General features: G+C 42.8%; 4 protein-coding genes, 1 non-coding gene and 1 pseudogene across 11 annotated transcripts; 5 read left to right on the top strand and 1 right to left on the bottom strand.

The window, feature by feature from the left end:
* The first annotated feature begins 56,926 nt into the window (after positions 1-56,926).
* On the top strand, positions 56,927-57,033 carry LOC129498018 (U6 spliceosomal RNA). Its single transcript, XR_008662052.1, has one exon. It is a non-coding gene; the product is annotated as a U6 spliceosomal RNA (small nuclear RNA).
* Positions 57,034-78,484: 21,451 nt separating this feature from the next.
* PSMD7 (proteasome 26S subunit, non-ATPase 7) lies at positions 78,485-86,555 on the top strand. Its single transcript, XM_055306469.1, has 7 exons — positions 78,485-78,646; positions 80,900-80,991; positions 81,809-81,901; positions 82,606-82,703; positions 83,446-83,526; positions 85,332-85,423; positions 86,067-86,555. Exons 1-7 carry the CDS (start codon positions 78,573-78,575, stop codon positions 86,509-86,511), a joined length of 975 nt encoding a protein of 324 aa, XP_055162444.1. The 5' UTR covers positions 78,485-78,572; the 3' UTR covers positions 86,512-86,555.
* A 12,602-nt stretch (positions 86,556-99,157) lies between these two features.
* WWP2 (WW domain containing E3 ubiquitin protein ligase 2) lies at positions 99,158-243,928 on the bottom strand. 6 transcript variants are annotated; one of them, XM_055305420.1, is made up of 25 exons: positions 243,231-243,461; positions 240,844-240,955; positions 219,895-220,013; positions 210,810-210,957; positions 210,342-210,463; positions 178,444-178,581; positions 176,504-176,600; positions 153,714-153,841; positions 141,319-141,529; positions 128,623-128,712; positions 120,155-120,329; positions 113,258-113,312; positions 109,666-109,747; positions 108,963-109,091; positions 108,505-108,580; positions 108,128-108,199; positions 107,814-107,902; positions 105,867-106,026; positions 104,449-104,582; positions 103,986-104,126; positions 103,246-103,366; positions 102,795-102,899; positions 101,786-101,882; positions 101,553-101,625; positions 99,158-101,102 (listed from the first exon to the last, which is right to left on the bottom strand). In XM_055305420.1, the coding sequence occupies exons 3-25, from the start codon at positions 219,962-219,964 to the stop codon at positions 101,003-101,005; spliced, it is 2,613 nt and encodes an 870-aa protein (XP_055161395.1). In that variant the 5' UTR covers positions 219,965-220,013; positions 240,844-240,955; positions 243,231-243,461; the 3' UTR covers positions 99,158-101,002. The 6 variants fall into 6 exon arrangements, with proteins under 6 accessions (XP_055161395.1, XP_055161394.1, XP_055161398.1 ...); XM_055305419.1 differs by lacking the exons at positions 240,844-240,955; positions 243,231-243,461 and adding an exon at positions 243,834-243,926; XM_055305423.1 differs by lacking the exons at positions 240,844-240,955; positions 243,231-243,461 and adding an exon at positions 243,589-243,609.
* On the top strand, positions 192,070-206,413 carry LOC129497788 (60S ribosomal protein L37a-like; annotated as a pseudogene).
* Positions 243,929-250,905: 6,977 nt separating the features above from the next.
* NOB1 (NIN1 (RPN12) binding protein 1 homolog) lies at positions 250,906-259,331 on the top strand. Of its 2 annotated transcripts, XM_055306991.1 has the most exons (9): positions 250,906-250,979; positions 251,101-251,233; positions 252,190-252,320; positions 253,709-253,780; positions 253,974-254,102; positions 254,197-254,400; positions 255,633-255,730; positions 257,884-258,028; positions 258,724-259,331. In XM_055306991.1, exons 1-9 carry the CDS (start codon positions 250,917-250,919, stop codon positions 258,991-258,993), a joined length of 1,245 nt encoding a protein of 414 aa, XP_055162966.1. In that variant the 5' UTR covers positions 250,906-250,916; the 3' UTR covers positions 258,994-259,331. The 2 variants fall into 2 exon arrangements, with proteins under 2 accessions (XP_055162966.1, XP_055162967.1); XM_055306992.1 differs by lacking the exons at positions 250,906-250,979; positions 251,101-251,233 and adding an exon at positions 251,249-251,475.
* Positions 259,332-273,297: 13,966 nt separating this feature from the next.
* Positions 273,298-283,299, top strand: NQO1 (NAD(P)H quinone dehydrogenase 1). Its single transcript, XM_055306772.1, has 7 exons — positions 273,298-273,425; positions 277,528-277,666; positions 279,017-279,181; positions 279,354-279,484; positions 280,573-280,686; positions 281,349-281,450; positions 282,372-283,299. Exons 2-7 carry the CDS (start codon positions 277,663-277,665, stop codon positions 282,675-282,677), a joined length of 822 nt encoding a protein of 273 aa, XP_055162747.1. The 5' UTR covers positions 273,298-273,425; positions 277,528-277,662; the 3' UTR covers positions 282,678-283,299.
* Positions 283,300-288,358: the final 5,059 nt, after the last annotated feature.

Below are 288,358 nucleotides of genomic sequence, written 5' to 3'. Positions count from 1 at the left end.
GACTAGTTCCTACTGTAGGAAAAGAAAAAGTTGTATTCAGAAGTCAGCCTTTGAGCAGAGGTTTAGACACCATTTGGGAGCTGATGACATAACCCAAGGCAAGGGTGGTGGAGTAAGGAAAGGGGAGGGATTTCAGGAAAATTAACAGTACAAAATTTACAGCACTTGGATACTGATTAGAAAGCAAGAGCATGAGAGGACTGTAGAATGAATCCCAGATTTCTAATGTTGCCATCATTCACCTATTCATTCATTATTTCAAGAGTTATTTACTACCAAATAAGTGCCAGGTACTATTCTACATACTGGAGACAATGAACAAATCACAAAAGAATACAACTCCATAAACTTAAAGAGGATGATAAGTGGAACACTAGTCAACAAATGAGCAAGTACTATTAGGATATGTAAGTGCCATGAAGAAAATAAAACCGGGAAGGTTTAAGGAGCAAAGATAAGGTAAAGACAGCTATGGTAGGGTGATCAAGATGCAGTCTCCTGGGGATAAAGGAGTATACTTGTGATGAGCACTGGGTGTTGTATAGAAGTGTTGGATCACCAAACTGTACACCTGAAACTAATATTACACTGTACATTAACTAACTAGAATTTAAATAAAAACCTGAGAAAAAAAAATTAAAAGATGCCATCTCAGAGATAGCCATGCAGGGCCAGATTACATAGGATTTATAGGCCAGTAAAGAGTTTGGAATTCAATTGTAATGGGAAATTTTGCATTTTTAAAGCAGAGGAATGACCCCACCCCACCCCCCAAAAGAAAATCAACAGGAAAATAGATGAGGGAATAAAAGGAAATCAGAAAGGCCAGCTTGAAGGCTCTTGAAGTGATCTACACTGGAGATAATGGGGACTTGGACCACAAAGGCAGGGCAAGTGAGAAAAGATGGGCACTCAGGGTCCCTCTTACAGGTGGAGTTGATAGGTGGTGCTAAGGGGGGGCTCTGCAAGGTAATCAACTTTGACTCCTAGGCTTTGGCTTTAGAGACTGAGTGGTTCAAGCAACTGAAATGGGGAAGACTAAGAGGCAGAAGCAAAGTGGACAAGGGGAATCAAAAACTGGGGCATGTTAGATTTGAGATGCCTCTTAAGACATTTAAGCAGACATATCAATTAAGCAGTTGCACATAGGAGACTGGAACTCACAGGAGAGGTCAGGGCTAGTTATGAATTTGGCAGTATCTCTCAGTATGTAGAGGCAAAGTCAAGGAGCTGAATGAGATCGCATGACAATAGGAGGAAGTACTATCAGTAGACAAAAGATCCCTGAGACTCCCACACCCAGAGGTCAGTCAGAAAGGGAGACCAAGGTGAGCCAAAGAGAACAAGAAGCCCCAGCCACAGAGATAGAAGGGAAACCAGGAGAATATGTTGACACAAAAGCCAAAGGAAGAAACGACGTTTTGAGGAGGCAGTGATCAGGAATGGAAAAAGCATCTGAAAAGTCAAGGAATACGAGGGCATAGACATGAGCCCTGTATTGGAAGAAAAGATTGTTGGTGACCTTAAAACCAGAGTTTCTGTGGAGTTGAGAGGGCAAAAGACCTAGGAATGTTTTGAGAAGAGAATAAGACATAATGAAGTAGAAAGAGCCAGTGTCAGCAACTTAAAGGATTTAAATTTTGTTGTAAAAGCCAAAAGATGGGGCTATAGGTGAGTTAGGAGTGGGGACGTGTGAAGTTAAGGGAAGGGTGATGTCAGAGCATGAATTTATGTGATGATAGTAACAATTCTGGAAAGAGGCAAAAAATGATGATGCAAGGAAAAGAAGCCTTAAAGCAAGAGATATGATCCAGAATCTAAGAAGTGGGGTTTCTTTGATAGGAGTAGGCATTTAATATAAAAAAAAAACTGTAAAGCACATTGCCATATTTATGAAATATGAATATAGATTATATATTAAATGACATTGGTTTTTTTGTCTATTTTTTTTTATTGGAGTTCAATTTGCCAACATATAACACCCACTGCTCATCCCTTCCAGTGCCCCCCTCCATTGTTGAATCAGTATTAGTTGTCTTGGACATGAGAATGGTAATATCATATAAGAAATGTTCTTTTCCTAGGCAATAAATCCTCGAGTATTTAAAAATGAAATAACATGACATTTCTTAGTTTCAAATGATTTTAGAAAAAAGAAATGCATAGGATAGACAGATTGACTAATTGATAGCTGAAACAAATGTGGTAAAATTAAACAATCATTAAATCTAAGAGAAGTTTGGTTGGATGTGTGCTGTGCTATTCTTTCAACTTCTCTATTGATTTGAAGTTTTTCCAAATGACCGTTGCACAGGGAGAAATTACAGATGCTTGGGATGACTCCCTCCCCAGCAGGCCTTCTAAGTATCTTTTTTAAAATATTTATTTATTTATTCATTCAGAGAGAGCAAGAGAGAGGCAGAGACACAGGCAGAGGGAGAAGCAGGCTCCATGCAGAAAGCCCGACGTGGGACTCGATCCCCGGTCTCCAGGATCACACCCCGGGCTGCAAGCGGCGCTAAACCGCTGCGCCGCCAGGGCTGCCCCCCAGCAGACCTTCTAAACAGAATCTCTCTGGAGATGGGACCCAGGAATCTGGTTTTGTTTAAAGATTTTATTTATTCATGAGAGACACAGAGAGAGACAGAGAGAGGCAGAGACACAGGCAGAGGGAGAAGCAGGCTACACACAGGGAACCCGATATGGGCCTTGATCCCGGGTCTCCAGGATCACCCCCTGAGTGGAAGGCGTGCTAAACCGCTGAGCCACCCAGGCTGCCCCAGGAATGTTTTTTATGAAAGCTCTTATGATGATTCTGATTAACAGCTAGATTGCAATTATCTATTGCTGCATATAAACCACTTCAAAGCTCACTGGCTTAAAACAGCCACCATTTTATTGTGGGAGAGTCTCAGGGATCTCTTATCTATTGACAGTACCCACCCACCACACGATCTCATTCAGCCCCTGACTTTGCATCCACATACTGAGAGACTCACAAATCTGTAGGCCAAGAATCTAGGTAGGACTCAGAAAAGCAGAGTCTTTGCTGGGACTGTAGGATTCAAGATTGCCTTACTCACTACCTGGACCCTGGGTGCTGGCTGTTGCCTGAGGCTGCTCCATGTGGCCTTTCTCAAGCAGGATAGCCTATATTTCTTTACCTAATGGATTGGCTCCCTCTCTAGCCCTACAGAAGCTGTTAAGACTTAGGCTTGGCAGTGCAGATGACTTTCATCACATTCTATCAGTCAAAGCAGGTCACAGACTCAGCTCAGATTCAAGGAGGTAAAGGAGTCTCCATTTCTTGATGGAAGAACATCATCACATTATAACATCACATGTGGAGAATTCAAGTGTGAATCGCTGCAGGCTGTTTTAATAACCTACCACAGACACCCCTAAATTAGACTACCAACCTAAATAATACAAGCCCAACTTAAATACAAGATTGTGTTATAATGCAATTATCCTGTCCATATGTAAATGATTCTTCAAAAACTGAAAATAATTCATTTTCTTAATTTGGAATAAACTAACAATCAAATGATGTTTAATTTGCTCCATAGATTGTAAACAGTACATAAGTAAAAATTCAGTTTCTCCCACTGATTCCCAGTCTCTGAGGCCCAGATTCAAATCACAGAGGTTCTTTTCTGGAGGTACAATCCAAGAAATTCTAGAATCCAAGGCAGTTCTCACCAATCCCACAAACAAATGGGAAAGGAGAACTGGAATAAAGATGTTCTTCTTGTGCAGAGAGAAGCTCCGTTGATGACAGGGCCATAACCTACAACCTCTTCCCCTTGAGTAATTTCTCAAAGGTTCATTATTTATCATCATTTTACAGAGGTGACCAGGCCTTCAACCATGATCTTGCATGGGAGGAGGATTGTAGGGCCAGAACTTTCCAAAGCAGAGTGATAGAAGATGGGAGCCCCTGTTCTAGCTCTTGTAACCATTACCAGAGCTCCCAAATAATGGATGGTTTTGATTATGTTCATTTATGAGACCTTTTAAAGCACATGTATGTCCTTCTCTAGAATGGCTCTTCACATACGATCCTTACTGTGGAAAAAGTCTATTTGTATCAGCCATCAAAATAAAAAGGTAGGGGATCCCTGGGTGGCTCAGCGGTTTGGCACCTGCCTTTGGCCCAGGGCGCAATCCTGGAGTCCCGGGATCGAGTCCCACGTCGGGCTCCCGGCATGGAGCTTGCTTCTCCCTCCTCCTGTGTCTCTGCCTCTCTCTCTCTCTCTCTCTCTCTCTCTCTCTCTCTCTGGGTCTATCATTCATAAATAAATAAATAAATAAATAAATAAATAAATAAATAAATAAATAAATCTAAAAAACAAAACAAAAAAAAAACAGAATAAAAAGGCAGCATCTGACATTATGCCTCAAAAATTATTAAGGTATAAGACTAACCCATCTTGTGCTTCTTGTTAATCTCAGCCCTATTCATGTAAACTACTTTGTAATGTACTCGCTGGAATTGTGCAGTATGGTAGCTCTGAGTGTCAGTGCCAGATTTTAAACCCAAGTCCACCTGGCTTAAAGCTTGAGCTACTTGGACTACACAAAGCAGAGATACAATGAAAGGTATGAATCTGATTCTTCAGAAAGTCAAAAGCCTCCTTCTTGGAACCAATTAGCTAAATGAAGAGGCATTTAACTTTCTCAAGGGCTCCTGAAATTACCCACAGAGGAGGAGTGATGAGTGGAAATCCATTAGAGTTCCATGGGCTCTAGCTCTAACTGTCATGAATGAGCTGTGTGACCTTGGGCCTATCACTTCTCTTCTCTGCACTCTATATCTTCATCTGTCATGGGATGAGTTTCTATTATAGCTGCTTACTCTTAAGACCAAAACCATTTGTGTGTGCTCATACACATTCATATGAAGAGCACTTCTATCAAATGTATGCACTCTTTAAGGACAGGTAAGTATTTGTGATGAAAATGTTACCATCAATTACAACCCACTTTAAAAGTATATACTTCATAAGTTTTTACTTTGTCCTATTCTCTTCTAAATAGTAACTTCCACTTGACAGTGTATTTAGTTTAGTTTCAAATCTATTTTCTATTTTAAATTTGTATCTTTAAATCCTTAGCATCTCAAATTTAGTTTTTTTCATTTTCCAATACTTTCCAAGCTCACTTACATTACATACGAAACAACAAGTGTTGGTAAGGATGTGGAGAAAAAGGAACTCTCATGCACTGTTGGTGGGAATGCAAACTGATATAGTCACTGTAGAAAACAGTATGGAGGTTCCTCAAAAAAAATGAAAAATAAAACTACCCTATGACCCACTAACCACACTACTGGGTATTTACCCAAAAAATACAAAACCACTAATTTAGAAGGATATACGTGCCCTATGTTTACTGCACCATTGTTTACAATAACCACTATATGGAAGCAGCCCAGGTGCCTTTTGATAGATGAATGGATAAAGATGTGGTATATACACAAAATGGAATATTATTCAGCTATAAAAACTAATGAAATCTTGCCATTTACAACATGGATGAAGCTGGAGAGTATAAAATGAAATAAGTCAACCACAGAAAGACAAGTACCATATGATTTCACTCACATGTGGATGGAACTTAAGAAACAAACAAACAAAAAACACAAGCAAAGGTAAAAACAAGAAAAGAGAGAGAGGGAGAAAGAGAAACAAACCAAGAAATGTACTCTTAGCTATAGAGAACTGATGGTTACCAAAGGGGATGTGGGTCAGAGGATAGGTGAAAAAGGTGATGGGGATTATAGAGTACACTTAACATGATGAGCACAGAGTAATGTATAAAAATGAAAAAGTACAACATCCATTCATGATAGAAACCCTTAACAAAATAGCTAGAGTGCACATATCTCAACATAATAAAGGCCAACATAATAAAGACCTTACATGAAAAGCCCACAGCCAACATTTCAACATACTCAATGGAGAAAAACTGAGAGCTTTTCCCTTAGGGTCAGGAACAAGACAAGGATATACACTCTCATCACTTTTATTCAACATAGTACTCTAAGTCCTAGCCACAGCAATCAGACAATAACAAGAAATAAAAGGCATCCAAACAGGTAAAGAAGAAGCAAAACTTTCACTTTTTGCAGATGACATGACACTATATATAGAAAACCTGAAAGACTCCACCAAAAAACTACTAGAACTAACAAATGAACTATAGTCACAGGATAAAAAAAGAATGTACAGAAATCTTCTGCATTCCTAGGCACTAATAATGAAGAAGCAGAAAGTGAAATTAAGAAAAAAATCCCATTTATGACTCCACCAAAACCAGTAAAATATCTAGGCATAAACCTGACCAAAGAGGTGAAAGACTTGTATTCTGAAAACTATAAAACACTGGGGAAAGAAATTCAAGACAGGATGCAAAGAAATGGAAAGACATTCCATACAAATGAGTTAGAACAAATATTGTTAAAGTGTCTATACTACCCAAAGCAATCCATAAACTTAATACAATCCCTATTAAATGCCAACAGCATTTTCCACAGAATTAGAACAAACAATCCTAAAATTTGTTTGGAACCACAAAAGACCTCAAATAACCACAGTCATCTTGAAAAAAAAAAAAACACAACTGAGGTATCACAATTCCAGATTTCAAGTTATATTGCAAAGCAATAGTAATTAAAACAGTATGGTGCTGGCATAAAAATAGACACATCAATCAATGGAATAAAACAGAAAACCCAGAAATAAACCCATAGTCATATGGTCAATTAATCTTCAACAAAGGAGGAATGGCTATCCAATGGGGAAAAGACAGTCTTTTCAACAAATGACCTTGGGAAACTTGGACAGCCATGTGCAAAATAATGAAACAGGACTACTTTTTTTTCACTACACACAAAATAAAGTCAAAATAGATTAGAGACTTAAATGTGAGCTCTGAAACCATAAACTTGGAAAGAGCACAGGCAGTAATCTCTCTGATTTTGGCCATGGCAACATCTTTCTAGACATGTCTCCTGAGACTAGGGAAATAAAAGCAAAATAAACTATTGGGACTACATTAAAAAAATAAGTTTCTGCATAGAGAAGAAAACAATCAACAAAATGAAAACACAACTTACAGAATGGGAGAAGATATTTGCAAATAACATATCTGATAAAGGGTTAGTATCCGAAATATATAAATAGCTGATGGAACTCAACATCCAAAAAACAAACAATACAATTAAAAAATGGACAGAAATCATGAACAGATACTCTCCAAAAAAGACATCCAAATGGCCAACAGACACATGAAAAGATTCTCAACATCATTCAGCATGAGGGACATACAAATGAAAATTACAATGAGATATCACCTCACACGTGTCAGAATGGCTAAAATAAACAACACAGGAAACAACTGATGTTGGCAAGGATATGGAGAAAGGAGAACTCTCTTCTGCTGGTGGGAAAGGAGCCACTGTGGCAAACAGTATGGAGTTTCCTCAAAATGTTAAAAAAAAAAAGACCCATCCTATGATCCAGCAATTGCACTACTAGGTATTTACCCAAAGAATACAAAAATACCAGTTTGCAGGGATACAAGCACCGCAATGCTTATTGCAGCATTATTTACAAAAGCCAAACTATAGAAGCAATCCAACTGTCTATCAGAAGATGAGTGAATAAAGATGTGGTATACATACACAGTGGAATATTATTCAACCATAAGAAACAATGAAATCTTACCATTTGCGACACCACTGATAGAGGTAGAGAGTACGACGCTCAGCAAAGTAAATCAGAGAAAGACAAATACTATATGATATAACTCACATATGGAATTTAAAAAACAAATAAGCAAAGGAAAAGAGAGACAAACCAAGAAACAGACTCTGAACAAACTAATGGTTACCAGAGGGGAAGTTGGTGGGATAATCCAAGAAATAGGAGATAGGGATTAACATACTTTACAACATACTTTATTACTTTATTATTACAAAATACTTTATTTAACATACTAAACAACATACTTAATTATGATGAAAAAATAAAATGATAACAAAGAAAAAAATTGCTAAATCACTATATTGTACACCTAAAACTAATAGAACACTGTATATTAACTATACTGGAATAAGAAAAAAGACTTTTTAAAAGTTCACTTACATTATCTATACTATAAGAGGTTTTGCCTTTTTTACTTTTTTTTATCTCTATGCAAATTACTGGAAAAAATTATAGGAACTATCCCCAACGCCAATCAGTGTTCTTTAATACAACAGTACAAATCATTACATATCAATATTTATAAGTATCAATATGTAAGCAGTATGTGTTACTGAAAAAAATCTATAGATGGGGTGTCTGTATGTTTACATTTGAATGTCATTTTAACATTTTCATGTTATAATAATCAGTACTTACCACATACTAAAATGGTAACAATATGGGAAATGTTTTGTAAATTGTAAAGTACTGCTTTGAAAGTTAGATGGCTACCATATGGCTCTAGGTTTCACCTGATGGATAAATCTTTGTAATGTTAACATCCCCAGTTAAAGACAAGTGAATAAAAGACAAAATAACCTGAAAATCTGATGAATTTTCAACTGCACTAAGTAATAATAGATACTGGCTTTAACTGGACAAGGATGAGAAGTTCCAGGCACATAACTAGAAGCTTTCTTACATTCATCATATACACACTTTCAATTCTCACAAACAGTTTTGCCACCCTCCACTTAGCACGTACAAAAACCAACAAACCTTTGTCCCACTGCTAGAAGCCTGTAGTGACCAAGAGGATCAACTGTCTGAGAGGCACACATACTGGAAAAGTTCTGCCTAGGAAATTGGAGATTTCCCCATTTTACAGATGAGAACAACTGAGGATTAAGGCATTAACCAACTTATTCAAGATCTCACAGCTGATAAAGTGGCAAAACTGACACTGATAATCAAGAAGTCACCAAACCTAGATTTTAATTGCTATGCTCCAGTGCCTGGCAATGGAAAAATTTATCAAAAACCTTCCCATTGATTAATGAAAAATTAAGGAACAACTCCTACAATTCCCAGACTTCCCTAAAATCATGCCCTTTGAGAAAGCAAGGCAATTATGCTATTTTCTATTATTTAACTTATAGAACAGTACTACTGGCACTTCCCCAGCTCAGAAATCAGGTCAAGTTTTAAGACATGGGATTTGCCCTGAAATATCCTGTGGGGTCCTTCTCTGCTGAATTCTCCCAAATCCTTGTTTCTCTTAGTAAAATGTTAACAGCTTTGCCCCATATGAATCTAGCAACAGAAAAAATATATATAACTGATATATTCTGCAACAATAAAATTCATATGCAAATAGCTAATGCAAAATTTTAATTAAATTAGGGGCAACTGAATGGGTGTTATTTATTCAAAAGTCTCCTTTAAGTTAATCAGATACTAAAGAACAGACCCCGAAAGAATCATAGAAATAGAATGTACCCTCAAGTTATATCACAAGGAGAAAAAAAAAAACCTCTCTCTGGATACAAAATTCAGGTTTATTTTATCTTAAATCAGACCAAGGGGATTTAGGTTGCTTTTTTAATCTACTTGTGCATAATGATCTCTCAGATTAATCATACTGTTTAATAGAATATTATTATTAATTAGACATGTCATTGCTTCAGGCAGAAAATTATTGGAAAGTATAAAGGCTTATATTCCAAAGGCTTATAAGAGAAAGATTTCCATTTCTCTCATCACACATCTCTTTCAGTTCCAATTCTCAGTGGAAATTCCTCAATGAATTCAGTCCTTGTAACACTAACATTTAGAAGTGTCTCCCATTTAAAAGATAGCTGAATGAGGGTTTGCCTTATAAGATATTTTGTTATTCATAAACCGATTACATTTTCTTAAAAGGGCATGTGGGTTCAGAAGAAAATCCATCAGTGTTGCCCAGATTTTTATCGCCATTCCATTACGGGTGTTAGAACTGGGGCATGGAGAAAAAACAACCACATCATTGATTTTATTCATCAGGATGCTATCCTAACAATGTTCTCATCTTCATCTGGTCATTGCTGCTTTTTCTTCATTCCCATAAGCCTAGAGTACGATATCTGTGCCACTTTTAACCACACAGAAAAACTCTCAACCGTTCCCTGTTAGGCCAGGATTCCAGAAGGTTTTCTCAGATGCCCTTAGTAAACCTTTCTTTGGCTCCCACCCTAAGCCACTTGGAAGAAACTCCCAGAATCATGCCACTTTTCAGAGTTCCAGCATTAGATAAGGGTGCAGGCATCTTCAGTCCCCAAATTCTTCCTACCTATGATCTGGTCCGTTCATTCTCATCCTCTATCCTCCCCTTACTCTCTAGCCTCCTCACTCTGAGCATCTAAGCAAATGACAAAGCTTCCTATTACATAATGAAAAAATAGAGACTTAGCAGAACCAAATTTCCTCAACTTCTGGCATGTCTAACAATGAATTTTCCTAGCTGTACAATCTTCTCCTCACTGTATCCAGAATCTCATCAACATCATCTTTAGGAATCTCCCTCCATCAACTGCCTTGCCTCCTCTGTGTCTTCATCCTGTCTCTTTTGACTCTTTCTTCTCCACTCAAATTATGTGGCTTATTGTTAAATATACCTGCAACATCAGCAACAAGAAGTACAAACAAAACTCTCCCTTGACCCTTTTAACTCTCATCTTCCCTTCACAGCTAAGCTTCTTCAAAAAATTATGAAAAGAACATTATAGGCAAAGAGTATATGGTAGACTTTGAGATGGAAAACATCATAACCCATAAGAAAGGTAAATAAACATCTGAGTGGGTGAAGAATCATGAGCAAGTGGTAGGAAGACAGAAAATAGCTAAGTAACCTGGGGATTCCTGGTGGCTCAGCAGTTTAGCGCCTGCCTTCAGCCCAGGGCGTGGTCCTGGAGTCCTGGGATCGAGTCCCGTGTCGGGCTCCCTGCATGGAGCCTGCTTCTCCCTCTGCCTGTGTCTCTTCCTCTCTCTCTCTCTCTCTCTCTCTCTCTCTCTCTCTCTCTCTGTGTCTCTCTCATGAATAAATAAATAAAATCTTAAAAAAAAAAAGCTAAGTAACCCTGATCTTATGAGTCATGAAGGATTTTAGCCTACATCATGGATTTGAAGACTAAGACCGCATATATTACATACATGGTATATGTAAAAAATGTAGCTATTACTATTTTAAAATGTATAACCCTGATTTTCTTCTAATTTCTTCTAATTCCCTAATTTCATTAGGGCACTTAATAGGCCATGACAGTGACATATACAGAAGATATGTATAGCACAATCAACATGTACTACACATAAATACAAAAAAAAATGCAACTTGATCTGAAGCTCCTATTCTGACAAATAGAGGCTGTGTTTATACAGTGAGAAATTGGACTGCAAATTGTCAATTAAAGATAACTCCATCTCACAGGAAAACTTAATTCAAAAGCTGATCCTAGAGGCACCTGGGTGGCTCAGTCAGTTGAGCACCTGACTTTGGCCCAAGTCATGATCTCAGGTCCTGGGATCAAGCCCCATGTCAGGCTCTGTGCTCAGCAAGGAGTCTTTTTCTCTCTCCTCCCTCCCTCTCCTCCTGCTCTCTCACTGTAAGTAAATAAATAAAATCTTTTTTAAAAAAAAGTGATCCTGGACTGAATCCTAGAATGGAAAATAAAATGCTAAAAAGGACACCACTGGGAGAAATAAATGATGAAACTGAAATATGCACAGTAGAATACACAGAAGGAGTGCATCCATATTAAACTTCCCAATTTTGATAGAATTATGTCAGATATCCTTGTTCTTGAAAAATATACATAGAAAGACTGAGGTATAAAGAGGCATGGTTTGTAAAGCCCACTCTCAAGTGGTTCAGAAAACTGTTATCAAAAAAAAAAAGAAAAGAAAACTGTTATCTAATATTGATAATTAGGTAACATAATAAAACTTCTGTAAACAAAGACAAAAAATGCTAAAGTATAAGCAGTAAATTGGTGTTTCTAAGTAGACAGTATAGATGAATTCTTTGTACTATTTTTACAACATTTGGGGTTAAACAGCCAGACTTTGACTTGTCCTCTGGGCCCTCACTGCCCTGTAGCCTCCACAGGGATGCCTCCTTTTCCCTCCTGGCCCTACTCAAGTGGCTCTTGCTGAAGTCTTCAAGTCTTCCACAAGCTGGTGGAACTTGTGGTCTGTCCTGGCACTAGTGGCACCCATTGGGTTTCCCCATCTTTTCAGACTTGGCCTCATCTCAGACCTTGGTTCTTGTCTCTTGATAATGCAAAAGAAGCTTTTGGGAGAAAAAATTCCTTTTCTCTCTTGACAAAGCCTGACAAGACTACAGCCTCACTCCAAATTCCCCAAAAACTTAATTTGAAGATCATAGCTGAGCCTTGAGTTGGTGGTTCTAATGTGAAACCTGTACTTCAAAGAAAAGGGGACAACCCATCCCATCCTGGTTTCCCTAACAAAATATTTTCTTAAGGATAATTCTTCCCTATAGTATATCCATTTAAACAATTTAACTGCTCACAACTTCTATTTTCTACTTCCCTAGGTAGGAAAACCACAGTTAACACCGAGTATAAAACCCTGAAGATTTTGACAGTCACTGACTACAATTAAAAATGGTTATACTGGGATCCCTGGGTGGCGCAGCGGTTTGGCGCCTGCCTTTGGCCCAGGGCGCAATCCTGGAGACCCGGGATCGAATCCCACATCGGGCTCCCAGTGCATGGAGCCTGCTTCTCCCTCTGCCTGTGTCTCTGCCTCTCTCTCTCTCTCTCTGTGACTATCCTAAGTAAATAAAAATTAAAAAAAAAAGTAAAAAAAGAATTCTATTTAAAAAAAATGGTTATACTAAATATAAAATACAATGCTTAGGAAAAGAAACAGGTAAATTTTATATAGAGGGATTTTTGCAACTCTTTGATAAACTAAATAATATGGCAATTCTTTATATACTTATAAAACCATAGCTAAAATTGCACCAAAGCAAAGCATTAAAAAACCATAGAGTCTTGGGATACCTAGCAGGTTCAATTGGTGGACCATGAGACTCCTGATCTTGAAGTCATGAGTTCAAGCCTGACTGTGGGTGCAGAGATTATGTTAAAAAAAAATTGTACGGTTTTACAATGGGCCCTCCCTGCCTCATCTCCCAGACTCAATAATGGGATCAAGATGAAAATAATCAGGGTTGCCTGGGTAGATCAATCAGTTTAAGCGTCTGCCTTTGGCTCAGGTCATGATCCCAGAGTCCTGGGATTGAGACCACATTAGGCTCCCTGCCTAGCAAAGAATCTGCCTTTCCATCTGCCTCTCCCCCTGCTCATGCTCTCCCTCACTCTCATGCTCTCACTCTCAAACAAATAAAATCTTTTTTGAAAAAAAGATGAAAATAATAATTTTCTCTATATATTAAGTAACCATGATGGTTGCAGATGTGTATGGAAATTCTCTAGAGGGTTCAACAATGATCCATAAATAGAAAGAATTTAAGGTGGTAAAATTACAAAGATACAAATAACAATGCTTGCCTATAGTGGAACCATCTCCAACTTCTCAGAGTGATGAGAGATTTGTAAAGTTCTAATTTGTGTGGGTCCTGATTGGCTATGAAGCTACAAAAGGGACCTGGACAGTGGGAACCAGGGAAGCAGGAAGAGGACATCTCTTCAACACGCATAGGGTCTCTCTCACACCTCTATATTCCCTCTTCTGATGATCATATAAAGACCAGGATGTATTTTTTTTAAGTGCCATTTTATGTTTACAAACCTCAGAGGCAAAGAGAAAACTAAGAAGGATTTAAAATCTTGTTAGTTTGGAATAACAAATTTTGGAGTCATTGATTTCCCTGAAAAACAAAAACAAAAGGACCTTGCTTGATTTGTGTTAAGTATGCCATCAACATTGCTAGAAGGGGGGAACCCTGGGTGGTGCAGCGGTTTAGCACCTGCCTTTGGCCCAGGGCACGATCCTGGAGACCCGGGATCGAATACCATGTCGGGCTCCCGGTGCATGGAGCCTGCTTCTCCCTCTGCCTATGTCTCTGCCTCTCTCTCTCTCTCTGTGTGACTATCATAAATAAATAAATAAATAATTAAAAAAAAACATTGCTAGAAGGGGATTTATCCTTGTACAGGCTATAGAGGACTCTAGAAAAATGGAGTTAATGAAAGTATAAACTTTTACTTGTACTCCTTATTTACTTGAAACATTCCACAGCCTCTCTCTATATCCTACTTGTATGTGTAATTTTATTTAAATTTATTGAACATTTTTATTATCAATAAAAGTAAGACCTGGATAATATTACAGAGCAAATAAAAATTCTCTTCCTCTAAAACTAATGCCCAATATAAAGCAGTGCAACATTTTTTCATAAAGAACAAATTGTAGAAGTTTTTATTTTAAAAAAATTTTATTATACTTTTGAGTGACTAGGAATAAAGGGCTAAAAGGAAAATTTTTTGGATTTTTTAACATTATAATTCATCATGACTCAACAAATATATATTAAATCTATATTATACAAGAATAAGTATCTTAAATTACAAAGTAGACCCAAGCCTGTACCTTAATTAAACTTTACAGATCTACTCACATGTATTTTCTCATCTTTTTCTTTTACAAAAAAACTCCCATTTTTTGTACTCATACTATACCTGATCACAAGGTAACCGAAAGCACATTTGCTTTAATAACTTTTACACATTCATAAATATTTTTAAACCCCATAAATGTTTAATATTAGTATAGCATATCAAAGTACTGTTCTTTTTTCTGTAAATAAATCATTTCTAATCTAAAGAATTGAGGACTGGGGAGAGGTACACAAAGTTACAAAAATCCTTCTGGCCAGTGAATCAAAGGACATTCCCAGACATTTACTTCTCTTTCCAAACATGAAAAACATATTAAATGTATGTCTTATAATAAGATGTTTTCCTCATGCTTCCTTTGGGTAGTCTGCTTAGTACATTCTTCATCACATTGTACTATGGGATTGTTTCTCAATTTTGTCATTTTCCTCTCTACAAAAGATTGCCTGCTGGAAGGAAACCAGAACTGCTAATGATATCCCTCTTCAAACAAGACTTACCATGTTAAGTTCAGGCAAAAATTAGTTATAATCTAGAAGTGAGAAAAAATATATAAATTACACATATATATGCATGTATGCACTTATAGCACCCATTATACTACTTCTAAAGAAAAACAGCTAACCCCCACTGTGTGTTTCGAAAAGAAGACAAGCTATGAAAATCAGACATAAGACATTCAACAGGATTGAAATGAACTGCTAAGACTGATAAATATTTTATTTTTTCCCCCTAAACTCATGTCACCCACCTGTATTTACAATTAGGAGTGAAACGAGAGATTTTTCAAGCAAACCTTTCCTAACACTGCAAACGGCCATGGTACTTAAAGGAAGGGGTGCCAAATGACTTGTGTGTTTCTGAACAGCCATATCGCAAAAAAATAGTGCATGTGAGTGGCCATGTTGCTTATACTTGTGGCATGCAAGTAGTGATACTAGTTACACTTGCATCTCACAAGTAAATCAAGCTCCCATGTTACTCCTATGCCATCTTTCTCACGTCTTTTTGCCTTGTCTATCACCAAGTTATGCCAACCAATGAGGTCTGTAGCCGTCGATATTTTTTCTATATAAACATCCTCTTTTTGAATCAATCTTTTGCCACCTGCATTGCTCCACTTCACTTCCTTTTTGTCCTCTATTTCTAGAGAACAACTGCCACTGAAAACATGGTACTGAAGGAATCATTTGGTTCTATGTGCACATTTTAATTTCATGCCCTACAGGGGAGAGTCATTATCAGCCTTAAACAAAAACTGACTCTTTAATGCTTTACTGTTTTACACAGTTTATCTTTAAAACAGTAGGGGACGGAGTATAGGAGAGGGAGCATAGGGGCAACCCTCAAATCTGAATTTTTCAAGTATTTCCCCAACTGTATTTTTATGAAAATAAATTGAATTTGTCAGAGGTCTCCTTCACAATATAGCCTGTTGTTATCTCAATGCAGTGAGACCTACAGTGTTAAGCCAACCCCGTTATGATCTCAAGAGAAAAACATTCAGTTACTGATAACACAGATTTGGGTGACCTTTATAGCATGGTGTGTAATTTAAAGCTTGCATAACAAAAAGTACAAAAGCAGTATGGGGGGAGGGGAGAGCCAGTGGGAAGCAGTGAAGAATTAAACTTATTATCAGGAGAATATACGAATATGTATGGATGATTAGGACTGATCTTACCTATTACATGATTGTTTTCCTTTGACACAGGTTTTATCATTAACACAAACAGTACTGAAACACTGGTCTTTTCCTTTCTCCTATACATGTATTAAAGGTCCACAATCATGAGTAAATAAAACGAGCTGGCTTGGTCACTGGTAACAGTAACTTCACAACACTTAATCCAGTAATTAAAACCTATGATAACCTAGAGGAAAAAGGGATAAACACAGCTGAAGAGTAACCTCCCAGAAGGTAAGAGAAACATAAAAAAATCATCCACTCATGGAAATTTTTTAAACTGGAAATTTTTTTTATATTTTAAAAAGTGTACACAGAAGATCAAATATAACACTTCTTCCTATAAAGACTTTCATGAAAAATTAAATTTACAGCCCAGACTTTCCTGCCCCCTTGTGGAGAAATACAGAGTTCTCTATCAACATAAATATGATGGTTTTTAAAAAACCTGTAGCTAGGTTTTTCCATGGTATATGTTATTTACTGGCTTGGTTGGATTCTCTGATGTACAAAAAGCTTTACTAGTGGTTAAATATGATACCAAAATAAACAAAATCTAAGCAACAAAAGAGAGCTCAATCAGGTGTTAGACTGTAATAAAACATCTAATTTGGGACAAAGTAAAAAACTGCAATGATTAGTTTTTAACATTTAGATATATAAATAAATGTTTTATTTAAGTTGAAAGAGAGAGCAGCTTTCAAAGCAGCCATCAAAAAGCTCTGACACTATTTCATCTCTTCACTCAGAGAATGGGTCATCATCAGCTCTCTGTGGGGAATGCCACTAAACACTGTCATCTGGGCAGGACCAGCCTTGCACACAGAATATATTAATCCGATCAGCAACTTCCGTAAAACCAGAATTCTCAAGTTGCTTAAGGTTGCTTTTAAAGAACTTTTTTCTAACTTGGTTTCAATAGACACAAGGAGACAGGGGCTAGAGGCTGTCAGCCCCACATTTAATGCCCACCCAGGTCCAACCAATAGCCAACTTAACATGGTGGTTTAAGCATAAATATCCTCTGGCCATGCATAAGAAGATGCCAAAATTCATTATATTTGTTGTATGTTCTATAGTTATCATGTGAGGGCACCTGAGTGGCTTAAGTCATTAGGCATCTGTTTTCAGCTCAGGTCGTGATCTCTGGGTCCTGGGATCAAGTCTTACATCCAGTTCTTTGCACATTGGAGGGTCTGCTTCTCTCTCTCCCTCTGCCCTTCTCTTTGCTTTGTACCCTCTCTCTCTCTAATAAATAAATAAATCTTTAAAAAAATAAAGTCATCATTTGGAAGGTGTTTCAGTAAAAATGAAAGGTTTTTAAAGTATTTTTATAAATTGGGGAAAGGAAAAATAATTCATTATAATAGATAAAATTATCATGGAAATATGTCAAAATTTCTGAAAGGCAACATAATCTATCATAGATAGAACTTTTTCCCAAGTTACAGACCCTCAGATATTCACTGAGCATTCCCTAACCTGGTGCTAAGTATCAAGGCAACACAAAAGAAACATCAACCTTGATTCCCACCTTACAACACTAGATATTTCCTAAAGTACCAACCATGTAGAAGGGCTCAGTCTATTAGGGAAATGAGGTATATGCAGCAGTTGATCAACAAGGCCCCAAGAAGGCAAACCAGACAATAACAAATGGGCCAGAGAAGGGAAGCTGAGCATCAGGGAATTCCTAAGGAATAAATAGGACCTAGAGAAATAGTGCCGATAGTGTAGAGGAAGAGAGAAACCTGCTCCATGCATCACAAACTAAGGATGGCTTACAGAAAGATGAAGTATGTTGGATTTAAAAAACTCCAAGTCATGGTACTCTAAGTAAAAGGTGTCTATTGCAAAAAAAGGCTAGACAGCTTGCACAGGTAGAATGGAACCAGAGAGCCAAATGCCTGAGTATGGATTTCATCAATGGGAAGCCATCATTGATGTTGAGGTAGGGTTTACTTACAACATTTCTGCAGATGACTGAAGTGAGTGCCTCCAGTTCCCTGAGAGTAGGGATGCTCAGGAAGAGACTCAGTCAGACTGTTGCTAATGTGTTTGAGACTGAGCTAGAGGGTAGGCAATGAATCCACAAACTGGGTTGCTCAGCAGTTGAGTGTCTGCCTTCCGCTCAGGGCATGATCCTGGGATCCGGGATCGAGTCCCACATCGGGCTTCCTGTGGGGAGCCTGCTTCTCCTTCTGCCTGTGTCTCTGCCTCTCTCTCTTGCTCTGTGTGTGTGTGTGTGTGTGTCATGAATAAATAAATAATCTTTTTAAAATTTAACTAATTAAGTAAGTACAGTGACTGGTTGACTCTAAGAAAAAACAAAACAAAAAAATGCCTGAGGTTTAAATTCCACGGGGATGGTAGAACATGGTACTGATGATAGAATCAAGAAATTGGGCAAATAGAAAATTCAAGTATTTTATATTCACTGCCATCTTGCAGGTAAACTTTCAATGCTATCTAAGAGTGGCAATTTTCCCCCCAACTTTTGTTTAATCAACTTAAAGTTTTATCATAATTTGTTTTTTTTTTCAAGTTTTTCAATCAGCCTTAAAAAAAGATTCCTTAGAGTTACAATCTTTGTTTCTATACACAAAATTTGAAAGTTTTGGGTGTCCTCAAAGTTGATCATCTATCATAATTAAATACCCACAAAATCACATTAACAATAATGTCAGTCATTTCCCAATACATCTTCATTTAAGCATTTATTGATAACCTGATTAATGCCCAGCACCATACTAAGTACTACAAGGAATTGAAAAATAAGGAGATAAGTCCCTAATCCGAAGCAATTTTTCATCTATAACAGGAATAAGTACATAAACCATAAAATAAGGCAGAACATGATCAATGTTATCTTAAAGGGAATATGAATCAAAGAAAATCAGAGCAAATATACCATTTCAACTGGAAATCAGGCAGGAATATGTTCCAGATCAGGAAAATCAGAGAGCATGAATGTTGACGATCTCCCCCAAACCTATATGCAAGATTCTCTGTGCCAATGAAGGAAAGCATATTGTAGGTTGAGGGAAAATTTGTTTTTTGTTTTGTTTTGTTCTGTTTTAAGACAAGAAAGTAGGAAACCAAGAATTCTATTCAGGGTTCAAAACACTGTAGATTAATCATTAGAGATGAAACTGGAAAGGCAGGCAATGACCTTTACTGCAGTATTGGCAGGTAAATGATTCCTACCTAATTCCACAGGCAAGGACAGCCACTCCAGATTTCAAATGGAATTTTGGTATGATGGGATAGGACCTGTCGATAGCTCAGGAAATTCATGTTCTTTAGTACATTTAATCTGGAAATAATGTACCTGGGACAGGGGAAACAAACAAACGAGAAAAATGATTGCAATAGGTAAGGGGTAACAGAAAAACCATCATTGAAAGTAATCACTGTTAGAGTCTTAGAACAATAATGAAAAAAAAAATGAACTGGATAATCTACTGCCATGTTTCTACCAAATGCCTCCTACAATCTAGCAAATATGAGTGAGTACCAGCAGAATTCCAGGAGCATTTAAATAAGTAGACACAAGCAGGATGCCTCCAGGCTACAGTTTCTCATTGGAATTCCCAATACCCAGGCTAATCTTCCAACAAAGCTGCCAAAATAAATGGATCTAACCTTATAGCAGAGTTCAAAATTGAGCTGGTGAGGCCAATCCATGAACATTTTAGTGAACTTTCAGTAGTGACTATCTCAGCCCAAACTAACATTTTCTTTATTATCATATTTTTTCTAAAAGAATATAAATCCTGTATATTGGTTAGAATACTACCCTTTCATGCTATTTGTCATTCTTCTCTCCTTGCAGCATTAAACCCAAACTGTGTGAGTGATCTACTTATTCCTGGTTACCCCCATGGCGGAGGCTACCCGTTTGATTCTTAATTATAACCTCGAACCAGACTCTTGCAATCATTATTAGACTCATGGGACAGTATCGATCTACAAACCCACAGTTAGTTTTTCAAATGTAAATTTGCTGAATTATATACAGATAAAATCTCATCACAATAAACTGAATGAACTGCAATAAAAAGACTTGGGCAAAGATCTGTATCTCAAGAAAGGGATGTTTTACCAATGCCATGATTTCCACAACTATGAAATTATTGCTAATCCTTAGCATGAAACAATCCTTTCTTTTAAAAGAGGTCTATCTCCTCCCAGTAGAAAGGAAAAGAAAATTTTCTTTTGGTCTTTTATTCTTCATTAGGAAATTACCCTTTAAAAAAAAATATATATATATATATTTCTAAATAAATAAAAATTTAAAAAAAAAAGGGATCCCTGGGTGGCGCAGCAGTTTGGCGCCTGCCTTTGGCCCAGGGCACGATCCTGGAGACCCGGGATCGAATCCCACATCGGGCTCCCGGTGCATGGAACCTGCTTCTCCCTCTGCCTATGTCTCTGCCTCTCTCTCTCTCTCTCTCTCTCTCTCTCTCTCTCTCTATGTGACTATCATAAATAGATAAAAATTTAAATATATATATATTTCTATGAAATTGAGGTAGAAATTTCAGATCAGTTAAAATTAAAGAATCATTCATTTTTCCCCTATGAAATTAGAAAATATGTGTAATTTTTAGTGATAATTACTGGCTTTAGGAAAGGTGTGGAAGTATGAACTGGTACATACTTTCTGGAGAGTCAGCTGATAATAAAGCCTAAATTGTTAAAATGTGTATCCTATTTAATCAAGCAACTACAGATCTAGAAATTCATCCCAAGAATAAAGAAATAATTCCAGGATGTTCACTATAATGCCATTTGTAATAACATAAAATTGAATACTACCTAAATATCAAAAATATCTAATCATTATATCCATATAATACCAGGCAGTTATTGAAAATGATGCCATCATAACAATTACTGAAATCCAGGTTATAAAACAGTACAGTAGGACTCTACTTTTGTAAAATGTACATATTTTAAAACACTGAATAAAACTACAAAAAACTGAAATCATAGTGGTGGTTTTCCCTGGTGGTAGATTCATAGGTTGTTTTTTTTTTTTAATTTTATATGTCCATTACTTCTAAATGCTCTTTAATGAAAAATTATTTTAATGGTAAGAAGGAAAGTACAAAAAACTACCCCTCAGCTGCCTTTTCCTCATATATCCTACCCTTACAAATAAACCCACCTAAAGACTCATGCCACCAAAAAAAACCCAAAATACAAAAACAAACACAGCACAACAGAAAAGTAATCCAGTGCTACTTTCTAATTTCTCTTGCTCAATTCAGAGTACTAATTTTCATTGCTTATTCACCAGAGTCTATCTTTATAGTTTCTATTGATTAGCATCATAATCTCTATACATGTACTATTTATGACAAATCCTAACACAGACACATACACACAAAGTAACTTGGATTGCTCATGTTTACTAAATGGAAGTGACTTAATATCTACTTGTCAAATCTGGATAGATATGTCACTAATGAGCAAAAACAATGGTCATAATTTCATAAATTTTACTTGTCACATGAGAAATACCAAAAAATTATTTGAGACTATGAGTTTTTCTTTTAGACTTTAACCTAAAGAGCTCATCCTAATGATGCCCCTGGTGGCAGGTAACATTTAATTTTTCTCTGTGTCATTGAAAAAGAATTAGATGTAAAACTCAGGTAAGAGATTAATATTTCACACCCTGAGGCTAAATACTTCAACATGAATATTCATAAAGGCCTATTCTGAGTGAAATCTCATGTGAGTGTAGCTTTCAAATGCTTGAATATTTTACATAGTTCAGAGTCTGGGCATTCCATAGAGAAAGACAAGAATTTCACTACTATCAGGCTATTAATTGCAGGTCTAAATTTGCAACTATGACAAAATGCTTTTCTTATCGACACACACACCATATTCCTGTAGCCTCTTTCCCAAAGTCTGAACGTGGCTTTCTTTTTCCTTGGTCTCTTCTTATTGGTGATGAAGGTTAAGTGTTGATGATCACTAGGATAAGAAAATCAGTTACTCCCTGGGGCTACAGATGCCTATGCATCCTCTGTCAGTTCTAAAGGAACTGGTGGAGAGGGAATAGAAAGGCAATATGGGCAGGACCATCCTGGCACTAGTTGTATTCACTTTACTGTAGCCCCCATCCCTATGGTAAAAGGTTCTAGATGAGTGTCCCATCTCATCCTCTCATGACAACACTGTCCTCTCAGTACTACACTGGTAGTACTTTCCAACTTACAGAAAAGGAAAACAAAAGGAATTGCTCAAAGAACTCTTAAGCCTTGTGACACAAAGCCTCAACTTAGATAGACATAAACTGAGGTAGGGAGATGGGAGGGTGGGGAGTAGAAATACCAAAGACAGAACTGAAGAGATAAAGATATAAAAGTAAAAATAATGAGCTGTCTGGCCAAACAACTGCTGAGTTTACTAAGAAATCATACTACCTAATATGAAATCATACTACCTAGTATGAAATCATACTACCCACAGAATAAAATTTAATCAACGTAAAATGTAGGCCTAGGCTAACACATCTAGGATTTTGCAGAATGTTTCCCAGAAGGAAAGGGTTTTTCCTTCTGAATGACGACAAAAAAAATGGCAGTGCAAATCAGATGATAATATTATTTATGGAATTATTCTGCCTTGCATCTCATTGTCATACTATATGACCAAATACATCTACTATCTGAAGATGACTCCTACATTTAAAACCTGAGATGCTGTTTCCTCCCTTCTCACATCAGACAAGTAAGCACTCAATGCACAGCTGCCCTTCCATTTGTGTTCCCATCCCTCTGCCATCTCAACTACATAAAAATTCTGTGTCGCCATACATGTAAGTGTTTAGGTAAATAAATTTCAGCAAGTGGCCGAGGGTCAAATGGCAAAGCTAACATGCCTCCTCTCAGGAAAGTTCCTTGAGCCCTGAGCTCCATCTGTTTCCTGCTAATTGTGACGTCCCCATGGTACATCCCACACAGAGCAGATAGCACTGTGGTTCTGATATCATATAAGGACCTAGACACAGAATCATGAGGTAACTTAAAAACAGAGGAAAGCAGATCAAAGCACAGGACTAGGGTAAAGTAGAGGTTTACAATCATTCAGTGAACATTTACAATGTCTCTACTACAGGCCAAGCTCCAGAGGTACAACACTGAGTGTTCACCCATCATCAAATAAGAGATGATGTGAACATGTAAAGTGATTATGCTAGAATAAAAGTAAAAGCAGGGTCCAAGTGGAGGGTATGGCAGACAAAAAAAAAAAAAAAAAAGCTAAGCAAAGCAAACAAACTAGAAATTAGTGTTTCGGTTTAACTGATTTTAAAGTACATAACAATGAGAGACTCCTAACTCTGGGAAACGAACTAGGGGTGGTAGAAACGGAGGTGGGCAGGGGGCGGGGGTGACTGGGTGACAGGCACTGAGGGGGGCACTTGATGGGATGAGCACTGGGTGTTATTCTATATGTTGGCAAATTGAACACCAATAAAAGATTAATTAATTAATTAATTAATTAATTAAATACGTAACAATTGAGAACCATAATCCAAGATAATCTGAACACAGAAAGTGAAAGGATGGGGAAAAGTGAGAAATACACTACTTCAAAAAAACAAAGAAAGAAAAGAAATATGCTACAATTCTTATTTTGTACATAAGTAATAAATATAGAATAATTTTAGGCACTGAAGGAAAATATAAATTAAAATGTTACTATTAAAAAACACTACAGAATTGAGTTGCCTGGCTGGTGCAGGTGGTGGAATGTGCAACTCTTGATCTCAGGATCATAAGTTTGAGTCTCCTGTTGGGTGTAGAGCCCACTTAAAAAAAATAAAAATAAAAACACTATAGAATTTATATATAATCCCTAAAATATCATTAAAAATGGAGCAGGAAAAAGTAAAAGAAAAAAGTTTAAAACTCTACAAAGGAAAAGGTAAAAATGAAACAATAAAGCATGATAAATTGGGGGGAAAAGTTCAGGGGTGCCTGCGTAGCTCCGATGGTTAAGTGTCTGCCTTCAGCTCAGGTCATGATCTCAGGATCCTGGGATCAAGCCCCACATTAGGCTCTCTGCTCAGTGAGGAGCCTGCTTCACCCTCTCCCTCTGCTCCTACTCCCCATTCAGGCTTTCTCACTCTCAAGTAAACAAATAAAATCTTTTTTAAATAAAGTTAAGATGGCAATTAGAAGACTTGGGGCACCTGGGTGGCTCAGATCATAATCCCAGGGTCCTGGATAGAGCCAGCCCCAGGCTGGGCTCCCTGCCCAGTGGTGGAGTAGTGGGGGAGGTCTGCTTCTCCCTCTCTCTCTGCCCCTCCTCCGCCACTCATGCACTCACTCTCTGGAATAAATAAATAAAATCTAAAAAAAAAAGGCAGTTAGAAGACTAAATTTGTTTATATCTACACATATAAATAAGTTAAATGACTTCTGCTTTAAAAAATAGAAACTTTCAAGCCAGGTTAAAAATCCAGCTAGATCTAAATGAGACATACCTAAATAAACTTTCATAAGCAGATTGGGAAAAAACAAAAATAAAAAGATATTCCAAGTGACTTAAGTAAGAGAGAAGTATATTTCTTCTTCACATCATTCTCCCTGCCACAGAGCCTTTGCATCTGGGGCAAAGTCTTTAGTTCTGCTTTGAAAGATTTTCCCCCAGATCTTGGCCCAACCTTCTTGTCATCCAAGACATGGATAAAATATGACACTATCCTCACCCAGGAAGGCCTTTCTGACCACTAATTCTAAAATATACAATCACTGGAGGAGGGGCAAGATGGCGGAAGAGCAGGGTCCCCGAGTCACCTGTCCCCACCAAATTACCTAGATAACCTTCAAACCATCCTGAAAATCTACGAATTCGGCCTGAGATGTAAAGAGAGACCAGCTGGAAGGCTACAGTGAGAAGAGTTCGCGCTTCTATCAAGGTAGGAAGACGGGGAAAAAGAAATAAAGGAACAAAAGGCCTCCGAGGGGGAGGGGCCCCGGAGGAGCCAGGCTGAGGCCGGGGCGAGTGTCCCCAGGACAGGAGAGCCCCGTCCCGGAGGAGCAGGAGCTGCACCAACCTTCCCGGGGGATAGGGGCCCGCAGGGAGTTGGAGCAGGACCCAGGAGGGCGGGGATGCCCTCGGGCTCCCTGGGACACTAACAGACACCTGCGCCCCGGGAGAGTGCGCCGAGCTCCCTAAGGGCTGCAGCGCGCACGGCGGGACCCGGAGCAGCTCAGAGGGGCTCGGGCGCGGCTCCGCGGAGGGGGCTGCGGGGCGGGAGCGCGAATCCAACAGCGCAGGCCCCGGAGCACAGGGCGCAGGGACACAGCCCAGGATCCGGCCTCCCCCGGGACAGGCAGAGGCCGGGAGGGCCCAGGACAGCGAGGACGCTCCTGCCCCGAGCTGAGCAGATCAGCGGCCCCGCCCCGGAGCCTCCAGGCCCAGCGGATGGAGAACCGAGAGCCCGAGCCCCGTAGTTCCTGCGGAGGCTGAATCCAGGCTTCCAGAGTTGCCATAGCAACTGCGACTGTTCCTCCTGGGGCCTGACGGGGTAAACAACCCCCGCTGAGCCCTGCAGCAGGCAGGGGCAGAGCAGCTCCCCCAAGTGCTAACACCTGAGAATCAGCACAGCAGGCCCCTCCCCCAGAAGACCAGCTGGACGGACCAGTGATACTCCCCCGTGTTCCAATACAACTTGTTTTTGGCCACTCTGCACTGAGCAAAATGACTAGAAGGAAAACCTCACCTCAAAAGAAAGAATCAGAAACAGTCCTCTCTCCCACAGAGTTACAAAATCTGGATTACACTTCAATGTCAGAAAGCCAATTCAGAAGCACTATTATACAGCTACTGGTGGCTCTAGAAAAAAGCATTAAGGCCTCACGAGACTTCATGACTGCAGAATTTAGATCCAATCAGGCAGAAATTAAAAATCAATTGAATGAGATGCAATCCAAACTAGAAGTCCTAACGACGAGGGTTAACGAGGTGGAAGAACGAGTGAGTGACATAGAAGACAAGTTAATGGCAAAGAGGGAAACTGAGGAAAAAAGAGATAAACAATTAAAGAACCATGAAGACAGATTAAGGGAAATAAATGACACTCTAAGGAAGAAAAACCTACGTTTAATTGGGGTTCCCGAGGGCGCCGAAAGGGACAGAGGGCCAGAATATGTATTTGAACAAATCCTAGCTGAAAACTTTCCCAATCTGGGAAGGGAAACAGGCATTCAGATCCAGGAAATAGAGAGATCCCCCCCTAAAATCAATAAAAACCGTTCAACACCTCGACATCTAATAGTGAAGCTTGCAAATTCCAAAGATAAAGAGAAGATCCTTAAAGCAGCAAGAGACAAGAAGTCCCTGACTTTCATGGGGAGGAATATTAGGGTAACAGCAGACCTCTGCACAGAGACCTGGCAGGCCAGAAAGGGCTGGCAGGATGTATTCAGGGTCCTAAATGAGAAGAACATGCAACCAAGAATACTTTATCCAGCAAGGCTCTCATTCAAAATGGAAGGAGAGATAAAGAGCTTCCAAGACAGGCAGGAACTGAAAGAATATGTGACCTCCAAACCAGCTCTGCAAGAAATTTTAAGGGGGACTCTTAAAATCCCCCTTTAAGAAGAAATTCAGTGGAACAATCCACAAAACAAGGACTAAATAGATATTATGATGACACTAAACTCATATCTGTCAATAGTAACTCTGAACGTGAATGGGCTTAATGACCCCATCAAAAGGCGCAGGGTTTCAGACTGGATAAAAAAGCAGGACCCATCTATTTGCTGTCTACAAGAGACTCATTTTAGACAGAAAGACACCTACAACCTGAAAATAAAAGGTTGGAGAACCATTTACCATTCAAATGGTTCTCAAAATATATCCTAAAAACTATAGAACACTTCTGAAAGAAATTGAGGAAGACACAAAGAGATGGAAAAATATTCCATGCTCATGGATTGGCAGCATTAATATTGTGAAAATGTCAATGTTACCCAGGGCAATTTACACGTTTAATGCAATCCCTATCAAAATACCATGGACTTTCTTCAGAGACTTAGAACAAGTTATTTTAAGATTTGTGTGGAATCAGAAAAGACCCCGAACAGCCAGGGGAATTTTAAAAAAGAAAACCATATCTGAGGGCATCACAATGCCAGATTTCAGGTTGTACTACAAAGCTGTGTTCATCAAGACAGTGTGGTACTGGCACAAAAACAGACATATAGATCAATGGAACAGAATAGAGAACCCAGAAGTGGACCCTGAACTTTATGGTCAACTAATATACGATAAAGGAGGAAAGACGATCCACTGGAAGAAAGACAGTCTCTTCAATAAATGGTGCTGGGAAAATTGGACATCCACATGCAGAAGAATGAAACTGGACCACTCTCTTGCACCATACACAAAGATAAACTCAAAATAGATGAAAGATCTAAATGTGAGACAAGATTCCATCAAAATCCCAGAGGAGAACTCAGGCAACACCCTTTTTGAACTTGGCCACAGTAACCGGAGAAGGACAGTGTATGTTCTCATTCATTTGGGGAATATGAATAATAGTGAAAGGGAATATAAGGGAAGGGAGAAGAAATGTGTGAGAAATATCAGAAAGGGAGACAGAACATAAAGACTTCTAACTCTGGGAAATGAACTAGGGGTGGTGGAGGGGGAGGAGGGCGGGGGGTGGGGGTGAATGGGTGACGGGCACTGAGGGGGACACTTGACGGGATGAGCACTGGGTGTTATTCTGTATGTTGGTAAATTGAACACCAATAAAAATTAATTTATATATAAAAAATAAAAAATAAAAAAAATAAAAAATAAAAGTTACTGCCTTTAAAAAAAATAAAATAAAATAAAATATACAATCATCTGTATTTTATTTTCTTTGTAAACTTTGTTGTTAATTTCTTGATTTTTTTTTAAATCTTATCGTACTGGAACATAAGCTCCATAAGAGGAAGGACCTTTATTTACTGTCTTCCATCTCCTTTTGGAAGAGGAAGGAAGTTCTTAATAAGCCAGTTTTCACTCATTTTTTTTCTTTAGAAAACAGAAAAACCAGTATTCAATGATTTCTACTCTTTATTTCCTTTCTTCCGCTTAGTTTTAACTCTCTTTTCCTAGTTAATATGTTGAAAAGTAGAAGTTTCTTAAGGTAAGGACTTTGGATTGAGACTTTTCTTTTATAATATAGGCATTTAGTAACATAAATTTCCTCTAGGACTACTTCATCACAGCAACCCATTATTTTATGCTTTCATTTCCATTTAGTGAAAAATACTTTCTAAGCTTCCTTTGATTTCTTTGACAGATGGTTTTCTCAGAAGTATATTGTTTAATTTCTGAATATTTGAGGTTTTTTTCACATGTTAGATTTCGACATTAATTCCAATGAAGTCAGAGAACATATTTTGTATAATTTATATCCTTTTAAATTTTAGACTTGTTTTATAGACCATAAAAATGGTCTATCTTGGTAAATATTTTATATTTACCAGAGAAAATATGTATTTTTTTGTTGGGTAGAGTTTCCTATGAATGTCAACTAGGTTACCAAATCTTCTTTGTCCTTTCTTAGTTCTCCCCTTGTTCTATCAACAATTAAGAGAGGTGATGAAATCTCTATTTGTCTATTCTCCAGCATTTCTCTTAGTTTTTGCTTAATGTATGTTAAAGAGTTGTTACTAGGTATGTAAACACTTAGAATTGTTCTATCCTCTTGATTAATTGACCCCTTTATCATTTTATTTATGCAATAGTTCTTTACCCTTGGTAATCTTTTCTCAGAAAACTACTAATCATAATGATCAGGAGAAAAAGAGAGAAAATATAAATTATCAATATCAGGAATAAGAGTGATATCACTAGAGATCCTACAGAAAAGAAAAGAATAAAAATATAAACTTTAAGGCAATAAATTCAACAACCTTGATGGACAGATTTCTTGAAAGACACTAAAGCTCACTCAAAAAGAAACAAACTTTAATAACCTATTAAGTCTATTAAGAAATTTTATATGTAATTAAAATCTTTCCCATAAAGAACACTCCAGGCTGAGATAGTTTCAATGCTGAATTCTATCAAACACTTAAAGAAACACTATGAATTCTATGCAAACTGAAAAAAAAGGGATCTTTCCCAACACATTTTATGAAGCTAAAATTACCCTGATTCCAAAATCAGACAAAATCATGACAAGAAAAGACAGGGTAAACCAACATTCTTCCTGAGCATAGATAGGAAAAAATGTTTAATATTATAACATATCAGATATAAAAATGCATAAAATGAGTAATATAGCATGACCAAATGGATTTTAAATAGGAATGCAAGGTTGGGTTTATATTCAGATATCAATTGATATAATTCACAATGTAATGAAATAAAAAAAGGCCTGTGATTATCTCAGTAGATGGGAGAAAAAGCATTTGACAAAACTTAACCTCCATTCTTGATAAAACCTCTCAGCAAACCAGTAATAGAAGAGAATTTTCCCAGCCTGATAAAGGACATGTAAACTTTTATTTGCCAGCACAGTTAATAGTAAGACAGAATACATTCTCCCTAAAACCAGGAATAAAATAAAGATGCCCAACCTCACTTCTTTTTTTTATTGAAGTTCGATTCACCAACATATAGAATAACACCCAGTGCTCATCCCATCAAGTGCCCTCCTCAGTGCCCATCACACACTTACCCCATCCTCCTACCCACCTCCCCTTCCACTACCCTTTGTTTCCCAGAGTTAGAAGACTCTCATGTTTTGTCACCCTCTCTAAATTTTCCCACTCGTCTTCCCTCCTTTCCCTTATATAATCCCTTTCACTATTTCTTATATTCCCCGTATAAGTGAAACCATATGATGACTGTCCTTCTCCGATTGACTTACTTCACTAGGCATGATATCCTCCAGTTCCATCCACATTGAAGCAAATGGTGGGTATTTGTCCTTTCTAATGGCTGAGTAATATTCCATTTTGTGTGTGTGTGTGTGTGTGTGTGTGTGTATATACACACCACATTTTTATTCATTTACCCATTCATCTGTTGAAGGACATAAAGGCTCCTTCCACAGTTTGGCTATTGTGGAAATTGCTGCTATCAACACTAGAGTGCAGGTGTCCCTGCATTTTACTGCATCTGTATCTTTGGGGTAAATATCCAGTAGTGCAGATGCTGGGTCATAGGGTAGCTCTATTTTTAACCCTTTGAGAAACCTCCAAACTGTTTTCCAGAGTGGCTATGCCAGTTTGCATTCCCACCAGCAACAGTGCAAGAGGAGCCACATCCTCTCCAACATTTGTCGTTTCTGTCTTGTTAATTTTCACCATTCTCACTGGTGTAAAAAGGTGGTATCTCATTTACCAACCTCATCACTTCTATTCAACATTATACTAATGGGTTTTAACCAGTGAATAAAGCAAGAAAAAGAAATAAAAGGCATCCAAATAGCAAAGTGTAAGTAAAACTGTACTCAGAGACAACACTGTCACTTATGTAGGAAATCCTACAGATTCTACTTAATAAAAGAAAAAAAGCAACTAGAACTAATAAGTATGTTTAATATGTTCATAGGATTCAAATTTGATATATAAAAGTGAGTTGTATATCTATATGCTAACAAGGGAAAATACTGGAAAATGAAATCAACAATACCAATTACAGTAACATCAAAAAGTAACACATAAATTTTAAAAACAGGGATACGATTATAGAAGAGAACATTATGAGAAAAATCAAAGGCCTAAATAAGTGAAGTGATATACCAGAAGACTCAATATTAATAGGTCAATTATCCCCAAGTTCATCTATAGATTCAACACAATCCCAATGAAAATTCCAGCAAACATTTTGAAGAAATAATACAATGAAATATAATAATGAATCTTGTTAGTGCTCAGATTATGGTAATGAAATACTATTTCCTACCAAAAGAAAACAGTGCTCCTTGGAGAAATAATTGACTCTGAGTCTTTGGCCAGAAATAAATAAAATGAGCTTGAATGTTTTGTTATTCCACACAGCAGGAAAGCTATCAAAGATTACTAGTGTCCTGCCCTGCCAAAATGACTGAGGAGCCAATTTAAAGGGCCTCCCTGTGGTCAAACCTGGAAGAACTTAAGCCTCAGTAAGTATTGAAACCTATCAAGTATATTCTAATCCATGAATTTGTGACAATTTTTTAACCACCTTCAGAAAATAAGAATTATAATCTTAAAAAAAGATAAACAACAAATGAATTGAAAATTTATTCTATTTTTTTCAAGATTTTATTTTTAAGTAATCTCTACAGTCAATATGGGGCTTGAATTCACAACCCAGAGATTGAGAGTCTCACCCTCTATCAACTGAGCCAGTCAGTCAAGCCATGCTACCTTTCTAATTTGAAACCAACAGAATGAGGTGGGGGGGTGTAGTGTCTCTTAATACATGAAAGTGTCTCCTTAAAAATATATATCCAACTAATTAGGAGAGAAAACAAACTAGAAGAGGAATACTAAATGCTAAACCAAAGGCAAAATAAATTGAAATGAACTAAAACAATAAATGATTTCAAATGATCTATTAATATAACAAAGTATGGGGCCAGGATCCCAAAATATAGGGACAAGCTTTACAAAAAGAAACATCTTCTAAGACTGCTAGAAAAGTATGAAAGCAAAGTAATAAGGCCTGTGAAATATGTGCCACATATAGAATATGTAGTCTTACTGGGTAGTCTAATAATCCTTAAATTAGGAGAGCAACTCATACTCTAATAGAGACCATAAGTCATTTACAATGAGTATAAATAAAACAGATATAAGAGGGCAGGGTTTAGTGTATACTATTGTTGACATGTTAAGCAGTTAGAACATAAAGTGTATATGGGAGGAGGATGTGGGAGTCACAAGTGAGGTACCAGAGAAATAAAAGCCTGGGGACACCTGGGTTGCTCAGTCAGCTGAGCTAAGCATTTGCCTTCAGCTCAGGTCCCAGGGTTCTGGGATCAAGCCCTATGTCTGGCTCTGCTCAGCAAGGAGTCTGTTTGTCCCTCTCCCTTTGTCCCTCCCTCTATGTGTGCTCTCTCTCTAGTACTCTCTCACTCTCAAATAAATAAAATCTAAAACAGTAAAAGAGGGGATCCCTGGGTGGCTCAGTGGTTTAGCACCTGCTTTCAGCCCAGGGTGTGATCCTAGAGTCCCGGGATCAAGTCCCTGAGATCCAGGATCGAGTCCCACATTAGGCTCCCTGCATGGAGCCTGCTTTTCTCTCTACCTGTGTCTCTGCCTCTCTCAATCTCTCTGTCTCTCTGTCTCTCTGTCTCTCTGTCTCTCTCTGTGTGTGTGTGTGTGTGTGTCTCATGAATAAATAAAATATTTTAAAAATAATAAAAATAAATGAAACAATAAAAGAAATGAAGGCCTGATAAACCACCCATGGTGAGATATCTGTACTAGACAAAAGCACTGGAGAAGGGAGCCTTGAGACAGATAATCACAACTTTACCAGACTAGATGAAAGCAGGAAACTAGGATGATTGGAAATGCCAAGTAAGGAGCAGCAAAAAGCAAAATTGGTAGGCAGGATGGGCAGTGATAGAAATGGTAAGAAAAGAGAATGAGATGCCCTTGTATTCATCCAACATTTGCCAAAAGCCTACCAACTATCTTCCTAGTCTCATGGATGAGTTCCTTAGAACAACAACAGCCAGTTGTTATCATCTGGGGCCACAACTCAGTGAAATGGAAGACATTGCAAACAAAGGGGAACAGGAAGAGTGACATGACATTAATGAGGGTTTTTGATGTTAAAGGGATGTTCAAGGATATAAGAAGATTGGTTTTGGTGTTTTTTGGTTTTTTGTTTTTTGTATTCTCAGTTTCTTTTAGCTAAAAAAGGAGTAGCCATATTGTCAACTGTATGTTTGAATTCCATATCTATATTACTAATGATAAAGTAGCTTGCTATTTCTAACTGAAAGCTAGGGAGAATGAGGGTTATTAGTATATAGTTTTGCTACTGTTATATTTTAATATTATATTTTTAAGACCAAACAGGAAAAAAAAACCCTAAGATGCTCCAACTTGTGATTCAGATCTTTGTGAAAGAGAAGTCCACTACCCCCACAAGCATGCCTACTAAAGTCCATCATGTCATGAGAAAAACACATTAGAAAAATACGTGAGCATTTTATTAATCATCCAAGTTTTTTTGAAAATGCAGTGACAGAGGTTGTAGTCACTTTCCTTTGAACATGTGCTGACTTCTGCTGTCTGATGTTCTCATTTGTCAGGTTTCTTAACGTTCCTCTTAATACAGTGTCTTTATTTAGCTCTCCCAAAGGAATATCAGCAATTTCTGGGAGCCGGAGGAAAACTTTCTGTCAATTCTGCATAATGACCAAAACAGAGTGATTGAATCACTTAATTGAAGCTCTGTAGTTTGTAATGTGATGCATATTAGGGCCTGCTCACTGTGAAAAGGAAACAGTGGGTGGGTGTTCAAGTAAACAGTAAGAACAGTGAACCAAGTCTTTTTGTCTTTGTTTGCTTTATTTCTCTGAAGCTTACACAATCCACAAGGGATTCCCTCCTCAACTCTGCAATAACGGAAGGGTGACGGGAGAAAAATAGGAAGGAAAAAAAGTGTAACTAAAACAGAAGCACATAAAAGCCTTGCACGCAGATAGAGTTTTATAATCCTATAATAATTTTTATTAGCTCACAAAACTGCCACCATTCCTGACTTCCTGTTACCTGTTGGTAACACAGCAAAGCTGCAGCTGAAGAAGGTAGGGACTGCAGTTAGAGGATGTGCGGTGCCAATGCCTAAGTCCGATTTTCCCGCGTGGCTAGTGACTATCCTAACAGTTTACTAGTATGTCCTTATTTGACTGGTGTAGGAAATGTCCTAATGCTGTCTAAGCAATGTGGGTCAAGATCACAGCTTCAAGTCACCTACCCACCTAGACAGCTACCCTTGCTCTTGGCCTATAAAGAATTTACTGCGTCCTTTGGAAGAAGTGGGGGAGGGATGTGGGGAGGTGGTTTCTGACTCTGGATGCCATTCAACGATCCCTCCAAACCAAAAAGATTACACTTTATCATCTACTACAGCTTCAATCCATATTACTCAATACAATTTAAGAATCTAGCTAGGAGCAGTAATTGAAACTTAGAGGAGATATTTAATATAGTAGAAATTCTATTTAATTCAGAGTTGGTTGTTGACAGGTTAACTTTTTTAAAAACTCAATGGTTAAAGTACAATTTTTAAAATCCTATAATAAACATTTTATTTCACCTTAAAATGTAAATACTCATCTAATAAAATTCGTTTAAGGATGGAAAACTATTTTTCAATGTAGCTCCTCCATGTTTATGTACCATATTGTTGACTACTTCCAGTTCAGGCTGTGATCCAATATACTGTAAAGGGGCATTTTTTTGGCCACAACATGAATAATTTTTGCCTCTGGATTTGCTTTTATCTTTTCCTTCATGTTCAGCTCCATCTTTTGTTTTGGCATGTATGATTTTTTTTTTAATTACTTAATGAGAGACAGAGAGAGAGAGAGGCAGAGACAAAGGCAGAGGGAGAAGCAGGCTCCCTGCAGGCAGCCCAATGTGGGACTGGATCCCAGGACCCCAGGATCATGACCTGAGCCAAAGGCAGAACCTCAATCACTGAGCAAACCCAGATGTATGTATAATTTCTACATCATTCACGATTTCACTTTCCAACAAATGGTCATGCTTAATCTTCTGTTGTATACAATCTTACTTTAAAAAAAAAATCACTAGAACCCTTGGTTTGTTTGAAATGAACTAATAAACCAGGTCCTCTGTTTACTTCTTGAACACTTGGATTTTCTGCGGGAGTTGTCCAAGTTCAATCCAATTTCCTGAGATGCAGTGTAAGCTGAACTGGGAACTATTCTACTCCAATATTCTAAGTACTATCTAATATGTTGTTGACTCTTAATTTTATCATCACTACATTTTTACCTTCAACTATTTTCAAAATAAAAGGTCAAAAATTTTCACTTGTCTTACTCTACATATATCTCAGAAATATTCAACCCACCACTGATTAGATCAATGATGTTACTGTATCTGCCAAGGAACAGTAAGATATTTCTATCCCCCACTTGGTCCTAAAAATTGGGATGTAAAGGACTGATAGCTAAACAAACATAGATTATTTTTTTCAGGCACAGTTCATTGTTTTTGTTGTTGTTGTTGTTGTTGTTTTTTGTTTTTTAATATACAACTTCATAAAAAACAGACTCTTTGTCCAGAGTTAAGTCACATCTTATTTTGTGAGTTGTAGTAAGCCAGTAAAGACAAATAATTCATACTTCCAAATGCTCTAGGATTTGCTGGTATCTCAAGCGGTAATTTTTAAGCTCCAGGCAAAGATCATTGCTATATTGTTTCCTTCCATCTTGATGACACAGACTCTACTTTCAGGTCATTGTTTTTATAAGCAACACCTTCCACTTTGGGACAGTTTATCAATATTGTAAAATATTCATCTGCAAATTATTTTGATAAGTGATTCACTCACCTGTAGATTACGAATCAACAAGTCATTCAATTGCTATTTTCTTCCTTCTACTGCCCACTAAGTGGACATCCTGATTTTTTTCTCCACCATCCAAGCCACCCATTATTTGCTATAAAATATCAACAAGGGGGCACCTTAGTGGCTCAGTTAGGTCTGACTGGTCATAATCTCCGCATCCTGGGATGGACCGCAGCCCAGCAGGCTCTGTGCTCATTGGGGAGTCTGCTTTTCCTTTTTCCTCTCCCCCTACAACTCCCCCTGCTAGTGCTCTCCCTTTTTCTCTCTTAAAGTCTCTTAAACTAAAATTTTAATTTAAAAAATAAATACTAACAGGACTTTCTTTCAGTGTAAGTCCACCTACTGGAGTAGAAAACTCTTTTCTTACATGAGCTGCACTTAAAATACATTGTCTATGATTTCCAGTTTGCTCAAAGCATAGCAAGAATATAGACACTTGCTCATCAGTATAAGAACAGGATGCTTTCAGAGTTACTATATATTCTAATGTTAAACATTTAATTGGAGAGTTGGGTTTTTCCCCACCAGGATACCTTTGAGTTTTCTGAAAGTATTAGATGTAATTTCGAAGAAAACTTTTATATACCCATAGTTCATAAATTTACAAAATATTTAACTACATTGTATATAATATCAAATATAACTCCCATAGACTCGAGAACAGACTTGACTTATGCTAAGTATATAACCCAAATAATGAGAGCAGAAGTACCTAAGAATGAAACTTACTAGGTTTAACCACTCATCAGGTGGTGAGCATTACTCAACATGTTTATGGAAGGAATTATTTCACTAGGATCAATTTTTAATACCTTAATTACTGTTAGTAACTAAACTGTTTCCTCAAATAGGATACTACCCCGAAAGTGAGCCACATGGCACCCTGAAATGACATTCTGGGGCCTAAATTAGTTTTGGGGAGCCAATTTCAAGAATTTGGAGACGAAGATACAATATCCAGGAGAACTCTGAAGTAAAACACTTATCCTGAAACTGGGCCAAGAGTGAGTTTTCAAAAGGAATGGGGTAGATCAAACATATGCATTACTTGGAATACTAACTCCACAGCCAAAGTATTTTTGGCAAGGATGCCAGAGTTGAAATTACAACTTGAGGGAAAAATCCATACTTCACTTCTCTTGAAAAATCTAGTCCTAAACTATGTAATCTTAGTATGTTAGTACACTAAAAGAACAAGTCTGAAAAGCTCCCACGCAAAGTTAGAAACTCAAAACCATATTTCTTCAGAAATTAGAGTTGCTTATACATAAATAGAAATGGGAGATACCCATCCTGCTCAGATTACTGCCTCACACTAAGTTAGCAGAGCCCTGATATAGGCCACTCTATTTAGTACTTCATATGCATTATCTCGTTTCATCTGCATAACCACTTTACAAAGAAAGTTTTCTGGATGAGAAAATAACATTTGTCCAGGAGTACAGAGTTAGGAACAGGCTGAGATGGGGACTTGAGTACGAAAGTTATGATCTTCCACTTGGCTAACCTGACCCTCCATCCTGCTCAAAACTTTCAGCATCACCAAGGAAAACTTAAATCACCACTGATTACAAAAATCAAAATTATCTGCTTAAGTACTCCGTTTCAATTATTTTCAAATCTCAAAACCGGAAAACTTAATGAAAAGTAACTGGGCGTGTAATGGTAGGCACATATACACACAAAGGCCACAAAACATGCATATGAAAAATGTTCTGTGTTTCAAAACATATATATGTGTGTGTATGTGTTTATATATATATATATATATATATATATATATGATTAAACAAAAGAAAAACATTAGGTAATTAGGTAATCTATCAAATGAATTTTTATTATTGGAGTTGGATTTCAGTCCTCTATCATTAGTTTGCTATCTTATACAAAAGGTGAAAAAAAAATTGTCCCTCCATTTCTTCACCCAACAAATGAAGGCAAATGTCAATTAAATCACATTTCTTGGTGCAGAGAGTTCATTTAAGAATCAACCAAGAGATCAAAATCATCTAGAAAAAAAAATACATCCTTGAATTACAAAATTCGAAAATTTCATATTCTGAGATACAGGTTTAAAACAATTTGTTGGGCAGCCTGGGTGGCTCAGCAGTTTAGCACCGCCTTCAGCCCAGAGCGTGATCCTGGAGACCAGGGATCGAGTCCCACATGGGGCTTCCTGCATGGAGCCTGCTTCTCCCTCTGCCTGTGTCTCTGCCTCTCTCTCTCTGTGTGTGTGTGTGTGTGTGTGTGTCTCTCATGAATAAATAAATACAATTTTTTTAAAAATTGTTTCCCCCCACCTAGAATTCAACAGAGACAACTAGAACTGATGGAAGCATGAACAATATAATGCCAATCAGATGGTTTTGCCCAAGGTACTGTAATTCAGGATGAGCTCAAGGGACTTTGACTAGCGAAGCTCATTAACATTAATAGCAACTGCAAGTTCATATCTAAACGGGAAGGTGCCTCATGGAATAAAAATACACTAATCTACAATATGGGCTACTTTGTCATATTCTCAAGATTCTAGGGCTAAGACAAACTGAGAAAGCATTAAAGGTATAAACATTACTTCCTTGTTAGCTGGACTTCATTTTCCTACTATTAACCTCTTTTATGGGGGGAGGGGATTGTTAGTGTTAAATCTCCATTAAGTCTCACCCTTTATGGGAAATTACACACTGCAAGAGGTATCTTAGGTATTTTTATAGTAAAATATTTCCTCTGGAAAATAAACCCTAAAAAGTAATTTTGTTTTACCCTAAGAAAAAAAAGTCATTCTACATTTCTGTAAAATGTAATTCATCATTATTACATTACCAGATTACATGCACAATTAAACTTATTTATTAAACAAGACATATGCCAACAACTTTGTAATAATCCTCTAAACCCATAATAGCAGATTTTCAACTTTAATAACAACATCATGCAGCTAATACTCAAAGGACTAATTTTAAAAGTAAGGGCATTTGGTAATTGAAACTGAAATTAAACAATTAAGCACTTGAGTAATTTAAACATGAACATAAATGTCCTGGCTGTGCTGCTCTTGGCTTTTAGTCAAATTTACTAGCACTGGTTAGACTTTATCACTCTAATTATTCCTGTTCATATCAGATCTTGCTAAATAGAAATTGAGAATTATTTGAAGTATTTTTTTATTCCTATGTCTCTTCTGCCTCAAAAATACATCACTATACACTTCCAGTTAATGTTTCACACTGATAATCATGAATAACCCTGTGATAGTTCATCAAAACTCCACAGAAATTCAAAAACAGGTATTCGTATACCTATTCCCAGAGGAGGAGCAATGAAAAAGTTTTAATAGGCACAAAGAAGAAAGTTATCCAGTGGGTAAATATGCTTTGTGTTTTTAAATAATCACCTGCCTTGGGGCACCTGGGTGGTTCAGTCAGTTGAGCATCTGCCTTGGGCTCAGGTCATGATTTAGGGGTTCTGGAATTGAGCCCTGCATTGGGCTCTCTGCTGAGCTGGGAGTTTGTTTCTCCTTCTCCCTCTGTGCTCTCTCAAATAAGTAAAATCTTTCAAAATAAAAATAAATAAATAATCACCTCTCTCTTTCAACCATCCCCCCTTCTTTCCATTTTCTTCACCAAATATAAAAGTTCATATTAACATCACCTCTTTACCCTTAGGAACACTCTAAAACAAAAATAGGCTCTCACTTGGGGCACAGAGTGGCTCAGTTGGTCAAGCATCTGTTTCTTGATTTCAGTTTAGGTCATAATTTTGGGGTCCTGAGATTAAGCCTCACGTGTGGCATTGCACTGAATGTGGAGCCTGCTTGACAGTTCCTTTCCCTCTGTCCCTCCCCCTACTCACATGCTTGCTGGCTCGAGCGCGCACGCTCTCTCGCTCTCTCTCTTTCTCTCAAAAAACAAACAAACAAATTTTAATTAAAGGGATGCCTGGACACCTCAGTGGTTGAGTGTTTGCCTTTGGCTCAGGTCATGATCCCAGAGTCCTGGGATCGAGTCCCACATTGGACTCCCTGCAGGGAGCCTGGTTCTCCCTCTGCCTCTCTCACTCTCTCTCTCTGTGTCTCTCATGAATAAATAAATAATTTTTTTAAAAAAAAAGTTGTGCTTTGACAATGAACATGAGAGAACAGCCTCTAATTTGGTAGAAATCATCTTCATGGTTTTTGCTGTGTGATTAAGACTTTTGATATTATGAAATTACAGTTTATTTGGGAATATTACTTAAGTGAATTGTAAAAATCATCAAATGTTTTAAGGTAGAAGAACAGAAAACAAACATTATGAATCCCATAACAAGGCATTGGTTTTGAAACCGCTAAAGAAGCCAGGCAGACTTCCTCTGACCAATAGAGGGCATAGATATAAGGCAGGCACCAGGGAAAGATGGCTCCACCATCAAGACCATATTACCACAACCAAGTACAGAGGCACAGAACTGGGGCAAAGGACATTTCAAGTTCAAGGAACAGCACAGACAAAGATAGAGGGATAAAAGAGCTGATAAGTTCTAGGGTATATGGCTGGGGTCTAAGGTACAATAGGAGCTATAATAAGTGAAGCTACACAAGTAGGCATAGTCCGTATCAAATTGGTATGTTGCATACCTGAATCTAATGTAACACTGTGTGTCAACTATACTTCAATTTAAAGAAAAAAGAGGATTATGCTGTCAATTATTAAAAATTCTAGAATTTAAAAAGAAAAAAAGCAAGTATAGTCCAGATCACACACACACAAAAAAACTTGAATTCCAGGCTAAGTCACTGGGATTTTTTCATGATGGCAATGGGAGTCACTATGGGAGAGGGGGAGAGGTTTAAACAGAGAATACAGGGAAGATCATTCTGGCAGCAGGGTAAACACTCAATGGAAGAAAAGAAGGACTTATTAGAGTAGTCCAGAAATCATTTTACCATATTACAGTAGTCCAGGATAGAGTTTTGCAGTATTACAGTAGTGCCATACAGCACTTTACCATGATACAATAGTCCAGGCTGCAAAGAGTGAAAGCCTGAACTAAGACACCAACAGGTGAAAAAGAGAAGGGAACAGATCTCAAGATATTCAGGAAGTAGATACTTCATTATGATGTCCAATTGAATGTGCCAGATGAAGGCAGGGAAGAGTCTATTTTCTGATTTAGAAGATTCCAGAAAAAGTGTCCCTCCTCTCACTTTGTGATACTGACTCTGTCACCAACTGCCTGCCCAGAGCCTTGCCCATCAGTTACCCCTGCTCATTCCTATGACTCTCACTACAGTCTATAAGATATTCAAGCCTCTCTCATTCCAGGAAGCAAAGATGTTTTGAATGGTTAAGTGTCTGAGTTAGCTGAAGGAGATAAGGGAATAGTGAAATCATTTATCCCAATACCCCCAATCCATCTTCAGGACTGATCAAATTACATTAGGCCCTTCCGAAAAGAAGCAATGCCAGACACCTGTATGAACATTCTATCTGGCAACAGATATGGCTTATAGCAGATGACATGTTAGTGATCCTCTGAGGCCACTACATGATGTTGAAGGTCATTGTTAAAGGTGCCTATTCAAGGAAAACCAAGGCGCTGAGTCATCTGAGCAGGATAGATGTATCATGCAATAGTCCCACTGTGTGCTCAGGGCTCATTTCTTCATTTCATTCAGTCAGCAAGTGCTTTTTATGGGCTTATCATGTAGCAGGTGTTGGCCAGACTTTGGGGAAACAATAGTGAGAGAAATACACCCAACTCCTCCCACAATGGTACTTAAAGTTTAGCTTGACATGAATACTTACAATTCTGCCATCATAAGCAAACAGCTGCTCCCCAAAGGGGCCTCCATCTGCCATTCCTTCTTCCATCAGAAGCAGGAATTTATATCTCAATAGCTCATTTCTTCCAAAGACTCACTCATTACTATCACAACTGATGACAGTAACAGGCATTATTATTTTTGTAGAAATGGGTTGATCTTGTACATGCTGTTTTGTCATCTATTTCTTATTAGCCATAAAAACAGATTTATAGTAAGCCTAAGACAACAAAGTTCAGGGAAAAAGGAAAGACAGACTGAGACGGATTCTCAGTGGCCCAAAGTTTAGGAACACTTCCAGTCAAGTCGCCTATGCCTAGCACCAGGCAGACCACCAGACAAGTAGAGTTCAGACTCTGAAATGCCACATATTGGCATTAGGACATCTTGCATAGAGAACAGAGAGAAATAAATGGGATAGTATAAACTACAAGAGACCAAATTTACACGAAGGAATATGAGAAACAAGCATGAGGACAGAACAGCCAAGAAGAGAATGTGATACCAATAAAAATATTCTAAGGGTGGAGGCAAATTGGCCTTCAGGTAAGTAGCGGCCCCTTGTTGGCAATAAGGAGAAAAGAGGGGCACCTGGGTTAAGCATCTGACTTCAGCTCAGGTCATGATCTCAGGGTTGTAGGATCAGCATCATGTCACACCCCAGGTTGGACTCTGCCCAAAGTCGGCTTCCCCTTCTCCCCCCACCCCTCAAGATCATGCACACTCTCTGAAATTAATAAATAAATTTTTTGAAAGAAAAAAGACAGAAAATATCCTTTACCAAATTTTGCCCTTAGCCAGTCACAAGAAACCTTTTATAGGCTAGGATCATTTTTAAAACCTCAAAAGGGTTTATGGGTTGCTTTAAAAAAAAAAAAAAGTACAAAACAAAAATAGCTGCATTTAGTCCTGTGGGGGATTATAACACAAATCTTAAAATTTAGATTGCTTACATTATTGAAAAGAAGAAAAACGACTGCACTTTTTACCCACCAAACTAAACTCTAACATGTGTGTATAGTAGAGAAGTGGAGACACAGAGGCAGTTTCCTAGTCTTGCATTTTGCAGTGGGATTGGGAGTTGCCCAGCAGAAAAGAGACCTCCAGCAGCCCTAAGGTTATGGGTTGTCTCATCACTGCTCCAGCTGCTATGCTAGGCAATTTATACATGTTATCTCATTTAATCTTAGCATGATACTAAATATTGGTCCAATGAGCCACAGGATAAGTGTGTGACAAAAGATAGAATACCTAACAGTTCTATTTGTAGTCTGTAAACACATAATTATTCTTCCACAGAGATTAATCACTAGCTTATTTCAAATACCCCAATCCACCTCGCTCAGCAAATGAGCAATATCTGCTATAATTAGTGTATAAACACATAGAGTACCAGGATGTGACATTAAAAAAAAAATTCTTTGGCCATATAACCTCCTTCCAAGTTTTCAGTTTAAATAAAAGAGAGTTATCCAACCAAGATGGACTACAAGCCACTCAAATTTATTACTAAGCAAAACTGCAGAATCACTTTCAGAGGTGCATTAAGAAGTTAAAGTCCTCTATGATTAAATATTCTTTCAAAAAATCTCTCCCAGGATTAACATACTGTAACATTTTCTATGTTGCAACACTAAGGAAATTAATATCTAAATGCTTGATCCTAGCTGTATGTAGAGGGAGACCAGGGAGTTCATTTATTTTAAGAACCCAGATCTAGATCCACACAATTTGACATTCACTTCTTCATTCAAAGGTCACTAAAATGCATACGTCAGACATCTGCTGCTTTCTTTTAAGAATGCTGAATTTTAAACCCAGTATCTAAATGTAGCTCTAATATAATCTACAAATGACCTTACTAAGTCTTTCTACATCCCATAAAAGTATATTAATTGTATAATTTTATTTAAGTTCCCAACTTGCTGTGATGTATTAGCATATTAAAATTAACTCTGCAGGCTCTAATCATTTCACCTTCTGAGCCAAGTTACCAGGACAAATTTGATAAAATTATAGTACCCCCTTGTGGTGTTACCTTCATACCCTACTAGTACGTTTTGTAATATTATATTTTTTTAAATCTTCTTCCACTAAGACCAGTGGATAACTAATTAACCTCTTCTAAATTCTAATAAAATCATGGGAAAATTAAAGGGGCCATCACCAGATTGTGAGAACAGCTAAGACAGTATGGCATTTCATCATAATGTAAGAATATCTGGAACCATATATATTATTTTTAGTAAAAGGAAAATGCTTTAAGAAATATTTTCTATGGACTGATCCATGTAGCCAAATTAAAGCACAAAATTCTGAAATTATTCACTGGTTTTTACTTTACCTTGAAGCAGATTCAAATAACCAAAGGGGAAAGGAGTGTTTTTGAATGGTAAACCAATGTAACTTCTGCACAAATCAGAAAGGAAAAGGAAAATTGGTAAAATTTAAATGCAAAGTTTTTCCCCTCAAAATTCATCCAACTATTAGATCCAATATAACTGTGTAGTATTATCAGTGCTTCCAAATACTCTCTTTTAATTTTACTGAAGTTTATAGTATCATATAGCAATATGAGTAAAACCTTTATGCATGTACTTAGTTACAAAGCTTTTCCGAACTTCATTTTTCCTTATTTTTACTTGCTTTCCTACCTTTCCCCCCAAAAAATCCCTTACCTCATCTCCTGATTTCCTAATTAACTTCCATCTTATTCTAGAATGGGCTTTTGGCAAAAAGGCAAGGAATCATGGAATGACTGAATGTTTGAATGAATGAATGAATGGGAGACACAGGAAAATAAGACTACCCATAAAATTTTGGCAAGCCCTAGAATAACCTCACTTAGGTCAGAGGAATTAATAAGCAATCCTGTGATCTCACTAGAAGAAAAAGGAAAAGAACCCATGAGTTAATACAGTTAGGTCCACTGTCAACAAAATGGCAATTTCAAATTCATAGAATGTCCAAGTACCTTACTAAGTAACTAAGAATAAACCAGTACGTTTTTCCGATTAGTTCCACTTTGAGTTCAGCAGTGAAGCAGTTTTACTCTGGTTCAAGCCAATAAGCAATTCTAACTGATTTACAACGAAAATATCAAGAAGCTTTGTTTCAATTTAGTTCAGGTTCAGGTTCAATAAAATAATAGTTCTAGTGCAGTTCTGGGAATGTGGAAACATATTTACTAGTTTCTGATTCACATTTCATTGGCTTCCTAATTATAATTTAAAATAAAGAACATTGAATTGTACTCATTTAGGTATTCAGGCAACATTTTTGAAGTCCTTACTATGTTTCCGGGATTGTTGTGGATGTTGGAATACAAAAACGAATACAGCAAAATTCCTGCCTTAAAGAATAACCATAGTCCAGCTAGGACAATCAAGTGAACAGGTGTGGTAACACAGAAGAAAATGCAGTACCCTAAAAGCAATAATAAGAACTTAAAGGGGGACACCTGGGTGGCTCAGCAATTAAGCATCTGCCTTTGGCTCAGGGCATGATCCAGGGGTCCCAGGATCAAGTCCCCCATCAGGCTCTCCACAGGGAGCCTGCTTCTCCCTCTGCCTATGTCTCTGCCTATCTGTCTCTCATGAATAAATAAATAAAATCTTTTTTTAAAAGTAGGGGGGGAACGTCTGGGTGGCTCAGTGGTTGAGCATCTGCCTTTGGCTCAGGGCATGATCCCAGAGTCTGGATCGAGTCCCACATCGGGCTTCCTGCATGGAGCCTGCTTTTCCCTCTGCCTGTGCCTCTGCCTCTCTCTCTCCCTCTTGAATAAATAAAATCCTTTAAAAAAAAAAAAAAAAGAATTTCTTAAAGGGTACCCCACTTGGTTTGGAACATGTCTTGATGAGCCCCTAAGATCATGGGTGCGCCAAAGGGCAACCTAAAATAACTACAAATGGTCTCTAAATCTCCTTCTTAAGTCAGCAGATCCTGTTTTCCCTCTTCTGGGTTGACCCCCAATATGTAGTTGAGAGACTTAATAGCAAGCTGAATAATACACAGAAAGCTGAATTGTTCTACATAACAGAAAACAGCAACTGAGAGTTCAAGGGTGCAGACAGGTGTGTAAGAGAGAGGACTGAACTGGCCCAGGGCCATGATGTACAACTCGAGAGAGAACTACACAAATTATATTCTATGTGAATGGCACTGTACAAGCCAACACCCTTGCAGAGGGACTGGGCAGTGCTGGGCAGTAAAAGAATCCCCAAAGGCCAAGAGGAAATTTGAGCCAAGGGCAGAAAAGTCTAGAAGGGATTTTGGTAGTTTTTTGCCTCGGAGTATGACATAAACCCTTTTTCCACCTCCTCCCCAAAATCAACTTTTTTTCCTCAAGATTTTTATAAAGTGAACTTGAATTTTTACCATTGGTTTTTGTTTCCAAATAGAAGGTGATGGTGGCAGTTATTTGGGGTTTTTTTTTTTGTGGTGATGGCCTTCAGTTTGTAAGCCCAACACAGGGCTCAACTTTGCATCCTCTTGGGTCCAGAGTATACGCTGATCCTGATGATGCTGGACCCAAAGGACAGGAGAGAAGTTGATATCAGAGTTACACAAGGTTATAATTTAAAAAGTAATAAAAGCTAAAACAGAGGTGCAGTGAAAGAATAGAGAAGGAAGCACGTGCTTTGCCTCGGGGAAACAGAAGCATCATGGAGAAAGTGACTTCTGAACTGAGTCTTGAAGGATGAATAGCAGTTATCCAGAAGAAAAATGGGGAAAGGCATTCAACAGAGTCAACAATGTGAAGAAATCGGGAGCATTTGGGATCACCAGAAGCCAAGTGTGGCTGGAGAAAGGCATTCCTGTTCCATTCCATTCCATTCCAACAGCAGGTCTGTCCTGAGAGACTACGAGTGAAACCTGTCAGTTACACACCATTTAATGTTTGCAGAACACATGTCCCCATCTACCTACGACCCCATCTTTTTACTTCCTTTAACAAAACTTCTTGAGAAAGACTCGCTATCACTCTAGTGGATTGTGTTGTTTGTCCTTAGTGTTCCCTTCTCTTCCAAAAATATAAATCCCCAGAATCTCAGGATATGACTATATTGAGATATGAGGTTTTTAAAGAGGTGATTAAGTTAAAGTGAAGCTGTTAAAGTGAGACCTAATTCAATATTACTGGTGTCCTTATAAAAAAAATAAAATCTGGACACACAAAGAGATACCACGACCATTCCCATACATAGGTAAGAACACAGTGAGGATACAGTGAAACATGGCCATCTGCAGGCCAAGGAGAGGAGCCTCAGAAAAAATCAAACTTGCTGATACCTTGATCTTGGACTTACAGCTTTCCAGAACTGTGAGAAAATTAATTTCTGTTACTTAGGCCAGAGTCTACAGCATTTTGTTAAGGTATCCATAGCAAATTAATACACATGTGGAATAGACCTAACTCAAGACCAAATTAATACGCATGTGGAACAGACCTAACTACAAGACCTAACTTGTAGACTGAACCAGAGCCAAACCACAGATCCATGAGCAAGAAATAATGTTTATGGCAGTAAACCACTGACGTCTTGGGGTTGCTTGTTATGCATTATTATTGTAGCAAAAACTGACCAATACACTTTCATTTCCTAATTCACAGTCATTTAGCTTCTGAATATGTTGTGAAGCGTTGCTGCCAAGTAACCTCATATGCTATTGGTTTGAAAGAGTTAATAAAAGAAGTAAATCAAAATAAAAAACGTCAACAAAAAAAAGTCAACAATCTAAATGCACTTCATAATCTAAATACTAAATACTAACAGAGATAAATGCTAAATCTGACAGAGATAATTCCTTTGTCTTTATTTATTCTGATTTTCCTTCTCCTTGCCCTTGGAGACCATTTCATAGAATCATTAAGATTATAAATTCTAGAATCGGATTATCTAGGTTCTAACTCTTCTGGATTTATCATTTGCTAGCTTTTCAGTCTTTGGCAAATTACTGAATTTCTCTGTACTCAATTTTCCCATCTATGAAGTAAAAATATAATAATATCTACATAAGAGTTGTTGAGAAGATTAAATGCATGGATGAAAGAGCTTAAAGCAGCATCTTATACCTAGTACACTTTCAATCATATTCACTATAAGTATCACTTGTCTGACTACACTGAGGTTTATCTGCTGGCTCATGTTCCTCTGTAACCCTCTATCCAACTCCAAAATCTCTGCCATCCCAAAACCCCTTTCCAGGGACCTATCTGTTCCAAGACTTCTTTCTTTCATTCTGCACATTCTCCCAAGGTGATCTTGTCCATTCCCATGACTTCTGCTATACCCACTCAAATCTCTATCTTTATTCAAGATCTCTTTCTGAACTCCAAAACCACACTTTTCTAATGCCTCCCAGACATCTTCAGGCTTTACCTTCAAGACTCCTGGAGAACCCCTATATTGGTTGGAGATGACCATCAGAGAGATTATGATCCCTCTAAAGAAAAATGAGACAGAATTGAATCCAAGTAAATATATTTAGGTCTCCTATAGCTCTATAAGATAATGTGTCTTAATAAGAACCTAAAGGCATGCTAAAGTCACAAGAAGTAATAATTAATATTAACATATTATAAATTATTAAGATCCTTTCTACCCAAGTTCTTTTCTAAACATTTTACACATATCAATTCACTTAATCTACATAGAATCACTGAATGGTAGGTACCATTATTACTCCTTTAGAATAAATGAGGAAATCAAGGCACAAGAAGCTTATATAACTTGTCTTACAGTGGAAATGGTATAATCTGAAATGAGACAGGCAATGAGACTCCAGACTCTGCCATCTTCACCACTATATTTCATTTTCTCTAAGAAATAGGGCCTGAATAACTTCTCAGACACTAAAACAAACACAACTATTATTTTTTTTATAGTAATGTCTAACATTTGGAGGGCCAGATACTCTTTCAAGTGAAATGCTTTTCACACATTAATTTGTTTGATCCCTTAGGGTGGCTGGGTGTCTCAGTGGTTGAGCATCTGCCTTTGGCTCAGGTCACGATCCTGGGGTCTTGGGATCAAGTCCTGCATGGGGAACCTGCTTCTCCCTCTGCCTATGTCTCTGTCTCTCTATGTCTCTCATGAATAAATAAATAAGATCTTCAAAATAATAATAATTTGTTTGTTCCCTCAATAACCCTATAACTCAGGCCTTGGTATTGTACCCATTCTACATGTGAAGAAACCAACACCCAGAGGAAGAGTAAGTAATTAACAGGCAGTTACACAGTAGTAAGTGGCAGAGAGAGGACCCAACCCTGGCAGTTTCATACCACCATCCATGATTTTAATGACTCTTGCCTCAAGAGATTAGCACTAAACTGTCTCTTGAATAACTGCTATCATTCCCTCTTCTGTGCCACACACCAGATTGCAGATGCCATTGAAAGACTTCTCAGTCCCAGTTTCCATGAGGCCCCACCTTTGGGGACAGACACAGCCTCTCTCTTCATCTCTCTCTGAGACTGTATGAGTCTTGTCACTGATTCTCTCCATGCAGCTCTGCTCCATCCCCTCTACACCAGCTTCCTCTTACTTGTGGTTTCAGTTCTAACACAACTTTAGCTTTCATCTGACTTTGGCTTGCCCTGTTGCTGTTTCAGGCCTCTATCCCACATGACCCTTTATCTCAATGCACCACAGATAACTGGCTACAGTCTCTGTCTCTGAGTCAGAATCCAGAGACAGAAAATTAGATTGGTCACTGTCCAGCCAGTGGAACAGCTGACTTTGATGAGGTGTCCATCTCAATTAGCTACACTGGAGGAGAAGCTAGATTCACGTGGTGGGTGAAATCAGAAATATTCAGCTTAGAAAAAAAGGAAACTTAAAAGTATCTTAAACTAGAGACAAGCTATCACAGGAACAGACTTTTTACCTCCTCCCCAGCTTTCCTTTAATTGTCAGAGCAGCAATCTCTGTATCACTAATGTGCTGAAGCAGACATAAGGAGGAAGGCTAGGAAGAGATTTCTGCCTAGGGAAGGTAGTGGCTTTAGGTGATCTCTAAGATCCCTATGAATTTGTTGTTCTTGTTGTTGTTTTTAAGATTTTTTTTAAGATTTTATTTATTTATTCATGAGAGACACAGAGAGAGAGAGAGAGAGAGAGGTGGAGACGCAAGCAGAAGGAGAAGCAGGCTCCATGCAGGGAGCCCGACGTGGGACTCGATCCCAGGTCTCCAGGATCACGCCCTGGGCCGAAGGCAGGCACCAAAACGCTGAGCCACCCAGGGATCCCGATCCCTATGAATTTGTGAAAAATTCAGGATTAGTTGAAAAAAGGTACCAAATGCACCTTAGATAAGCAGTTTAAATGTTCTCCAAAATACCAACTTTCACATTGTTGAATTTTCTCCACCCCATCAGGAAGTTGCACTTAGATGTGCAAAGGCATAAGAGGCAAAGGGAAACACTACATAGCAGACAGAACTTCACCAACTCCACCCCTTCAGTGGTACCTGTCACACTAATGGCCGTGAGTCCTCCCCTAATAAAATAAAATAAAACTCCACCCACTAGAATTACAATTAAATAAGTTAATTGTTTCTGGACTCCTTACATGTCTCCTGTTATATGGACACTGCAATCACCAGTGACTGAATTCCAATCATTGAAGATTTATCTATTACCTGCCCTGCACAATAGTGTGAAGTGCTATACCTGACCATATGCAGGATACAAAGGTAAGAATCACACTGCCCCAAGTTTAGGGCCCACCATACAAGGAAGGAGGGAAACACATTCACAAATAATTCAAGAAAGAGTACACAGTGGCAGTAGGACAGGAGGAAGGGAAAAGTTTATTCCACAGAAGTGTATGTAAGAATTTGGGAAACATTCTCCGAAGGTGATCTAGACCTTATAGAGTGCACAGGAGTTGGTGTAAGAGTACCCTACATGGACAGCATGAGCAAAGGAACACAGGACACTAGACACTCAGGAGGCAAGATATTAGGTGGCATATCTGGAGAACAGTGAACAGTCTGGCATGGCTAAAGGACAAGGGAATAGGGAGGAGAGACATAGAGGAGGAAAGACTACCTGCTGGGAATAGTAGAATATGTCTGAATATGTAAGCTGGGAGACGCTGACTTAAAAGATAATTCCCAATGAAAAAAGGTATCTATCGTCATCTATCAAGGCAACTGTACTAACCATCCAAGTTAAAAAGTGCTAATGAGCAATGATGTGCCCAATATTTTAACAACAGATTCTTAAAGTCAACGAGGAAGACCCTTAAAAGATCATAACCCTGCCTTCAAGAAATACCACACCTAACTCTCAAGGGAATGAAAATGAGTTATCCAGGTAAAGGCAATAGGTTGAACAAACCTTTGCTTGGCCAGAAGCAATGCCCTTGCTTGCCAGAAATGCCGCTCAAATAACTTCACCAGTCCCACATGTGACCTGACCCTGAATAACGGTCTCTTTCGACACTCCCTTGCACAAGTAACGATAAAAATGTTGTCCCCATCAACTAGCACGTTTAATTCAGCGGCAGCACTTAAATCTGCCTCTCATTTTCCTACCACTTTCCTGAAATTCCAGAGGACGAGGTTATTGTTAAACAGCAGCAAGCATTATTCTCACAGCAGTGCACATTAATAATAATTCAGTGCAGTGTCATGGAAGCCTGTAGGCTCTTAACTGAATTTATTTGAAAAATAAAGTTTGTTTTTTTTTTTCCCTGAAGATCTTTACTTAAGTCAGCATGGAACTCTTGTAAAGATAACTACCAATAAGTCACAACTACCCAAGGAGCAGTCTTGTTATTTTTTTAATTCACTGCTCACCATGACAACATAATAAACACACCTTTAGAGGCTCATACATGCCCAATTCTTGAAAATAGTTCCTCCTTCATGGTGCTCCTAGGCATAAACTTTAACTCATTTTTCTGACTCTCTGAAATCCCACTAAAACACCAATTTTCAAAGGCAAGCTACTACAAATAATTTTGTGGTAAGTTAGCAACAGAAGCCTTATTTCATAATCCATTAATAATTACTGAGCTCCTATTTTATTTAAAAAAATAGCAAACCATCAGGACAATATGGTTTCGACATCTGTTTTTTCAATTTTGTTTGGAGTTCTCTTAGATGTTCCTGTATCCTTTCATAAATGACTAATAGGAAAGATACAAGACTAATAGGAAACACAACTTTATGCAACTTCGTTGACGGTTGGTTTCAGTTAACAGCTGGTCTTTAAACTACCCAACATAAAAGCATACATTTTAGGGAAAAAAAACTGACCCCAAAACTGCTTCATAAAATAAAGCATTTCATTTTTCAAAGCTTGAGGATTATTTGAGAGGCTATAGTACTAAAAAGTCCCCAGAGTTGTTTTTTTTTAAGAGAGAAAGTTAAAAGTTTCCACCTTTAAATATCAGAGACTAGAGATTTTACAATACAATAAGTGTCAGAAATAAAACGCAATTCCCTTCAAAGCCATATAAAAGAGTAAGCCTCAGTAAAAAGTTTTTCCTTCCAACAGTGGAGTGTGGACCTAAAATCATAGCAAATAATTATGATGGTCTTTCTGCAATGGTGCCCAGACATCCAAATTAGCCAAAGCTTCAGGCTTCCATATGCTCAGGTTTGTAACAATGTTTTCTGTGCTACCCAACAGCTGCTCCCTTTTGGTTAAGGAAATACTATACAAGAAGCACGCCATGAATTGAAGTGTTCAATTTCCCACCATCCTCCAGACAGATGTGGTCCTTTCCCAAGTGTACATGATACAACATAAGTACATAAAAGATGCAATTCTTTATTCAAATGACTGCCTTTTGTCCCCCCTGCTCTATCCCACATCATCTGGACCGATAAATTTGTTTTGGGGGTGGTGGGCAGATAACTTCACTCTGAGAAAATGTTAGGTGGATTCAAGAAGAATGACTAATGGTCAGTATCTCTCAGAAAATAAAACACCATCTCTCACTGGAAGCTTCTGTTGGGCTCATCTCTCTCTATGAAGCCTGCCAGGTCCTCACATACCAGAGGTGGTTTGCTTTCCTTCCAACTGGGATAATGGGCATTTCAGCACTTTTGCCAAATTACTGACAGAAGGACTTATTTCCTCTTCCAATGAAAAGAAACTGATAGTGACAGAAGCAAGAGAATAACTTTAACCACTACATTACATGGCGCAAAGAACAGACAGATAAATAGAACCCCCACATAATTCCATTCTAAATTTTCCCCAGCTAACAGTCTGTAAGTATGCCAAACCAGTCACAAAAGAACCTAACCAGAATTTTTTCCTGGATTTTTCATGTCTTCTACCTTACTACTATCTTTTGAAAATATTATTTTTCACTAATACATGAATAAGGAGCATAGTTAGTGATTGCAAAATTGGGAAATGCCAGGAGATTTTATTTGAGTGTCCCTGTCTTTTCCAGAGACTAAATTAACTACATAACCTGCTCTGTTAGGAATAGCATTCATCGGGTGGCCCCAGTGGCTCAGCGATTTGGCGACACCTTCGGCCCAGGGCGTGATCCTGGAGACCTGGGATTGAGTCCCACATGGGCTCCCTGCATGGGGCCTGCTTCTCCCTCTGCCTGTGTCTCTGCCTCTCTCTCTCTCTGTGTGTGTGTCTCTCATGAATAAACAAATAAAATCTTTTAAAAAAGGAATAATATTCATGATATAACGTTTGAGTTCATTTTCCCCTAAGTATAAATACTTTCACTGTCTCTGGTTCCAAATCGTTGACCTTTTCCCTGATAATCTTTGTGTCTAATACATTGTCATGCACAGGTGAGTGCTTAATAAATACTATTGGATGATGGATGTACTCAATTATAAAATACTCAAAAATGCTCCTTTTTTGTAAGTTTCCCAAACAGCAAAACTATTATAGCCTCTATGTCCAGCTTAGCTCAAAGTCTGATGAATTCATTTCAAAAACTCAAAAATGTGTAATCAATGTTCAGAGACGGTTAAAAGTGTCTCTGAGTATCACACCTGCTTGCCTAGAACGCCAAACACAAAATCGAAATCAAATACAAAGTAAATTGAAAATATGTGTACCGGAACTGTTCTGCTTTCCAGCATCAAAATTCAGATGAAGTCTTCTTTGATACAACAAGGCAACTGAGATTCAAAATCCAAATTTTTATGCTCTTTGCTAAACAAACCCCACACTATTAACATTCCCATCTACTCCCTTCTGAAATGAAAGAAAGCATACACACATACAAAGTACTGTTCAAAGTAAACTGAGAGTTAATACTACAAATATGTTGGCAGCTAACCACTGTGTGTTGAAAGTAAATATGTAGCGCCACTCACAGCCAAGTGTTCCAGGTGTATCATCAGTGTTTTCATGTTAACAATTTATCATTGAGTGTAGATGAGGTGGTGCCAAGTTGCCACCAGAGAAGCCTGGCGTGCCCAAGTCTAGAGAATAGGCAACAGAGAATGTGTCTTGGTTATAGAACAAAAGAATTTGTTTTTATCACTTGCCTTTACCGCTGGAGAAAATGGCTCCTGGTGTGCTGAACTCCATGATAAATGCGCCCCCTCTAGTTCTTTATTGCCTCTGTAAATCACAGGACTGACAGCAGTTAATAAGAAAAGCTTTTGAGTGGTTTTGAAGTTTTGCTTTGTACAAATAAAGTCTCATATTAAAGATTTTGCTAGTCCTCAAGGTGTAGAAAAAGCAACACGGGTAGAACTTTTATACTTTTAACTGTTTGTCTCCTCTTTCTAATTTTCAAAACCAAAAGAAATAAAACCTTTCAGACATGAACATTGGCAAAATAAAAGAAGATCATAGCTGAAATGGCTTCGTACACTTAGAGTTGCTGGTGAGTTGCTACTGAAATTACAATCTCTTCTAGTTTTTAGAAGCTGGGTATTCAGATAAATACCAGAAAAGGTATGTGGTGGAAAGAAGGTTGTTACAGTAGATTTATTATTACGTTTCTGACCATAATTGTATGCTTTACCTCTTTTAGCCAAAGCAAATTTCAGTTCGATGTCAAGAAATAGAACTCTAAATTCCACCGAATCGATCAGCTGCCAGTTCAATCATAGGTCCTGGGATCCCGAAATTCTGAAATCATATTTCAGAATATAATTGACGCTAAAAGGAATAACAAAGCTACCTCACTGAGTAGCCTTTTTCTCTAAGGAGCTCAAAATACTTTGCCACAACAGCGTTACAAAATCCTAAAGGGCAGGTTTTATTAGTTGTACTTTCTTGCAAAGGAAGCTAAGGCACAAAAAGCTAGAAATCCCTTTTCCTGATTATTGCTAAATTCTCCATAGAGCTAAAACAGGACTGGCTAGAGCTGGTGTTCTTCTCATAAGACTTCACTTATTCTACAGTGCACAAAATAGGAATTTTGAATGCATTTTCCTCTGACAATATTTCCACAGTAAAGAAGGGTTAGTAATCCATATAAATTGGCTGAATGACTATCTGTAAACCAGAAACTGTCCAGTTTACAATCTGGAGTTCAACTTCACTTTGACCCAAGCAATAAGGGCAAATAAAAATTGGACTTTCACAATATCTAGTTGAGGCAGTTTGCAGCTTGGTAGGCATAAAGTTAAAAGGGGACTAGCTAATTTTAATGTACACTTTTTAGAGCATTCTGATTAAGTACACATCTCATACCAGTGTATATCCAGGACCCAGTTTTACCATTAGGATTTGATTTACTAACATTTTACTGAAACAAAATTGAACGAATGTTCCAGAGGTTTTATTTCCCTTCTGTGGTTTGCTTTATCCTAGTCTCTCTCTCTAGCCAATTCTTTCCAAAGTAAATTTTCTTAAGCCTTCGTCCTAAGTGAATGGGAATAAAGAATCCATATTCTTCTGACTGGAGATTTCCAATTGGCAGGTCACCCTGGGTGTCACTGGGCACAGTCAGCATAGAGATCTTTAATAGCTCAGATTTGGTCATCAGTCCTTGAACCACTGGAGGCAGAAAAAAGACATGTCATTACCTCTCCATTGTACATCTACTACACTGTCACCTCTCTCTTCTTCCAGAGATTATTCCAGGAGGTCCAGAACACACATGCTACAGACGTCTATGAAATACTGAGGCATTTCTCTGGAATCCACATTCTGTCTGGATTATTATGATGAATTTCCTTGAATCTCCACTTGGGTTCACCAGTAGATATCTGGTCAAAGCCCCTGAAGATAAAGGATTCATGTCAAGGAAGTCAGATTATCCAAATGTCATAGAGATGTAGTCAAGTGAAAGTATCTGAGAGAGCATTCCTATAAATTTATACCACACATGACATTTAAGAAACTACTAGAATGGGCATTAACATTCATAATATTAACCAGATTTCCCAAAGTTTAGAACATTAAGACCATGCCAGGCTATTTCAGAAGGCAGTGGACCATAGTCCAAAGGACCAAAGACTCTAGCACTGGACAGAGCTAGATACAAACCTAAGCTCAGCTACTTTCCAGCTATGTGACCTTGAAAATTAATGTATCTGAGAGTTCCTTTAAATACATTTCATAAGACTGATATGAAAAAGTTTATACTTGTAAGGTGTTCCACAGAGAAGACACCCAGTGAATCACTCACTGATTTATTCAATACCTGTGTGCCAGGGAGAGAGCTTTGCATACGTTATTTCATTTAATCTCCACACAAGTGTATGAATGGCCCTTATGTAAAAGAGAGGCCATCAGAAGATCACTTTAAGATAGATTCATTTCCAAAAGGACCAGTGGGCAGCAAGAAACTAGAGATGGACCCTGGAACACAGCCAGAGGAAGGGCAAGGTCAGCTGCAGTCTGCCATGCCCAGAGGGGGACCTCAAGAGAGTGCATCTTAAAAGTCAGTACTGAGCATCTGCCAAGCTCAGAGACCACCACCGGCAGATCAATGCAGGACTGCCAAGACTTTCTCTGTCCCTGCCCCTCCTCCTCACCCCTTCCAGCTCTCACCCTGGGAGTGAGATGGATTCAAGGGAGGAGCTCTGCTCTGAAGGAAATACAGAAGTCAACCCATCCCCACCTCCTACTGTGGGCTTCTCAACCTAAAGCAACACCACGATGGGCAAGAAGAGTGGCTTGAACTTTAATAAACATTAGAATGTTGCACTGAACTGACCATTTTTAATTACTGAAACTAGACTGTTCTTATGACCAGGAATAACCAGAGTATATTTTCTTAAATCTAAGAGTCACTGGAAAAGCTAAAATACATATTTATAAAAAAAAAAAAGTGCTCACTTCGGCAGCACATATACTAAAATTGGAACGATACAGAGAAGATTAGCATGGCCCCTGTGCAAGGATGACACGCAAATTCGTGAAGCGTTCCAGATTTAAAAAAAAAAAAAAGCTAAAATATGTGTCCAAGATCTCATACAGATGCAGGCAAAGAACTGGCACGAAATGGGTCTGAGCAGTGGGGGAAAGAACACAGTTTATATCCTAGTGTTCTTTCCAATATACCATTGTTTTTAATATAAAATATGTTCACCTGTAAGTCCTATGAAACAACAAAATGAATATAAAAGAGCATGGCCATCAGCCAAATTAAAAATTAATTCTGAAAGCACTTGTTGCTAGATTTAGAGATGCACATTCCATGCTGACATGAAGTCTAAATGCATGAAATTCTGAATGAGTCTCCGTAATCAAACATGTCTCTATCATAAGGCACTGGGATTAGTTTAGTTATTCCATCTGAATATACAGAGCAAAGGCAGCCTGGGTGGCTCAGCGGTTTAGCACCACCTTCAGCCTAGGGCGTGATCCTGGAGACCCGGGATTGAGTCTCACATCAGGCTCCCAGGCTCCCTGCATGGAGCCTGCTTCTCCCTCTGCCTGTGTATCTGCCTGTGTGTGTGTGTGTGTGTGTGTGTGTGTGTGTGTCTCATGAATAAATAAATAAAATCTTAAAAAAAAAAGACTTGAATATACAGAGCAAGAGAAGTCTACAAAGCTCAAAGTGAAGCAGAACTATAATGTGAATTAATCAGACTATTTACTATTTAAAATGATATTGATAGTCATTTAGGTTATCTAGAAATCCCACTTCCTAGCTACCAAAAAAAAAAAAAAAGCTTTCCACACCATTGGAATTCACTAGACAAACATCAACTTATTCCTTCACTTCATTTTGCATAGACCAAACCAAAGAACAAGGGGGTGGTGGGACTTGAGAGACCGACGTTTTTGTGTGCTTTTGCAACTAGGTATAAGAATATTTTTTTAAAAATTGAAGCACTGGTAGGGTAGAAGGGAATACTTGGAGAAGAACCCATCAGGGCTTCAAAAATATTGGTAATATTTTAATATCTCAGCTAGAAGGTGGACAGATTTTATTTATTTCACTGTTCTTTATACATCACACACACATATATATAATGGCACAGTAAACATTTCAAAATTTTCAAAAGCTTTTATATTTTGGAAACAGTAAAAAAAATCAATGGTTAATGGGTTGACAAAGAGGGAGGGATGAAGAAATAGGTGGAACATAGAGGATTTTTAGGGCAGTGAAACTATTCTGTATGATACTGTAATGGTGGATACATGTCCTTACACATTTGTCAAACCCACAGAATGTACAACACCAAAAGTGAACACTAATGTAAATTATGGACTTTGCGTGATAACAACATGTGTCAATGTAGGTTCATCAATTTTAACAAATGTACCACTCAGATACAGGATGTGGATAATGGGGGAAGCTGTGCATGTGTGGGGTCAGAGGGCATATGGGAACTCTTTACTTCTTGCTCAATTCTGCTGTGAACCTAAAACTGCTCTAAAAAAAATAAAGTTTATTAAAAAAAATTTGTATTGCTGGTCTCTCTACTTCTGAATGCTCATCTCCAACTGTTCAAAAGCTATATTAAGTGACACCTCCATAAGGCCCTCCCTGACACTTCCTCTTCCCACAGAGGAAGCCATTACTCTTCTCTATGCTGCCATAGTTCCTGACCTTTATTCCAGTCCTTCTATGGGATGTGCACGGCATGTCCACTGAGGGAAAGTAAGATCATCTTTGTGTTCTTTACATTTCAAACACCTACAAGAATGTCTTGTGTATAATAGATACTCAATATAGCTTATTTCATATTATACTTATATAATGCGTAAAATACTTTATATTATATTAGAAATATTTATATTATCAGAAAAATCTGGTTTTCAGCCTCAAATATATTAAAATCTACAAAGATGTTTCCAATATCCCCAATATACTGAAATGACACCTATCAGCATTTTAACTAGTTTTCTTTCCTTGCCAGTGAGTAACTGCCACTACTATAGATATGAGCTCATTTGAAGGAATGAAAAGAGCTATCCCAAAGATCATTTAATAGACCTATGCATAATTATCAATTTCCTCTTGAAGCTAACATTTGCTAAAAGAAAAGGAAAGATTCTATTAATGATCAAAACACTTGACTTTCTGGACCTCTTCCATTTAATGGGGAAAACTCAGTTCTCTGTTCTTGGGTTACTGCCAGGTGGTCTTTTACCGGGAATCATTCTAAACTTCTAATCACAGTTCAACAACCATCTGCCAAATCATATACAGGTATTGATATTTGCCACTCTACAGTTAAATTACATCAAATGTCAATGCAATCAACTCATTAGCAGGCTTGTATCGAGCTTCAGTGCTCACTACCCACTTCTATGCCTCTTTGATTAAGCAGTGTATGGACCACATTCCTTGTCTGTCTACTAGCTAATCAGCTCAGTAACACTGCTAATGTTAAATCAAATGAGCAAAAGAAAGAAGTGGTAAAAAACTCCTGTGAACACTCTAGTTCCTTCATATGCAGAATATCAATATACTACAATCTAGCAAGAAAAGCAAATGAAATTTTAAAATTGCTTAGAGAATCATTTTAACAAAAAAATTACATGAAGTGATTAAAAGGCACTATAATGGTCCCTGGATCATATTTTGCTATCGTTCTTTCACCCTCCTTCCTACCTGAGATTTTAAATCTTGCTTGCTGACATAAAAACCATAAGCAAACCTGAAGTGTGACTGTCACAGGCAGAATGTGAATGTCAGAGGTCAGCATGGCTTACTGGTATGCTGGCCCACTGCTCCAAATTTTATATCTCTTCTGTCCCTCAGTTATTGCCTGACATGATTTAACAACTGTAATTCCTTATTTAACGATGTCAAAGGTTTTTAGGAAATTGACTGTATTTCACCAACGATATATTTCTTCTTGATTACGGAGTGGTTAAAATGATTTTAAACCAAGACAGCAAAATAAAGCAGTAATAAAATCAATAAAAGGTGCTTAAAACATTCCTTCTATTAGGTAATGGCATTTAAAATATCCGTAGCTTGTAATGGCACTTAGGATATGCCCAAAAATCAATGAGCTAAATTACTTATTGAACTAGTTAATTTGAACATTGAGTTTTTTATGTATATTGATAAAATGGGCTACAGAATACTCCTGGCAAGTAGCGATACCACGTTCATGGTCAGATGTCTCCCTCTGCTGGAAAAACAAATTAAACAATTTTCTTTAGTTACAGAACAAAAAGATCAAAAAAATTAAAAGATACAACCTAAAAAAGCTCACCACAGGCATCTGAATCTTAAAAGCCTCCAAGAAATTCTTGACAATAATGTAAAATCATTAAGGGTTAAAAAATGCATGCACCTTTTTAAAACTTTGTCATTAACCTGGACGATGGGAATTTATATTCAATATACAATAGCAGATGAGAACCAAAAAAATTAATTATTTCAAAACTCTCTTCCTAATTTTCTAACTATCATCCTAGGGTTCTTTGGTATCTTAGAGTAAGATTCTAAAAGCCTTGAATCCTTTCACTTTGATGTCAGAAGGAAAAGGGTTTGAATTTTAAAAGAGAAAGTATAAATCTATGCTCCAGGAAAAGTCTACATTCTTGTAGTTTAATTTGATCAAAATCAAATTTGAACTATCTTTGCAAATGATGATTTTTGCAAACTCAAAGTATGAACCCACTAAACAGCTTCACATTCCTCCCCCTGTATGAGGCAATAGGAGAGTTTCCAATACTATTATTATCATTATTTTTCCCCAAACATCTACAATTTAAAATGCTAAGTACTTTATTGAAAAGACTCTTCACTGCTTTTCAATTTCTCCCCCTGCCAGTTCAGCCCTAAGCAGGTGTTAGAGTTCTGAAGAGCTTGCCTCAGGACTTTCAACTCAAACTACAAAGGGGAACTTCAGAAATTATGATAAAAGGTGTTAAGAGAGAAATGAAGGTGAAGGGGTTATCTGACACTAACCTAAAATTGTATATAGTACCTTTCAAAAACTACTGCTACCCGGAAATATAACATTTTGGCTTGGAATTGCTTCAATAATAGTCCATATATTTCTTACTCACATTTCAACACATTTCATTTATATTTGAAACAATGGTATACATAAAATTACATGCATTGATAGGAAATGTGTAATCAGAGTTGTACTTGTTCTGCATTTGGTTTGGCTTTATGTTGCTTTGTTGTGTGTGCAGGGAGACTAAATAGGAAACTACAGAAAATATCATGATTTTTGCATGCTGAAAGATCACTGACCAACACGTTACAGATGCATTGTATAACATACCGCCCAAGTTTTACAACATAGCTAATAAATGTCTGACTTGCTAAGGTGCGGATGCTAAAAAGATGACAAAGCTGGCCTTTACATATACCTTAGGGCAGAAGAGACACATGTCACACGAACCGTTACCATTCAGCATGATGAGCACTGTATTATAAAGATGCACAAAGTGCTGTGGAGACCCAGAGGACAGAGGAACTAACGCTGCCTTGTGGAGGCAAGGAAAACTCTGACAGAGATGACCTTCTGAGTGGGATCCTTGAGAAAGACCTAGAAACTCTCCAGGTTTATGTATGTGATCAAAGGCAATTCAAACAGTGGGATAAGCACAAAGAAAAGCAAAGGGCTGGAAAGAGCTGAAACGGCTATAGTTTCAAGCTGGTTTGGCAGAAGACAAGAGGTCTGAGGAGTTGGTGGAGGCCAGGTTGGGTAGAGTCTTGGATATCTTCCTAAAGGTCAGATTTTTGCCCCACAGGCATTGGAAAGGTTTAGAAGAATTTTAAGGAAATAACATCACTTGGCAGGAGGCAGAGAACGAAGGGGTTTGGAGTGGAGGGATGCCAGCAATATAGAAGACAGCTTGAAGGTCCTAGCTAGAGGAAAGTAAAAGTATCTGTAATAATCCTTATAAGAACCAAAATCAAGCACAGCAAATGACTACTGAGATAAGAAACAAACTGCAGAAGTCTAGAAGACTTGAAAGGATGTCAGTGATAATGCACCATTACCACAACCCAGGTTAACACATACTTTTCTTCTGACTTCCATGTCAAAAAGAAGAAAATTTCATGCTACATGGGCAATGCACTGATTTTTTAAAAGATTTTATTTATTTATTCATGAGAGACACACAGAGAGAGAGAGAGAGAGGCAGAGACACAGGCAGAAGGGAGGCTCCATGCAGGGAGTCCGAAATGGGACTCGATCCCAGGACTCCAGGATCATGCCTTGAGCCAAAGGCAGATGGTAAACCACTGAGCCACCGAGGGATACCTGCACTGATTTTTTTAAAAAAGACTTTTTCCTGAGGCACCTGAATGGTTTAGTCAGTTGAGCACTGGACTCTCCATTTCAGCTCAGGTCATGATCTCAGGGTTATGAGATCAAGCTCAGAGTGGGACTCAGCATGGAGTCCGCTTGAGATTCTCCCTCTCCCTCCAGCCCTCCCCCAACCTGTGTTCTACCTCTAAAACAAATAAATAAGATCTTTAAAAAAATAAGAAAAGACTTTCTCCCTTTTATTTTCTTACAAAAAGCAAAAATTACAGTTTACTATAGACAAGCCTTGTTCTATTCTTAGAATATAAAGTATACCAACTTCAAATTGATTTAGCTTGCTTCAAATTCCCTCTCTACAGTTTTGCAGGGGCATTAAAATTTTAACTTCAACTTGATAAAGTATGTGTGTGTGTATCCAAAACTGGAAGGTACATGCAAAACTAAAACTGATGGTGTATTTGAGATTAGGATTATGGTTGATTTTTTTCTTCCACAGCAGTTACTTAATATTGTTGCCCCAGCTTTTCAAATTAAAAAAAAAAAATGCTCCTTTGATTTACTATCTTGAAGAAAATAAGAAAAAAAAATCTCCCTCCTTAAAAAGATGAAAAGCTTCATCTGTCTTTAAACCTTGTAACTGTTTTGATACTAAATTCATAAATCTGCATCTAAAATTTAGATAAAACTGAGAAGAAAAGAAATATTTAATATTACACAGCCATTAAGAGTGCTCTGAAAAGAATCTGAATGGAAACAAAAGATAAAAGTAGCCTTCCAGACATTTTAAAACATTAATGAAACTAGTTGTTTGCTTATTTATGTTAATGTAATGAATTCTTTTTACTAAAGCTGACAGCATGTGTAACTGAAGGAAGAAGTAAATTCGAAATAAAGGTCTTTGAGGCTCAAACCAAAGGGCTGAATCTGGCCTCCTGGGTTTTCTTTTATAGTCAACTGTTTTAAGTGTTCTTGTACCAATCTTAAAGTGTCTTGTTGTAATCACAGCAGACCCTAACACTGATCCTGAAAAAAAATTAACTCTTCAGATGGGAGATTTCCTACAGTCTATGCACTGCAGTCTCTCTGGGCTTCATCCAAGACTGGTGAACTGTGAGCCATTGTGGCCTGCTTACAGGCTTTCAAAGCACAATGGAAAATCATTTTCTAACATATTTGTGCCACATAAGGGGTCCTGCAGAGAGTTCCATTTCCTGGATATAAACTAGAAATTGCTGTAATTTTTTTAGTTCTTTTTAATTTGCAGTTAAATGAAATATGACAATAAGAGGAATAACCACCATCCAGGGCCAACACACAGTGCCATCACTCATATAAAACATAAAACAAGGAAAAAAACCTCTTTAAACTAATCAAGTCATTATGCAACAATTAGCCATTTGAAAAATCAAAATGATCAACAATACATTTAGAAATGGTAATCTTAAAAAACACATTTTCATAAACTAAAAATACCTGAGGCAAAAGAAAAGGATAAAGAAATACTTAGTAACTAAGAAACATGAATTTTAACTCTTATTCTGCTGGAATATTTAAAACATAAACACCAGACAATAAAAATAAAAAGTTCGTATAATCTGTTATAAAATATAATGATGATGACTATACACTCCAATGATAATGATATCTAACATCTTTGAGTTCTTCCTATGTTCCCCAAACTGTGCTAAGCAATTTATGTCATAGGATGGACTTACTGTTTTCACCTGCCTAGCATTCATTCCCACTTCTGATTATAGCATTTCCTTTTCCTTCTCCATTCCATGTGGTCTTGGTGAGCTGATTCATCACAGTTGCCCTATGCCCAAAATGATCCCAAAGTGGACATTTAGAGAACTCTATTCTTCTGAATACAGTGGTTAGTTAGAACAGGGAAAGCCCCTAGTCTTGGAAAGGCTAATCAAATTTCATAAATAAAGGTTTTGGAGTTTGAGGTCTCCCTTCCTTTAAAGATTTAAACCTGTGACTGTCTGTAGCTATCAACATGTTTCCTTGTTACTAGTAGGAAACTATCTGAAAATGGAGACAAAACACTGAGAGATGCTAAAAGATAGAAAAATAAAAACAAAAGTATCCTTTGAGCCTCTGGAAAAAAGAGCCCCTGGACTTGCCTAGTACATTTAATAATAAATTTCCCTTTGAGATTCAGCTGGTTAGAATAGAGTTACACTACTAGCAATCAAGAATGGTCTGATTAATAAAAAACAGAAAACAAAAAAATAACTTTGATCACAGGGTCATAAGCTTGATCTCCACGCTGGCCACAGAGTTTACTTTAAAAAAGAGAGAGACAAAGAAAGAATAGTCTGGTTAGTGCACATGCATATGGCTACCCCTCACAGTCACACAAGTAAACAGTGATAGCCAGGGCCCCCATAGCTACTTACACTCCCCTGTGATTGGCCCCAACCCCTTCTGCTGGCCCCAGCCCTCACCACTGAGTGTGTGTCTGCAGCAGGGCCCTGCCACAAACAGGTACCTGTAGCTATTACCCACAGCTATGTGCATATCCCCAACTCTGGCCACCACTGCTGCTGCCCTGGTCCCAGCCACTGGAACTAGAGGCATCACTAGGACCTCAACAACCCTTACAGCCACTCCTGACCCCTCACAGCTCTCACAAAGAATCATGCAGTTGATGCAGAGGACCGCAGCTGCCCAAACCAATGAGAGACCATATACCCCTGGATGCAGGGCCATCCCTCACCACCAAACTGAGTACCCTATACCACTAGAGGCAGGGCCCTCACCTACAGGTTAAGGTGTTTCCTTACTGAAGTCAGTCCATAAAGTCTAGAAGAGGTGGTTGCTTCTTCAAGTGTGCAGACACCTATGTAAGGCTACAGAGTTCACAAAGAATTAGAGAAACATGACACCACAAATGAAACAGTAAATTACTACCATCTGACCACCCCAAAATTGAAGTGTCTGACAAAAATTCAAAATAATTGTTCTAAAGATGCTCAGAGAGCAAAAAGAGAATATAGAAAAATAATTTAGCAAAATCAGGAAAACAATGTAAGAACAAAATAAGAGATTCAAAAGTAGAAAACATTAAAAAAAATTTTGGAGTTTCATTCATTAATGAAGAATTTGATAGAGAGTTTTCAACAGCAGACACAACCAAACATAAGAAAGAATCAGTGACCTTGAAGACAGATCACTTGTTAATTAGCCAGTCAAAGGAGCAAAAAGAAAAAAGAATGAAAAGAAATGAAGAAAGGCTAAGGGATTTACAGAACACCATTAAAAGAAACAACCTATGTATTATGGGAGTCCCAGAAGGAAGAGAAAGAAAGGGGCAAAAAAATATTTAAATAAATAATGCCTGAGAACTTCCCAAATCTAGGAGAGATTTGGGCATCCAAGTTCATGAAGACCATAGGTCCCCAAACTAATTCAACCTAAACACATCTTCTCCAAAACACGTTATAATAAACTGTCTAAAAGACAAAAAGTTAATTTTAAAGCAGAAAAAGAAAAATACTTCATATATAAGGGAATGCCCCTATCAGTGGATTTCTCAGCAGAAACTTTGCAAGCCAAGGAAGAGCAGGATGCTACATGAAAAGCTACTGACCAAGAATACTTTACCCAGTAAAGATGTCCCTCAGATATGAAAGACAAGTAAAGACTTTCCCCAAAAAACAAAAGTGAGGTAATATAATAACAGTAGACCTGCCTTACAGGAAAATACTGAGAGGAGTCTTTGAATCTGAAATGAAAAGACTCCAATTAGTAACACGAAAATATAAGAAAACAGAAAACATACCTGTGAAGATGAGTATATAGTCAAATTGAGAATATTTTAATACTGGAATGTTAATAATTTAACTCTAGTATAAAGATTAAAGGATGGAACTATTATTTAAAATTAACTAGAGCTACAGTAACTTGTTAATGGATACACAATATAAAAAGATGTAAAGTGTAACATCAAAAACATAAAATGTTGGAGTGGGGGCATAAAAGGATAGTTTAATGCAGATGAAGTTGTAGTTACCACCTTAAAATAGACTATTATATCTATTAAAATGTTTATGTAAGCCTCATAGTAACCACAAGGTAAAAATCTATACAAGATACACAAAAGATAAAGAGAAGGAAATCAAAGAATTGTCTGGCTAATATGGCTACATCAGTAGGTATATTATCATCCACCTTTCCAGATGAGGAAACAGAGGATGTTAAGTGGTCAGGACTGTCTGATATTAGAGGTTGCACTATAAAACCACTATATCCTCCTGCCCTGCTAATATGACAACATATTTCCTGTGATTTTCACAAAAATAACAATAATAATATATGACTATGGAAAAATTGAAAAACAGAACAATAAGAAAATGCAATATACTACTCATTGTTATTACTACTCAGAGACAACTACTGTTAACGATTTGGCGTATTTCTTTCTAAGCTTTTTTCTGAAGCATTATCTAGTAATATTTCATATAATACTTATTCAGTGAATCCTTAAAGTAGTATTTGGTATTTCTTAGACTTACTAAATACCTCACATCACTGTTAAGTATATAGCAAAACAAAACCCACCCCTGAAAAGGTTAAATTGTAAGCAGAAGGCAATACACAAATTGAGGGACTCATCTGCAAACAGCCTATATTGACACATACAGGTTTACTCAAAAATACCGAAACTTTAAAAACATTACGGAATCAACTGAAAGGTCAGCACAGTTTGCATAGATCTCTCAGCAATTCAAATGTTAAGTTACCTACATTCCTGCAAAGAATCAAAAGCAAAATACAAATTAGAAGTTTCTAAAAGCCTGGCTTTGAGAATTGTACTTATTCAACAAGTGTTCCTTATTGAGTGCTATTCTGGCACTAGCCTGCCTTGGGATCCAAAGAGGAATAGTACAAAATCACTGTCCTCTAGGAATCCTCATTCTACTGTGGAAGACTGAATATAAACAGACTAGATAGTGCAAGAACAGACCACGTCACATACTTGTGTCTAACTGTCCTGAGGACCAATGTCCTCGCAAAGGTTTCTGCACTGAGACCCAGAGGGAAAGACACTGCAGGCAGAGAGAAAACATGTGCAAAGGTACCAATGCATGAGTGAGCGTGGCACAGTGGAGGAATCACTACTCTAGCTAGTGATTAGGTGGTATGTAAAGAAGCTAGAAAGGTGACCAGAAAGTAATGAGCCTCTTAGGCCATTTGCAAAACTGACTACCCAATTAGATTTCTTTGAAAGAACAGATAATCTAGGATGGACATCCAAGTTTATGACTAAGCCACTTGGATGGTGGGAGCATCTGCTAAACTCCTACAAAAGAAGAAAATCTGGGAAGAAAAGTGTCAAGTTCAATTCTATCTTGCTCAACTTGAGTGAGATGCTATGGGACACAGAACACCTGGGTGGAGAGAGACCATAGACAGAAGCTGTCCTGATCTGGAATTTCAGGAAAAAGTGAGGTATTTAGGTATTAAGGTATTTTTAATGAACTGCCTATCATCATCAATCAGATTATACATGACTAAAGAAAATTCATACAAAATTCTTAGCAATAGGGTGGCTCATCTAAGTTTTCCATAGAAATAGACTTTTTCCCCCTCCCACTCAAGATATGCCACACCTGGTTTCCACATAATGTCTTCAATAAGGACAAGGAAGCACAGAGCTTGGAGACTACAGTAGCTACTAACATGAGGTCACAGACTTAACTCACATTTAACTCAATGCTGGAATGTACAGGGAACCTGTACTTTTATTTTGTCTATAGCAAGCCTTCCTTCACAAGCCTCTACGTGCTGGTTAACCTGCAAAAAATTAGGTTTCAAAAATTAAATGCCCAAAGTGGTTTAAGTCAAACAATCCCGTTAGAATAGCTTCCATCACTTGCCTAGTATTCTCTTTAGCCTCTCTTCTCTCCCTAAGAAGAATTGCTCTATATGAAAAGAGATATGGGCTGCATATGACTGTGGCAATGCAGGACAGGAGCCTAGTCCTCATGTTGGTCCTTGAATGTATGCTGGCCAGTGTCTGCTGGTCTATTGACACAATGTCTCTTATAGCTCTGTCACTGAGGGCCTGGGTGACCTCCACAGTCCATTCCATGACTGATTTACTTGGGACACTTTCTTGTGGCTGAACTGCTCTGGGAGGGCTCCCAGGCCAACTGTACCTCAAAAGTATTCCTGTGACTATGGTTAAGGCTGGTTCAGGGATCCTGAGCTGTGGGATTTAATGCACAGCAGAAATCTCTCCCATTCCATTTCCTCTTGCTACCTGGGACTCCTATATCCATGCCACACCAGAACCAATAGTAGTACAGGCAGCCAAACCTGAAAGCCTTCATTCCACTGACTTCACTGTACTATCAAATCCATGAATCAATGTAGTTGCAGCCACCTAGATGCAGGTTAATCTAAGATCTCCCTGAGTTCCCAAAAGGCACAAGACAGAAAATCTTCCTTGCCCTATCATACTCTCACTCATCCAACACACCACCCATTCTCTAAGACAGTAAGACAAAACCCAAACATATCTTCCTTTATTGCCCTTGGCAGAAAAAAGGAGTGGGATTTTTCTTTTACCTTCTTTACATTGTTTCTTCATTCTTCCTGACTCTCACTATGCCTTAATGGTAAGCAGAGCATTTCATTAAACTACCCATGGACCTCAGTGAACTGAGATCTCCAACCCAGGTTAGAAACAAAAAAAGTAAAAAAGATTTAGAAAATTATCACTCAAGACAATGCTCTGGCTTGTAGAGCTATTAACTTATTGAATAACCCAATTGTGAAGATCAGAAGCTAAATATTACATCTTTCTCTCTGACTTACTTCTCCTTGACCCACACCCTCTCCACAGATGGAAACCTCCTAAAACCTAGGGCAAATGTTTTACATGGAAAAGGCAAAAGAAAGAAAGAACATTAATAATTTTCCAAAGACTACCTCCATTGCACATACACAAGAGCCTCCATTAGAACAGATAGACAAGTTCATTATAACATAATCACAGTCCAATGCACACAGACACACATACATACCCCTATAATGCCTTATGCCTCTGTATATATTATTTCTAAGCCTTACTTTTTCATTCCCTGTTTTCTTGTATGTCATCAACTTTGATTAATAAAGTACTAAAATTTTTAAATTATTTTACTTTTATTATGAGATGACAGAAAAATCTAAAGGCCTCCTCTTAGGAAAATACAGCAATTTTTTTTTCAAATGACCAATGGAGGAGACCTTGAGCTATGTGTCTAATTTGTAATAAGCAGAGAACTATTTTTAGGCAGTATTTGTTGAACATGTAATACTATTCTATATACAGATATAATCACTGTTCATTAACCTTTGCATTCTACTTATTGCTGGAAACCAGGACTTCACTATGTTTCTCCCACCCCAAGTATTTCTTGAGGTCCTGGGGATGTTGTATACGCACACAGTGAGGCTGCAGTTTCCTTGGTTTTATTTCTTCCTGCTCTGACCCATCTGCTGTCCATCTCCACGGCCTCCAGGCCTGCTGACACTGCTGGATACCACCATCTTTCAGAGATTCCAGTCTCCTGCTAACACCATTGATCGAATACTGATGCCTCCAGGGGCCAAAACCACAAAGTGGGTTAAAGATTCCCTCCATGTTTTAGGGTTACACTGTCAGAGAAATACTACAAGCAGTGCTACTACTTGTGCACAAATGTCTCACAGAGATTTTATGAAACAATTCTTTCAATTTTCTCATAAAACTTACCCAACATGGCTTTCTGGCCTCAGATACACATCCAAGATAAGTGAACTCTTAGTCAAATCTGAGTGGCACATACATATTATCTCAGGAATCACTGATCTTCCTCCAAAGACTAATAAGGCTTAGCATTTCAGTCAAATGGGTCTATCTGACTTTTCTCTTAAGAACAGTACCACTGAACTGGTATAGCCACTCTGGAAAACTGTGTGGAGGTACCTCAAAGAATTAAAAATAGAATTGCCCTACGACCCAGCAATTGCACTGTTGGGGATTTACCCCAAAGATACAGATGCAGTGAAAGACTGAGACATTTGCACCCCTATGTTATAGCAGCAATGTCCACAATAGCCAAACTGTGGAATGAGCCTGTGTCCATCGAAAGATGAATGGATAAAGAAGCTGTGGTCTATGTATACAATGGAGTATTACTCAGCCATTAGAAATGACAAATACCCACCATTTGCTTCAACATGGATGGAACTGGAGGGTATTATGCTGAGTGAAGTAAGTCAATCGGAGAAGGACAAACATTATATGGTCTCATTCATTTGGGGAATATAAAAAATAGTGAAAGGGAATAAAGGGGAAAGGAGAGAAAATGAGTGGGAAATATCAGAGAGCGTGGCAGAACATGAGAGACACCTAACTCTGGAAAACGAACAAGGGGTAGTAGAAGGGAAGTTGTTGGGGGGTTGGGGTGACTGGGTGACGAGCACTGAGGGGGGCACTTGACGGGATGAGCACTGGGGGATATGCTATATGTTGGCAAATCAAACTCCAATTAAAAAAATTAAAAAAAAAAAAGAACAGTCCCAATGCAGTGATATATGCAGAGTTCTAGTGGGCCTGCCCAGGTTTCCCAGACATTTCCAAAGATGTTTGAACACCAGCAATGAATGCAGCTTAGAATGAAGGTAGTAAGTCGGCTGTATTTTTTTTTCTTCCAAAACGAGTCAGCTGATAAATAGAGACTGTAAATTTCAAAGTATTGCTGCCATGTTCTAGAATTAACATAAATAAAAGCTCTTTCAAAATACTAGGGTCTGTGAGAGCTATCTCTCAAAATTGAAAGACAAGATGTAAACAAGACGGCAGTATAGAAATTTCTGGCATTCATTACCTCCAAGAAACATCAATTTAAACAACTATCAAATGCACAAAATATCTTTACAAGAGGTAAAAAATTTCAAGTAAAAGATTAAGCACTTGGGTAGAGCACAGAAATAAGACAAGATGCATTGAAGAGAATGGGAAAGACAGTTTCACATTACTCCTATCACCTTTCCCCCAAGCCTGGGTGGCTTAAAGAAGAGATATCCTTCCTGTGGAGGAAGGAAAGTAGAGTGAGCACCCACCTTCACCATGAGCCCCAGCACCAGGCCTTCACCAAGAGTCCAAATCCCACAAACTCAGGCTCCCAACCTAGCTTAGCTTCAGCTGGCTCCCATGGCCCTAGGTAGCTCCTATGACCCCAGGATCCCAGCAAGCCACCATGAACTCAGGTTACAAGTGGACTCCCACAAACCTACGCTCCTGGCCAGACCAGCTCTGGAGGTCTCAGGCCCCCAGCCCATCTCAACACCAGTCCCCTACTGACTTTGAGCTACATTCTAGATGAAATGAACCTTACAGACATATATAGAACATTCCATCCAACCTCAGCAGAACACATATTCTTCTCAAGGACACATGGAACATTCTCCAGGATGGATCATATGTTAGGTCACAAAACAAGCCTTAGCAAATGTAAGAACATTGAAAGCATACCAAGATTCTCTTCTAAACACATTAGTATAAAACTATAAATCATTAAAAGGAGGAAAACTGAAAAATTCACAAAATTTATTTATTCATGAGAGACACAGAGAGAGGCAGAGACATAGGCAGAGGGAGAAGAGGCTCCCCGCAGGAAGCCCGATACGGGACTTGATCCTGGGACAGGGATCATGCCCTGAGCCAAAGGCAGATGCTCAACCACTGAGCCATCCAGGCGTCCCTAACCACAAAATTTAAAATTAAACAACATCCTCCTGAACAACCAATAGTTCAAGGGGAAAAAAAATTTATATATATATATATATACACACACACATATATATACACACACACACACACACAAATGAAAGCTGAAACACAACATACTGAAATTCTTGGTATGTAGCAAAATACAATTCTAAGGGAGAAATTTATAGTGATAAATACCTACATTAAGAAAAAAGAAAGATCTCAGGGGTGCCTAGATGGCTTAGTCAGTTAAGTATCCAACAATTGATGTCAGCTCTGGTCATGATCTCAGGGTTGTGAGATGGAGCTCCATGTCAGGGTCCATGCTGAATGTGGAGCCTGCTTAAGATTTTCTCTCTCTCCCTCTTCCTTTGCCCCTCCCCAACCCTCTTTTAAAAAAGAGAAAGATCTCAACCTAACTTTAACCACCTCAAAGAATTAGAAAAAGGAAAAAACCAAGCCTAAAATTAGCAGAAGAAAAAAAGTAACCAAGGTCTGAATATAGAGACCAGAAAAACAATAGGAAAAATCAATGAAACTAAGAGTTATTTTTTAATAACAAACTACATTGACAAGCCATGAGCTGGACAAAGAAAAAAAGAACAGAGAAGACTCCAATAAAATCAGAAATGAAAGAGGAGAAATTACAATTGACAACACAAAAATATAAGGCATCATAAGAGGCTATGATGAACAACTACATATTGACAAATTGGATAATCTAGAAGAAATGAATAAATTCTCAGAAACATATCAAGCCTGAATCATGGGGATGCCTGACTGATGCAGTCAGTAGAGTATGGGACTCTTAGTCTTGGGGTGGTGAGATCAAGCCCCATGTTGGGTACAGAGTTTACTTTAAAAAAAAAAAGTATAAAAAGAAGAAAAGACTGAAACACGAACAAACACGAAATCTTAACAGACTAATAACAAAAAAAGAAGATTGAAACACTAATCGAAAACCTCCCAACAAAGAAAAGTTCAAGACCAGATGGTTTCACTAAAACCATCATTGAATTTACCAAACATTTAAAGAATTAATGCCAATCTTTCTCATACTCATCCAAAAATTGAAGAGGGAACACTTCTAACTCATTTTATAAAGCCAGCATTACCCTGATACCAAAGCCAGATAAGAATAATACAAGAAAAGAGAACTACAGGCCAATAGCAAGTGAGATTCATATGAGATGCATGTTGAACCGCAAACACAGAATAAAGAAGATACACTACATTAATAAATTAAAACCGTATGATCATCTCAATAGATGCATAAAAAGTTTGTGACAAGAATCAATATTGTTTCATGAGTAAAACTCTCAACAAATTGAGTATAGAAGGAACATACATCAATATAATAAATGCCATATACAACAAGCTCATAGCTAACATCATACTCAATGGTGAAAGGTTGAAAGCCTTTCCACTAAGATCAGGAACAAGACAAGAGTGGCCGCTCCCACCACTCCTATTTACCACAATACTGGAAGTCCTGGTCAGAGTACTCAGGCAAGAAAAAGAAACTGTATCCAAATCAGAAAGGAAGAAATAAAACTGTTTCTATTTGAGATGATCTTATATATAGAAAATCCTAAAGACGACCAAAAAATTGTTAAAAATAAACAAATTCAGTTAAGATACAAGATACAAAATCAACATATAAAATTAGTTGGGATTCTGGGGCTCCTGGCTGGCTCAGTTGGTAGAGCATGTGACTCTTAATCTCAGGGTTGTGAGTTTAAGCCCCATGTTGTGTGTGGAGCCTACTTTATAAAATAAATTTTAAGGACAGCCCGGGTGGCTCAGTGGTTTAGTGCTGCCTTTGGCCCAGGGCCTGATCCTGGAAACCCAGGATCAAGTCCCACATCAGGCTCCCTGCATGGAGCCTGCTTCTCCCCCTGTCTATATCTCTGACTCTTTCTCTCTGTGTCTCTCATGAATAAATAAATAACATTTTAAATAAATAATTTTTTAAAAACATGCTTATTAAAAAATCAGTTGGGATTCTATACACTAACAACAAAAATCTGGGAAAGAAATAAAGAAAACAATCCCATTTACAACAGCATCAAAAATATAATTAGGAATAAATTTAACCAAAGATAAAAGATCTGTACATAGAAAGTTATGACACTGATGAAATATTAAAAATGACATGAATAAATGGAAAGATATCCCATGCTCATGGATCAGAAGAATTAATACTGTTAAAATGTCCATACTGCCTGAGCCTGTCCATAGGTCATTGCAATCCCTACCAAAATTCCAATGACATTTCTCACAGAAATAGAAAAAAACAATCCTAGAATTTGGATGGAACTGCAAAAGACCCCCAATTAGCCAAAGCAATCTTGAGGAAAACAAACAAAGCTGAAGGTACCACATCTCCTGATTTCAAACTTTATTACAAAGCTATAGAAATCAAAAGAGTATGGTACTGGCATAAAAACAGACATACAGACCAATAGAACAGAAAGTGAGAGCTCAGACATCAACTAATATTTGACAAGGGACCTAAGAATACTCAAGGGGAAATAATAGTGTCTTCATTAAATGGTGCTGAGAAAACCAGAGTCACTTGCAAAATATTGAATTTGGTCCCCTATCCTACATCATTCACAAATATTAACTTGAAATGGGTTAAAGACCTTTATGTAAGATCTGAAAATGCAAAACTCCTAGAAGAAAATATAGGATGAACAGATCCTCGACATCTTGACAATATATTGGACATGACACCAAAAGCATAGGCAGCAAAAGCATAAATAAATGAGTGTGACTGTATCAAACTAAAAACCTTCTGTGAAGCAAAATAAGCAATGAATGGAAGGGGGAAAATATTTGCAAACCATGTATCTAATAAGAGGTTAATATCAAAATTATATGAAGAACTCCTACATCTCAATAGCAACAATAATAATAATACAGTTTTTAAAAATGGGCAGAAGATCTGGATAGACAATTTTCAATCCATACAAGTGGCTAACAGGTACAGGAAAAGATGCTCAACATTAGACACTAAGGAAATGCAAATCAAAACCACAATGAGGTATCATCTCACACCATAATAACATGGCTATTATCAAAAAGACAAGAGATAAGTGCTGGCAAGGACAAGGTTATATGGGATAATATGGGATCCCCTGTGCAGTGTTGATAAGAATGTAAATTGGTACAGTCACTATGAAACAAAGTACGAAGGTGCCTCAAAAAACTAACGGAACTGCTATATGACTTAGCAACTCACTTCTGGGTATAGATACAGCGGAAATGAAATCACTATGTAAGGTGTCTGTACCCCTGTGTCCACTGTGGCATTATTAACAGTGGCAAGACTATTCTACTCTAAGTTCAACTTTTTAGATCCCACATACAAGTGAGATCATACAGTATTTTGTTAATAAAAATTTAATAGATATCAGATCAAAGACTGATTTTGAGGTTGAGAGGGTGGGAAAAACAGGGAGATGTTGGTGAAAAAGTGCAAATCTCCAATTATAAGATGGGATATAATGTACACTACGGTGACTATAGTTACCAATACTGGCTTATATACTTGAAAGTTCCTAAGAAAGTAAATCTGAAATGTTCTCAACCCCCTCCTCCAATACATACACACACACAAAAGGTTAATTATGTGAGGTGATGCAGGTATTAACTAACCTTATTATTTTGCTATATATATATATCACATCAACATGTTATACACGTTACACTTACACAATGTTATGTTAATTACATCTCAATAAATACATCTCAATACATCTGGAAAAAGAATTTAACAGTAAAAAAAAAAAAGAAAAACAAACATGATTAAAGGAGAGGAAAATACATTATCCTTAAGCTCTCATCAGGTCCTCTTAAAGTTAAGTCCAGAATTCAATTCACAAAAGAAAGTGGATTTCTTTCTTTTTTTTTTTTTTATTTATTTATGATAGTCACAGAGAGAGAGAGAGGCAGAGACACAGGCAGAGGGAGAAGCAGGCTCCAAGCACCAGGAGCCCGACGTGGGATTCGATCCCGGGTCTCCAGGATCGCGTCCTGGGCCAAAGGCAGGCGCCAAACCGCTGCGCCACCCAGGGATCCCAGAAAGTGGATTTCTTATACCTTATTCTGTATTCCTCTGAATGAATTCAGCCTCCAGTAGTGACTATAATATGAAATATGATTTCAAGTCACTTCCATTTAGAAGTGGGGGGGGCAGGTGGAAAAATACCTTTCTTATGATTTCAAGCTATCTTTTTTAAACACTTGTATTTCAGTAAAAATAAATATATAAATAAAGCTTTCTTCGGGCTCCAGTTTTTTTTTTTTTTTTTAAGATTTCATTTATTTGAGAGAGAGAGAGAAGGAGCAGTGGGGAGGGACAGAGGGAGAGAGAAAGAGAAAAGCAAACTCCTCACTGAGCAGGAAGCCCAAGTGGTGGCTCCATTCGGGACCCAGAGATCCTACCTTGAGCCGAAGGCAGACACCCAACCGGCTGAACCACTAGGTGCCCCTAGACTCCCAATTCTTAACTCTTACTTGACACATGTGAAAAATCAAAATCAATCTTTGATCTTCTGATATCTATAAATTTTTAATAACAAAATTGGGGGAAGGGAATCCTTCCAAGCTCTTCCCCTAACAGATACATGTCTATCCTGTGTTGAAATAACGTCATATAAGAGATGAAACAAGAATATCTACTTTGAATCAGGCACTAAACACCAGCAAGCATGCTTTAACACATCACATAAGGGAGGTTGAGTCAAATCTTCTTCATCTTAAACTCCTGTTATCTTAAGTAGTAGCAATCATTATTAGCCAAATCAAAATATTAAGACGATTAGGAAAACCCTAAGCAGTGTTCCTAAAAGTAGGAAGAGTACATATAATGAAATTGATGGGTAGGACCCAGGAAAGAATATCAAAAGCTCCCTGTACACTGGAAGGAGACCAAAATTCAGAGCAAAAGTCTCGAGTATTCCTCTGAGCAGCCACATCCTCTGGTGCTATGGGGAAGGTAAAAGTTCTTTAAAGCCAGGGCAAACAGGGCCCCTGGGTGGCTCAGTGGTTGAGCGCCTGCCTTTGGCCCAGGTCATGATCCTGGGGTCCTGGGATCCGAGCCTGCTTCTCCTTCTGCCTGTGTCTCTGTTTCTCCCTCTGTGTCTCTCCAATAAATAAGTCAAAAATCCTAAGACAAAACAAAACAAAAACAGGGCAAACAGGGGTGCCTGGGTGGCTCAGTCAGCAAAGCATCTACCTCCAGCTGAGGTCATGACCTCAGCCTCCTGGTATCCAGCCCCACATCCCCCTCCATCTGCTCCTCTCTCTCCCTCTGCCTGTCACTCCCACTGCTCAGGCTTTCTCTCTCAAATAAATAAAATCTTTAAAAACAAAGAAAAGACAGGGCAAACAATAAGCAAATAATTCAAGTTGCTTAAATATTGTTCTTGCTTAAAATCAGAATTATAAACTTGTATGGAGTTGAATAATTTGCCTCCTGCATTATCCCCTCTCTTCGTCTTCCTTTTTTCTCTTTGCTAGCTAAACACCAAAACATATTTCGTATTGGTTTTCACCCTGACTTCAACCCTTACCTAAACTTTCATCTGAAAATCAACCTGGGGGCGCCTGGGTGGCTCAGTAGGTTAAGTGTCTTCCTTCCTTCAGCTCAGGTCGGGATCCCAGAGAGACCCAAATCGGCCTCTCCCTCTCCTCCCAGTTCATGCTCTATCTGCCAAATAAATAAAACCTTAAAATTAAAAAAAAAAAAATGTAAAAAGGGAAAAGAAAAATCAACCTGAACGGTCGGACCCCAGGCACCAATTAATTGAATTCTTCTAGCCCTGGTTAAATGGTTAAGTAACATAAACCGGTGGGACAACACAAAGGCAGGCTGATGATCTGCCAAGTGTCCGCAGGGGTTATTAAGGGTTAATTCCCCAACAATTAAAAAAAAAAAATGATGTGATAAATCACCAGATCGACTTCAACGACGTTCCCTAACGCTAATGACCTGAAGTCAAGAAATTCTGCAGGAGCCTGGCTTGGAACAAAGGTGACCATTTTCTGGGTGGTTGGAGATATGAGTTAATTACTTTTTTTTCTAGAATTCTTTTCCTCCGGTCTTCAAATGCGGTGGGGGTGGGGGTGGGGTGGGGGTGGGGGCTGCAAACTGGGAAGACCGAAAACGAGCAGCCGCTGCGGGTGCCGGTGCAGGGCCCACACCAGGAGGTCAACCTTTGTCAGTCTCCGCGGCCCCTCGAGCTTCCAAGTCCCGGGCAGCCCGCGGCGACTCGCCCGGGGCGGGGCCCGCCTTCCTCCGGCCTCCCGCCTCCTCAAGATGGCAGCAGGCGCCAAAACCCGGGGCGGCGCGCGCGGCACTCTGGGAGCGGAAGTGGGGCGGCCCCGCGGCGGCGGCCGGGCCGGAAGGGGCGGGGCGGGGCCGGGCCTGGAGCGTCCGCGAGAGCCGCCGCGGCTGCCGGAGTGTGCGGGTCGCGAGGGCTGAGGCCTGGCGGGCGGGGTGCGTCGCGATGCCGGAGCTGGCGGTGCAGAAGGTGGTCGTTCACCCCCTGGTGCTGCTCAGTGTGGTGGATCACTTCAACCGGTGAGCGCGGGCGCGGGCGGCCTCCCGGGATCGCCGCTGCTGAGTCACGGGCAGGCTGGGCCGGGGTGGGCACCGACTCGCCCGCGGCCCGGACCACTCACGGGTCGCGAAGCCTAAGTCCCAGGCTCGCCCCCGGCCCGGGCCCGGGCCCCGGCCGGCAGTTCCGCAGCCCGCAGCCCGCAGCCCGCAGCCCGGACTGGCCGTGCCGTTTGCCCACGTCGCTGCGCTGCCGCGGTAGGGGCGCGGAGGGCGGGGCCGCGGGGGGCGCCTCCGTTTGGCCCCGGTGCCCCCCGTCACCTCGTGGGCGCCTCCGTGCCGCACGCTGGAGGCTGTCCCCGGCCTTCCGGCCTCGGCGCCCAGGACGGGCTCCCTTGGCAGGGCCGTGGCGTCTGAGCAGGACTCGCTCGCCTTTGGGGGTGACCTGAAATCTACACTAGGTGCCAAGCCCCTTCTTTTAAGAATGAGAGCGTTGGTAGGTCTGGGCATTGATGAAGAGGCTGGGACGTCCCGCGAGGGTTCCTGCGCCTTCCCTTCCCTTGTCTTGGAGCCGTTCTTCCCGCTGGACCTGTTACACGTGTTCATGACTTTTACAAGGTGATTGCTCCGATTGGCAAGTGTAAAGACCCGCTGGGGAGCGTCTGCCGTAAAGTCGGTCGTGAAGTGCCGGTTCCCCCGCAGCTTGCCTTGGGCAACCCACCCCCTGAACCAGAGCTAATAAAACAGGACTCCGTGGGGCTCGGGGTCCCCAGCTTTGCAGAGCCCTCAGCCTAAGGGAGGGGCAGGCGTGCGTTCCCACTGTGCCGCCGGCACTCCTTCCTCCCACAGGGTACTGGACGTGCCACTGGGGCAGGCTCCCTCTCACTCCTATCCAGGGGCCGGCCGGAGTGCAGACACCCGCTGCTAGCTGCGGCGTCATAGCAACACATGTCGGGTTTTTATTTTTTTGATTTTTTTAAGGTTTTTTTATTTATTTACTCATGAGAGAGAGAGAGAGAAAGAGGCAGAGACACAGGCAGAGGGAGAAGCAGGCTCCATGCTGGGAGGCCAATGTGGGACTTGATCCCAGAACTCCAGGATCACTAAAGTGCTGGGCCACCCTGGCTGCCCAGTTGTAGGGTTTAAAAAAAACAAACAAAAAAAAAAAAACAGATTTTTGTAGACCAAAAGAAAAGCACATGAGTGTGGAAGTTTCCTTTGAAGTGTGGAAATTCGGTGTATAAGATTTCCCCAAAAATCAGAACCATCAGGGATACAGAATCCTTCACTCTGACCCAAATCCCAAATTTAGTGAGCATTTATAGATTTGCCAGACCAGATGTTTAGGAAAACATTACAGTGAAACCAGTGACTGTTAAGGAACTCAGGTTCGTTTCATGGTGGCCCGTGTCTTTGGTTTGAACGTAGAGTTCTAGTGTGCTCTGTGTCTCACGTCCGCTAGTGCTTAGGGGAGAATTCTACATGACGGTCCATGAAATGAGATTGTGTAAGTGAAACACTTGCAGCTCCTGAGGACAGAAGTCACTGAGGAGGTTTGACAAGTAGGTAGAAATTCCGAAGCAAACCCTTTCTCACTCCTCCAGCCATCCTGTCAGTGTGATCAGTCACCAGCTCACTTCTGATCCTGCCTGGTGAAGCCATTCGGAGACCACAGGGGGTACACGCCTACCTCGGCGTCAGAACCCACTTTCTGAGCCCCTAGATGGTTCAGAGAAGGCGGACATGTGGTGGGGCTTGTCTGCGTGCAATAGATACCCCAGAGAACACCTGGCAAGCCAGCCCATGAACGTGGTCTGCTTTAGCATCTTTATCTCTGACAATATTTAAGGATACAGAAGATGGGGAAAGTTTAAAGGAGAAAAGTGCAAAAGAAAAAGTTAAAAGTGGCAGCATAACTTAAATATACTTTTCAAACACCAACCAAATAGCATTTTAAAACTCTTAAGCCCTGCTGGGGGGGTGGGGGTGTCCATTTTCTCCATTTTAAGGTTCTAGAAAGTTTGACATTTTTCCAAGCATGTGTTTCTGGAGTCAACAGTGTAAATACTACCTATGTACAAAGTTGGTGAGTTACCCATTGTATTTATTAGAATTTAATATTAAGGACTGACCTGACACTATTACATTGGTTTAGTGGGATTAGTTCCCAGGTAAGTGGAGTTGTATCTGTACCATTGATGTTTCGTATTGAGTGTCTCATTGTTGGCTCCATGTCTCTGTGTGCCTATCAGACTGACTTTCTGCTTTCTCCTTCAGAATAGGCAAGGTTGGAAACCAGAAGCGCGTTGTCGGTGTGCTTTTGGGGTCATGGCAAAAGAAGGTACTCGACGTATCCAACAGTTTTGCAGGTACAAGACAAGTCTTACATTGTTCTACACCTGGCTTAAAATGTTAATTATCTTTAAAATTAATAAAAGAGACTTTTGTGATTTCCATTTTTACTACAACTCAGAAATTCTGTCAGAATTGCTGAAGTATAGGAAGGAAGCTAAAAGTTACTCACTAAACTGAAGAGTAAATATTTTAAATTTGCAGGCCATATGGTCTCCATTACAAGTGCTCAGCCCTGTATTGTAGCAGCAAAACAACTATAGACAGTGTGTTGACAAAAGGATAACTGTATTCTAGCAAAAGTTTATAAAACCAGTCAGCTCTGATGTCGTTTATAAATCCCTGCACTAAACTATTAACCAGTTATGGGTTGGCAGGGGGAGATGGAGACCATTAATTTTTCCTCGGTGTCATGAACCTTTACAAGAATGTGTCCATGTATTTTATGGTTAAAGTAAAACAAAGAGCAAAATAATTGCCCTAGAGTGAACTCTAGACTAGAGGTCACAAACTCCAAAATCTGAAAGGACCAAACAGAAATGTTATTTGTCAAAGGGAAATAATTAGGAAGTGATGGGGCTGTTAGCAAACTGACGGGCGTGTGTCCATTTTAAAGGGGGAAACTTCATCTGGCTCTAGCCAGTTGTTGCCAGATCTTCAATTACAAGAGAAGCTGGAAGTCTGGATTTTTATATGAAATCTCCCAGTTTTTAACGAGTACAACTCAAAGATAATTTTAATACCATGCTGTACAAACCACTTAGGTGGATCAGATGTGGCATGGCGTCTCCTATCTAGCACCCTAAACTGAATCTTATTTTTCTTTTTCTTTAGTCCCTTTTGATGAAGACGACAAAGATGATTCTGTCTGGTTTTTAGACCATGATTATTTGGAAAACATGTATGGAATGTTTAAGAAGGTCAATGGTATGTCTTGATGTTTTGTTTTTTAAGAAGGCATTGTGGCATTGATTTATGTGTGTATTTGTGTGTGTGTGCGCGTGCGCGCAGGTACATGCCCTGGTGTCTTTCCATTTCTCAGTATTCCCTTCTCTTTGTTTAATGTCAAGGGCTTTGGCCTAGCTGCACTTAAGACCAGTGGCAGTAGAGGAATGAGACAGAATAAATGAGAAACAAGAGTAGCAATTTAAGGCCAGCTAGACCTACGTAGGTTTTAGATCTGGCCCTCTGTAGCAGAAAAGTGAAGAACTATCAAAATCCACCTGCCTCTAGAGCTTAAGTACCATCAAGGTAAATGTATCTCTGTCACATGTGTCATTTTCATTTTATTTCATTGCTTTAGAAATGTTTATTCCCACAACAGTCACAGTTCCAATCTCTGTGACATAGAGTTACATTCATTTATATGTTGCCTTGGAATTATGTTCTAGTGTCATGTGTGACTAGTCTAAACTAGTCTGAAATACAGATATCTCTGGATTTCCCTGCTTGTTTTCTGAGAATTTTGTTTTTCAGTTTTAGATTTCACAAGTATGTCAGGGTTGAAAATAGATGTCTAGAATTTTGAAAAAGGTAGAGAGCATAAGGATTAGAGTTCTTAACCACCCTTTTTGAGAGAATTCTATAGATCTTCATGTAACAGTTCAAATTCACTAATGTTTTCCTTCCAGCCAGAGAAAGAATAGTTGGGTGGTACCACACAGGCCCTAAACTACACAAGAATGACATCGCCATTAACGAACTCATGAAAAGATACTGCCCTAACTCAGTAAGTATACTTTATCTTTAAAACTCTTGAGTGAGGGGAATCCCTGGGTGGTTCAGCAGTGAATCGTTTGCCTTTGGCCCAGGGTGTGATCCTGGAGACCCGGGATCGAGTCCGACGTCGGGCTCCCTGCATAGAGCTGGCTTCTCCCTCTGCCTCTATCTCTCTCTCGAATAAATAATCTTTAAAAAATAATAATAATAAAAATAAAACTCTTGAGTAATATCCTTCCAACTGGCTTATATAAGCATCCTAGGAAGGATTCGAGTAGCTTATCATTTCACTGCTTTTTCTCTAAACTGCTTGTGTTAATTGGTAGTGTTATGTATATAGTACATGGTGACCCAGGATATTTAGTAAATAGCAGTAAACGTTTGCTAAGTGCATCATCCTCTCAATAGCTATATGGGGTTCGTTCTCCTCCTTAGAAGGAAACGGAGGTTCAGAATTGTTAGTAAGGTCTCATACATTTTGGCACCAGGATCAAACCGTTGGTTGTCTTGATTCTGACTTCCTCATGCTTGATAACCACACTATACCCCCTCTCAGCTTGTTAATGATGGGGGTGAAGAGCAGAGCAGATGGTGGGATCACATGAAATGTAGACTCATTTTTGCTGAAAATTCCAGCTCTTGTCTAATTGAATGAATGAAATAGCTTCAGTAATCATCATCAGAAACACAGCTGTGATTTTTCCTTCTGTGCTTGGTATGAGGTGGTGTGGTAAGGTGTGTTTTTCTCCCAGGTACTGGTCATCATTGATGTGAAGCCAAAGGACCTGGGACTGCCCACAGAAGCATATATTTCAGTGGAAGAAGTCCATGATGTAAGTCCTCTTGCTATGAGCCAACAAGATTAGATCCACTGCTTACTGGAGAATTTGAATTTTATGTTGTTTTTAAGTCAACAAATCTTCTCTCTCTAACAAAGAGTAGGTTGCTGATTTCTGTCAACAGTTTGATATTATGTTCCCCCCCCCCTTGGGTTTTTAAATCCTCAAATTTTAGAAATCAAGAGGACCACAGAAATCTAAAATCCCCTTTTACACATGAAATCGAGGCTCAAAGTCATCATATGATTGCCCAGAGATGTTTATAGCAAAGTAAATGCAGAGCCTGGTGAGCTTAATCTAATGCACTTTCCACTGTTAAGCTCCCCTGTGCCAGCATTTCTTTCTCCTTGAAACTTTTCTTTTCCTATAGCTGAGACAGAAGTTTTCTGGAGCCAGATGGCAAGACCCATCTGTGTGATTTGACACCTGAGTACTCAGCTCTACAGCATCCAGTACCTGCTGTGTGCTTTGGGAGTAGACATGAAGAGGTGCCGAATTTAGCTTTTCTCTGTTTCCAGGAAAACTAACTTCAGATTCGAGGGTAGCATTTGATGTGAAAATAGATGTGTGTTTTGTTCTGACCTTAAAGTTTTGCACTTGAGCTCAATCTTGAATTTCCAAAGTCAAAAGTCTGAGAGATAAAAATAAAAGTCTTTGGATTTAGATATGTAGACTTTATCCTTATATTCAGTTTTTAAATCAGGAAAAAATTTTTATGTTAACTCCTGCAAATATTGTTTGCACAGAGTTCTGTCCACCTGTTTCTTTTTGCCTTGCCACCAGGGAGCTTAGATCAAAATTTATTTCCTTGTTACAGTAAGACTTTTAATACAGTTTAATAGTTTTTTATGTTAATTTTACCCTGCCTTTTTCAAGAAGGAATCCGAGGCTCCTGTACACACACACACACAAATAAAGCAAGATTTTAAATATGGGACAGAAGGGACATGAAGGCCACAATATAAGATGAAGCCAAGGGAAAATGAGCACCTGAAAAGGCATGCCGTGAGGACCTGACCATTCTAGCATACAATGTCAAGAGGAAAATGGTATTTGCAGGATTCACACTGTCCTGGCAAAGTAATAACTGCTAACATGTATACCTCTTAGTATAAGTTAAGTGACTTTACCAAGGTCTCACAGCTCCCTTGTACATGGCATAGCCAGGCTTGGAACCCAGGCGGTCTGGCTACAGCGTCTATCCTCACTGCTGTGCTGTCCTGCCCTGCAGACGTCTTATAGACGTTACAGATGTGCAGCCTCTTCTGGCACAAGAGCTGAGGAAAGTTGCTCCTGAATCCCATCGGGAAGTCACTAGATGATATAGTGAACCGTATCCTTGGACAGACCCTTTGATTCATTCAGGCCACCAGAAAGCTGGTTTTTCTGACTGTACTGTTTTGGTGCTCTGGCATCATTTGATCTAAAGGACAGTAGGTGGTTAAAAGTTAGATTATCTGACTTGAGCTTGCCTCCTGTACAGGTATTCTATGTACTGCCAATTCTAGAAAGAAGTATATCCTATAAAAATCAACCTAATTGAGACCTCCTCAAGTGTCCATCCCCACAGTGGGCATAAGGGATTATCAGGATTCTCCTCAAACACTGAGCAGGGCCACTGCAGTGGCCGTTTAGAAGGCTGAGCTTTCAAAGCAAACCTTACCCGTTTCTCCGGCACACAGGAAGCCTAGTAATTCACCATGAGGTGATTCGACTGAAAACACGGGAGCCACCCTGTTAAAGGAACATGTACCAGCGTGTTTGTAAGTAAATAACTATAGTTGAGCCTCCTCTCCCAGGATGGAACGCCAACCTCAAAAACATTTGAGCATGTGACCAGTGAGATTGGAGCAGAGGAAGCCGAGGAAGTTGGAGTCGAGCACTTGTTACGGTGAGCCTTAAGATAGCATCAGGACCATAAGTGGCCCCAGAGGCTCTATCAGGAGTGGAGAGACCTGGGTGCCAGGCCTGGGTTGTTTCTGGAGCGTCCTGAGTTAGAATTTGTGACCATGGGCAGTGTGGCTGGTGACAGGAATGCGTGTGGGAAGGAAATGCAGGTGCATGTCCTGTGTATGCCATTTTCACTGAAAAGAAGCTACATGTCAGGATGGGCTTTTAAGATACCATAACCCTGACATAGTTTGAAAGGGTCACAGGTTTTCTGAGGTAAGATTCCTTCCATTCAGAAAGGTAGTCCTGATTGATGTACGCCTCTCACCACATTGTATGATGCAGGTAGGGAAATGGCACTCTTCTCAAGAGCAAGGAAATTGAAATAGATAGCTTTTCCTTAAATGAAAATGGTTTCGTTTTAGTTCTCTTTTTCTGAAATCTGCCCTGTGATGAGAAAGATGAAATACATGCCTCCAAATAAAAACAAAACCAAGGCAGTTTATAAAATGATGAAGTAACATTCTTCTGAAAACTTGTCCCTCCCCCACAAAGCGGCAGGTTTGCCTAGCTTTTTGCAAACCTGGATGATAATCCAGTACGCTGACGCTTTTTCCCACCTTTCTTCTTGTGGGTGATCACAGAGACATCAAAGACACTACGGTGGGCACTCTTTCACAGAGGATTACAAACCAGGTCCATGGTTTGAAGGGACTAAACTCCAAGCTTCTGGACATCAGGAGCTACCTGGAGAAAGTGGCCACGGGCAAGCTGCCCATCAACCATCAGATCATCTACCAGCTACAGGATGTCTTCAACCTGCTGCCGGACGTCAGCCTCCAGGAGTTTGTCAAGGCCTTTTACCTGAAGACCAACGACCAGATGGTAGTGGTGTACTTGGCCTCACTGATCCGTTCTGTGGTCGCCCTGCACAACCTCATCAACAACAAGATCGCCAACCGCGATGCAGAGAAGAAAGAAGGGCAGGAAAAAGAAGAGAGCAAAAAGGATAGAAAAGATGACAAAGAGAAAGAGAAGGAGAAGGAAAAGGGTGACAGCAAGAAAGAAGAGAAAAAGGAGAAAAAATAAAACCTGTAGCTTTTTAATTTGTAAATTAAAATCTTATAAACGAACTCAGTGTGCCACTTGAGGGTTCTTTTTATTTTAAGTGCTTGTTGAAAAGCTGTACCACTGAGAACTCTGGCCCAGGTCCCTCTTGCTGTGGCAGAGAAGCGAGTAGACAGGGCCTGAGGCCACACCTTCAGGGCCACTGAGGCTGCTGGGGTGGGGAATATGAGAGCTCAGGCTGCAGGCCCTGCGAGAAGAGTGAAGGGAAGGTAAACATTATTGGTCCTCTTCACTCTTCTACCTATATAACTGGAAGTTGAATTTCCCCAATCTCACAAGACTCTTGGGGTTGGTTATTGGCAATCTGCAAAACTGCAAAAGGGAATGCATGAATTCCATAAGCCTTAGAACGCCCTGAGTTCTGAGTCATTGAACTCTGTACCCGTAGCCCTGGCACCCTCAGGGCTCAGGATCCAGCTCCATTTATTGTTTACCTTTCAAGACACAATTAAATGACTTGGTTTTTAAGCCTGTGTACTAGTCGTTTTTGATTCTGAGAGTGACAGTCGTTTTCAGAAGCAGCCAAGACTTAGTTTTTCATTGAAGCTGCCTTACAGAATTAGACTTGGAGTCTTTCATGGAAGAGAGACTGACTCATTCCTTTAAGAACAGCCTGATGGTGAGAAGAGCTCTCAACTGAGCCCAGAAGACCTGGGTTTGTGCCTCAGGTTTGTCATCTGTGAAATCTCTAGACTAGGTTTTCATAAAGGACACAGTGCAGTAGGTCTAGGTACAACAGACCCCAAAGTTAGTTCCGAGGATGGAACAAAGTTTCCCCAAAATAAATGCTCAGGGCTCAGCACAAATAAATACTTAGTCATTTGACCTACAGTAGTCGCTCAGATAATTTCCTCTCTTGAGCAGATGGCACCTAAGAGTTCTATAATGCACCAAATGGATTATCAATGTGCAAAAATTTAAGAATATAATAAAATGGCACTAAAACTAAGTCAGTTGAATCTCAGAAACCACTGAAGTCCTAATGTCTCGAAGTTTACCAGAAATGTCAATTTTTTTTCCAAAGAGCTAATTAATGGAAATTAGAAAGTTGACAGTATGATGTATAAATAAGCTTTTATTCTACTTAATAGAAGCATGCCAACATAAGGGCTTACTTCAAGGTCCATGAAGATTTGGACATAAAATGGGATGGTCACGGAAAAACTGGAGAACCAACTTGTCTATTTCCAGTCAAAACCAGGGTTGTTGCAGCTAACTGAATAAAAGAAATGTTAACAGTCAAAGCATGAGATACATTTAAAACCACAGGAGTGCTGAAGAAGCTTTTGAGATTTGATAACATTTCAAGCATACTGATGTGAGAAAAGTAACCTGGAACATTAACTGTGCAGCAAATGGGCAGGAAAGAGCCAGGATGTTTCTGAGGCTAGTAGGGGAATGAGGAGAATGTCATCCCAAGGAGTGGGTCATTTATGTAAGGGTCAGGGGACAATTAGAGACCACACAGGATTTAGATCCACTTTTAGTGGTAAAATCTGTACTCAAAACTTCCCAGGGTCTCGTAACAACAATGCCACACACTTTTAAGTTTAACACCACTTCATAAAATGCAAAGTTTGTTAAGCATCTAAGACCATGGGAATACCCAGGTCTTGTTATATGTAATAGTTTAGTCACAAATGGGCAGAATTGACTTCTACCTTTTTTTTTTTTAACTAATACCCCAACATGGGACTCGAACTCACAGCCCTGAGATCAAGAGTCACATACTCTACCAACTGAGCCAGCCAAATGCCCCAAACTGAATTCTACTTTTCTATCAGGATCCTCGATTTCTTAGAAAAACACTTTGTAGCCTGTAGCTTAGGCTTATTTTCTAAAGCAAAATTTATACCCTCTATAAGAGTGACCTTCATAAAGTTATTAATGAAGTCTTGCTCATACAAATAGCATCTGAGTTCACTGCAAAACCCATGACCCTCACTTGAAATAAAGCCTTGTGTTTGTATACCCTGGCAGTCTCAAGATGAGATTTCTAAACTATGTGTGTTGTTTTTGAAAACACTAAAAAAGGGATGCCTGGGTGGCTCAGCGGTTGAGTGTCTGCCTTCAGCTCAGGTTGTGATCCTGAGATCCGGGATCGAGTCCCACGTTAGGCTCCCTGCATGGAGCCTGCTTCTCCCTCTGCCTGTGTCTCTGCCTGCCCTCTCTCTCTCTCTCTCTCTCTCTCGTAAATATATAAATCTTTAAAAAATAAAAATAAAAAATAAAAAAACTGAAAAAAACAGGTCCTGGAAAAAGTCTGCTCCAAAGCCTGGATCCTGTATCTGTAGCTGTAATGTTACCGTCACTTCCACTTCCAACACTTCAGACCACCTTGTTAGAGTCAGGCTGCTCTCCTACACACATTACAGAGGATGGTATTTGTGCCTTACTAATTTTGTGAGAAAACTAGCATCAGAAATAACAATGAACTTTTAAGTTAGATATCCTTAATGTAAAGATGGAAATTATTAGGAGCACCAGGGTGGCTCAGTCGGTTGAGCATCTGCCTTCAGTTCAGGTCGTGATCCTGGGGTCCTGGGATTGAGTCCCACATTAGGCTCCCTGCATGGAGCCTGCTTCTCCCTCTGCCTCTGTCTCTGACTCTCTCTCTCTCTCTCTCTCTGTCTCTCGTGAATAAATAATAAAATCTTTTTTTAAAAAGATGGGAATTATCAAAGTGGAACAATTTTGGGCCAGCTAATTAAATGTTCTTTAATTATGCTCAGCCCTCCAATCTCTAAAGGGACAAAAGAAAAGTAACTCTGTTAAGGAGCTACCATATTACTTCTCCAATATGCTAGATGCAGAGTAAATCTTTTCCAGCAGGAAACAGCAACCTTAGGATGGCAATCCAATTTCTGGAGGACCCTGCAGCTATGAGAACTCAGCCATATACAGTTTTTCTCACTTCAAACAAAAGACTGAATGCAGACCTTCATAAAAGAGTGAAATTAGGGTTGTTTGTTAAACTACAACACACTAAGAAAACTACTTCATCTGCCCCTGTTCCCAGAAATGGGGAGGGTCTGGGGTATGCTTCAAAGGCAAGGAAACATTTGACTTATGTGACACCCAAGAGCAGATTTTTTACAGCTTTCCTAAACCAATTCATTCCAAGTTATTATATGTAATATAGGCAAGTACTGATTTGCATATCTTTATGCTATTCAACTCAGTATTATCAATGGTAGCCTGGGAGCTACACAGAATTCAGATCTATCAAAAAATAATATTCTTGTTGGGGGAGTAGGTAGGAAGTGACTCAAAAAGCAGGGAAATGGAAGTGGGGAAAGAATATAGAGGAAAAGAAAGGAAGAGGATCAGGGAAGTTCATGTTTCCAGGGTCTAAACCCATAGAAAACAGCTTTCTCCGCACTCCTCTTTGGAGCCAGTCTGTTCTTCGACACTAGAGGGCGCCATTGACTAGCCTGGTCTCCCGGCCAGAGCTGCCTTGGTGGCCAGGTCAGGACGGGACTGGGAACCTGGCCCGGAGTTGCTTACCCTCATTTCTGCTTTGGGCTGCAACTATCCAGACAAGATTTTGAAAGAATCTGGAGAGTGAATGAGTGCAAAAAGATGGGGTCAGTTTGCCACACCTCCACCTCTGCTCTTCTCCACTGGCTCCAATGAATACAGTTTTCTCAGCCCAGCAGATCACTTATGCTTTGATTTTCCTCACTGCTGATACCACACCTGATTTCTTTAAAGACCATATTCAGTGGTGTGCTGGTAAGAGTGAAACAACTAGTTCTCCACAAAGGGCGGGGGGGGGGGGGACCAGCAGGGTTTTTTGATGTGTAGCCTTGGCCAATTTCCCTGGTGTAAATACTCCCACCATGGCTTGATTGCAAGATCCTGGCATTTGTTGGGAAAATCTCAAGATGCACAGCAGCACGGCATTACAGAGTATTACCTAAATACGGATAGAATAGACAAAAATAACTTCAAGAACACACATGATAGTAAAATGTAGTAACTCGGATATGATGTATTTTGAGTATGACCTTTTTAAATTATTTTAAGATTTTTTAACTTATTTATGATAGACATAGAGAGAGAGAGGCAGAGGGAGAAGCAGGCTCCATGCCGGGAGCCCAGTGCGGGACTCGATCCCGGGACTCCAGGATCACACCCTGGGCTGACGGCAGGCACTAAACCACTGAGCCACCCAGGGATCCCGAGTATGACCTTTTTAGATATAATTTATTTCAATAAAAATGTAAACAACTTATACCTACTGCATTAGACTTTAGGAATCTGTTTTTAAGATGCCCTCCTGTGGTTTCTGTACATGTGGAAGTGGGAGAACCTTTGATACAGACAAATCTATCCATTTCTTGCCTATTGTCAGCACCCCAGGGATCATGTTTAAGAAGTCCTTTCCCAGTTCTGGGGCACCTGGTGGCTCCATTAGTTAAGCATATGCTTCAGCTCAGGTCATGATCTCAGGGTCATGGGATCAAGCCCCACGTGGGGCTACCTGCGCAGTGAGGAGTCTGCTTGAGGATTCTCTCCCTCTGCCCTTCTCTGGGTTCTCTTTTTCCCTAAGTAAATAAATAAAATAAGAAAAAAAAAAGTCCTTTCCCAGCTCAAGACTTCTCATACACACACGTCTATTACACTCCACAAAGTGTTTTCCTTCACAGCTTAGGACCTATGTCAACTTCTGTCTATATGGTACAGCTAACATCTGATCAATAACAACATAATTACCTACTCGTTTAACCAAAGTAACCAGCTAATGTCTTTACTTCATCTCTTATCCCTTCCTTTCTTATTTTCAACCCTGTCTTTATCCCTACCTTTTACCCCTCAGGATATAAATACTCAGTTCTCTCCCATCTCCACATACACACACCCCTCCATCCTGGTTAACTTCATTCAGCAAATAGCCATCTCTGCTCCCTTATCTTCTGAGCATTTTTCAAATCTTACACAGTCCAGCTTTTGTCCCCACCGTGCCACTTTAGCCTGCACTAAAGTCACCAATAGCTTCCACTTGACCCAACTAGTTGGCCCCTGTCAGCCTGGCCTCACTTGACCTGATCTCTGGAGGCTTCTCTCCCTGCACTCATCCTGCTTCTCTTGGACCCTCATCGGCCCCTTTTGCTCTAGTTTTCTCTGAAGCTTCATCCTACTTGACCTATCAGTTACATATTTTTAAAAAGACCCATATGATGCTTCTTCCAAAACTTGTTCCTCCTCTTTAGTCCATATCCTGGCTAGTCACCCACTCGCCCAGAGCTCAGAAGTCCTACTGGTCCTGCCCACCTTCAGCCTCCGCTTTCAGCCACCTGCTGGGCCTACCAACCACCTGATGGCTGCCCTTTGTATTTCCCCGCGCCGTCCAGACCTTCATCTACCTTTTCTGCTGCTAAGTTTGCCTACCTGCAATTTCTGCATACTTTCTCATCTTCCTTTTCCATGTTCTATCCTCATGCCAGAGTCAGCTTGGCTAGACGGTGAATTTGGGCTGGAGAGGGTTGCATGAATCTTACTCCTCAGCTCATAGCTATCATCATCTTTTAAGGCCCCTCTCACTTGAACTATTTTTACCTTCATCCTGATTTCCACTATAGTTCCAGCCCCCCCTCACACACACATATACACAAGTAAACAAGTGATAGAGGCTTATATGTGTTGAGTAAATGTCTTTTTTTTTTTTTGAGTAAATGTCCTTATATATGGGATGGATTGTGGAAGAACATGCAGTCTAATTTTGTAAATATGCATTTAAATTACATATATGATATTTCCCTTTCAATCTCATTCTTTCCTACCCTTTTAAAATTCAAAATAATACTGGGGCACCTGGGTGGCTCAGTCATTTGAGCGTCTGACACTTGATTTTGGCTCAGGTCATGATCTCAGGGTTGTGAGATCAGGCCCTGCATCAGGCTCCACACATGGTGAGATCCACCCTGACCTGCCAACCTCATTCACACTGTTCCTGCTTACCCTCCTCCATCAGTATTTAGCCACACCAGACTTCTACCCACTTTTGGAACATGCCAGTCTCCCAATCAGGCCACTGTACCTGACAGGCCCGACCCCGGACGTGGCTCTTTGCTTGACTGGCTCCTCCCCAGCTTTCAGGTGTCCAGGCTGAAACAGCTGTTTTTGAGATGCTTTCCCTAAGGTCCTATCTAAAGTAGACTCTTGCTCCCACTTCCCCACACTATTCTCTGTCATATTTATCCAGGGTACAGCCTGGTGACTACATTTAATAATACCGTATTGTATACTTGAAAGTTGCTAAGAGAGTGGATCTTAAATGCCCTACCACAACACAGCCTTAAGTGCACTCAACAATGAAAACAAAATGGTAATTGAGGTGATGGATGTGTTAACTAACCTTATTGTGATAACCATTTTGCAATATATATGTCTATCAAATCATCATCTTGTATACCTTAAACTTACACAATACTCTGTGTCAATTATATCTCAATAAAGCTGGGGGGAAAGTACTTATTGAGGGGCTTCCCAGACCCCAAGGCAGACAGCTGATGCACCAGAGGTGTGTGCCATGTTGGAGAGCAGGGACAGGATAAGAGTCAAAGTTTAATGCATGAGCTGCTTCTCCCCACCCCATACACCCTATACTTTAGCCATTGTGAAGCAATGACAAGGAGTTAGCAAGCTATCATGACTATAAAATCCAAAAGATCAAGGGTGAAATGAATTCCCTCACAGAAGAAACAATGCTTCCACATCCACCCAGATGCTCACGTGGAGGACCCTATCGAGGAGGAAGATGTGCCGCTTAAGCCATTCTCAGCGGGAGTCCTGGAGCTGCAGAGGGCATCCTTCATGCTAGTACACTGCTGTAATGGTACCACCTATCTTGCTGCTCGCCCTGTAATTACAGAGGAAACAGACCCCAAATTGTCCTTGAGAGATTGGACATGACTCTTGCCAAGTGGGTTTGGCTGGAGGCCCAGATCAGCACTAATGGCATCCCAAGGCAGAGTGCCACAGTCACAGGCTGGGCCAGACCCAAGGCCTCTGAGACCATTGGTGCTGCTGGGCAAGTGATGTCAGGCTGTGGACTGGGGGCAGGGACTGAAATGATTCCGCCTTCACAGGATTTGCTTTCCTCTCGTAAAGGAAGAAGAGCAATACCTTTCTGCCTATGTTCCTGGTTAGTGTGAGATTTTTGATCTACACATAATCTTCATGCTCTGGCTCTTTGATTTACTGAGAATCATGGCCACATTCAGAGCCCAGAACACGGAAGAGATGCTAATCCAAGGACATTGAATCTGACCGAGGAGGGTGTATTAGTTATCTATTGCTGTGTAACAAATTGCCACAGAATTTAGTAGCTGAAACAACACACATTATGATCTCAGTTTCTGCAGGTCAGGAGCCCTAGCACAGCTTGGCTGGGTTCTCTGTTCTGGGACGCTCTCAGGCTGCAATCATGGTGTCATTTGGGCTGCAGTCATCTTAAGATTCTAAGCACATATGGTCATTGGCAGGATTTAATTCCTCGTGGGCTGTTAGACTGAGGGCCTCAGTCCCTTGCCCCATGGGTCTCTCCAACTCGAAAGTTCATCAAAGTGCCCAAGTGGAGAGGGTAATGGAGAGTCAGCTAGCAAGGAGGAGGTCAAATCCTTTGTAATTCAATCATGGAAGTGACACCCAAAACCTTGGCCTTGATCTACTGGCAAAAAGCAAATCACTAGCCCAGTACCACTCAAGGAGAGGGGATTAACCCACTAGGGTGTGAATACCAGGAAGAGGTCCTAAGGGGGCCCCCTAAGAAGTCTGTCTTCCTAGGGGTGCCTGAGTGGCTCAGTCACTTAAGTGTCAGCCTTCAGCTCAGGTCATGATCCCAGGATCCTGGGATCAACCCCCACATTAAGCCCCACATGGAGCCCCATGTCAGGCTCCCTGCTGGGCGGGGGGGGAGCCTGCTTCTCCCTCTCCCTCTGCCCCTCCCCCTGTTCATGTGCACTTGGAGCTCGCTCTCTCGCTCTCTCTTTAATAAATTTTTTTTTTAAAAAAAATAAGAGTCACCCAGAGTCATCCCTGGGTGGCGCAGCGGTTTGGCGCCTGCCTTTGGCCCAGGGCGCGATCCTGGAGACCTGGGATCGAATCCCACATCGGGCTCCCGGGGCATGGAGCCTGCTTCTCCCTCTGCCTGTGTCTCTGCCTCTCTTTTTCTCTCTCTGTGACTATCATAAATAAATAAAAATTTTAAAAAAATTTAAAAAAAACATTTGTCCTATTTATAAACAGGACTATCTCTTAGCTTTGGAGATAGCAAAACAAAACAAAGCAAAGCAAACGCCAAGCATTAGGAACCAAATCAGTGCTCTTAGAGAGGTAAGGCATAATGGGTTTAACTGTGGCCAAATAGCAAAAATTCCATTGTAATGGACATGTACTTATCATTGCCTCCTACCAAGACTCCATTAAAATGATAGCAAATGAATGTAAAAGGTTTCCCATTTTTCCCTGGTCATTAAGGCCCAATTTGACAGAGATAGCACCTGAGGTAGAAAAGAGAATTCAACAAATTTCTAGAAGGAAAGCAGAAGGGGCCTGCAGCAGGGTCTCCAGCCAAGATCAGTGTGGAAGGGGTTTAGCCAAGGAGATCTGGTGAGCCAGGAAAGACTGGGACCTGAGAGAGGTTGGAATTAGTGCCAGAGAGGTAAACAGGGACAGATTAGATGAAAGTCAAGTCCCCTTTGGGACCCCCGTGCAGACTGCCAGCTGCAAGCTACCCCCTCCTCTGCCCACCCTGGCAGGTCTATCAAGGGAAAGAAGTTAATTGAGATGGCAGGTTAACCATATCTTAGCCCTCTCCAGCCTCAAAATGACAGTGAAGAAAGCTTTATAAAAGTCTTTCTGCACAAGGGCAAAGAGAAGATAAGAGGATTCAGTGATTGGGCAAGGATGTTCAACAAAGTGTTAAAAAAGTGGAAAGCAGGTGGAGAACTAAAACTTCTAGCTAAGCAGAAGTTTTAACCTAAAGCACTGCAGAGGGAGATGCAGAGACATGCAAAGTCCCCAAAGAGACTCCACACTTGGGCGCAGCAGGAGGGCAGGAAGAGCACAACAACAGAGGTGTTAAAAGCAGTGTCTATATGGAACGGTGGGACACCCAGGTCCCTACCCCCAGCCACAGAGCCTGGCTATCTCCCCTCTGCCAGCTGCAGGAGACCAGGCTGAGGGGAGGTGCCAGAGAGCCAGAAAAGGTCAAGTCAGGGGCCAGGGCTCTGAGAACCTAGGATCCTGCCTTCTCCTGATCCCCAGGGAACCTACAGGCAGGTGTACCATGGCTCAGGTATATCCTTGCCCTCAGGTGGGGAACAGAGCATTCCTCTCTGGAGGAAATGATCACCCCAGAGAAAAGACACTTGAGCAGTGACATTTATGGCCTCCGTGAAAAGGTCCACCTGCCATCTAGTCCCCTTACAGCAAAGACCAACAGGCAAGAGACCACCCAGGAGTGCCTTCTGAAATAGGGACAGCCACAAAGATTAGGAAGAGTTGTTTTCTCACTGTGTGTGTGCTCTTTCCTAATGGTGTTGCAGCTGTCTCCTCCTGTCCTGCTGGGGGATCCATTCTACAGCCTTATCTTTTGAGTGGCAGTTTGGGCCCTGGCCTGGGATGACCTAGGAATCAAAGCCATAGCCAGGTGCACAGCAGAAGCAGTTTGGCTTTGTTGCAGTTTGCTGGTCGGCCTAATTTTTATGAAATGGGAGGGAGCAGTGGGCTGCTGCCCAGTGCCTGTCCATACTAGAGCTTATTCAGACCCACTGACCACCACCACCACCACCACCCCCAGGAGTTGAAGTCCCAGCTACCACGGCCAGACCTGGGTGCGGAGGCACACTTGCAGTCTTGTTCAGTGTTTTGCATTTTGTTCTATTTCTGGAGTTTTTGAACAAGCCTTTTGGCATTCTCTTTTTATTTTTTTTCTCTTTTTATATTTTATGTGTCTTTATTATATGTTTGGAACAGAGAGGTTGGCCAAGTCATGAATTTGCTGTGCCATCTTAATGGGACTCCGTTTGGTTTCTAACACTACTACAAAAAGAATACAGAATAGGTGATTCTGTGTTTGGGGCCATAGAACTGAAGTTGGGAGTAGAATATCACATAGACCATCAAAAACATCCAAAAGAGTGACAAGAGTCAAGCTGAAGAGGCCAAAACTGTGACAAGCATCAACAAGAAAGTAAGGATTACAGTCACTAGAACCAGCTGAATCGGAGCTAGACCCCGAATCCGTGACGTTCAAATGGTATGGAGAAAAGTGTGCCAAAGAAGTCACCTGCCCTGATCTGACTCTCCTGATGCTTGACTCATAAACATGGACTACAGAAAAGTGAACTAGACCATGGCACTTCAGTCAACCTCAGAATCAGGGGGACTGGATAAGTAAAAGGATATTAAAACCCTAGATTCACAAGGCAGACCAAAGGGAAACAAGCTGGGGTGATAATAACTCTGGGCACTTACTCAATTTTCTTACTGATGCTGAGTTTGGCTCAAGAACCAAGAGAGCTTGCTCTCTGTAAGCATACCTCTAGACAGAGACACAGATCTTCAGGGTTTTTCTGGAAGGGTGATATGAGCCCCAATATCTTTGCCCAATCACTGCATCCTCTTATCTTCTCTTTGCCCTTGTGCAGTGGGAGAGCGAGCACGGAGACTCTAGATCCAGTGAGGTCCCACCTTATGTAAAGTCTTAATGACACCTGGGAGATCCATTGGAGATCTTGAATGACAAAGGAAGTCATATCAGATCTTTACATCCAAAATCATCTTATATAGCTTTGGCTAATTATATCCAGAACTTATGACATCGAGTTGGGGTAGGCGGTCCTCTCTGCCTGCCTATTCCTACTTGAAACACTGCACAATAAGAAAAAGAAATTGAAGATATAATAAAAGCAAAGAGAGGTAATTAGAACCTCTGAGAGTAAAAGACTGGGGAAGAAACAGTTGTATTATGTTATTTAGTTATGGAGCAAACAATATTTATATAGTCATAGTAATAGAGATGGGTTTTGTTGCTTTTCAGCTTTTTGAATAAACCTTTAGAAAAAGTACAGATGATTTCATTGTAATTACACAATACAATGTTAAAAAAAAAAAAAAAACTTGATTGTATAGAAGTAAAAAGCTGCCTGAAGAAAAAGGAGGGAATGCAGATGGAGAGTCAGAGGGACAGCTGGGTGCAGTACAGCTCAGATGCGGTTCAGAGTGGGATGGCAAGGGATCCTGCCCATTGCTGAGGCTAGTAAAACAGGAGCCTTTCTGAGGGCCATGGGGTAGACTGTTGGGGGTTTTAAAGTTCAAACTGGAAGGGTACAAAAGAAACCAGCAAACTGGCTTCTAGCAGGTGATCAGAGTGGCCGAGGAATAAGAATAAGTAGCCTTCACTGTATCTTTCACTCTCTTTGAATTTTAAAACTTTTTAAAATTTTTAAGTTAAAGTAAAGGCAGATCATCAACAACTGTACTTTCAGGACTGCCCCCTCCTGGGAGGGCAGCACTGGTGCACAAGCTGAAGCTTCACAGCCAAGAGCAAACTGCTGGACACAACTGTAATACCCCTTGGGGTAGGAAATGGGTGTATTACAGGAACCATAGTTCGTAATATCACAGTCATTAAAGAATCATTCAGACCTATGTTGAGGAAGATGGAAAGGTTTCCCGAAAATTTTGTTGAATGAGACAAGTGAGTTGCTCAGGATACATAAGATCCTATTTTTGGTGTATTTAAAAATTCTATGTATATATGATTTGCAAGCGCACACTAAATAGAATGGAAGGGCCGCAGCAAACTTAACAGCAGCAATTTCTGGATAAGTCTAGAAGAACAGTTTCCATTTCAGCACGTCTTATCTGAATTTATTACAGTATGTCTGCCTAATATGTAGACTTTTTTCAATAATTTTCTCAAAGCACAGCATTGCTCTGTCAAGTAAAAAACAAAAACAAAAACAAAAAACAGCTTTGAAGTGGGGCCGTGAATTTATCTAATAAACTCCAGGGAGGAACCACTCTGAACATCTCTGCCTTCCCCTGAGAAGAGGCACAATCAGGACAAGGCTTGGCCAACGTCATTTCCATGTTATATGCATCAAGACACCATAGCATGGTGATCCATCCCATCTGAATCCTTAAGTGTTCAAAAAAAGTGGGTGGCAAGACCTTATGTGATGATTTAGCTTGAGATCATAGCATCCCTCTATCATCATGGGACTCAGTAAATGTTTCTCCAACGAACGACTGCCTAGACACTGTCCCCAGGAGCTGGCTTCCAAAACCCACCCAACCTGCAGCCACAGCTGTTCGTATTCTGGCTCCGCAGCGACAACTGTTCATAGACATAGAAAGACTGGCCTGGCATCCAAAGGGTGCAGTGAGGAAACCCTGACCAAGGGCCACCCCAGAGATCCCTGCACAGGGACTCAGCCACCCAGAAGTAGTATGACTGTCTCAGTTACACATTCCTAAAAGCAGCAAGTCACGGAACTTCCACCCCAATGGGGGCCTGCCTGAAGGGTGTGGGGCACCCAGAGGCTTCTCATCTGAGGACAGCGATTTTGCAGACATCCACGCCAACACCACCCACAGCTGCTGATTGTTTATTGCACGAGAAACTGGCAATACCAAGGCAAGGGGGTTAGGTATCACAAAACCATCTGTCAACCAACCCAGAGCTACCAAAGGACATTCTACATGACACCTCAGTTACATACATGTATGTACACACGCGCACACACACATGAACACACTCTGAACACCCATGAGTCTTGGGTTTCCAGACCCCACACAGCAGCTGGTACCCCAACCCCCCAGTAGTGTGGAACATTGCAGGGAAGCACAGCAAATGACTCGAGGGAAAGAAAAAAGGTTGAGCTCCAGTGAGCTGAGCCACTCGAATCAGCAAACGCAACACATTGGACACAGGCTCTCCCTCCCTCTGTGGCCCGGGGGTGGGGGGGAGTGGGGGGAAGGAAGGACCCGGATCTGGGGATGTGACACTGCCCTACGGAGGTCAGTGGGCCTGCCTGGGGTCCTAGGAGGCTCAAGCTAGTCTGCAGTCGGTACTCAGGGCTAGAGCAACCCCTCCAGCATCCCAGAGGAGCATATTCTGCTTGCCGATCGCCACACGCCGCGGAATGCCCATGTCGGAGGCTGGTGGGAACTCTGTTCTGCTGGTCTCCAAGACCGTCACCTTCCATGTCCAGATAAAGCCGCCCTTCCAGGCAGGATGGACATGCCCTAGGGTGGCTGGGACACACTGAATTCTCAACAGGAGACTAACGGACCTGCCTGAAGCCTTAAGGGCCGCTGGAGAGTGAGAGGGTCACCCACCCCCACATGCTCCATCACTTGGGGCTGCCTGGAAACTACATCTAGCAATGGGAGTTCTCCATCAAAGGCGGCCAGGTTGGGTGACACCTGGGACCCTCCCCCCTCCCCTCTGTCAAGGCTTGGAGACTGGGCCACTGGGAGGCTGGGCTGCAGGGCAAGGCCCGCCTGAGCTCCCAGAGGTGCTAAGTGGGTTCCTAAGAGGAGCAGCTGTTGGGGAAGTCCTTGGACCACTGGTGCCAGATCCCTCAAGGTCCCAGCGACACCTGGCATACCAGCTCCTGGACACAAAGGGATAGCAGCACACCAACATCAAAACACAAAGTCACCCTACACACAGAATGCTTCGAGTTGATGTGAAAGGGCAAAGAAAGTCTGAGGGGGTTTGTTGTTTCCAAGCTGCTGCCACCCTAGCAGCTGGTACAACACTTTATTTGCAGGAAAGGACAAAGGGTCCCGCACTGAGTGCAGAGATGGGCCTCGCCGCTCAGCCTCGGGGGCTGGATCCCCCTGGGACAGGGAGCGGCCACCCAGACCCAGTGCTCTCTCCGGGTGCGGGTGCGGGAAGACGTCCTCTCCCTCAGACCTCCATCGTATACAGATCACTGGAAGAGTTCTATCAAAAACAGAACGTCCTTGACTGGCAAAGACCCTGGGCCTTCTGGGCCCAGAAGAGCCAGCCCGAGTGGGTGGCTGGGCTCCCTGCTGCCTCACTAGCACACGAGAACCAGGCCTCCTGCAGCAGCCCCTCGGCACAGGGCACCCCCTCACATTCTCATGCTGCCTACGGCTGGTCTGGTCTTGGGGCAGAAGGGAGAAGAGCTGACTGCGAGGGTCAGGCCTCCAGACTCTACAGTGGGTGATGGGACCAAAGGTGACATGGGGGCTTTATTCCAGACTGCCACCGGTGGGGGGGTGGGGGGGGCGGACAGGCCTCCTGAGGTCAGGCTCTGCTACCACCAGCCTGAGGACAGTGTGGTCCCACGCACGGCTGCCACCTGGGGGGAGCCTCCCGGGAGCTCTGTGGCCACCGGCCTCTCGGGCAGGAAGAACTCATGACTACATGTGCGCCGGGGGGTGTGGGAAGGGGCGGCCTCAGTTACTCCTGTCCAAAGCCCTCAGTCTCCTCAATGGCGTACAGCAGCTTCTCTCGCAGCTGTTCATAGCTCTTGTACGGTGGGAGATCCAGACGGTTGAAACTGTTGAGAGACGGAAGCAGGACAGTCAGCCCAGGGAGGTCAGGGCTCCCAGCCTGGCTGCCGTGCGGGGAGGGCTCAGAGTCATTCACGTGACTGTGGCTTGACCACAGTGCCAAGGGGCTAGCTAGACGGCGGAGTGGAGCCCCTGAGGGCCCTGTTACGTGAGGCCTAATGCTTCCTGTCCCTGGACCTCGGGTGGTCAGGAGGCAGGGCAGTAGGAGAAAGGGGGAGGCAGCCCTCTGTTTACTGGAACAGAAACGGTGGAATATTTAATAGCTGGGAAGGCCACGAGGGGGAGGGCGAACAACTGCTGCCCCAACTCCCAAAAAGCCCCCGGGCGCCTCTTCTCCAACCCCAGGAGGTTGCCAGAGTCCCTGAGGCCACCACACCTGCCGAGCTCGTAGGGGCTGTGACGTTCTGGCCACCTCCCACAAACACCAAAACGCTCACCACGTGTGGCTCCGGGGCAGCCAGGTTTCCTTGCCAACCTTGTCGATGCAAAACTTCTGTGGTCCGTTGCTCCCTGTTATCCGAAGAGAAGCTCTTCATATACAAAGGACGGCCCCTTCGTAGGGCAGGGCCCCAGCTCCACTCACAGGAGCCTCAGGCCTCACCCACTGACTCACCCCAGCCGCTGCCCTCAGGCCCACCCTAGGGCGCCAGCAAGGCAAGGGAAGACCTACCAATGAGCTCAGCAAAGCCGCCAACGGGCAGGCGGCAAGTCCCAGTGACGAACTGCAGCAGCCGGATCCTCTTCTCGTTGTCCATCTCCTTTACCACCTAGAACTCCGCCAGTCAGAACAGAGCCAGGCGACCCACTTGACCCCAAACCTCGCCCTAACCTGTGACTCCCGTCAGCCAGGACCCCACTTTGGGGCTGAGAACACAAAGCCCGGGTTGGGGTCAGGGGCTACAGCCACCAGCCTTGGAAACCCCAAAGCTGCTCCCTCTGAGAGGCTGAATTTGTAGGACCTTCCCACCAGCCCATGGGACATCTCTGGGGCTCCAGGGCATCTCGAGCCAGGTATTCTTTTCCCAGCCAAGTTCTGCTTTTAAACATATAGTAAGGATGGAAGTGATTGCTTAATGGGTATGGAGTTTCTTTTCGGGGGGAGATGAAATGTTCTGGAATTAGACGGTGGTAATGAAAGACCAATGTGAAAGACCAATGAACCGTAATACCTTAAAATGCTTCACATTGTGAATCTTATGGGATGGGAATTTTGCCTTCAAAAAGAGATTTTTATATACCTTCTCTTTCTCACGTATGCTATACTTCATAAGGGCAACGACAAGATCTCACATTTGGAAGAATCAATTCATTATATCCAGGACTCCGAGCTCGTTCAGTTTCTCTGGAGACCAGCACGTGCTGTCCTGTCCCCCCACCCCCGGGCTGGCAGGAAACCACAGGGCCTGGTGCTTTCCTTCCCGCACACATCGGCTGACCACTAACACGTCCTGTCAGGTGCACTGGCCACAACCCAGCTGCAACAGCTCTGCTCACCCCAAGGCTGGGTTCCTCTTCTCTTCCCACCAATGGAGGAAAGTGCCAAAGATGAGGGAGGTGACCCCCCCAACATGTGTCCAGGAGCCTGGGATCTAATCAGGCCTCTTTCCTGTGGCTGACCACTAAAATATCCCTTCCAAGACCCTTAGCCCAACTCGGCCGGGACGGGTCCCAGGACCTACCTGCCAGAACCACTGGATCTGCTTGCTGTTCTTGGTGTAGTGCCGATAAATAGTGTTCTTTTGCCAGTCGCTCATGTCTATCTCCTGCATGCCGCACAGCATCAGCTGCAGGGGGACAGGTGTCAGCAGCCCCAGGCCCACCCCCTCCCCACAGGCGCACAGCACCTCACCCACTCACCAGCAGGTGGAATCGCCCCAAACATTTTCATCTATTTCTGCTGGCAGTGGGAGTAATATGGGTGATAGGAGTCTTGAGCATGGACCCCCTCAAAACTGGGACCAGGGGAGGAACAGGTGTGAGAGATCAAATCACAACTATCTGCCCTGCCGCCTCCATCCAGAGGGAAGGTGAAGTTTTACTGGCGGGTTTCTGCGGAACCACGGTTTGCCAGCAACAGGCACGACTGCCCCAGAGGCAGAGGCTCAGAGTCCCGGGGACCTCGGCTCTCACCTCCAGCTCTTTCTCATCAAAGTAGCGCAACCACTCCAGGGGGGCCACCTCGTTGAAGCCGTCCAGGAAGGCTTTGGTCTGCTCTTCCACGCCCCGGGTGAAACGCCAGTCAGTCAGCAGCCTAAAACCGAAGGTGCGCTGTCAGGGGAGCCAAGGCCCACTGCTCAGGCACAGCTCGGGCCGGCCACCGGGCCACGGTCGCACAGCCATGAGGTATCGGCCCAGAGGCCACGTGGCGCGCACCCAGACCCACTCCGCATCGGCCTTGGGAGCAGCCAGGGCAGTGGGAGGCAGCTGAACCTCTGACATCCCACCACCTCCTCCCCATCCCGCCACTGCTGACTGAACTTCACAAACGTGGGGGTCAGGAGACTAGACCGAGAGACCTGGAGAAGGCACGTGGGTGAGCTTGCGCACAGACACACATGCAAGGATGGGCTCAGACACACGGACACAGAAATCCTCTCCGCCAGAGAAAGGAAAGGGAGATATCGAAGCTTCCTGCCTCTTCAAAGCCCTGCAGTCTTGAAGCCTTGCACGTGGGGGAAAGAGAGCAAACGGCAGCTCTTCCAGGTGGCCAGGGGCTCCGGTCAGCGTGGGACAGGCCGTGGACAGCCCTCATGTGCCGATGCCACAGGGGCGGCGGCCGTGCCCCTGGTGAAATACGGGGGGCCTGGCTGGAGCACGCCCCAGGACCAAGGGTGGCTCTGCTCCCGCCCCCTGGCCCCCGGGATACTCACATGATGTACTCTTCCTTGTTCTCCTCTGTCACTCGGATGCTTTCCCCGCCTTCCTTTAGCTCGTGGGTTGTCACCTTGCCCAGGATCTCCATGTCCTGGATGAAGTAGAGCTCCAGACCACACTCTTCCAGGTTGTTCTCTCTGGGGGCACAAGAGACCGAAAGGGAAAACGTCTACCTTAGAAGGGTCTCCCCTCATCCCACTCTGCCAGGTGCATCAGTGCTCAGAGGATGCCAGGACCCGCAGCCTGAATCCAGACAGTGGCCTGGGACCTCCCCCTGAGCCACGGGGAGAATTCTGGAGCTGTCCCACAGGGAAACCGAGGAGCTGCGTATCTCCACCAGCACTTACACAGCTGGTATGCACTCAGGGCCACTCCAGCAGAGAAAACACAGGCCAGCGATGCCTCCTCCCCAACCAGAGACCCCTGTCCTCCCAGCACGGCGCGGGGGAGAGGACTCACTTGATCCAGACAATAGAGTTGTAGAATTCGGGGTCGATCGATTCCAGGTCCTTCAGGGTTGGTCTCTTGTTGAGCATTCGCTTATAGAACGGGAGGGTGAAGCCTGTGTCGATGAACTTTCCATGGTACAGAGCCTGCGGAGGAAGAGGCACGCCAAAGGTGTTTGGTCTTCTTAGGACACTGCCCAGGCAGGCTCTTGGATGCTCCACGCCAAAGCCCAACTACCTACCCCTTCTCCCCAAGAGCAACCGTGACCTTGGGACAGACTCTCATCACACCTGCAGACAACAGGGGTAAGCAGAGCCAGCCCACTTAGGAACCCACTGCCTGCCTGGCACGCTTGCCCGCCAGCTCCCTGTTCCAGCAGAGATGTGCCCCACGCTCACAGGCAGCACAACCCCAGGTGGCAGCCCTGACTCACTGACGCTCAAAGCTGGGCGGCAGAGGCAGCCAAAAATAATGCAGACGCTGTCGACGGCAGGAGCTGGCGGGCCAGTGGTGAGTAATAGTCTAGGGTTTTACTGGTCTGTCCTGTCGGCCGCCTGGCCAGGCGGGTCTCTAGACCCGGGAAGAATGTGCCCACTTCCTGAGCCCAGCACCTTGGCCAAGAACTTCCAGACAAGGGGAAGAGACATATTTAGTCACGGCTCTTGAGTTCTCGCGGACAGAGCATTCAGGAAGTCAGGGAGAAGCAAAGGAAAGTCAGCAATGCAACATCTCAAACCACCAAATATGGCAGAAGGACTGCGGCTCCCGTGGGCTTCCCTTCCTCAATCCTGGTTCTCTGCCCTCCCGAGACACTCGACAGGATGCACACAGCATGACACCCCCCCCATTCATGCCGCGTTCCTACTGCTAGATAAACATGGGTTCCATGACTCCCCTCTCCCCACTCTTCACCCACTCCCTGGTGATGCCTCCTACATCCTGACCAGCTGGTCTACTAGGGCTCTGTTCTAAGCTAGTGTTGATCCCAGATCCCCTTCCAGAAGGCCTGAGTATCTCAGCCAGACATCCCCACTCTCACTCGAGGGCTGTGACAAGCGGTGGTACCCCGCCCGGCATCTCCCCTCCCAGCCGCAAGTAAGACCGCAAGTGGGCAGTGTTTGTCACCAACCCCCTTGGCAGGCTGCACACTCAAAGTTAAGCGACGTCCACGGCCCAGGAACCCTGGGCTATCGCTCGACAAGCCCTACACAAACTCACACAAGAAAACCCTCTCAAAGCGCCTGAGGGTGCCACTGAGAGAGCTCCGAACTATCTCGAGAAGTCTCTCCAGCTCTTTGCATTTCTCGTTAGGTGTTGTATGAGGAGGAGCCTAGGGCTCGGGGGTGGGGCACGCACAGCAGGTTGCTGTGGGTACGTCTGGCCTCCTGGGCTCCGACCTGCTTTAGCGATCTCACAGCAATGCAACATACCATAGCGATGAATCGGCCAATGAAGCGGAAGTAGGTGAGGTGGTCGGGGTTGATGGAGGAGGCAGGGTTGATCTGCAGGCAGTAATTGTTCTTCCCGGCATATTCAAATAAACAATACATGGGGTTGAGCACCTCATGAGACAGAAGGAAAAACCACTCCCTGTGAGAAAGGAGAGAGAAAGACAAGAGTAATGGATCCCGTCCTGCATACCTGCACTGGAGAGGGGACTCTCTTCTGCTGTCCTGTCGGGGCCAGTTTAGAGACATGAGGTCCTGGGAGTCAAGCCCCACTAGGATAAACACCTGGTATAACTTGTATTAACAGCTGCTCAGGGAGCGGGGGTGAACCAGGATGACAACTGCACTTGTGGACAGAGCTCAGGAAAGCCTGCGTGCATGTCTCTGGGCTCCCAGGTGATGCATTCCAGGACTTTACATCCGGTATCCAGTGTGGCTGATGGCAAAGGAGCTTTTTGTACCCTGAGGCCACCATGCACAGTTGTGTCAGCTGTGCACTGTACAAGAGCACTATGTTAAAGTATCATAGATTTGCACATTGATCACAACAATTTTCCTGCATATAGCAGTCAAGCTGTGTGTGTTTTTTTTTTTCTGATAAAACCAAAATATCATGACCATTTCCCAACATGGAAGTGTCTTGAGAAAGGGCATCTCTTCCTAAATCTTGCAAAGGTGCTATAGAAAACAGCCACCCTGTTTCCATCCTAAGTAGGCAGCGTGATATGAATACACAGTAACATAGTCCTAGGTCCTAAGGCATGAAAACTCTGTGATCCATGCTGTCTCTAGATTACGAACCTCACCCCCAGTAGCTATACAAAAGGCATCTCACTTCCCTTGCTCTTTGCCCTCCCGTCACCCCAGACCCCATCACCGTACCCTTTCCCACACTTCCACGCATTTGTCTGAACCAACACCCATGCCTTGGCATCTCTCTGTGGCCTAGGTACAAGCCTCAAGCCAGAATTCTGGATCCTTTTGGGCTTGAGCTACACCAGCAGGGGGACATCCCAAGGGGGCCAGTCCCTGGCTGCTTGTGGCCGGGCAGACGAGGAGTCCTTCGATGCAGAGGGTGCCTCGGTATCCTGTCCGTGGTTCTACCCTGTGGTAGAACAGCATGACGTAACCTACCATAGGGTAAAACCACTGGCAGGACACAGAGAGACAGACACACACGGGGTGGGAGCCACACCACCAAGCAGAGCCTGGAGAGAAGGTCACCACAGAAAAAGAGCAAGTGATCCACAGGGGCCAACACAGAGGGCAGCGCCACCAGCAAACAGAGGACCAGAAACAAGTGAACCCAACACCGAGAGAAGATGTCCCCACACCACGAGAGGTCAGTGAGCTGAGCAGTCACCACAGGCCAAGATGCTCCTTCTCCCTGCCGGGGGCCTTCAGCCCCCTGATCCAAGGCAGCGTTTTATCAGAGAGTCTGTTAACTTTTGCAGGTAGACTGGGGTGAGGGCAAGACAATGCTTTAGGCTCTCGTTATGGATACATCAGTCATTTTAATTTTATTGGCCCTATGGCATGTGATGCGGACCTGAGCAGTGATCAAGACCCCCTGGATTGTGACACAACTTACACCTGTCAGGCACACAGGGGCGCGCCAGATTGAACCTGTCCCAGCTGCCTCGAGAAGCCCGGGGTTGAGTTTAACAGAAACCACGTGACAGTGACACCAATATTTAACCACTGCCCACCGGTGCAGCCTGACTAGTTCAGGTACAGAAATGATGAGAGAATGTATTAAGATCTCCCCTCGGAAGCTCACAGCCTCCCCCCGAGACCAGTAACTAAAGGGTTGCTACCTCGCCCAGAAGGCAACCCTGGGACCCTGCTCCTGCACCCACGTGTACCCACCACGAGCCCTACGGCCTGGGGAAACAGCGCGGCACAGCCTTCCAGGGGCGCTGAGCTCACCTGGCGATGCCTCCATAGTCCAGGCCCTCCTCGCCACGCATGATGATGTACAGCCGGCGGCGCAGGTCGTAAGGCTTCATGTTCATGATCTGAGGAGACAGAGCGTCATGGCCAGCCTGCCACTCTTGCTTCGGTAGCAGGCTGGGGGCAAGGGTCAGGGAATTCTATGTCCTGCCCTTCAGCAGAGACTGGTCACCCAGGCCCACACCCTGGAAACTCAACCATGTGGGCTTAACAGGCCTCGTGATAGAAGATGAAGTGGTGTGAGGGGGCCTTCTGCTCGTTGGTCTTAGACACCAGGATTATCCTCTAACCTGTTGGAAAGAATCCTCGAAAAGCGTCTGCCTGGAAACGCTGATCTTCACGTGACTAGGGAGGGCATTTGACTGAAAAACAAAGAAAGAAAAGGAAAACAGACGCTGAATCAGGAAATCAGGGGTCACTAAGCAGTCGGGCCTCCCGTCTGTACCAACAGGCTTCCTCATCTCCCGGGGCCAGTGGCAGAGGGCCTGGGACCCCAGAAATGGGAGCTGGCTTCCTGGAGACGATGTCAGATAAGTGCTGGGGGCAGGACAAGTAACTGGCCCCCATCTCAGACGCAGGCATTCGAACACCCCTGCTAGGCTGGGAAGTCATGCTGAAGCAACTCAAGTGACCCCAGGTCTGGGGGAGGTCCCGTCCCAGAACTCACGTGGCAGAGGAAACGGAACTGGTGATACTTCCACCGAAAACTTCGGTCGTAGGCACCAGGGGAACCTTGCTTCGTCCTGGGAAGAGCAAAGATATTCTAGAATCCAGGTGATTTCTCAAAAATTAGCAATGTATCTTGTTAGCCCTAAGGAAAGCTGATGCCATGTTAAAGACGAGAAAGGCAAGGCACTGAGGAAAGGAAACGACTGCCATTTCTGTAGGCAGATTTGAGGAGAAAAAGAAAAACCGGAAATAAAGGCAGAGCTCTTGCTTTTAGAGAAAGCCCACTAGGCGTTATCCCGAATAAACAGGAGAGCCCCTTGCACTCCCCCTCCTCCCGCCACCCCCCTCTAATGTGACACCAAAGTCGACCACCAGGGGGCAGTAGGAAGAGCAAGACAAGGATAAAGGTGGACCGTCGACGGTCGGACGCTAATACCGCCTGCCGGCAGTCCTTACCCGGACTCAAACCCTGGGCGAGGATCCTTAAAGGTGGTGGTGCGGGTATTGTGGTCTACGAAATAGCGTACGCCTTCACTGGTGTACTTCATCTCCCACCCGGGGGGCAAAGCTGGCTCCTGGATCATCCTAGAAGCACGGGTAGAGCGGAGCTAAGAGTCCATCTCGCCTTCTGCGTGTCTGTGCCTAGGAGGCTGGTTCAGCTTTCACCCAGGCCCTGCACAGTCCTTGAGGGGGGGCCCTGAGGAAAGGCACCCAGTACTACCCAAGTCATGAGGACAGCTCTGTAGTGGAGAGAGGTCGTTTACTAGCCCAAGGTCAAAGAACCAGCCCTGGGTGGACGACTGTGGCCTAAGTGGCCACCAGCAATCCTGAGACACCACATGCCCCTATCCTAGAGCAGCTTCCGGAGGGAAGGGGTGGAAAGGTTCCCTTAAATCTTTCAAAATCACACTATCAGCAGCCTGCACGACTGGCACGCAGACTAGCAACACCTGCCAGTCAGGCCACTCTCTATCCGTCGGGAAAGTCCATTTAAGGAGCCACTTTCAAGTCTCATTACGTGGACACTAAACGGTAAGGGTCTTGGGGCACTTGTGGGTGGCTTAAAAATCCCAGAATATTGGCCAGAGAAGGCCAACGCAGTCCCGGGTACTTGGCCAACACTGGAGCTGCACGTGGCCAACCCGGCCTACATCCTTACCCCTGGGTCCGCGGGTCCTCCCACTGGGTAGTGCGTGTGTTATGGTTCACGTAATACACCCGTCCATTGTCCTGTCTCTTCTCTGCCATGGGAGAAAAAAGAAAAGAGGACAATTGGCTTGGAACACCTTGAGGCCAGGCCCACTGCCCTCTGGCTCCCACCTCCTGAGTGCCAGGTCTCAGTTTCTGCCCCTGTTCCAACCTGTTAGAGAAGTTGAACTGATGAAAGCCTGGCTCATGCACATCTGTCACTGGTAAAAAGGACAAAGAATCTTTCCCTACTGGGGAGTGGGAGAAGGATAAACACATTTCCAACTAGAGATCCAGAACTGTCTTTGGTCGGTTGATTCGTTGGAGGGAAGGGGGCAGTGTGGCAACAGGAGGGGGGGAGAGCCCAGCTGAAACCAGAGGCATAATTGCATCCAGCTGTGTGCAAAGTGGAGGCACGGCCAACCTCCCCTCAACCCTGGTCCCCACCCCAGTCCCTCATGGATTACTCTCCAGTCATGCAACTGCTCCATCCGAACCGGGTCATTGTGGGGTGGCTACATTCTCCTCCGTATCTTTTTGATCAGCGCTCTGTCCCAGAGGGCCTACCTACCCTCCACCTTCTCTCCTTCCCCCTGCATGAAGGCAAAGCTTTGTTCTAAAACTCTCACATCCCAATAGAACCGCTATGTTGCATGGGTGCAATGAATGCCCGGGGCTGGGGCACTTACGATGCTACCTTCTCCTTCCACTAAGTATGTGCTTCGAGCCGGGACAATGTTTAGGGGTGCTCAGGCATCCTGTCTCTGTCCTCTGGACAATCTTTACTCTCTCCCCTCTCCTGGGGCATGGGTGCTCATAGGTGGAAGTCTGGGCAGACCAACTCTAGCTGGTGACTCCAGGCTTTGGGAGGCGTTGAGAGGCACACCCCATCAGCTCCAAGCAGATGACAGGCAACAGGCAAGACTAGGGGCAAGGCTGCAAACGCAAGAGAGGTCACCTTTCCTACGAAGTTCCTGAGCCTTCAAACCTGTTTCTGTCCCCTAAACGAATGATGCTAATGGCCCTCCCTCTTTTACAATGACAGGGGGAAATTAAAGAAATAAAAATAATTAGTTCCAGAAGCTACAGGGAAACCAAAAGCTAAAAAAGGCACAGAATCAAGGTGCCCACTCCCCTTCCCTCAAGCATCAGGCGGCAATGTTCCCAGTGTCAACCCAGGATCCTGGCGTCTCTCTGCCTTACGTGGTATCCAGGACTGGACAGAAATTTTTAAAATACACACAAAAGGAAAGAAAGAAAAGAAGATGCCCAAGATTATTACAGAGCTACCGTCCCCTCAGAACAGCTTATGGGACTGTCCCACAGAAGGCAGGCTACCTGAGAAGGTTCTGAGGAAAAGGAGAAGCCTCTCCCATCCCAGAAGCTTCTGCTTTGAACTAGATCCTCTGTGTCTGCCCTGCCAAGAGCCAAAGCCAAGGCTAATCATCAGGCTGGGGGATCTGTCCAGCCGGGCCCGGGGCCTGTGCACTCACGGCTGCCGGGGTGCCTCCTGGGACTGTCTCACTGCATACAAGTGCAGTCTGGGGGCTGGGGAAGTCCTGAGGGGAGCGCCTAGCTTGCCTCCTCTAGGAGGAAACACACTTGGAAGCATTCAGTAGTGACGTGTCCAGGGGCAGGGCAGCTGAATAGCTGTGGATCTAAATCCCAGGTGTCCCAACCCCTGGGTGCAGGTGACCCAGGGGGCTCCTCCTGGAGGAACAGAAAGGCACCTAGGACAGAGAGCAGGAGAGTATGGGAGATTTGATCGCAGGCTCCCACTAAAAGCAATTCTTGCTTGGCTCTGCTGCTCTTTCTGTTCTTTCTTAAGTCTCCTTAGGAAGGTGGCCCAGTCCCAGCCCTGAAAAAGCCAACACAAGGCCCAAAGGATCTGATTTGGAAGATTCCCTGGCCCTCAGCCACATGGTCCTTTTTCTCAGTTTCATACCAATATAATCTTGTGTGTTTTCCTGATCATATGTAAACACCGTTGACTCGGACCACGGCTCCTCCTCCCATCTCAGACATCTCACACTTGGCTTCTGGGAGCTCTTTTCGAAGCGCTAGAGCTGCTCTTACTTGGTGACCATCATGTAGCAGAACTGGTACAGAAAACAATCATTTGACTCTGTGGATGCAGGAACAATTCTGGGTCCCTGGCTCCAGGTCATAGCGTCTACTGGCTGCCAAACAACATCACAGATTCTCATTTAATCTGATGCACTTTCTCCTGCCTAGCCAGGGATCCTGTGTTCGACTCATTACATTTGACTGGATGCTGATTCCTGAGACACCAGGGACCGTGCATCAGTCCAAAGAGGCAGGTGGATGATCTGTGTCTGTACGGGATTCCCTAGCTGAAAATCCAGAACTGTCTGGAAGCCTCACTAACTGACACGTGCCCCCGGAAGGTCCACAAGGTCCTCCCAATGCTCTGAAATGCAGTGGTAATTCACTAAGTGACACCTTGTGGGCCCAAGGGGGGGCGGTGATGCAACCTGGTAAATTACTACCAAGGAGTGGTGTGTCTACACCAGGGGGTTCCAGCTCAACAGCCATACTTTTCCAGTTCATGCTCATCTTATCATTCTCCACTTCTCTGTTTTTATTGGGGAGCATGCCCCCACCCAATTTAATACCCCTTGCAAACACCACCAAAATAGCATTTATTGTCTTCTACTGGCCTAACCAATACATTAAACCCAACACATGCCGATTCCTTCTAAATCTGCCCTCTTCCACCCCCAGGGACCCTTGCTGTACTGAACAAAACCCTGACCCGGCTCAGGGCTACAGAATGCACTGCGTCTCACCATCTCTCATGACCTCTTTCTGCATGGCCGCTCTTTCCCAGAATAGCCACAAAGCCCCTAACCTCTCCCAAATCATGGATGTCCATCTCTCTAACTCATTATTGGCAAATCACACCCAGGACTGGAAATTCTCCAATGACAAGCAGAACCCAGCATGGTGCTATTAACCAGCCATGATGCGCTTTCACAGTTGCCACCCAGAGCTCAACTCTCTCATCTGCTTCCCTCTGGCCTGTTTCACAGCTGGGTCACAGATAAAAAGGTGGCTTTTCTTTAGTCAAAATTAGGCTGAAGTCCTCCAACATCTCAGCTGCAAAGAAAGGTTTGGTAAGGCGGCTCCTTCCAATCACACAGCCACAGACCTAAAACCAGTGTGCCAGGGAGTAAGCCAGCGCCAAAACGCCTTGGCCAATGACAGGATGGAGGGTTGGGGAGATGGTTCAGAATCAGGACCAAAACCCAACAGTCCCACGGGCTGCTCGGGGGACTCTGTCTGCAGGGTCACGCTCCTTCAGCCATGGCAGGTGAACGCTATGAGGGTGCAGGGGATCTCAGCGCGTTCCCAGCCTTCCAGCCCCGTCGTGGAAGCGCTCAGGCCGGGCATCCCCAGAGAGCACGCTCGAGAGAGGCCCAGGCCACTGCGGGCCAGGATGCCAGGATGCGGGCCAGGAGTGAAGAAGATGCTCAGGGAGAGAGGAGAGAGCGCAGCGGAGCCTCAGCCAGTGGCTGAGTCCTCAGGAGTTCGGTACTTACCCCAGCCGGGAGGGAGGGGGCCCAGCGGGTCATGGTCAGTCGAAGCACTTGAAGACTAAACACAAGAAAACACAGCAGAACACAGAAGTTAAAAAAAGCCGCTGGTTAAAAATAAATCGATCGATAAAAATAAAAAAGCCAAGGCCTCATTTCCACGTTTGAGCACTTTTGTACAGGCTTCAGTGGGGCCTTAGGTGACATCTCCTCTCGAGAGTTTTTCTCAAAAAAGAAAAACTGAACAAGGACCCCCCATGCGGAGGGCCCCGACAGGTTCTGGAGAGGGTGGAGCGAGGGGGAGGAAGCCGGTGCGAGGAAGGTGGCCCCGGGGCTGTGGAGGCAGAGCCGGCCGGGCGGGCGGCAGGCCTGGAGCGGGCGGCCCGCAAGCTCGGCCAGCGCCTCTGCTCGGCTCCGGCTCCCGCTCCCGCTCCCGCTCCCGGCGGCCAGGGCGACTGAAATCACCACCACCTCCAACTTTCTCCAAGAACCACACACGGGAGGGGAAAAAATATCGCAGGCCTTTCCAATGAAATCATTCCCACAAGCCCTGCCCACGCCCAGAGCTTCCTGGCTGGGGGCTGGGCCCTCCTCCCTCCACCTCCCTCCTGGGTGCGCTGGGAGAGGGAGCAGCGGCCGGCCGGGTGTGCAAAACCAGCGCAGACTGAGGGCACATTCATGCCCCGGGCCCCTCACCTCCCCCAGGAATGTTTTGCTTCCCTTCACAAAGCACCTTTCTTCTCCTCCGGCCTGAACCTGAAGTTGCTCAGTGTTCGGTGTGTGCCTGTCTGGGGAGGTGGGGCCGGGGGCGAGGTGGCGGGAGAGCAGGAGAGAGGAGCAAGAAGGGGGGAGCAAGAAGGGGGAGCGGACGCCAGGCCGTCAGGGTCACTGTTTACATTCAACACCCCCCAGCCTAATTCTGCCTGAGATCCCTGGGGCAGGGCTGCAGGGGACCGAGAGCGCTCATATCCTGCGGGGAAGGGGGGTGCTGTCAAAAACTTCATAGTTAAATAAAACAAGTATTGTTCTGCGCTTGCTTGCTTGGTTTTTTTTCTTTTCTTTTCTTTCTTTTCTTTTCTTTTCTTTGCTGAAGCCTTTTTATTTCACTTAACTAAAACTTAATCGTTGCATGAAGGGATCAAGTTCTCAATGCAGACTTCGGGCTGCCGGCCGGCTCCGTCTGGGGGCGACGCAGCCACCGCACACCGGGCAGGAGGATGAATGGAGCTCAGTCTCGGCTTGAGAAAACATTGGTGGAGCTCAACTGCCAACGGGCCTGGGCCTCCCCCCACCCTCGCAGCCGGCCCTCCGCCCCGGCTGAAAGGACAGAGGAACTTTCTTTCCAAGGTGGCAGCACAAGCAACTCTTCCAAAGCAAGTCCCAACAAAGATGTTTAAGTCTTGAAACCAGAGGCTCCTTGATGGGACAGGGCCCCCTTTCAGCAAAGGGCCTCCTGCCCAGCGGTGTGGGAAGTTGGGCTGTCGCTTGATACGGGGGCGCCGTTATCGTTATCCTGGAGGACGTGCTCAGACTTGCATCCCGATCCAGGTCTGATGGTTACTGACAGAGATCTAAATGTGACATCTCCCAGAGGTCACTTTGGTGAGAGTGCGGGCGGGGGGGGGGGGGGGGGGGGGGAGCATCTCATAAAACCCAAGTTCCTCCAACTGCCTTAACACAGAAGGGCAGTAGCTCTGAGCGCACTCGGGAACAGAAGGAAAGGCACTAACTTGTGAAATACGCATGCATTTCAGATAATGAAGCCAAATAGAACTCAGTGGGTAATGAGCTGTAGCAAAAGGGAAGAAGTACAGGAAAGGGCATTTTAAAGAAGTAAAAGAAGGATCCAGAACAAAAATGTTTGCTGCTTCAAGTCTTTTTTTGGAATGAGGGGATAATCCCCAAAGCACCGATGGGCTCCAATGGGAAGTCAGCTCCCAACTGTTACCAACTGGGTTTCAGGGGACAGACACTCATCTTGTGCATAATTCTCACGTCAACAGATCAAACAATCTTTACTTACAGCCTCCGTGACGTGCATTGAACTAGACACCAAATATATTTATCAGCTATTGAATATTTCCTTTTCCAATGCCACGGCACCTCCAGGCACATGACCTGAAGAACAGCCAGTCAGATGCTCCCACTCCGAACTTGCGGGGACCCGCAGGAAAGCAGGAGGTCTCCTGGAAAGGACTCGCTGCTGCAGTGCAGTCCACAGTCCGCTGGAGCCACAGCCATTCAATGGCAGCACAACAGGGCGATGTCCTGCACAAACTATGCCTTTGCCTTGCCTACTCCCGGTTTTTGCCAGAGCTTGGTTCTCCACCATTTGGTTAATCCTATAAACCACCCCATTCCCATTTGGTAAATTCCTTTTCTGCTTAAGTGTAACCAAGTGGATTTCTATTATTCATCAAAATCAACTAGGACTTGTATACAAAGCACAGGGAGGAGAATTAAAAAATTATCAACTCTTCTCTTTTTTTTTTTTTCTCAACTCACAACCCTGAGATCAAGACCTGAGCTGAGGTCCAGATGGACGCTTAACTGATTGAGCCACCCATGGGCCCCAACCTTTTTCTTAATCTTTGCCTTTTTTTTTCCTTTGTTTTTTTTTCTTTGCCTTTTTTAAACTTCATACAGTATTGGCTCTCTTTAGTTATACTGTTGTGTTTTTTTTTTTAATTTCTTTGGCATTGTTCTCTTCTCATCCTATCAGATCCACACCCCTCAAAACCTGTGAAATGGGGAAAGAGGAAGCAAGAGGGAAGGGTGAGTGACCAGGGATTGATCAGCATGAACCACGCACGAGCAGGAGTCAATGAAAGCTGACACTCATTACAATCTTACCACTTGCAGTTAAAGCAAAGCATGTAACTATTCTGGACATTTTTTTCCCTAATGTACATAGTACAGCTTGAAAAATAAGAAAAGGAAGTGGACAGAAAGAAGCCAAAGAGAAACAAAACATAAAAGCTCCACATCATGGCCTGAAAACCAAAACCCCACATCTCCAGTAGTTCAACCAACTGCCACTTCTCTTCTCCCACAAGTGTTGCTTGGAGCACAGCCAGAAAAGCACAGAGAAAGGGGCATGGAGGGATGACGGTCCGAAGAACGATCCTGAGATGTGCAGGTGACTCTAAGTGACAAGATAGTTTCCTTTACGTGTAGGAACAGAAAGTAACACAGTTGAATCATTTTCCTGGTAAATGTCCCTGGGTTGGGACATATGAGGTGCAGGCCATGAGCCAGGCAGCTCACGTTGAGTTCAATTCCCTCAGGCACTAAGCACTAAGTTCCAGTAATATTTTAAGATACAAACTCAGAAATAAAGAATGTCTAGCAAATACAGCCGAGGGCAAGAAAGGCTCTGGGAAGGGCAGAAAGGTTACTGTATAGAAGTCAGGCTCCTTTTTTTAAGGATCCATCACGTGGGTGCAGAACAAAACCCAGGTGTTTGAGAGTTTAAGCCAAGGGGCTCTCTGCAGAGTAGCAAACGAGTTTCCAGTCTGTTTCTGGATAATGCAACTTGGCATCCACACATTAGGAACCATAGAATGATCTTTTTCAGGACACTGGCTACCTCCTTTAGTTATTAAGGGAGGACCAAAGCTGGGGTAATGGGAGTGCCACAGAAACAGCAGTAGGTCCAATGCACGCGATGGGGTGGGCAGCCCCGCTGGACCGCAGCAGGATCACACAAGAGAGGGCACAGTGAAACTGCGAGGGCAAAACACAAGTGTGTGTGTGATGGTCTCAAGAAACAAAGGCACACTGGGGCATCCGGAAAGTGAAGCAGATCAGAAATAAGGGAGCAATAAGAGAAAGTGAAAAACGTGTGTGATGAGGCAAATGGCAGGAAGGAACTGTGGGAGACTGCCATGTGGGCTCCCTTGACTTCCATCTTGAACTGCATTTTGTGTTCTCTCTAGAGTAAGTGAAGAAGAACGAGGTCTTGGTTTCAGCCCGGCAGGAGGAGGAGGAGGGGAAGCCGCTGGTACAGTATCAGCTCTTAAGTCTTCCGAGTCAAACCCTGGGCCAAGGCCAAACCCCAAAATAACTGTATGAAAGCAACTCTTCTTACTTGTAACCAGGACATGGCACCGTAGCAAACAAGGGGCAAAGCAAATCCAAGAAAGAGGGAAAGCAACAGAGCGACATTGAAAGCCGACCCAAAAAAGATTCCTAACACGTTTTTCAATATGAATCTTGTTTCACAGCGAAAAGGGAACAATCACCTCCATCCAGAACCCTCCTGTACCCCCAGCCAAGCTGAGAAAACCAGTTTAGAGTACTCAAAAAAATATTCTTCCTTCTAAGGGACCCTCCAAGGTGAAGTCCTACCTTGGCATGCCTGGAATGACGCTGCTAAAGTGACAGAGGCGGGCAAAAGAAATGGATATTCCAAAACACCAAGTGGATGTGACCTCAAGAACCTTCCCACTCACACACCAAACATCTCAGTCAACCAACAAACATACTTGGTGCCTTGTAGAGAAAAAAAGATTCCTTTAAGAGATTTTTTTTTTTTTTAATTAGAGAAGCTGAGTAAGCAGGGAGAAAAAAATCATTGTGAGACTCCTAAAATGTGTCCTTGTCTCTAAGTCAAAGGATAGAGATTCCCAAACCTTCCTAGTTTTACAGCCATGGTCACCCAGGTAAAGTTCTTCAGGGCCTAGCTCTGGAAGGACAATTTCTAAAATGCAGGGAATTATCAGATCCCATCCAATTTTGAAACATGCCAAGCATGTTTGAAAGGGGCTGTGGCATAAGAACATAGGCTGTGCTGCAGTGGGCAGATCCCCCAGGACATGGATTATAGACCGGCGTCACAGCTGACCTAGAGACAACCTAATGTGATAAACATTGTGCTTTCTGTTCATACTAAGGAAACTAAGGTTAACTCGTTATAGGATGAGCATCAGCCCCCACAGACAGGGGAGGAGACAGGCCAGCCCAGGGGAATGGCACTATGCCTCATGGGTTGATGGTGTAGCTCCCTCCTGCTTTGGGTTAGCAGAGGATAAGCTGCAAAGACAAAGCTGATAATGAATGCTACTTAGTTCAACAGAATTAAAGATTTTCTGAGCCTGTAACTTGGAAAAGTATATAATTTAGAAATGGGTTGTGGGGTGAGAGTTCATTTCAAATAGAAACAATGTTGACTAAACACAGTGATTAAATGTAGTTCAGCTCAAAAAGTTTCCGGCCTCTAATCCACCACCTTTTGTAGACATTCTCGTGCAAATCCCAAGCTTCATGTTCAAGGTGCCCTGAGAATATGCAGAGTTCCAGTTTGGGAACCCTCTCTGTTTCTGCAAAAGAAGCTGTGTGGCGGGGTTCCCCCAGCCACCAGGTCACTGGTGGAGGCTCTAATGGGATGTGAGGTGAGGCTGAGATGGTTCCTGAAGGGACACAGGACAGGAGACCATTAAAAAGTTCATTTGGGACCATCGCACTCTGAATTCTCGAGTAGGATATTTATTTATTTATTCAAATATTGTATTTATTTATTTATTTATTCACTCATTCATTCATTCATTCGAGAGAACATGAGTAGAAAGGAAGGGCAGAGAGAAAGGGACAAGCAGGCTTCCCACTTAGCAGAGAGCTGAAAGCAGGACTCACTCCCAGGACCTCGGGATCATGACCTGAGCCCAAGGCTGATGCTTAACCTACTGAGCCACCTAGGTACCCTAGAGTAGGAAAATTATTTTTTAATTTTTATTTATTTATGATAGCCACAGAGAGAGAGAGAGAGAGAGAGAGGGAGAGGGAGAGAGAGAGAGAGAGAGAGAGGCAGACACACAGGCAGAGGGAGAAGCAGGCTCCATGCACCGGGAGCCCGATGTGGGATTCGATCCTGGGTCTCCAGGATCGCACCCTGGGCCAAAGGCAGGCGCTAAACCGCTGCGCCACCCAGGGATCCCTAGAGTAGCAAATTTAAATACTGTTCTGTAGGTAAGGACCACAGAAGGTTTTGACACAGTGATTAAAATGGCAGTGATAAATGTAGAGCAAAGCCTTTCCTCCTTAAACTCTTCACAATGATTTTTAACAAGTGACAGTGACATTTGAAGACTACTCTGCTAGGAACAGGCAGGCAGTAAGATTGAAGGAGAGAGCAAGGCCAACAGAGAGAACAATTCAGAGGCTGCCCTAACTGTTCTGTTGGGAGGGAGGGAGGAAAATCAGGAATCAGATAGAAGGAAGTTGAACTAGACCAAGGGTCAATAAACTTTTTCCGTAAAGGGCCAGACAGTAAATATTTTCAGCTTTATAGGCTATATGGTCTCTGTTTTAACTACTCAACTCTGTTGTTACAGTGTAAAAACAGCCAGAGTCAATCCCTAAACTGATGGGAGTGCTCTGTGCCAATTAAACTTTATTTACAAAACAAAGTGTGGGCCAGTTTGGCCCATGGACTATAGTTTGCCAAGCCCTGATCCAGATCAATTTTAAAGGCCCCTCCACCATTGAGAATCTGTCAAATAAGAAAGATCTAAAGAAAAACAGTAGCAACAATGAAAATAAAAGGATATAGGTGACTGTTTTGTTCTGAAAAGTTGAGGTATGGGAGATGTCACTGCTGACCTTCAGGTTTCAAATTAGAATAAATGGGCTTAGAAGGAGAGACCAGAAGTGAAATCCAGTCTTGGAAGAAAGACCGTAACTTCAATTTCAGATATGTTGAGTCCATAAACACAGAGAGGCTAGACACTGAGTTACTAAATTAGAAATAATGAAATTTAAGGAATGTCACTGTGATGTGTAAAATCTCCAGAGCACTGAAGTTTCTAGACACTGTTTCCCCTGCTCACCCAACAGGTCAACAGATAACGTGGGAGGTGGCACATTCTCCAGTGCCGGGAGGGAGGCAAGCCCCTGCCCTCTCACCTGGTAGAGGAATCTTTGGCTGAAGTGCTGCATGGCGCCCTGGAGCTGATTGCGCTGTGACTGCCACTGCTCGTAATTCCGCACGTACTCGGCTGTGGGGCGCTGCCAGGTGGTGGTCCGGGTGTTGTGATCCACATAGTAAAACCTGCCTCGGGGGTCTGTGCGTTTTTCCCAGCTGGAAACATTAAGCTCAGAATGAATATAGTGATCACCCAGTCCCACGCTCCAAATCCAGAGAAATCTCAAGGTGGCGGGCAAGGAGGAACAGAGGGGGGGTTAAGTGTGGTGTCTGGCACAGGAGCTCGGCTGCGCCAGGGAAGCTCGGCCAGGCAAGTCCCAACCACGGAGGCTTCTGGGGCTAATGTGATTATAGCAGTCATTTGTGGCTGTCTCTGCAGCAACCAATCCCTCCTCACCATTAGCTCCTGATTTCCATCTAAGAGATCCACGTTGTTCTGAGGAAACTGACTCTATGCTCAAGTGCACAGGTGAATGCTGAGTGGATCAGGAGTGGGCACGTGACCTATGTTGAGCTTAATCAGGGCAAATCTCATGACTTTTGCTAGGAATTCTAGGAAAAATAGTCTTTCCTCTTTGCCAGATATGGCTGAGAAAGCATGCTGTCCTAGGAGCCATTGGCTGCCATCTTGAACTCAAATATAATAGGAAGTTGACCCAACAGATGGCAGAGTAGAAAAACAAAAAACAGCCAGCTGCTTGGTGATATTGATGAGTCACTAAATCAGGCTTCACTTGAAACCAGGATCTACATCTAGACTTTTCAGTTATATTAGCCAGTGAATTCTCTTCACTATTAAAGCCAATTTGGATCCTAGTTTGTGTTACCTGCAACAGAAATCATCCTGATATAAAGCACCAGTGAAAATATGTTGCATGATCATGAAGAGAAGAGTTGGATTCTCAGCAGTATTCTCCACATTATTTTTTAGGAGAAAGCAACCTTTCCAAAGTACTAAACTACCTAAAATACCCATGGGCAAGGCGGGGCTAGAACAGATGGTGAAAATCTTCATCTGTGCTTGGTAGGTATAACTTGATTTGCACACACTGAGGGAAAAAGTGATCAAAAGAAAGTTAAGAGAGGGAACTCTGTGGAATGATGGAAATGCTTTAACATTTTGATGGAGTGCAGGTGACAGGAATGTATGCATTTGTCAAAACTCAGCAAACTATATATCTGAGATCTGTGTATTTTATTGTATGTAAATCATACTTCCAATTTTAAAAAGTGAATTTGATTCTAATCAAGCCTCCACATCTAACTACAAGTTTACAGAAAAGACAAGGGATAGAGGAGCATGTACCCAACACCTCAAGGTCACATCGGTCATGTCCAGAACATAAGAAATTCTACAGAACAAATGCCAGTGATCTTCAAGAAGTAAATGGCCAGAAAAAGAATAAGAAAGGTAAGAGACTTACAGATTAAGAGAGACTTATGAGACATATCAGCCAAAAGCAATGTGAAGATCTTGAGTTTGAGTCTGACTCAAATAAATCAACTATGAAAACATTTTTAAGACAATCTGGAAAATGGAACACAGATTAGGTATGACATGAAGTAAGGAAATACGGTTAATTTTGTTGGGTGGATAATGGTATTTTAGTTTAGTTTTTCTTTTTCTAAAGTAATCTCTATGCCCAACGTGGGGCTCAAACTCATGACCCTGAGATTAAGAGTTGCATGCTCTACCAACTAAGCCAGTGAAGCACCCCTAGTTTTGTTTTGTTTAAACCCTTATCTGTTAGGGATGTATTTATGGTTCAAAGGATATGACATTTGGGATTTGCTTTAAAATCCAGCAGTCCCCTCCCCTGAAAAGTAGGAGGTCAGATAAAACAAAATATTATTAACTGTGAGAAACCAAGTGGCGGGTTGGGATTCATTGCACTACTATCACAAATTTGATGTACTGATTTTTCCCTTACACATTCAGAAAAGGAAGAAGGACAAAAGGGGCTTTAAAAAGATAAGAGATACCACTGAAGAAAACAACAATAAGCCAATACGAAGAAGGGAACCAATATGGATCATATTATATGTGTTGGAAAGTCTTTGTTTCCTAACTACCTTCTCTTTTCATCTTCTCTGAATTCTTACCTTCTTCACATGACTGTTGTACTTGTTACCTTCCTCAGTTTTCAGGGTTAGCTTCCTAACTGACTTTTTTTGGCCACCTTTTCAATGTTCTTTTACCCCACAACCTCTATAAAAATGGCTTCTCTTCAAGGAGCTCCCAGTCCCGATGGCCAGTGCCAGCACTGAGCCTGGATTCTGCCTGCTAGACTGCTTTGACTTCATGACCTACTGTCACTTTGGACTCAACTAAATGCCACAGCTCTCTCCCCAAACCTGAGTCTTCCCTCCTCTAACTGCTGCTCAGGTTGAAGCTACCCCATCATTCCTGACTCTTCCCTTCCTGCTGAAGTGAGTAAACCATTCAGCCTGAAGCCTTCTTCTGTTGCTGCCACCCGCCCTTGACTTTCCATTTTGGTGTCCAACTATCCCTGAACTAATCTCCCCACTCTGAGCCAGCCTATAAACTGCCATCAGGAAAATCATATCAGACTGCCCACCTTGTGTGTGATGCTCCTACTCAAAAACTTCACCTGACTCCCCATCACCCTTGAGTCAAAACTTCAAATTAGTATTCAAGGCTCACAACAAACTGGAACTTTCCCACCTTTCTCATAAATCCTCTCAACTAGCGATTTTTTCTTTTTCTTTTTTTTTTTATCAAAGGAATCATGCATCTATAGTTTAAAAATGTAAACAGTACTACAGGAGGTACAATTTAAAAATATAGCATCTCAAAAAGAAAATAAAAATGAAAAAAAAGTAAAAATACAGCATCTCCTTCCCTGCCTCTCCCCATTGCTGATTTGAGCTCCTCAGAAGCAACAGCTTTCAATTCCCAACTGCTTCCTCTATTTACTCCCATGTTTCTAAATAACACGCTTCTTCTATTATTTCTTGATTTCTGTCATGTTAGATGTTACTCGTGAACCTTCCACGATGAGAGCTGAGCACTTACTGCATCCTACCTTACAACATACAGTGCTCTCTCCTCCCAATTTAGAAAATCATCACTAAATCGATATTCAGAGTTTGTATGATGACTTTGTAGGATACTAGAAATACATTTCCTTAGTTGTACAACTTTTTCCTTTTTTCTGATGGGCAAGAACTATGCATTTCATTCTGCTTGTTTTTCAAGAACCTATCAGTACAGGACACCCAGATTCTGGCAGCACAGGTGGCCTCTTGGGGTCAGTTAGATGTGTCTTAGCCATATTTCTCCAGACACACTTGGTCCTATATAGACACCCAGCCTCAGGCCAGCTCTACATGACTGCCCTGAGTCATCTTCCCTCACCTTCCTCTTGGCAACATCATTAGCCCCCGAATGGAGTCCCCTATGTACTGCATCTCATGACTTCTTTCTTGGCTTCCTCTCATCTGGTGGAACAAATCATCTAGTAGCTTCTGATAAAGAATGCACCAAAGTTCGGGATATCTGGGTGACTCAGTGGTTGAGCATCTGCCTTCGGCTCAGAGTGTGATCCTGGAGTCCCAGATCACCGAAGTTCATTTTTTGAAATGCTTGAGATGCCTTTATTTCAACCCTCACAGTGAGTTGATTTCTATTTTTTTTTTTTAAAGATTTTACTTATTTATTCGTAAGAGACAGAGAGAGAGGGAAGCAGAGACAGGCAGAGGGAGAAGCAGGCTCCCCGCGGGGAGCCTGTTATGGGACTAGATCCCAGGACACTCAACCACTGAGCCACCCAGGTGCCCCTAAGAGCTAATTTCTAGACAGGAAATAATTTTCTATCAGAATGTAACAGCCAGGTCCACAGTTGGCTGTTGAGATGAAAGATGGAATTCTCGATTCCTAATCCTTGATATGTACCTTCTGGGGGGCTTCTGAGATATTCTCTTGCCATCCCAAAATTTCATTTGTATGTGCCTTGGGGTCAGTCTTTTCCCATTCTCTGGGTTGGGTATATGGTAGGCTCCTTGAATTTGAATACTTTACTTCTCAATTCTAGCAAACTCCTTTTATTCTTTCTTTGATAATTTCCTAGCCTCTATTTCTCTGTTCTTTCTTACTAGAACTCTTCAGAGGCTGAATCTCCTAGACTCACCCTCTAATTTTCTGATCTCCAACATTATCTTTCAATCTTGTAATTTTTATTTCTGCTGTTATATATAGTTGATCCTTGAACAGCAAGTGTTTGAACTGCCGGGGTCCACTCACATGTGGGTTCTTTTCAATAAATACACTACAGTACTGTAAATGTATTTTTTCTTCCTTATGATTGTCTTAATAACACTTTCTTTTCTCTAGCTTACTTTATTGTAGGAATATATATAATACATATAACATACAAAGTATCTATTAATCAACTGTAACAGCTTCTGGTCAACAGTAAGCTATTTAGTAGTTAAGTTTTGGGGGAGTCAAAGTTATATCCATATTTTCAACTGTGCAGGGGGTCAGCACTCCTCTTTTTTTTTTAAGATTTTATCCATTTATTCATGAGAGACAGAGAGAGAAAGGGGGGCAGAGACAAAGGCAGAGGGAGAAACAGGCTCCATGCAAGGAGCCCAACATGAGACTCGATCCCAAGACTCCAGGATCATGCCCCAGGACAAAGGCAGGTGCCAAACCGCTGAGCCACCCAGGGATCCCCAGCACTCCTAATACCTAGGTCGTTCAATGGTCAAACTATATATTAATTTCTAAAAGGTCTTCTTATTCCCTGCATAATCCGTCTTATGGTCTCCTTTCTTGCACAGATGCCATTATTTCCTACCAAATTTTTGAGGATATGAATTATAATTTGGTTTTATCTTCCACATTATTTTCACCAAGTCCCCTATCCTCTTGTCTGCTGGTCCCAGACTATTCTTTCACATTTAAAAGTAGGTCATTAAAATGCTGAATGGACGCTCTGGGTATCCAGGCTGGGCAGGCTGACCAATGGCTTCACTCCACTGTTTCGCTAGAAGACTCCCAAATAATCACAATCTGTAGTTCTCTTCCCTTAGACTGGTCATTTTATTCAGCATAAAAACCTTCCCATCTTTAATTTGGGGACAGCATCCTCACTTAATCCCTTTTTTACTGAGTTCATCCCTGCCTTCGGCTACAACTGTATCCTCTAGGCTGGCTGCAGGTGTGTATGTGTGTGAGAGAGGTGTACATGTGTGTATGCATGCATGTGGCAGTGGGATGGAAGTGATGGGTGACAACCTGAGAATGTAACTGCTCCCTGCACAGATTTGTAACTTAACTTCAGGTCTTTAGACTCATTACACACACATACACATATGCACACATACGCACACAGTCACACACCCCGCACCCCAGTGTCTGATTGCTGAGGCTTTCCAGTGTTCCGTGGCTAGCCCTGGCTTCCTGGGGGATACCCACACTGTAAGTTTGGGTTTCAGCTTTCTCAGCTCTGCCATTTATCTATCAGCGATTTAACTTTGATTACCATCTTCCATATGCTGCTTCTCCTCTTGCATTCCTTTATCATTATACTTTTTCATACTTCTATTGCCATTTTAAGGGGGTGTTTCAGGAAGGAAGGGAAATAAATACATATTCAATCCACATGTTTAACTCCAAGTCCTCTGCACTGGTGAATTCCAAACTTCTAAGCAGCATAACCTTACCTTTAATTCCAGGTGCAATATTACAAAGATTCGCAATCTATAAAAACAGAACAATGGTTGGAGGCCCAGTTGGCCCTTTCAATCTCTCCAGTTCGAGGAGAGATGCCTTGCTAGACCAAACCCGGTGCCTTGCTAGACACACACTCTGAGCATCTTTATTTCACATAACCCTTCCACTCCAGCAAAACTGCTCCATGAATCATTCCCTACAGACACCTTTTACATTCACACTGTTCCCCAAACCTGGATCAACTTCCTCTTATCATTCAAGTCCACCTCGAGCATTTCCCACAAGCCCAAGTTTGATCGGCCTCCCTCTGCGAGACCTCCCCTGCACCATGCTCTATGGAGATCCCTCTCCATGCTCACTTCTAGTCTGAGTACCACATGTGAGCAAACCTGGCTTTGGCTCAATCTCACTCCTGGGTGACTAGGTCTGCTGAGATAATGGCTCCATCTGTGGTTTCAAGTGTGCAGTCTGCACAGTAATACTCCCATGGGGTGAATTTCTCCCATTAGTTAGCAGTGAGAGCTGGAGCACTCTGTTCTCTCTGGGCTCCCTGTAAGAGTGCAGAAGTACCTGCCAGGGGCTCAGAGGTCTGTGACTAAAACTTAGGAAGAACTGATAGGCTATGTGAGCTGAACCATCTCCCAATAAAACATTAAAACTGTCCTGAAAATAAGAAAGCTAGATATAGTGTCCCACCTCAACACTTACAGAATCAATCCTTGGCCATCCTTAGAAGATATCATTAAATATCTTCACTTAGAGTCTATCCAAATGTTCATAAGATCAAGGCCCAGATAACTTATAGACCAGAGAGGGTATGAGGTAGCCACCAGGACACTTCTAGAGTTAACACTGCTTTTAAATATGCATGCTGTCAGCACACAAAGTACAAGTTTAAAACTCATCCTGTTAAAAATCAATAATTAGGGGATCCCTGGGTGGCGCAGCGGTTTGGCGCCTGCCTTTGGCCCAGGGCGCGATCCTGGAGACCCGGGATCGAATCCCACGTCGGGCTTCCGGTGCATGGAGCCTGCTTCTCCCTCTGCCTGTGTCTCTGCCTCTCTCTCTCTCTGTGACTATCATAAATAAATAAAAATTAAAAAAAAATTTAAAAAAAAAAAATCAATAATTAATTTGCAAGATGCTGGAGAAATTTGACTGCTGACTTGGTATTAGATGACAGCAAGGAAATACTGTTAAAAATATAGTGGTTTTGTTTTTAATAAGAGAACATTTTTTTAGAAATATATACCAAAATACGGATAAAATTATATGATATCTGGGGTTTGCCTCAAAATGATCTAAGAAAGGGGGAGAGGCCCAGGTGAGGATTACAGATTAGGAGTTGACAAAATTTTTTCTATAAAGGGCTAGAAAGTAAATGTTTTCGACTTGGCAGGCTATACGATCTATGTGGCAATTACTCAACTCTGCCATTGGGCATGAAAACCACCATAGACAATAAGTAAACAAATGAGTGTGTCTGTGTTACAATAAAACTTTATTGACAACAGGTAGAAGCTGGATTTTGTCTACAGCCTCCTAGTGTGCCAGCCCCTGGTATAGATGAACTAAGACTAGCCATGAGTTGAGTAATTACTGAAGCCAAGGGCTGAGTATGTGGGGATTCTCTCTACTTAGTGGGTATTTGAAACTATTTATATTAATATGACAATTTCCATAATTTCCAGAGTAAAAAGTCTGATTTTTTTTTTCAGAGAAGTCAATATTTTACTTTGGTTAAATGTGTAAGTAAATATTCTGGACTTAAAGTAGAAAACAGAATGAGGACTAATGATGACAGATTATAGTTTCATTTCCAGAAGGGTAAGGGAAAAAAAGGAAAACAAGCATTCTACTGGAAAACTGAAATGAAAAACAGACCAACCATGGAAATTTGTAGGACCAGCAGGTGAGGTGGTGTTTGCCTGGCACATACCTGACCACTAAATCAGAGTACAAGGGTTTTTCCCGATATTCCCCACCTCTGACACATCCTCTCCCTCTATGGTGAGGAGGTGTTCATATTTTCAGCAGGAGCCCTTCATAACTGCTTTACTAGGAGGTGATTCTCTCCTGAGAGCAGAATACATTCTCTTTTGAAAGCTCTCAGGACCAAAAGGCACATGTGGAAAGAACTTTCTGTCCCTGGCAAGCAGAACCAAACCCCTTCTCCTTGAACTTGGACAGTCTTCTCTCTTGGAAGCCTCATTCATCCTCTGGTTTTAGAGAACTTAGCCGCGTTCTCACAAAGCCCAGCTGAACGAGAAGCACCCCTCAGGGGCCGATTTGGCATAAGCTTCTTGTGAAACACATCAACACTCTTTCTATCCTGGCTTCCCCATGCCCTTTTTTCCCCAGAGATGCTCTAAAAATCCTAAGATCTCCTAAGAAATGAAAGAAGAATTAAGTGAATAGGAAAAGTAGTCAAGTGACCACGGATAAATGTCCCTATGCTTTGCTAGCTCTGCAGAAAGAGACTGAGAACCTGGCCCTGATAGGGTACCCCTGTAGGTGAAATAACCGAGGCCATCAAGATACCAATGGCCCAGGAAGCAGGAAAAAAAAAAAAAGAGAGAGAGAGAGAAGAAAGAATGTAGAAGACAATGGAAAGGTAAAAAAGATAAGGAAAGGAGCAGAGAGTAGGGGAAACTAAAAAAATGGCTATGGCAATGAATGGTAGAGAACCCAGTGGGTGACTCTTGGTGCCAATTCTAGAGTCTCAGGGCTTGCCAGCTCAGGCCTTACCCCGGAGGAAGAGGCCGCTCCCAGGTGGTGGTCTTGGTATTATGGTCAACATAATAGACACGCCCACTAGGCAGCTCTCGCTGTTCCCATCTGAAAAATAAAGTCAAGAGAAGCATGAAATACATAGTTGAAAGGCATAACCCCTTGTATGAGAAAGAATCTTCACTATTGATGTGGCAACTCTGAGAGGACAAAGAGGACCTGTGAGATCAACCCAGTGGTCAAACCAGTTCCATGCTATCTCTGATGGTGGCACCCAGTAGTACTTCTTGAGAACCAAAGCTCCTCTTTATCAAGACACTGTACTATGATATGCCATAGATCACTCCAGCTTCTCCTAAATGACCCATATGAATCTACATTCTACAGATTTTTCTAAGTCACTGTTTCATGGCCATTTCAGGATCAAAGATCCCTTTAGGAATGTGATGAAAGCCAAGGACACTTGTCTTCCACAGTGCACTTACCAACAAAAATTTGTATGTGATTTCTGGGCTTCACAGACCCTTCAACCTTTGTCACAAATTAGAAGACTATCCCTATTCTCCTAGCGTCATATATATTCATGATCACATTTCTTTTCAAAATACAAGATTCATTTACAGAGGATCTTTAACAGAGATCTGGGTGAATCAAGAAACACAGCATGGTGTTATTTATTGACTGCTCTCCTCATGCTATTCATTGACTTCTCATGAGTCTGTGTGTAAGTTAATATGAGACAGGGGTGCCAACAGTGGCAATGAGTGGATTATTTCCAAAGAAATAATCTACAAGCAAAATCACTACAAAATACAACTAAGGACCACCCACCCCAACCCCACCATGACTCCCATCCTCAACTCGGTCTGACAATAACTTCACTTACCCAGAATATAGTAATCCATATATAAAGGATGCACATTTTTAGATTTATAAAACGATCACCACTTTATAAAGGTTGTTAATGATCCCATTAGCCTTTATGTTTTACATTGATTTCATTCACTTCTACTTGTGGGTACTGCCTAGGGGAAGGTGAACTTTTCCAGGAAGTTAGTACAGTCAGTTCTGCTGAAATGCTTGTTTTGAAAACATAAATCTATCCCAACGTGATTGATACATGAGGGAACAATGTGAGCATAATGTGAATTTTGTGTGTGCTTATGTAGGACTTTTCCTCTTAGAAACACTAAACGCACACAGATGACTTCCCCCAGCTGAACCCAGTCACGGAGGAATACACCATATGCATCCACCAGCTGTCTCAGTTTACTATACGTTGTACACCACACTCATCCACATCTGGCATTATAACTCCCATCTGATTTCAGGTAGCCCTTCTTGCACCACTTTGCGACAACATTCACAAGCTCAAACTCTTTGGACACCCGCTTCCACAAGCACACTTCAGGTCTTTTCATGGGAACATACACTATACTGTAGCCTTATGTATCTCAATCACTCAACGTGTGTAAAGCTGTGCTACCATCATTATTAGGTTCTTATTTTTCGTATCACTGACACTTTCATTTTTAAGATTTTATTTATTTATTTGAGACAGAATGAGAGAGATCACAGAGGAAGAGGGAGAAGCAGACTCTGCTGATGCGGGGTTCAATCCCAGGACCCTAAGATCATGACCTAAGCTGATGGCAGACACTTAACCAACTGAGCCACCCAGGTGCCCCTGTCACTGACACATTTTGAAGTGTTATACTCCTAACCCATTTTTTTCCTGTAAGCCCTGTGGTTTTTATTGCATTTTTTTTGCACATGTGGTGATTTTTAATAACACATATGTAATAGCAGAGCTGACTATATACCAAAATAAATGTCTTATTTAATAAGACATTTATAAATGCCCATGTGTAAATGGACATTAGCTTTATTCAATACTGTTTCTTATTTAAACCAAAATGTCTGATCAGCAGCCTGCGTGCTCAATACCTCAGAGGCTAGTTCAGATACTGATATAGATGAGGCTTGTAACACAAAGGAAGGGGGGAAGGTACCATCACCCTCTCAGCATCTGCAATGAGCTACAAGCTCATGTTTTACTCAAGCAGTCCTTGCCTTCATCCTTTAAGGTCGGAAATGCCACCACCATAGAAAAAACTGAGGATCAGAGAAGCTAAGTAACTTTTACGTGTCATTCCAGCTCAGCTCTGACTCCCCAGCCATTGAGTTGTACCACAACATGCTGAAAGGAAGAAATAAGGAAAAGGAAAGTCAAGTGGAATTTATAGGAAACCTACTATCCCAAAAACAAGGTGCCAGGTGCCTTCCCGATCCCCATCTCAAAGCGAACAGCTTTCCCCAGCACTGGAGTCCAGGTATGGCGCCCAGTAGAATCAAGACAACTGTGGAGTAATTACAATGGGTCCACTGTATTCATGTCTAGGCTCCATTCTAATTACAGCCCTCTGCTCAGATGTGATCTACCAGGAGAGGCTCACAGCTTGCACCACTGGGAGGGTTAGCCCTGGGAACAGTGAGGTCCAGTGGGTCCACAGTCCCACCTCAAAAGGGATTAGCCTCAGGCTTGAGGACCAGAGTGCTACCTACACCGCCAACATGTGCTCGAGAACATCTCCTCTCCTGGGTAGTCTTGCTCAAGGTTCTGGTTAAAGTGGATACGGGTGACTTGACCCAGGTGCCCTGACTCCTCTTGATGCAAAAAGATCTGTACACTTCACTCTTTAATCAAAAGGGAAGAATAATCTGCCAAAGGGGGCCAGATGAAAATGACACTGGGTAAAAAGCTAAAGCTCTTCTCCCTCGAGAAACAAGTATTATCAGCTCGAGAGGCTGGTGCCATATCTACAGAGAACCTTTCTCCTGAGGACCTCTCAGCAAACAAAGCCAGGCTAACATGCTGTGGCTTCACACCAGATCCCCAAGCTCCTCCTGTCTGCTTGGTATTAGAGCAGCAAATCTGATACCCTCTTTAGTCATCTGAATTTGGAAATGAGATAGTCTTGAGAAAAAGATACGTGGCTTATGCGTTAGGTACTGAAATATGGAAGCCACTCAAGAAAATGGCAGCAAACCACTCTTTTCATAACATTTGCTCCCAGGAAGGCTTACGTAGCTGAGAACCTCTCAGTGCTCCCTGAGAAGTCAGCTAGGCTCCTTCTCTTCCTTGGCAGTTTCTGGCACAGCAGCACCAACAAAAACGAGTCTGCTCATTTTGTAGTCACTATTTGGAAACCCGTCCATAACATGTGGGTGAGGCTGCACCTTTTAAAAAGACAAAATATTTGTTGCAGTGATTGCAGATAAAGTGTGCCCAAAACACATTTTTCTTTATTCCAAAAATTCTTTTGTTACAACTTTCATCTTCTAAGTAGTCTCTACTTTTATAATTCATTTCAGGTGAAGAGAAAAGCTTGGTTTTGTTGCACTTTGGCTCATATTTAATTTGAAGATGGGATAACACTTAAAATTCCATGAGGTCAATGCCTTTAATTGACACAGTGGTATTCCCACACGCTGGCAGAAAGGAAATCGGCGTGAAGTCCTCTTCGCTTACATTCAAGAGTTACAGCAGCTCTTTCCAAGCCCGGATAAGATCTGTCCATCCCATCTTTGATCCCAGCTGATCCTAGAAATGAAAGTCTCCCTTTCAGGAGCTGTTATTGTCCAGCAAATCTCCATGTCCTTCTGTGAACCCTCTCAATTGGCTTAACTGGGAAAAGAGTTACCAGAGGAACGAGACCTTTCTTGCATTACCTTTTTTGATATCTACATTTTTCCTTTTAAAATTGGACTCCTGCTCAGATGAAATGTCCATGTAGGTCCTCCCTGATCCATGACCTGGCCTAACTGCTTTTCTTAGGGAACTCTCGACTCCTCCCTTACCTGCACGGCTCCTCAGAATTCACACAAACCTCTTCCCTTCATTCACTGTAGCACAGTCGGTCAATTCTAGCAACAATCAAAAGAGCCTCCCGATTCTCCTGTCTCCTCAGTAGCAGCTGACCCACATAGATGAAGCCTTCCGACTGTCTTGGTTCGGTCTCCTCATGCCAAGAAAGTGATACTGGTAGCGACCTTTCATCAGCACATCCCTGTCAGGGGTTAGGTTTCTGTCCCTTATAAGCACCTTCTTCACACTGAGATAAAAAAGCTTTTCAATTGCACTACCCATGGGTCTCAATACTGCATCCTGGTCACATGGTCATATCCTCTCCCACTGAATAGCTTTCTTTGATGCTCTCAGAAACAGTGTTCAAAGCATCAGGTTTGATTCAGGTCCCTTCCCAACACATTGCTCCTTGGCCTTCAACGAGTAACATTCAGTTCGACCGTGGACTACACAGGGTCTTTGTATTCCAACACACTTAAAAAGAAGTCTCCAATTTCAATTAATCGTAGGTCCTCTTTTTTTTTTTTTAACTTAAATTACCTTCGCTCCTATGCCTTTTATTCAGTTCTCTATCTTCCGTGCCCCTGCCCTAACCACCCACCCCCACTCCCCACCACCCCCATCTCCGCCATCACCATCATTAAAAGGGTAAAAATCCCATTGTAAGGATGACACCCAATCATTTCTCTCCTTTATAAAACTGAAAGGAAATTGTCTGGTTCCCTAAACTACATTTCTTGTGAAAGGTTTCCTAAAAGGTCTTTGGGAAATTCTCCATTACTCTGCCACTCAATCAACCCTGAGACCAGATTTCCCTATGTTGGGCCAGAATCACATTTTCACCAAGAGTAGGATTAAGTTGGGAAGGGCTGAAAGCCAGGCAAGGAGTTCAGGTTACTATCAGAGATGCTCTCTTTAAAAGGCCCTTATGGATTTACCTATTTAACATCCTCAAAAATTCAATCTTAGTGAGGGCATTATTAACTTTCATTATTTACTAATTTGTGCATTTTTACTAATACAGGCACTAGGCCTTGGTAAAGTTGACTCTTATTCAAAATACACTGTTAGAAAACAAAGGCCAGAACCCTCGCACACCCCGAAGAAAAGATGCCTTGTTGACTATTTAAGACAAAAACTAAACTTCAGAAAAAGACATTAAAAGTATTCAAGTATTCTTAAAGCTGCATATGTGGAAGTTCAACTCCCCACGGGCAAAAACCCCATGGAATTCAGTTTCTTACTGTATGCTCTTCTAATAAGTGACTGAACCAAATCCTACTCCCCAAGCTTCGGCCACTTCCTGGGTGAACCATACAACTTATTTCCTCTGTTAGGGACATTTTTACATTTACGAGCCAGAAATCTAGGTGCAGTGGAAAAAAAATCTCCTGCTCAATGTTTTCACGGCTTTAGTAGATCCTTTGTAAACTGGGTCAGAAATGTGCTAAACTCAGTCTTCCTCCAAGAAACTTTCTTGAGATACTGAGCTTTCCTTTCAATCTAATCACACTAACCCCTTCTTAAAAACTATCAACAACCAGTGCTTTATGCCCTTTAAGCAGAGAATGGCACTGTGTAGCAGGAGTCAAGGCTCAAGCATTAAGTCTATTTTTCTTCTTCTTCAACCATCCAATTTCTTTGCATTGGAAAAGTCTCCAAAGCTCCTCTGTGAAAGATGGCAACATAAAAATGTTATGTTTTCATGGAGAGGCAAGACAATTCCTTAAGATGGTGTACATTTAAAAAAAAAAAAGGAAGAAAGAAAAAAGAGTTTAACATTTCTGCTGATAACAGATTTTGCAGATAAATTTGGCAATACAGAGAAGTAGTCACTTTTTAAAAAATAGCTGGTGGGAGCAAAAATGGGTATGCCCCTTCAAAAGGGCAATTTGGCAACTTGGTCAAAACCTTTCCTATGTAAATATCCTTTAACTCAGCAGCTATGCTTCTAGGATGTATGCTGTCATACATGCATCAAAGATTTAGCCAGAAGTGCATCTATCACAGTATGTTATGGCCTGTTACACAAAAACTAGAAACAAACTAACTGCTCCCAAATGGAGGATTAGTAAAATATATTGTTCTTTCTATAATGGGTGTAACAGTCATTGAAAATAGCACAGATAATATTGTCTTGTTCAGTATTTACAATATATTGGTTAAAAAACTAAGTCAACAAATAACATGCACAATACAATCAAATTTTTGTTTAAAAATTATATAAAAACATTATTTTTCATTAAATTGAAAATGCCATCAATTGTATGATTTAACTTATCACTAAGAAAGAAAAAAATGCTGCCAACGAAGCTTGTAAATTACATCTTGATTTTAAAGTTCAAATGTTAAATAACAGGCATATCAAAATCAACAAAATGTGAAGAGTGTATATGTGTAAAATTTTTACATCAGTATAGGAAAGACTTTTAGACAAGACACAAATGGCACATGAGGAAGATGTATAAAGAGGTTCAATCTCAATGGTAATCAAGGAAATTCAAATTAAAACCACAAAGAGACACCAATCATACCCATCAAAAGAGCCAAAAGGAAAAAAAAAAATCTCACAATATTAAGTTTTAGCAGGAATCCTTATGTATGCTCATGGGAGTGTGAGTTTTGGTGAGCAATTTGATCATATCTACTAATATTGAAGATCTTCAACCCCTACAATAAAGACAGTCCAGGTCCAGCACATGCCTTAAAGAAATACACATGCAGGGGTATCTGGGTGGCTCAGTTGATTAAGCATCCGACTCTTGGTTTCTGCTCAGGTCATGATCTTAGAGTCCTGGGATCTAGCCCTGCATCTCAAGCTCTGAGCTGAGCGGGGAGTCTACTTGAGATTACCTCTCTCTCTCTTTGCCCTTCCCTCTACCCCTCTCACTGTAAAATAAATAAATAAAATCGTTTTTAGAAAAGAGAGACATGCAGACAAAGATTATCACAGAAAAACTTCACTGTAGCATGTTTATAACTGTGAGGAGATAATAATAGTAAAAATATAAAAGATACATTTACTAAGCTATTATTAAATATACAAATGAAAGGCATAATTATATAAATAATTAAAATATATAAAATAGGGATCCCTGGGTGGCGCAGCGGTTTGGCGCCTGCCTTTGGCCCAGGGCGCGATCCTGGAGACCCGGGATCGAATCCCACATCGGGCTCCCGGTGCACGGAGCCTGCTTCTCCCTCTGCCTGTGTCTCTGCCTCTGTGTGTGTGTGTGTGTGTGTGTGTGTGTGTGACTATCATAAATAAATAAAAATAAAAAATAAATATAATAAAATATATAAAATAAATATAAAAATGTATAAAATATATAAAAATAATTAAATATAATGTTTATTAAAATAATATAATATAGATGCTTAAATACTTATATAAGTTTTTATATTTTATATATCTATATTTATTATAAACATAATAAATATAAATTTGAATTATACATAAAAATTTATTCATACACTAGAATACCTTATAGTGGTTTAAATGAATATGCCAAGTTCCATGTATCTGTGTATACAGGGAATAGAATCAGGAAGCGGTTCACAGACACTTTCTACTGTATTTGTAATGTCTTCATCAAGAAGTTAAAAAAGGGGAAGTCCACAGCAAATACAGCATAATGCTAAAATTCGATAGAGCTGGGTGGTGAGCCCACAGGCATTTCTCATATTACTCTTCCATTCTTATAGGCATGCTCAAAACATTTTACAATAAAAAAATTAGTTTTAAAAGCACATACTGTAAGATGATCAAATTTTGGTAGAGATGTATTTACGTGTATGTATCTGTATATGTGGTCCTGGGCAAATTGCTTAAGGTTTCATCATTTGTAAAATGAGGATAAAAGCAGCTACCACACAGTGTTGTGAAGACAGCACCAAATAATCCAAGGGCAAAACTTAGCATCCCCTACACACTGTAAACACTGAACACATGTTAGCTATTACTAATGATCAGGGGAAAATATACACAATCTGGAAAGCACCAATGGTTAAATCTGGGTGTTTGTCTGTTACTGCTATTCTTCTTCACCATTTTCTTTTTCTACTTAAGAAGAATCTTTTTCAATCTTAAATGCTACTCAGAAAATTGAAATCATTTATCTGGTCATTAACAAATATTTCTCACCCCATCTCCCTCAGAGCCAGGTACTGTGCTAGGTGCTGGGGATACAAAGATGGACACAATAATCTCTGCTCTTGAGGAGTCTCAAGAAAGTGTAGTAAGAATGGAAACTCAAATTATACATACGTGTAGTAGTGTGAGAACGTCTCATGGACCAACCTTGGACGACGTAAGAATCTTTGGAAATAAGGTTTCATTCTGAGATGAGGGGGAGGAAGTCAGAAGCAAGTGCTGATATTCAGCATTACCTAAGCGGGTAATAGTCCTTGCATGGCCAAGAACTAAACCATATTCAGCAAAAAGGCACAGAATCTCCCAGTATAATCCTTAATCTGGTGCTACTCAAAGCATGGTTCACGGCCTAAACTGTTACTGTTTAGCAACTAGAAAAGTACAGAAGTTTCTAAGCATTAAGGAACTTTCGTACCAATTTGGTGTTGCCACAGCATCTAAGTACATGATCAGTGGATAAGTAGAGAGCAAAAGTAAAGATTCTTAACAGATTGAAAATAAGAAAATAAAACAAAAACAGGGGAAAAAAGAGGTCTAGTTCTTCACAGACAGTGTAAGAAGTACTGTTTTCAAACTCCTCGGGTAAGGATCTTTTGGCGAGTGCCAAAAATGAGTTTGGAATGAAATGCAATGGCAGCGGCTGGTTTATAACTTAGCAGAGAAGCTCCAAATTCCAACGTCTCTTAAAGCTCTATACAAACAAAATATCCAAGAACTCTTAGCAGACTGTCATCCTTGATAGCGTCTCAAGGAGCATGTGGGGCAAAGGGCTTCTGGATGCCCATCACCGAATATAGGGGTAGGGGAGATGGCAAATCCGAAAGATCTAGAAAACAGCCCTCCTCAATTAATTCTACTTTGAGGCAGGAAACAGACAGGCCAGCCAATGACTGCGGGAGAAAAAGGATGGTGTGAAATGGCAGTGCTGAGGTAAGTCGGCAGTCCAAACACAATGGCCTCCCTTATGTAAGAAACCACAGCAGAGCGCAGGCTGCCAGAGGCAAATAATGTGCCTCTGTGTGCGGCGGCCGGAGTGAGCTGCAGGGCCCAGGATGCACTTGGAGTTTACCTAAGCCGTGTACACACAGTCTGTTAATGAGCATTTGGTTCCCAAAGTGGGCTTGGGGCTGATAAAAAACAGATGCGGGGCCAACTGATCAAAGTGGCTTCACTCCCCACTGCCCGCTGCCTGGACCACTATCTCGCCATGTCCCCCCAGCCTTCCCGGCACCCCCTCCTTCCACGTACTTTTGCAACCTGAAAATGCCACACCCTTCCACTTGGCTTCTTTCGTGCTAATTAAATTTAAAAAGTGCAGGAAGCCAATGACTTTGGAGTCAGGGAAAGAGAAAGGAGCCGAGGGGTGCTCTGTTTGTGGACTTATGCACCCCAGCCTTCCGTAGTCTTTGGTCCTTAAAACATACAGATGTGTGCAAACTCTTTAAGACCAGAGTCATGGGGCGCCTGGGTGGCTCAGTGGTTGAGCATCTGCCTTTGGCTCAGATCATGATCCTGGGGTCCCAGGATCGAGTCCCACATTGGGCTCCCCACAAGGAGCCTGCTTCTCCCTCGGCCTGTGTCCCATCTCTCTGTCTCCTATTAATAAATAAATAAAAATCTTAAAAAAAAAAAGTCGCAAATGCTGCATGTTTCAGAAAGGCAATGCAGCCACCAGGAAGATGGGCCCTTGGGATTCCCCAGGGAACCTTGGTCATCGCATAGTAGAGGAGACTGAAGGGGTTCAGAAGATCAAGTTGGGAAGAGACGGTCAGCTAGATGCCTTGATAAAGCAGTGTTGAGTGGCTCAGAAATGCCTTAGTCAAGAGGAGATATGCTCCGTGGGATCTCCCAGTGCACAAGGACCCAGGAGGGATGCATATTTGAACCCAAAGCCAATCAGCCCAGTGGATGACAGCTTTCTGCTCTTGCCTCTGGGAAGAAAATGCAATATTCCTGTCACAGTTGCTATCTGAGGTATCAAAGAAGCAGAACACATTCATCCAGGTGGAGAAAGAAAAAAAAAAGCATTTAAATTTATTCACTACAAATACATCTGGGGGGCCTACTTTGTGTCTCTCTGTCGTCCTGAGATTTACAGCTCCGCAGGGCAGAGACGTGAAACAAGCAAATACACATGTGAACAGAGTGTCACAGGAGGTAGGGCCGTTTGACCTGGTCTACCAAGGATCAAGGCTTCCCAGAGGAAACGCTGATTGATTAATGGAAAAAATGGTGAGGAAGTTTTCGGCAAAAGCTAGCTGCATGGTGGAGGGTCCTAAGTCCAGAGAAAAGGTGGTACATCTGTCAAACTAACCTAACTCATTAAGGCTGGAGCTTAGAGAGCAAAGCAGAATCTTCCATGGAAGGCTTGAGGGTGAAGTGAGGTCATATCACGTGGGGCTTTTTAGGGCTTATTAAGGATTTGAGAAGTTATCCCTAAAGACAATGCGCGGCCACAGCAGCATTCCAGGTGTGAAATGTCATGCTGAGAGTTTTATTTAAAAAGGTGAAACCTGGTCTCCTGACTCATGAAGCCGGGTACCAGGAATAAAGGAATAACCCATCTTAATCAGATCTCCTGAACTTGCAAGTAAGCTAGTGTGTGACGGTAGGTCACTGAGGTGGCAAGGTCACTTCAGGGAGTATGTCCTCTGATTTGCCATCACACAGCAGCAAACTGGAAGCATGCCATCCTCATGCCACGCCGTCAGCAGTTCTGGTGGTGATCTCCAATCTCCAGGCCTTGAGACAGTGTGCAAAGTACTAAGCTCCCACCATCTTAGGGGTGGGCACCTTAGGGCCTTCAGATGGAACACTGGGTCTCAATACCCTTCTCTGAACCATCATACATGTTAGCAGTGGGCAGTGGCCTCCCCAGACCCGCACACGGATCTCGTAACACTCTAAACGCTCTGAGGAAAAGAGACTGTTCAGGCTCTACCTCGGCAAAGGGCTTCAGCCTCTGGCAAGGATGGGGGTGGGGAATCGGCTTCCCTGGGCTGCTCCATCTGCCAAACTTAGAATAAAGACTGTTTTCAGGGCCTGGAGTCTTCCAGCTGCCTGGAAACAGGAAGAGCCCAATCCCAGAGAACAGTAACCCTCACACACACCCCACATAAAGACATGTTGAGCCATTAGCCCTAATTGCCTGTGACTGACACAGGAGCGAAGCCGGCCTTCCAGGCATTTGCTCAGCGGAAAGAAAACAAACAGCTCACAGGGGACACAGGCAGCCATTTTCTCTCCTTTCTGCCAAAATGATTTTGCTCTGTTACCCCCAAATTACAGCATACGGATCTGAAATTATAAACCAAACAAAGGTCCTTCTAGTACCCTTTACCACATACAAAAAGAGAACATAAATCTCCGTAGAAAAGAGTTGGACACAAGCAATTGGTTATTAATCTTTTCGCAAAATCAAAAACTTCACAAAAACTTCTCAGTTACCTCTCATTACCCCATCTCTCCAGGTTCGAGGTATGAGGAACTACTTGTAATACTTCTCATCTATTCATCATACTTTATTAAGGTATATGTTAGGTAGTGGGCCAAATGCTAAGGATATGATACGTACGTGGTAAAAATCACATCTGCCTTCAGATTTACAATTTTTGTTTTTAACAAGTGAGTTTTCTAAAGAGGCTTAAGAAGACAGGGCATATTATATATACATCAAGCAAGAGACCATGCACCCTTTCCTTTCCTTTATGAATAACAAGTGGACCCACTTGTCCACTTGTTCAGAGGACCCACTCACACGCCACTACCACCACCATCAGCCAGACCAGTGACTCTGGTGATAGAGACACTGGTTTCCTTGGTACCAAACTGATAACCAGGATGGACTTCAGGACCACAACAGGATTGGCCCTACCTGTGACTGGTATTGGCCAAGATAAGACCTCAGTTCCCTTCCGTTGCGGTTCCTTCACAATCAATTCAAAAATATCATTCACCAGAAGGAACAGTCACCATTGGGTGAGTGCTTCCTAAACGCTCTTAACTTCCTAGGGAGGTGTGCATCATTATTAACTCCCCCTTACAGAGACAGCAAGCCATTTGAGCAAGGTCACATAGGATCCAGGGGGGATTGGAAGCCAGATCTGTTTGATCCCCTGGCCCATGCTCTTAATCTCTATTCACTATACAGCCAAACTTCAACTCCCTTTTGGCTTAATGGGGCCATCTTCTTATCATCCAAGGTCTTTACCATCAGATTTAACTCTGAACTAAAGGATGGATGCCAAGAAAACTAGCAGTCCATGTTAACAGCAGCCCCTCTATTACGGGAATAATATACAGTAATATTCAGAGCCTAATGTCCTCCATAGACTGTTAAGATAAAATTCAACAGAGAAAAGCAGTTTTCTGAGGAGGATCTAGACGAACACTCTCCAAAGACTAAGGAAGGCAAAATGAGCTCCTTGTTTCATAAAAGCCACACTCTCTTAGTCAAGTTGTTCGTTTCAAGTCATAGTATAAGGTAGCATTGATTCTGCCCCAGATGATTTAGATTCTTTTCAAGATTTATGTAGAACAAGCAGTTCTTCTACACCTCGCTCGCTCCTATGCACGCAGCCTCCCCAGAGACTACAGGCCACTGGGCAATAAATAACCGTGTTGTTTCTCTGCTGGTGAAGGAGCCTCAGATTTGAGTGGGGGAAGCGCTGCTGTGGGCCGGAAGGCTACTCACCCAGCAGGCAGAGCATCGAGGGCCTGGGCAGCCGCAGGGAGCTGCTGTGTGCCTGAAGTGCTGGGCTCCTCTCCTTCCGCCGGTGTGGCTGGAGCGGGGAGAGACACTGCAGTGGGGTTCAGGGTCACGCTCGACACTGCAGCAGGCGAGGATGTCACACCAACAACAGAGGGTTCTTCAGGATCAGTGGCTGCAGCGGGTTCATCAGTCACTGAAAAGAGAGAAATCATACTTGAGAGATCAACTCAGACTCGTGTTCACATTTGCTACATTTTTTCCCCTTAAAGTGGTAACACGGTACCTGCAATGTTACTGTGCGTGTATCCGGTGACAGCACAAAGTTTTACAAAACATAACTTTGGAAATTACAGCATGTCAGGAACGGCCTGCCTCTGCTCTCTGGCCCCCCTCCCCCCAAACTGAGAGATGGATCTGAAATAAATAGATTAAATATTACCTCTTTTGTATACCTTCACGAAATTTTTCTAAAGTATTATGATGACATGTATTACAATAAAAGAGTAGCCGGAAGGAAGAGGATTTATTGGTGCTAAATGAAGCAAGGCCAATGCCACATCTATAGGGTCACATACTTTTCTTTAAACTTGTCATTTGTCTGCAGGGCATAAATAGCACCTTCCTTCAAAAAGCTCTCTATACACTAAGAAGCTAAAAACTTCCAACAATGTGCTTGCTCTTTGAAAGACTCAAGCTCAAAGTATGGAGCAAAGATTAATATCATAGATGAAAAAGATGGGCTCCAAAGATGAGGGATTTGTCTTCAAGGTAACAATAGACAAAAAGAAGTCAAATAAGCCTGTTCCGAGTCTCCTTCTTTCTCCATTTCTTTATTTCTTTGATGATCACTGGTGTTCACAAGGACCCCAAGACAATGCAATATCCTCCCACTCAAAATAGATCAAACAAGGTTTTTGAGGAATTCTCTGAAAATGGGTAAGCCATATGCAGATAATTTTTCTACATATGTAATTGCATATGTGTGCACATTTAAACTAGAATTTTGTAGGAAAATCCCTTAGTTGTGATTTAGCCTCATCTTTATAATTCAGAAATTCTTTTTGCAGTTTCAAATGTAACAAATGTACTATCTAGAGTCTTCTTAAATGCTTCTGACAAGGAACTTGCTATGGAACCATTCCATCTTTGAGCAGATGTCCTGCCAGCAAGTTTTTTCTTATGTTAAGCAGAATTCCACTATCTGGTCCCAATCCCCACCCCCACACCATATACAGTAAGTATAGGCCACCCTGTTTCTCATTCACCTTCTCTTTTCTGGTAAGAAGGCCTGTTCTTGCTTTAATATTTTTAGGTCCTTCCCTTCTTATCACCTAGCTGCTCTCTTCTAGGTATCTTTTCTACTGCCTCTCCTCAATAATGACAGGAGGAACTGAATGTCATATATCAGATACCACCAGATCAGTGGAGTCAGATTTCCAATATAAGTGGTATTAGTTAACATGCAGAGAACATCAATGTGTGCCAGGCAGAGTGCAAAGCATTTTGAATTATTTCATATAAGCCTCACACACAATCCTACACATTAGGTACAATTAATATCCCATTTTACAACTGTGGAAACTGAGGCTCAAAGAGGTCAAATAACCTGCTGAGGTCAAGGCGCATCTAATTCTCACCCATACTGCCTGCCTTCAGAGCCTGAACTACTCATTCACTGTGCTCTACTTCTCCCTCTGTGGACATGATCCTACTGTCTAACCTGAAACCGGTGGCCAGCTGAAACCAAAATTTCTTCACATGACGTGATGCCACCCGCTCTTAAAAAATGGAAAAGAGGGACGCCTGGGTGGCTCAACGGTTGAGTGTCTGCCTCCAGCTCAGGTCATGATCCCGGCGTCCTGGGATCGAGTCCTACATCAGGCTCTCTGCAGCAAGTCTGCTTCTCCCTCTGCCTGTGTCTCTGACTCTCTGTGTCTCTCATGAATAAATAAATAAAATCTTAAAAAAAAAAAAAGAAAGAAAGAAATGGAAAAGAGCTTAGAGACTACCTGTGATTAATTCATTTGCTTTCTCCCCAGAGTATGAAATACTGTCTGCCACATCAACTAAATTAGTTGTTTAATAAGTAACTCCATCTTACGCAACTCGTGTTTCCCCCACACAAAGGCGAAATTTCATACTTCTATTCCTATTCTAGTTCAGCAGTTAGTAAAACACAACAGATGGCAATTCTCTTTATGCAAATCTAAAAATTTTATTAATTCTAAAGAAAAGGGGATCCCTGGGTGGCACAACGGTTTGGCGCCTGCCTTTGGCCCAGGGCACGATCCTGGAGACCCAGGATCGAATCCCACATCGGGTTCCCAGTGCATGGAGCTTGCTTCTCCCTCTGCCTGTGTCTCTGCCTCTCTGGCTCTCTCTCTCTCTCTCTCTCTCTCTCTCTCTCTCTCTCTCTCTCTCTATCATAAATAAATAAAAATTAAAAAAAATTCTAAAGAAAAAAACCATCAGGATATTTTTGAGAACTAAATAAATTCATTCTAAAAGTTCTAAGAAAAACTAGGTAACCTGAAGTGGCTCAATAGGTTAAGCTTCTAACTCTTGATTTTGGCTCAAGTCATGATCTCCGGTCGGTGGCATTGAGCCCTACAACGGCTCTAAGCTCAGCACAGTCTGCCTCTTTCTCTACCTTCCCCTCAGCCCCTCCCCTTGCTCACACTCTCTCTCTCTCTCTCCTTAAAATAAATAAAATGTTTTTTTTTAAAGGTATAAGAAAAACTAAATACAGAAGAATAGCCATGAAAATTAAATGACACATATGACAAAGGTGGCATTTTAAATGAGTGCAGCAAAGAGATCATTCAGTAGACAGTGCTGTGACAACTGGGTAGTACACTGGGGAAAAGAGTTATATCTACTTTATTCAGGACATGAAAATAAATTCCAGATGAATCAAAAATTTTGACATAAGAAATTAAACTAAAGAGGAACTAAAGAAAAGAGAGAATATTTTTATCTCAAAGTAGAAAAAACTTTTTGAAGTATCACATAAAATCTAGAAGATATAAAAGATGGATGAATTCAACTACATTAGAAGCATTTTTTTTAAAATGGGAAAAAAATCACAAGCAAAAGCAAAATAAAAAAACCCAAAAGCTGGGGAAAATTATTGCCAACTCATATTACGGCCCAACGTCTAATTTTTTTGATATGAAAAGAATCTCTACAAATCAATAAGAAAAAGACCAAAAATATGCACAGACACTTCAGAGTAAAGGAAATATAAATCACCCCTAAATTTATTAAAAGATACTCAATCTCAATTATGAGACAAGAAATGCAATTGAAGACTAGAATGAAGTACCATTTTTTAAACTATCAGATTGGTGTAAAAAAAAATTAAAAAAAAACAATATTCCGGGAAACCCAGGTGGCTCAGTCAATTAAGGGTCTGACTCTTGATTTTGCCTCAAGTCATGATCTCAGGGTTGTGAGATCAAGCCCTGCGTGGAGCTCTGAGCTGGGCATGGAGCCTACTTAAGATTCTCTCTCTTCCTCTCCCTCTGCCCCATCCACCCATAAAAAATTTAATTACATACTGGTAAGAATATAAGAAAACCTGGCATTTTCATACATCACTGGCAGGAGTAGAAATTATTAAAATCTCTGTGGAGAACATCTGGCAATATAAAAAATTTAAATGCAGTAATAGAGAGGCGGTGGGGGAGATGGGGATGGGTGTGGAGAAAAGAGGTAGGTAGGCCTGTAGATGAAATTAGAACAGCCATGAACCAGTAATATTTAGAGCTGGGTGTAAGTTCATTATAATATTCTTTTGCTTTTATATATTCAATGTTTATGACACACACGGAGTTGTATACTTCTATCGGGAGGCACATATCATCTGGTTGTCACCCTTTTGCAACGTTAGCACTCACTGATTACTGCCTAAATCCATAAATTGGTTGGAGACTGCGAGACAGTCATATGCTAAATCTACTATGTCCTTGGCTTATCAACTACTTGACTACCTTGAGGTTCAATTTGCAAAGAAAAAGTAGGAGAAATGCTTGGACCTTTCCTTTCACTTATTGGTTTTCAGAAAAATGAACTGACTTCCTCACATCCTCCAAAAATGAACAATGAAATTTTAGTCTGTGTAAAAATCATTATAAGCTCTTGGATTTAAACATATTTAAAATATTTCAACCCATGGTGATTATTGGGTCTTTTTTTTTTTATACTAAAATTGTCCCTACCTCTGGTTTGGGTTGACAAAGTTCTTCAAGTTTGCTTCAAATTCTATGCCAAAATTTCTAAGATAATTATTAAGTGGGAAAGTGTGGAACAGCATATACATTGTCCTACCGTGTGTGTGTGTTTTCAAATATACATGCATATTGCTTGTATAGACAAAGAATATCTCTGAAAGAATCATAAGAAACCAACAGTGACTGCCTCTGGGGAGGAAAGTGGAGGCCCGAGGGCTGGAACAGGAAGGAGACTTTCTTTGCACTGTTTGAGCTTTTATACTTTTAAAATTCTCATGATATACATGTACTCCCTACAAAAAATAATTATTATGAAATTGTTGACCAGGAAAAGAACAAAAGCAGAGAGCCTAATTATCCATGGCATGCCAACGGAAAAAGACCCTCCAATCAATGCTATTTGAACCTGACTCTCCACACAGAAGCAAATCTAGAGCCCTTCATTCACCACAGGAGCTCATCTGTTTTGGAGCTTTGTGCTACACTTTGATTTGGAAATAAGAGTATGAAAGCTGGATATCCTTGCACTCACAAGCTTTCTGTGTCCGTGCTTGTATTCTATTCTCAAAAAGTGTATGTATGTGTGTATACACATTCTTAGAACATGAGAGCTTGAAAGAGAACCTCAGAGATAAATCCACCCTATCACAGCTTATTGTCTGAAGAAACTGAAGTTCAGATGACTACATTACTGGCTGACAGTCACACTGGTAACCCAGTCACAGAGCACCATGATCAAGCCATCATGTGGCTTCAGGTACAGAAAACAACTGGATTGACAAAAACAAGGAGACAAGGAGTTACAATTCACTCATGTCTTCAAGAACAACTATATTTTACATTATAGCTCTATTCAATACGAAGAGCCAATGCTCTCTATTAACCCTAATTGTCTGATGGAGAAAACAGCTAACCGCGAAGACTGCACCCCTTCCCTAGACCAAGGGCAAATTTGTTTCCTTCATTTTTCACTACTTGCACTCCGTCTCCAGTGTCCTTGCCTACACCTCTCTGCTCGCTGTAGCCCCACTCTCTGGAGACCCTGTCCATGACTTCAGCCAGACTGATCCTCTCTGTGGATCCCACACCTGTGGTCTTGACTACTCAACCACACAGCCCCTTTGATGTCTGCTGTGTTAGTACCTAGTTGACAGTGTCTTCAACAATTTTCTTTTAAATAGATTACAGAGCAGAGACCTTATTTTATAAATCTTTACACGATCCACCAACCCTGGTCCTTAGCAAAATGGCATTTGACAAATATTTTTTCAATACTTGTTCAATAAACCTAATAATCTAGTGAAAGAAATCTGAAACAAAAACACCTGACACTTGTGTAACACTATCAACTGCAAAGCAGTTTCTTTTCATTTTTATTTTGGAATAATTTTAAGCTTAAAGAAAAGTTGCAGGGATGCCTGGGTGGCTCAGCAGTTGAGCATCTACCTTTGACTCAGGGAGTGATCCTGGGATCTGGGATGGAGTCCCGCATTGGGCTCCCTGTGTGGAGCCTGCTTCTCCCTCTGCCTGTGTTTCTCATGAATAAATAAATAAAATATTTTTTTTAAAAAGTTGCAAAGATAGCAGAAAGATATTAATATTAAGGGAAAGTGAGTCAAGGGCATACTATCTTATATAAGCATACCACAACTGTCAAAGCTAAAAAAATGAACACCAGTACATTACTATTAACCAAACTTCAGAACTTTATTTGGATTCACCAGCTTCTCCACTAATGTCCTTTTTCTGTTCCCAGATCTAATCCAGGAACCTACATTGCCTTTAGCAAATTTATTTTCATTAGTTCATTTATCTGCCCAATAGCTCCGTAAGGAAAATACTATCTCCATTCTATTTAAGATAAAACTGAAGCTCAAAGAGCTTCCATCCAGGGATCCCTGGGTGGCACAGCGGTTTGGCGCCTGCCTTTGGCCCAGGGCGTGATCCTGGGCACCCGGGATCGAGTCCCACGTCGGGCTCCCGGTGCATGGAGCCTGCTTCTCCCTCTGCCTGTGTCTCTGCGCCTCTCTCTCTCTCTGTGTGTGTGACTATCATAAATAAATAAAAATTTTAAAAAAAAAGAGCTTCCATCCAAACAAGTGCCATGCAGTTAGCAAACAGCAAAATCAGTACTCAAATCCAGGATACCATGAAGTAAAAGTAATGGTGGAGGGAAGGGAGAAGAAATGAAGATGGCTTAAATGGATTTCCTTTGTGGGAAGAAAAGCTGGGTACCAAGACACGGTAAATGGGGTAACTAGGTAAAATGGTAGTTGAATGGCCTCTGGTTTCTGCAACAAGGAGTATTTCACAAGGTTCCCTCTGTGATGTTGTTAAACATTCTAAGTTTATGAATCAGATATTCATTTAGGATTAAGACACACTCTAGTCACAGCCAAAAAAAAGATCAGGATTTGTAAATTCTTGTTCTTAATCCTGAACTCGCTTCCAGCTCACTGCATGTTCCAAGATCTTCAGGTGTAGGTGGTGTAGTGCAGGCTCTTGGTACATACACAGGGCTTTTCAGGCCCCACACTCAGGCACAGCAAAGGCAACTGCCAACGACAGAAACTTTTTAAACTGAAGATCAGCCTGTAACATACAATGCACAGCAAAGCAGTCACTGTATCTCATCCATAAGACAAAAGCAATGGATTTCCAAGGCAACTAACTGCTCAGTTCTTCACAAGAGGAACCAAAACTAGAAAAATCTTTCATAATTAGCATGGCATAGAGTGGGTGAGGCTTATATATAAAGAAAAACAACTAAACTAAATGAAAAAGAAAAATTAGATGGAAAACAAGAAGAAAAATTTAGAGACAGGCAAAGCCACACCATGGGAAAGTTCAGTCCTTCTTTGACACTCACCCCACTTCCATTATGTTCCAACATGCTTCTAGGAACCCAAAGACTGAAATTAGTTTTGAAAATGTATAAACTGCCAAAGATGATCAGGGAGAAAAAGTAATAGGGCAGAAGGAGCACTTCAAGACATTAGAAAAACACACTACCACATGTCAATAATCAAAATCACATGGGAATGGCCCCAAACTGGAAATAAATAAATGAAGTTATTAGTAAAGAGTCCAGAAATAAATTCTCACTGCACAGGAAGAACATGGTAAGTGATAAACACTAAGTAAAACCATCAGTGAGAAAAAAAATCAGTATTTCTGGAGTAATAGGACCCCAATATAAAGAAAAATTAAATTTAGACTCAGACTTCATTATGTTTACATATGTATTTAGATATACTACTGCACATTCCATTACAAAAATTATTTTGTGACACCATGAAAAACAAAAGGTAAAACAGAATAAAGTATTTACTCCAGCCACAGCCAAGAGAGAATTTTTTCCACTACAAAAGCAAAAAGTAAAACTACACACATTTTTTTTTAAATGCTCAGGCACAATTATTTTTAAATTTTCTATCCCCTTTTCTTTAAAAGCCACAGAAAATGAGACAAAATGTAGAATAATATAGGAGGGAAACTTAAAATCATAAATTTAACAGATAAAATTTATACCTAAGTACTTTGTATACATTAAGATGGCTATTACCAAAAAACAAACAAAAAAACAGAAAACAAGTGTTGGCAAGGATTTGGAAAAACCAGAACACTCATTCACTGCTAGAGGAATGTAAAATGGTACAGCTGCCAGGGAAAATAGTTTGGGGGGTTCCTCAAAAAGTTCCACAGAATTACCAGACATACACCCCACCAACTGTACTCCTAGGTTTATAGACAAAAGAATTGAAAGCAGGGACTCAGATAGATGTACACCCACGTTCACAACAGCATTATTCAATATTATTCACAATAGCCAAAAGATGGGCGTGATCCATATGGTCCACCAACAGATGAATGGATAAATAAAATGTGATATACACATGCAGTGGAACATTATTCAGCCTTACAAGGGAATGAAATCTGATACATGGTACAACATGGATGAATCCCGAAAGCATGCTAAGTGAAATAAGCCAGAGACAAAAGGACAAATTATTCCACTTATAAGAGGTACCTAGAATACGCAAATTCTTAGAGACAGGAGAATAGGGAGAAAGACAATCATTATATGGTTTCACTCATACGGGGAATATAAAAAAAAAAAAAGTGAAAGGGGTTATAGGGGAAAGGAGGGAAAATGAGTGGGAAAAATCAGAGAGGGTGACCGAACATGAGAAACTCTTAACTCTGGAAAACAAACAAGGGATAGTGGAAGGGGAGGTGGGCAGGGGGTTGGGGTGACTAGGTGATGGGCATTGAGGGGGGCACTTGGCGGGATGAGCACTGGGTGTTATGCTATATGTTGGCAAATCGAACTCCAATAAAAAATATACATATAAAAAATATGAACACCAAAAAAAAAAAGAGAGAGAGAGAGAGAGAGAGAGAGAGAGGAGAATAGAGGTTACCAAGGGTTGGTGCTGTGCTGGAGGATGGATGGAGAGGAGGAAGTTATTGTTTAAAGTGTGTAGAGTTTCAGTTTGAGAAGATGAGAAAGTTCTGGATGTGTGTAGTGGTAGTGATAGGTATACAACATTGAAACTAAATTACACACTTCAAATGGTTTAATGGTTATGTATATTTTGCCACAATTTAAAAAAAAAACAACTGTACTGGAATATATAAATCTCTAAATCTCCAAATCTTAAAAAAAAAAAATCAAATGCTATGAAAAAAATCACACAAGAGGAAAGAAACAGTCAAATGAGAAACTAAATCGCTGAAAACGTGCAATTAGGTTCAACAATGAAGTGGCACCTAATAGCTGTTAGCAAAACAAGAAACCAGTATTTATAGTTTCAGGAAAAAATAAACCTCATATACCACCTTATGGAAATTTTATGCTGCTTTGGAATGTATGATTCCAATCCCTTTGGAAGGCAATCTGGTAATATACATTTGATCTCATTTTTTAAAAGTCATATCCTTTGATTCAAGAACTTTATGCAAGGGGGCGCCTGAGTGGCTCAGTGGTTAAGCAACTGTCTTTGGCTCAGGTCATGATCCCAGGATTGAGTCCTGCATCAGGCTCTCCACAGGGAGCCTGCTTCTCCCTCTGCCTGTGTCTCTGCCTCTCTCTGTGTGTCTTTCATGAATAAATAAGTAAAATCTTAAAAATTAAAAAAAAAAACTTTTATGCAAGAAGAAGCAAAGCTGTGTACAAAGACATTAGCATTAAGATTTTGTTTTATAATAGGAAGATACAAAAGAATTAAAGAATAGTTAAATGAATTCTGACATATTAACTGTGAAGCAGTATGAGGTCACTAAAAAAAGTAAACAAGACACAGATAACATAGAAGCGTGTATAAAAATAATGGAATAAAAAAAACCCTCACATCCATGCTACATGACTATGATTGTATGAAATTATTTATAAAGACAAAAGCTAACTTTGAGGGTCTCAGGCACTCTACATATCTTCTATAACTTATTCCTTATAACAACTTTATGAGATATATACTCCTGTCCTAATTTTATTAAAGAAAAAACTTAAGACCCAGAGAGTCACTGGGCCTTATACACATATTGTATGTGTGTGGGGGTGGGGGGTGGTGGTCAGAATCTGACCATGACCAGTGTGACTCCAGACTATATGCGCATGGAAATCACATTTAAGAGAGGAGTAAGAGATGTAATTTTCTTGGATAAAGTTTTCAAGAAAAAGTTAGAAAGTAAATCACGGCACACAAGTCTCAATGAAGTGCTATACTGTTTGCCTACTTCTCGATTGCACCACTTCTAAAACTTAGTAATATTACATTTATACAGACAGGCTGCCATTCACTTTCATTTTATAAAAATGGATTCTTTACAGTTGTGACAACATGAAAAAAACCACCTGGAAGTCGGCTCTGTTTTTGCCCTAAATGTCTTTTTCATGCATAACTGCAGAGCATAGCCAAAAAGGCTTGCTAAATAAATCTTGTATGCCTGTGGAAATATTTCCTGGAGGCACAGCTCGCTACCACCACCATTTTGGAACTGGTCCTCACGGCTCTAAGAGCCGCGTATTGAAAGATGAAGATGTCCCCACTCACATCCTTCTTGTCTCCCTTCTTGTCTTGCACTGCCAAAGAGTACGGCTTCCCTGCAAAGGGAAGGTAAGATTTTTGTACCCCTTGGATAGACATGAAAGAGCCTACAAAGTCCAGGCTGGCTGGAAGGCAAAGGTGAACCATCATCACAGCAGAGAGCAGAGAGATGAGACGGAGGCCAAGGCCTCGGTATTTTAACAGGCAGAAATCCCTAAAATGCAACGATTGTCCTTCACAAATGGGTTCTGGGAACAGTCTGCGCACTCAGATACACCACTATAAAACATTCTCAATGCAGTTTGGGGTTAGAGACATTTGGCTTTCCGAAGACATGGCTGGCACCTGCCTCGTCTGCTGAAACATAATGTTCCTGGAGATAAGGACAATACGCGAATGTACCTAAAAATAAACGGGGGGAAACACAGATCTGGTCCAGTATCCAGTAGGAGTGACTCAAAGACCATCACCATATAAAGTCAATTTACCAATAGTTTTTATAAGAAAAGCAGGCATGGCTGAAGGAAACCAGTATCAAGTGACGTAGGCCCCTACAAAACAAAGTAGTTTGGTAGCCTGGCCACGGCCTCTAGAAACAAGTGGTTCCAAAAAACCAGTTCCTCTCCCCGTTTGTAAATGCTAGCCCTCCTCGACAAGTGAGCTCTTTTTCTAAGAGAAGCATGTTTACCGGTGCTCATGGAGCTGTATAGGGTTTTCGTAACACAGTCCAGAACCCCCACCTCACCGCCCCTGGAAGCCGGGCCCCCCATGGCTGCTCCACCTGGACGTTCCAGGGCACGGATATGGTGGCTGGCACAGGAGCACCAGGCGTGCTGAGATGGAAGCCGCTTGTACTCCTCGTCTCCAGCTCATCCTCGTCCTCAAGGCTCAGGGTGAGCTAGCTAACTCAAGTCCTGCAGGCAGGTCCCAAACTCCAGGGACAATGTCCAGTCACCGTACACGAGCCCAGAAGGACATGCCACTCTACCCTGCAGTCCATTGTACCTAATGGTCTAACTACACCGTAACTATAAGGGGGCTCTGCAACCCTCAGACGGTGCTGCCAGAACTGAAAGCCACTAGAAAGTAACCTCACTTGATTTTTTTCTACTCAGTACGTTCGTCTCGCAAAGGGCAGTCACAAGACCATGGAAATGCTCTGTGAAGAATGAATGCGGCTCCAGATCTCCCATCTTCACACCACACCTCGGCTACCACAAGCATCTACAGAGCTACTTCCACGTTTACTGATGTAAACATCTGCATTTCCCCCATCTACAGTTTACTGAAGCAAACATCCAAGTCCTTTCCCAACTCCTTCAAATTAAGACAAATTACCAAATGGCTGCCAGCCACTCAAGATATGACAATCTTCAATATGTTTAGAAAAGTGAACCTTTTTTTTTTCCTTTTTCATTCGACACTGTCCTGACGAGACAGAAGGAAAGCATGACAAAAACTGGTTTGTTTTGAAAGAGGTCCTTCCCTTCCCACTTACAGAGAAGCAGAACCAAGGGCAGAAAAGTTCTCTGGATATGGAAGGGCTACGTATTCTCAAATGGGACAAATACTCCCACTGGAACAACCATGGAACGTGCCCCCCCACTGACCCTCCCATCTCCCCACCCTCCCAAAGCCACCTGACCCTGGCTCTGCCCCTAGTCAGCATCCCAACCGACCCAACAGTGCTGCCATCTTCTCAAACTCAGCTCTGAGCAATAATACTTAGTCTTCTTTCTCCCTAGTCTGATCATTTCCTTAAATGAAGGATATAAAAAATGTGTCATATACAAATAAGACAGCCCCCTTCCCCCAGTACTGACAAGAAATGAATTTAAAAAACCAATACTTTTTATTTTTGTGCAAAGCAATATTTTAGAAGAGTACAGTCATATGGAGAATGATCTTGGCTGAAGAGAACATGCCAGAGACAAAAGAAGATGGGCCAGTGGAAAGGCTGATGGATCCTAGTTCATTTTAGTATTGGAGTCTCCTCTTGCCCACCCTACATTCTGGCAGCTGGCAGAGTCCTGACTCCATATGAGCCTAGAAGCCCCTGCTTTAGTCCAGCCTGGTATTTTGTGCTGTCACTCACCTGTGCCATTGGCCAAGCCACTGTGGGTTGGGTTCTTAACGGGCTGGCGGTGCCGGTTGCTAGTACCGGGGCTTTGCTCACCGGCTGCTGTGGTTGTTCTGGCTGAACCACCTGAATGTCTGTGCGTCCTGGAAATTCAAAATATAAAGTAGAGAGATATAAGTCACTCTGAAAAAGAAAGAGGGATGTCCCATCTAAGTCACTGTATTCCCTCTCTCACTATTTATTGGAAATAAGACTTTAAATAGCCCCTCTAGTCTTTGAGTCCACAGAAGCTGGCTCTAAACAGAGAGACTCAGGTAAGCCTCCTTCTTGGTAATAGCCCAGAAGGCAACGTTGGGTAAACTTTTCCACTTGAAGTAAACACATCCAGAGTGAATTGCCCCCACATCTGAAATAACTGGCAAAATATCCTGTGACCATCACATTATTTTTATTGGGCTCAAATGTAATAAATAAACAAGAATCACTGGACAGGCTACAGATGACATAATTCTCCCATTAGGTAAAAAGAGCTCAAAACTCATCCAAATCCATTTTCTCTATAGCTAGAAACATATTTCCCTTGGGAAAAGAAGTCAAGGGGCACTAGACAACTCCAGCCAATGCATATGTTGACATGTTTTATCTAGAAAAGGTGACTTGATGGTCCATTCAAATAAATGAGGAACAAAGCACAAAGGGATCTATATCACAGAAAATGGCGGGATCTATAGGAGCAGAGAATCTATCTGACAACTTCAGAGAACAATAGGCAGTATGCATTCTCACAGTCCTTAGTAGCCTGACTTCATTCACTCAGTGGAAATGTCTAACCCTCCTTGCCCTCAGTCCAGCCATTTTGTCAAAGGAGATTATTCTCCTACTTAGTCATTAACTATTAGTTTTCAAGTGGGAGTATTTAAATATTATCCAGGAAAGAAAACAACACCTCTGTCTAGGCAGAGAAACAGAGGTCCACAAACAATCTGTACCATGTACATGGGGCAGCGAGAAATACTATCAAAAGGAATAACAATAACAATAGAGGTATAGAACATGCACTGAGCCAGAACGCTGCGTAACAGATATCCATGGCATGCCGTGCACTTTATGTGTTTTATCTCATTTAACATGGTAACCCTAGAAAGAGCTTACTGTTACTATGCCTATTTTATTTTTCCTTATCTAAAGAAGAAAAGAAAATAAGCAGTGGAGCAAGCCTCAAATCCACGCAATCTAAGATCAAGAACCCATGTTCTTTGGTTGGAGACTGGGCGTGGGTAGCCTGGACTGGAACTGAATCCCTTTCCAAGCTATTCTTTTCACTGGGCACATGACCGATGGTGAGATGAAGAGCCCTAATGGAAAAAGGTCTCCCACTGGGCTAGAAGGCTCCATATCGACCAGAACACCTCTGCTGGTGAGACTCTCTTATCCAGTGTGCTGGGACAAGCCCAAAATACAACAAACTCGAAGGTTCCTAGGGGAACAAGAAGTGCCCCCACCAACTACCTTCACCAGCACAAGAAACAGACTTTTTCCAACAAGATGGGCATAAGCCAAAATATTAATAGTGATTATCTCTGACTTTTGTGAATATGAATTCCCTTAGCTTTTCCTTTTGTGCTCTTCTAGAGTTTTCTAGTTTTCTTTCCTGAACTTGTATACTTTCGAGTAAGGAAAAAACACAATTTTTTAAGGAGGAAAACAGTTTTTCTTAGACCACAACTATAAGAAAGGAAGGAAGGTAGGAAGGAAAGAAGAAACCTAGCAAACTGTGGAGCTCTTCATACCTAAAGACTGCATGGCAGTTAAAAATGGATACAGAGGGCACAAGTGAGCTATGGAAATACAGATTTAATTTGGACTCTCTTTTTCCATCTTATTTTTCCCTGAGCTAATTTCATAAATCAAAAGCTGTCAACCACACCTCAGTCAAGAAAAATATTTCAAAGTCCCCACTTCATGGGAAGAAATGTTAGTATTGAGCATTTTACCACAACTCCTCATCAAAAGCAGAATGAGTCCAGATTAGTTCCAAAGGGAAAGACAGTCCTCAAACACTAGTGAATGTGTGTGTACATGTTGAGGGCCGAGAGCTTGACAGAGATAAAATTGGTTAATAAAAGGTTTATTTCGGCCAAAAATACCCTTAAAAGGACAAAGAAGCCTCTCTGATTTGGTACACACAACCCACAGCCGAGGGCTGTATCACTCAAGAAGCAGCAGGCTGTGTGGGCAGCATAGAAAAGGCGACACTGGTGTGTACACACACACACACACACACACACACTCTCACTCACTCACTCACTCACTCACTCACTCACTCACTCACTCCCCAACAAGCCCATGATCACTTCCAGTCGAAGTCTCCTTATCCCTCTGAAGAGCAGCTGGACTTGACAACAGGGTGGGCCCCATTAACTCTCCTGGCTCCTCCCTCCCTTCCCCGAAAGGGCATGTGGGCAGAGTTGAGAGAGAATACTTTCAGAAATGTTTAACCACTAATGATAGCAGCTTGCCCTGAATGATGGGCTGCAGCAGGGCTGGGATTAGCCTGTAAACCAGGGGCAGCTGGGACCACTTGGCATGAATTGCTGCCTCCCTGGCCGCAGCCCACGGCCACCTCCACCCTACCCCCAACACACACACACATACACACACACACACACACACACCAGATTCTTCCCTTGCCCTAAATCGGGACTTTCCACCTTTTTTCACCTTGAATTACCTTTAAAATAAGACACTGAGAAAGAAGAGAAGGCCTCAACAGTTGAGGAAAATCTTGTCTTCACCAGTTTCCCCTCTTGGAGGACTCACTCAACCCTTACAAGATGGGATTGTGTCGTGATTAAAAGCTGGCCCAAATGCTGAAACCACACACCAAAATCCAAAATAGTATCAAGACAAAAGCGAGACGATGGGGTGGAGATGAGCTGAGCTCCACCACAGGCAGCCTGGCTTCGGCTCTGCCAGTGACTTCAACTTTGGCCTGATCCTGCCACCATGTTGAGGGTGGGGATGGGCAGTGGCGGTGGGAGCATGGGTGGATTATGTTGCCCCTGGGGCAGTGAGAAGAAGATGGAACAGCAAAATTCCACAACTGATTCAAGTTATCTAGTTACAGAGATTCAGCTCTCCTTACAGCATGCCCCTCTCAGAATGCTGGGGTGATCATCTTTACTTAAGTTCCTCTCTCAGAACCTGAGGCCTCCATAAGAAATCCAGTCAAGGCCAGGGCCCTGGAATTCTCTCTCCACACTCCCAGAAGCAGATCTGCTGCATGTGAAGTCCCCCAGACAGGGCTCTGGGCTGTCCCTTAGCATTCAAGCTTTGCCATTCACAGAGGTGGCCTCAGTCCTCAGCTGTACTCTGACAGCTTGGTTGCTTTGGGACATCTTGTGTCACACTTCACGAAAGCCACTGAATAGCATTCAATTATTTTCTAATCACTAGGTCCTGTTTCAGGGCTAGCAACAAAACAGAAAGGGTCCCTGGCGCTTCCAGGTTGGTAAACACATGGAGATGTGGGTAGAGTACCATGCCTAGAGAGGGCACAGGAGCACTCCACCTTTTCCCCATACCTCACCTTATGTATCTCTTCCATCTGGCTGCTAATTCATATCCTTTATCATATCCTTTTAGAAAGTAAACGTTAAAAAACAAAAACAGATAGAGTCCCTGACCTCCAGAAGTTTACATCTTCATGGAAATGCAGTGATCTGTAATCTTGCTCAGACACAAACCTGCACCACACTCTACAATGCTGACATGTGAGAGCCACTTGACCAATGAGTGAGCCTGCTGACAACCTGGCACTGTCTCTCCAGCACAACTTTGTTGGCCATCATCACATATGCAATAATTCATGTGCAGTAAACAAAACTCTGTTTCTTTGGTTAAAAAAGAGGCTAGCCCTAGCATTGGTAACATAAGTGAAAATAAAATGAACGTCCAAAAAACCAGTGGCTCACAAGCCAGAACAAAACATTTTTGCCAAATTAAAAGTGGAATTCAAAATTTGATAGTGGCTCAGAATTTGAGATTTAAAAGTCTATCATTCTAGAAAAAAATAAATAAATAAAAGTCTATCATATTCTTCCTTTGGAAATTGATTTTTAAAAGCAGTTGGTAGCTTCATAAAAATTCAAAATTCTTGCTCTTCCAAAGACACTGTCAAGAAAACAAAAAGGCAATCCAGAGACTGGGGGAAAATATTTGCAAAATAAGATATCTGATAAAGAACTGAGATACAGAAAATATAAAGAACTCTCAAAACTCAGTAAAAACGAATCAATATAAAAAGTAATCAAAAGATTTTAACAAACATTTCACCAGAGACGATCCAGAAATGGCAAATAAGCACAGGAAAAGGGTTCAACCTCATTAGTCAGTAGAGAAATATGAATTAAAATCACAATGACAGGGGGCACCTGGGTGGCTCAGTGGTTAAGTGTTGGCATTTGGCTCAGGTCGTGACCCCAGGGTCGTGGGATCGAGTCCCACATGGGGCTCCCCATAGGGAGTCTGCTTCTCCCTCTCCCAGTCTCTGCCTCTCTGTGTCTCTCAAGAATAAATAAAATATTTTTTTAAAATCACAATGGCATACTATCACATGCCTGTTAGAATGGACACAGTAAAAACAGACAAAAGAAGCAAAGGCAGGGAGTACTGAGGAGGATGGACACAAAGCACCTGAAACTCTAGAACACTGCTGGAGGGACTGCAACGTGGTACAGCCACTTTAGAAAGCAGTTAGAAAAAGAAAAGAAATGAAAATGGTTTGGCAGTTTCTCATAAAGTTAAATATGCACTTAGCGTACAAATCAGCAATCCTACTCCTAGGTTTTTACCCAAAAGAAAGGAAAACACATGTTTCCATAACCTGTAGGCAAGTGTTTATAGTGACTTTGTTCATAATTTCCAAAACTGGGATCCCTGGTGGCGCAGCGGTTTAGCGCCTGCCTTTTGCCCAGGGCGCGATCCTGGAGACCCAGGATCGAGTCCCACGTCGGGCTCCCGGTGCATGGAGCCTGCTTCTCCCTCTGCCTGTGTCTCTGCCTCTCTCTCTCTCTGTGACTATCATAAATAAATAAAAATTTAAAAAATAATAATAATAATTTCCAAAACTGCAAACAACCCAAAGTCCTTCAACTAGTGAACGAATGGACAGACTATGGTATATCCATACAAGGGAATAGTATTCAGCAAATAAAAGCAAACAAACTACTAATACGTGCAACAACACAGATTCATCTCGAATGCACTATGCTGACCAGAAAGACTAAAAACTATAGTGTTTCATTCCAGTTTTATAAAATTGAGGAAGAAGCAAGGCAAATGTATAGAAAGAAAACAGATCAGTGTTCACCAGGAGCTGGAGGTAGAAGGAGAGGGTGACTACAAAGAGGCACAAAGGAAATTTTCAGGGAGATAAAACTGTGTGTATCTTTTGAGTATGGCAGTAGTTACCGGACTGCATGCTATTTTGTCAAGACCCACAGAACTATACATGGCAAAGGATGAATTTTACTGTATAAAAATTACTAATTTTTAAAAATCAATTTGTATATTTCAGACACTGCAAAAGCAGTTCATCACATGAGAAAAAATAAAAGTGAGAAAGTTTTAAAAGACAAGTAACTTGTGGGAAGATGCTCGAAAAAAAAACACAGAAAACAAGAATCTTGATAAGAATGTACTTGAGGTGATATTCAAGACTCTCCAAACACTCTGTATTAATAAATGAGAGGATTCTTCAAAGGCCAGGAACACACTTCTCCCCAATGTCGAGAATTTCTGGCTGACTGGACACTGGATAGGGGGCATAACTTTCTATCCTGGTAAAAAGAGGCCCGGGATACAAAAGGGAAATTCTCTGACCTCAGATTCAGGCCCCTTAGTATCTGAGCTCAACACATGAGAAGTTTCAGGGTATAACAACTAACAGTGAGTTTTCCTCCATTTACAAAAACAAATCAATAACTGACACAGAGATTAAAATCACCTAATATACTTATAACCCTTCACACATTCCAATTCAGGAAACTGATATTTGCCTGATGACTTGACCCAAGAGGGTGGCTGTCCTGCCCCTCCTCCAAGGCCTCTTACTGGGCATTGTCTTTTAATAGCAGCATGGAAACAAAACTGAGCGAGGCTGGGCCAGTTTCCAGTAAGACAGAACCAGCAAAAAAACAGGCACTTAAAATAGAAGCACTGAAAGAAAAAAAAAGGGGGGGGGGGATTGGGAATTGGTGATGGGAAAAGAAACAGTTTCCATCATTCAGAAAGGAATCGATAAGCAAACCTGCTCCCACCTACACCCTCAACTCTTCCTCTCCATTCAAATGCGGATTCAGGGGAAACAAAAAAATAAGGGAGGGATAAAAAAGAGAGGTGAAAAGGAAAGGTGCAATTAAGAGTTAAAAATGGGACCATTCTAGTCATTCCAAGGGTAATTTATAGCTCCATTCCACACCCTACCTCTAGGTTGCCAGCCTCAGAAATGACAGGAAAGGTAAAAATAAAACTGCTGCCAAGTCCATTCGACATTTCGGAAAGACAACTGATTTACGTTTGCCCAACCTGGAGTACAGAGCAATCCTCTCAACAGCGGCAGCTTTGGGAAACTACAAGACTCAGTTTACCGAACATACAGTACATTTTGATTCATCTAACCTGATCCCATGTTGTAGGTCGAGAATACTAGAAAAGAATGCTCAAACACCTTCCCATACATGAAAGGGAGTTGAAGTTCAGGGGAAGTATTAATTCACTTGTCATTCTACCTAGCTGCTGCAGCAGTGGATACCCGATATGTCCCATGGCCTGAGATGGCACAAGGGCACGAGATGCTCCTGTGGTAGGCACTGTGGGCCTCCAGCTTCCCCTGACATAGGAGGAAGCTGTATGGGCAGACCCTGAAAGGGAGGCAGAGCCCCACCTTGAACAGGTTAAGCCAGAAGGGCATCTCCACCTTCTTCCTCCTGAAATCATCTCTTGTTCGAGCATCCCCTTGCACTACAGCCTCAGACCAACAAGGACTATAGGGGACCCTGAGGTACTGGGGTCAGTAGTACATTCGGCAGTTATTTCTGTGTTCTGACCTGGCAAATCACGAAGGCAGAAATCCAGCTCCAAAAAGAGTATAGTATGTTCCTTGGGCAGTCCTCAGAGTACCTCCCTGAAGTGCTCCTGGACATAATCCACAGCCTTTGCTGATCTATTCACTTGGCATACGCTTTTCTGGATGCCCAATCCAAATCCTGATCTATATGCCTCCTCTCCCAGGCTATATAGTAAATTCCTTTGCATTCTCTCACAAAGCATTCTAATTTTTCCCTTTGTGGCACTTCTACTTGCAATTATGTATTTGTGTGTTTATTTGTTTGATGTCTATCTTCAATAAGGTCCATGAGGGCAGGTACCATGTCTCTTTTGGGACTCTTTGCATAACCAGCACCCAGCATGTGCCTGGCCCCACAAGAAGGCATATAAATTTTTTTGCTGAATGAATAAAAGCAGCAGGCTGTCGAGTTCAAAAGCACTCTTGGGCCTGTAATATCTAGTACCACCTATATTCTTTGCAGTCCAGTCACTCATCACCTCCTCATCTCCCGCCATCCCTTTAGAGAATGGAATCTATGCCCGGGGATGGAATCCAGAGTCTAAGAGGTAATTGAGAAGCATCAGAGCTACCGCCTTCCTGAAAGACCAGCTCCAAGCATCATGTGAAAACATTCTCTAATATCAGGGTCTAGACATAAAAATCATTTCACTAGACTCATGCCCACACACATATACTAAAATTGTGAGACAATCTCCAAATCCAACCAAGTTTTATTTGGTGTGGGTTTTTGTTTGTTCTTGCTGTAATTTTCAAGTACACTATTAACAGGTAAAGAGTAGGCGAGTGACAAGATGTGAGACTCTAGAGAGACACCTTCTGCAGCAGATGGAGTTTCTAAAATGACCCCTCCTCCCAAAGATACCCCACCTTAATGCCTAAAACCAGTGAATTAGACAAAAGATCACACCTTTGATTATGTTATACAGCACAGGTGACCTTAAGAAATGGGAGTTGATACAAGCAGCCTGATCTAACTGCACAATCTAAAAGCACTATGCTTTCTCTAGCAGGTGTCAGAAGTAGAGAGCAAAAAAGAAAATCAGAGAAACCCAAAGCTCAAGGGGGCCCCTACATGAGAAGGAATGCAGGTGGCCTTACAGACCTGAGAGAGGCCCCAGTTAATAGTGAGTAACTAAACCGGCAACTAACTAAAGTCTACCAACCACAGGATGAGCTTTGAAGCAAAGCCTTCCTTAGACTTTCCAGATTAAATGCAGCTTGGCTAACACCTTGATTTTGGCCTTGTGGGACTCTGAGTAGACGAGCCAACCAGGCAACACTGTGCAGCTACAGAACTGCGAGCTAAAAAAACATGATCATTTTAAGCCCTAAATTTGTGGTGATTTATTACACAGCAATAGAAAACTGATACAGCCTCTCAATACAAATAACTGTCAATTTCCAAGCCTTGGCCCAAATTCTGATTGCCCTATTTGACTTCAGAAGGTCTTATGCAGCAGGTGTGGTACAGCTCTATGTGGTCAGGGCTCATCTCACAGCAACTGCATTTCTGTGGTGCGATGTCCTTTATGAGACACACTTCTAAGATTCAACAATCACTTGGGAATTTCAACTGTATATAAGTGAGGTAGTACTGTTCTTAATGGGTATCATTCTCTTCCAGTAGAATTCAGGTACAGGGACTTTATACATTCTTTTCCCCAAAAAAGACATATTTATGTGTCAACTTATGTCTGATTGCAATGTCAACCTTAAAAGTTGCAAGGATTTGAAAAGAAAACTCCACGCAAAGGGCCCAATATGGGAATATCGGTCATGAAGAAAAAACAGACAGAACAGGAGAGACTGAGCGGGCAGTGGGAACCCACCATGCTCTTGGCACAAGAGCAGTCCTGATAAAAAGTCTCCCCTACACCCTGGGCCCCTGAAATCATCACTTCTCAGGAGTCGTGGCGCCAAGGAATGTAAACTAGTAGCAAGACCCACCCCGAAGTTTTGGCAAATAAGGACCAAGAACACAAGACTCTTTCAACTCAACAAATATTTATTGAGCTGCTGCTACGTGCAGCAAGGCACTATTCTAGGCTCCACTAAGGACAGAAAGATAAATAATGCACAGATGCCTTTAACATGGTATTTGGCTGCAAATCTGGCGCCACTCCTCCTGCACCCTCTCCCCTTCCAAAAAGAAGTAGATGGAAGAAGTTACTCCTCAATAGCCTGCAGTTCATTCTTTTCTAAGCGTAAAGCAAAACTGAGTAATAGGACTTAAAACATTTTTAAAACTTTTTAAAGGTAAAAATTTGAAAAAAGAAAAAAAAAGAACAAAAACAACAAACAAATCTGGTCTTACTTTCTCCTCCTCCTTCATAAAGTAATTATTTGCACTACATCCCACCCTAGGTTTTCACTAATCTCATCTTTTTAATTTTTTGTCATGTTGCCACTAAAATGCTATACTTTCAAACGCTATTTATCTACACAAAGTAAACTCAACACATTAAAAAAAAAAAAAAACAACACATTAGATGCACTAAAAAGTAAAGCCAAACAAAATCTTCAGACAGGGACCAAGTGAATAAGTTCCCATTCTCTTTACACTGCTGGATGCAGAATTTCACAGTCCATTGTCAAATAAACAGCGAGTCTAAGATGACTTCAATTCATCAAGACCAAGAAAAGGCACAGCAAACACAGGCTTAAAGTGCAAAGTCAGCCTATAGATACGAAACAAAACAAAGAAGGCAGGACAGACAGAAACTGAAAAGTCAAGAGGATGGTGAAAACAACTCCTAGGATATCAAGAATCAAAGACACATAAATGGCCTGTGGCAGTTTCAAAACAGATGCTATCATGCTGGTGTTTTAAAATTTTAGTTAAGGGATCTCTGGGTGGCTCAGTGGTTGGACGTCTGCCTTTGGCTCAGGGCGTGATCCTGGGGTCCTGGGATCGAGTCCCACATCAGGCTCCCTGCATGGAGCCTGCTTCTCCCTTACCTGTGTCTCTGCCTCTATCTATCTCTCATGAATAAATCAATAAAATCTTTAAAAAAAAAAAAAAGAACAAACCCTATGGGGTGCCTGCGTAGCTCAGTCAGCTAAGTGTCTGACTCTTGGGATGTCTGGGTGGCTCAGTGGTTGAGTGCCTGCCTTCAGCCCAGGGCATGATCCTGGGGTCCTGGGATTGAGTCCCACATTGGGCTCCCTGCATGGACCTGCTTATCCCTCTGCCTGTGTCTCTGCTTCTCTCTCTTACGAATAAATAAAAATCTTTAAAGAAAATGAAAAATATAAAAATAAAAATTCAGTTAAATGACACTGCAAGCAACCCTACCCAAAATACAAAGAGCAAAAAAGTTGAAACTAAATGGGTGGGAGGAAAATATGCCAAGCAAATACCAAACAAAAGGAAGCTGGGAAAGCTATGCTAATGTCAAACCAACAGACTTTTTTAAATGATTTTTACAAATAAGGTATAATTTACATAGAGTAAAATTTACCCTTTTTAAGGGTACAGTCTAACGAGTTTTAACAAATGTATACAATCATGTAACAACCACCACAATCAAGACACAGAGCATTTCTATCACCCCCAAACATTTCTGGTGCCCTTTTAAAGTTAATCCCACCACCCACCCCATCGATTCCTAGAAACTGCTGATTGGATTTCTATCCCTATAATTTTGCCTCTTCCAGAATGTTATATAAATGGATTCATACACAATGTAGCCTTTTGTGTCTGGCTTCTTGCACTTAGCATAATGCTTTTGAGTGTCATCTACATTGTTGTAGGTTGTTCCTTGTCATCGTTCAGACCAAATCAATTTTCAGAGAAAAAGCACTAAAAAAAGAGGATTGTGAGATAAGGATATAAAGTTCAATTTGCACATAAACCATATTTCAAATTAATAGCATGGATCCAATAAAATAATCTTGCAATGCATAAAGCTTAAGTTCATGGACACAATCCAGCCCCACCTATTGCTGCCCTCATCTCCTATTTTCCCACCACTCCCTCCACACCAGTCCAACTAGCTTCACTACCCTTCCTCCAACTCTAAAGGCCTTGGCAGAAGCCATTCCTCTGGCCCAAATGTTCTTCCTCCCAGATATCCTCATGGCCAGCCGGTTAAACCTGCAGATAAGTCAGGTGGGCCTTTGTGGCTATAATCTTGGCAGGATGAGAGAACCAGATGCCAGAATGAAGTGAACTAATACACAAGGGGAAATAAGGAAGGGAAGCCCAAAGAACATTGAGACCAATATCTTCACTATATTTTTAAAAAGTTAAGGGTACATAATAACTTCAAAACACTGTGATACATGAAGCATAATGCTATATAAATTCTGTACTTCAGTTCTGGAACTATTTTCATCTAATACAAAACTTACATGCACAATTGTTTCAGTGTTTGAAAGGAGTCATTCTATCAAGACTACTGAGTGCACCATTGTAAAGACAGTCACCAAACTAAACCCCAAATCTCCACCTCCACAGAACCCGGAGCTTTCATAAAGCGTCGGGTGCCAATAGAATCTGAAAGGAAAACCCTAACCTCATCACACCACACTACGCCACAAGCTGGCATAAGCAACCCCTTTCCCTGCTATCCCCATCTGTCCAAAGCATCTGCCATCAGTTCTGTTCTGCTCTTTAATCACCACAGACTCAAGCTGCCGAAGCTCCCATAACTAAAAAGTGATTTCTCCAAGACCCATACTCTTTTTATTTGTGTCTCTGTAAGTCCTTTCCCTTTCAACTACAATTTTCTAGAACTGAGAAATCCCAGAATCCAGATACAGATCTGATTAAAGTAGAAACATCACCACTGTGCCCTCCTTGTGGTGACCCTTATAATGGCCCCATCATTCAATGTCACAAATACATTTTGTTTTGCCCTGTATCTCTTAAAGTTTGGTTTTCATTCCTCTCCCTGTGGATATACTTTCAGAGTGTGACTGCCCCACAGCCACATGGGCTGCTCACGCCAATCCCATCTATTACAAAGGATGCCATTTTAAAATAACAGCCTCATAAGCTCCTCCCCTCCTGCATTTCTTATTTCCATGAATTACATCACAAAATGCTGAGCCCTCTCTATTCTCACTCATCCTTCACTATTTCATCAGCCAATCATCCAGTCCTGCTCAGTGATTACACCTCCTAGGTATTTCTAGGTATTTCTCTTAACTTCTCTCCACTCTGCCACTGTTCAAGGCCAGTTCCTACAACCATCATCCTTTCAGTCCCTGGTTCTTATCTCAACCTCCACTGTGGCAGACATTCCTGCCGTCTTCTGTTCCACATGTCTCTCCCTTTCTCTCCACTCACTCAGGGGCTAGAAGACTCTCAGATTCCCTTGCAGCTAAGTTCTGGAAGTGATGCAGATTATACCAATGAGAAGCTCTTGCAGGAGATATGGAAAGCAGAAAGAAAGCAGAGACGGTTCCTCTTGTGGTGCTGATGGCTGGCAGGGGCTCTGGTGGACTCCATTCTTCACTGCTTAGACACCAGCTTCCTGTGTGTGAGGCAGCTACAGGGGCAATAGTAGTTTCCTGACATCTGGATTACAGATGCAAAGCTGGGACCTTGAAACTAAGGATGAGAAAGGTCACACTTCCCTCCAGCCCATATAACGACTTCAGTAAACACCCTATTCCTCACATTAAATCCCTTTCTGCTCAAAATACCTAGAGTGGCTCAAAACTCAGTGGTTTGCTACTTCCAAAGAATAAAATCTAAACTTCACAGTAAAGCATAATGACCCTTTATGAACTGGTCTTGCCTTCTTACCATCTCCCCTAGCAGGGATCAACAAACTGTTTACAAAGGGCCAAAGAGCCCTCTATTTTCAGGCTTTGTAGACCATCCAATGTCTGTCACAACTACTTACCTCTGCCACTGTAGCATAAAAGCAGCCACAGACAATATGTAAATATATAAGCATAGCTATATTCAAACAAAATATTATTTTAAAAAAGCAGGTGGTCAAGAGAATTAAGACAAGCCACAGACTTGCAAAAGAAGAAAATACTTGCAAAAGACACAGCTGATAAAGAACTGTTATCCAAAATATATGAAGAACTCTTAAAACTCAATAATTGGAAAAGAAACCACCCAAGTGAAAAATAAGCCAAAGACCTGAACAGGCATCTCACCAAAGAAGATACACAGGTGACAAGCCTATGAAAAGATACTCCATGAAAGGGGAACGCTTTTGCACTGTTGGTGGGAATACAACTGGTGTAGCCACTCTGGAGAACAGTATGCAATTTCCTCCAAAAGTTACAAATAGAACTACCTTACAACCCAGCAATTGTACTACTAGGTATTTACCCAAAGGATACAAAAATACAGATTTAAAGAGGCATATGCACCCTGATGTTTATAGCAACATTACCAACAATAACCAAATCTACGGAGATAGTCCAAATGTCCATAGACTAATTATTGGAAATCTACGAAGAGAGTCCAAATGTCTATAGACTAATTAATGGATAAAGAAGATATGGGGGGGGGTGTACATAACTATAAATATGTATAAAGATACAAACATGTATATATTTATATTGGAATATTACTCGGCCATCAAACAGAATGAAATCTAGCCACGTGAAATGAGACAGATGGAGACAGAGTATATTATGCTAAGCAAAATAAAGCAGAGAAAAAAAAATAAAGCAGAGAAACACAAATACCATATGATTTCACTCATGTGAAATTTAAGAAATAAAACAGCTGGGATGCCTAGGTGGCTCAGCAGTTGAATGTCTGCCTTTGGCTCAGGGCATGACCCTGGAGTCCCAGGATTGAGTCCCACATCGAGCTCCCTGCATGGAGCCTGCTTCTCCCTCTGCCTGTGTCTCTGCCCCTCTCTCCCTCCCTCCCTCCCTCTCTCTCTCTCTGTCTCTCATGAATAAATAAATAAATCTCAAAAAAAAAAAAAAAGAATAACCTGAGGGTTGATGGACATTAAGGAGGGAACTTGTTGTGATCAGCTCTGGGTGTTGTATGTAACTAATGAATCAGTAAATTCTACAAGTGAAACCTATTTTACTGTATATGTTAACTAACTAGAATTTAAATAAAAACTGAAAAAAGAATAAAAAAAAGATGTTCCACATCATATGTCATCAGGAAAACACAAATTAAAACAGCAATGAGATACTACTACAAAGCTATCAGAGGGTAGCCCGGGTGTCTCAGCAGTTTAGCACCGCCTTCAGCCCAGGGCCTGATACTGGAGACCGGGGATCGAGTCCCACGTCGGGCTCCCTGCATGGAGCCTGCTTCTCCCTCTGCCTGTGTCTCTGTCTCTGTCTCTCTCTCTCTCTCTCTCTCTCTGCCTCTCTCTCTCTCTCTCTCATCTCTCATGAGTAAATAAATTTTAAAATCTTTAAAAAAAAAAAAAAGAGCTAGAGAGTTGACTGTGGTTGCTTTGTCCACATCTTCACTCTCATTTCAAAAAAAAAAAAAAAAAAGGCTATTAGAATGCCAAAATCTAGAACACTGACAACATCACATGCTATTGAGAATATGAAAAAACAGGAGCTCTCATTCATTGCTGGTGGGAGCGCAAAATGGCACAGCCACTTTAGAAGACAGCCTGGCAGTTTCTTACAAAACTAAACATATTCTTACCATATGCTCCAGCAAGCACACTCTTTGGTATTTACCTGAAGGAGTTGAAAACATGTCCACAAAAAACCCTGCACACAGATGTTTACAGCAGCCTTCTTCATGGCTGTCAAAATGTGGTAGGAATCAAACCTGTCCTTCAGCAGGTGAATGGATGAATAAACCGTGGAACACCCAATGGAATATTACTCAGTGCTAAAGAGAAATGAGCTCTCAAGCCATCAACGGACACGGAGGAGGCCTAAATGCATATTACTAAGTGAAGGAAGCGAAGCTGAGCTACATGCTTTACAATTCCAATTACAGGACATTCTAGAAAAGGCAGTTGTTTTGGAGACTATAAAGGTTGTGGGAGCTAAGGGGGAGGGAAGGATAAACAGGTAGAGCACAGGGGATTTTTAGGGCAGTGAAACTAAGCTACACGCACTATAATGGTGGATAAGTGTCACTATAAATTCATCAAAACAAAAAAAATAAATAAATTCATCAAAACCCTTAGAATGAATGACACGGAGAGTGAACTGTAATGCAAACTATGGACTCTAGGGGATAAGGATGCATCAACCAACGTAGGTTCATCAACTGTTTAACAAATGTGCTGTGCTAGTACGTGATGCTAATAGTAGGGGAGACTGTGTGCACGTGGGCACAGAGGTTTGTGGAAAATCTCTGTACCTTCTGCTTAATTTTGCAGTCACCCTAAGCACTGCTCTTAAAAAAACAAACAAACAAGTGGCATCCTGGATTTGGCCTGTGAACCAGAGTTTGCTAGAACCATCACCCCAAATATCTTACATTTCGACATTAGCAAATGACTAATATTTCCTCAAATATGCTAGGTTCTCTTTACTCTGTCTTGCCTTTGCCCACGCTGTACTCTCTTCCTGGAGGGACTTCCCTTACCCTGATGCCACTGGTCTGCAATCTCCTTCCAAAGTACAGTTCTTTTTTTTTTTTTTAATTTTATTTTTATTTTATGATAGTCACAGAGAGAGAGAGAGGCAGAGACACAGGCAGAGGGAGAAGCAGGCTCCATGCACCGGGAGCCCGATATGGGATTCGATCCCGGGTCTCCAGGATCGCGCCCCGGGCCAAAGGCAGGCGCCAAACCGCTGCGCCACCCAGGGATCCCCCAAAGTACAGTTCACACGTGGGAGGTCTTCCCCAAATTCCCCACGTGAATTCAGGTACACTTCCCACGATCTTGCAAGTGAACTCACCACCACCACAGGGTCCCCCACACTACACTATCACTTTTGTGTCCGACTCCTATTAGATGCCAGTCCGTGATCATGGGGATCAGGGCTTTCTATCTCTTGCTTACCATAGCCTACCTCAGAATCTGGCGTTCTTGTCTGTGGAAAGAAAATTGCTTTCAATTGCAGATATCTGTCTTAACCTTCTCCTAGTTCATGAAAAGTTCACAACCAGCTTTCTCTGGCACACACCACACTTTTCTAGGCTCACAGAGAAGAACTGCTTTTTTTTTAATATTTTGCAAATTTTATTGGAATTATACTTGATTTGTTAATTAATTTGGAAGAAATGGACTTTATAAACACCTATCCAAGAACATAGTCTATTTACTCAGGTCTTTTACACATCTTTTCAGTATTCTTCAGGTAGTTCTTATAAATTTGTTTTTACTGCAGCCAAGAATATTATGTTTTTCATTATGTTTTCTAACTGATTATGCTAGTATGCTGTTCTGTGCTGGTGTGTTTAAAAAAAAAAAAAAGCACTGATTTTGTTTATCTTGTCTGCCCACCTTACCGAAATTTGTCATTAGTTCTAATTTGTGTTTGCAATTGATAATCTTGGATTTCTAAGCACAGTAACTACCTATAAAATACACAGACCTGGATAGATAAGTGTGTAATAACGTAGAGTGCAGAATTTTAATTGATGCAAAATGAGTAAGTTAACGTATAAATGAATGTGTAATTAACCTCCATGATTACTTTCTGATGCCTTCCTTTAACAACACAGTGAGTCCCCTGTCTACAGCCTCAATCCTCTTCCATATAAACCAACCACCCAGAAAAGAATCCCTTGTAAGCAGGGACCGTGTCTTAGTTATTCCTAAAAGAATAAATGAATTACACTTATTTCTCTTCTTACTCCTTTCACTTCCTCAGAAATCCTGAGGCTATACCCAGATGTGAAGTAAAAGCTGTTGAGCCTGAATGAAAACCGTAAAGGTGTTCAGTTGCATTTCATGGTGACAGGGTGACATCTCTAAATAACTACAGTTTCAAGTCAAGTAGCCTTTAGTCATCTCAACTGAAGGAGAGGTAGCAGCAGCCAACAATGACTGAGAAAATGGCCCAGGGCCCAAAGGCTCAACTCCCCTCCTGTCCATCCCTCTGTCCCCATTAGCTTTGCTTCCCAAACCCTCCTGGCCCTCCCAGGGCTCCCAGCAGTGTTCCCAGCAGGCTCACGCCCGGCTGAGTTTATTTTTCTTTCCTTTCTGGGCTAGGCTGTCTCAGACACAGCTGATGAGCTATTTAGAGCTCACCAGAGACCTTGGGGCTTTGTAAGTCCCCGAGACGGTAACTCTTTTAAATCTTCAGAGGTCATTAATGCCAAGGCAAGGGAATCAATAAATTTCATGTTTTCATCAAAGCAAGACAAAAAGGAAAGAGGAAAGGAGGGTGGATGAAAACTCTATCATAAGAGGTTCTGAAACTTTTACATGTGAAAGAAGCACAGGGGAACATGTTAAAAGGCAGGGTCTGATCAGCGCTGGCCAGTACTCGTAGCTGACAATGGACGTGGGCAAAGTGCAGGCCTCCCTCCCTGCACACCAAACACACAGAGGCACATATATCTGTGCACAGCCACATACACTCTCACACAAAACAAAGATGTACACACACAACAAAGGAAAATTAACTGCTTTAGCTCCTTATAGCTTCTTCAATAAGATTTTTCAGGCTTCAGATCTGTTCATGAAAAAATTCAATGCATTCTTCCCTTTTTGTCTCCCTATGTCCCTATATAACTGTGGAAAATCTACTGAGATTCTTGACTGAGCAGTGAGGTAGTCAAGTCAGAAGGAATCTCAAGCTGTGCTTGGAGGAGACAGCCCTGTGGGTTTCAGGGGCAAGCTGATTTCACCCTTAATGCCCCGATTTGATTAGAATCACCAGGGAGGGAAAAAATTCACAAGTGATAGAGCATCAGCAAAGTACAGAGGGACTCAAACATCCTGACTTTCTACTCTCCAGTCTCGAATTTCACACCCATTTCTCACCCAACAGTAACTCTAAAGACAGCTGCCAGTACCAGGGTGGATCCGTCTGCTGGGTCCTTTCCCACCTCGGATGCCCCACTGGTGGCTTCTCTCGTTCACTGTTGGCTCTGTCAACTAGTCAGTCCCTCAGATACTGTACTGAACCCTTGGACAAGGGACAACAGTCTCTGCAAAGTCCCCCTCCACTTTCCCCTGGGTCTTTCCCTCCACAAGCAGATCTCTCTCTGAATGTCCCATAACACTCATATTTTTGCCTGTTGCATACAGGTCTCCTGTACCACGAAGCCTGGGAACTCGCCATGCAAAGTCAAGACCATGCTTCTGGCAAGCCATGTGCAATGTGTGCACAGTCCCAGGCACATATCAGATCTTTAAAACCTGAATTGACTCAGGCACAGTTCCCAAAGCCAGCCCTCATTCCAGCAAAATAAAATAAACGCTGGGGGATTATTAAAGGGTGTGGTAAGTACTCCCCATGCCAACTAGCACACACCCTCCCAGGGGGCTCCATAATGCACCAGGCACTCTCCACTGCTGCGCTGGAATAAGGAACATTGGCTGAGGACACAGGGCAGGATGGCACACTCACAGAATCCTGGGTATGCCACGTAATTGCCCCCCCTCCCCGCACCAATCAAATGCCAAATTGTGTTAGGTCAGCCCTCTCAGGCCACCAAGACCAGTTTTGGACACATTGTCTGGCAGTGACCGCCTTTCATCTGGAACCCATTCCCCCAACTCCCAAACTAAATTCTCAAGGCTGAGATTTCGAAGTGACAGGAGCACGACCTAGGAGCCAGTGTGGAGCACTGACTTAGAATCCCTGGCTACTGTTACAGAAATAAACTGAGCAGAAGAGAAATCAGTGGTGGTTATAGAGTCTGAAGAAATCCTAAATTCTAACATCTGCCTCAATAGCAAACAACAGTCTCTCCAACCTAATACCATCGCTGTTCTCGGTTTTAAGTCTATATAAATGACATCATACTGTATTTTTTTTCCTGTGACCTGTTTCTCTTGTTCAACATTCTATCTCTGAGATTCCACCACATGGATGCAATGATCTTTCACTCATTTTTTACTATGGGATGGTATTTCATTGTAAGACTATACAACAATTTATATTTGTTTTACTCAACCAGACCCATGACTGCCTACTGATCTGGTGTATCTACAAATCAATTTATGCCACATGATAAAATACCTAGGGATGTTTCACCCAATTATTCTTAAAGAGTGGGTAAGATCCCACTGAAAAATAGAGCTTGGAGGGGATCCCTGGGTGGCGCAGCGATTTGGCGCCTGCCTTTGGCCCAGGGCGCGATCCTGGAGACCCGGGATCGAATCCCACGTCGGGCTCCCGGTGCATGGAGTCTGCTTCTCCCTCTGCCTGTGTCTCTGCCTCTCTCTCTCTCTCTCTCTCTCTCTCTCTCTGTGACTATCATAAATAAATAAAAATTAAAAAAAATTATTAAAAAAATAGAGCTTGGAGGTCTTATTCTGCAAGCAAATGGTCCCTTTACTGGATGACCTTGGGTAGATGAACCCCTAAATCAAACCCTTACATGGTTCCACTTTGATAGCTTAATAAAGCAGGGGAAAGGAGAGGAAAAGGCTGTTTGACATCTCTATCTTCACCTTTAAAAAAAAAAGATTTTATTTATTTATTCATGAGAGACATAGAGAAAGAGGTAGAAACATAGAGGGAGAAGCAGGCTCCTCACAGAGAGCCTGATGCAGGACTCGAACTCCATACCCCAGGATTATGACCTGAGCCAAAGGCAGATACTCAACCAATGAGCCACCCAGATGCTCCCACAGTCTTCACCTTTGTGGACATCTCAAAGCATCTTTGATCATGGTGAGTAGCACCCAAGTCCAAGAAAAACCTACCCATCAGACAGCAAAAGCTAAATATTTAGTCTAGGAGGCAGCAGGAGGAAGCCCATCCTCTCTACCCCAGGAAACCTAGGACAGCAGAGGATTGTCCTTGAATCCTAAAGGCTTGATTCATCACCCTGCTAATTACAGTCCTTGATGCAGAAGCATCAGCCATGCCACACTTCCAGGTCCGCAAGTGAGGAAGGAGGTATGATGGAGACTCTCTAGAGCAAAGGAACCCACTGCCACTATCCCCAAGCACTCCCAGCACACACGACCCTCAGACTGACAGAGCTCAGCTCAGTTAATTCCGACAATGACTTTGTGAGGCAGGTGATATTCCCATTTTGCTTCTGAAAAAAACTGAGGTGCTGAGAGTGACTTGGCTGACATGACATGGCCTATAAATGACAGGCCAGGATTCAATCTACATTTTTGGTTTTTAAAGCCCCGTACTCTTATCCAGACAACTACTCTGCTACCACCTGCCTGTGCACACTGATCTTCTCAAGTGCAGCAGCAATGGGGAAAAGGAATTCTCAGGGACACAGAAGACATCGTCTTCGGGTGACCCTTTCAAAAGTGCTACTGAAGGGCAGCAGGCTCCATGGGAACACAGAATAAACACTTAGGTGGCAGAGGCCTGTGAAAATTCAGAGGCCATGCATGGAAAGTGCTACAGGAGCTAAGCAGACCAGGAAGGACTCTCACACCGCTCAAAGTAACTGGAAGGCACTCTGCCCACCAACAGTTAAGTAGCAGCAGATGTCTACCATGGGTATGAGCAAAGATACACTCAATTTTCTTTTTTTTTTTTTTTTGGTAAGATTTTATTTATTTATTCATGAGAGACACACACACAGAGAGGGAGAGAGAGAGAGGCAGAGACACAGGCAGAGGGAGAAGCAGGCTCCATGCAGGAAGCCCGATGTGGGACTCGACCCCAGGATCCCAGGATCACGCCCTGAGCCAAAAGCAGATGCTCAACCGCTGAGCCACCCACATGCCCCAGACCCACTTTTCTCTTGAAGTCTGGCTGCTGCTTCATAAGATAGCAATCCTTAACACAAACAACAAGGAAGGGCTACTGGGACATGTGAATTTCAAGATCTATTAACCAGAGAACTTCAGAGAGAGATAAATAGGTCAAGAACTTAATTCCAAAGTTATTAAGAGCTAGACTCTGCCTTCCAGCCCCTAAATAAGTGACATCAGTTGCATATGACACAAACTTTCCAAGTCAGTTAAAAGACCAAGATGGCAGCTGCTAGTGCCAAAGCAAAGAAGGCATCATTCTCAGAGTGAAATACTGAGGTGTTCTTCTTCTCCACCAAAGAGATTCTGTTTTCTCTAGCTCTGGGTGCCCCTCATGCCTCCGTTGACACAAAATTTGCCAATTATATCATCGGTCTTTACTCTGTGGGACTTGACTGTCCTAACTTAGAACTCATCTAGTGAATCAAGGAAAAGAGTGAATGGTCTTCAGGGTGTGAGGCAACACTGCTACAGAAACTTGGAGAAAAGAGAACAGGCAAATGGCACCTTGGCTTCTACTGATGCTACACACAAAAGATCCAAACACGCAACCCTCTCTTGCTCCTGATATCTGCCTGGCACTGAAACCTTACAAACTCTCAAAACCACCAAATTCAGAGAAGCTGACGGCTGTCATTAAAGGGATGTTTCAAGATGCAGCGGGTATTGGCTGAAATCTTACTGTGTTTCTCAAAGCATTATTTCCACTTCCTGGGGCTCGTTCGGGAAGATTTTTTTTTAAGATTTTATTTATTTATTTGACAGAAAGAGAGAGAGAGAGAGAGCACAAGCATGAGGGAGCAGTAGGCAGAGGGAGAGGGAAAAGCAGGCTCCCCACGGAGCAGAGAGCCTGACATGGGGCACCACCCCAGGCATCTGAGCCAAAAGCAGATGCTTAACCAACTGAGCCACATAAGCACCCCTGTTTGGGAAGATTTTTACTAGTTTTTTTTTCAACTACTCTCTACAGATAATAACGGTTTACAAACTATACTCATATGACTCTTTCCCCTATAATTTTAATGTCTGGAGATTTTGTGTCCTGTGATTAATAATTTAAAAAATAATTTTTTAAAAGTCCCCAACTCCCTCCTCCCCATCTCTTTAATACAACTAAACCTATTCTCCTGCCTGGGAATTCAGGTGAGGTGGAAATGAGTTGGCGCCGTTAACACAGGTGTTAGATGGGTATGTCGATAAATAAAATTAAGTCATTCCTGATAGGTAAAATAAGTAAAATATAACTCAGACTCCAAGGGCAGGAAGTCTCAATCGATACTCCAAGGGAATTATGGATCACCCCCAGAAATAGAAAAGCACAGACAGAAAAATCTTACATACAAAGAACCACTGCATGGGACGCCTGGGGGGCTCAGTGGTTTAGCACCTGCCTTTGGCCCACAGCGTGATCCTGGGGTCCCGGGATCGAGTTCCGCATGGGGCTTCCTGCATGGGGAGCCTGCTTCTCCCTCTCCCTGTGTCTCTGCTTCTCTCTCTGTGTGTCTCTCATGAAAAAATAAATAAAATCTTAAAAAAAAAAAAAAAAGAACCACTGCTTAAACATTTCTATGTGTATCCTAAAAGGCTCACTGTGGTTGCTGCCCCTGAAACATCAAACACCAGGCAAGTTCTGTTTGACAATCCTTCTTATCCAAATAACCAGCTTAGCCAGTCCCAATTGCTGACAAGGAACCCCTGCACCTTCTGAGAATCCTGAATTCTGTACTCCCCTCTGGACCTCCCTAACGTAGTGAGTCAGTTATAAGCCCTCTGGAAATTTCCAACAGTTTCTAACATAAATTGTTCCTTGCCACCTCCCAACATGTTTTCAATAGCTCTGAGCACCTTCCTTGCTCCTCCTCATCCACAAGGGGGATGGGTGGGGGCGGGGTGGGTCTTACCGAGATCTCCCACCAAAGCAGTTTGTGCTGGGGGGCTGGTGCCGGTTCTCTGGAGCAACAGATGTCCCGCTGGATTCTCTCGAAGGTGGCTGGGCTCCTAAACAGGGGATCCATCACAAGAAAAGACAGAAACATTGAGAATTCAATCCTTGTTTGAGACGTGGCTCGGAAGCAAAGGTCACTCCATGTGTCCAAGTCACCCGCCACATGGGACGCTGGCAGTTAGGCAGCTGCAGCCTCCAGTATGAATAAAAATAGGGAGAGCCAGAGGAGATTCGAGTGGGGCCCCAGAACACAGGCGCCTGCTCAAACCTGGGAAACAGCTCCTCTTCTCCAAGACCTTCAAGAACGTCGAAGGCACTTATAAGCAACTTGCCTGGTGCGTTAAATCAACTTCAGCCACGCCACATGAGACGCGGAACAGATGCTGACCATGCAAAGTGGGGGCAAGGAATTGGGGCATCTGTCCATACTGCAACCAGGAAGCTTTTTAAAAATCCAAAGCAGATTCAATTCAAATCAAATCATGACACTCTTCTGCTAAGAACCCCCCAACAGCTTTCTGCTTCTGAGGATGAGGTCCAAAATCCTCATCAAGGCCTTCAAGGCTATGATGGTCTGAGCCAACCTGCCCTCATAGCCTCACCTGCCACCACTCTCCTGCCTGCTGTCCCCAGTTCAGCCACCCCGGCCCCTTCTGTTTCTGCTGCAGGCCAAGCCCACTCCCACCTCAGGGCCTTTGCCCAGGGCAACCGTCTACTTCTTGCTCAGCTACCCCATCCCCACATCTACATCTTGGCCTGTCTAAACCCTTCAGCTCCAGTGGGTCTCAGCTTCCTCCAAGAAACCTTCCCTGGCCCCCAGTTTAAGTGAGATCCCCCTAAAGGTGAGAATCTCATATCACCAAATACTTGTCCTTCATAGCTTTTCTCATGATTACAATTACATAATTATTTCTGCATTTACTTGTTTCACGTCTATCATCCCTGTCCCTGCCAAGTAAATCATCGGCTCCCAAGAGAAGAGACCATATGAATTTTGCCCCTGCCATCTGGCTAGCACCTGGTCCAAGATCTAGTACATACCAGGTGCTCAATTATGGATATACGTGCAGAATGAGTGGATAACGCAGGTTTCCTCCACGCACTAAAAGTACCCGAAGATCCATCCACCAGGGAGGAGTCTCAAGTCAAGGCCCATCCAATCACTGAGATTCTACCCAAATGCCTTAAATTCTACCTTAAATTAGAATTCAAATTTCACTCCTCTGAAGCTACAGAAAGCCTGTTTGGGGCCTGGAAATTGCCACAGTTACATCATATTTAACGAGAAAAATTATGGAGAAACCCAACCCATCTCAGACCTCAGACTTCATGAAATAATTTCCTGCTAGATCCAAAGGTGACTAATTTCAAACTAGATCAAAAGAAACAAACTGCCCTCATTCAGGACAGAGCGGGAGATACTCCAATTTCCCTGCTTCTGCCTGTATTTTGCTAGTGTGAATCTCTAAGACACATGGTCTCCTTTCCCAACCAATGCCGTCTTCTAAAAAACACCCTCAAGTTCCCCAGGAAGTTTAACTATATTGGGAAGAAACATGGGCCCAAGTAACATATAATAAAGACATTTTATTTTCCCGAGTCCATGTGGGATGAAAAGATATTTTCTCTGCCCTCAAAGCAAACAACACACTTAGGAAGACTCGACATTTATTTTGGTCCTTTATCAGAAGGTTGTCCTTAAGAAATCCTGTCACAGTTTTGATCATGCTAAGATGGCCAAGAGGAATCAGGGCTAGCGATGGGCCAGGACTGGCTGAGTGGTACCCAAACCCAGGTACCTGGTAGAGAACCAAGCCCTGGGCACCTCCTCTTACCCCCGCCCAGTCCTGCCCCACCCGGTCCCAGCACAGCCCTGGGGAGCAGGGCGGCACTCACCGTCTGTCACGGCGCTGCCATTAGGCACGCTTCCCAGATCAACAGTTGGCCCGTCCAGGAAAATTGTCAGCTCACCGCCTGAGACAACACCGCCTTTGTTCTCCGTCTGCAGGTTCAGGGTCAGCTGCGTGTTCTCCACTGTTGAACACGAAAAGCAACAGCAATGGACTAAAGCAAATGCACCCCAAGTTCAGATTCTGTAAATTAGAAGCCCTCATTTAACCTACTCTGGCATCCCTGGCAACATTTTTCTACAGCTTCAAATCTGTCTTGTGGCATGGAAAGAAAGAATGGGAAGGAGCAGGTCGAAATTGTCATCATTGCTGTGTCAGACTGGTGGGAAAGGCTATACTCTTGTTTTTCTAAACATTTTATATCTTTAGGTTAGCTACACAATTTCTACATGACTGATTTGTTTGCTTATACTTGCAAGACTGTGAAAATGCCCAGAGATAGGGACACCTGGGTGGCTCAGCAGTCGAGCATCTGCCTTCGGCTCAGGGCGTGATTCCAGGATCGCGTCCCACATCGGGCTCCCTGCATGGAGCCTGCTTCTCCCTCTGCCTGTGTCTCTGCCTCTCTGTGTGTCTCTCATGAATAAGTAAATAAAATCTTGAAAAGAAAAGAAAAGAAAAGAGAAGAGAAGAGAAGAGAAGAGAAGAGAAGAGAAGAGAAGAGAAGAGAAAGAGAAGAGAAGAGAAAGAAAGAAAAGAAAAGAAAAGAAGAAAGAAAAGAAAAGAAAAGAGAAAAGACAGGCCCAGAGATATTGATGGCACACGGAAGAAGCAGTTAAAAGCAGCAAACCCCCTGTCCATATAAAGAATGGTGGCAAAAAGAAGAGAAACAGGTCAGGAGAACCTGAGGAAATGTCATCAGGAGTCATCTCTAGATGAAGGATTACAGGGGCTTCTTCTCAGATTCACCATATTAAAAAATATTGTTCTCAATTTTCACTTCTGAAGATGTTTCGCTTTGAAATAAGGGGAAAGTTTTAAGCGATAACAGTTCAGTAAAGGTAAGTCAGCCCACGATAGTCACAGGGCCCTGGGTGAGTCCCAAAGGAGATCAAGTGGTCGACAAGTGGCTCTGGGACAGAGGTGAGAAGGCACCTCGGAGTCACCCGGCCCCTGGAGCACCGGCAGTCAGTCCTGTGGGCGAGCAAGAAGAGTCAGGAAACCACAGCAGAAAAATAAAACAAACTGACACGAGGCAGAAGCCCTAAACCCTCCATGGGCTGGAAACTGTTGAGCACATGCCCCCAACGCCCCCACCACCAAGCCTGGCCACAGGGAACAGCTTCCACCCGGTTACTGCTCAGGAGCTAAAACCTGCAGTTCAGGGTCACTCAGTAATGACCAAGAGAGAGCAGCGTTTATGAGGATTTCCACAAGGCATGCAGTTGTTCCATGCCTTCCCACATCTTACAAAGCCAGGCTAGGAGAGCACCACATATTCCAACCTCCCTCCCCACCCACCACCCATTAAACCACCACTTTATTCTATCTCTTAGCTGCTAGTGTATTATTACAAACTACCTCACTGGTTTTCTAGAACAAGGCAGCGTATGCATAAATAAGTCTCTCTTTAAGTACCTTCTAGAAACGACCTCCCCCAACTGAAAAAGCCTGCTCCAAATTTAAGATCCAGACACCATCCTTTAAGAACTTAGGAAAAGTCTGGATCAGTTCAAGGATCTACTACAATAATGTGGAAACCAGTCATCCTTTAGGTGCTCAAGTTCTCCTAAGCATCCCTACCTTCCCTCATTTTCCCTCGCCTGTAACGGATCTCTCCAAATCCTTCTGAGTCTGTTGCTATTTTCAGCCAGTTTCACTCAAGGGCTTGGTAAGCTCCAAATATTTCTATAAAATAATGCTTGTAATCTGAAAATGAGGTCCTTCAAAAGTCTAGCAGTCAGGAAAGAACTGAGGCCTTCAGTCCTACACAACCAGCACCTCTTGCCAGCCATGCAAATAAGGCACCTAGGAAGGAGAGCCTCTAGCCCCAGTCTAGCCTTCAGAAGACTGTGGTCCAGCCACTGTATGGACGACAACCTCATGAGAGATCCCAGGCCGGATTTCTTAGCTAAACCACTCAGAAATCCTGACCCACTGAAACCAGGAGATAATAAATATTTATTATTATTAAAAGGAAAGTCAAGGGGTGTCTCCCTCCTGCATTATGTTGAGATCCAGGGCATAAGTCTCCAGCAGGTAGTACAGCACAGAGGTTCAGGATGGGTGCCACCCAGGAAGACTGGGTTCAAATGTCAGTTCTACTACCTGGTAGCTACAGCATTACGCAAATTACTTAGCATGAGCCTCAGTCTCCCCAACTGGAAAAAAGGAGCAGTAAGAGCGTATTTTTCAGGGGGCGCTTGTAAAGAATGAAGCAGCACCCAGTGGGCTCCTAATAACCTGTCGTTTTTATTATCAGTCGACAGTCTCCCTGTTGACTTTCCTGTTTTTTAAGCTGAAGAGTCCTGATTTCTCTTGCACTAACTTGTTCATTGCAAGGTTGCACTTCTCTTAACCTACTGGAGCCTTTTCTGGGTTGCAGCAACAAACTCCAAAAAGTCTTCTAAGGTGGGCTACCTAACTATCCCAAGGACAAACTGTCTTCTCATCTTGTTTCTAGGACATTTCCTAAAGACCCTCTGCCTTCTGGACTCAGAAATGTGCTGAGGTGAACATTCCAGAAAGGTTCCTTGATTCCATTCTCAGTGTCTCAAAGACTATTATTTTACAAATGGAGTGTGAGCATGGCTTTCCCTCCTTTCTGGAGGGAGGATAATGTTCGAGGGGAAGATAGGGGAGCCCCAGGCCTTTTGTTGCTAATTTCAAACTCTTGAGAGTCACACTGCCATGGTCCTCTGACAGAAGCCACAGGCATAACTTGAATTTTTCTCTACATGGTCTCATCTCAAGATTCAAACTTCGCTCTTCTCTCTACCCATTAATCATGTCCAATAGAGTCATTATTGTAGTCATACCTATTAGCTCAGGAGTTACCTTGCAATGCCTTAAGATACACTGTTCCTTCAAAGAAAGCCAGCAAGGAGGAACATCTTTCCTCTTTAAACAAAACTTTTGAGACTGTAATTCCTCCATTGTTCTATTTACTAAAAAAAGAGTCAGAGAGACCTCTGGCCATCACCATCATAACCAAGTGATCAAATGAAGCATTCCTAAGAGCAAGACAATCTGACACACTTCTTGGTGTGACGCAGCATGAAATACACAACATCACTCTTAAAGATCTTTTGGCTAAAAGCATTTAGCCTGAATCCAAGTAAGCTGCTAAATCTCCTTCCCAATTTATGTGAAACAAGGGGACAGAGAAACAAATTCAATTGGTACTATGAGGAAGCAATCAGACAAATCCAGAATATGGGATATCTATACAGTAACTGTCCTGGACTCTTCAAAAAGACAATATCATGAAATAGATTTCTTTTCTTAAAAAAGCAGGGCAAAAGGAGACTCCTCTAGATTTGAAGAAATATAACCACCAAATGCCATGCAGCATTTTACTAAACATTAGTTTGAAAAAACACTCTTAGGTGGCACAGTTGGCTGAGCATTCGACCCTTGGTTTCAGCTTGGGTTGTGATCTCAAGGTCAAGAGATCGAGCCCAGTGTTGGGTTCCATGCTCTGCACAGAGTTTGCTTAAGACTCTCTCACTCTCTTCTTCTGTCCCTCTCCATCTTTCTCTTTCTCTCTAAAATAAATAAATAGAATCTTTAAAAAATATATCCTTGGGGCAAGTGGAGAAATTTTACATCCAGATTGGATAGTAAATGTCTGAAATGACTGTTAATTTTCTTAGGTTCAATAAGAACCTATGGTTTTACATATGAATGTTCTTATTCTTGGGAGATGCAAAAAGATTATGATGATATCTACAATTATTCTCAATGGTTTTATAGGAGAAAAGGCTGAAACTTTTAGGAAGGAAATGTCACAATATCTGCAATTTACCTTCAAATGGGTCAGGAAAAGATGTACATGCCCACAAGCTCACACATACAGATAAAACAAACGCAGCAAAATGGTAACAAGTGTTGGGTGTAGGTGGAGGGCATTTGGGTGCTCATTGTATTACTCTTTCCATTCTCTTGTATGTTCGAAAATTTCATAATGAAAAGTAGGAAAATGGCTTTTTTTTAAATGGCAAGGCTATTAAAAAATTAAACCTCTGAGAACAGAACACCCCATTATTCTCTCTGAAAAAAATACCTGAGCCAGGGGAGCCCTACAATGCATAATGGGACTAAAGAAACCATTAGCTAATTGAGTGACAGACTTTAACATACAGGGGAGGCTGAAAGGAGTAAGTGTGGCTGGAAAACATACACTGGAATCTTAGCTATAAATAGCAGCATTAGCCACTTTGCCTCTGGGGCCCTCGGGTTTCACGACAGCCACACTGACGCCTCCACAAAGGGCCTTTCTCTTGCAGCATGTCTTCCTATTGCCTTTTGGGGCATTGCTCAAACACCAAAAAACTGTTGGAAAAAAGGGCAGAGTAAGTCGATTTCCACAACCAGAGTCAGATTTCACCACAGAAGCACATCAGTTACTTTCAGCCTCGTCGCCCCCCCTCCTCTACCTGTGGTCATGCCGGTCACGTATGCGCAGCAAGCACCTACTAGTCGAGTCACTGAGATTTAACAGCCTGTGCCTAGGTGTCTCTATTCTAGTTGGTGGAAAAAGACAATAAGCAATTATTGAAAATTGCATAATCTGTTAGAAGGTGGCAAGTGCAAGAGAAACGAATGAACCGAGGAAAGCGGATGGATGGTGAGCGCTAGAGGTGGGAGGAGGATCTGCGGAAGGTGACAACTGAGCAGAGTCTGAAAGAAGGATGGGTCAGGGGAAGGTCCTTCATGTAGGTCTTTGGAGGAAGAATATTCAAGGCAGAGAGAAGAAGAAGCACAGAGGCCCTACGGAGGGCTTGCCTAGCATGTCTGAGGAATGGGAGGGAGGCTGGCATGCCTGGAATAGCTGAGCGAAGACAGGAGCAGGAGATGAGGGCAGTCAGTATGTAACCAGAGCCCATAAGGAAAGCCTGGGAGCTCCTGCAAGGTCTCTGGAGTTTAGGGGGTTATGAGCAAGGAAGGGACAGGACTAGCACTATAGTGCAATCACTCTGGCTGTGGGAGGAGCAAGGGCTGAAATGGAGGAGACCCGTAGGAAGTCAGTGCAATATTCCAGGCAGGAGCAGATGGTGGCTTGGGCCAACACGATGACAAAGTCTTCCAGAAACAGTGCTTACGGAAGAGTCTACCTTGGCCTCCTCCCTAGCATGTGTTAGGAAAGACTCATGACTCCCCAAACACACGGGTCCACCAGTCTCTCGGGATCAAAGCTCTGGGCAGATGATAGGCAGGTACTGCAAGAAGCGCCAACTTAGAACATGGCTGGAGGAAGTCTGATTCAATTACACCAAACGGAACATATATAATGAAAATATTCCACTGGCAAGAGACCTCAGCTCTCTGAGAAAGCCAAAGGCCTGAGCTCACACTAACTCCAGCAATCAGCAACTGTACTTTGGTTATGGGACTGCCCCTCTATTCTGTTCTAAATACCACCTGGTTACCCATACCTTGTAATGCCACGTTATAAAGGTCAACAGACAGCAGCTGAGCTGAATATTAGAATCTAGGGGAAGAGAATTTAGGAAATCTCAAGGGCCATGCCAGGAGAACCCTTCAAAAGCTGTCATACCAAGAGAGACCAGTAGACATTTAGGTGCCTCCTGAGGCCCACACACAGCATCAAAGAGGAAAGTAAAGAACCTGATCAGATCAAGCCTCTTGATCTACCTCTAAGTTTACAGGAAACACAGAGGGACAGAGGACATGTCAAAACACGCTTTAGGGACACAAACAGCAAGATCCAAAAGATGAGAAACCACAGGACAAACTGTCCCGTTTCTGCAACAATGAACTGCAGGAGGTAAATAGAGGAAGGAGAATGTATCCGTTCAGGAAGAGTATGTATCAGATTCGAACAAACTGATGGTAGAAACTTTGTAAGACAACTGGGGAAATGTAAAACCCGCTAAATGTTTGATGATATTTAAATAACTACCAGTAGGCTTTTCAGGTATGAAACTGGTATTATAGTTAGGCGAGCCCTTATCTTTTAGAGCTATCTACTAAAATGTCTGTGGATAAATTTACCTGGGCTTTAAGCAAAAATAACCCAGGGAATCCCTGGGTGGCTCAGTCAGTTAAGTGTCCGACTCTTAGTTTTGGCTCAGGCCGTGATCTCTGGGTGATGAGATCGAGCCCTGCATCGGGCTCTGGTCTCAGCGGGGAGTCTGCCTGAGATTCTCTCTCCCTCACCCTCTGCCCTTCCTCAGCTTGCAGGCGCTCTCTCAAATAAATAAATAAATAATAATAATAATAATAGCCCAGTATTTAGGGGGATAAAGGTAAGAAGTAAGATCAAACAGGAATGGCCTTTCATGGGTGCCTATGGAGCTGGTGACAGGCACATAGGGGCTCATGTACTATTCTTTCCACTTTCACATATGCATGACATTTTCTATACTAGCTTTTTTTTTCCCCCAGCCAGCATACCTAAGGCACAAACAGTGACCCAACCCAACTAAAAAACTTATAAGAATTCAATATTACAGATACAGTTTAAATACAAAAAGGTAGGGGATATACAATCGAGCTGCTTCAGGAATTATGCCTACTCTTATTTTTTTCCTTAATTCAAAGCCTCAGATTCACAAGTGGCTTCAGGTTAATAATTTCCTATCGGGAAGAGCGGTTACTTGCAATAAAGATGAGTAATATTTTTCTAAGAGTTACTTTTTCCCTTTCTTGTCTTGGGCTTTTTAAAATATTTTTTTGCATATGGTACTAATAAGTATAGATAAATAGGGCATGGAAGTTGCCTTGCTTATTCCAACAAAAGAGAAAACGATGTAAACCAGAACTGCCAAACTCTGCCACTATTAACAGGATTCAGTTATGAAATCCAGAACTCCTGCCTGGACAGCTTCACTGCAGTGTGTGAAAGAATTTCTACTTTAGAATCTCTATCATCACTGCCTCTCCTGCTCTCACACCACGAAAATGCATCTGCGTGTACACACATCTTTTAAAAGGAAAGATCTCAGGATGCCTGGTTGGCTCAGTCAGTTAAACGTTCGACTATTGATTTGAGCTCAGGTCTTGATCTCAGGGTTGTAAGACTGACCACCACATTGGGTTCCGTGCTAGACATGGAGCTACTTAAAAAAAAAGAGAGAGAGAGAGAGAGAGAGATCTTGGATTTTTCTTTTTCTTCCTCACTCAGAGCACAAATGTAAAGATTTACATGGAAACTTGAGAAAAATAAAACAGGACACAAAAGTAGGATACTTTTAAGGGAGACTAAGTACTCTTGGGTCAAGCGTCTAGGAAGCCCCAATGAAGATGTGATTGATTTGGCCTTAGCAGAGCTGCTCAGTGGAACAAACAAACCTTCTTCCTGCCTCCCCCTGCCCTCAATCCCATAGGCCCATCAAAAGAAAGTGAAAATAAGCAGGGCATTCATTAACAGGTCAGTGTTCATTCTACACATAGCTGTGAAACACTGGTGCACAGAGGAACGGAACCAGAGGAAATTCCAGAAGGGCAGAGAGTAAATAGTCTCTTTTCCATTCCCCAGCTCTCTGTAACTCAGACACACACAGGCTGGAGTGTAACCCAGGTTTAAAGAGAACACTCTTTCACGTTCCCTTTGCAGTAAAGGAAGCCAGAGGCTTCCAGGATTTACTGTTACGATGTCGCTTTGGCTTCCAAACTTAGCCAGAGCCTAATAAGAGAAAGTCTTTTCTAGCAAGCTACCATAGGATTATAAACACTGGAATTCTTGTTGGGGTACCAGTGTTGACTCAGCTTCACCCCACCTCCCCTTGGCCCCCATCAGTGATGATTTGGCAGGGTTTTCCTACAACAGAGAGTGCAAGGAAGAGTCTACTTTGGTCTTGAAGCCTCTTCTGTATGCTGCTGCTAGGAGTCCCCCAAGGTCCCTACATCCAAGTTTGGTCTACTGGGGTTTACATGAACTCCTCTAAAAATGAAAATAGCTTCATTTTACAAAGCCAGTTTGCAAACTTTTATTTTCCTTCTTTCTTTTTTGTTTATTCATTCAAGAAACATTTTCTGAGCATCCACTATCTCTCTGACACTGGGCAAGAGGCTGTGTTATCATGAAGAATTAAAATGGACTATGTCTCTGCATTTAGGAACCTCACAAGTCACCTGAGAGAGGCAGAACTAAATAAGCTCATGAAGAAATGTAAAACTGCAACCATTTTAACAGATTTCATATAAGACATCTCTGATCCCATGAGCCCTGGATAGCTGGCTTCCTCAATGCATCAGAAAAAGTTTCCTAAAGAAATGATAACTGTGCTCTGAAGTGTCAGCATTTTGAAATGTGGGGTGCAGTGTGGAGGAAGACCAATTCAGGCAGAGGAAATACCATGTGCAAAGGCCCTGTGGCACAAATGCATTCAGGAAACTGAACAGAGATGAGTGGGACCAGAATGGAATGTGATCCAAATGGGGAAGGAGATCCAGGTGGTGGCCATCCATCTCAGCGTCTTGCGGGCCTGCCACGTTCAAAAGGTCCTTTCTAGCCAAAAAGCAGCAACACAGTACTAAAGGGTTTTTAACCAAGGTGTGACAAAATCAGCCTTGTGATTTCAAAAATAATTTTGTCTGCAGTGTGGAAAAGACTGGAGAGAAGGAATGATAGATACAGGCAGAGCAAATAGGAGGCCAAAGGAAAAGACCAGGGCAGCAGAGGTGGAGATGAAGGGGGTGGGCAAATTTGCAAAGGTAAAAACCAAGAGAACCTGAAAATAGGTTAGCAAAGTAAATAGGCAAGAGGGGTAGAGGTAGCAAAGATGACTCCTGGGTTTCTAACTTCCTTAACTGGACAAATGGTGGATCTACACATTGAAATATGCAACAATGGAAGAGGATCAAGTCTGGGAAAGAGGCAATGAATTCAGATTTGGACATGTTTCTGACATATCCACTAGAGACAGCAGGAAAATAGGTATGTGGGCATGGAGCTCAGAGGAGAGATCCAGACTGAAGATTCCAATCTACAGGTCACTGGTAAATAGTGGTTATGCCTAAAGAGGAGGTATGGCTGAGACTGCGATCACAGAAGATGGAATGGTAGGAAATGCAGTTAACAGTCAAACAGAGGAAGATGAACTTGCAAGACAGAGAATAGAGAGGCAGCAGGAAAATCAGAAAGGATTCCTGAAAGGCTGGAGAGTCCACCCTTAGATAGGAGGAAGAGGGACAGCTCCTCTCCTACCAGAGGAAAGAGGGAGGAGGGATTAGGCACACGCATCCTCATTTCAGTACATGACAGACCTGTCAATCAGGATCACCTGTATTTCTCTTGATTCAGGCCAAAGCCAAAGCCCATGCACGACCAGACATTCTTCTTTACTTACAAGGAAAAAAAAAAGTGCACAGGCCTACCCTTTCCAGAACTGGCTATTCATCACAGTCATCCATCGAATAAGGTACATTAGAGACAAAGTCTCTCTTGAACCAACTGAAGGTCCTTGTAACACTAGATACAAAAGGCCTCATTTGTCTTGGTAAATCTCACTGTTTGTCAAGCTGTAGCATATTTTTTTAATTTCTTAAGTGATTCAGTGGGCATAAATAGAGATCTAGGAAAGTTAGGTCTTCAGAATAAACGAGTCCATATGAGTTACTGCTGCCTTGTCATTAGAGCTCCTCATCCCCAAAGAGAAGGAAAGTCCCCATCACCCATTAACTCAATTCCTAGATTTCTAGACCAGAGCCACCTTAATAGCTCATCCATTCTCTGTGCTCTCAGGGAACCTCAGCAAGCACACCACCTCTCCAGGTGGCACAGGATCAAAGCCATGTTTATAAATATGGCAGGGGTAGGCTTTCAGTGAACAAACCTCCTTTTCAATGGTCTTTAAATACAAAATGTAGAGGGCCAGCTAGAAGAGAACTTTCACAGTTAAGATTCTGCTTTTAAAAAGCTAGCAGTTATAAACTTCCAGTTCTAAAATAAATAAGGACCGGGATGTAATGCACAACATAGTGACTACAGTGAACACTGATCTATTTGAAAGTTACTAAGAGTAAACCCTAAACGGTCTCATCACAAGGAGAAAAACACATTTTCCTCTTTTCTTTTTAAATCTGCTTGAGGTGATGGAATGTTAACTTGTAATCATTTCACACACACCCAGACACACAAAAATCTCCTTTGTAAAAAACTGCTTTTTAAAAATTACCATTTTTAAATTGTAATTCGGGGCACCTGGGTGGCTCAGTCAGTTAAGCATCTGCCTTTGGTTCAGGTCATGGTCCCAGGGTCCTGGGATGGAGCCCACATTAGGCTCCCTGATCAGCAGGGAGTCTCCTTCAACTTCTCCCTCTGCCTCTGCCCCTCACTCGTGCTCTTTATTTATATTTATTCACTTTAGGGACACCTGGGTGGCTCAGAGGTTGAGTGTCTGCCTTTGGCTCAGGGCATGATCTCGGGGTCCCGGGATGGAGCCCCACATTGGGATCCCTGCATGGAGCCTGCTTCTCCCTCTGCCTGTGTCTCTGCCTCTCTCTCTGTGTCTCATGAATAAATTAATTAAATCTTTTTAAAAAGAAAATTTCAATAATAGTTTTCTTCATATTGATTATCTATTAAAATTATATTTGGGATATATTAGACTAAAAATATATTTTTAGATTTTCACCTGTTTTTGTTTTTACTTTTTTTATAATGTGGCTACTAGAAAAATTTAAATTACAGGGGATTCCTGGGTGGCTCAGCAGTTTAATACCTGCCTTTGGCCCGGGGCACGATCCTGGAATCCCAGGATCGAATCCCAGGATCCAGTCCTGTGTCGGGCTCCCGGCATGGAGCCTGCTTCTCCCTCTGCCTATGTCTCTGCCTCTCTCTCTCTCTCTATGTCTATCATGAATAAATAAATAAAATCTTTTTTAAAAAATTAAAAATTACATATGTGGCCCACATTAGATTTCTATTGGCCAGTGCTGCTCCAGTGCCTCCTCCCTGCCATTTTTTTTTTTTTTTTTTTTTTGGTTGTAATCTTGAGCAGCTGCCAGTCACCAGGCCTGGCTGGCCTCAAGGGCCATCTCTGTGTGACCTGACTGCCTCAAAGCTTCCACCTCATTCCCTCACCCTGGAAGGTTTTTCTCCTGCTGGCCTAGGCATCCCTTCTCATCCGAGTCCTGGAGTCACTCCCTTGGCATTCCTTGACACCCCCAACCTCAGGATAGGTGAACTCCCCAAACAGTCCCAGCACATCCGGCCATCATGTCTGTCACCACTGGACTAGTGTGCATCACTGACCTGCTTAACGTCTGTCCACTTTCTCTCTAGATCCTAAATTTCAAGACAGTGCCTTGCTCACAGCTGCGCCTCTAGCATCCAGCCCAGAGCTGAAGGTAAAACTTTACTATGTGACCTCTTCCTACCCCTGCTCCAGGCAGGTCTCACAATCCTAAGAAAATGTCCTCGAGGGCAGATTTCCCCTCATACAACACTCCACTCCAACACTGAGAAATCCTTACATCTAAAAAGGAATGAAACAAAATGGCGGGGGGGGGGGCGCAGGGGGAGAGGCTTGAACTCACTACAGACTAAAATGCCAAAGGTCACAAGAGACCTCTGGAAAAAGAAGGGGGGAGCAGCCTCAAATGGCATTCACATTTCGAGGGGCAGAACCACTCTGCTCAATACATGCTCCCAGGAGGTGAGTGACTTCCAAAACCGATAGGCTTATGGAACACTCCAGAGGCAGCAGTGAACCCGGGCTACGCTGAGGCGGCCACGTACCGGGGAAGGGATTCCTGACAGAAAGCTTTTCTTCTTTCTTCAAGTGAGGTTTCACAAGGCAACCTCTCTGCTGGTGACACAGAGAGCAGGTCTGTTTTAACATTCATTGCAGGGGCCTGTGTGTTTACTTTTGAGACTTCTGGCTAAAAGGACCTTTCTTTCGAACAGCTCTCCACTGACACCAAAGCCACGAACTGGGCCCCGGCTGTAACTTTGAGAAGCTGGGGACGTGGGGTTGGGGGAGGGCTCGCTTTTGGCTTCTTCGGGAATTCCTTGAGGTTCTGGCTTGGCCATATCTGCCTGAGGTGCAGATGATGGAAAGCAACACACAGAGCGCTTTTCAGAGACTATTAAAGACGGTTTTAAAGCCCAATGCCTGGCATCTGGTGCCAATCAAGAAAACAGTAGTCACTGATGTAACTGCAAGCAGGCCGGGGCAAAATGAAACAAAGGCTTGCATTTGGAGGCTGGGGGTGGTTTCGGCCTGATGCCCCCCCAGAGCAGGCGCTCAGTACTACCCCGGCCCTACCGCTGCCTTAGAGGTGAGCCACACGCTGGCCGCAAAAGATGTGCGTCCTCACTAATCTAATTAAGTGTATATGATATGTTATATCTATTTTATTCATAAGTATTAGCATCATGTGTTCTAGGCACAGGGGTGAGGGGATGCCCAAGAGTGAACGAAAACCAAACAATGCCTGCCCCGTGAAGGGTACATTCCAGTTGTGAAGGGTAAGGAGTGAGATGAACAAAATATATCCTATTATGTGAGGATCCCATTAAAAAGAAAAGAAAGAGAAAGGAACAGGGAATGTTGGGTAGGAAGGAATTGCAATTAAGACCATTTAGTCTAGGCCACTTATTGTTTGATTCCGTTTGTTTTCTGGTTTTTAAAAATTTTATTAATTTGACGGGAGGGGGATCCCAAGCAGGGGGAGCTGCAATGGGAGAGGGAAAAGCCAGCTCCCCACTGAGCAGGGAGCCCAATGCAGGGCTTGATCCTAGGACCCCAGGGTCCTGATCATGACCTGTGCCTAAGGCAGCTGCTCAACTGACTGAGCCACTCAGGCGCCCATATATGATTCCATTTGATCTGGACATTCCAAATGTCCAGAAAAGGCAAATTTACAGACACAGAAGGTAGATTTGTGGTTGCCAAAAGCTGGGGGTGGAAACAAGTTAACAGTAAATGGGCATAAGAGATCTTATTGGGGTGATGGAAAAGTTCATGGTAACACTGCACAAATTGGTAAAATTTTTAAAATCACTGAATCATACACTTCTGAAATAGAAAGAATGGTCAAAAAAGCCTCACTGGGGTGACATCTGAGTAGATGAGAAGGGGGTGAGGGAGCATAGCCATGAGGACACATGAGGAAAAATAGGAAGAAGGTAAGACCAATGCCAAGGCCCTGAGGCAGGAACAGCAGTGGGTCAGAAGACCAGCAAGGAGGCTTGGGGACCAAGCCAGGGCTTACAGAGAGGGAGAACAGTTGAGATAACAAAAGAGTGATAGGATGACCATCCCCAACTTCTCTTTTAGGCCATTACGGAACGATTTTAGTTTTAGTCTTAGTGCAATGGGCAACCACCGTGGGCATGATATGATTGTGCTCACAGGTTGGATCATTCTGGCTACTAGGCACAGAGGGTTTGAAAGTGCACTGTAGGGAAACAAAGACAGATGCAGAGAGACAGGCAAAGGCCCCCTAACAGTTGAAAAGACGGATGTGGACATGGGTGATGGCAGCAGTGACGGTGAGAAATGGTCAGCTCTTCGAACACCTCCAGGGTAACGCAGGACATGCTGACTGGACGTGGGTTGTAACAGAAAGAAAGAGTGGCACCAGGGCAGACATGTTCTCAGCCTGAGCAAGACTGAATCACTGTTGCCTGAGATGGAGGAAACTGTGGGAAAGCAGGTAGCTTGGCTTTTAACGTGTTCATTTGAAGATGTTGATTAGACACCCGGAAACACACAGTCTTTGGTTGTTACAAGAGAGGCCCGGGGTGCAAATCACACAGTCCAGACCAAATTTAAAGCTATGAGGCTAGGTGAGATCATGAAAGGCGGGGGGTGTAGATGAACAAGTAGACACAGGACTAAGCCAAGCTGGGGTATCCCAATGTTTCCAGACTGGCGAGAAGTAAACCAACAAAAACGACTTAAACAGGAGTGGCTAGAAAGACAGACAGAAAACCAGTCAGGTTGGTGTCCTGAAAACCCAGTGGAAACAGAAGGTCGAGAAGGTTGCTCATCACAACCAGTCAGTCAGGCCAGTTCACTGAGGGTGAGAATGAACCACTGGATTTCCAATAGGGCGGGGAGTGAAGCAAGTGAAGCTGGGCAGCGAGGACAAAACCTCCCCGGATGTTTCCCAAGAAGAGTACAGTAGACAACACAAAATAGGTGCAATTTAAAATAACAAAGAGTAATGGTTTTTCACTTCACAGAGGTTAAAAGGTTGACAGCACCACAGATGAGAAGGGGGCAACAGGTCCGGGTGTACACTCAGCTGAACTGGCCAGGGCTTTGCAGCAGACGCAAGCACCTAAAACCCTGAAACACGCCTGCCCTTGGACTCAACAACTGCACGCCTAGGAATAGACTACCTTGAGTGAAAAAAATGGAGCACAGAGTCATCTTTACAAGAACTGACCAAAAAAGTGTTGCTTATCACAGTAAGAGAGTAGAAATGGCCAACAATAGGAGATTGGTTAAATCGTGGTGCATTCGGGGATCCCTGGGTGGCTCAGTGGTTTAGCACCTGCCTTCGGCCCAGGGCATGATTCTGGAGTCCCGGGATCAAGTCCCACGTCGGGCTCCCTGCATGGAGCCTGCTTCTCCCTCTGCCTGTGTCTCTGCCTCTCTCTCTCTGCCTCTCTCTCTCTCTCTGTCTCATGAATAAATAAAATCTTTAAAAATAAATTTAAAAATAAAATAAAATAAATCATGGTGCATTCATTCAAAAAAACCACTACTGCATCCATTAAAAATGGCCTAGTTTCACAGAGGTTAAAAAAAACAACAACAAAAAACTGGGTGAAAAAAATCAAATTACAAAGCAACCTGCATCATGAGTCCCCATTTTGGAAAAAAAATTTATATACACACATACATATATGATTTACATACCAACCCAAAGAGCTTAATGGATATGTAACAAAGAGTCTATGGGGTTACCTCTGAACTATAAAATTTTAAGACATTTTAACCTTCTCCCTCATTGGAAGGCAGTAAATGCAGAGAGGCTCCCAGACCAAGAGGCCTAGATTAAATCCCAGTCCTGCCACCACCTACTGTGTGGCCTTGGGAAAGTACGTAACAGAGATGCCTGGGTGGCTCAGCGGTTGAGCGTCTGCCTTTGACTCAGGTCATGATCCCAGGGGTCCTGGGATCGAGTCCCATATCGGACTCTTCACAGGGAGCCTGCTTCTCCCTTGGCCTGTCTCTCTCTCTCTCTCTCTCTCTCTCTCTCTCTCTCTCTGTGTGTGTGTGTGTGTGTGTGTGTGTCTCATGAATAAATAAATAAAAATCTTTTAAAAAGAAAGTTACATAACATCTACCTATTTCCTCATCTAAGGGGATGGCAATACAATCTCTATCACAAGTACACAGGAGGATTAAATAAGTTTTAATATATGTATTTCAAGAATTCAAAACAATGCCTGATATACACGAAAGCAATTCAGAAGAGTTTTTCTCTCCCCCCCCAAAAAAAATGAAAATAAGAAAAATAACATTTTCAGTTTTAGAGGCACATATAATTTTTATCTTCAGAAAAAAATAATAATATTTTCTATTTGGGGATCAAGACAAAACTTCTCAGAAATTTTCTCTTAGCATTCCGCAAACTGCAAAAACTAGGTCTCGTTTGTTTACCAGGCTTAAAAATAACCGGCTACGCGGGACTGCTTAGGCCACTTCTACCATCAGGCCTCTTCAAGACACTGGGGTTTGTCGCCATGTCCTAGGTAAGATCTCCCTAGCAGCTTACAGGCCTCTCACATACTGCCCTTTGCTTTTTCGTCCTTTGTCACTTCCTCCTCAGTTTAAGTAGTTGTGAACAACTTGCCAAATTTAAATGTAAAATGTTTCTGCTTTTCTGCCTCCACTGCTGCCAAGGCCCCTGTGATAAAGCATGTGAGGTAGGGAGGGCAAAAAAGAAGAAAGTTCCTAAGTTTACCCTTGCCTGCACCCACCCTACTACAGAAGATGGAATCATGGGGGCGCCTGGCTGGCTCAGTCTGAAGGACGAGCGACTCTTGATCTCATGGTTGTGTGTACGAGCCCCATGTTGGGTGTAGAGAGTACACACGTACATACACAGGTACGTACGTACATACATATATACACAGAAGGTGGAATCATGGATGCTGCCAATTTTGAGCAGTTTCTTCAAGAGAGAATCAAAGTGAATGACAAAGCTGGGATTCTCAGTGGAGGGATTGTAACGGCTGAAACGAACAAGAGCAAGATGACTAACTTCTGTAGTGCCTTTTCTCAAAAGGTATTTGAAATATCTTACCAAAAAATAATTGAGAAGGAATCATCTCTGTGACTGGTTGCACGGAGCTGCTAAAAGCAAAGAGTTATGAATTGCATTACTTCCAGATTAACCAGGATGAAGAAGAGGAGGAAGAGGAGGATTAGAATTCATACATCTGGAATATTTTGTATGAGTTCTAGAATAAAACTGAGGGACCAAAAAAAATAATTCATTTTAAAAATAAATGTAAAATTGTTTTTAACTGTAGAGCAAATTTTTTTTTTCATTTTCTCTCTTCTCCCTCCGATTCAAGTTCTAAGGATTAGTAGTTTTATTTATCTTTCAGTTGAAAAACTGGAAAAACAGCACTGTGTTTACTTTAAAATAAATGCATGCACTGTCTGTCAGGCATGTCTCCTTGAGACGCACAGCCCACCCACCAGAACCCTCCATCGTTATGGAAGAGTGAGGGAGGTAGTGCACCCCTCATGACTGGCCTATCTGTTCTCGAAATGTAAAGTGCCGAAACAACCCTCCACTTATAAGATGCTTAAGTAAATAGCAAGCTGTTTGCTTTCTTTCCTTTTTTTTTTTTTTTTAAGACACACATGGGCAAAGAAGAGAGACAAGCATAGAAAATGAAGAATACGCAAAGGGCTTTTCAAGGTCTATTTCACTTTTCACAGTGGTATGGGTATAGCAATTCTCAAACCACCTTGTGTGCATTCTAGAATAGAGGTAATGAGTATATGGATGATGCTGAGAGCCAGAGTTCTCATATGGAAAGGAAGAAAGGAAGAACCCTGTGGGGCTGAACTAGAAATGGAGGTTTCATTATGAACATGGTGTTTAATACACAGGCACAGAAATAGATATTTACACATGTGTGTATATGTGATGTGTGTGTATACAGGGGCACAGATAGCTAGCTATATAGCTAGATAGATATAATAGTCTGGCAGAAAAAATGAACACTCAAGAGCCAAGAAAGTTTTGAAGAAGAGCACTAAGAAATGTCCAACCTGATTCTGACACTCCCTCCAAAGAAAACAGTGAGAATGTGTAAAACCCGTTAGGAAAAAATACAACTAGACCCCTATCCCACATCATTTATCAAAATAAACTCTAAATTGACTAAAGGGTTAAATATTTTAAAAACTAAATAAAGAAAATTGTCACGGGGCTCCTGGCTGGCTCAGTTGGTAGAGCATGTGGCTCTTGATCTTGGGGTTGTAAATTCGAGCCCCACGCTGGGTGTAGAGATTACTTAAAAATAAAATCCTTAAAAAAAATAGAAAGAAAGAAAGAAAGAAAGAAAGAAAGAAAGAAAGAAAGAAAGAAAGAAAGAAAGAAAAGAAAGAGAAAGAAAGAAAGAAAACTATCCAAGTATCAGCATAAGAAAGGTATCTAGCTTTATCTTATCCCAAGCACTTAGCTTTGTGGTTCTCAGACTTGAATGTACATCAGAATTCCCAGAAAATCTGTTAAAATAGATTACTGGGTCCCAGAGTTTCTGATTCTGCAGGTTTGGGATAGGGCCTTAGAATTTACTTTCTTTTTTTTTTTTTTTTTTAAGATTTTATTATTTGACAGAGAGAGAGAAAGTATGAGCCAGAGGGAGAGACAGAAGGAGAGAGAGAAGCAGGCTCCCTGCTAAGTAAGGAGCCTGACTTGGGGGCTCAATCCCAGGACACTGAGATCATGACCTGGGTGGAAGATAGACACTTAACTGACTGAGCCACCCAGGAACCCAAGAATTTACATTTCTTTTCTTTTCTTTTCTTTCCTTTTTTTTTTTTTTTTTTTTGAGAGAGAGAGAGAGAGAGAGAGCACAAGCAGGGAGTAGGGTAGAAAGAGAGGGAGAGGCAGGCTCCCCACTGAGCAGCGAGCCCAATGATGACAATATGCACAGCTTGATCCCAGAACCCTGAGATCACAACTTGAGCCAAAGGCAGCTGCTTAATCAATTAAGCCACCCAGGTGTCCCCAGAATTTACATTTCTAACATGTTTCCAAATGATACCCACGTTGCTCCCCTGGAGACCACACTTTGAAAACCATTTGGTTAGGTGATGGTCGAAACGCCGTTTGTTCACCTTTTCTGATTCTCAGCACCACCTTTATCATATAGTAAATTCTATTTTTTTTTAAAGATTTTGTTTATTTATTCATGAGACACACACACAGAAAGAGAGAGAGAGGCAGAGACACAGGCAGAGGGAGAAGCAGGCTCCATGCAGGGAGCCCGACGTGGGACTTGATCCTGGGTCTCCAGGATCAGGCCCTGGGCTAAAGGCGGTGCTAAACCGCTGAGCCACCTGGCTGCCCAGTAAATTCTATCTATATTGGATCTTATTTAGAAAATATATGATGGAGGACATATCAAAAGGATACAGGAGCAGGTTGAAGAGGCACTCACTGATTAAACCAGAGATAATGAGAGCATAAAAATAATGACAGGAATAAATTATAACCTAATGAATGAAATAAGAATCCATGAGTTGAGACTGATAATACATACCTACATACCTAAAAGAAAAGGAAACAGGGCAGCCCGGGTGGCTCAGCGGTTTAGCGCTGCCTTCAGCCCAGGATGTGATCCTGGAGACCCGGGATTGAGTCCCACATCGGGCTCCCTGCATGGAGCCTGCTTCTCCCTCTCCCTGTGTCTCTGCCTCTCTCCCTCCCTCTCTCTCTCTCTCTCATGAATAAATAAAATCTTTAAAAAAAAAAAAAAAGGAAAGGAAACATTCTTCTTTGCAATAGCATAGCAACTAACAAAAGACCCAGGAATAATAAAACTGGGAGGGAAATTTGCAAACATCACAGTAAAAATTGATTCAGAAAAAAAACCATTATAAGAATGCAAAAACAAGTTGGTTAAGGTGTGACAAGGAACAGTTATTTACATAGTCACAAAGTATTACATCTCCCCATAAATTACTTTTTAGTTATAAAAAGAAAATAGTAACTTTACAGTTGAGAACCTGGCAGACAGCACTTTAACCAAATGATCAAAGTTAACGCGATTAACAATGAAACAAGCTGAGTCATGTGCCTCCTGATATGATGCACTGAGAAGGACATAATATTTCTAGAGTGTTCCTGCCAAAAATACATACCCTGAATCTAATCCTGAGGAAAAACCAGACAGAGCCAAATTGAGAGGATTCTACAAAAAGACTGGCCTGAACTCTTCAACAATGATGATGTCGTGAAAGACAAAAATAGGCTAGGAACTAATCCCAGATTTAAAGAGACAGGACAACCAAATGCAATACATCATTTTGCATGAGATCCTGGATCACAGGGAATTCACCTGAAGTGAATTTTTACTACAACTAGAAAATATGAATTAAGTAACAATATTGCAAAAATGTTAGATTTCTTGATTTAATTGTATAATGTCCTTCTTAAAAATTGACACTTAAGTCGATTTCTTATACAAAGATGTATAAGGTTCCCCCAAAGTTTATAGCAGCATTGTCCATAATACCCAAACTATGGAAAGAGCCCAGAGGTCCATCAACAGATGAATGAATAAAGATGTGGTGTTTGTATATATATATATTTTGTTGTTGTTGTTGGTTGAGTAACATTCCATTATGTGTGTGTGTGTATAGATATATATCTGTGTGTGTATATATACATATATATACATACACATACATATAATATACATATATATAATGAAATGTTATTCAACCAACAACAACAAAAAGAAATCTTATCACTTGCAACAACGTAGATGGAACTAGAGGATATTATGCTAAGCAAAATAGGTCAATCAAAAAAAATAGATCAATCAGAGAAAGACAATTATATGATTTCACTCATATGTGGAATTTAAGAAAAGAACAGAGAATCATAGAGGAAGAGAAGAAAAAATAAAACAAGAAAAAGCAGAGAGGAAGCCAAACCATAAGAGACTCTTAACTATAGGAAACAAACTAAAAAAAAAAAAAAAAAAGGAAACAAACTGAGGGTTGTTGGAGGAGAAGAGGGTGGGGAGACGGCATAACTAGGTGATGGGCATTAAAGAGGACATATGATGTAATGGGCACTGGCGTCATATGCAACTGATGAATCACTGAACTCTACTTCTGAAACTAAGAATACAAAATAAAAAATTTTTTTAAAGAATGATATACATACAGAATATAATAACAGCAATATTAAAAAATGGCATAATAATTTGTATTGAGCATTCAAAAATAAGTATAAGGTTCATAATTTATAATGATTCAGAAAAGAATTATAGATGTATATAAAGATAGGGACAAATGTATTAAAATATTAACAGTTGGGTGCAGAGTATGGGGGAATTTCTTGTCCCATTCTTGTAACTTGTCTCTGAATTTGAAATTATTTTTTTAAGATTATTTTTATTTATTTTTTTTAAAGATTTTATTCATTTATTCATGAGACACACACACACACACAGAGAAAGAGAGAGAGAAAGAGGCAAGGACACAGGCAGAGGGAGAAGCAGGCTCCATGCAAGGAGCCTGAGGTAGAACTCGATCCCAGGACTCCAGGATCACGCCTTGCTCCAAAGGCAGGCCCCAAACCTTGAGCCACCAAGAGATCCCAGGAATTATTTTAAAATAGGGAAGTTTTGGGACACCTGGGTGGCTCAGTGGTTGAGCATTTGCCTTTGGCTCAGGGCATGATCCCGGGATCTGGGATCGAGTCCCACATCGGGCTCTCTGCATGGGGCCTGCTTCTCCCTCTGCCTGTGTCTCTGCCTCTCTCTCTCTTTCTCTCTGTGTCTCTCATAAATAAATAAATAAAACATTTTAAAAAATAGGGAAGTTTTTGAAAAAAAATCTACTTCAAGCTACATCTCCCTCCTTGAAAGGAGGACAATCTGGTAGTACCAAGATCTGCAGTGTTAATGAGGCCAGCTACAAGAGAAAATTGAGTCTTACATCCTACCTGCTACCAATTTAGAAAGAAATTAAAATCATCCAGGGGTCAGGTACAGATGAAACATATGCTAATAACTATCAAAACTGGGCAATGGGGATTCTGTTTGAAAATTCCAATAAAAACGTTTTTAAGAATCAATATTCAAGGGGTGCCTGGGTGGCTCAGTTGGTTAAGCATCTGCCTCCAGCTCAGGTCATGATTCCAGGGTCTTGGGATCGAGCCCCACATCAGGCTCCCTGCTGTGAAGCCTGCTTCTCCCTTTCCCTCTACCCTTCCCCCCTGCTTGTGCTTGAGCTCTCTGTCAAATAAATAAATAAATAAAATCTTTTAAAAAATTAATACTCAACCTCAACATCTGGCTTCCACATAGAGATGACTAGAGCCATCCTTAAGAGCCAAACCAGTACTCTGAGTCAAGTACTTCTTGCAGCCACAGCCAGGTCAATATCCTTGCAGAAAGTCAGCCGAGGCTGACCCTTACACAACAGGACTCTAGTAAAGCCCTCCGCCACAGCTACCTTCTGCCAGAGGGAGGCATAAAACACCAGCTGGGTTTCCCAGTCAGCTTTCAAGTCCACCCAGGGGACAACAAGGCTGTGAATGAAGGAAGGAATTGTGTCATGTGGGATAAAAAAACACCAGGCAGGACAAGCACTACCCATCAGGCCTTCTCCCAGGAAAAGCTGTTCTGGGAAGACCAGGCCACAGTGAGAGAAGTCACCTAACATACTATGACCTACTACCCTACGTAACCATATTCATACTTACACACCACCCTGGACACACTTCCAGCCTAGCAGCTCCCCAACGAATGCAGGAGCCAAGACCCTAGTGCTGAAATACCTCATGTTAATGACAGCCTCTCCACTCCACACCCCCAGAGCTTTTGCATTTATCCAGTCTTAGAACTCTCCCTTGGAAAAACCTCGGGACTGCCTCCCATTTAGGCAAGGAGGTCCTACATCAAGAAATAGGGTCTCTGGGGATCCCTGGGTGGCGCAGCGATTTGGAGCCTGCCTTTGGCCCAGGGCACGATCCTGGAGTCCCGGGATCGAATCCCACACTGGGCTCCCGGTGCATGGAACCTGCTTCTCCCTCTGCCTGTGTCTCTGCCTCTGCCTCTCTCTCTCTCTCTCTCTCTCTCTCTCTCTCTCTCTCTCTCTGTGTGACTATCATAAATAAATAAAAATTAAAAAAAAAAAAGAAATAGGGTCTCTGCCACCATCTTGAGGATTTGAACCTCTTCATCTTTGGGAAGAAAAGAAATCAGAGGAAGCAGAATTACTACTACTACTACCACTGCTACTACTTATATAGTAGTCTCAAGTAGCAGGTACTATTTAGCTCATATAATCTCAAAATAATGTTTTACAGATCAGGAAACAGAAGCACAGAGAAGTTACGTAACTGTCCAACATCACAAAGCTGGTGGAATCAGGATTCAAACCCACGTAGTCAGACTCCAGTGTCTAAATGTTCTTAACCACTTCTCTATGCAACAGATTTGTAATGACCAGAAACAGCCTTGCTCTAAACAAAAGGCTTTATGAAACATGGCTGGAATGTTACATATCTCGTTTATGCCACTGTCACCCTTGATTTGTTTTTCTAACAAAAAACAACCCACTGCCCTATTACAACCCACATTTTCCATCAGATTTGGATCTGATGTGCCTCACTGCTCCACCCAGCCACACACTCAAAGTGCTATGGCTGGTGCTGGCCAGCATGTATAAATCTTCCAAAATACATGTATACATGTGCGTAACAGCTTTGCTCCTGATGGCCCCAAACTGGAAAACAGCCCAGATGTCCACCAATGGGAGAATAAGTAAATAAACTGTGGTATAGTCATATAATAGGAACCTTTACCCCTATAAGAAAACAAGCTAGTATTACATGCAAAAGCATGATGACACTCACAGATACAATGATGAGCCAGGACAAGAAAATGTACTGTATGATTTCACTTACAGAAATTCAAGAATAGTGACAGAAGTCAGAATAGTGATTATCTCAGAATGGGCAAAGGGGTACTGACTAATAGGGATGTGGGAATCTTCTGGGACCCTACAAATATTCTATATCTTGATCTGAGTAGGGATTACACATATATAAACACTCACTGAACTCTATCACTTAAGGTTTGTGCACTTTTCTTTAAAAGAAAAAATGTGGGATCCCTGGGTGGCGCAGCGGTTTGGCACCTGCCTTTGGCCCAGGGCGCGATCCTGGAGACCCGGGATCGAATCCCACGTCGGGCTCCCGGTGCATGGAGCCTGCTTCTCCCTCTGCCTGTGTCTCTGCCTCTCTCTCTCTCTCTCTCTCTCTCTCTCTCTCTCTCTCTGTGGGACTATCATAAATTAAATAAATAAATAAATAAATAAATAAATAAATAAATAAATAAATAAATAAATAAATAAATAAAAAAGAAAAAATGTGAACATCTAGGGGAAAAAAATCAAAGCCAAGTTTAAAGTATGAATGTTTTCATCATTAAACAAGACAAAAATAAATGCACTATAAGCTTTCAACTCAAAAAGCTAAAATGATCAACTGACTGGATTAAGAAAAAACATATCTTAAAAAAAAAACAGATCTAGGGCAAATAGTTGAAAAAGTTAAAGTTAAAAATGGAAATATGAGAAACTATGGTATAAATGATTAACCCAAGTAGTCTTGTGAAAAATAAATTAAAAAGCAAAAAAAAGTTAAAATAAAAATGCTCACATTAGTCAAGAAAAAAATTGGGAACAAATATCAAATATTTTAAGTGAGAAAAAAATGAAAAACAGTTTTCAAATAAGAATGCAATTTCAAATCTTCATACTAATAAACTTGAAAAATCTCATGAAACAATTTTTCTCAGAAAATATGAATTAACAAAATTGATGCAAGATGAATCAGAAAAGCTGAACAAACCAATCATTATGGGGTAAAAAGCTGAAAAAGTCATCAAAGAATTATTTCAGAGAAAGCAGCCAGACCCAGTTGGTTTTACGGGTGAGCTCTTTCCTGCACTCATGGAACAGATAATTCCCATGTTATAGAGTCTGTTCCCAAAGTTGGAAAGAGCTTCAATTTACTTTATAACATTAGCTAAGCCTCGATTCCAAAGCTGACAAAAATAGTACAAAACTACAGACAAATGCCACTTACGAATATAGATAGAAAACCCTCAAATAAAATATTAACAAGCCATTTTAACAAAATTTTCAAGGAATTATCCAACATGAGCAATTGGGTATATTCTAGAGATTTTAAGATTGTTACTATTAAGAAATCAATATAAGAAATAGAAGAAAAATCACTTAATTATCCTGATAGAAAAAAAATAATAATTATCCTGATAGTTACCATTTTGGGGGGTAAGATTTATCTATTTATTTATTTGAGAGAGAGAGAGAGAGAGAGCATAAGCAGGAGGAGCAGAGAGAGAGACCCTCAAGCTGAGCCCATAGCCAACTCGGTACTCAGTCTCACAGCCCTGAGATCACAACCTGAGCAGAAACCAACTGACGCTCAACCGATTGCTGCCGCCCAAGCACTGCCCTCACCTCCAGTTACATAAAAGATATTTGACAAAAACTCGATGCCCCTCTTGATTAAAAAAAAAAAAAAAAAATGAAGGATGCCTGGGTGGCTCAGCAGTTTAGCACCTGCCTTCAGCCCAGGGTGTGATCCTGGAGTCCTGGGATCGAGTCCCACATCGGGCTCCCTGCACGGAGCCTGCTTCTCCCTCTGCCTGTGTCTCTGCTTCTCTCTCTGTCTCTCAATAAATAAATAAATAAATAAATAAATAAATAAATAAATAAATAAAATCTTTTTTAAAAATTATTATAATAAATCAAGGGGAAAAAAATAAGAAAAGGTTACTAACACCCAACTATACACCCAGAGAAGAGTCATTAGAAGCATGGTTACTAGACAGGGCAGGATGCCTATTCCATCACCACTAAAACAGAAGTTGTATATAAAGCAACTAACAAGGAAAAGAACTATAATTATCTCCTAATATGATCAAAATTATCAATCTTAGAAATCACATGTCTGGATCCCTGGGAGGCGCAGCGGTTTGGCGCCTGCCTTTGGCCCAGGGCGCGATCCTGGAGACCCGGGATCGAATCCCACGTCGGGCTCCCGGTGCATGGAGCCTGCTTCTCCCTCTGCCTGTGTCTCTGCCTCTCTCTCTCTCTCTCTCTCTCTCTGTGACTATCATAAATAAATAAAAATCAAAAAAAAATTTAAAAAAAAAAAGAAATCACATGTCTACCAAGAAAACCCAAAAGAAACTATTGAAAACCTATATTAATTATTCAGTAATTCACTGATTAAAAAACAAACAAAAAACCATGTAGAAACTAATAGTCATATACCAACAACACTAAGTTAGGAGACCTAATAGGAAAAAATCCCACTAAAAATAAGATCATAAATATTTTTGCAATTTAAGTCTATCTAAAGATAACTTCAAAATGATTTGAATGACTTTAGAGACACTCCATGTTCCTAGGTAGGAAGAATTAGTATAGATATTCTCCATAAAGGAACTTTACATGGAATAGATTTTCTATGAAATCCGAAGGGATTTGGGGGGAAGAGAGGAGGAAGAGGGGAAGAACCTGACAAAATAAAGTTCAAGTGGTGTTGTCATATATGCAAAGTAAAGAAGTAGGAAGATTTTGAAAAGGAGAGAAACAGTGTGACATTAAAACGTGGTAACGTAACAACAGCTAAGACAGAGCAATTTTAAAAGCCTAATAAAACAACGATGAAATAGAAAATCCCCATGCAGGCCCAAATATACGTGTGTGTGCATATATTTTATATATGTGTATGTCTATATATGTATGTATGAATGTATACATATGTATGTATATGTATATTTTTTTTTAGCATAAGCTGAAGGTAACAACTCAAATCAGGGATGATACAAATGGACTATTCAATAGATAGTGTAAAGCAATCAGTGAACTACTTGGGAAAATTTAAATTAGATTCCTACTCACAATAAACACAAAAATAAACTCATTTAAAGATTTAAATGTGGGGGCACCTAGATGGCTCAGTTGGTTAATCATCTGCCTTCGGCTTAGGTCATGATCCTCGATCCCAGGATTGAGTCCCACATTGGGCTCCCTATGCAGCGGGGAGTTTGCTTCTCCCTCTCCCTGCACTCCTCCCTCCTGCTTGTGCTCTCTCGCTCTCACACTCTCTCAAAGAAATACATAAATCAAAAAAAAAAAAAAAAGAAAAGAAATACATAAATCTTAAAAATAATAATAATAATAATTAAATGTAAAAAGATAAAGTCAGGGACGCCTGGGTGGCTCACCAGTTGAGCACCTGCTTCCGGCAGAATCCGGGATCAGGTCCCACATCAGGCTCCTTGTGGGGAGCCTGCTTCTCCCTCTGCCTAAGTCTCTGCCTCTTTCTCTCTCTCGCGCGTGCGCGTGCGCGCGCACTTTCTCATGAAGAAATAAATATTTTTTTTAAAATTTTTTTTTTTTTAAATTTTTATTTATTTATGATAGTCACACAGAGAGAGAGAGAGAGAGAGGCAGAGACACAGGCAGAGGGAGAAGCAGGCTCCATGCACCAGGAGCCCGATGTGGGATTCGATCCCGGGTCTCCAGGATCGCGCCCTGGGCCAAAGGCAGGCGCCAAACCGCTGCGCCACCCAGGGATCCCAATAAATATTTTTTTTAAAAAAAGAAAGAAAAGTCATAATGCACAGGAAAAATCAGAGGTGACTATTTACCTGATCTCAGGATGGGGAAAGCCATAAAGAAAAAGGCTACAAATACAAATACAAAGGGTAACAGAGTCAACTACAAGCCTAAAATATCTGTTCAAAAAGTAGAAGAAAAAAAAAAACCTTCAAAATTGAAATGAAAAACTGGAAAATATTTACAAAACAAGACAAAGAGAAATCGCCTTAACATATAAAGAACTCTTTCAAAACTAAAAGAGAAAAATGCACACTTTGATACAAAAATGAGCAAAAAACATTAATAAGCCAGTAGACACACTCTGAAAACATTTGATCTCCTTAAATAAATCACAGCAACAAAAGGCAAAGTGAAGCTGGGGGAACTTGAGAGACATAACAACTGAATTCAATGAGTAGACCTCGTCTGAATTCAGGTTCAAGCAAATCACTTGAAACAATACTTTGGGACAATGGTGAAATTGAACAGAATTGAACAGGAACTGAGTATCAGGTGGTAATAAGGAATTCACGTTAATATTGCTAGGTGCGATAATGGAATAGTAATTATATAAGATAATATCCTTTCTGCTTCCTCTCTGGGCTCAGGTCTAGCTTGTGCTGACATAGCTAAACGCACTAAAGTCAGAATCGTTGGTCAATGTGAGACCCATCACGGTGCCTCGTACAGGAAAATGGTGAAAAAGACTGAAATAAGCCAGCATGCCAAGCATACTTGCTCTGTCTGTGGCAAAACCAAGATGAAAAGACGAGCTGTAGGGATCTGGGATTATGGTTCTGCATGAAAACAGTGCCTGGTGGGGCTCAGACCTAGAGCACTGCTTCCGCAGTCACAGTAAAGTCAGCAGCCATCAGAAGCTTGAAGGACTTGAAAGATCAGTGGAAGCTCCACCATCTGAAACATTACTGGCCTATAATAAACAGGTTAATTTAGGTAACAAAATAAAATTAAAAATATATATATCCTTTTTCTTTATAAGACACATGCTGAAGAATCTAAAATACTGAAACACCTGTAATTTGCTTAGAAAGACTACAATCGGGGATCCCTGGGTGGCGCAGCGGTTTAGTGCCTGCCTTTGGCCCAGGGCGCGATCCTGGAGACCCGGGATCGAATCCCACGTCGGGCTCCGGGTGCATGGAGCCTGCTTCTCCCTCTGCCTGTGTCTCTGCCTCTCTCTCTCTCACTGTGTGCCTATCATAAATAAATAAAACAAAAAAAAATTTAAAAAAAAAAAGAAAGACTACAATCAAAAAAACAGATGAAGCAAATCTGGCATAATGTCAATTATCAAATAGGTATGTGTGTATATATATATATATACACATATACACACACATATATATACATATATATGTATATATGTATATACACACACACACTTTTTTTTTTAATAAATGAATCCAATAAAGACCAAGAAGCAATAGAAACCAGCAATCTTGACCACTGCCGATGGGAGGGTAAATTGGAAGAACATTTCCAGACAGTAATCTTGCAATATGTGTCCAATGCCACAAACACATGAAAAATGCTTATATCCAGCAAACCCATCTTGAATAATTTATCAGAACTATCGAAATAGACATAAAGATTTATAAGTGTATGTTTACCATAGCATTATTTATGACTATAAAATACTAAAAACTACCCCATGTAAATCACACAACCAATCTGAAAGACTACTACCAGGCAGTCATCAAAAACTACAATTTGGAAGATAATTAAAGCTATTTCAACATATTGTGGGGTTTGCCTGGGTGGCTCAGTCAGTTAAGCATCTGACTCTTGGTTTTAGGTCAGGTGTGATCTCAGGGATGTGAGATCAAGCCCCACATCGGGCTCTACACTCAGCATGGAGTCTATATGTAAGACCATCTCTCCGTCTCCCTCTGCCCCTCCCACTCATGTTCTCTCTCTCTGAAATAAATAAACCTTTTTTTAAAAAAGCTATTTCAAGAGGATCCCTGGGTGGCTCAGCGGTTTAGCACCTGCCTTCGGCCCAGGGCATGATCCTGGAGACCCAGGATCAAGTCCCATATCAGGCTCCCTGCATGGAGACTGCTTCTCCTTCTGCCTGTGTCTCTGCTTCTCTGTGTGTGTCTCTCATGAGTAAATAAAATCTTTAAAAAAAAAAAAAAGCTATTTCAATATATTTTATGGTGTAGCAGCTAGGGAAAACAGTATAGTAGTTCCTCAAAAAAATTAAACATAGTTTTACCATATGATCCAGGAATTCTGCTTCTGGCTACTCAACCCAAAAGAACTAAAAGCAGGGACTTGAACACGTGTTTGTACACTCGCATTCATAACAGCATTATTCACAATAGGCAAATGGTGCAAGCAACCCAAGCATCCCTGGACAGATGAATGGATAAACAAAATGTGTATGTACAGAAAAGGGAACATTATTTGGCCTTAAAAAGAAAGAGATTCTGATCCTGCCACAATGTGGAGGTGCCCTATGGACATAATGCTGAGTAAAACAAGCCAAGTATAAAAGGGAGTCAGACCTAGAGCCTGCTTGAGATTCTCTCTCTCCTTCTCCTCTGCCCCTCCCCGCACCCACTCTCTTTCTAAATAAATAATTAAAATCCTTTTAAAAAGAGGGCAAATATTTTATGATTCTATCTAAATGAGGTACCTACTCAGATGCATAGAGATAAAACATAATGGTAGGGAAGTAGAGGGAAGAAACTGAATGAGTGATTTAATGGGTAAATGATTTGAGGGGTGCCTGGGTGGCTCAGTTGGTAGAGTGTCTGCCTTCAGCTCAGGTCATGATCCCACGGTCCTGGGATCGAGTCCTGCATTGGGCTCCCTGCTCTGTGGGGACCCTGCCTCTCCCTTTGCCTCCCTCTCTCTCTGTCTCTCATGAATAAATAAATAAAATCTTTAAAAAAATAAAAGAATTTGAGTTTAAAGTTCTGGAGACGCATGGTGGCAATGGTGGCACAACAATGTGAATGTACTTAATTGCCACTACACCGTACACTTAAAAATGGTTAATATGGGAAATTTTATGTTAAGTGCATTTTATCACAATTAGAAATATGTAAGTAAATAAAGATATATTTAGGGGCGCCTGGCTGGTTCAGTCAGAAGAGTGGGTGACTCTTGATTTAGGGGTCATATGTTTGAGTTCCAAGATCCCCATGTAGAGATTACTAAAAAAATAATAAACACACTGTAAAAAGAAGATATATTAATACATTTCAAAAGGAAGCATGTTGCAAAATAATATGTTTATGTATAGTCCCAATTTTGTTTCATTGATATCCTAAATACTCATATTTGCACACAAGGAAAAGAAGTTCAGAAAAATACATATCAAAATGTTAATAACTGTCCCTAAGTACTGTGGTTTACAGGAGAATTTCATTTTCTTTGTGTGTCTGTGTTCTTCTGTGTAATTTCCAGGTTTTCTGCAATTATTTTTATAATCAAAAGCAAAAGTATGATGACAGAACAAATAAAGGAGAAAAAAAAAGACAGTCATACTAGTTGCTGATCTTAATGTGAGAATGTCCACAAGTGATTTTCAAATGACATAATAAATGTAATCTTCCTTGATAACCAAATTATAAAAGGCATATTAGAGAGAGAAGATAAACCATCAAGGACTTCCTTACAGAATTAAAGTAGAGGCATATTCCTGATTTTAAACAATTCCTGAAGCTGGAGTGGATTCGCCACAGCTCTGTGTGCCCAGCAGAAGGACCAGAGGAGCCCCCAAACACCACTTGAGTGGCCTGTCAGAAAGGACAGGCTCATGGGGCACCTGGGTGGCTCAGTGGTTGAGCATCTGCCTTTGGCTCAGGGCATGATCCTGGGGTCCCAGGATCGAGTCCCACATCAGGCTCCCTGCATGGAGCCTACTTCTCCCTCTGTCTCTGCTTCTCTCTCTCTCTGTGTCTCTCATGAATAAATGAATAAAATCTTGAAAGAAGAAAGAAAGAAAGAAAGAAAGAAAGAAAGAAAGAAAGAAAGAAAGAAAGAAAGAAAGAAAGAAAGAAAGAAAGAAAAAGGACAGACTCAGAAAGAAAAGACTCTTGAATCAAGGCGGCACTCACCCTGGGACCCGATGCTCCCCACCCCCACACCTCTCTTAAGTCAAATCCACTTTCAGAAAATATTTTCTAGACAGCAGACATCAAGAGAAAAAGGAGCCTTTCTTTCCGTGGCATTCCCTCACCACATATGGTACTGCTCTCAATAGAGGCTTTATGAGGGAGGGTCCAGATACCACAGCCACGGGTTATGCTACTGACCACAAGCACCATAAAGAGACGTCAGGATTTACATTTCCATGCAGCAGAGGCACCCTGAATAATTAAGACAGAGCTTCCATCACATTCCAATATCCCGTAAACATTTACGGAGTGCCTACTAAGCACAAGGCACTATTTGTAACACCATCCCCCCCTACACACACAACACACACACACACACACACACACACACACACACACGCAGCTTCTTTCTTCTGCTTGAGGACTCAGACTAGGAAAGTAATGATTTAGGCTGGAGGCATCGGACAGTGTGATTCCACATGTCACATGCCTCCTGGATTAGGAAAAGAGGAGCAGAGGCAGAGAGACACATCAGAAAGGATCAAGGGGACTTATCACTGCATCCCATCAGTAGGCCCGGGGACAAAGGAGGCTGAATCCTGCAGTGCAGACCTAGAGGAGCTCTTGCCTTCCTAAAAGGGGAACAGTCCCTGTGGCCCCTGTGGCCCCTGGGCCTGGAGGAAACTGCATCACCAGGTCTATCCATGCTGTGTTAGAGAAATCCAAGCCTTCCAATTCTTCTCCCCACCCCCACAAACGAATTGCATCCGCCACCCCTTCATCATACGTACTTTTGCCTCCATTGTTCTTCAGGACATTAGAGAGGTTGACAGAGGCTGTGCCTAGCAGTTCATTTCTCAAAGTATGGCAGCTCCAGACCTTCAAATCTAAATGACTCTGGGCCGTGACATTCCTGGAAAACAGATACTTGATTGATCAAATCCGAGCATACTGGTCTCTCACAACTTAGGAGAAAACAGATAAACCTACTGCTGACATCTTGGAGGGAGGGAGAAGCCTCAAATAGGAAGACACTCACGTGTGTACTCTTTCCCCCACCAAGCTGACCCTGTAACCATCTAGCTAATAATGAACGCTCTGTGAGCTCAATGATGTAAAAACACCTGAAGAGAGGTCCCTTGGGTACCAAAGGCAGAAGAGTTAGGGGCGTCACAGGAAACCTGTATCCCCCGCAACCCTCTTGGAACACCTTCTCTATTTCCCCCGTGTTACTGCAAAGAGAAAGGACTTTCTCTTACAAGATGATGATCTCATTCCAGAGAAGCTCGGAGCTCCCGATTCGCTTCCCAGTCTTCTTGGTCTCACTGGGGAGTCCATCCACTGCCACCTCCACAAATGAGTTTATTCGAGGTTGACGATTATGCACCTTGGGCTTTGCTGACACCACTGGACAGGAAAGGAAGGAAAAGTCAAAAATGAGTCCCAGGGCTCCCAGCTGCCCCCCTGTGGCAGAGGTTCTCACTCTTTTTTGTTGTTTCTTCTAAAAAATAAGTTTTTGAATTTTTCTGATCCTAAAAAAAATTACTTTTTTAAAAATGTAAGGATATCTTAAAAATATGAGGCATAAGAAAAAAAAAAGCACTCCTCACCTGAAAATACTGGGATAATTATCATTAAGATGTTGGCAAATCCAGACTTTCCAGACTCTCATCTTTTATGCCCCCAATTCTTTAAGAATCTTCTCCTCCCAAGAATCAATTTGAAATGGCTACAATATGAGCCAATAGTATAGGCGTGCCATAATTTAGTTGACTATTCTTTCAGTGCTGAATAATTGCTTCCAACTTTTCACTCTGGGAAAATCATCATGAATATATACATTTGCATGCAGTCGTGAGTATTCCTCCCAATGATATGAATGTTCTTTTAAAGTTCTTCAAACTGCTTAATTCCTTTGCAAAAAAAGATAAACCCATGTAGATGCCAATATATCCATTTCACCCCCACCGTGCAGAGTATAACATTTTTTCACTATTTGCAATCAAAGAGGTAAAAAAAGAAATCATACAAATTAAGTAAGATTTAAAGAGCACTTATGACACTAGGCTATGCACACATTATCTAATGACATCCTTAAAACAAATCCATGAAGCAAGGAATATACCATCACCCTCATTTCATCCAAGAGGAAGCAGGCTTAGGGAAGTTAAGTCATTGCCTCAGATGACAGAGCTAGGGAGCTTCAAACCAGGATGTGCACCCGGGCAACCCGACTCCACACCATGCTATACGTCATTACCAGGCTTTGCTTATTCTATTACCGTTCTTCCATTACTAGTGAATCTGAATATGTTTTCCATGTGCTTGCCAGCCATCTGCATTTCCTGTTCTATTTGTATCCTTCATGTGGCAGCATTTCTGATGTTTATCTGGTACCGGCAAACCGAGCTCACCAAGCATGCACCCAGGGTCAGGTAATCATCTCTTACAGCATGCATTAGCCATGGTGGAAACTCCAGGTCTCTGGGATGGAATACACCTAAGACAGCCTCCAACCCATGCCCCAAATGAGAGCATGTGACTGGCATTTATTACCCATGAAGCAAAACTGAGCAAACCTCTCCCTCCCAGGCCCTTCTGAAAGGTGAGAGTCCTATAAGGGTTAACAACTTGACAAAGGACAAACCTACCTCTGGATTCTTTTAGCAATACCTGTCTTTTCCCGGCTCAAAAGAACAGTAGAGAGCAAGTCAAAGAACAGTAGCAGCAAAGGTTGTGGCTAAGATTCAAAACCAATAAGGGACGGTACTAGGAGAAACAGGTTGTGGTGGTGCAAAATGTGGTCCAGAGTAGAAAACTGAAATACCTTTCACAGAGACCAAGGTTAACTGAGGCCACCTGGTGGTGTGGGAATAGCTCTGCACACAGACTCTTAAAAAGGGTCGGAGAGTGGGGGCTGACTAGTTATAATTATACACCTATCATTTCCATAGACAGTTTCTTTGAAATCAACAAGTTCCTAAGGAGTGCATGCGATGTGATGAGCACTGGGTATTATATAAGGCTGATGAATCACTGAACTCTACCTCTGAAACTAATAATAACTATATGTTAATTAATTGAATTTAAATTAAAAAAAAAAAAAAAAACAGGGGATCCCTGGGTGGCTCAGTGGTTTGGCGCCTGCCTTTGGCCCAGGGCGCAATCCTGGAGTCCCAGGATCGAGTCCCGCGTCGGGCTCCTGGCATGGAGCCTGCTTCTCCCTCCTCCTGTGTCTCTGCCTCTCTATGTCTATCATAAGTAATAAATAAATAAATATTTCTAAAAATTAATAAATAATAAATAAAATTTTTTAATTAAAAAAAAAGAAAACAACAAGTTCAAACCCTTCATTTAATAGTTGGGCCCATTAAGGACCAGAGAGGTGAAATAACATACCCCAAATCAGGGAGCTCTCAGGCCAATTCTTGGAACTCTATCATGTTTCCTTTGTTCTTCTAGCTTTTTCCAAGGTTTTTTCGTTTGCTTAGGGGTTTGATTTTTTTCTAGTATTTTTACTTTCTTTTTTATTTTTATATAATTTCAGATGTTTAGAAAAGTTGCAACAAAAATACAAAGAATTCCTATAAGCTCTTCACCTAAAGGTCACCAAATATTAACTTGCTACTATATTTGCTTTCCTATCCTCTTTCTCTCTCTCATACACCTACACACTTGTTCCTGAAACTCTGAGAGTTTTAGATTCTGTGCCCCTTTTCTTCTAAATACTTCAGTGTATATTTCTAAGAACAAAGACATTTTCTGTAATACCATAGTATAATCATTAGCATGGAGAAATTTAACATCCTTTAAAACTATGATCTAATGTACAGACCTTATTTAAAAGTTTGTTAAATGTGCTATTAATGTCCATTATAGCAAAAGTGAAAAGAAAGGTCCAGAACCCAATCTAGGATTACACATCACACTTGACAGTTTTATTTTGAAGTTTCCAATCTACAGAAAAGGTTAAAGAATAAGACAATAAATAACTGTATACTCTGCAGCAGCTATCATTTTGCCACACTTGCTTTAAAAAAAAAATACTTTTTTCTTTTTTTCTTTCTTAAATAGGTTCTTTCTTTCTTTCTTTCTTTCTTCTTTCTTTCTTTCTTTCTTTCTTTCTTTCTTTCTTTCTTGTTATCTCTATGCCCAATGTGGGGCTTAAACTCACAACCCCAAGATCAAGAGTCATGTGCTCTCTACTGACCAGGCCAGCTAGGCACCTCACCACATTTGTTTTGTTGGGTTTTTTTTTTTTTTCCTATGTGTATGTCAGTATCATTGCTATTTAATAGAGAACTTCAGTGATAAGGAAAAGTTCTATGCCAGTGTAGTCCAATGCATTGCCATGATATATGTGGCTACTGAACCCTTGGAATATGACTAGTATGACTGAGGATTTAAATTTCAAATTTAATCTAATTTTAATCTTAACATAAATAGTTCTGTGTGGCTATAGTGGCTATCTTAATGGATAGCACAGGATACAGATATATGGTATCTATGTCTATATATGTGCATAGTCATGCACATACCTGCAAACTTTTTTTTTTTGGTTAGTTATTTGAAGGTTGTAGACACTGTGACCAACGAACATTAAATACTTCCAGAATACAACCCTTAAGAATAAGGACATTCTATACATTGTACACTTGAAACTAACATAACACTGTATGTCAATTACACTTCAATTAAAATAAAACAAAATAAGGAGCGGTTTCCAGCTGGCTCAGTTGTAGAGCATGCAACTCTTCATCTCATAGTTGTGAGTTTGAGCCCCAAGCTGGGCATAGAGTTTACTTGAAAAAGAAAAGGAAAAAAAAAAGAAAAGAAAGAAAAAAAAGAAAGAGAAAGAGAGAACTTAATCTCAGGTTCATGTGAGCTCAAGGCCCAAGTTACTTTCCACATTGGGCATGGAGTCTATTTCAAAAAAGAAAAGAAGATAGGGATCCCTGGGTGGCGCAGCGGTTTGGCGCCTGCCTTTGGCCCAGGGCGCGATCCTGGAGACCCGGGATCGAATCCCGCGTCGGGCTCCCGGTGCATGGAGCCTGCTTCTCCCTCTGCCTGTGTCTCTGCCTCTCTCTCTCTCTCTGTGTGTGACTATCATAAATAAAATAAAAATTAAAAAAAAAAAAGAAAAGAAGAGACACTCTCCCACCTAACCACACCACTACCTGAAAAAAATTTAGTCACTACCTCTATCATTTGATATTCATTACATATTAATATTTCCCCAATTGTTTCAAATATATTTGTTAAGAGCTGCTTTCCTCGAATTCAGGATCCAATCAAGACGAGCAAATTGCATTTGGCTGCTGGCTCCTTGATCTTTTAAAATCTAGAATGCTCTCCTTTCTTTTTCCTTGACAGTGACTTTTAAAGACTTCCACCAGCTGTCTCACAGAATGCACCAAATTCTGTATTTTTCTGATATTTTGAAAGTTTCTTGTTCTTAAAACACAAGCCAAAATAAAGGCCTCAACATACAAGCAGGTTTTTCTGGAAAGTTTATTTACTGTTTGTTGAAATATAAATGCCAATTTCATATCTTCACATATAATTTAGCTTTTAAAGTTAATAAATAAGGCAAAAAAAAAAATCACACATGGCCAAAGTTATACCCTTGAAAAGCTCTTAGGAAGGCACAGAATAGAATCTGCTATACTGTCTTTCAATAGGTTCCCACCAGTTTTTGCTTTGTTGGGCTGGTTTTCAATGATGAGTTTCTCAGTGCTTCTTGAGTTAAGTATCAGATAAAACAGCTCACTTATGTTTAAGGGCCTTGCTGTATTTTAAAAGTGTATTTTAAGGCAACCAAGTGGCTCAGTCAGTTAAGCCTCTGCTTTTAGCTCAAGTCATGATCCCAGAGTCCTAGGATTGAGCCCCGGGTCAGGCTCCCTGCTCCATGGGGAGCCTGCTTCTCCCTCTGTATCTGCCTCCTTCTCTCTTTGTCTCTCAAGAATAAATAAATAAACTCTTTTTAAAAAAATAAGTAAAAGTTTATTTTAAAACTCTAGGAGTGCATTACAGAGAGGTAGAAGGAAATTGAGGCAAAGAAAGGGAGCAGCATGGTCACATCTCCCAAAATACACGACAGGCTCTCTCAGTGAAACACGTGAGAGGAGGAACCAGCCACACCATTTATTTTGTTATTTCTCTCTTTCCCTCTCTCCCTACTATTTTCTTCAATGGTATGAAAGGATCTCTCTAGGTTAAACGTCTATGTAATCAGAGGCACCTATATTATCAAGTTAGCTCTTTCCACACTAGTAAAAATTCACATTGAGGAAAGGCAAACAGAGAAATCTTTACAAGTCAAATGTGTTCCTGAACACTATGGCCCCAAACTTCATTATGTCACTAGATTCTATGGACAGGCTTCTGTTTTATACTAGACTTGCTAATTATTAGGCAAGTAGTAAAACCTAAAGTCCCAAATTCAAAACCCTATCAAGTTCACTCTAATACTTTTCCCTCCTCAAGAGGACTAGAGCAACATGAGACATAAACAAAGATGATTAAAATGTATCAACACCATTTTTTTAAAAGTCAGTAAGAGGGACGCCTGAGTGGCTCAGCGGTTGAGCATTTGCCTTCGGCTCAGGGCATGATCCTGGGTCCGGAGATCAAGTCCCACATCTGGCTCCCTGTGGGGAGCCTGCTTCTCCATCTGCCTCTCTCTTTGTGTCTCTCATGAATAAATAAATAAAATCTTTAAAATAAATAAATAAAAGTCAGTAAGAAACCAGCAGAGAATATGAACACACAATTCACAGAAAAGGAAATCCAATTTTCCCTTAAACATAGGATGTTAAACATAATTTATAATTAAAGAAATATGAAATAAAACTGCTGAAAAAGTTATTTTTACCAGACTAGCAAAGATAATCAATCAATCAATCAATCAATAAATAAATGTATGTATGTATGTACGTATGTATGTCTGACAATACACTGTGTTGGTAAAGATGTGGGGAAACAGGCACTCTCCTGCACTGCTGGAAGGGTATTCCTTCCAAGGGAAGCAACCTGGCTTTCAAGATTACACAATCATATCCCCTTTGATGTATCCTGGAAGGGACACACAAGAAACTGATATATTGAGGATCCCTGGGTGGCTCAGTGATTTAGCGCCTGCCTTTGGCCCAGCATGTGATCCTGGAGTCCCGAATCAAGTCCCATGTTGGGCTCCCTGCATGGAGCTTGCTTCTCCCTCTGCCTGTGTCTCTGACTCTTTCTCTGTGTGTCTCTCATGAATAAATAAATAAAATCTTTTAAGAAAGAAAGAAAAGAAAGAAAGAAAGAAAGAAAGAAAGAAAGAAAGAAAGAAAGAAAGAAAGAAAAGAAAAGAAAGAAAAGAAAAGAAAAGAAAAGAAAAGAAAAGAAAAGAAAAGAAAAGAAAAGAAAAGAAAAGAAAAGAAAAAAGAAACGAAACGAAACTGGTATATTAGTTTCCTCCAAGGACGAGCACTGAGGAGCTGGAGGGAAGGAAACAATCTTAAGGCTGATAAACAGATAAAAGAAATGAGTAACATTTATATTTCAGAAATCATAATTTAAAAAATGACGAGACACAAAGGGTTGCAGAAGGGGAAGCAGGCAGGGGGTTGGGGTGACTGGGTGACGGGCACTGAGGAGAGCACTTGATGGGATGAGCACTGGTTGTTATACTATATGTTGGCAAATCAAACTTCAATAAAAACAAGTAATTTTTTAAAAAATCAACTAAAAATAAATTAAATTAAATTAAAAAATAATGAGACAATTTTGCCTCCAAATGACCATGTATCTGAGCTCTGATACTCAGCACTGTTCCCCAAGCATCTCTCAGTTCCATGACTCCTCTGCAGAGTTAAGGCCACCAAAGCAACCTATCATTCAAGGAATATTCACTGACAGCCCACTATGTGTCCAGTACTATTCTGTGTCACTGGGTTTTCAAAAGTAACAAAAATAGAGAAAAATTCCTATTTTTGTGTTTACATTCTACTGAAGGAGACGGTCAATAAAGGAAATACATAAAAATATGTACTGTGTTGGGACGCCTGGGTGGCTCAGTCACTAGAGCCTCCAACTCCTGATTTTTGTCTCAGATTGTGCTTTCAGGGTCATGAAGTTGAGCCCCTAGTCGGCCTCTGCATTGGGCTCAGTCTGCTCGTCCCTCTCTCTGCTCCTTCCCCAACTTGTGCAGTTTCTCTCTCTCTCTCTCTCTCTCTATCTCTCTCTCAAATAATCTTAAAAAATACATATGTGTGCTGTGTTAAATGGTGACAAGTCTAAGAAGACAAATATAAAGTAGTGAAGGGGACAGACATGAGGAAGTGGGGTGTGGGGGAGGCTACAGGGGGATCAGGGAGGCCTGGCTGAAGAGGGTGACTTTTGAGTAAAGACCTAAAGAGAGTAAGGAGGCAAACCAGGTAGTCATGTGGCCCCAAAGCATTCCACTCGAAGGGAACAGCAAGTGCAAAGGCTCAGAGGTGGGAGTGTGCCCAGTATAGTCCCTGAAGAGCAAAGAGGCCCATGTGGCTACAGCAGGGTCTAGGTAGAAGAGTAACAGGAAATGAGAAATGGGAATGATGGGTGGGGTCCCATCATGTGGGACCTTTAGCTTTTACTGGGTGAGATGCAGAGCCAGTTGTCAATATGTTTAAGCCCTTGACATGCCTGCTATGTGACCCACAGAATGAAGTAGGGCAAAGGACAGAAGCAGGGAGACTACTGCCTTCATCGAGGGTAGAGATGAAGGCAGCTCATGGGATGGTGGGGGTGGTGAGAAGAGGTTGAACGACAGTTGCATTCTGAAGACAGACAGACATGGCCAGGTTCACAGCTGGCTGAGCGTAGGATATGATAAAGGAAAACCAGGAGCTTACATGGCTACTAAACATTCAAGTGGAATGACAAGTGGGCTACTAGAGATACAAAATCTGGAAATCTATCAATGGAAAGGCCCAGGCTAGAGACATAATTTTGGCAGTAGTGACCTTATTATTGGTGGCATTTAAAGCCATGAGGTGGGGATCCCTGGGTGGCGCAGCAGTTTGGCGCCTGCCTTTGGCCCAGGACGCGATCCTGGAGACCCAGGATCGAGTCCCATGTTGGGCTCCCGGTGCATGGAGCCTGCTTCTCCCTCTGCCTGTGTCTCTGCCTCTCTCTCTCTCTCTCTGTGTGTGACTACCATAAATAAATAAATTTTTAAAAAAAAGCTTTAAAAAAAAAATAAAGCCATGAGGTGGGGGAGCACCTGCATGGTGTGGCCATGGTGTGGCTGGATTTCAGCTCAGGTCCTGAGATCAGGTAGCTAGGCTTCTGCTAAGCACGAACCTGTCAAAGTTTCTCTCTCCCTCTGCCCTTCCCCACTATGTGTGCTCGCTCTCTCAAATAAATAAATAAAGTCATGAGGTTGGAGGAGATTAACCTAGGGAATGAGTATCGATAGGAAAGCGTTCTGGGGCATCACAGAATCACCATTTTCAACAATTTTTGCCAAAAGTTCCTTTTATCGTTCTTCTTTAAGAATTCTAGCTATAGGGGATCCCTGGGTGGCGCAGCGGTTTGGCGCCTGCCTTTGGCCCAGGGCGCGATCCTGAAGACCCGGGATCGAGTCCCACGTCGGGCTCTCGGTGCATGGAGTCTGCTTCTCCCTCTGCCTGTGTCTCTGCCTCTCTCTCTCTCTCTCGCTGTGTGCCTATCATAAATAAAAAAAATTTAAAAAAAAAAAAAAAAGAATTCTAGCTATAGGGGATCCCTGGGTGGCTCAGCAGTTTGGTGCCTGCCTTTGGCCCAGGGCGCGATCCTGGAGACCCAGGATCAAGTCCCATGTCAGGCTCCCTGCATGGAGCCTGCTTCTCCCTCTGCCTGTGTCTCTGCCTCTCTCTCTCTCTCTCTCTCTCTCTCTCTCTCTCTCTCTCTGTCTCTCATGAATAAATAAATAAATCTTTAAAAAAAAAAAAAAAAAAGGAATTCTAGCTATAGGGCAGCCCTGGTGGCCCAGCAGTTTAGTGCCACCTTCAGCCCGGGGTGTGATCCTGGAGACCCAGGATCGAGTCCCATGTCAGGCTCCCTGCATGGAGCCTGCTTCTCCTTCTGCCTGTGTCTCTGCCACTCTCTCTCTCTCTCTCTCTCTCATGAATAAATAAAATCTTTAAAAAAAAAAGGAAGAAAGAAAGAAAAAAAATAGAATTCTAGTTACAACATGGTCACCCTATGAGAATAAATAGTTCACATTCCTAAGCTGTTTCACAGTGTTTGGCTCTCACACCCAGGTGGGCATACCCCTGCCTTTTCCTCATAAATTGGGCTGGGCCTCAAATAGTAAACATTTCACATGGTGCCACTCACCTTTCAAAGTCAGCTGAGACTTCTCAAAAGGCAGGGCCACTCCCGGCCGGCTGGAGCTAGCAGATGCCATGTCATCACCAGAAAACTACAAGATGAGCAGCAGTAGGTTTAGAGGATACCTGGAAAGAAATTAAAGAACTGCACCCAACTTTCATATTTGAGTTGAAAGAGATGAACCAAGAAAATATAAACATCCAAGCAACTTCTGTCGGGTTGGAGGCTGTCTGTCTTATAATGACTCCTGAGCCTAGATGGGTCTCTGCTCAACTAGGAAGGGCGCAGGACGTCACCATTTACAGTAGAGAGCCTAATATAACACTCTCAAAAAGAAAGTCACAATTCAACAGTTAAAAAAAAAAAATCCAGTTTCATAAATCAACAAAGGATATACACAGAGGGGTGCCTGGGTGGCTCAGTTGAGTAAGCAACGGACTCTAGACTTAGGCCTCAGGTCATGATCTCAGGGTTGTGAGATCAAGCCCTGAGTGGGGCTCCACACTGGGTATAGAACCTGCTTGGGATCCTCTCTCTCTCCCTCTCCCTCTGCCCCCCCCCCACTCTTGTGTGCATACTCTCTCTGTACAATAAATAAAAAGAAATAAATAAGTAAATAATAAATAAAAAGATATACAAATGGCCAATGAGCCTATTCTTGACATCATTAGCCATCAGGCATCCAGGTCACTCATCTTGGCCAGAAGCCTTGCATTTTGAATAGATCTTTTACTCATATACAATTTTGTGACATTATCCTTTGTCATCTGAAAAATATTGGTTCACTGAGCTATGCAGATACTCCAAATGTTGACATTTCATGATACGCTATCAAAAAAAAGCACATTTGTGAATGTCACCACTGATCTTCTCAAACAGATCTTTAAGCATTGGGAAACTGTCAAGTTCTTAGTGGCAGATATGTGTTCCAAAATTCTTTTTTTTTCCCAAAATTCTGATTTTCACTTTAAAAACTCATATTTTATCATTGGCAACAAATACTGTCAGTTGTTTTCCTTCAAGTGACAGGCTCACTTCATTCATCTTGAAGAGAGTGTCTGCCAAATACCCAAATCTAGTAACTGCAGTTTGTTCATATTTTTTTTTAAGCAAAAAGAGTATTTCATAAAAAAGCAATTCAGCTCTCAATTCAAAACTCACACAAGTGCTTTTTCTCAAGACAATCATTATTTCAGTATGCAGAAGTGCCTGCCTTAGGCATATTTCCCATTTCATCATGCAGAATATTTAAAAAGACATGTACAAGAGTCAAGGCTTAATAAAATTAATCATTTTCACTGTTTCATCTAGCACATTCTTAAGTGAAACTGGCTTTTTTGTTCTCTTTTTACTGAGTGTGCTGTGGTGAGGAATACAATGACAACAGCTCAGATTTGTGGCACTGCCCTAAATCAAACTATGGCAACAACGGTTTTACTCACCTTAGCTTTTGCATCACCAGGGCAAATATGATCACAGGGAAAAAGGCAAATTAATTATTACAAAAATAGTTTTGATCTTCAAGTCTCAAGAGGCCACCAGAGGTCAAAGGATCCCATCTGAGAGCGGATATTCTAAAAACACTAAGAAAGGGCAGCTCGGGTGGCTCAGTAGTTTAGCACCGCTTTCAGCTCAGGGTGTGATCCTGGAGACCTGGGATCGAGTCCCATGTCGGGCTCCTTGCATGGAGCCTGCTTCTCCCTCTGCCTGTGTCTCTGCCTCTCTCTCTCTCTCTCTCTCTCTCTCTCTCTCTCTCTCTCTGTCTCTCATGAATAAATAAATAAAATATTTTTTAAAAATAAAAATAAAAACACTAAGTCCTACTCTATTCACCATCATTAATTCTTTCACTCTACTTAATTTCTGATCTCTCCTCCAACTTCCTATTCTGAAGAGTTGTTCAGCCTTAAAACATGGTCAAGTCCCCACATGACTAAGGATGGAAGCCCTTTACAGGAGGATGAAACATAGCTACCATGAAGTCACGTTGATTTTGACATTTTCCATAGCTAAAGTCAAATAATTTCATACTACAAGATTTTAGCCAAAACAAAAGTGTGCCTTATTTAGAAGGCATATCCAGTCTAAAAAAATTGTAACTGGGGCAGCCCAGGTGGCTCAGCGGTTTAGCACCGCCTTCGGCCCAGGGCCTGATCCTGGAGACCCAGGATAGAGTCCCCTGTCGGGCTCCCTGCATGGAGTCTGCTTCTCCCTCTCCCTCTCCCTGTGTGTCTCTCATGAATAAATAAATAAAATATTTTTTAAAAAATTATAGGGGATCCCCGGGTGGCACAGCGGTTTGGCGCCTGCCTTTGGCCCAGGGCGCGATCCTGGAGTCCCGGGATCGAGTCCCACGTCAGACTCCCAGCATGGAGCCTGCTTCTCCCTCCTCCTGTGTCTCTGCCTTTCGCTCTCTATGTCTCTATGTCTATCATAAATAAATAAATCTTTAAAAAAAAATAAAAAAATAAGAAAAATTGTAAGTGACTAGTTTTTTTCTTAACTAGTCTTGAACAGGCATTTTACTTCAATTTTACATATGGAGCAACAGGGAAACCTCTGAAAAGTTCTAGCAAGCATATAGGAACACAATACTGAAACGAACATTATTCAAGTTCTTAAGACCAGACCTCTGTGTTATTAAATCCAATAGTGAATCCTCAGTCCTTGTCTTACATAACCTCTGAAAGCATCTGACATGACGGATTGATCACTCTCTTCCTTGAAATGCTTTCTTCCATTGGCTTCCAGGACATCACACCTGCCTGATGTTCCCCCTGCCTCTCAGGCTGCTCCTTCTCAGCTTCTTCACAGGCTCCCTCTCCCTTCTTCAACCTCTAACCATCAAAGTGTCCTACAACTTAGACTTTGCATATCTTCTAGTTATTTCATCCGGCCACATGGCTTCAAATACCATCCATTTGCTGACAATCCCAAATTGGTGTATCCAGTACAAACTTCACCCTTGAACCTCAGACCTTCTTTGTCTATTCACAAAATTGATCTGATATTCCCTCTCAAAAATGCTCCTTAGCCTTCAGCATCTTGGTTAATGACAACTCTTTCTAACCAGTGGCTCAGGCCAAAATTCTGGGGCTCATCCCTGCTTCTCCTTTCCCTCCCATACCCCACATACAATCTGTCAATAAATCCTGTTGGTTGGGGGGCATCTGGGTGGCTCAGTCATTTGAACTCTTGATTTTGGCTCAGGTCATGATCTCCAGGTAGTAAGATCAAGCCTATGTTGGGCTCCTTGCTCAGCAGGTAGCCTGTTTGAGATTCTTTCCCTCTCCCACTACCACTCCCCACCATGCTCTCTCTCTCCAAAATAAAACAAATAAATCTTTAATGTATATATATAGGATATAAATAAATAATATTTTAAATTTAAATATTTTATATTTATTTATTCATGAGAGACACAAAGAGAGAGACAGAGAGAGAGAAAGGCAAAGACACAGGCAGAGGGAGAAGCAGGCTCCATGCAGGGAATCTGATGTGGGACTCCATCCTGGGACTCCAGGATTGCACCCTGGGGCTGAAGGCAGGCACTCAACCACTGGGCCACCCAGGCGTCCCTATATATTTATTACACACACACACACACACACACACACACACACACACACTCTTTTGGCTCTTCAGTTAAAATATTCCTGAGTTCAAACATTTCTCTCCATCTCTATTGTCACTGTCTTGGTCCGAAGCCCTGTGTTCTCTTACCCAGATTATCATTTCTTCTGCTCAGACCCCTCCGCCCCTTCAATCTAATCTCTACACTCAGCAGACTGATTTCTTTAAATATGTATGTCAGATTATAACACACTGCTATTCAAAACCATTCAGTGGCTTCCAGTCTACCTCAGAATAAAAGTCAAAGTCCTTAAAATGGACATCTTGTGTGATACAGTCCACACTCCTCTCTGACCTCACTTTTTTTCTCCCCATTTACTCCCTCCCCTGAAGCTACACAAGCCTTCATTCCATTGAATATGCCAGACATGCTCCCCTATTAGACTTCTACCCTTTCCATCTAGAATGACCTTTCCTCGGTTAACCATATATATGGTTTATTCCCTCACTATCTCAGGCATTTACTCAAATGTCACTTTCTTTTTTTTTAAGATTTTTATTTATTTATTGGTAAGAGACACAGAGAGAGGCACAGAGAGAAGCAGGCTCCATGCAGGGAGTCCGACATGGGACTCGATCCCAGGTCTCCAGGATCATGCCCTGGGCTGAAGGCGGCGCTAAACTGCTGCGCCACCGGGGCTGCCCTCAAATGTCACTTTCTTTTTTTTTTTTTTTAATTTTTATTTATTTATGATAGAGAGAGAGAGAGAGAGAGGCAGAGACACAGGCAGAGGGAGAAGCAGGCTCCATGCACCGGGAGCCCGACGTGGGATTCGATCCCAGGTCTCCAGGATCGCACCCTGGGCCAAAGGCAGGCGCTAAACCGCTGCGCCACCCAGGGATCCCCAAATGTCACTTTCATAAGAGGTGTTCCTGGACCACCTTATTACCCTTTCCACATACATTTGGACCCATCCTTCCTTTTACTTTTCCTCCCTAGCATTTATCACTTACATGACTTGTATTGGTTTATTGTATTTATCATCTCTCTCCTTCCCGTGGAATGTAAGATTCACAAGGGCTGAGATGTGTGTCCCATCTGTTAGCCCTGTAGCCCTGCTGTCTAAAACAATGCCTGGCTCTTTATAAGACCTCCATAAATGAGTGAATGATGAATGAATGAATTTGAACATCATTTCCTGAAATTTAAAATGATGATGTTTTGACTCTCTAGACTAAATGTTTTACAATAGACTAAATGTAGAACAATAAAAAGATCAACTCTCTCTTTCTACCCAGCAGATAAGCAGGAGATTAGAAGTCTGACCAAAAAGTGTTGGTGAGTAGCTTTATACACTTCTGGGGACAAGTCAGACAGTACCTGACAATCTCTGGAGAGTTAAAGATGCATACACTGCACCTGCCAGGAGTCCACTCCTAGGTATTCGCCAAGGGAAACATCTTCCAACACAGGCTAAAGAAGCCATGTTCAAAGATGTTCATCACGACAATGTTTATAATAGCAAAAATTTGTAAACAACCCAAATGTCCATCAATGGAGGAATGTATAAACCGTAATATTTTTATAAAATGGGATGCTATATAATAGTTGAAATATATAAATTCAATCTCCAAGTATAAATCCCAAGTTATAATGCTAAAAGAAAAAAAAGAGCAAGTGAAAACCTAAAAGCACTCTGACACCATCCACATATGCTTAAACTTACACAGAATTGTATATGTATTGTATACATACATAATTGTATATATATTATATTGTATATAACATATTGTAATATTGCTGTGGTTGTATATATTTGTATATACAATTGCTGTATATATTACTGTGGCCAAAGTCAATGGAATAAAAGTATAAATGGCTGAGAAGTAACCACACCGAGGTGAGAACAGGAGCTACCTCTGAGGTAGCACAGAAGAGAACAGAGGAAATTGAGTAAGGATAGAGGCCAAGGGAACTTCAATGTAACTAAAACATTTTGTCTTTTAAAGAAAAAGTTCTGAAGCAAATATGGCAAAATGTTAATATTCATTAAACCCAGATGGTGGTTTTTATGACTGTTTGTAATCTTATTCTCTGAACTATTTTACATGTTTGATCTTTCCCATAATTTAACAATACTGTTAAGGGGGGAGAAAGATCGCATCTTGAATAATGAAGGAAAAAATAATGATTATAAATTAAGCCTCAGAGCTTTCTGTAACAGAGGTTAAAGCACTACAAGCAAGAAATACATCATTTATAGACTTTAAAAATAAAAGAGTATTTTAAAAATCTTTACATCTATTGGGATTCTCTTTCCTAAGGCAACTCAACTGAGGGTAGTTATTTTGTTTTGTTTTGTTTTGTTTTTTAAAGATATTTATTCATGAGGGACACAGAGAGGCAGAGACACAGGCAGAGGGAAAAATAGACTCCATGCAGGGAGCCCGATGTGGGACTCGATCCCGGGTCCTCAAGATCACGCCCTGATCCGAAGGCAGACGCTTAACCACTGAGCCACCCAGGCGTCCCAGTCCATAGTTATTTTAAATTCCCTGTGCACATCTGTGTCATCTCTGAGACTGGTTCTGAGGCTTGCCTTGTTTCTTCACATTGCTTTTCTTTTAGCATGATTTTTAAAAAAATGTCATATAATTGTTTATTCTACAGAGAGAGAGAAAGCAGACACATGAGGAGTGGGGAGGGACAGAGGGAAAGGGAGAGACAGAGTCCAAAGCAGACTCACTGCTGGGTGCAGTGCCCTATATGGGGCTTGATCGCATGACCGTGGGATCATGATATGAGCTGAAACCAAGAGTCAGACATTCAACCGACTGAGCCACCCAGGCACCTGTTAGCATTACTTATAATTTTTTATTGAAAGCCAGAAATGATGTATTGGGTAATAGGAATTGAGGTGAACAGGCCTTGAAGCATGGGGTTTTATGTTAATCTGGCTAGGAATTGATTTGTGTTTAACAATTGCTCTAACAGTTGGGGTACTTGGGTAGCTTAGTCGGTTAAGCATCTGACTCTTAATTTCAGCTCAGGTCTTGATTTCAGGGTTGTGAGTTCAAGCCCCAGTATATCCATACTGGGTATAGAGCCTACTTAAAACAAGACCAAACAAAACAATTGCTGTAAGTACCAGACACTTCAAATTTGTCTAGAGTCCTTGTTTTGGTCTCCCCGTTATCTCTGGTCTTCTCTAAGAATCCCTTCTTAAATAGAGTATGCACCTTTCAGCTCTTCCAGCTATAATCCAGTGTTATACTGGACCCATGATATGGTGGGAAAGTATACGGGAGGGAGAGCATTTTGTGGTCTTATCATTAAATCTCAATCTTTTAGGGTGCCTGGGTGGCACTTCTAGTTAAGTTTCTGACTCTTGGTTTTGGCTTGGGTCGTGATTTCATGGTCATGAGATTGAGCTCTGTCTGTGTCAGGCTCCATGCTCAGCTCCTCTCTCTGTGCCTCCCTCTATAATGAATAAATAAATCTCAAAATGCCAAAACCCTGGGGGTGTCTGAGTGGCTCAGGTCATAATCCTGGGGTCCTGGGATCAAGCCCCACTCGATGGGCAGGCTGCTTCTCCCTCTCCACTGCTTGGGCTCTCTTGTGCATTCTCTCTCCCTCAAATAAATAAATAAAATCTTACCAAAAACTCTCAGTCTCTTAATGGGTCTGTGTCCAAGAGTTTGACCTTCACAAGTGTTTATTAACTGTTTTTTCCCCCCTTAGGTGAGACAGGAAGACTAGAAGGGCCCCATTCAGGGAAATTTTCTCCCTCTAGTTAGGATAAAGCACTGGCTGAAGTCTTTTTCCCTAGAGAGTAGGCCCTTGTTGTGGAAAACATTCAGCATATTTTATAGTGGTTACTTTTTCTGTTTCCATGCCAGAACCAGGAGGGAATCTTTCTTGGCTCTTCACCAGGACAACCTTGTTAGTCAGGAGTTTTGTTTTGTTTTGTTTTTTTCTTTCCTGATTTACTCACTGATATATATCACTAGCACCAAAAATAGTACACAGTATATAATAGCTGCTCAGTAAATATCTGTTGAATGACTTAATGAATACCTTTTATCCAGGCCCATGAGATTATTTTATGTTGGTGTGGGAAAATTTCTCAGACCTAAAATTATAATAAACTAATGACATTTCTCTGAATAGTTTGTCCTCAAATCTATTACTGACTTATTGGGTTTTGTGGTGTTTGTTAATGTCTCTCTAATCTGAAACCCTACCTAAATTGGGATGTTGTAGAGGAGTTCTCCCGCTTTTTTGAGTGCAACCTTTAGTAAAAAAATGTCTTTTATATCATGATCCAGTATACCTATATATATAAATGTCCATTTATCTGAATAGACTTTTCATGAAATAATACTTTCCTTTATTATGACATACTCTTATACTTTCTGTGTTATATTTTCTTAAAAAAATGCTTTTCAGAATTTATATAGAGGATAGGTTCAGAGGACAATATGTTTTTAGTGTTGTCTCTTTTTTCTTTTTTTACAGAAATTTGGGTGAATCTATTAGAGTTAGTTTTGGTTTCCCCTTTCCCTTCTAATAAATCCATTATTCCCTTCAATAATGAAATTCTTTGTGTATCTATAACCTTTGGTGATATATTTTTTTAATATTTTATTTATTCATTTGAGAGTATGAGAGAGAGAGACAGCAGAGAGGGGGAGAGGGAGAAGCAGACTCCCCCTGAACAGGGAACTTGATGTGGGGCTCAATCCCAGGACCTTAGGATCATGACCTAAGCCGAAGATACTTAACCGACTGAGCCACCCAGACACCCCTATTATCTTTGGTGATATTTTTTTTAAAAGATTTTACTTATTTATTCATGAGAGACACAGGCAGAGGGAGAGAGAAGCAGAGACACAGGCAGAGGGAGAAGCAGGCTCCATGCAGGGAGCCTGACATGGGACTCAATTCCGGGTCTCCGGGATCAGGCCCTGGGCTGTAGACGGCACTAAATCGCTGAGCCACCCGGGCTGCCCCTGGTGATATTTTAAACATTGTTCCCTTTCCTTCTCCTTCCTTCCCCAAGTTTATGCTCACTCCATTTTTTGGAAGTGATTTGGATGCAAACCTTTCCCATTGCTCTTAGCAAGGGAAAGAATTACCTGAGTGCCTACAGTGTTGCTGAGACAGGTACAGAGCAAATTCTGGGCTTCAGTTTTCATGAGCTTCTTGTAATGGGTAGAGGGGACTTGAGCCTCATTCCCATTAGGGACCATGTCTCATATGGGATCCTGATACAGAAGCTAATAGGTTAAACATACTTTGGGATGGGATCTGACTTCTCTGGTAATGGTTACTTTTTTTTTCTTTTTTTTAAATACATGGTTGGAAAGGTTTACAGTTCAAAATACCTTCCTTGTACTATCAAGGTGGTATTTTCCTAATTGGACCTGGAAAGACAGGTAGAGCCCCATAAAATAACACCAGTTATTGTGAATCAACAATGGACCATAATCATGAAAGACAATGGAGAAAGAAAACATATTATCTCCTCTGTTGCTCCTGCTTTCCCACTGGCTTTCTTCCTTCTGAGTCTTCTTTAGAATTTATGTGACTGATTGATTTTGTTTTGGGGCCATGAAGTATATTGATCAAGAAGTTTGGTCTTTCTCTCATTTAACAGGCCATGTGGGAGGTTCTGGTTTCATTCTCTCAAATTCTCTTAGGCCACAGGCTAAAAACAGCTAAAGCTCAGGGAGGACGTGCTAGTTTAAAACTGCTCTCAGTTGAGGGACACCTGCCTGGGTGGCTCAGCAGTTGAGTGTCTGCCTTCAGCTCAGGCCATGATCCTGGGATCTGGGATCGAGTCCCGCATCAGGCTCCCTGCGAGGAGCCTGCTTCTCCCTCTGCCTATGTCTCTGCCTCTCTCTGTGTGTCTCTCATGAATAAATAAATAAATAAATAAATCTTAAATAAAAAATGTGGAAACTCTAAGAAAGAAAGAAGAAAATGCTAGAAATCCAAAATAGTGTAAGAGAAAGGTAGAATATGCCTTGATGGGCTCATCAGTAGACAACATGGTCCTAGAATCAAAGAGCTTGAAAGTATGTCAATAGAAACTTCCTCAATGAAAATGCAAAATGAGGGATGCCTGGGTGGCTCAAGTGGTTGAGCATCTGCCTTGGCTCAGAGCATGATCCTGGGGTCCCGGGATTGAGTCCCACACTGGGCTCCCTGCATGGAGCCTGCTTCTCCCTCTGCCTGTGTCTCTGCCTCTCTCTCTGTGTATGTCTCTCATGAATAAATAAATAAAATCTTAAAAAAAAAAAAAAAGGAAATGCAAAACAAAAGAATGTTTTTAAAAGTCCAAGGACTGTGGGGGAAATTTAAAATGTGCAAAATATGCATAACTGGAATACCAGAAGAGAGAACAGAGCAAAAGAAATGTCCTAAGTAATAATGGCCAAGAATTTACCAAAATTAACAACCTGCAGCAAGCCCCAAATCCTGGAAGCTTAAAGAACACCAAGCAGGATAAATACCCAAAACAAGAACAAAACCAATACACGAACAACCAGGTATGCAATATTACCATATTCAATCTAGAGAAAGCCAAAAACAAAGAGAAAATCTTGAAAGAAGCCAAAGGGGGGAAAATTTGCTAAGCTGTACAAGAATAACGATAATAATTATAGCAGGCTTTTTACCAGAAACCATACAAGCAAGAAGAGACCAGGCTAAAATATTTAAAGTATTGAAAGAAAAACACACTGACCTAAAATTTTGTGTCCAATGGAGTTATCCTTCAAAAGTGAAGGAGTAAACAAAAGACTTCCTCAAACAAAAACATACCCTGAGAGAAACGTTTAAAAGTAGTCCTTCCAAACATTATATGGTCTCATTCATTTGGGGAATATAAAAAACAGTGAAAAGGATTATAGGGGAAAGGAGAGAAAATGAGTGAGAAATATCAGAGAGGGTGACAGAGCATGAGAGACTCCTCACTCTGGGAAGCAAACAAGGGGCAGTGGAAGGGGAGGTGGGTGGGGGGATGGGGTGACTGGGTGCTGGGCACTGAGGGGATGAGCACTGGGTGTTATGCTATTGTTGGTAAATTGAACTCCAATAAAAAATATACAAAAAATAAACAAACAAATAAAATAAAAATAGTCCTTCCAGAAGGGAAATGATACAAGTCAGAAACGCAACTACCCACAGAAAAGAAGAACATGGGGCAGCCCAGGTGGCTCAGCGGTTTAGCGCCATCTTCAGCCCAGGGCACGATCCTGGAGACCCGGGATCAAATCCCACGTCGGGCTCCCTGCATGGAGCCTGCTTCTCCCTCTGCCTGTGTCTCTGCCTCCCTCTCTGCCTCTCTCTCTCTCTCTCTCTCTCCTCCCTCCCTCCCTCATGAATAAATAAAATCTTTTTAAAAAAGAAAAGAAAAGAACACGGCAGAAGGAATAAATGAGGCTCCATCCACGGGCTTCTTTAAACACTAAAAGGCTGATAACATAGGGAAAGGACGTGTGCCAAGAGGGATGCCAGAAAGCAAATGAGGGAACTGTAGAGGGGACAAGTGATTCTGATAAAAACAAAGCAGTGAAGGAGGACAGGAATTTAAGATGGTGGTCACAAGTTGAAAAAGTTGTGGATGAGGAAAGTCTCATGCAGAAGGTGGCTTCTGGGCAAAGATCTGAAGATGGTGAAAGACAGAACTGAGACTATCCATGGTAGAACATTCCAGGCAGATCAAAGAGCAAGAGCAAAAGCTCTCAAGATGGTAGGAAGTCTCAGGAGTGTAAAAACAACACAGGGGCCAGTTGTCTCAAGAGCAGTGAAGGAGGGCAGCCCGGGTGGCTCAGCGGTTTAGCGCTGCCTTCAGCCCAGGGCCTGGTCCTGGGGACCCAGGATCGAGTCCCGCATTGGGCTCCCTGCATGGAGCCTGCTTCTCCCTCTGTGTCTCTGCCTCTCTCTCTCCCTGTGTCTCTCATGAATAAATAAATAAAATATTTAAAAAAAAAAGGGCAGTGAAGGAGGAAGAGAATGGCAACAAGAGATTCAGTGGGATTTACCCATGTAAGTAAAATCATTCTTAATGAAATATGAAATGCATCGGAGCAGTGGTTCTCAAGTCTTTCTGCACAAACAATCCAGCCAACAATGACAGCCAAACCCAACCTCAGGGATTCCCATTTGACTGGTCTGTAGTAAGAGACAGTTATGTGATTTAAAAATTCCCCAGGTGAGGGGCGCCTACCTCAGTCAGTTAGGCATCTGCCTTCAACTAAGGTCATGATCCCAGAGTCCTGGGATCAAGCCCCACGTCAGGCTCCTTGTACAGTAGGGAGTCTGCTTCTCCCTCTCCCTCTGCCTGCCGCTCCCCCTACTCGTTCTTTCTCTTTGTTTCTCTCTCTGCCAAATAAAATCTTTAAAAATAATAATAATAAAAATAAATAAAAATTCCCCGGGTGATCCTAATATAAAGTTGGGATGAGAACTGTTGGTTTAGTGTTACTGAACTGGTTGACTGCACTAAGAGTAGGACTTTAGCAGAATGTTTAAGGCTAAACTAAAATTATGCAGAAAAAGTGCACAGAATAATACACAGATGAAAAAAATGGAGCAATATAAAACTCTGGCAAGAGAATATAGTGAAAGAGCTCTGTGCCAGGAGTGGTTCCAAGGAGACTAAGTATTACACCACCTTCTCTGATACCAACTTTTCCCTTAGAGAGCTTTCCAAGAGCACTCAATAAAACATGACAGACTGAACACATATACTCATCTCTGCTCCCTTCTCAAATCCTATCAAAATGACAGAAAAGAAATACCAAAATAAAAAACCCACTGAAAACGAATGGAAAAGCAAACCACAGATATAGAGGACTGCAACATTCTAGAAAGTGGCAGGTGAGTTCAAAGTGAAACCTAACTGGCTGTGATGGGAGGAGGAGTGGACAAGAGGTAGGCTGACAGCACTGGCGATTCACAGAAAGGGTCAGTAAGTGCTGGCGCTAGGTACTTCTGAAAGTGAGAGCATAAGTGGGCCTAAAAACAGGAGAGACTAAAAAAAAAAAAAAAAAAAACCAAAAAACAAAAAACAGGAGAGACTAGTAAAAGCCTGTAGAAAAAACAGACTTTCCAGACTCCCCTCCCCAACAATTCAGCTAGGCAGTCATCCCCTCCCTAATCTCAAACAGGAGAGTTAATTTTTAGACTCTAGATAAACTAGACCTGAGGATTTCACGCATAGCTAAGGGTGGTGGTAAGGCATGATACTGATCCAGAGAGATAAGTGGAAGTCTACATCCTGAACTATGAGAAGTCACTGCCTCCAACCCCACTCACCTTCCCTCATTGGAGTCCTACCACACGGCTCGGCCTGTTGACACTTAGTACATAAGGGAACACAACTATTTGAGGAAACCCTCACCCAGAAAAGCCAGACACTAAAACATACAAAGAGAAAACTATAACTGATTTGATAAAGTCCATTCTAGGATTCGTAAAGAAAAGCAAGGGACCCAGAATAGCCAAAACCAGCTTGAAAAAGAACAAAGTCAGAGGATTCATATTACTTAATTTCAAAACTTCAGCTCAGGTCATGCCCTCAGGGATGGACCCTCCAAGTTGGGCTTCCTGCTCAGCAAGGAGCCTGCTTCTCCCTCTCCCTCTGCCCCTCGCCACACACTTGCATCCCACCTCCCCGCTTGTGCATGCTCTCTCTCAAATAAATAAGTAAATAAATAAAATAATTTTTAAAAAGCAAATTGAGAGACCAGATACAAACCCATACGCTTATATCCAAGTGATTTTAGACAAGGGTGCCAAGACAATACAATGGAAAAAGAATAATAGTCTTTTCAACAAATGGGGCTGGGATAACTGAATATCCATGTGCAAATGAATGAAATTGGACTTTTACCTCACATCTTATACAAAAATGAATTTTCAAATGCACCAAAATCCAAAATATAAGAGCAAAAACTACAGAATTCAGAAAAATCATACATATAAATCTTCATGGCTTTTTTTTTAAGATTTTATTTATTTATTCATGAGAGACACAAAGGGGGGGGGCAGAGACACAGGCAGAGGGAGAAGCTGGATCCATGCAGGAGCCTGATGTGGGACTCCATCCTGGATCCCAGGATCACGCACTGAGCCAAAGGCAGATGCCCAACTGCCAAGACACCCAGGCATCCCATATTCATCTTCATGGCTTTAAGTCAAGAAATGGTCTCTTAGATATGATAAGTACAAGCAATAAATAAAAAAATAAATTTGACTTCATCAAAATTAAAATTTTCTATGCTTTGGAAGATACCATCAAGAAAGACAACCAAAAGAATGAGAGAAAATATTTGCAGATCTTGTATCTGATAAGACTCGTATCTATGATATAAAGAACTTTTATAACTCAATAATAAAAAAATATACAATAGAATATTATTTGGTCATAAAAAGGAATGAAGTGGGGATCCCTGGGTGGCGCAGCAGTTTGGCGCCTGCCTTTGGCCCAGGACGCGATCCTGGAGACCCAGGATCGAGTCCCATGTTGGGCTCCCGGTGCATGGAGCCTGCTTCTCCCTCTGCCTGTGTCTCTGCCTCTCTCTCTCTCTCTGTGACTATCGTAAATAAATAAAAATTTAAAAAAAAAAAAAGGAATGAAGTGCTGTTTCACACTGCAATATGGATGAACTTGGAAAACATTATGCTACGTGAATGAAATAAAAGCCAGGCAAAAAGACCCAACTATTACATGATTTCATTTACATGAAATATCTAGAATAGGCAAATATGTGGAAAGAGAATGTAGATCCGTGGTTGCCAAGGGCTGAGACAGGATTGGAGTGACTGTTAACAGACACAAAATTTCTCTTGAGGGGAAAATATTCTAGAATTAGACAGTGCTGAGTGATGGCTGTAGAACTTTGTGAAAAGGTTAACATCACAGAATTTAATACCTCAAAACGGTGAATTTTAAGATATATAAAGTATATCTGAAATTTATAAAAAGCTTATAGTTAAATAAAACAGAGATCAAAGAAAACCTCAAAACAATTTAGACAGATAAAATATTGCACCCATGAAAAAAGAACAGAATGTAATTTTAAAAGAAGGCAGGCAGGCAAGAAAGTAAGTTGGTTGGTTGCTTCAGAGGATAACAAATTGCTCTTAGAACAGTTCTGATAGAAGAAACAAAGCTGATAGGGGAATCCAGGTGGCTCAGTGGTTGAGCATCTGCCTTCAGCTTGGGTCATGATCCCAGGATCAAGTCCCGCATCGAGCTCCCTGTATAGAGCCTGCTTCTGCCTCTGCCTGTGTCTCTGCCTCTCTGTCTCTGGGTCTCTCATGAATAAATAAATAAAATCTTTTTTAAAAAAATGTCCAATGTTCAGGGGTGCCTGGGTGGCTCAGTCAGTTGAGCGTCCAACTCTTGGTTTCAGCTCAGATCAAGATCTCAGGGTTGTAAGATCTAGCCCCACAATTAACCCCACATCAAGATCCAGGCTCAACTCCAAGTAAGCTTCAGATTCTCTCCTCTGCCTCTGTCCCTCTCACTCATGCTCCCTCTCCCTAAAATAAGTAAATAAATCTTTAGCAAGTCCAGAAAGAGAAGGGAAAAAAATAAAAATAAAAATTACAGAAGATTTTTCTTATGCTGAAGGATAAACAGTTTTAGACAGAAAGGACCCAACTGACTGTCCAGAACAATGGATGGAAAAAAAAAAATTCTAACGCACAATGCCAAGAAAGTTCAGGACATGAGAACAAAGGGTATACAAGCTTCCAGGCATATTTACAAACAAAAGGAATCAGAATGGCATCAGACTTCTCAACAGCACCACCGAATGCAAGAAGACAAAGCAATGCTTTCAAATTTGAGATAAAATGATTTTTCAGGCTAGAATTCTACGATCAAGAAAACCATCAATCAAGTATGGTTGGAAAACCATGGGATTTTCAGATTTGTAAAGTCTCAAAAAAAAATTTCTCCCCAAGCTACTTTTCTCAGGAAGATGAGTTCCAGGGGAATAAAGGAGAAAGATGGAGGATGGTGGAGATTCACATGGGAGAAACAAAAGGAATTCCAAGATTAACAACGAAAAATTCCAAGGTATTACAGTACAAGAGCCCAGGGACTAAACAGTCCAGATTAGAGAGTTTATAAGAAATGTCACCTCTAGAAAAAAGAAAGAAAAAGAAATAGAATTTGAGAAGAAACAGATTACATGCATCTGACAGCACTGAAGAAAGTAGCACTTTTAACTCTATCACAATGTTCAGTGCGGAATTAGTGACAGGAACACAGAACATTATGCAAATGAAAAAATCAGGAAATATGGAACTTGTAACAACAAAAGTTGTATGACAAGACATGTAATCCTAATACACTATGTGGCTCAGCTGTGAATTATCTTTATAATAGCATAATCAAAACTTGTGATGTGAGAGTAATTAGAAGATGGAGGTAGAAGTGTGTGTTTGTGGAGACTGGCCAGAAAGAGGGCTAAATCCTCACCTTCAATAGTTAAAAGACAGTAGATAAAACTGACAGGCTAAGAAAGAGCAGTATAAAAATGTCATTCAGAAATGCGTAAGTTGGGGCCCCTGGCTGGCCCAGTTGGTAGGTAAAGCATGCACCTTTAATCTCAGGGTCATGAGTTCAAGCCTCGTATTGGGCATGGAGCCCACTTTAAAAAAAGAAAGAAAAAAAGTAAAAGAAATGCACAAGTCAACACAAGAAGAAAACTGAGTTGAAAGTCACTGACTCCACAGAGCAAGCCAATCAAGAACAAAAAGAGGTGAAGCTAGGAACTGCTGTCGCATTGTAAGTTGTAACACTATTTGGATCTTTAAACTATGTGCATGTATTACTTTGGTCACAAATAAAATTTAGATTCAGAAAAGGAAAAGGCTTCTCTTCAAATCAGGTCACAGGATGCTGTCCTTATTTAATTTTAATAACAATATCTCATCTACATTCAATTAGAGTTGAACTGTGGACCTGAAAAGGTTTTCTCTAAGCACTAACCCCTTGGAACTTGTTAATATGACGTTATTTGGAAACAGGGTCTTTGCAGGGGCAATTAAGCTAAACATCTGAAAATAAGATCACCTTGAAGTTAGAGTGGGCGCCGCATCATCATAGGAAACAGAGAGAAGACATAGATATGGGGCAGGAGGCCACTCGAAGATGAGCCGAGAACAGAGTCCTACAATTCAAGCCAACAGATGCCTCAAGCCACTAAAAGAGGCAAAGAAACAAAGGTTTTAGAGGAGGTAGATTTCAGTGACCATCAGGCTGAAACTTGAAGTCCTCTTCCCACAATACATCTTTGGAGGCCCAAATCCCAGGCCCATGGTAACTTCTGGAAAGAAATAAGCTCTGCAGTCACAGGGGGTGTGGCCTTGCTCAGACTGTGTTTCTTCACTGTGATTCCAGATACAAAAGAGAATCTTAGAGGTATCATTATGCTTTATATTTCACTATTAAAAAAAAAAAACGAGTATCTTTCATACTCTATTTCAAAACAATTTTTTGATGCCACTACAGACTGACACAACTGATTTGCTTTAGAGAACTTGACAGTAAGGTAGCTATTTCAATGAAAAGTGAAGGGATGGGGATCCCTGGGTGGTGCAGCGGTTTAGCGCCTGCCTTTGGCCCAGGGCGCGATCCTGGAGACCTGGGATCGAATCCCACGTTGGGCTCCCGGTGCATGGAGCCTGCTTCTCCTTCTGCCTGTGTCTCTGCCTGTGTGTGTGTGTGTGTGTGTGTGTGTGTGTGTGTGTGACTATCATAAATAAATAAAAATTAAAAAAAAAGTGAAGGGAAGAAGCAAGGAGGGCTATCTCATATTCTCGGGAGAGCTTCAGGATCTTCCTCCTCCTTCCCACTTCCCTTTCCTTCTCTGTTTCACTAGGCCTCTCTTCCCCTCCAATTTCTTCCTTTTTCCTCCTGAGACATGGGCAGACCCCAGGACTGTAGGGCTCACAACCAAAAGGCAGCTGGCCCCCGGCTCAGTTAGACTGTGTACAAAATGAGCTACCAGCTTACAGGCATTTATCAGCTCCACCCTGAAAATAACTAATAACGCCCTTATACCCTTTATTTTAAATAAGAAACTTTAAATAAATACATGGATAGATAGGAAGGGGTGCCTGGCTGGCTCCATCAATGGAGCGTGAGACTCTTGATCTGGGGGTTGGAAGTACAAGCCTCATACTGGGTGTAAAGATTACTTAATCTTTAAAAAGTAAAGACAGATAACAAGTAGATAGGTAAATAAAAAGCGAGCTTTTTTTGCCTTTAATCCACAGACTGTTAAAGACAAGAAACTGTGGGCTAGGGCAGTAATTCCTGAGTTCTTCTCATTGGCAAAATTAAACAAGTCAAGGGTCGGCCGACTGGTTCAGTTTCCAGAGACATCCAGAAAGACAACAAAGATCACAGTCCTTTTTGGTTAAAATACTTGAAATAGGGACTCCTGGGTGGCTCAGCAGTTGAGCATCTGCCTTCAACTCAGAGCGTGATCCTGGAGTCTCAGGGTCGAGTCCCACGTCGGGCTCCCTGCATGGAGCCTGCTTCTCCCTCTGCCTGTGTCTCTGCCTCTTTCTGTGTGTCTCTCATGAATAAATAAATAAATAAAATCTTTTAAAAATACTTGAAATAGGGATCCCTGGGTGGCGCAGCGGTTTGGCGCCTGCCTTTGGCCCAGGGCGCGATCCTGGAGACCTGGGATCGAATCCCACGTCGGGCTCCCGGTGCATGGAGCCTGCTTCTCCCTCTGCCTGTGTCTCTGCCTCTCTCTCTCTCTCTCTCTGTAGGACTATCGTAAATAAATAAAAATTAAAAAAAAATAAATAAATAAAAAAATAAAAATACTTGAAATATCTGAGATCAAAAAAGCAGGGAGAACACTTCGATGTATTCCCCTGGGAACACGAGAGGAAGCTGAATACTGGGTGGTGCCCGGGCACCAGAACATGAAGGATAATGGCTGCTGTCACCTGTACAAAAATCTCGATTTGATCTCCACAGAACACAGAGAATGCGTACATTCAAAACAGAACTGGTTGACTCTTTATTTTTATTATTGTTGAAATACAATTCATATACTATAAATTCAGTGAGTTTTAGTATATTCACAGACTAGCGCAACCACCACCACCATCTAATTCCATAACATTTTCATAATCCCAAAAAAAACCATACTCATTAGCAGTCACCCTTCATTCCTCCCTGTACCCCAGCCTCTAGCAACCACTAATCTACTTTCTGTCTCTTTGGATCTGTCTATTCTGGACATTTCAAGCCCATGGAATCACACGCCATGTGGATATGTAACATCTCGTTTACCCATTCGTCAGCTGATGGACAACTCAACGTTTAGGTTGATTCTTTTTTTTTTTCTTTTTTTTTGGGGGGGGGGGAAGGGAGGGGAGGGGAGGGGGGGCCGGGCCCTCCAGGGCCAGAGATCCATTTGGGTTGATTCTTGAAGTCAGGGCCCTATAATGGTCAAGGGCACCTTCCCCAGGAAGGCACCCAGCCTTTTGACTGACCCTTTTATTCACCCTGCCCAGTCCAGAGCCTGGGTCCATCTTTCAGTAATGCTTATAGACCCCATTCTGTGCCAGGCCCTGGAAATACAAAGGTGAATGTCACGGAATCCCTGACCTCTGGGACCTCAGTTCTCTTGCTCTGAGGGATCCCTGTTAAAGAAATCTTCAAAGAGCTTTTGGCACAAGAAAGCAACCACACACCGAATGTAGCAAGTGATAGCTCTTGCAATGCCCGAAGCACCTGATCCTTTTTCGCATCCAGCTTTGACAAGAACTTTCAGACCAGTCCATCTTTTAGAGGTAAATACATTTGGTCCTTAGCCTTTGAGTGATACTGGACAAGTTACTCACCCTCTCTAAATCTCAATTCTTCATCTGTGAAATGAACCCAACAATATTACTCATCTTCTAAGCTTACTGTAGGGATTCAACGAGTTCAATCAAGTAGAGCAGTCAGCACACAAGAAGTGCTCTTCAAGTATTAACTACAAGCTAAAATAGTTCTTCTTGACGCTAAAAGTCTAGACGCTGCAATTCCTCAAATTCTTGACGCAGCTTTGAGTCAAGAAACCACTGAACACTGATCTCAAGGTGAAAGGACCTGTGTAGCTGATGAGCCGGGGAAGAGCAAAAACTGCTCACCAAGACCAAGATTTTAATTTTAATTAACCAGTTGAAGAGAGCTTCTTATTTATAAGTATAAATCCACTCTAGATTCACATCTTTAAAAATGTGGAAAAGAAGGGCAGCCCAGGTGGCTCAGGGGTTTAGCGCCACCTTCAGTCCAGGGCGTGATCCTGGGGACCCAGAATTGAGCCCCACGTCAGGCTCCCTGCATGGAGCCTGCTTCTCCCTCTGCCTGTGTCTCTGTCTCTCTCTGTCTCTCTGTCTGTCTGTCTGTCTGTCTCTCTCTCTCGGTGTCTCTCACGAATAAACAAATAAAATATTTTTTTTAAATGTGGAAAAGAAGAGTCTGTTCAAATATTCCTCCTTTCCTTCATTACTCTCATGCTTTCCCAGTTCTTTCCAACACTCATTCTTCTCTCTTGGCCTCTTTTCTCTAGCCAGCATTGAGTTACCTTCCATTTTCCAAAGGCCCATATTGAAAAACAATCAAACAGAACTCAGTTTTGCCAAATGACATCCACACAAAGGCCAAGCACATAAAAAGAGAAGGGGAGGGGCCGGGAGGTCATATCTTTGGAAGCGCAGTGGAGTTACAAGCTAATAACAAAAGAGAATGGAAAGCAGATCTCACAACAAAACAGGAAGCAGAAGGCACGGGTGACACAGAGGAAGGGGACCTGCCCTAGGTCAGGCCTGCCAAGCCTTAGTATTTGGTATTTTCCTGGAATTAGTTATTAACACTTGACTTAAATCACTGAGTGTTTGTTCGCAAGCTTGGGAAGAGCAGAGTGGCCTGCAACTTTCTAAAGATTCAGTTAGTTCAAAAAAAAAAAAAAGATTCAGTTAGTTCGTTTTAAAGGAAACAAGATCTTCCCTTTTGTTCCTTTTCTCTCAGAAATTCCAGAATCTGTAACAGTCCACAGTGACTCGAATCATTCAAAAGCAGCTCGCTGATTTGATTCTGGCAGGAGTTTATGTTCATATATTCACTACCATATATCTTACGGACGCATGAGATCTAGACTCAGAAGACCAAGATTTAAACCCCAGCTCTTCTGTGTCATAGCTACATGACCTCATGCACATCATTTCACTTCAGTGAAGTTGTTTGTTTTAAAACTATAAAAGAACAAAATACCTGACAAATGATATGCATTCAGTACACACCCAATAAAACCAAAATTTAAACATGATGAACTCATTACCCATCCTTCCAGGCTGTGTCTTTCCCATCATTCTTGGAGGTCTTTAAACTTGATTCCTTGCTTCTAGCTTTGCACCTCTATACTCTCTGTCCACACAGCAACCAGAGTGAGCCTGTTAAAAGGTAGGTTGGGAGGTAGGTATGCTTGGGTGGCTCGGTCAGTTAGGCATCTGCCTTCAGCTCAGATCATGATCTCAGGGTCCTGGGATAGAGCCCAGCATCGGGCTCCCTGCTCAACAAGGAGCCTGCTTCTCCTTCTCCCTCTGCCACTCCCCCTACTTGTGTTCTCTCTCTCAAATAATTTTTTTTTAGTCTTAAAAAAAAAAAAGAAAAGAAAAAACAGGGTGGGTTGTTTCTACACCACTGCCCAAAACCCTCCAACGACCCCAACTCATTCTGATTAAAAATCATCATCCTTACAATGGGTTGTGAGGCCCTCCGTGATCTGCCCATTTCTCCCCTTGCCCCCAACACCTCTTTGACCTCATCCTACTATTCTCCCTTGCTCACACCCCTCCAGCCACCCTAGCCTCCTAGCTGGCCCACGAACCTGCCAGGGGTGCTCCTAATCTTAGGCGAAATGAACCTGTTGTCCCTTCTGTCTTCACCACAACATCTCCACTCACAAGCTTCTTGCCCTCACCTGCTTCAGATCATCACTCACCAGTCACCTTCTCAGGAAGGCTTCTCTCTAAAGACCCTATGAAAGATTGCAAGCCCAGCCAACACTCCACATTCCATTCCACTTCCCTCCTTTATTACAATATGCACTTTACTAGGTTATTTTATTGTTTTTTACCACTAAATTTAAGATCCACAAAGGCAGAGATTTTTTTCTTGTGTACTATATTCCCAGTGTTTAGAATAGCACTGTCCAGGGGGATTCCTGAGTGGCTCAGCAGTTTAGCACCTGCCTGGGCATGGCCCCAGGGTCCCAGGATTGAGTCCCCTGCCGGGCTTCCTGAATGGAGCCTGCTTCTCCCTCTCCCTGTGTCTCTGCCTCTCTCTCTCTCTCTCTCTCTCTCTCTCTCTGTGTGTGTGTGTGTGTGTCTCATGAATAAATAAAATCTTTAAAAAATAAAATAAAATAAAACTTATTGCCTCTATAAATGGGAGAGAACGAGTCTCAGGCTAAAAGGCGTGGGCCTGAATCCCAGCTCAGTCATTCACTAGCTCTGGAATCTAAAGCCTCAGTTTCTTCATCCAGGGAATAGAATCAACCCTGACCTTCCCAGGATCATGGTGACAATTAAATGAGATGTTGGTGAAAGCTCTTTGTAACCGAGAAAGTCCTCATGAAGCAAAAGAGACTAAGAAGCCAACCCAAGCCCATCGTTTTCATATGGATCAGTAACAAAAAATGGGAAGGTAGGGCTCCCTGGGTGGCTCAGCGGTTTAGCGCCGCCTTCAGCCCAAGGCCTGATCCTGGAGACCTGGGATCGAGTGCCGGGTCGGGCTCCCTGCTTGGAGCCTGCTTCTGCCTCTGCCTGTGTCCCTGCCTCTCTCTCTCTCTCTCTCTCTCTCTCTCTCTCTCTCTCTGTGGGTCTCTCATGAATAAATAAAATCTTAAAAAAAAAAATGAGAAAGTAGTCTGACGGGGGATCCCTGGGTGGCTCAGCGGTTTCGCGCCTGCCTTTGGCCCAGGGCGCGATCCTGGAGTCCCGGGATCCATCATAAATAAGTTAAAAAAATAAATCTTAAAAAAAAAAAAAAATCAAGTCGCTCTCTCTTAGGTCTGTTTGTTCACTGTGAAATGGGAATAATACCTTCCCAGCCTAACTCAAAGGGCACTACAAAAATTAATTTCTACACGTTTGTCAAATATGCCAAAAACTTTAACTCTTAATATGTCAGCAAAGTCATTTTTTTCCCTACTTGTAATCCCACACGACTCTGGCCCCTGTGAATGTCCCATTCGAACATTTACTCCAGTTAAGACCACACATCCATGAGATCCATTTCACTTCTGCAAATTTCAGTAAACGTGAAGAAAAAAAAAAAAAGAGGGTAAGCATCTTCAGCACAGGTATTATCAAGATCAAGATTCAGGTCGCGAATGCTAAGGAGCACAACAGAGACCTCTCAGTCACCCTACCTAAGTTCCAGTTTGTCATGATAAGCAGTCACATGGTAGGGGGAACTGAATAATTTAAACTAAAAAAAAAAAAAAAAAAAAAAAGAGGCAAAGTCAGAAAGCAGACAGACACTGCCCAAGATTCCTCAGTCCTGCGGCCGAGGTCGTGGTCTACAGCTGGGGCTAACAGCCCTTCTTCGGCCAGAGCAAAGCGCCCACACTCTTTTTTTTCTCAAGTTGCTGCGATCTGGGAAAATCTCAAAGAAAGATGACGCGCAGGGCTAGGCTCCCAGGAAGTGCAACCCTATACCCACCAGAGCCCTACCCAAACTGGGTGGGCGTGACGAGGGCGAGACCACGACCGAGACTCTGTGGTCCTTCCTGAAGTTTAAGAGCTGAATGGGACCGACATCAAAGTCTCGGCTAACAACCCTGTGCAAAGAGGAAGGACGGCAGGGGCTCCGGCGGGGCTCACACAGCAGCTCCTAACAACTTCGCCTCCCCCTCCACGCGCATCTCCGGCCGCCCCTTCCTCGGGTCCGGGTCCCGGTCCCGGTCCCGGTCCCGGTCCCGGTCCCTCCACGAAGGTCACGCCTCCTCGTCCCCGCCCCGCGGGCGGCCCCCCCCGCCCGGCGGGGCTCCGGCCGCCGCAGCCGCCGGCCCCGCGCCCACCTCCGAGCCCCCCCGGCGCGGGCCGCCGCCGCACGCCCACCGCGCTCGGGCGGGAGCGGGACACCCCTCCTCGGAGGCCGGAACCGCCGCGCCAGGCCCCTCCCACAGGAAGCCGCCGCCCCCCGGCGCCCCGGCCGCGCCGCCCCGGCCCGCCGCGCGCCGCCCGCCGCCCCCCGCCCGCCCCGCCGCCCCCCGCCCCGCCGGCCCGCCGCGCCCCCGGCGCCCGTCGCGCCGGCGCTCGCTACCTGCCGCGGCCACAGAAGCGGCGCCCAGCCCCGCTCCCACTTCCGCCTTCCACCGCCCGCACTCGGGCCGGGTCACGTGACCGCGCGCGGTCACCTGACCCGGAAGAGGCTGGCCGGCCCCGCAGGTGTGGGCCCCCCAGGCCGGCTTCGGGCGCCGCCGCGGGGAGCCGGGCTTCGTATCCTTCCTGCGTTTGGAAGTGGAAGGGGTTCCCGCCCGCCACGCGGCCCCGGAGCGAGGAAACCAGCGGAAGGCTCACCGTGTGCCGGGCGCTGCCGTCCCTCCCGTCAGCCCCGGAGGCGGGTCTGTCATTAGCCCCATTTTACAGGTGAGGGGAGGCCAATCAAGTCCACAAATATCACTGAGCTCCTTGAGGTTACCCAGTAAATACGGACACGCAGTTAAATTTGAATTTCAAATGATCCACTATGCAGTATGTAGATGTGCCCTAACTACTGCGTGGTAGTACTACACATGGGAGAACGTCTCTGTACACGGACTATAGATTCCCATTTATGCTTAAAAAAAAGTATTTGGGGATCCCTGGGTGGCTCAGCGGTTTAGCGCCTGCCTTTGGCCCAGGGCGCGATCCTGGAGTCCCCGGATCGAGTCCCACGTCGGGCTCCCTGCGTGGAGCCTGCTTCTCCCTCTGCCTGTGTCTCTGCCTCACTCTCTGTGTCTCTCGTGAATAAATAAAGTCTTTAAAAAAAAAAGTATTTGGGGGGATCCCTGGGTGGCTCAGCGGTTTAGCGCCTGCCTTTGGCCCAGGGCGCGATCCTGGAGTCCTAGGATCCAGTCCCGCGTCGGGCTCCCAGCATGGAGCCTGCTTGTTCCTCTGCCTGTGTCTCTGCCTCTCTGTCTATCATAAATAAATAAATAAATCTTTAAAAAAAAAAAAGTAAAAAGTATGTGTTGTTAAGTGGAAAACTTGGGTATTCTGTGTTTTTACTTGCTGTATCAGGCAGCCCTATGCTTAGGTACCAGGCACCATACTAGGCTCTAGAAACACAAAAGCCTTTATGGAGCAGACGTTTTTGTGACATGAAGCTCAGGTAGGAAAGCTTCAGAACCCCTGGTTGGGTCCGTACAATGCCCCACCACACCGAACTAATCCCCGTTCCCTTAATCTACAAAGCAGAAAGTTATTAATTACAAAGTACATTTTAAATTAACATTCTGTACTAATAGCATAGACCTTCAGCTTTGACAAGTTGAATGAAGACTCAATTTTTTTCGCTCCTCACCATTAACTAAAATTAATACTAATGACTTAATTAGCCTTAAGCGCTGTGAATTAATTATTCTGTTATTTTTGGATTTTTGAATTTAGAGGGAACCTATCATGCATGCAAATTAAATTGGTTGAGCGCTTGGTCTCTACTTTTCCTATTCCCATTCCAAATCCAGGAGCCAGGAATTGGCATTTCAAGGAGATGCAGGCCTCTCTTAATACCTTAAACTCTACGTTAATTCCATTTATGAAACTATTAACATTTCTCTAGTTCCACTGAAGGGAGTTTTACTAATTCTATTCCAGAGGAATTGGGAAAGGATCCCTTGATTTGGTGGCATTTGAGTAGATGTTCACCAAAAGAAAGGACTAGACAAACATGCTCACAGTTGTGCTTTAAAGGATTAAACATTAACACCTAAGGCATACAAAAAAAAAAAGACCTAAGGCATATATGGGGACCTATGAGGACCTCCACGATCCTTTCCCACACCTCATCTCCAGTTACTCTTCCCTCAGTACTCTGCTTTAGCCACTCTGGCCTCAGGGCCTTTGGACTTGCTTTTCCTTTTGCCTGGAAAGCTCTTTCTCCAGGTAGTCAGATGGCTGACCCCCTCATCACTCACCAGATGTTTGCCCAATTATCACAGTAAAGCCTTTCTTGATCACCCTTTTTTTTTTTATTCATGACAGAGAGAGAGAGAGAGAGAGGCAGAAACACAGGCAGAGGGAGAAGCAGGCTCCACGCAGGGAGCCTGATGCGGGACTCAATCCCAGGACTCCAGGATCATGCCCTGAGCCAATGGCAGGTGCTAAACCGCTGAGCCACCCAGGGATCCCCTGATCACCCTATTTAAACATGCAACAACAACAACAACAAAAAAAAAAAACAGGACGCCTGGGTGGCTTAGCAGTTTAGCATCTGCCATTGGCTCAGGACGTGATCCTGGATTACCGGGATCAAGTCCCACATCTGGCTCCCCAAGAGGAGCATGCCTCTCTCTCTCTCTTTCTCTGTGTCTCTCATGAATAAATAAATAAAATCTTTAAAAATAAATAAATGAACATGCAACCCATCTCTTACTTCTCCTACTAGCCCCCCTTCCTGCTTTATTTTTTTCTTCATATTTCCTCATATTTATCTCTGAGTTACATATGAATATATGCATGTGTGTATATGTAATCTGTTTCCCACTACAAGAATTAGGAAGATAGGAGTCATATCCCAGCTCCTAAAGCAGTGTCTGGCCCACAGGAGGTCTCTTTAAGTAAACTGTTAAATGAATAGATTTCATCAACATTTATTGAGCATTGAACACATTGCTGTAGATCCTACAGCTTGGAAGAATTTTTTTAAAAGACATACCAAAGAATTTGAAGTATATTTTCATTAAAATGTCCTCCAAAAGTTAAAAAGCAGACTGAAATGATCATTTGAAGAAAAAGACCCCTAAAACAACAGTCCCTGATTTCCAAACTACTTAAAGAAGACACACAATTGGGATCCCTGGGTGGCGCAGCGGTTTGGCGCCTGCCTTTGGCCCAGGGCGCGATCCTGGAGACCTGGGATCCCGGGATCGAATCCCACATCGGGCTTCCGGTGCATGGAGCCTGCTTCTCCCTCTGCCTGTGTCTCTGCCTCTCTCTCTCTCTGTGACTATCATAAATAAATTTAAAAAAATTTAAAAAAAAGAAGACACACAATTAATTACAATGCAAAGAAGAAATAATAACTGCTCACTGAACAACAAAACTAAAAACGTCTTAAAAGTGATGAGAAAGAAAAGTTCAAATCTGTCCTTGGAGGAAAATCTGATTTGAGTTATCAGAGACTGGTTTACAGAGGATCCACTGATCTTCTTGGAGACTAAGTAGTGATTGGCCAGGACAATTTTCTGGAAGAAGAAAAAACAGGCAAGGACAGAGATGAAAAATATGGGACACTCCCAAGAATGTTCAAAGGAATTCTAGGGATACATTGATTTCACATGGTATTTCTTCTTCATCAAGTTTTTCTCTTCCCTAGCCCACTGTTAAGTGAAAAGTTTTGTAGCCTCCACATGTTCCAGGCCTGGAAATGAACTCAAATCTTTACTGGCACACAAGACCCTTCTCTTTCATAAAGGGTTTACATGTAAAAGTTGACGTTATCTCCAAATGAGTTAAATGTTGAATCATTCTACCTGTGTTCCTAAGTGTTGATTTATTCATGTAAACTGTGTAAAGTGACCGTAATTTTTGTAACCGTGTTTTAGATCTCTTTACCTTATGAAAAACCATAAACTTCAAAAAATTGAACTGTTTCAAGGCTCACTTCACTCACCTCTGAGAGATCCTGTCTTCAGGTATCCTCAGCTACCACACACACTACACACATACCTTCAATTTCCTGAACACCACTTGGACTTCCATAACTCAGTGCCTTTGCCCTACTTGTCCTCAAAGAACTGGCTCCCATGTCACAAACTCTGAGGGTGCCCTTTCACGCTACATTAAATATCATTTTATTACATCACCCAACCCATGGTGATATAAATTAGCTTTCAATACATATTTGTTGAAATTAGTTTCCTTCTAAGTCTTTAGGGGACTTGGAGACTCCTGTTACAGGAAAACAGAAAAGGGATTAAAATAACATTAAAGGGATCCCTGGGTGGCGCAGCGGTTTGGCGCCTGCCTTTGGCCCAGGGCGCGATCCTGGAGACCCGGGATCGAATCCCACATCAGGCTCCCGGTGCATGGGGCCTGCTTCTCCCTCTGCCTGTGTCTCTGCCTCTCTCTCTCTTTCTCTCTGTGACTATCATAAATAAATATTAAAACAAACAAACAAAAAAAAATAACATTAAAAATGACAGATACAAGGTGTCAAGATACCTTCTATATTAATAAATATTCTCAATGTTTACGGAAAAATGAATGGCCTAAAGCCCAATCTTTCTTTTCCTGACTATTCACCTAAATCTGTGGTTCTCAAGTATGTCCTCAGGTCAGCAGCAGCAGCATCACCAAAAACTTGTTAGAAATGCAAATTCTGGGATCCCTGGTTGGCTCAGTGGCTTAGCCCCTGCCTTCAGCCCAGGGCGTGATCCCGGAGTCCTGGGATAGGTCCCACGTGGGGCTCCCTGCATGGAGCCTGCTTCTCCCTCTGCCTGTGTCTCTGCCTCTCATGAATAAATAAATAAAATCTTAAAAAAAAATTCTCAGGCACTGTCCATATCTACAAATCAGAATCTTTTTTAAAAAAGATTTATTTATTGGGGCGCCTGGGTAGTTCAGTGATTGAGCGTCTGCCTTTGGCTCAGGTCATGATCCCAGGGTCCAGGGATTGAGTCCCACATCAGGCTCCTTGCAGGGAGCCTCCCTCTGCCTGTGTCTCTGCCTCTCTCTGTGTCTCTCATGAATAAATAAATAAAATCTTTAAAAAAAAAAATTCCAGGACTGTGGGATCACGACCCGAGCCAAAGGAGCCACCCAGGTGCCCTTACATATCAGAATCTGAAAATGAGGCCTAGACATCCATTTCTGTGGGGTTTTTTTAAAGATTTTATTTCTAAGTAACCTCTACACTCAATGTGGGGCTCAAACTCAGGATCCTAAGATGAAGAGTTGCATGCTCCACAGACTGAGCCAGCCATCCCTATCCATCTGTTTTTACAAGATCTCTGGGTGATTCTGATGCCCGCTCAAGTTTGAGAACCACTGATATAGATCATTCTTCCTAGGGTTTACAGACCTATTACTATCAACTTTAATAAACCTCTTCTATTATGGAGTTCAGTTCCCACATCCTCCCTCCCTTTTTAGGCAACAGGAGAAATCAATTAAAGGAGAGACAAGAACACTAGTGTTGAGTGTATTATATTTTTTAGGCATGAGATTAAAACTTAACTTATCTAGAGTAAAGGGAATAAATGTAGAGGAGCCACAGACATCTCAAATATTTCAGAAGTGGCATCAAGGGGAGTATGGGTTAAAAAAGAAGGCGTGGGTGAGGACGGGGTGCCTGAGTGGCTCAGTCAAGCATTCCAACTCTTGATTTCTGCTCAGGTGGTGGGACGGAGTGTCCTGGGATTGAGCCTGGTGTAAGGCTCCACAATCAGTGGGGAGTCTGTTTGGGATTCTCTCTTTCCTTCTTCCTCTGCCCCTCACCCCCACTCATGCTCTTTTTCTCTTTCTCAAATAAAATCTTTTTTTTAAAAAAAAAAAAAAGAACGTAGGAATTAAGATGACTCAGAGATTCTTACCTTGAGTGCCTTTGTTGGAAATGCCATTAGTAAAAAAAATAACTCTAATGACTAAAAAAAGTTAAGAGATAATTACATCAATCTTAATTGACAAGTGAAGATGCCTAAAATTTTTAGATGGATGTTTCCAGAAGGCTAGATTGGGGGAATAAATAGAGACAGGACCTAAAGATTTGGGAGGCATTCCTTTAATGTAATAAATGAAGCTTTGAGGATAGATAATATTGCTAAAGGAGAGCACTTAAAGGACAAAGAAGGCAAGGCAGAGGTGCGCTGTGTGCAAGGCAGAACAGAATCCAGTGAGGGAGCACGAGAAGCCAGCAGAGAGGCAGGGGGACCAGATTCTTAAATATCACCAAAGTCAGGGGAGGAGAGACAGCCCAGAAAGAGGAGGTGGTCAGCAATATCAAATTAGGCAGAGAAATAGAAAGCTGAAAAAATAATTAGAAAACAGCCTTCCACCGTGCTATTTCAGGCAGGGCAGGTAGGACAGGAGCCACTGGCCCTGGAGATGAAAGAGAAAAAACGTTAAGAAAAGTTGAGACAGATGTCTGGGGAAAGAAGGAACTTGGGCAACTGCGGAAGGGGATGCCTAGGGCACTGAAGGGCTTTCGGGGGCAGGATGGATACATTATACTCGAGGGATAAGATCGGGGACTTGGAATAACTCGGCGTCGCTGAAGATGAATGACAGAAAACCCACGTCATCATTCTGCTGAAATCCTCCAGCATGAATTTTAACAGGCCAGATCTCCTAATTATAGAATCTCAGAGTCGAAAAGGAATTGAGAAATCGTCTAAAATTCTTTCAGGGCAGCCCCGGAGGCTCAGGGGTTTAGCGCCTGCCTTGAGCCCAAGGCATGACCCTGGAGACCCGGGATCGAGCCCCACGTCGGGCTCCCTGCGTGGAGCCTGCTTCCCCCTCGGCCTGTGTCTCTGCCCCTCTCTCTGCGTCTCTCACGAATAAATAAATAAAATCCTTAAAAATAAAACGCCCTTTCAGTTCCATCCAGCAAAGAATCATTTGCTCGCAAATGATGTGCCTTGCTTAGGAAAGTGGGTGAGGACGTCAAAGACCCTCAAAATGAAGAGGTCAACAGAGCACAGTGGATGAGAAAGTGGCTGGGGGTCGGTTTGTCGGTCTCGTTTTCTAAGTAGGCCGCACCACGACCCGAGGGTCGCCCCAGGGCTGACCTTAACCCAAGTGCCGCGCATGTTGGTGGACCCAGCTGTCCCGAGTGGCTTCCCTTCCCCGTAAAACACGGCCCGTCTCATAACTTGGGATCTTTAAAGGCTCCGCAGTTTCTCTCTATTGCCTGAGCTGTAACAAGACTTCTACAGGTTTCGCATTCGAAGGTGAAGGAGGCGCTCAGGGAGGGACGCCGAGGCCCCGCCCCTCAGGGGTCGCCCAGAGTTTGGCCCCGCCCACACCTGGCTGGGCGGCGGGCGACGCGGCGCCGGCGCGCAGGTAGCCTTGAGCCGGGAGATGCCCATCCGGCCGCCAGGAGGCGCCGCTAAGTCACAGCGGGACGTCGCGGCTCCCAGAGGCCCGGATGTGAGGGGCGGGGCCAGCCCGGTGCGCAGGCGCCCTGAGCGCGCGTCCGGCCAAGATGGCGGCGGTGGAGCACGTTGTGGCCGATGCCGGGGCGTTTCTGCGAGATGCGGCTCTGCAGGTACGGAGAGCCACCGCCGAGAGGGGCAGCGTCTGGGCTGGCGGCCCCTGACGTAGGGCGGGAGGTCGGGCGGCGCACTGCGTGGCGTGCACGCGCGTGAGCTGGGCGGGCGTCCCCGCAGGACATCGGGAAGAACATCTACACCGTCCGGGATGTGGTGAGCGAGATTCGGGACAAGGCCACTCGGCGGCGGCTCGCCGTCCTGCCCTACGAGCTGCGTTTCAAGGAGCCCTGCCCAGAATACGTGCGCCTGGGTGAGTGCCCCTGCCCCGGGGCTGGCGGCGAAGCGGCGCCCCAGGCCACCCCCTCGGGGCGCGTTGCCTCCGGGAGGTCGCGGGGCCAGGGACTCCCCGGGTCAGGAACCCGCCGGGCCTGGCCGGTTACTGACCGCAGGCAGGTCACTTCACCCTCCCGAGGAAGAGCTGACGGTGTTGGCTGGGATTTGGTTGGAGGATGAAATGGAAAAGGCTGTTAGCGCCAGAGCTGCTGGTGCACGGTGAGCGCCCTACACACTAGCCCTGTCTAGAGCCGCTTTTTAGGAAAGGCGAGCGCTACTGTTACAAAGCAGGGTCGTTGCAGAGCCGTCCGGTAATTTTGTTTCATCGTAGACTACAAGTTATTGACTGAATTTTTCATCCTACTTTGGAATCTGAATATCCTATTAATCCAGGTGGTTATTCTAAGAATCAAATAATTTTAGAGCTGAGAAGAGACCTTCTATTCCGACATAATGAGGAATTCATGAACTCATCATTTGCAAACATGCTCTCAGTGACTTTTCTTTTTAAAGATAAATACAATTTTTAAAAAACTTAATACATTTATTCATGAGACACAGAGAGAGAGGCAGAGACACAGGCAGAGGGAGAAGCAGGCTCCATGCAGGGAGCCGGACGTGGGACTCGATCCGGGGACTCCAGGATCATGTCTAACCAAAGGCAAGCACACAACCACTCAGCCACCCAGGTGTCCCTTTCAGTGACTTTCTAGTAATCTGCACTAGATAAAGATATCATAGTCAACCTAACTAGAGTGAATTTTAATGATAGAGAATACAAATGTCTCAACAGTGAGTAGAAAAGCATAAGGACATGGACGAAAGTATTAAGAGGATTTCTGGGATATTGATCCTGAGTTCTTTTCAGACTCTTTGGTTATCTACGGTTATAAGTCGTCTTGTTTCTAATGCGATTTGGGACCCTCTTTACAGTGACTGAGTTTTCAAAGAAAACTGGAGATTATCCCAGCCTTTCTGCCACAGATATCCAAGTGCTGGCACTCACCTATCAGTTAGAAGCAGAGTTTGTTGGGGTGTCACACCTAAAACGAGAACCAGAAAAGGTAAGTCAGGAGGATTATTGGTTTTCTTCCGACTTTATTTCAGAAACTATCAGATACACAGAAGTGGAGGGAATAAATAGTATGATGGACCCCGTGTTCCCATTACTGTGTCTCCACACTTATGTCGTGATCTGTCGGGTTTCATTTCTACTGACTCCAGCCCTGAGTATTTTGAACTCAGACTCACTCTTTCTTTCTTTCTTTCTTTCTTTCTTTCTTTCTTTCTTCCTTTCTTCCTTTCTTCCTTTCTTCCTTTCTTCCTTTCTTCCTTTCTTCCTTTCTTCCTTTCCTTCCTTTCCTTCCTTTCCTTTCTTTCCTTTCTTTCCTTTCTTTCCTTCATTTATTCATGAGAGACACACAGAGGCAGAGACACAGGCAGAGGGAGAAGCAGGCTTCCCACAGGGAGCCTGAAGCAGGACTTGATCTTGGATCCCGGGATCATGCCCTAAGCCCAAGGCAGACACTCAACCACTGAGCCACCCAGGTGTCCCCCCCCCCTTTTTTTTTTTTAAAGTAAGTTCTTTGTGGGGCTTAAACTCACACCCTGAGATAAGAGTCTCATGCTTTACTCACTGAGCCAGCCAGGTGCCCCAGGAGTTAGATATTTTGTATCAGAAGCTTTAAAACATCTATCTTTTTTTTTTTTAAATAAGGCTTTGATTTTTTTTTTTTAATTTTTATTTATTTATGATAGTCACACACAGAGAGAGAGAGGCAGAGACACAGGCAGAGGGAGAAGCAGGCTCCATGCACCGGGAGCCCGACATGGGATTCGATCCCGGGTCTCCAGGATCGCTCCCTGGGCCAAAGGCAGGCGCCAAACCTCTGCACCACCCAGGGATCCCTAAAACATCTATCTTTAAAGAATAATACAGTATCTTTTGATCCAGCAGTTCTACTCTTAGGCATTGATCCTAAGTATATAACTTAGGTGGAAGAAGAACCCAATATATACAAGGATATATGCAAGTTTAGAAATAAAGGGGCAGCCTGGGTGGCTCAGCAGTTTAGCGCCGCCTTCAGCCCAGGGTGTGATCCTGGAGACCCGGGATCAAGTCCCACGTCGGGCTCCTTGCATGAAGCCTGCTTCTCCCTCTGCCTATGTCTCTGCCTCTGTGTGTGTGTGTGTCTCTCATGAATAAAAAATCTTAAAAAAAATAATAATAATAATGTGTTCATCACAGCTTTATTTATGAAGACAAAAAAAATGTTTTAAAGTGCTTATTTGGCACTAGTGGGATCACTGAATAATTATTTTTGTTTCCCAATTTTCAGTAACCGTTGGGAAAGTGTTTTGTTTTCTGTTTATTTTACTTACTCTTCCATGCTGAATTTTCAAACTGTATTTTTCTGCTTAGGGTTGGCACTTTTTTCTTTTCTTTTTAAAGGTCAAAGTGAGCTCATCCAGTCAGCACCCAGAAACTCCTCTATACATTTCTGGTTTCCATCTGCCTTCAAAGGTAATTCCTTAGACAGGCCATGCTCTCATGCCCTCTTCTGCTACATGTCCCATCTCCACAAATTCTTTACAGTGAGCTATATTTATCCAGGCTAATTTCTAGTTAGTCCAGCCCTGTCTGATCCAATTTATCTATCATTGCATCTGTAATGCTTTCAATCAGAAGAATAAAATTATTATTCTTTTAACCTCAGCCTAAACCCCCACAAGAAACAGTACAATGTGGACATCCAGCTGCTGAGCCTGAGAACCTAGAATTCAGTTCCTTCATGTTCTGGAGAAACCCTTTGCCTAATATTGATCGTGAACTGCAGGAGCTGCTGGTAAGGCCTTGATTTATGATCTCCTGATGACAACACGCCAGTGTCTTCCTGCTGTTCCTGTGGGGCTAGGAATTTGAGAATTCTGTTGTTTCAGCTTGACAAAGGTGATGATGTTCCAAGTGAGGAAGATGAGGAAGGAGAGAATGGATTTGAAGAAAGTAAAGACGAGAATAGTGATGATGACGGGGGTGGATGGATAACACCCAGCAACATCAAGCAGATCCAGCGGGAGTTGGAGCAGTGTGCCGTCCCGAAGGGTGTGCGGGTTGGCTGTGTGACTACAGACTTTGCCATGCAGGTGGGTGGATGGGCATTGGCTGGCCCTAGGCTCTATTTTATAACTTCTCGTGGGCAGGGATCCCTCTGAGGTTTGGGGATATGTACAGCTCTACCTTGTGATACTACTATTCTTGGTTCTAGAAATTTTACCTGTGCTCTTTAATTATTTGTAGTTTAGGTTGGAAAGTAGAGAATCAAGGTAGTGACAAAATATCATGTGTTAAGTTTTTTTTTTTTTTTAATTTTTTAATTTTTTATTTATTTATGATAGTCACAGAGAGAGAGAGAGAGAGAGAGAGGCAGAGACACAGGCAGAGGGAGAAGCAGGCTCCATGCACCGGGAGCCCGACGTGGGATTCGATCCCGGGTCTCCAGGATCGTGCCCTGGGCCAAAGGCAGGCGCCAAACCGCTGCGCCACCCAGGGATCCCATGTGTTAAGTTTTTAATGTTTACTATTCATGGTCTCTGGATGGTTTTCAGTACCTTCCATGCTTAGGAACTTAGAAAAAGTAGAGGTTTCCAGCTCTGAAAAGAGTGTATTTGCCTTTGACAAGATAAATGTCTTTGTTTTTTTTTTTGTTTTGTTTTTGTTTTTGTTTTTTAATGATAGTCACGCAGAGAGAGAGAGAGGCAGAGACACAGGCAGAGGGAGAAGCAGGCTCCATGCACCGAGAGCCCGACGTGGGATTCGATCCCGGGATCCCAGGTCTCCAGGATCGCGCCCTGGGCCAAAGGCAGGCGCTAAACTGCTGCGCCACCCAGGGATCCCCGATAAATGTCTTTGTTAAGAGAGGGGGCCCTGGGGCAGCCCTGGTGGCCCAGCAGTTTGGCGCCACCTTCAGCCCGGGGTGTGATCCTGAAGACCCTGGATCGAGTCCCGCATCAGGCTTCCTGTATGGCATCTGCTTCTCCCTCTGCCTCTCTCTCTGTGTGTATCTGTTATGAATGAATGAATGAATGAATGAATGAATGAATGAATGAATGAATGAATGAATAAATGAATAAATAAATAATTTTTTAAAAACGAGAGGGGGCCCTGGCGGAAGACCTGGACCCTTGAAAGACCAGAGAAAACTAGGTCTTTGTCCTTGTTACCTGTCTGGAGAGGCACCTTCAGCTCACTTTCCCTTAGCAGAAGTCCTTTATGAACCAAACCAGCCTTTGTGAAGCCCTTTAACAGTGACTATACAGATGTCAAAAGAGAATTTGGTCTTGCTGACTTTATTTGTGCTTTAACTTGTTGGTTGCAGAATGTTCTGCTTCAGATGGGGCTGCACGTGCTGGCAGTGAATGGCATGCTGATCCGTGAGGCCCGGAGCTACATCCTGCGCTGCCACGGCTGTTTCAAGTACGTAGCTGATCATCTGGACCCACTGCCTCTCTGTTGAACTCTTGTCTTTCTGTCCCTTCTGTCAATTTTCTGAAGGAGAACCTTGTTTGTGGGTTTTCCTCCGCCCTGTCTTTCAGAGGCAGCTAGGTTCTGTCCCCACCAGAGCGCTAAAACCTCTGGACAGAGGTCACCTGATCGCCTATCTTATCTTAGTCCTAGGATTAAAGGTGTGGGTTGTGAGCAAAGAACCCCCATCATTTAACCTATGTACTGAAATGTTTATGGATGAAATGATGCCTGGGATTTGCTCTGAGATAATACTCAGGTGGGAAGAGTGGGTTGGGGTAGAGATGGAACAGGGTGGCCATCAACTGATGGTTGTTGAAGCGGAGTGAGGGGCCCATGGGGGTTCATTGTGCTCTTTGGTTTATGTTTAGATTTTCTGGGTTTTTTGTTTTTTTTTTTTTTTAAATGGGATGGATTCAGATCGTACAGGGTCAGATCCAGATTTTGTCTCGCAGTAGCTTTCCAGGAGTTGGTGAACTTCTCAGCGCTTCAGATTTTTCTTGGGTAAATCGAAAAAGCTGATAGTTTATAGGAGTGTGTATCTGGAACATAGGAAGCAGTCCGCTCAGGTGAACTGTTAGTTCACGGATCATGCCCTTCTCTTCCATTTCTCTTCTGGCTCTTGAGTTAGTTCTTGTAGTGGGGGCTGGTGTTCTGCGGGCAGGCCTCAGGGTCCTGGAGACCTACTCGGAGCAGAAGACCCTGTACTGCAGTCTTGCTGGTGGAGCATGGCCCTGTGATCTTAACGCTATGGTGGCTTACAACCTTTCCGTAGCTTCGGTCTAGGTTTCGTGGCCATCATGTCAATCATCTTACGGAACCTTTCAGTGCAGAGGCCCGCATGGAAGGTTCTAAAGCAGCAAGGTGCCTCCTTAGGTCCCTAAGGGCTTTCCCACTGAGGGTAAAGTTGCCTAAATGGACCATTGCTCACCTGTCGGCTTCAAAACAACCAGTCACTCATGGCACGGGGGCCCTGCCCCAGCACCAGCCTCTGTACGCCTGCCCATGATGTAGTTAGTGAGCCAGTCCTCAGAGCTGCCTCTGCCTTCTTATGACTCTTCAGTGTCACCAGGCTTAGGACTGTAAGGTGCCTGGCTTCCGGAAACCCCATTTCCCCCAATGCCCTTTGTTACAAAACGCCAAGTTCCCCCAAATGGACACTCACTCTTAGCGGCTTTTAGAAATGTTCTCCATTCTTGTGAGATGAGCCCCAGTGACTGGACAGTTTCTTAACACAGGATAATTAGTTCCTAGTGTCTGTCGAGAGGCACTTGGTTTACTCTCAGAGACTTGCCGGTAAAGGATTCGGCTCCTCAGGAGATTCACAGCTCATCTCCTGACCACCGGGAATTGAGGGAGAATTCCTCAAGGACAGGTATCAACCCTGCACTTAGTCCTTGGCAGTGGCAGATTTTCCTGTCCAAGATCCCCTGTTGGGGCTCGAGTGGGTAGGAGAGAGGGGAGGCCTCAGGGCCAGCCCTCCACACCCACCCAACGAGCCGCTGGTCAGTGTTTCCTGTGTGATTCATTAGGACATCCTGGGCACTTCTGGAGCCACCTCCTGGCTCTATACCCTGGCTGACATTGCAGCGCACGATGTGGGAACTGAGTAACAATGCCCCTTGGCTAGGTATGGTGATGTTAAGAGCATTGGTTGTGAACCCAGGTTCCTTGGGCTTATATTTACCAATTACTGGCTCTGTGACCTTGAGCAAGCTACCTTACCTGCCTCAGTTTCCCCATCTATAGAATGGATATAATGGCAGCTCCATAGGATTGCTTTGATGTCAAACTTGTGGAATAACGCCTAACAGTTCAGTAAGTCTTCATTACCAGTGTAACCACATTCTGCTCAGTTTCCACGTGTGCTGACTTGCTGCCTGCGTCATTTCATGTGCTGTTTCCCGTGGAGCATGTGGCGGCAGCTTGCTTGTAGCAGCAGCGTGAGGCCAAGCGGCCGTGGTCTCTGGCGTGTTGGGGGGCTCCTGGGCCTTCCCCATTCTCTTGTTGTCCTCCTCCTCTGACACCCTCACTCACCTTGTGCTCTGGGGACAGGGCTTGCCGCCTGTGGCCTCAGTGCAGAGCTTTGCCTTTTGTGTCTCCAGGACAACATCTGACATGAGCCGAGTGTTCTGTTCCCATTGTGGAAACAAGACCCTGAAGAAGGTGTCTGTGACGGTCAGCGATGATGGAAGCCTCCACATGCACTTCTCCCGCAACCCGAAGGTGCTCAACCCTCGGGGCCTCCGGGTGAGTCGCAGATCTCCCCGTCCCCTGGCAGCCGTGGGGGAGCAAGACCTGTTAGCACCAGGATCAAGATGAACAGAGAGGGCCAGGAAGAGCTTGGCATTTAAACATCCCGGTTGTTCCTTGAACACGGTCTTACTTTCTGGCTCTCTGCTCTTGTAATGCTGTCCCTGCCCTGGCATCAGCCACTTCTCTCTGGAGCTCTCATTCCATAGGGAAAATGGTTTTTTGAAGCAAAGAGCTGAGCACAGGGTGCACGGGTGGGCTCATTGCCCTGGGGAGTCAGAGATTTCTCAGCCCACAGCGGACAGAGTTTGTAAGTGTAAGCGAACATACACAAATATGCACGGGAGTATCTTCTATTACGTGTCTGTGTCTTAAAATGAGTTAAGTTCCATCTCAACCGAGCAAAGTTCATCCTACCCCTCCCTTTTATCTTTACACCACTTTCCATGATTACTTACTTGCTCAGTCCTACAGTACCTGTTTCAGAATAACTGACCCCCACCACTGAAAATGGCACCTGCTTGCCAGAGTTCTATGTCTGGAGGTAACTCCGTTGTCGGCCGAGGGTGTGTAGTGACTCCGTGATGTTCTCTGCCTGCATCCAGAACCATCAGGATGCTTGACGTTAACAGGATTGGGCGTGTTTGGATAGGGTGCCCCATCCTCATGGCCTTTCCTCATCTCGTTTGCAGTATTCCCTTCCCACTCCCAAAGGGGGCAAATACGCCATCAACCCCCATCTGACCGAGGACCAGCGCTTCCCTCAGCTGAGACTCTCCCGAAAGGCCAGACAGAAAACAGACGTGTTTGCCCCTGACTACATCGCGGGGGTGTCTCCCTTTGCCGAGAATGACATCTCCAGCCGATCAGCCACCCTCCAGATCCGAGACAACACCTTGGGAGCGGGCAGGAGGCGGTTAAATCCCAATGCTTCCAGAAAGAAGTTTGTAAAGAAAAGGTGAATTGCAAGCTCCACGAGCGGACAGGATTGCCGTTGCAGCTGCTGGCGCCTCAGGTGCCTCATTTCTCCAGCTGTTGGACTCCAGGGCCGTCTGGTGGAAACAGTAGGCCTGGCTTATTATGCAGTGCTGCTACCTAACACCTGGGGTGGGCCGGGTGGGGTCCCGGGTGGAACGGGACCATCCCTTGGCCTCTGAGCATCCAGAGACTGGGATTCCTGCCGTATTGAGGGGAGCTTGATGAAAGCAGACAGAAAGTTGCCATAGAGCATATCTTCAGCATCCAAAGAAAGGAACTTCCAGCTGGTGATATTTTTCTAATAAATGTGGTTATAAGCTTCTGTGCCTTTGTATCAAGTTGCCAAACATCTGCTTCGTAATTTGAAGGCTAACACGTAAGCTCTATACTCAAGTATCAAGCATTTAGATTTTCTTTTTTTTTACAGGAAGATACACTAAATTTGTTATAATAAAACTAAAGTGCTATTTTTTCTTTTTTTAAAACCAATTAAGGGGTGCCTGGGTGGTTCAGTTGGTTACATGTCTGTCTTTGGCTCAGGTCATAATCCCAGGGTCCTGGGATCGAGCCCCACATCAGGCTCCCTGCTCAGCAGGGAGTCTGCTTCTCCCTCTGCCCACTGTTCCCCTGCTTATGTATGCATGCACACATGCTTTCTCTCTCTGTTAAGTAAATAACATCTTTTTTAAGAAACATTTTGGCAGCCCTGGTGGCTCAGCGGTTTAGTGCTGCCTTCAGCCCGGGGTCTGATCCTGGAGACGTGGGATCGAGTGCTGCGTCGGGTTCCCTGCATGGAGCCCGCTTCTCCCTCTGCCTGTGTCTCTGCCTCTCTCTCTCTCTCTCTCTCTCTCTCTCTCTCTCTCTCTCTCTCTCTCATGAGTAAATAAAATAAGTAAATAACAAACTTGGGCAGCCTGGGTAGCTCAGCAGTTTAGTGCCACCTTCAGCCCAGGATGTGATTCTGAAGACCCAGGATCGAGTCCCAAGTCAGGTTCCCTGCATGGGGCCTGCTTCTCCTGCTGCCTGTGTCTCTGCCTCTCTCTCTCTCTCTCTCTCTCTCTCTCTCTCTCTCTCTTTCTCATAAATAAATAAAAATCTTTAAAAGAAAAAAACTTAAGTATTTCAGTCATTCAAGAAAGTTCAGTATAGTAAACTACAGACTTTGACCTAGATTCACTCTTATTTTGCCTTGTTTTCTTTTTCTCTTCCTACACAAGTACGGTAAGAATCTAGGGAAAGGATATTTTTTTGCATAAATTCAAGAAACTTAACATAGATAACATTACTATTACTGATATAAAGCAGAACTTCATTTTTTCTAGATTGTTCCACTGTCTTACTCCCCCCCCCCCGTTTTTTTTTTTTTTTGAAAGGAAATTTTTTTTTTTTAAGATTTTATTTATTTATTCATGAGAGACACAGAGAGAGGGGCACAGACACAGACAGAGGGAGAAACAGGCTCCATGCAGGGAGCCAGACCTGGGACTCGATCCCTGGTCTCTAGGATCACACCCTGGGCCACAGGCAGCACTAAACCGCTGCGCCACTAGGGCTGCCCGCCCTCCCAGTTCTGAACACCATTTTTTAAAGATGTGAGCCACCTGAGTGGTTCAGTCATTTTAAACATCTACCTTTGGCTCAGGTCATGATCCCAGGGTCTTGGGATCAAGGCCCATGTCGGCAGGGAGTCTCCTTTCTCCCTCTGCCCCTGCACCCCGCTTATGCTCTCTCTCTCTCACTCTCTCACTCTTTCTCAAATAAATAAAAACCTTTATAAATAAATAAAATGTCCCTCCGTTTGGGTTTGACAGCTTGCATAACCCCAAGAAATTTCAGAGGAAACGCTTTGGGCAGGAATGTTCCATGAGTGATAGGTTGACCTGGTGTCCTGCTAAGTGTTAACTTTGATTACTTGGGATATGAACCTGAGCACAAGATTTTTTCCAAGTTCTTCATATTGACAATATAAACACAAAGTACAAAGAGTTTGTGTGTGTGTATGTGTGTATATATAGTAATCTTCAAAAGCTCCTTAATTAGGTTTTTTTTTTCTTACATGATTAATCCATTTCTCATATAGTTAAATTGAATTTAAAACAAAAACATTGGAACCCCTGGGTGGCTCAGTGGTTGAGCGTCTGTCTTCAGCTTAGGGTGATCCCGGGGTCCTGGGATTGAGTCTCACATCAGGCTCCCTGCATGGAGCCTGCGTCTCTCTCTGCCTGTGTCTCTGCCTCTCTCTCTGTGTCTTTCATGAATAAATAAATAAAATCTTTAAAAAATAAAAATCAAAATAAAAAGATTCTGCTTTTAAGTAATCTCTACGCTCAGTGTGGGACTTGAATTCACAACCCTGAAATCAAGAGTTTCATGTCCCACTGACCAAGCAGCCAGGTGCCCAAACTTTTCTGACACTGTAAGTAGTAGGGTGTTTAGCTGGCTCAGTAGAGCATGTGACTTGATCTTGGGGTTGTTGGTTTGAGCCCCACTGGAAATCACTCCCTATCCATTCATAGAGATCTTCCTTATTCTTTATCACTCCATGGTGGAAGCTACCCATTCGCACTTCATCATGTTAGAGGCTCTGGGTTGAGTATGTAACCCGAGTTCATCTATTTACTGGGTAGGACATTGCTACGAGGTGTGGGTGCTGTGAACTCCAGCACTCATCCTCTGCATGAGATTAAATGCCTTCAAGTCACATACCTTGTGAGTGTCTAGGCCAAGGTTTCAGCTTAGTCCATCTTTTATGCAACAAATGGACCAGTGGAGACCACAGGAAACAGTGTGAACACTGGCTCCCCTGCCCTCCACCTCTGTGAGACTCACTGGGGTTGCCAGCTGATTGGCTGTGGACACAGCTCCAGTCCAGGGTGCTGGGGGAGACAGGGGTCAGGGCGAGAGCCTGTGAGAATCCCTTTCTCTTTCTCCTCATACTATCAGACTTACAGAAAAGTAGGGGATACTGTAACACCCTGTGTCCAATGCAGAGGCCGATTTTAGGCAACCATCTTGAACAATGGAAGCCTGAGTCAGGTAGAAGGACCCATAGGGACCCTTCAACACCCCCACTGCTACGTAGAAGCAGGCCCATCAGACAACCCACCTCAAAATATCCCTAAGTCCTAGCTGACCAAGGAGTTACTTACACCTGGACACAGGTACCAAACAAAGGAAGTTCTTTACGTTCCCATACCTCCTCACCTCCCTCCAACCACAGCCCCCACCAACGCCTCTTGGCAGACAGTCCCTTGGCTTGCTCTTCCGCCTGCCTCTCCCTGTGGTAGATTCCGTGAACTATCTCCTTTGTTCTGCCTTGGGTGGATTCCTTCTCCGCCCCTGCTGCGGGCCTCCACCCATCTGGTCACCCCACGTTTGGTGGCTTCCCATCCAATTGGGAGACCCCCACGCCCAATACCTAGGCTTGTCAAGTTTTCGCTTTTCACCACGTTTACTTCAAATCAAGAAAAAACATTCCAGAGAACAAAAACTTCCGATTTGTAAAGAAGAAAAACCTCACCTTTGTTGCAACTCTAGGGCAGCATGGAGTATTAAGGTGAGGCGCTCTGGAGATGGCAGCGGGCCCTGCTGAGTCAGTGAAGCACTGGTCCACACATCCTGTGAACAGCTTCCTGAGGCAAGGAAGAAAATTTCCAGAAAAAATTTCACCAGCCAGAACTAGTCCTATGGCCTCACCCAACCAAACAGGACCAAGAAACGCAATCCCAATCAATGGCCGGAAGGTAGGATGTTCAAAATACTTGGTGAACAGCATTAGTGACAACCACATATTGTAGAGATGCATACAAGTGGCTTTGAAATAAACTCGTGAGCAAGAACAATATGAGAGAGTGTAAGTACGCGCATAGCAAGTTAATTCCAGCATTTAGGTCCTGAGGACTTGAAGCTTAATTTTTTTTTAAAGATTTTATTTATTCATGAAAGACACAGAGAGACAGAGACAGAGACAAAGGCAGAAGCAGGCTCCATGCAGGGAGCCCGATATGGGACTCGATCCCAGGACCTCGGGATCACACACTGAGCCAAAGGCAGACGCTCAATTGCTGAGCCACCCAGGCGTCCCAGACTTGAGGTTTTAAAAGCTTAAGAACTCTTATGTTATCCTTGAGAAAGTTCTGATTGCTAGTTCACGACTCTTGAAATTCATATTTAATCCAAATCCTACTGGCAATCTTGAGTAACATTTCAATAAGGTGATAATTCTGAGACAGGGAAACTGAAGGACTTCATAAAAATCTGCTTTTTGCTCCTTTTCCTGCTTCCGTTCTCACCAGGACCTGCACCTCCAACCCGCTTTACACATGCCTCAGGATGTCCTCCTTGTGAGGCACGAGGGGTTCATGATTTCTTTGGAATCGATAACACGTAAGGAAGGGCTGGACGAGAAGGACTGGACGAGAAGGACTGGACGACACCCTCATACGCGTATTCCAGACCACTGGAGCTACACGGCTCTATGCCAAGACCCTGTGGCTCCAACTGAGGCCTCGTCTTTGTGCAAACAGGTTCCTGGATGCCTGAGGGGACTTGTATACCGGACCACACTCCTCCATAAAAACCTCCAGACCCCAAAGATGAGACTTGTGCTCCTTTCCTTTCTGAGTCTCCTACACCCTCGGTCTGTATCTGTTCTTCCTAGGTCTTCAATAAGCTCTGCTGCCTCACATTTGATTTCTATCCTACATGAAGCCAAGGGCCCTCTTGGCTAGTTCTGCAGGACCCCCTAGGAGCCCCCAGATCAAGTGTGCCGGCATCAGTTCTCTACCGCTCTCTTCCTTAATACAAGATACAGTCAACAGCAGTGTTTGTGACATTTCCAAAACACCCCCCAGGAGAGAGTACCACTGTCCCAGGGTAGAGTACCACCCCCAGGGTAGAGTACCACCCCCAGGGTAGAGTACCACTGTAATCCACCATCAAGCATCAAATTCAAAACTGAGACATTTGGAGGAATAGCTCCCCAAATTTACTATTTTCACCCCGACACGTGTGAACAGGGAGATAGCTAGAGTGGAAATAATTTCCCTGTCGGGATCACTGTATGTTCAGATGTTTGAAGGTCAATGCTCATAAATGCAACCTTTCTGCATTATTAACACCACAATGAGGCTGTAATTCTGTGACCCATGATGACACAGAGGTGTGGTGTACGTTTACTGTAGTGTAGAAATGAGTTGTTCACATGTCTGCAAACTTGGGAACTGGGTGGGGCTTATCTTTCTACACCTTTTGTGAAGCTCATTGCCTGGATCTTTTTTTTTTTTTTTTTTTTTTTTTTTAATTTTTTATTTATTTATGATAGTCACAGAGAGAGAGAGAGAGAGGCAGAGACACAGGCAGAGGGAGAAGCAGGCTCCATGCACCGGGAGCCCGACGTGGGATTCGATCCCGGGTCTCCAGGATCGCGCCCTGGGCCAAAGGCAGGCGCCAAACCGCTGCGCCACCCAGGGATCCCTCATTGCCTGGATCTTGAATGATGTTTTAATAAATGCTTGTAGAACTGAATGCGTGCCTCACACTAGTCTGGACAAAATAATCAAGAGACAGGGAATGCTTTTCCCTAACTTCTTTTTTCTTTTAAGATTTTATTTATCTATTCATGAGAGACACAGAGAGAGGCAGAGACACAGGCAGAGGGAGAAGCAGGCTCCATGCAGGGAGCCCGACGTGGGACTCCATCCCGGGACCCCAGGACCACGACCTGGGCCAAGGCAGCCGCTCAACCCCTGAGCCCCCCAGGCGCCCTACTTTCCCCTAACTTTTCTTGTAGTTTGCTCTCGGAAATTACCAATGAGCTCCTGATCTCTGACGGCATTTGTGCAAGAGCTCAGGGATTACCAGTGGGGCGTGGAACAGGAAGGATCAAGCATTGAAAATGGGGACCCTTCTATACGTTGAACCCTGTGATCGGACACCAGAACTCAATTTGCTGTATCAGCTAAAATCGCTCCACAACACATGCGGGCCAGGTCTAGAGAAATTTCAGTTCCAGCGGGCCGGACCGAAGCCCCAGAGAGAACGGCCTCGTCTGACAAAGGTCCCGCGGAGCACGCAGACGTCTAGCAGGACAGCGGGTGCCTGGGCACCGGCGATCGCCGCAGTGGGACAGCGGGAGGCTCCAGCCGTGATCAGTAATCCATCCCCTAATAGCAAAGACCTGTGCCCTGCAGGGATCCTGGGCTGGTAGCCACGGGAACCGCGGAAGACAACAGGTGCCCAGGTCCCGCGCAGGCCCTGGGGCCCTGAGCTACTGTACGAGCCCATCACCCACAGCAAGGGGGATTTAGGGACTCCTTATGCAAAACAGGAGGCACCCTGTGGAGGCAGTGCCTTAGTAGGTGACTAATGAGGCCGTTGGTGTTCTTTCATCAGGAGGAGGATGGGGCACCCCTGAGGTTTCTCCTACCTCTGCATTTTATTTTTAGATGATGAAGACCATCCACAAGCCTTCTGCAGCTCCAGGGTGCTGGCCGCTCCCTGGTGCTGCGGGGGAGACCTTGAGGACGTGGTTTTCTCTCGACACACAATGCCTGGTACATGCATACACTAGGGACAGGCCTGCTCGGAGAACCCCATGGGAAGTGTACAGTTTTCAAACTGACAGCAAATTAAAGCTGGAGGGACTTTTAAGGCAACGCAGCTGAAACCGATTTTGTTACAGATGCGAACAGAGCTCCAAGAGAAGGGCATTTGCAGCTGATCTGGAGCTGGGCTCCAGAATTCTGACTCTGGGACGCCTGGGTGGCTCAGGGGCCAAGCATTCGTCTTTAGCTCAGGGTCCTTGGATCGAGTCCCACGTCTGGCTCCCTGCATGGAGCCTGCTTCTCTCTCTGCCTGTGTCTCTGTCTCTCTCTGTGTGTCTCTCATGAATGAATAAATAAAATATTTTAAATAAATAAATAAGATCATAAAAAAAATTCTGACCCTAACTCTGAAAGCAGGTGGGGGTTGGAAGCTGCCTCTGCAGTCTGAGGGCCTGAGTTCAAATTCTAAACCCCATCACTGACTAGCTGTCGAGCCAGGGACAAGCCATATTACCACTTGGTTCATCAGTTTCACTATCTCTCAAATGGGGGTTTTACTCCCTACCTCACATCATATACAAAAATTACTGCAAAGTAGGTCACAGACCTAAACATGAGAGCTAAAACTATAAAACTCACAGAAAAAAAACCCTTGTAAGTATACATCCTGGGTTAGGCAATGATTTCTTAGATATGACACCAAAGCAGAAGTGATAAAAGAATCATAAGTTATGAAGTTAGACTTCATCAAAATTTAAAACTTATAGGGTGGCTCAGTTGGTTTTGTCTGCCTTCGGTTTGGGTCACGATCTCAGGGTCCTGGGATAGAGCCCCACAAGGGGCTCCTTGCTCAGCAGAGTCAGCTTCTCCTTCTGCCTCTGCCGCTCTCCCTGCTCCTTCCTTTGCTTGTGCTCTCTGCCCTCTCTCAAATAAATACGATCTTTTAAAAAAAAATTAATAACTTACATGATTTAAAAGACACCATTGAGAAAATTAAAAGGCAACCAAAAGAATGGGAGAAAATATTTGCAAATCATGTATCTAATAAGGAACTTCTATAAAGGAGGTTGGTAAAGTTGATAAACTTTAGTTGGTAGAGTGCGTGACTCTTGATCTGGGGGTTGTGAGTTCAAGTCCCATGTTGAGTATAAGAGCTTAAAAAAAAAAGAAATATGCATAAAGAACCCTTACAACTCTGAAGGGCATTTGCAGCTGATATGGAGCTGAACATTCGTCTTTAGCTCGGGGTGTGATCCCAGGGTCCTGGGATCGAGTCCCACATCGGGCTCCCCACGGGGAACCTGGTTCTCCTTCTGCCTGTGTCTCTGCCTCTCTCTGTGTGTCTCGTGAATAAATAAAATCTTAAAAAAAAACCTTAAAACCCAATAATCAAAAAGACAACCCAATCTTTTAAATGTGGACAAAAACAGAATAAACATTTCCCAAAGATACATACATGTCCAAGAATTACATGAAAAGATATTCTGTATCACTAGTCATTAGGAAAATGCAGTTCAGAACCCCAGTGAGCTAGCACCTCACACTCACACTAGGATAGCTATAATACACGAGACAGGGGATAGCATGTGGTGGTGAGAAGAAATTATAACACTCATGCTTTGCTGGCAGGAATGTAAAATACTGCAGCTACTGGAAAACAGGTTAGCGGTTTCTCAGATGTTAAACACAGTGTGTGACCAGCAATTCTCTTCCTTGATACCCACCCAAGAGAAATGAAAACCCATGTCCATGCAAAAACTTATACACAGTAGCATTATTCATAATAGCCAAAGGTGGTAACAACCCAAATGTCCATCAACTGATGGTGGATAAACAAAACATGGTTCATCCATACAATGGAATATTATTCGGTCATAAAAAGAAATGGGGTATTGATATTTGCTCCTACATGGATGAACCTTGAAAACACTATGTTAAGTGAAAAAAGATAGTTACAAAAGACGATCTAATGTACACCGTTTCCATGAGGTGCCTGGGCTGGGCAAATCCATAGAAACAGAATGCAGATTAGTGGTTACCTAGGACCAAAGGGTGGAGGACAGGCAGGAGAAACGGAGAGTGGATTGCTAATGGGTTTCTTTGGGGATTAATGAAAATGCTCTAAAATCAGATTACTGTGACCATTGCAAAACGATACATATATTAAAAGCTGTTTTACTGTCCCTTTTAAATAGGTGAGTTTCATATCTTGTGTATCTCAAACCCATTTTTATTTATTATTTAAAAAATATTTTATTTATTTGACAGAGAGAGAGAGAGAACATGCAAGCAGGGGAGCAGCAGGCAGAGAGGGAGAAGCAGGCTCCCCATGGAGTAGGGAGCCCGATGCGGGGCTCAATCCCAGCACCCTGGGGTCATGACCCAAGCTGAAGGTAGCCACTTAACCGGCTGAGCCACCCAGGTGCCCCATCCAGTCTTTTTTAAAAATGAGAATTATAATAGCACTTCCCTCAAAGTGCAGTGTGCGGGACTAGCATGAGTTAATACATGTAAGTGTATTCAGAACAGGTCTTCAGTAAATTAGCGATCATTACTTCCTATTCTGTGGGGGAAAAGGAATAAATTCTGTCGACTTCTCTTACACGAAGGGATAATAAAGTTAGAAGAATCGTCCACTGTTAAGTATAGTGTAACATATTCTGATGATTTAGAAAAGCATGAATTAATACAACGTGGTTTCCGCAGTAGTACCTAACTTCAGGTAAAAGTACAGAATAAGGTCATATTGGCGTTATCCTTGCAATATTCATCTAGATAAAATGTCACAACACTGGGAATAAAAACACCTCGGGTACTTACAGGGAAAAAGGCAGGTCCCACTCAAGTGGGTATCAGATTCTCCAGCAGAGCCATAAAATCCTACACGCCACCAAGCAGTCAGATATGCAATGAATCCAAAAAAACTACCTTCCTTTTATCCTTTCTTAGCAAACCAGTAGAGAATGGGATCCGGGAGGTGGGTGGCGAGAGAGTAAAGCAAAGAGGAATACGTGGATTCCAACACAAAAGGGCGGTGAGAAAGAAGCTCGGGAGATGGTTTTGCAGCCAGCCTCAGAGTGTGATCAGTCCAGAGTGAAATGGAGGACTGCCAGGACTTTTCCCAGAAGAACACAAGTGGTAAACCTGAGGAGTCTGACCAAGTGAAAAATAGCACTTATGGGGTGCTTATTTGTGTTTTGCAATTTTTAAAAGATTTTATTTTATTTTTAAAGATTTTAAAATTTATAGAATGAGCATGCATGGGGGGAGGGGCAGAGGGAGAGAGGAAGCAGAGTCTCCACTGAATAGCCTGACACCAGGTTCAATCCCATGACACCGAGATCATCACCTGAGCCAAAATCAAGAGTCGGATGCTTAACCAACTGAGCCACCCAGGTGCCCCAAGATTTTACTTTTAAGTAATCTCTACACTCAACGTGGGGCTCAAACTCACAACCCCAAGATCAAGAGCTGTACTTTCCACCAACTGAGCCAAACAGGCACCTCTGCTTTTCACAATTTTGGTGGAAGGTTTGAGAACAAGTATAGTGCTTATGGTGTAGAAAACTAATGAGGAAAAAGAGGCAATTATTAACTCTAAAAAAATAAGTTGTAGAAGAAAACAAAATCCTAATTCACTACTTGGCTCATTGTCATAATGGCATAAACCCTAAATATTGAGTTAGCCAAAAATTTTTTGTATTTTACTTTTTTTAAAGATTTAATTTATTTATTTGAGAAAAAGAGAGAGTGGGATCAGGGGGAGAGGCAGAGAGAGAGGGAGAAGCAGACTCCCCACTGGGCAGGGAGTCTACGTACAGCTCCATCCTAGAACCTGGGATCACAGCCTGAGCCGAGAACAGACACTTAAGCAACGGGGAGACTGAGACAGGAAGGAGCAAAGGTGGCAGACAATATCAAAGTGCTAGTCCTCCTCTTTATATCAAGCCAACAGACAAAGTCTTAAAAGAATCCTAAAACAGGACACTACTAAGAAATATGGCATATGACAAAGCATCAGCAAAAATAGTTTGGGAGGGGTGCCTGGGTGGTTCAGTTGTTGAGCATCTGCCTTTGGCTTGGGTCATGGTCCCAGGATCCTGGGATCCAGTCCTGCATCAGGCGGAGCCTGCTTCTCCCTCCGCCTGTGTCTCTGCCTCTCTGGATCGCTCATGGATACATACATACAAACATACATACAGAAAATCTCTAAATAAAAATACTTTGGGAAAGAGGACTCAAGTTAGGAAGCATAGAATGGGGGACTACTGTTTATCATAAGCTATTTAACTTTTTAAATTCTATTCCATATTATTCTCCATACCAGAAAGTTCCATTTTGTTGGTCACTGTTGGCTCCTGTTAACGTGCCAGTGAGGTACAGGAGGAGCAGCTCCGTCATTAACGGGCATGTGGGAAGCCAAGGCCGCAACAGTGACGGGCACAGGCTGAGCTCTGAGAGGCTCCTGGAGCGCCCGGCAGGTGACCATGGGAAGCCTGCGCCTAGGTTAGGCTGGTCTTGGAATGAGTTAGACTGACTCTAGGTCCCCCATCAACCTTGAGGACATTTCCTTGTGACAACAGACACCGCAGAACCTACAAAATCCCCAACCCTGAGAGAAGCTAAATGATGGATATTCATTAAGTATCTAGATCATTTCCAAATAAGACAAACTCTGGAGGGGCGCCTGGGGGCTCAGGGGGTTAAGGATCGGACTCTTGGTTTCCGCTCAGGTCCCGAACTCAGGGGCATCAGATGGGGCCCAGCGTCCAGCTCCACGCTCAGCACAGAGTCTGTTTGTCCCTGTCCCTCTGCTCACCCCCACCTTAAATAAATAAGGTAAAATATGGAAACATTAATTACTGAATGTAAGTTCATACACTTTTGGCTCCTTTTTACAGATGAACCAAAGATATGTAGGTCTGTTAGTAGGTAACATCTTGTTGCCACACTGAAAACTTTACTGTGAGGGAGACTATACCTCTAGAAACTGTAAAACATATTCGTGCTTGGGTGGCTCGGTCAGTTGGGCATCTGCCTCCAGCTGGGGTCATGGTCTCGGGGTCCTAGGGTCCAACCTCACATTGGGCTCCTCTCCCTCTCCCTCTGTCCCTCCCTCCCCGTCCCCCACTCATGCACACTCTTTCTCTCAAAAAATAAAATAAATACTTTTTAAACGTATTCATAAATCTACCAGTCCACAGAATGCTAGTGTAACCAACAGTCCACGGTTGCTTCCTTCTTGGTTTTCCTTAGAAATAAAGGATTCTAGGGGCGCCTGGGTGGCTCAGTCATGATCCCGGCGTCCTGGGATCGAGTCTCGCATCAGGCTCCCCATGGGGAGCCTGCTTCTCCCTCTGCCTGTGTCTCTGCCTCTGTCTCTCTCATGAATAAATAAGTAAAATCTTTATTAAAAAAAAGGAAAGGATTCTAACTGATTTATGTAATTAAAAGTTATTACAGCTGTTATAGCAAATAGTACAGTGATTCCTCAAAAAATTAGAAATGGAACCACCACCTGACCCGGCAACCCCACTTCTATCTGAAGGAACTGAAGTCAGCACCTCAAAGGGACCTCTGCACACCAGGTTCACGGGCCTTCTTCACAGTAGGGTCGCTATGGAAACAACGTGTCTGTCAACAGGTGGGTGGATAAAGAAGACACATGCACAACAGGGTGTTAACCAGACATGAGAAAGGAGATCCTGCCAGTTTTGACAAGATGGATGGATCCTAAAGGCATTGTGCTAGACAGAATGAGGCCGAGACAGAAGGACAAGTCCTATATGGTATCACTTACGTGTGGAATCTTAAAAAAAAAGAAAAAATTGACCTTGTGAGCACCAGAGTAGAATGGTGGTGAGCAGGGGGTGGGGGGAGGGGGCTGGGGAGCTGTCCCTTGAGGGTACAGACTTCTAACCAGGAGGTCAACAGGTTCTGGATCTAATGGCAACACGGTGGCTGAAGTCAACAATATCACATTACAAGCTAATAAGTTACTAAGATACTAAATCTTAGCTGCTCCCAACACAAAAAGGAAATGGTAAAAAAAAAAAAAAAGGAAATGATAAATGTGTGACTTGGGAAAGAAGTGGGCTAATGCAGCAATCACATTGTGAAATCAGTATGTAACAATCATATTGTGATGCAGAAATGTACCAAACCAACGGCCACTGTAAACTTACACAGTGTTGTGTGTCAATTATATCTCAATTTAAAAAAAACCATTTGGGGCACCTGGCTGGCTCAGCCACTGGTGCAGGTGACTCTTGATCTCGGGGTCATGGTTTCAAGCCCCACATAGGGTTTGCAGATAACTTAAAAATAAAATCTTTTTTTTTAAAATTTTTATTTTATTTATTATGATAGTCACACAGAGACAGAGAGAGAGAGAGAGAGAGAGAGAGAGAGAGGCAGAGACACAGGCAGAGGGAGAAGCAGGCTCCATGCTCCGGGAGATTTGATCCCGCGTCTCCAGGATCACGCCCTGGGCCAAAGGCAGGCGCCAAACCGCTGCGCCACCCAGGGATCCCCTAAAAATAAAATCTTAAAAAAAAAAAAAAAACAGCCTTAAAAATATTTATTTTGATTACTGAGTTTGGTAATCAGTGCCCCCGTAAATTTTGGAAACCGTACCCAGAAGGGTGTAGTTCCCAGCTCCTTTCCCTCTGAATTTTCTTAGTTACCGTCTCTAATTTTTCTGATGTTTGCACTTTGAAGTTCTCTTTTTCCTTCCCCCTCAAAGGTATTACAGGTTGAGTCGCAAACAACTGCCATACAGCAAGTCATACGGATTTTTTGGTTCCCCAATGCATATAAAAATTGTTTACCCCACACTTGTCTATTAAGTGTGCAACAGGATTATGTCCTACAATTACGTACCTGAATCAAAAAAAAAAAACACCTAATCATCTGAGTTCTCAGTGAGTTATAATCACTGATCACTGTACCAAATACAGTGAAAAGGTTTGAAACACTGCAAGAATCACCAAAATCCGACAGACACAAAATGAGCAGATGCTGCTGGAACCTGGGTGCCCATGGATGTGTTCAGTGCAAGGTTGCCACAAACTTTCAATTCATTAAAAAAAAAAAAAAAAAAAAAAAAAAAGCCGTACTTGCAAAGCACGATCAAAGGAGCCCAGTGAAAGCCACAGGGTGGATGAAGGCGTCGCCGCACTTTCACCCCAGGAGACCAGACCTCGGGGTGCGGTGGTCTCGGCCTTCCCAAGGGCGCCCCTGCCTCGGGCTGCTCCCCCGCCTGGGACTGGACTAGCCTGGCCCCGGGGACAGAAGCCCTTAGAGCCCCGGCGCCCCCTCCGAGGGCAGGCCCGGCGCCTGGGGACGAGCACCCCGCGGGGCCCAGGGCGACCCCGAGGCCGCAGAGACCTCAGGCCCAGGACCGCGGCTCCGAGTCACCGTGACTCAGCGAGTCCGAGGCTGCCCCCCCCCCCCCCATCTCGTGCGAAGCCTTTCCCCGCGGAGACACCGGGCGCGGCCGCCGCTGCCCAACCTCTTCCTGGAGGCCCCGGGCGCCCTGCCCCGCCGGGTGGCCGCCGCCCCCCCCCGCGCCCCGCGCCCCCGCGGCCCCGGCACCCTTCTCACACCTCGGGGCCCCCTCCAGCCCCCAGGCTCGCCCCCCCCCCCCCCCGTCCAGAACCGCGGTCCCCGCACGCCCCGCCCTGCGCCCCGGGCTCCGGGGCCGGCTCCGCCCGGCAGGGCCGCTCCAGTGGGCCGGGCGCCCGGGGCCCATAAAGCGGCGGCGGCTGCGAGCGGCACCCCGAGCCCCGCCCTGCCCCGACGCCGCGGCCCCACCCCCGCGGCCCCGACAGCCAGCACCCAGCGGCCGCGCGCCACCGGAGCCCTGGCGGGTGAGTGCCGCGCCGCTCCGGACAGGGGCGCCCCCGCAGCAGGGGGCGCCGGAGCAGGGGTGCCCGCGGAGCAGGGGAGCCCCCGGAGCAGGGTGCCCCGGAGCAGGGGAGCCCCCGGAGCAGGGGCGCCCCCGGAGCAGGGTGCCCCGCAGTAGGGGAGCCCCCGGAGCAGCGTGCCCCGAAGCAGAGGCGGCTCCGCAGCAGGGGTGCTCCGGAGCAGGGTGGCCTCTGCAGCAGGGGAGCCCCCGGAGCAGGGGAGCCCCCGGAGCAGGGTGCCCCCGGAGCAGGGTGCCCCGCAGTAGGGGAGCCCCCGGAGCAGCGTGCCCCGAAGCAGAGGCGGCTCCGCAGCAGGGGTGCTCCGGAGCAGGGTGGCCTCTGCAGCAGGGTGCCCTCGAAGCAGGGGAGCCCCCGCAGCAGGGTGCCCCTCAGCAGGGGAGCCCCCGGAGCAGGGTGCCTCGAAGCAGGGGTGCCCGGGAGCAGAGGTAGCCCCGGAGCAGGGGTGGCCCCGGAGCAGAGGCGCCCCCGGAGCAGAGGCGGCCCCGGAGTAGGGTGCCCTGGGAGCAGAGGGCTCCCACAGCCCTCATTTGTCTGCAGGGGTCCCCAGGGGCTTAGGTCTCAATTTTCCTCCATGACTCAAACTGCATCCCGGGGTGAGCCCTCCCCACACACGGGAGGGAAGGGGAGCTCCTGTTTCCACCCCATCTCCACAACCTTGGGTGGGTGTTTGAGACGGACTTGACCTCAGAAGCAAAAAATTCCCTCCAGAACAGGTCAGGCACCGGTGGTTAGAGGCCCAATCTGGCCGCCTTGTTTGGCCTTAGAATTTAAAATACTTCGGTGTAACTTGTAGGTTTACAATACCTATAGGTGATTTCATTTATTTATCTTTTTTTTTTTAATAGATTATTTATCTAGGGCAGCGTGGGTGGCTCAGCGGTTTAGCGCCGCCTTCTGCCCAGGGCGTGATCCTGGAGACCCGGGATCGAGTCCCACGTCGGGCTCCCTGTGTGGAGCCTGCTTCTCCCTCTGCTGTGTCTGCCTCCCTGTGTCTCATGAATTAAAAAAAAAAAAAAAAAAAAAAAAATATATATATATATATATATATAAAGATTTTATATATATGTCTGTGTGTGTGTATATCCAGATACTGAACTTTGCCGGTTGTATTTCTTACAAATACATCCTTCCTGTTTGGGCCTCATCTTATATTGCTTAGTTTAAGATTCTATTTTTTCATGAGACACACAGAGAGGGGCAGAGACACAGGCAGAGGGAGAAGCAGGCCCCATGTATGGAGCCCTACGTGGGACTCGATCCCGGGTCCCCAGGACCACGCCCTGAGCAAAGGGCAGACACTCAAGCCCTGGGCCGCCCAGGTGCCCCTTATATTGCTTATTTTGAAGGTGGTAGGCATCCCCCGAAGCTAGTAGGTGGTGAGCTCCTTGAAAGCTAGGGATAAATATCCCGATTTCTCATTTTATGTCAAGTGACTTTATATTTTACCACTTAGGAAACGCTTGTTAATACTAAGTAAAAAAGAATCTTTATATGTAGGTAAGAAGCCAAGAGAATAAAACCTGACAAAGCTGAGTTCAGTAAATATTGATATAACTAACACAAAGGTAAGTGGCAGAGAACATGCTTGTCAGAACTTCATCTACTCACATTTCTCCCAAGAGTGTTAAGTCCTGGAGTCGATTAAAAAGGGGGGGGGTAAAAAAAAGGGGGGTAGGAGTTTGTTGAGGAAGCCTCCGGAGCCTCTTTCCCTTTTCCTGATTCAAAGCAGATGAATCACTGTCGTTAAATCCCTCAGCCTGAGATGCTCGCGCAGGCTGGGCGGGGCCCTCGGGGCCCCGGTCCTTCAGCCCGAAGCAGCTGCTCCCATGGGGCCCCACGGGGGTACAGCCGTGAGGAGTTAGTAAGAAATGAGGTAGTGGGGGGCACCTGGGGGACTCAGCGGTTGAGCCCCGGGTGTGACCTCGGGGACCCGGGATCGAATCCCACGTCCGGCTCCCCGCGGAGCCTGTTTCTCCCTCGGCCTGTGTGCCTGCCTCTGTGCCTCTCGAATCAATCAAAAAATAAAATCAAAAGAAAGAAAAGAAAAGAAAAGAAAAGAAAAGAAAGAAAGAAAGAAAGAAAGAAAGAAAGAAAGAAAGAAAGAAAGAAAAATGAGATTGTGATGCCAGTTGCTTGGAGCAGGGGTGGTGATCTACTCCGTCCTCTGGTACCTCCCCTGCTGCCCCGCACATGGTTGCATGGATTTATCTAGGTCTCTCTCTCTCTCTCTTTATATATATATATTTAAGTTGTTGTTTCTTTGTTTTGTCTTTGTAATCTGTACACCCAGTGTGGGGCTTGAACTCACAACTATGAGCTCAAGAGCCCCATGCTCCTTCGACTGAGCCAGCCAGAGGCCCCATGTCTATATAAAGTATTAGAGTTTCACCACTTAGCTATGTAAACTTGGGAAACTTGCTTAACTTTTCTGTGCCTCACTGTTCTCATCCATAATATGGGGATACTAAATCTTATATATATATATATACACACACACACACACACACACATCTCAGCGTTGCCATGACAACTGCAGAAGAATGCCAAGCACTCAGAGCAGTGCCCAGCACATAGTAAGCTCTCATTAATGCTATTAGGGCAGAGCAAGGCCAATAGTACCTGATTTCACTTGTATGGAATCTAAAAACCCAAACAATGAACAAACAAACAAAAAGACACAGACCCTTAAATACAAAAAACAAAGCAACTTTGCCAGAGGGGAGTGGGATGGGCAGAGGGGCACCAGATGAGTGAAGGGGAGTGGGAGATATGGGCTTCCAGCTACAGAATGAATAATCACAGGGTAAAAGGTCCGCACGGGGGATGTAGTCGACGGTACTGTGACAGTGTCGTAGGGTGTGACAGGTGGTAGCCACCCGTGGGGTGAGCATAGCCTAATACAGGGACGAGGACTCACTTGTCAGTCACCTGAAACTAACGTAACATTGTCAAATATACTTCAGTTAAAGAAGAATAAAGGGCACCTGACTGGCTCAGTCGGAAGAGTGTGGGGCTCTTGGTGTCAGGGTTGGGAGTTTGAGTCCCACGTTGGGTGAGATTACTTAAAAATAAACAAAACTTAAAAAAAATGCACGCTGTTCTCGTGAGCGTATAGCCTGCTTGTTCTGGCAACTTTATGAATACAGGCCCAAGGAGAAAAGGTCCAAGAAAAAAAAGTAAATCTTTCCCTTCTGTCTCTACCTCCTTGCCGGCTCGTACTCAGCTAAGAAAACTATTAATAGTTTCATGTGATCCTTGCGCATCTCTTCTTCCCCCATACCTAGATGCCGCAAATCTACGCACACGTATGTGTAGTTTCTTTGTCTTTTTTTTTTTCTTTAAGTAACGGCTATACCCAACGTGAGGCTCTAACTCACAACTCCAAGGCCTAGAGTTGCGGGCTCCAGCCGAGCCAGCCAGATGCCCCTCTTCATCTTTCATAAGAATGGATTCACTTTACTTCATTTAATCAGCTAACCGCCTATCGTGGCTGTCGTTCTGGGAGACTATAGCGTCAGCTCGGCAAGAGCGTGCTGGTCTCTAGTATGTTTACTGGAGTCAGACTCCCCATCAATACACGGGCAGGTTGTGTGCAGCGCTTGCCAGGGAGAAGAATACAGTAAACCTCCTTGTGTCCCGATGCTTTTAGTCTGTAGGACGGATACCCCCAAAGTCAGAGAGCGAGATCAAAGACTTATTGTTTTTTGTTTTGTTTTTGAGAGAGAGAGAGAGAGAGAGAGAGAGAGAGCGCGCGAGAGAGCAGGAACAAGGTTGGGGGTGGGAGGGAGAAAGAGAGAGAATCCTAAGCAGGCTCCATGCCCAGTGCAGGGCTCAGTCTTGCGACCCTGAGCTCATGCCTTGTGCCAGATCAAGAGTCAGCCCCCCAGGTGCGCCAAAGATTCATGTGTCTTTAAAATTTTAAGAAATTTGGCCTGATTACTTGGCAATTCGTAGTCCCACTGACAAGGTGCCAGTTTTCCTGCAATTTCAATAGCCCTCAGTTGCTTGTTTGAATAGTTTTGCCAATCTTTTTTCTTTTTTAAAGATTTTATTTTTAAGTAATCTCTACATCCGACGTGGGGCCCGAACTCCCAGCTCCAAGATCAAGAGTTGCACGCTCCCCTGACTGAGCCAGCCAGACGCTCCTGTTTCGCCAGTCCGCTCCTATTTCGCCAATCCAATGGGTAAATACTGATAGCTCATTTTAATTTGTTTTTCGTGACAGGCCAGGCAGGGCACTCCTTCTGTTTTGTGTTTGATCTGCATTTCTTCCTCTGTGAATAGTGTGCCCAGGACCTTGCATTGTTACTACTGCATTGTCTTGTCCTGTTTGTAGGCATTCCTTGGGATTTGAACCCTTTGTGCTAAGAGTTACAGATGTCTTTCCCTCGCTGATTGTCTTTTGTTTATGGTGCTTTCTGGAACACACAAATTTTTAATTTTTATTTGTCTTTATCTGGCAAGCTTTTCCTTCATGGTTTCTGAATCTCTAGTCTTTCTTAAAAAGTACTCTCTATCTTTAGGTTATATAAATTCTCCCTTTAGATCTTTACTCTCTGCCAGGAATTTTTTGCTCTATGTGGTCTGTTTGTGGGATAGTGAAAAAAAAAAACAAAACAAAATACATATTGAACACAATAGACACTCTGAAAAGTGCACAAATTCGAAGTGATTTTTCATAGACTTGTGTGGTCAGCACCCAGATCAAGAAACAGAGCATGGGCAGCACCCCAAGAGCCCCTTCTGTGCCTTTCCAGTTGCTACCCCTCCACAAGGGGAACCACAATCCTAACTCCTAACCCGTCAGTTTTCTAGGGGATAATTCCATTTTCATGCAGATGGCCGCTTAAGTATGCCAACAAAATTAGCACTGAGTTAAAATGCCTCCTTTATTCATTGGTATTTTTTTTTTAATTTTTTTTTAATTTTTATTTATTTACGATAGTCACAGAGAGAGAGAGAGGCAGAGACACAGGCAGAGGGAGAAGCAGGCTCCATGCACCGGAAGCCCCACGTGGGATTCGATCCCGGGTCTCCAGGATCGCGCCCCGGGCCAAAGGCAGGCGCCAAACCACTGCGCCACCCAGGGATCCCCTTCATTGGTATTTTTTAAAAAAAAATTTTTATTTACTTATTCATGAGAGACACAGAGAAAGGCAGAGGCAGAAGCAGGCTGCATGCAGGAGCCCAATGCGGGACTCGAACCCAGGACCCCCAGGATCATGCCCTGGGCCGCAGGCGGCCGCCCCACCGCTGAGCCACCCAGGTGCCCCTCGCTGGTACTGTTAAGGAGTAACTGTGTTTCTGGCCTCAGGGGGTGGACTATATCACCCAAGGCCTAACAAAGTCGACTCTTCCCCCTTTTTTTAAAGTTTGGTTATTTATTTACCAATCCCCATGCCCAATGTGGAGCTAGAAGTCACGACCCCCAGAGCAAGAGTCGCGGGCTTTTCGGGCTGAGCCCCCCAAGCCCCAGACCCGGAGTGCGCACCCCAAGGTGGGCGCTGCCTCCCTCCTCCCTCGTGTGCCCGCAGCCAGGAAGGCGCTGATCGTCCTGGCGCACGCGGAGAAGACCTCCTTCAACCACGCCATGAAGGAGGCTGCGGTGGAGGCCCTGGAGGCCGCAGGGTGGGAGGTCACCGTGTCGGACCTGTACGCCATGAACTTCAACCCCGTCATCTCCAGGCGGGATGTGACAGGTAGGCGAGCCCCTGCTCCGGGAGGGCCCGGCCGGCTCCCCGTGGCCCCCCATCATCTGTCCCCCCTCCCGCAGGGATGCCCAAGGACGCGGCCCCCCATCACCTGTCCCCCCCTCCCCGCAGGGATGCCCAAGGACGCAGCCCCCCATCACCTGTCCCCCCCTCCCCGCAGGGACGCCCAAGGACCCCGGGAACTTTCAGTACCCCGCGGAGGCCGCTCTAGCCTATAAGGAGGGCCGCCTGAGCCCCGACATCGTGGCCGAGCAGAAGAAGCTGGAAGCCGCAGACCTGGTGATCTTCCAGGTGGGAGCCGGGTGCGCCCCCAGGCCGGCGCTCAGGGGGCCAGGCCCCGGCGCCCAGCGTGGGCCCGGGAAGCGTGGCGGCCACAGGCCTCCGGGAGCCCGCGCCTCCCCTGGGTTGGCACCGCCGGGGCCCTCGGGTGCACAGCCGCGGCCCGCCCTCTGGGGTCCTTGTTCTTTTATCCGGACAAGAGACCCAACAAGCCTTTCTCATGGGAGTTCTCTGATAGACCTCAGCCCCCGGGCCATTTGGCCTCCTGTGTGAGTGCACGCTCAGGCTGTTCGTGCTCAGTGACAGGATTTTACACCTGTCAGGTGCAGGTTTCATAGTGTTGCTACGGCTCCTACTAAAATGAGCTCTTGGGAAAATGTGGATTTAGGCATCACACATTGAAGCAAACTTTGCGATCCCTGCTGTTTAGACTTTGCTGATAAATGTGATTTCAGAGAAATCTTTTATAATTTCTTAAGATTTGTTTATTTCTTTGAGAGAGAGAGTTGGGGGAGGGGCAGAGGGAGAGAGAGAATCTCAAGCGGAGCCCTGCTGAGGGTGGAGCCTGCTGCGGGGCTCGATCTCTCTACCCCGAAATCATGACCTGAGCTGAAGTCAAGTTGGATGCTTCACTGACTGAACCACCCAGACGCCCTCATGGAAACAAATCTTAAGCGCATGTGGCTTTCTGCAGACCTGCCCGTATTTGGTTCTTTAGGCAGAAATAGGAGTGTCAGGCCGACAGACCAAGGACAATAATTTTCTTTAATGTCCTCGCTTCTCCAGAAGAAATGAGAAGGGCCCCAAGAAGGGTCTGCCTTTCCTGACATCACAGGCAGCAGCTGCACAGCTGTGCCGCCTCTGCACTGGTGTTTCCTTTTTTTTTTTTAAGATTTTATTTATTTATTTATAACAGATAGAGAGAGGCAGAGACCCAGGCAGAGGGAGAAGCAGGCCCTATGCAGGGAGCCCAACGTGGGGCTCGATCCCAGGACTCCAGGATCACGCCCTGGGCGGAAGGCAGTGCTAACCCGCTGGGCCATAGGGGCTGCCCTGCGCTGGCGGTTCCTGATCTGACCTCTGTGTCCTTCGCCCCACAGTTCCCACTGCAGTGGTTTGGAGTCCCTGCCATCCTGAAAGGCTGGTTCGAGCGAGTGCTCATCGGAGAGTTTGCTTACACGTACGCGGCCATGTATGACAAGGGACCTTTCCGGGTACGTGGATGCTTCTGCTCCAGCAGCAGGATTCTCCCTCAGGCAGGGTCTGGGACACCACTAGATACTAAGGTCAGGCTCCTGGGAGAGATGGATGATAAAATTTTTATGGATATTTAGACGTGACTTTAGGACTTGCTTTAAAATACCCCAGGAACATGAGGGGCAAGGGTATTAGCTAAGACGAGGAGGGCCAAGTATGGAGACTTGGAGCTGAGTGGCGGAAGTGTCCTTATGCTTTCTTCTCTATGTATGTTGGACATTTTCCATAATAAGAGTTAAACAGAGAGTCTATCTCAGTTTTCTAGACACCCAAATACTACACAAGACACATTCTGAGGCCTCCCGGATTCCATGCCTGGGTATGTGGGTAGCACCGCGAGGGGACAGAGTTCCACTCAGGCACCAGGCGTCCACACTGATCTTGTAGTTTCCTGATTTGCTAACACCCCCCCCCCCGCGCCCCCGGAGCAAATCGAGACTCCTGGGCTTGCCCTGGAGTGTGACTTCTGGAGTCCACCCAGGTGGCTGGCTCAGAGGAGCCAATGTGAGAAGTGACGTGAATAGCAGGTGGGTGGACTTGTGTGTTCTTTCCCCTGGGGTTGTGTCATTAACTTCCTGTCACCATGAAGATGTGGAGGGTGACGACTTTGCTTTTACAGAATAAGAAGACGGTGCTCTCCATCACCACGGGCGGTAGCGGCTCCATGTACTCTCTGCAGGGTATCCACGGAGACATGAATATCATTCTCTGGCCAATTCAGGTTACTCGTTTTCAATGAACCTTCTGGGGGATTAATCAATCGAGCTTTCTGTGGGGTCCAGAGCCTCAAGAGAGCAGCTGAAAACAGACCCGAGGTGTCGAGGTGTGAGGATGAAAGCAACGTAGTAACTCAGAACTCCAGGGCACTCCCTCCCCTGCCTTCCTGGTCTTCCCAGGCCCCTGTACTAAAAGAATAACGCGAGTATGGCACGTCCAAACACTACTGCCTCCTAACCGAGGACTAGTGCAGATAACCCCCAGACTTGTAGAGCCAAGTAATGATTCTCTCCCGAGGACCGACACCTCTCCAGTCTTCCTGGCCTTTGCCAAGTTGCTGCTACGGCCCCACAAACTATTAGAAAACTGTAAGAAATAATTTAGTCCAGCTAACAAGAGTGAAGTCAGAGGTAGGCTTTTTGGGGGTGGGTCACTGGACTATCAAGATAATCCCCTCTAGAGAAGAGGATTGGAGAGAACAAATATGGTGGCCCCCCATAACAGCGGGCAGTTGGTACTGGAGAAGTTATAGGAATCATTTATTAAGACTCCTCTAGTTAAGCAGAGAGGCAGAGAAAGGCAAATTGGCATGCCTTGGCACGAGTTGGCTGCCAAGAAGCTGAAACTCCCTTATGTAATAGAACTTCCGGCATTTTTGGCAGAGGATCCCAGGCTGGCAGAGTTTCAAGGTTTTATTCATTTAAAGAAGAGTTCAGCTGACTAGGCTAAATAAAATAGGTAACAGCTAGGAATAGAGAGCAGGTGAGAGAAAGAAAACAGATATGAATTGCTTCTCCAGGGGCCTCAGGCCCCCACATTGGATCCTCTTACTGGAAAACCTAGATTGACTTTTGCTGTTTGTATATGGTTCAAGCTGTGTAGGGTTTGTTGTGTGACTCATCTTTGTGCTTTGGTGTATCCCCAGAGTGGCACTCTGCATTTCTGTGGCTTCCAAGTCCTGGAACCTCAACTGACCTATAGCATTGGGCACACTCCTATGGATGTCCGAATTCAGATCTTGGAAGGATGGAAGAAACGCCTGGAGAATATCTGGAATGAGACTCCACTGTATTTTGCTCCAAGTAGCCTCTTTGACTTAAACTTTCAGGCAGGATTCTTAATGAAAAAGGAAGTGCAAGATAAGCAGAAAAACGAGAAATTTGGCCTTTCTGTGGGCCATCATTTGGGCAAGTCCATCCCAACTGACAATCAGATCAAAGCCAGAAAATGAAACTCACAAGGCTTTATTTCCTTCTAAAATGTAGCCAAATCGAGGTTTCTTTTTTTGGACTTCTTTGACTTGCTTTAGTCTTTGAGATTTGTGTGTTTTTCTTTTTCCACAAGGAATGACTAGGAGACAGAATAGACTGTATTCCTATATTTTTGGGTAGTTGTAGTAAATATAACTGATTCTTATGATTGCGATCATGGCAAAATCTGATTAGGCTCAAGAGGCCACTTAGGATATACAGCAGGGAAAGATGGAGAAAAGATACCAGACAATATTCTTTAAGGTCCTCTATACAATAATTCTTCTTTTTAAGTATGAATTTTTAGGGCTGAATCTGCGAGACAGCATCCAGCCCTTTAATGACATACTTTTCTTTTAGTTACCTCTCTTTGGCTTATGGCAGAAGGGAATTGGTCAGAGAAAAAAAATGGGTGCTGACCCAAGGGACTGGTTTAGTAGTTACTAATCTGTGCTTGTTTACCATAGATACTGGCTTTAATTACTGCGCCGTGACTAGTATGCCTAATGTGAGAGTTCCTCTTGCTTCAATTTTTGTAGTTTGTATACAGTACCTAGAGATACTTTCAAGTGAAAAGATAATAAAGGTCTCTTCTTTGTCTCAGTCTTCTAATTTAATGTCTGCAGAAATAAACCAACACATCCATACAGCACATCTGCTACAATGACCGAACAAGAAATAGTTACTTAACAAAAGCCTCCTACAAATAGTACTTTATTTTTGAGCTTAGAACACCCTGGAAGGTTTTCTTCTCCACTGCTAAACTGATGACTTTCCTTTTGGATGTGGTTTGGTCCCACCATTTTGGGGATGAAATTGTAATCCTAGAGTTTCGTTAACTTTGAACAATTTTGGTATACCGTTCCAATTTCCAGTTTAGATTATAGAAGTGCAGCTCGCTGTCGGTATAATTCCAGTAGAGTATGATGAAAGGCTGCCCTCTTGTGGTGCACTGAAAGGAAACGAGAGAGGAGGCAAAACAAGGTTGCTGGACACTGGGAACAGGTCCTGGACCTGCCAAGGAAATGAGGGCAGCAGGCAGGAGCCTCACGTGCCAGATGCTGACAGGCATTTGGGTATTTCCCCCTACAATGGCAGATGACTAGGTGCTTCAGTTTGAAAGATGTTTTCTTGTTGCCTTCATTCTCACTGCAATTTTTGTAAATTTCTGAAAGTTCCAGATGAAATAAAAACCATTTCTACAAAATGGATGCACACTCATTGGTTTCAGTGAAGCTAGTGATGGAGGCATACAGGCAAAAGTGGAACCTACTGGGGAAGATGGGATCAGTCTGCAATAATAAATTACGGCCAGGGTGCCTGGAGGCCAACTCGGTAGAGCATGCAACTCTTGATCTTGGAGTTGTGAGTTCCGGCCCCTTAAAAATAAAATCTTAAAATCTTAAAAAAAAAAAATTATGGCCAGAAGCTTATAAGACTGGAGAGCTCTCCCAACAGGGCTGCTTCATATTGAATTGGTAAAGAAACAACCTATTAAGACCCTCGCTGGGAATCTACGGGACATTTACAGAGATCCAGGAAAAACATTCTAGAAATCAAGAAAAACCTAGAATTCAGTAAACAAATGCCAAGGGGCAGTATTTACTGTGATTTGCCTGATTTATTCTGATTTATCCAGTCAATGGGCTAGATACTCTTCTAGGCAGTGGGAGTTGGCAACGATTGACAAAAACCAAGTACCTAATGCTAGGAAGAAAGAGTAGGGTAAGAGAGAGATGGGATAGTTTTGTTTTACACAAGGTAATCAAGAAAGACCTGCCCGATAAGGCTACATGTTTGCGAAGTCCTGACAAAGTGAGAGAGTGAGGTGTAGGCAGATGCGTGAAGGAAGGCACCCCGGGCAGTAGTGATCTCAGCGTGCAAATACCTGAGGCAGGAACGTGCACGGTGTGAGGAAGAAATAAGAAGTCAGTGTAACCAAAGCAGAGAAAAAAACAGAAGGCTATGTCAGACATATAGCCGGGATCGGATCATATAGAGCCTTACAAGTGCTATAAGAATATAAAGATAGGAAGTCACTGGAGAGTTTTGGGCAGAAGTATAGTATCATATGACCCATGTTTAATTCTGGCTGGTAGGGGAGGAATCAAGGAATAAGGCAATCATGGAAGCACAGCGAATTGTGGGATGGTGTGACAATCTAGCCAATAAACATTTTGAGCAAGAGGTGTCAAAGAAGTGGATTTTAAAAGGCTGTATATTTCATGTTTTAAAAAAGATTTTATTTATTCATGAGTGACACAGAGGGAGAGAGGCAGAGACACAGGCAGAGAGAAGCAGGCTCCATGCAGGGAGCCTGATGCAGGAATCGATCCGGGGACCCCAGGATCACGCCCTCAGCTGAAGGCAGGCGCTCAACCATTGAGCCACCCAGGCATCCCAGGTTGTATGTATTTCAAAGGTTGCATTAACAGTATTTGGTAAAGGACTGGATCTAGGTCAGATAAAAAACTCAAAACATATTTTGGCTTACACAACTGGAAGAACGGAGATTGCATTCGCTGGGATGAGCAAGAATTTGGAAAGCATATTGGGGGCAGAAGTTGGGGTCGGGAAGGGTGGAATCAAAATTTGACTTCAGACATTTTATGTTTGAAATGGGTGTCTAGTAAGGATAATAGGGACATGCAGTTACGGGGCACCTGGGTTGCTCAGTTAAGCATCTGCCTTCGGCTCAGGTCATGATCCAGGGGCCCTGGGATGGAGCCCCACAATGGGCTCCTTGCTCAATGGGGAGTCTGCTTCTTTCTCTTCCTCTGCTTCTCCCCCAGTTCATGCTCTCTAGCATGCTGTCTCTCTCAAATAAGTAAATAAAATCTTAAAAAGAAAAAAAAAAGGAATCTGGAGTTACGGGAGAAGTTACATTTTTTTTTAATTTTTTATTTATTTATGATAGTCACAGAGAGAGAGAGAGGCAGAGACACAGGCAGACAGGCAGAGGGAGAAGCAGGCTCCATGCACCGGGAGCCTGACGTGGGATTCGATCCCGGGTCTCCAGGATCGCGCCCTGGGCCAAAGGCAGGCGCCAAACCGCTGCGCCACCCAGGGATCCCTACATTTTTTTTCCTAATGCACAAAGACATATATGTTTTACTCATGTTTCATTTCAAATACCACCAGTGTATGTTATATATACATTTTGGTGAACACTACGATTGGAGGCATATACTTGAAAATCTTCAACAGAGAGATATATAAAGCAATGTCACGGATGAGATTACCTAGGAAATAAATTACGAAAAGAGATCCGATGATTGACCTCTAGGGCTCTCCAGTGTTAAAGAGGTCAAGAAGATGAGAATTTTAAAATGTGGCCAGCAGAGCAGGCTTGTTGAATGTGGGGTCTGAAAGCTAACCGTGTTTCAAAGAGGAAGTGATCAAGTGTGTCCAATACTACTCGTAAGCCAAGATAGGTCTGAGAATGGACTTGCATATAGCTATGTGGACGCCACTGGTGATTTGGACAAGAGGTATTTCAGGAGTGGTTTGGAATGCGTTCAAGAAAGAATGGAAGGGGGCAGCCCGGGTGGCTCAGCGGTTTAGCGCCACCTTCAGGCCAGGGTGTGATCCTGGAGACCGGGGATTGAGTCCTGCGTTGGGCTCCCTGCCTGGAGCCTGCTTCTCCCTCTGCCTGTGTCTCTGCCTCTCTCTCTCTCTCATGAATGAATAAATAAAATCTTAAAAAAAAAAGAAAGAAAGAATGGAAGGGGAGGAAGTGGAAACTTTGTGTACACAGTTGTATGGGCAAACAAAGTTATTTGACTTATTTTTTTTAAACAATTTTTTTTAATTTTTTTTTTTAATGACAGTCACAGAGAGAGAGAGAGAGAGAGAGAGAGAGAGAGAGAGAGGCAGAGACACAGGCAGAGGGAGAAGCAGGCTCCATGCACCGGGAGCCTCCAGGATCGCGCCCCGGGCCAAAGACAGGCGCCAAACCACTGCGCCACCCAGGGATCCCTTATTTGACTTTTTAAAAGATAAGGGACATCATAGCAAATTTACATGCCAGTAGGAATGACTCAGAGAGAAAGGTTTTGATGCTGGAGAAATAAGGCAATGAAAGGAACAGGTCTTTGGAAAAAAAACAAAAGGAGATGGGATCTAGTGCACAAAGGACAGAAGAGCTAAGTACTATCAGGACTAGTAATACGAAAACAAGGTTAACACTGATTAGGCACTTACTGTGTGCCAGGAACTATGTAATTTTACATGGATTAATTTACTTAGTTCTGCAATAACCCTAAGAAAAGGGTTTTATTTTTGTTTCTACTTTATAAGTAAGGAGATGAAAGAGTGAAGTTAAATCGTATGTGCAGGAGCCAGAACTCCACTCAGATGGGCAAACTCAAGATCTTAGGCACTTTTTTTTAATTGAAGTTTGATTTGCCAACATATAACACCCAGTGCTCATCCCATCAAGTGCCCTCCTTTGTCCCCAGTTACCCCATCCCCCCACCCATCTCCCCTTCCACAACCCTTTGTTCATTTCCCAGAGTCTCTCATGGCTTGTCACCTGATCTTAGGCTTTTAAATACTACAGTATATTGCCTTAGTAGAAGCAAGGATGATGGCACCATGAAAAAGAGCACAAGAGTAGCAATCCATACCTCTTCTGGAGAGCGAGACCATTAAGTGTTGGTGTTAAGAAATTGTAGCTACTTTTATACTTCTAGAAGCCCCTGTTGGGTCCTGAGCAGGCATAAATGATGTTCCAATTCTCATATAGGCCTGATACATGGCTGTCAAGATTGTGTTCGCTCCTTATGATAGGACAGAGTAGTACTCTTAGGAGCTTGAAGTAAAGCAAGGACAACTACCTCCCTTGTTCTGGACACTGTAACTTGAATTATGTAACCCAGGATTGCATCAGCTTTTCTGGCAGCCACTTAACAGTCTCCAGTTCAGATCAATCTATTGCCCACACAGGCTGTTTTTCCGATCCAAGGTTTTTGTTTTTGTTTTTTTAACCCTTTTATTATTTTTACTTTTTAAATTTTAATTTTAGGTCATTAACACAGTGGAGTTAGAATTTTGGGAGTAGAATTTAGTGATTCCTCACATACAACGTCCAGTGCTCGTTATAACAAGTGCCTTCCTTAATCACCCATCTAGCCCATTCCCCACCCTTTTTCATATTTATACTTACTGAATTTCACTTCATTATCACTTCTTTCCAGTGCTGCTGAAGTCAATAAATGCCAAAAGACAACCTTTAAACACATCTGCAACAATGGCAGCATTGTTAAAATAATATAAAGCCTCCAAAATTGACAACTCACGTGTGTATACATTTGGGTAGGCTGAAAATTCAGTCACTTTCATAGAATCAACAGACACAGTCTATATTGATAAGAGGTATAAGCATACTGTTTAAAGCAGTGCTTCTGAAGTTTCAGTTACTTATATAGATGATGTCCATATATCATCTATATTTGTTTTTAAGTATCACATTTCCCCAGAGTCTAGTAGGTAGACGTACATTTTTTTCCTAATGCACAAAGACATGTATGTTTTACTCATGTTTCATTTCAGATACCACCAGTGTATGTTATATATACATTTTGGTGAACATCAATTTATATATGTGGAAGTAACTGACAGAAGCACAACAAAAAGAGATTGCCTCTGGATGTGGGACTGA

This window comes from Nyctereutes procyonoides, unplaced genomic scaffold (genome assembly GCF_905146905.1).
Source record: "Nyctereutes procyonoides isolate TBG_1078 unplaced genomic scaffold, NYPRO_anot_genome, whole genome shotgun sequence".
NCBI classification, from domain to species: domain Eukaryota; kingdom Metazoa; phylum Chordata; class Mammalia; order Carnivora; family Canidae; genus Nyctereutes; species Nyctereutes procyonoides.
The sequence above is the reverse complement of the archived record's forward strand: the minus strand, read 5'-3'. Positions and strand labels throughout refer to the sequence as shown.

Coding starts and splice junctions, on each gene's coding strand:
- PSMD7 (XM_055306469.1), top strand. CDS start 78,573: ATGCCGGAGCTGGCGGTGCAGAAGGTGGTCGTTCACCCCCTGGTGCTG. Junction 80,992..81,808: donor CGTATCCAACAGTTTTGCAG/GTACAAGACAAG, acceptor CTTTTTCTTTAG/TCCCTTTTGATGAAGACGAC. Junction 81,902..82,605: donor AATGTTTAAGAAGGTCAATG/GTATGTCTTGAT, acceptor TTTTCCTTCCAG/CCAGAGAAAGAATAGTTGGG.
- WWP2 (XM_055305419.1), bottom strand. CDS start 219,964: ATGGCATCTGCTAGCTCCAGCCGGCCGGGAGTGGCCCTGCCTTTTGAG. Junction 109,092..109,665: donor GAGGACCCGCGGACCCAGGG/GTAAGGATGTAG, acceptor CCGTGCTTCTAG/GATGATCCAGGAGCCAGCTT. Junction 101,103..101,552: donor CTGCCCCGGAGCCACACGTG/GTGAGCGTTTTG, acceptor GTCTCTCAACAG/TTTCAACCGTCTGGATCTCC.
- NOB1 (XM_055306991.1), top strand. CDS start 250,917: ATGGCGGCGGTGGAGCACGTTGTGGCCGATGCCGGGGCGTTTCTGCGA. Junction 251,234..252,189: donor CCCAGAATACGTGCGCCTGG/GTGAGTGCCCCT, acceptor CCCTCTTTACAG/TGACTGAGTTTTCAAAGAAA. Junction 254,401..255,632: donor CTACAGACTTTGCCATGCAG/GTGGGTGGATGG, acceptor TGTTGGTTGCAG/AATGTTCTGCTTCAGATGGG.
- NQO1 (XM_055306772.1), top strand. Junction 279,182..279,353: donor CTCCAGGCGGGATGTGACAG/GTAGGCGAGCCC, acceptor CCCTCCCCGCAG/GGACGCCCAAGGACCCCGGG. Junction 281,451..282,371: donor TCATTCTCTGGCCAATTCAG/GTTACTCGTTTT, acceptor GTGTATCCCCAG/AGTGGCACTCTGCATTTCTG.